The 212,509-nt window shown below is 41.7% G+C and overlaps 2 protein-coding genes across 4 annotated transcripts; one reads left to right on the top strand and one right to left on the bottom strand.

Annotated features, from left to right (window-relative positions):
* Positions 1-651: 651 nt before the first annotated feature.
* On the top strand, positions 652-75,644 carry RELL1 (RELT like 1). 2 transcript variants are annotated; one of them, XM_012474980.2, is made up of 7 exons: positions 652-828; positions 35,599-35,823; positions 38,020-38,091; positions 49,526-49,583; positions 52,894-53,130; positions 56,496-56,634; positions 73,548-75,644. In XM_012474980.2, the coding sequence occupies exons 1-6, from the start codon at positions 741-743 to the stop codon at positions 56,629-56,631; spliced, it is 816 nt and encodes a 271-aa protein (XP_012330403.1). In that variant the 5' UTR covers positions 652-740; the 3' UTR covers positions 56,632-56,634; positions 73,548-75,644. The 2 variants fall into 2 exon arrangements, with proteins under 2 accessions (XP_012330403.1, XP_012330404.1); XM_012474981.3 differs by lacking the exon at positions 652-828 and adding an exon at positions 10,756-10,889.
* Positions 75,645-93,740: 18,096 nt separating this feature from the next.
* CUNH4orf19 (chromosome unknown C4orf19 homolog) lies at positions 93,741-211,713 on the bottom strand. Of its 2 annotated transcripts, XM_012474978.3 has the most exons (4): positions 211,665-211,713; positions 116,626-116,675; positions 96,650-96,703; positions 93,741-95,448 (listed from the first exon to the last, which is right to left on the bottom strand). In XM_012474978.3, exons 3-4 carry the CDS (start codon positions 96,679-96,681, stop codon positions 94,536-94,538), a joined length of 945 nt encoding a protein of 314 aa, XP_012330401.2. In that variant the 5' UTR covers positions 96,682-96,703; positions 116,626-116,675; positions 211,665-211,713; the 3' UTR covers positions 93,741-94,535. The 2 variants fall into 2 exon arrangements, with proteins under 2 accessions (XP_012330401.2, XP_012330402.2); XM_012474979.3 differs by lacking the exons at positions 116,626-116,675; positions 211,665-211,713 and adding an exon at positions 100,830-101,931.
* Between the last annotated feature and the right edge of the window lie 796 nt (positions 211,714-212,509).

Here is a 212,509-nt window from a genome sequence, read left to right as displayed (position 1 = left end):
GGCCGTCCAGTGCTTCTCTGGGCGCGCTCCCTCCTTTTCTTCCCACGCCCGCCCAGTCCCAGCAACAGAGGGAGGCTGCTCCTGGGCGACCCTTCCCTCGCCCCAGGCTCCCGCGTAATCCGGGCCGGATTTGGGAAGGAAGTGGGCGTGGCTAGCAGAGGCGGGGCCGGGCCCCGGTGGGCGGGACGCTAGGGCGGGGCTATAGCCTAACTGCGCCGCCGAGGCGGCCGCCGGGTTTGGAAAGGAAGCGGGAGCGGCAGGGAGAGGCGGGGTGAGGCTGAGGAGTGGGCGGGGTTATGGGTGGGGCTATGGATAAGCCTCGTGCCTTCTTAGGCGGAGCTCCGGACGCGGCAGGGAGAGGCGGGGCCGAACCGAGTTGGGTGGGGAAGGAGGCGTGTCCATGGCTTAGCTGCGCCGCCGAAGCTGCCGCCGGGTTTGGAAAGGAAGCGGGATTGGCAGGGAGAGGCGCAATCAGACTGAGGTGGGCGGGGCATCAGGGGCGGAGCCATGGGTGGGCCTCGTGCCGGCTTAGGTGGAGCCCGGGGCTCGCGGGGAGAGGCGGGACCGAGCCGAAGTGGGTGTGGTGTGGGCGGGGAAGGGGCGGAGCCGTGGCGGGGCGGGGTTCGCCGCTTCCTGGGGCCGAGCCCGGCCACTCGATCCGCCCGCCGGCTCTGGAGCGGCGCAGCCGGCCGGAGCGCGGGACGCGACGCCCTGGGAGAGGAGGACGAATCGACGCGGCGATGGCTCCGCGGGCACTCCCGGGGTCCGCCGCCCTCGCCGCTGCTGTCTTCGTGGGAGGCGCCGTGAGTTCGCCGCTGGTGGCTCCAGGTGAGTGCCCGGTCAGGCCCGGGGCGCCGGTGCTGAGCCGGGTCCCAGTAGCGCGAAAGGAAACAAGGGGTCGGGACGGAAGCCCCGCGGCGCCCCGAGGTGCCCGTGTCCTGGCACAGTCGCGGGATCCTGGCACTGAACAACTGGCTGTCCCGGGGCGGTCCGGGCAGGGCGCGGTGCGTGGCAATGGCTCCCGTCCCTCCCCTCCCGCCTTCCCTCCCCGGGCCTCCTCCGAGGATCTGTGTCCCCCAGCCCCGAGCTGTGCGGGGCGTAGGCACCAGGCCTTCCTCCGGGGCGCTTTCTCCACGGCCGCGCGCCTCGGAACCCCGCAGACCCCTTTCCTGCTGCCCTTGTCCTCAAAGGCGCCGCAAGCGGAAGATCGTGACACAGAGCACTGGGTGCGCTGTCTGTGCCTCCCTCTCCCTTTAGAATACCTTAAAATATCCTAAAACCTAGAGGACTATCTCTTTCCAACTTTCTATTTATTATAGTGGTTGATAGATTCTTGTAACCGGTCAAGGAATCCACATTTCTTCCCATATATCCCGGATAAATCAGGCTCGACAAAACGGAAGGCGTGTTAGTAAACTTAACATTTTTTTCTTCTTTGTGTTGATTCCTGTCATCACGAAAGGAACCTTGTGTGGTCAGGGCAGGAAGCCACCAACAGAGATGCTACAGTGTCATCAACGGTGAAGCAGCTTTTAATTGAAATCAATCTTAAGAGGAGGTGTAACTTCTATGGAAGTCCTATGTCCACTTTTGCTTTTATGATTACAGACACTAGGGATTCCTTACCACCGCTTCCCCTCTTAATGGCCACCTAACCACAGCAGTTTAAAAAAAAAAGTATACTTACTTGGCCATTTGGGGTTACTACAGCCTGGAGTCTGACGTCAGCAAGCTCTTCCAAGCTTGACCTCAGGGGTATCTCCTCTTCAGGTCCAAATAATAAGCAACTGGGAGCCTTTTAACAGTGACTCTCTCCTCCATAAACATTCATAAACTCTTCCTCCTGGGAACATTTCAGTTGCTTACAACTTTTACACTGACTTATCACTTTGGCCTTTGCTTTTTCATAGACACCAGAGCAGGTTAGGAAGGGAACAAGTTGGATGGTATGTCTCCTGAGTCTTTTTAGCAGGCCCTTATTTCTGTCAGCCATCCACCCTGGGTAGATGGCAGCTAGTGACATGTTTTATTGGATGGGACAATTTGTGTGGTTATTTTTCATTTTTGATACAGGGTCTCACTCTGTCACCCAGACTGGAGTGCAGTGGCACGATTTCAGCTCACTGCAACCTCCAGCTCTCTGGTTCAAGCGATTCTCCTGCCTCAGCCTCCCGAGCAGCTGGGATTATAGACATGTGCCACCACGCCCGGCTAATTTTTGTATTTTTAGTAGAGACAGGATTTTGCCATGTTGGCCGGGCTGGTCTCGAACACCCAACCTCAGGTGATCCTCACACCTTGGCCTCCCAAAGTGGTGGGATTACAGGCATGAGCCACCATGCCTGGCTGGTTCATTTTGATTTTCATCCTGTGTTTCATTGCTCGGACACATAGGTGCATAGTCAGGTTCCAGCTGGATGTGAGGTTGGAGACATTCCTTAGAGGGTTAGAGTCAGTTGCTCCAGAATTTGGGGAAGAGCTCAATTTGGGAGTAAAATTGTTAAAAATTCAGCACATGATGCATGTAATAAGCCATCAGCAGGAGAAATCCATCCCTAGAGTGGGTGTGTGTTTTGTTTGACTTCTGAGCAACACCCAGGTCTCAGGACTGGAATGTGAAAGATGAAAGCTCTCATCTAATTGCATGACAGCCTTTTTTTTTTCTTTTTGATGAAAGTTAATGTGGAAGAAGAAACACGTGTCTAAAAAGGAACGGATGCAGAGCACAAATTTGCCAGTGTCTTGAGGCCTGTGTAAAGAGAAGATGTTCTGACCAGCCAACATCTGATCCCCTTGGAACTAAAGATGATGTTAATATTTGTACATTGAGCATAGGGAAGTAGAGAGAAAGAAATGGGAAATAATGTTGAGTGCCTGCTGTGTGCTGGGCTTTGGGTTGAGTACTTATATGCATTTTAATTTTAAAATTAAAAAAAAATTTTTTTTTTTAAGACTGAGTTTCACTCTGTCTCCCAGACTGGAGTGCAGTGGCATGATCTTGGCTCACTGCAACCTCCACCTCCAAGGTTCAAGTGAATTCTCCTGCTTCAGCCTCCCAAGTAGCTGGGATTACAGGCGCCTGCCACCACGCCTGGCTAATTTTTGTATTTTTAGTAGAATCAGGGTTTTACCATGTTGGCTATGCTGGTCTCGAACTCCTGACCTCAAGTGATCTGTTCTCCTTGGTTTTTCAAAGTGCTAGGATTACAGGCGTGGGCCACCGTGCCCAGCCTTCATATGCATTTTTCAACTCATTGCTCATAAGCCTATGCACTACTTATTTCCAGTAAGACAACGGAGGCAAGAGAGGTTAAACAGTTGTCTGAACATCACATAGGTACTGTGCCAGTCAGCATTCAATCAGAGAAGAAGAACCAGTAGGTGTCTTTGTATGTGTGTACCTTTATATATATCTTATCTGGGATAACCCAGACTGCTTGATTCCAAAGTTCATTCTCTTTCCACTGTATCCCACTGCTCTGCAGAGAAAAAAATAGAATATGAGTCAACCTCAGCAATCTTGCTGAGATTCCAAGATAGAGAGTTTAGGACATCATAAAATTGTAAGCATGTGGTTATTAGAAGTTGTTAAGTAGAGAAAAGAAGGGCACATAGCTTCACGGTGGGCAGTGGCAATGCCTTTTTCACTTCCTTCGTAGTAGAAGAATCTTGTTAAACTCGGCTCTTAGCAGCAGCATTCGAAACTATATACCACAAGCACTCAAAGGGGTAATTTTCCACATCTTGGCTTATTTATGTCCTTAAGTTCTCTGATTACTCAACCTTTGGGCTTATTAGTTTCTCACTTAGATAGTGGGCATGGCCCTTGAGTGGGAGTGGGTGGAAGAGGTCCTGGGGCTGATGAGATGAGAAATACATTGCCTTGGGCTCTGGGCTTCCATCCAGCATTCTGACTCCTTTTTAGATGCTAAAGATAAGCTTTATTAAATTCTGGGTTATCCTTTAGCCAGGTAGCTGCAAAGCTGTACATCCACATAATACATAGCGTTTGGAAAGTTTTGAAAAAGCACACCTTGGAGCTTGGGATTCCATGTCTAAATTTAATTTCAAAAGGAAATGAAAAATTTGAGAAGTCTCTGTCCATTCCCTGCCCCCACCCCCTCCAAAAAAGGAAATGAAATGAATCTCTTTGGAAGTTTGAATAGTTGAATTTGAATGTGAGAGACCAAAGCCCCATGTGAAGAAACAACAAATTTTATTGTTTCTTTAAAAATAATTATTTGGCTCTAGTGTTGAAGTTTAATAACTTATTGGAACAATAGAGAAGCAATTTAAAGCTGACAAAAAGAATAAATTAAATTGTCATTGTATAAACTATTAGGTTGAGTGGTTCCTAGTAATTTAGGACACTTCAGGGGTTGCAAAGATTTGGTGTGCTGCTGAAAGCAGGTATATTACTAATTTTGGTGTGGTTTATAAAAACAAATTAGAATTTGGTGTTAGTACACTGTAGACACTTTACTCTTTTAGGAAAAATGAATTCAGTGTTTATTATTACCTGTTTTGTGGCAGGCAGTAGTCTAAGTACCCGAATCATTTCATTCTTACAATGAATTTCCTGTCAGTTATATACGTAATTTTATTCCTGTGTTTGTAGATGAGGAAATTGGGCCTCCGAGAAATTGAAAAATCACTCGTGTGTAAGTTGGATTTTGGCATTGAGTCCATTGAGTCAGATCTATTTGATTGTGAAGTCTGTGCTTATTACTAAACTATTTTTTTGAGGAAGAAAATTCTTTTTATTCTAAAATATTTATAAAGAATCACTAAGTTAACAAGGTCATGGCATGATATGGTAGAAAGAGCACCAAGCCTTAAGTCAGGGCCTTAGACTTGAAGTCAAAAATCAGAGGGGGACCCTGATGCCTGGAGTGTGCGGTTCTGTCCACCTCCATTTCCTCACCTGTAAAATGGGCATTGTGCCAATGCCTGTCTATCTGTCTTACTGGCTGCTCTGTTTTACTGAGCTGTTGTCTGTGAAAGGTCTGGGTAAATGGCAGAGTGGCTTGTATCTTTTATCCTGTGTATCTTTAAAAAATAATAGTTTTTTTTCCCTAGGCTTAATTTACATTATGTCATTTAAACTGTGTAATAAATGTGGACCACATATATTAAACGGTTTTCATTCTGGAGGTGGTGATAGCTTTGCAATGATAGGGACATTATAATTTTAAAAAAGCCCAGGGTGACACCTCAGATTAAGAGATTGCTACTGTTGCATGGGAGTTAAGTAGCCGAGCTGTTTTTTCCCATTTCCCTTTAGTAAAATACAGTGCCTTAGGTATTTTTGGAAAATTTCCCCAAAGATTTAAAGTTTGTGGGAGGAAGGGGCAAGGATCACCCTTGATCTCATTACTCCAAGGCACTGGCCATTGTTAGCATATTTCATTCTGGTCTTCTCTGAATGCATTTTTAATTTGGATAGGTTCATAATGCAATATAACTTTGTATCATGACTTTTCAACTTATGTTACACATAAATGTTTCTCCATTTCCCTACACACTCAAAAAATGGCTGCCTAATGTTCCATTGTATGGATTTGCTATATTTTACTTTACTATGGACTTATTTGGGAGATTTCAGTTGCTAATTATTTTTAGGTGAGTTTCAGTGAACACCTCTGTGCATGAAATTTTGCCTAAATATAAAAGGACTTCCACAGAAAATGGGTTCCTGAAAAGGCACTTTGAGGGTCAAAGATGTTCACATTTTTGAGGCCATTGATAACACCAGTGTTGATCTGAAGGTCAGCTCAGGTTACATTCTCAGAGCAATAGTAAAAAAGACTCCAGGAGGCTGAAGTAGGTGGATCACCTGAGGTCAGGAGTCCGAGACCAGCCTGGACAATCTGGTAAAACCCTTTCTCTACTGAAAAAATTAAAAAATTAGCCAGGTGTGGTGGCGTGTGCCTGTAGTCCCAGCTACCCAGGTGGCTGAGGCAGGAGAATTGCTTGAACCTGAGAGGCAGAGGTTGCAGTGAGCCAGGATCACACCACTGCACTGCAGTCTGGGCGACAGAGTGAGACTCTGTTTCAAAAAACAAAAAGACTCAATTTCATATTCTTGTTATTTTCCCAGAAAAACATATTGCTAATTTGTTAGGCAAAAATCGGTACTTTGATTGTTTTAATTTGTACATTGTTGTTAACTATCAGGTTGATTTTGTTTTCTTCTAGTTTTTGAGCCATTTGCATGTATGTAATCCTTTATGGACAATTCTGAAATGGGAAAAGCTCTGAAAACATTTTTCTTGTAGGCTTTTGGTATACTCTGTAGGTCGTAAAACTTAATTTGAACTAATTGAGGGTTTTTTTTTTTTTTTTTTTTTTGAGATAGATGGAGTCTCTCTTTGTCGCCCAGGCTGGAGTACAGTGGCGCGATCTCGACTCACCACAACCTCTGCCTCCCAGGTTAAAGAGATTCTCCTGCCTCAGCCTCCTGACTAACTGGGATTACAGGCATGCACCACCATGCCTGCCTGATTTTTTATTTTTAGTAGAGATGGGGTTTCACTATGTTGGCCAGGCTGATCTTAAACTCTTGACCTCATGTGATCCACCCATCTAGGCTTCCCAAAGTGCTGGGATTTTAGGCGTGCGCTACCGCGCCTGGCCTAATGTGAGGTTCTATAGTATATATTATTCTCTCTGGACTATTTGTATGTTTTGCTGCAATAATATTAATGAATTTAATTTGAGTGTTACAGGATGCGTGCTAAATGCATTGCATTACCTTCCTAAAATCACAAGGTCTGAACTTAGAAGCACGTCTGACCTCCAGGTTTTCAGATAAGGGATTAGGGTCCTGCATTTTCTCTTCTGTAATTTATCTGTTTGTGTCTGTTGGGAGGCAAATATAAATCTGCTCAAAGTAGCAAAATTTCCAATGGAGAAAATAAGTCCTCAAATGAGTGGCACTTCGGAAAAGAAGCACAACTTTGGTATTCTAGTGTAAAATCTAATAAAATAAGGATACCTCAAAAAACTAAGGTTTTGTTTATTTCAAGTGACTTTATTGATGGGTGCCAATTAGAATGGAAACTTGATAGCTAGATGGAGAGTTTGGGCCAAATTTCTCCTCTGCTTTCTTCTGCCAGTTACTAACACAGTTCTCTTTGTAAGAGAAACTGAATCTACCCAAGGGACTTTCTGGAGGTTGGATGGGTAGAGGGGCTGGTCATCTTACCCTGAGGATCCTTTTGCCAAAGTTGTTGAACTCAGAGGACCTGGTTTTCCATTCCCACCTTCAATACCCCAAGGCACCCGGCTTCTTATCTTTACTCAGTGGCACTGTCCCAGGATCCCAAACAGAGAGAACTCTCCAGTCAGGTACCTCCCATTTACCCTGCCAGTCGCCAGCCCTACCCTATCCCCCTCTCCCATTGTGTTTGTACACTCTTGTGGATAACTGCATCCAGCCACTAATAAAAATGCCTGTTGAATAGAGAGAGAAAAAATCTTTAAGTTACTATCCTTACCTGTATTATAGAGAGAATATGGCTGAGATGCCTCACGGCATTGTTGTGTCAGTTACGTGAGATAAAACTAGTGAGTGCTTGGCACATAGTAAGTGCTGAAAAAGTGTATTATTGTCGCTTGCTTGAAACCAAATACTAACCTGTCACAGCTGAAGGATGAGAAAGTTCCTCTCCAGAAGTTTCCTTTTTGGGCCTCTGCCATTACCTGAGGGGTTTCCTGTCACCTGTTGCTCCTGAGCCATGGGTGCTGGTGCTGGTTGTGTAAAGGGCAGAGGGGGCTTTGAGGAGGGAGCGGTGAGCAGTGCCAGAAGCCCCATCGGGGAGGAGTAGGGTCCAGTGGGCTTGGCAGAGTTCTCTTGGCAGGCAGGGGATTTGTGGGGCAGAGCCATTAGCCACCAAAACTAGGCAAAGAAGGAAGGAAAGCATTCCTTTTATAAGGTGATATAGTCTGTGTATTTGTCCCTTCCCAAATTTCATGTTGACTGGCAATCCCCAGTATTGGAGGTGGGGCCTGGTGGGAGGGGATTGGATCATGGGGGTAGATTTCTCATGAATGGTTTAGCACCATCATGAGAAGTGCTATCCTCACTATAGTGAGTGAGTTCGCATGAGATTTGTTTGTTTAGAAGTGTGTGGTACCTCCCCCAACTCTCTTCCTCCTGGTTTCGCCTTGTGATGTGCCTGTCCCTCCTTTGCCTTCTGCCATGATTGGAAGCTTCCTGAGGCCTCCCCACAAGCAGATGCCACTATGCTTCCTGTACAGCCTGCAGAACCCTGAGCTCTTCTTACAAAATTACTCAGTCTCAGTTATTTCTTTTTTGGGAGCACAGGTTCTTGCTGTGTCACTCAGGCTACTGGAGTGCAATGGTGTGATCTCCACCTCCCAGGTTCAAGTGATTCTCCTGCCTCAGCCTCCCGAGTAGCTGGGATTACAGGCGCCTGCCACCACTCCCGGCTAGCTTTTGTATTTTTTAGTAGAGATGGGCTTTCACCATGTTGGCCAGGCTAGTCTGGAATTCCTGACCTCAGGTGATCCACCCACCTCCGCCTCCCAAAGAGCTGGGATTACAGGTGTGAGCCACCCTGCCTGGCCCCAGATATTTCTTTATAACAGCGCAAGAAGGGCCTGACAGATAAGAGTAGAACATGACATTTTCTTTTGGAGGAACTTCGGAAGATTCACCAATTGGTTTATTCTTAGCTAGCTGATCAAAATTGTGACTGTTTTTCTTTAGTATTTGATGTAATTGTCATACTGACATGCTTTGTGAGTATCCAGGGTCTGCCTGCTTATCGTTCATCTTCTCATGGCTCTTTGGTGAGTGTTTTGATGAAGGAGACTTTTAGGACGAGGAAGCAGAGTCCTGTAGTACTAGTGCTGGAAGGGACCTTGACTGTGTCCTCTAAGCTTTCATTCAGCAGATGAGGAAACCGAGTTGGCACAGCCAGGACTTACGTGAGTGTCTTTCCTCATTCTGGGACTCTTCCCATTCTGTTAGGGTGTCTGTGGAGGTGGATCCAGCCTTGCTGCCTATGGCAGGTTTCCTTGGTCTACATTTGCCCTTGATCCTCACTCTCAAAGGTCTGGTTTCTCGGCTCCTAGGATGTGGGATGAGGAGGACTAGGAAGAAGAACTTTGGCTAACTGGCTTATGGGAGTGATTGTGTTGTTCTTAGTCATATTTTAGATTCAGAAGGGACTTTGATGGTCATCTTGTAATTAACACCCTCTCTCTGCAGATGGGGAAACTAGCCCAGAAAAGTTCAGTGGCCTGTGGCAGTTAGGAATGGCTGTCTCCCATAGCAGAGGAGTAGACCTTCAGGTTTGGTGAGGGAGGGACCATGTGTATGTCTTGTTCACTATTGTAGGCTTAGATCCAAGCACAGGGCCTGGAATAGAGTAAATATTTAAATATTTAAATGAAGCAAGGAAGGCAGAGCTAGAACTCAGGTGTTATGACTCTTGACCTAAGGCTTTTTCTTTTTTTCTTTTTTTTTTTTTTTGAGACAGAGTTTCGCTCTTGTTACCCAGGCTGGAGTGCAATGCACGATCTCGGCTCATCGCAAGCTCTGCCTCCTGAGTTCAGGCAATTCTCCTGCCTCAGCCTCCTGAGTATCTGGGATTACAGGCACGCGCCACTGTGCCCAGCTAATTTTTTGTATTTTTAGTAGAGACGGGGTTTCACCATGTTGACCAGGAGGCTTTTTCTTTATAAAAAAGTGAAGTTACTATTTTTCAATATTCACCCACAAATTTTAGATGTAAGCCTCCCCACAGCCCTTCCCCTGCACTGGGGAGAGGCTGTGTTGTCTGCCAGCCCCTATGGGCCAAATTGCTCCAAAGGCAGAAAAATTTGGTCATTAAGGAAAAATGAATGATAACAAACAAGCAATACTACCAAGAATGATAATAACACACAAGCAATATTACCTTATCAGGTGAATATGATGTGACATCGGTAGCATTTTCAATGCAAAGATTTTCAAAACCCAGATCTCTTCATGAACCTCTTCTCAAAGACAAAGTAAATTCAGTTGTTTCTACAATCAGTACTTCAAATGCACCTATGAATTGTATATTAGTTCAGTTGTTTCTACAACCGGTATAAATTCAGTTGTTTCTACAACCAGTACTTCAGATGCATCTATTAACTTTATATGTATCGTATTCCTGATTTTATAATACATTATACCATTCAAAGCTAATATTTCATGGCTTCCTTGATTTACTTATTTATCCAACAGATATTAACAAAGTGCCATACCGTGTGCAAGGCATGGAGAATAAAGTGATGTGAACAAAATAGACTCAACACCTGCCTTTATGGAGCTAGTAGGTTATCAGGGAAGACAGTTAATTAAACAAGTGAAATGATGTGTCCTGAGTACCTTGTCAAGGAAAGTATGACACAGGGCCAGAGTACCTAACCTGGGGCTGGGGATGGGACATACATGGAGAAACTAGACTCCAGTGCAGGTTGGTCATGCTCTCTGGAGGAAATGAAAGTGAAATTTACACCTGCAAAAGTGCAGGAGTTGGTTAGATAGGAAGAACTAGTGGTCACCGAAGAGAGGAGGTAGGATCAAGCAAAGCAACAGCAGTGGTTCCCAAACTTGGGTGTTCAGGATTCTAGCTGGAGGGCTGGTTGAAACAGATCCCTAAGCCCCACCTGAGAGTGCTGAGTCCATAGGACTGGGAAGAGTCTGGAGACTTGCTTTTCCTGTCACATTTCCAGATGCTGGCACAGTATGAACTGTGAGCAGCAGAGTGAAGGAGACAAGACTAGGTAGAATTCCCTCCCCTCTTCTTGGGGCTGTATGTATCCTGTCCTCTGCCCATCCTTCATGCTGACTGAGATCAACGACAGCACTGCCAGGAAACATTTCCTAGGTATTCTCACTTCCTTTATTGCCTCCTGTGAATATACTGTCCACAAGTCTATGTATACACGTTGTATCCTTTCCACGTTATTCAGCTGTCAGTTATGTGCTGTTGTTTCCACCATGTTTGTTTTGTCTAACTAGAGCTTCTGGAGCCAGCTGAGCATGTGAGATGTGTACACAATATTTGATTGCCTGATAAAATTTAATTCTTGCAACTACTGTGAGGAGCAGGTTGCATATTATTCTCTGTTCTGTGGAGATCAGGAAACTGAGACTTACAGGGAATAACCAAGATGAAGAGAAGGGGAATTTCTTGCTCAAGTTAGAGAAGGGGAAGTCAGCATGAGGTATATGTTCATTGTTCTCAGATGCTCTTTGCATTATGTGAAATTGCAGGTATTCTGTGCCAGCATCACTAGAAGGAAAGTTTTATTTAATTTGTTTTTGAGCTTTTTCACTATAGGTCCATCTTCTTCAAGAAGATACAAAGGCATCTTATAAATTGAAAATAGATTCTGTTTTTAGCAGGAAATGATTATCTTAGGAATTCTACAGAAATTGTCCACTTGCTTTTAGAGTAAATATTTGGAGGGGGTAATTCAATTTACATGTCATTAGGTTTAGAAATGATTTTTATAAAATTTTGGCGTGAGGGAGACAGTAAGGAAATATCAATTTTAATTTCCTGAAAAGACACACATTAGACAATTATTCCATTAGCAATCTTCGAGTGGCTAGATGGGTTTAGCTGAGTGGCTGAAGACTTATGAAGAGCCGGTACATAACACGTTGACAAGACAGGTAGGGTTAAAAACTGAAAAGAATTCCATTAGATACCAGTAATCTGCCAAGCCTTCCTTCCCCATGCATAGGTGTAAACAGAATCTGGTTTTCTCAGATTCCTGTAAGAGGTGGAAGTTTGAAGAATTCACCAGGATTTTGTATCACAATATAACTTGGGAACACGAATTTTCAAATGTTCTAACAGTTCTTCATAGCTGGAAGTCCCCAACACAATCATGTGAATTATCCACTTTATAAAAAACAGCAGCCCGGAATTTCCTGGCATTGGTGAAGTGGCAGATGGCTAATGAGCAGGCATTCCTTCATTTTTCTTTGCAAGTTTGTGCTATATGCTTGTGTGGCCTGAATGCTTTTACTGCTTCCTCTGTTCTTTCCATCCGTCTTCCCCTCTATGAAAGGCAAAACAGAACAACCACCAAAATAAAAAGGGAAGCATTGGACATTGTTTAAAGCTATGCGATGGAGCCAAGAAACTGGGTTTTGAAGGTGAAACTCATTTCACATGTGTGATTGTCAGCTCAGCGCTTGTTAATAGTCATTGCAGATAAAACTGTAGATATTCTTTACAGTATGCAGTTAATTTAAAAATGAGGTTTTTCTTATTTGAGATATCATTAGGTGCTGTGTAGGTATGTAAAATGAATAACAAACTTCACTTTTGTTCTCCACAAACTTGTGATTGAGAAGGGGGAGATGAGCTATGAATACAAATCATTATAGTAAAGTAGAGAATGTGTTTGGTGCAATCAGAGAACTACAGACAAATGCTGTGTGGGATCAAAGGAGGGAGACTTTCCTTCTGATAAGGGGGATGAAAAAGACTTCATTCATAGCCTGAAACTTGGCATTTTCAGTGGAAAAAGGGAGCATATGGAATGGTGTGCTGAGCAAAGGAAACAGCCTGTGTGCAAAGGCATGGAGGTAGGAATAGAGAAGTTAGTGCAGACTGGGTGTGGCAGAGGCTTCTCAGTGGAAGTCACATGAGATGAGGCTGCAGAGGGGAGATCAAGGCTAGGCAACAGAGCTCCTGAAACTGCACTTTACTGTATAGTCATGGAGGACAGAGGACAAGAAGACGCCCCCAGGCATTGCCATGTGATAGAAGAGCCCCAGAGGCTGAGCTGAAGGCCCTGTGCTGTCAGCAGGGCAGTTGAGATTGCTGTTCCCATTTCCTTATCTGCAGATATGTAGGTGGTAGGGAGGCAGAGCATGAGCCATCAAACAAATAATACAGTCCTTTGTAAGTAACACAAATATGATCTATGCAGCAGAATAGATTTAATGCAATCCATATGATTTGCAGATAGAAACAATTTTTCAAAGTTTAGGGAGTGCTGAGAAATGAGAATCATGAAGTAAGTGCTAAGTATATGGTTTTGTCCTAGTGTGGTGGCTCACACCTGTGACCCTAGCACTTTGGGATGTTGAGGCAGGAGGATCGCTTGAGGCCAGGAGTTCAGGACCAGCCAGAAAACCATAGCAAGACCCTGTCTCCACAAATATAGACCAAAAAATTAACTGGGCATGGTGGCATGTGCCTGTTGTCCCAGCTACTCAGGAGGTTGTGCGGCAGGAGGATCACTTAAACCCAAAAATTCAAGGCTGCAGTGAGCTGTGATAGTGCCACTGCACTCCAGCCTGGGCTACCGAGTAAGACCCTGTCTCAAAAAAAAAAAAAAAAAGTATATTGTCTTGATGGCTTGGTGGTGTGAAAGTCAAGAAGTGTTCATTAATGGTTAAAACTCACTAATTACGTATTTTTCTTAAATTAAATACCCTAAAATTATATAAATCAGCTTCACTATTGAATTCTTGAACTTCTGAGCTCAAGCGATCCTCTCAAAGTGCTAGGATTACAGGCGTGAGCCACCACACCCGGCCCAGACTATCGAAGCATTAAACATTTATTTTTTTGAAGAATGTCGGTATATTTTTATTTTTTAGCCCTATGGTGGGTTCTGTCCTTGTTTACTTCTCTTTCCCAGTCTGGAGGGCTATCAGTGTTAAGACAGTCTCTAAATAAATCATGCATATCAGCACTGGGATGATATGTAAATCCTGCTTGGCTGAGGGCTCCATCTCTGTCACTTCTGGTGACTTTTCTCAGTCCCTTAATTTCTTATGTGATGAAATAGATTTTGGGGGAGGAAAACTAACCAGCTTCAAAGTAATTCAGTATACATCTAATGCCTACATATTCTGGAAACAGTAGTTACACAAACTAAGTAGATATGGTGAATCTTATTTCCTGGGTAAATAGGAGGGATAGGAATGGGAGAAAACTTGAAGGAGGGAAGGAGAATTCTTTTGCTTGAACCGTATGTTGATTGATGTGTTGCCTCCACAAACTTGTGATTGAGAAGGTTGATCTTTTCCACACCGGTTCAGTGCTGCATCTTCATATATTAGTGAGTAAAGACTTGATTTTGAGTCGATGTGCTATAATAAAAATAATATATTTGATCTTGTTCCTGATTCCTAGGATTCCTAAAAATAACACTTGGGATTTCTTGAGTGATAGGAACATTTTTTGTTATTCACAGTGAGCTCCTTTAGATCGTACCTGAGTTTGTGCTAATGAGGTGATCCGTGGACTCTTGGTGGGCCCCCAGATAGCTTTGGGATGGGGGCTTGTTGCTGGAGGAACCAACCATGTGATTACAGGGTTAGAACTTTTGGCTGCACTCCCTGATCTCTGGGGCAGGAAAGAGGCTGGAGATTGGGTTCACTCAGCAACAGCCAATAATTTCACCAATCAAACCTGTGTAATAAAAACTTGGTTACAACTCTGCAGCAAGGGGGCTAGGAGCTTCTGGGTTGGTGACATATGAATGTGTTGGGAGGATGGCATGCCTGGAGAGGACTTGGAAGTTCTGTTTTTCCTCCTGTACCCCAACCATACCTTGCCCTATGCATCTCTACCATTTGGCTGTAGCTGAGTTGTATGCTTCATAATAAAACTGTAATCATAAGTATAGGGATTTTCTGAATTCTGTGAGTCATTGTTACCAGAAAGAGTCCTAATCTAGACCCCAAAAGAGGGTTCTTGGACCTTGTGCAAGGAAGACTTCCGGGCAAGTCCATAGAGTAAAGTGAAATCAAGTTTATTGGAAAGTAAAGGATTGAAGAATGGCTACTCCATAGGTAGAGCAGCCCCCAGGGCTGCTGGTTGGCTATTTTTATGGTTATTTCTTGATTATATGCTGAACAAGGGGTGGCTTATTCATGAGTTTTCCAGGAAAGGGGTGGGCAATTCTCAGAACTGAGGCTTCCTACTTTTTTTTTTTAGACCATATAGGGTAACTTCCCAGTGTTGCCATGGCATCTGTAAAATGTCATGGTGCTGTTGGGAGTGTTTCTTAGTATGCCAATGTATTATAAGTAGCATATAATGAGCAGTGAGGATGACCAGAGGTCACTTTCATCACCATCTTGATTTTGGTGGGTTTTCACTGACTTCCTTACCACATCCTTTTATCAGCAAGGTCTTTGTGACCTTTATCTTGTGCTGACCTCCTATCTCATCCTGTGACTTAGAATGCCTAACCTCCTGGGGAATGCAGCTCAGTAGGTCTCAGCCTCATTTTACCCAGCCCCTATTCAAGATGGAGTCGCACTGGTTCGAATGCCTCTGACAATGCTAGCAAATTGCCAGACTTCTTGAGGAGGGGTCATGGAAAGCCCCCACTTTGTAGTCCCTAGGCTGAAGTGCAGTTAGCCTGGGGACTCCATTTGTGGCTGGCATCTGAAGTGGGGTCAGTCTTGTGGGACTGAGCATTTGACCTGTGGAGTCTGTACTGATGCTAGGTGGTGTCAGAGTTTAATGAATTCTGGGACATCCAGTGGTGTTGGAGAACTGGGTTTGGAAAAATGAAACAGTCACGTCTTTCCTATTGAGAAAAAACAACTTATAATATTAAAACATTGTGGCTGGAATAATCTCTCTGAAATTGTATAGTTTACTATTTAGATATAGGCTCAAAGGTGTTTTTAAAAGATTTAGTGGGAAAAAAAATTATCAGGCTGTTCCTTACTATTTATGTGTTTACATTGTGTTTTATAGTGTAATAAAGTAGAAGTTATACTACTATGTGGTTTTCTTTGACTCTGTTTTCTGTGTTCAGACCAAAGATTTCATAGCACTGTCTCTGCCTACAGTCAGTGGAAGTATCTAAAATGTCAATATTGTGGATTGTAGTTTTAGTAGTCTCTTTACTAAGGGATTTCCAGTGTCCTGGTTTACCACTCTCTATAATATTAATGTTACTCTGACATTACAGTGACAATTTCATACGGTTCATCCTTATAGTAATGATGGCTCCTTATTGACTGTTACAGTTAAAAAAAGAAACTGTTGATTCTGATCACGACATTTTAGAACTGCAAAAGTAGAAAAAGAGAAAAAAACAAAACAAAACCCCAGAGTTCCAGCAAGAAAACATAAATGTTAATTATACTTTGGAGGTATTTTTTAACAGATTTCTTTTTTTCTATGCACACTCCTCTCAATTTTTTTTGATGGAGTCTTGCTCTGTCGCCAGGCTGGAGTGCAGTGGCGTGATCTCAGCTCACTGCAACCTCCACCTCCTGGGTTCAAGCGATTCTCATGTCTCAGCCTCCCAAGTAGCTGGCATTATGGGCACGCGCCACCACACCCAGCTAATTTTTGTATTTTTAGTAGAGACGGGGTTTCACCATGTTGGCCGGGATGGTCTTGATCTCCTGACTTCGTGATCCACCCACCTCCCAAAGTGCTGGGATTACAGGTGTGAGCTACGTCCCTGGCCTTCCTCCTCCTTTTTTTAAAAAACATTTTTTGATTGTACTGTGCTGAATTAAAATAAAAGAAAATGTGGGGAATACTAAGACACAAAACACTAAAAAGAAAACAAAAATGATTTATAATCTTACCACTTTGATAACGTTTTGATGTCTTTTTTTTCTTATAAAAACTGGGATCATTTTACCTATAAATACTGCTTTGTATTTGTTTTATTTTTCACTTAATATTTTTCATTCACAGTTGAGATAATTTTGGAAAAAGTGGGTGATGAGAAATCTGATCCCTTCATACAAAGTGTTTCTATTGTTTTAAGAGTCAAAAGGAAGTCTAGGATTTCTGAGAAGTAACCAAAAGTTTCATCACTGTTATATATAGATCAGGGAGCATTTTAATTTTGTTTCTTATAAATGGCAGCAGAATTACTTTGTAACAATTAGCTCTTGATACAAAAAAAAAAAAAAAGAGATAAATTGGCTTGGAAAGAATGTAACTTTTAAATGCATCTTCTCTTCCTAATAACTAACTCACTAGGAAAAGCCATTTTGTCATTCTAGATTTATTGTTGGGTTAGGTGGATAATGATTATCTGTAGATTTTCTACCTTAGATTCTAACTCTGCTATGTGAACACCGTAGTATCTGTAATAGAGTTGAGCTATGGAGAATCCCATTCCATGGAATTTTACTGAATGTTGAAACTGTGAACTCTCACATTTCAGCAGCAGTGCAGCAGAGTGTGGAGTTCTGGAGCCAGGCTGCCTGGATTAAGGTCACCTTTGATACTTGCTATCTGTGTGACCTGGTGTAGGTTACTTAACCTCTCTGTTCTGTAGTTTTACGTCTCTAAATGAGGTTGAAAATAATAGAACCTACCCCATAGAGTTATTATAAGGATTAAATGAAGTAATATCTAAAAAGTGCGGAAATAGTAATTGTATGTGACTATTATTATTATTATTATTTGAGATGGAGTTTTGCTCTTGTTGCCCAGGCTGGAGTGCAGTGGCATGATCTTAGCTCACTGCAACCTCCACCTCCCGGGTTCAAGAGATTCTCCTGCCTCACCTTCTGAGTAGCTGGGATTACAGGCATGCACCACCGTGCCCGGCTAGTTTTTTATTTTTAGTAGAGATGGGGTTTCTCCATGTTGGTCAGGCTGGTCTCAAACTCCTGATCTTGTGATCCACCCACCTCGGCCTCCCAAAGAGCTGGGATTACAGGTGTGAGCCACTGCACCTGGCCAATATGTTACTATTATTAATAGTATTTTTTTCTTTTTAATAGTATTTTCTCCTATGTGTCTCACCGGTTACTACTGGTTTTCAGAGTTCTTACTTGGATTTCATGCTAATGACTTTTACATTCCTTTCTCCTCCTTAACATCAACTTCCCTATGCCTAGGGTTTTCCTGATTATTTCTGTTTAATCTTTCCTTTGTTTGCCTTTTCTGAAGTGACCTTTATTTTCTCTCCTACTCTCTCCTGTACTTTGCTGTTTCTCTAACAGCAGTAGCGGGAACTTCCCATTAGAGGACTTCAGCCGGGACAGATCCTTGGAGCTCCACATTTACTCACCTTCCTTTTCCAGTTCCCATGTTCTCAGAAGCCAGCCCATGTGCCTGTCTTGCAGGAACATTGCCCGACTTAACCTGTGACTAATTGGAAAACCCTCTGTTTAGGACTTTCGTAGTTCTTTATTTAGTCATTATCTGCTTCCTGTTCCTGGAAGGAAGAGAAACACTGGCTTGCATGTGATGTGGGTGCCTGACCGGCCTCAGGTGCCACCTGAGCAGAGCTGTATTGGTCGCTGCTCGCTCACCCCCAGGGCTTATCTTTTCTGCACCCCATGTTTAACACTACCCTTCCAGTGCGGCTCATGTGATTCCTTGTCCTTTTCTGGATGTTTGATTTTGTATCCCCAGCTGAGCTGTGAGCTTGGTGAGGATACCAACTGCTTTGCTCTTATTACCACAGATAATAATAATTACAGCAATAATGGCTAGCATGTATCAAGTACTTAACTCTGTATTAGGCACTTGGATAAACCCTAGTTAGTCTCACATAAGGCTCAGAAACCATTATTATTTTATGGATGAGGAAACTGAGGCACAGAGATGCTAACTGACATTATGTAGGGCCTCACAGCTAGGAAACAATTGAACACAGTGCAGCTAAGAAAAAGTCAGTTTCTGCTTTTGCTTCCATGCTTCCTAAGGAGTAGCCTTACTGCAGAGTTGGGGCCCTGCCTGCCACAGACCTTGGTTCAAATCTTGGCTCAGCCACTCCCCAGATGAGTGACTTTTCCATTTCTAAGATGGTTTTAATAATAACACCTATCTCAGAGTTGAGATAAGAAAAGATCACGTAAGTAAGAATTCCAGTAAATGTTAGTTGCTGTTAGCAACTGGTGGTAAAGCAGTTGAGCATCCTAGAGGCCCTGGATATGGAAATCATAAACCCCTAACACTCCACGGGAGCATCAACCATCTCCCTTTCTCCCTCTGCCTGGTTGGGTGCTGGGCCAGTCTTCCTTTCTGACACCCTTGCTTTACTGCAGCCGGCTCAGCTCCACCTGTTTTTTTTTTTTTTTTTCCATGTCATTAGTTTGTGTCCTATTCTACAGGGTAGAAATGACTTGGCTGGACTCCCAACCCTGGCAGGTGCTAGTTGTGCCCAGAAACCAGGGATCTAGCTCCCCAAGGATTGGTCTCCTGCACCAGCTCCCTGTCTGTGAGCTCCAGGGAATTCACTGATTCCTAAAGGAGCACCCTCTTGACCCCAGCTCTTCCTGTTGCTGCTGGAGACAGGCTGAGATGGCGTGTTTCCTCCTACTTGATGGTTTTGTTCTGGCCCTTGCTACTTAGTCTTCCTCCCATAGTTTAAATAGTTTCTAACCTAGTTCTTGCTTGGCCTTCTGCAAGGAATGTACATGAACAGATCTGTTAGGAATCGCAGCCATGTGGAAATTGGTCAGTAGCCTTTGGTGAGGTTGTGTAAGTTGGGATTTTAGCATCCCAACTTATGGATCTGGCAGTTGGGGATGGATTGGAGTCCTGTGAAAATCCAGTTGAGAGCAAGTTCTCCCAGCTGGGTTTAGGAATGTGCTGCTCTTTGTAGCCTTCTTTTGAGTCTTTGCAAACTAGAACCTTCTGTGGATTTCGATGAACCCAGGAGCATGCTGGTATATTTACATCTTTCAGAAACGTCTTACCCAACAAGGGTGTGAAGCTGTGAGGTGTATTCTAGCTCTGAAAAAAATCTACTTGTTTGTAAAAATTGTGGGTATTTGGCAAATGGGGTGTAAGTACACTGGACATTCTGTTCTATCAAGTAGGATCTTAACAAAGCTGCTTATAAAATTACAGTGAATGTGGGGACTTGATTGATTACCCAGGAGTCTTTCTGCAATGAGAGAATTTGCTTTCAGGTGTCTGCTGGAGCAGATGTTTCAGGCACTCCCACTGTGTTGCAGGAACTGTGTTAGGGATTAGCGGTACAACGGTTCTGGTGTGGAGACTCATGCCTGTAATCACAGTATTTTGGGAGGCCAAGGCAGGCGGATGACAAGGTCAAGAGATCGAGACCATCCTGGCCAACATGGTGAAACCCCATATCTACTAGTCTACAAAATGAGCCAAGCTTAAAATACAAAAATTAGCTGGGTATGGTGGTGCATGCCTGTAGTACCAGCTCTTTGGGAGGCTGAGGCAGGAGAACCACTTGAACCCAGGAGACGGAGATTGCAGTGAGCTGATATTGCACCACAGCACTTCAGCCTGGCGACAGAGCAAGACTGCATCTCAAAAAAAAAAAAAGAAAAGAAATACAAAGACAAGACACCTTCACTTCCTCACCTCCACTTGGGGAAAGAGGTGTATGACTTCAGTCAGGGTTTTGTGGCGAGTTCTGTGTCCTGTTGGCGTTCCTACCTTTGACCATGGTACGTCTGAGTGGTGCACTGTTGTAGTCATATGGGTGAGGAAAATGTCCTCAGCTTTGGTTCTTCTGCTTGGCTCGTGTCTCTGCCTCCACCCAGTGATGTCATGTAGGCCACTGATTTATTTACAGAATGATGATATTATCAAGCATCTTACCTAACTTCTTGGGATCAGGGATTTCAAATCAAAGAATGAATGTGAAAGTGCATTGAAAAGCATGTTATTTGGGTGGGAACTTTTATATCTTATACTATGTGTCCATATCTCATGTGTGTGATTGAAAATTTTCTTTATTCTTCTCCTTTTTAAATATTTTTTCTATAGCATTTTAGATGCTGTGTAATTAACATTGCTGGTACAAATTATGTTTGTGGCAACCATTGAATGATAGTTTGTGAGCAATAATTTGAACACATACATCTGTCAATGAGGTGCTTTTCAATAGCTAGAAAAAGGTCTTTTACTTTCACCTTTATCATAGTTATAGAGGGAGATGAAGTAGTTATACATGAGTGATCTTTTGTTTTTTTGCAGTTAAAATTAATATTGGGCAATTTTGTGCTATCAAGCTTTTTAGAAAAATGAAGTCAGTACAAGTTTCATTTGCCTGCAGCTGCCTTCAATCTTTTTTTTAATGAAGGTGATTTTTTTTTTTTTTTTTGAGACAAAGTCTCATTCTGTCACCGAGGCTGGAGTGCAGTGGCACAATCTTGGCTCACTGCATCCTCTACCTCCAGGGTTCAAGTGATTCTCCTGCCTCAGCCTCCCTAGTAGCTGAGATTACAGGCTTGTGCCACCATGCCCAGCTAATTTTTTTTTGTATTTTCAGTGGAGACAGGGTTTCACCATGTTAGCCAGGATGGTTTTGATCTCCTGACCTTGTGATCCACCCGCTTTGGCTCCCAAAGTGCTGGGATTACAGATGTGAGCCACTTCACTTGACCATGAAGATGATTTTTACACCGGAAGAAGATACATGTGGATTCCAGTGTTAATCATAATAGGGTCATTGGAGAGAGGCAGCTTTTTAGTGTTTAAGGGTTTTGAGTGGGGTGAATGTTGATGTGCAGCCCAGCTGTGTGGTTCATTGGTGATAATTTAACAAAGCCACCTAAAGGCATGTGTCACTAGATAAAACCACTTACAGACACTGTTAAGCAACACGACTAAGAGTGTGGGCCCTGGGATTGCATTGTCTGGGTTGGATCCTGCCCCCTTGCACACCGACGCTCGTTACTGAACCCGTGCACCTCATTTTCCTCATCTGTAAATGGGAGTAATGAGAGATGCTTCCTTACAGATGCTGTGAGGGTAGAATGAGATTGCCCAGGAAGCCTCCAGAACAGTGCCTGATACCACAAACACCTCGTGAATGCTGCGGTTAACAATTATTTTTATTTCTAAAATTATTTATTTATTTATTTGAGATGGAGTCTCACTCTGCCGTCTAGGCTGGAATGGAGTGGCATGATCTTGGCTCACTGGAACCTCCGCCTCCTAGGTTCAAGCGGTTCTCCTGCTTCAGCCACCAGAGTAGCTAGGACTACAGGTGTGTGCCACCACGCCTGGCTAATTTTTTATGTTTTTGGTGGAGATGGGATTTCACCATGTTAGCGAGGATGGTCTTGATCTCCTGACCTTGTGATCTGCCTGCTGCAGCCTCCCAGAGTGTTGGGATTACAGGTGTGGGCCACCACACCTGGCCCAACAATTATTTTAAAGTAGCAACTCATTCGTTAAAACATACCATCTTTCAGAAATAATCAGAAGCAAATGTTAGGTTTCTGAAGCCCTGTTGCTTTAAAGTCACTTCAAACAAATGACTTCTAAAGAATTTCATTTCTTTCTTGACTGTACATAATGTATAATTTTAAAGGTTCAAAAGGGCCATTAGTCAGCATCTCTCTTCATTTCTGTTGTGCAGCCACCGAGCCTCTTCCCAGGAGATAGACAGTGCTATCAGTAAATAAAGACTTTAGAAAAGTCCCCAAATGGACAGCACCAAAAATAGCAAAAGGAAGAGGGCCAGCGAAAGAGGGAGGGAGGGGCTAGAGAACAGGAAAAGAAGATGGGGAGAGAGTCAGCAGGGAGCCCTCCCAGTTTTTGAGCCCTGTGGGCATTGCTTTTCCTCACACTCCTCTCTGAGGACTCCACTGATGTGTGCCACCATCAGTGAGAGTCTGTGGGAATCTCTTCAGTCTTCTGTCTTAGAGGCACAGTTGGTGGCTTCCTGGCCTGTGTCCCAAAGTAAAATAACTGGTGAGCTGACCTTGCTCCAGTCCAGGGTGAGGCCAGGTCAGATGAGCCTTCTGCTGTCTCTTGAATGCAAACCATTGTTTGAGATACTCTGGAAGAGTCCAGAAGTTGAGGTCCTTGGCCTCTCTGGACACTGGGATCCTAGAGTTAATTTCCTCCCAAGACAGAGCTTTGGGCGAGGTGGGAGGTGGGGAAGATGGGGGGATGGGGGTGGCTGCAGCTGCTTCTGTGGCTTTAAGAAATAACTTCAAATGGTAAACCTGAGACTGTGGAGAAGGCTAGGGACTTTCTCTGACTCTGCGAAGTTATTTTTCTCCCTTCAGTTTAAATTGAAGCCAGGGATGGTAAATATTTAGATTTCATCTTTTTTTTTTAAAGATGTTCCTTTATTTGACATCACTCAAGTTTCAGTCCTTTCTTCTGGTAGCAGCCTGGGGTTCAGGAATGCTCTGAGCGCCCCCGCCTCCTGCCTGTCAAGAGTGTCTGTCCCTTTTTGTCCAGCCAAATTCAGTTATTCTTTTGAGGCTCAGCATAAAGTCCTTTTTCTTTCTGGATGGTCTTTGTTACTTCCCATCTCAACCTCCGTGGTACTTAAGAAGGAAGCCCCAGCTTAAGGATAGGTTATGCCCCAAATATTACTTTTGATTAATGAGATTGTAAGTTGAAATGCATTTTCCCATTAAAAGTGATGATTTTCATTACTAATGATAATTTTTCAAGGCACCTTTTAGCCAAATGCATCTGGAAATAAGGCTTCATAGCTGGGCACTGCTGACCTCTGCACTTTTTTGGGGGATGTCTGGGCTTTCATCTGTTCCCAGAGTGGTCTTTGCAACCCAGAATCAGACTTCAGTGTTCATGCCTCCTGGTAGCATTTCAGGAATTTTAACAAAATAAAGAGAATTGAGGGACTGTATGCAGTCGAGGTTGGGTGGGGTTTTGTTTTGTGGGTGGGTGAACTTTGGCAGATGGGTGCCACTTGGGTGTCCCCTCCCTGCCCAGTCACAGATGCCTTGTCAAGGAAAGGTGGGGCTATAGCAGCTGTTTGTCTAGGAATTGATTAGAAGCTGGTAGCTGCCTCGAGTTTCACTACAGAGTTCAGCACTTATTTTTGTACTGATTTTTACAGTGTTCTCCAATTCCGTTTAAGCTCGTCTGTTGTCTTTACAACATATTCTTGAGCTTGGGCAAATGCTGTGTCTTTATGATTGCCACTGTGGGTAGACGGTCTTAGGGACTCTGACTTTAGTTATCTCTGTAACTAAATAGAAATAATTTGGGGATGATTTTATTTTGTAGAATTTGCTTTGGTTTCTCTCTTTTTATTACTGTGGGCAGTTGATTTAAACAGTATTTAAAGAATTAACTTGGCTGGGTGTGGTGGCTCATGCCTGTAATCCTAGTACTTTGGGAGGCTGAGGCAGGTAGATTGCCTGAGCTCAGGAGTTCGAGACCAGCCTGGGCAACACGGTGAAACCCCGTCTCTACTAAAATACAAAAAATCAGCCAGGCGTGGCATGTGGTGCACGCCTGTAGTCCCAGCTACTCGGGACGCTGAGGCAGGAGAATTGCTTGAACCTGGGAGGTGGAGGCTGCAGTGAGCTGAGATAGTGCCATGGTACTTCAGCCTGGGTGACAGAGTGATCCTGTCACAAAAAAAAAAAAAAAAAAAGAATTAAAAAGAGGTTGTTTTAATTCCAGCACTTTGGAAGGCTGAGGTGGGCAGATCTCGAGGTCAGATCGAGAGCATCCTGGCTAACATGGTGAAACCTGTCTCTGCTAAAAATACAAAAAATTAGCTGGGCGTGGTAGCATGCACCTGTAGCCCCAGCTACTTGGGAGGCTGAGGCAGGAGAATCACTTGAACCCAGGAGGCGGAGGTTGCAGTAAGCTGAGATCATGCCACTTTATTCCAGCCTGGGCCATAGAGCGAGACCCAGTCTCAAAAAAAAGTTTTTTTTGCGCTAGCAGTAAGCTTCTAGGTACTGCCTGGCTAATAGGTCCTAGTTCTACTGAAGGAGGACTGAGAGGCAGTGTGTGGACTAGTTACAGATCCTGTCCTGAAACAGGATTTTTGTCCCAGGCTCTTACCAGTTTCTAACCATGTGACCTTGAGCAAGTGCAGTGCCCTCACTGATCTCCTTACTCTCAATGTGTGACAGTCAGAAATCCTTGGGGCCGGTGGTCTAAACTCTAAATTATGTGACTTCCCCCAGGGGTCTAATCAAATACATTAATGTTTCTGCAGCCAACTAAGTGGAATGGAGATCGTAAATAGCCTCACATCAGGTCGGTGCAGGATTTGCTATGAGATGAGTTTGTCAGATTTGATGTTGCTGTGAAAGGAGTTATGAAACAACTGGATTTGAGAGCTGTTTGGATTTGGCCTTGTGGGCACAGAGGATGGGCTTGTGTCTTCATCTCCAGCAGCATCAGCCAAGTGAATTATGGATGAGGCGGCAGAAGGTTGGGGAAGAGTGGAATTTTGAGAACCATGAAGGATATCAGCTCCTGCTTCTAATTTTTCAGGTGAGGAAACTGAGGCCCAGGGAGGTGAAGTGACTACTTGTTTAGTGTCAAAGTGGTAGCTGGTGGCAAAGGTGGATGAAGAAAAACCCTTTAGAGACATTTAGCCATCTTGGTAATCTAGACCGAAAAGTAGACCCTTCTCAGATACTATGATTTGAATGGTAACCAAAAAAAAAAAAAGTGTGTGTGTGTGTGTGTGTGTGTGTGCTTAAAAGCTATTTTCCAGTTAACCTTGATGTGGGTTATCTACTTATCAGCCAAGTCCTTTTCCCATCAAGAGTTTGTTGGTTCACTTTGCTAGGAAACCCTAGCTTCTGAGAATGCACACCTTTTCCTGGTAAGGAGAGGAAGAATTGCTATCAGAGCCATTCTTGATCTTGATCTTGGCAGGCACAAAGCTGCTCTGTAGAGGTTACAACAGCTGCCCTGTCTGGAGTCTCTGGTTGTTACCATTGCGTTCCCATTATGTTAGCAACCCTCAAGCCATGCCCACTGAGTGTGAAGAATGCCATTTTCCTGCCATTCTGTCTCACCTCCTCTGACCATTGGGGTCCATTGGAAATACAAGCATTACTTGGAAACAAGCTAGAAAATTGCTTTTGACTTTTGAGGTTGAATTCCAGCCATGCCTCATGCCTCCTCCTCAGTTCCCTGCTGGCTTTGATCTTTTTCATCTCACGTTTTCTTCTGTAATCTCAACGGGATCTTGGCAAAACACACATACCTAGTGGGTCCTCAGAATACAGCGAATTTACCAAAGCTTGCTGGGCCCAGGAAAAACCCACAGAATTTTGACAAACACTGACCTTTGTGCTGGACATTTTTTATTTGTGGTGCTGTAGAAGGGAATCACACTTACCAGCTAGAGCCAAGCCCTTCCTGTTTCAGAGACTCTTGCTGTGTTCAAAGGATTCTCAAGGTGAAGTGATGGGCTTGATTTTGGAGAGGCAGCAAGGCTCTAGGGACCCCAGGTTATGGCCTGCATAAGATGAGCTGTGATTTGTGAGTCCAGAGGTAGATTGATTGGTGATCAAGGGCAAATAGTAGAGTTTTTCGATTGTTCATCTGGTAAAGCTGCTTTGGAGTTTGGTGGGAGCATTTTCAAAACATATCCTGCTTCCTGCTGTGCTAATTGGAATCCATGGTTTTGAAGTTTGAGGAGCCTATATTCTAAACCAAGTTGTGAAATATGAGAGAACAGGCCAGCATTTAGCATTTTAACAGAAAAGTGGCCAAATGAGGAAATATTGTTGAAAGAAAAAGAATTCAAATGTTCTTTAGGCATTGGTAGATGGGCAGCACTCTCACAAGTCGTGTTTTACATATGCAGACACTGAGAGTCGGAGAAAGCCTGTTTGAGCATGCAGTATCCACACTGCCTGGTTTGAAGCCAGGCACTGCCGCTTGGTAGCCATGCGACTTTGACCTTGGAAATATGCCTGACCTTTCTGTGCTTCTGTTTCCTCATCTGTAACGTGAGGGTAATACTGGTAACCATTTCATAGGTTTACTGTGAAGATTCAATGCTTAGCTTACTGTTGGCCCATAAGTGCTTCCTAGTTGTGGTGGTGGTGGTTGTTAGTATTGATCGTGCTGTAATAAACTAGTGTGAATGAGACATCATCAGTTCTGGGACCATCTCACCCTAAACTGTTCTCTTCCTTGCTCTAGTTCTGTCTGCTTTCCATTTTGATCTGGATTTGTTATTCTGCCTGGCTTCCAGCCTGCATGGCACTCCATGAGCGGGCTCATCCAGTTGGAGATTTGGGGTGCACATCTCAGCTGTGTCCTGAATGCCATTGTGCATTATTTTCACTGACATCTCCCTTCAGTCTCTCTGCTGAGCTACTGTCTGCTGAAGTCCCCTCTTCTGCCCTCGCCCTCCTAGTGACCAACAGATGTCATTGCTTCCTCCCTGGCTATTCCCTAGGCTGGCTTTGAACTCCAGGGCTCAAGCAATCCTCCTACCTAAGCCTCCCCAGTAGTTGGGACTGCAGGTGCATTTTACCCTGGATTGCCATTGCATGTTTTCTTTTTCTTTTTCTTTTTTTTGGTGAGACAGGGTCTTGCTCTGTCACCCAGGCTGACTCCCCCGCCTACACCCCAGTAGAGTGGCACAACCATGGCTACTGCAGCCTTCACCTCCTGGCCTCATTTGATCCTTCCAACTCAGCCACCCAAGTAGCTGGGACTATGGGTGCGCACAAGCACTCCCAGCTATTTTATTTTTGGGGGATTTCTTTGGAGAGATGAGGTTTCACAAAACCTGTAATCTTGTGTTACCCTCCCAAAAGGCTGGGATTTCAGGCGTGAACCACCACACCAGGCCTTGCTTTTTATGTTAAAAGACAACAGAGGCATCTGTTCCCTTAACTTTTTTCCACCCACTCTAAAGGAAGGCCTCAGGAAAAAGTGTCTCTTCTTCTATTCCAATATTTAACTCCTCTCCTTCATGTGTAAATCTTCTCAAGGCCATTGCTTCATATTCCCTCTCTGTCTCTGCCTTTTGCTCCTTCCTGTCTACATACAGTTTGGTTTCATCCACTTAAAAAAATAAACTCCAAACATAAATTTCTTCCCTTCACCCTGAGGGTGAATTACCCTACCCTCCTTGCTTGCTCAGCCTGGGCTTCTGGAAGGAGCACAGTGACTCAGTGTGTCTGTTTCTGAACCCAGGAATCCAGCTTGCATCTTCCCACCAGTTCATTGGAAAACTGCTCCAGCATGGCCACCCGAGATCTTCTGTGGATTGTTTTTCTATTTTATTTTCGCCTATTTATTTCATTTCATTTTTGTTTTACTTTAGAATTTTTAAAGAACGTTTACTTGAAGAAACTACAGAGAAACAGGGAGTAAAATCCAACAAGGGGGAAGTTAAAAAATCCCAAGCTGCTCCTAAATTAGAAACTGAAGGTTTCCCACGTGTTCTTAGGAATTTCTATGTGGCCTGATTTTTCCGAGTTCTTCTCAAGCCTCTTTCTAAAGATTTCTCTTGGGTTGCGTCTTAGTTTGTTTTCTGTTGCTATAACAGAATACCCAAGACTAGGTAATTTATAAAGAATAGAGGTTTATTTAGCTCACAATTCTGGAGGCTGGGAAGTCCAAGATTGGGTAGCCATATCTGGTAAGGGCCTCCTGCTGCTTTGTGACATCACTGACAAAATGGAAGGAATCACATGGTGAGAGAGGAAGCAAGAAAAGGCCGAGGAAGCTGAAGTCGCCTTTATAACAATCCACACTCCCAATAACTAACCGCCTCTCATAATAACTAACTCACTTCTGTGAGGACAGCATTAACCCCTTTATGAGCATGGAGTCCCCAGAACCCCAACATTTCTTAAAGGTCCCACTACAGCTCAACACTGTTAAGTTGGGGACCAAATTTCAACGTGTGTTTTCTAGGGGACGGATCATACTCAAACCATAGCAGGTTGTTTCTTTCTTTCTCTCTCTTTCTCTCTCTCTTTCTTTCTTTCTTTCCTTCTTCCTTTCTTCCTTTTTTCTTTCTTTCTTTTCTTCCTTCCTTCCTTCCTTTCCTTCCTTCCTTTCTTCCTTTCTTTCTCTTTCTTTATTTCTTTCTCTCTCTCTCGCTCTCTTCTCTCTCTCTTTTTAAAAATTATGATAAAAACACTTAACATAAGGTCTACTCTCTAAACAAATTTTTAAGTGCATGATACATTATTGTCAGTTCTCTAGAACTTATTCACCTCATGTAACTGAAACTTTATATTTTATACCTGTTGATCAGCAACTATCCATTTCCTCCTGCCCACGCAGCCCCTGGCAAACACCATTTTACTCTCTGGTTTCTATGAGTTTGACTCTTTTAGATACCTCATATAAACAGAATTGTGTAGTATTTGTCCTTCGGTGTCTGGCTTACTTCATTTAGCATAATGTCCTCAGGGTTTACCCATGTTGTTATATTTGCGAATTTTCTTCTTTATAAAGCTGAATAATATTCCATTTTCATGTGCCACAATTTCTTTATACCTTTGTCTGTTGATGGGCATTTTGGTGGTTTCCACATTTGGGCTTTTGTAACTAATGCTGCAGAGAACATGGGAGTGCTGGTATCCTCTTGAGATCCTGCTTTCAATTCTTGTTTTGGATATGTACCCAGAAGTGGGATTTCTAGATCACGTGGTAGTTCTATTTTTAACCTTTTGAGAAGCCTTAATACTATCTACCACAGCAGTGGCACCATTTTGCATTTCCTTCGTGTTTTAGTTGCACTCTCTTACAGCATCTGACCTCTTCTGGAAACTCCTTCCTCTCTGTCCTAGCATGGAGCTCTGACTGTTCTTCCTCAGCTTCTGAGTGGAGCAGATCCAGATGTTCAATGCCTATTTCCATCTGGATGTCCCCTGCTTACCTCTAGCTCTGCATGTTCAAAAACTGAACTCATGATGTTGTCGTTGAGATGCCAAGTGAGTTAGTTTGCTAGAGCTGCCTAACAAAGTACCACAGACAGGGTGGCTTCAGCAGCAGAGAAGTCCAAGAGGAATGTGTCAGCAAGGTTGCTTCCTTCTGAGGGCTGTGAGAGAATCTGTTTCATGCCTCTCCCAGCTTCTGGTGATTTGCTGGCAATCTTTGGTGTCCCTTGACTTGTAGAGGCATCATCCAGATCTCTGCCTTTTTCTTCATACAGTGCTTTCTGTGTCTGTCTCCACATTTCCCCTTTTCAGAAGGACACCAATCATATGGGACTAGGGTCTACCCTGATGACTTCATTTTAACTAGACTACCTACATAAAGATCCTATCTCCAAATATATTCTGATATATTGGGGGTTAGGAATTCAACATATAAATTTAGGAGAGGGTGACAAAATTCAACCCATAACACCAAGCAAACTTGCTTTTTTTTTTCTTCAGATATTTTCCATCACCGTAAATGGGACCAATGTCCGCTCTGTTGCTCAAGCAAAAACTTGGGCGTCATTCTTATTACATTACTTGCCCTTATGTTAATTTGGGTCCACAGAACTGGGAGGCAAAATTTTGAGGTAGGAATTCTTGCCTCCACCAGACCTCACAAAGGGGTCTGTGACTCTAGTGACTGACAGCCTCTGGTCTACATATTTTTTTTTTTTTTTTAGTATTTGCCATTTTGGTACAAAAGTAGTACATATTAATTTTAGAAAGTTGCAGAAAAGTATAAAGATATAATAAAAATTATTTTAGGATCTAGAATCACTTCATATTTTGGTTTTGGCTTTATACCTTTATGCATTTTTCTTTTTTCTTTTTTTTTTTTAAACTAATTGGATCGTACTGCAGGTAAGATTTTGAATCCAGCTTTTGACATTCAACATTGGATCATAGTGTTTTCCCATATCTTCACAAATAACTTCATAGATCTTTAAATAGTGCATATGATTTCATCAAATGAAACAGTGATTTAGCTATGTTCTTATAATCTCATTGCAAAGATGCAGGTGCTGCTGTTTTTTGTCTTTTATAAATAATGCAACAACCTTTGCTATTTGGACTCAAAATAATTCATTCGTGATTCAGGCATGATTTAGCTAGGGGTGAAAGAGAAGGAGGGATACAGTGTTTCTCAGCAAATTATTAGTGTAAATTGAAGGAAAGCTAAACCTACTGAAGTTTATAAATGTTTTAGACACTATTTACGAATAGTCATTTTGTTATTTAAAAGCTATCCTTCATTGAATTGTTAAGGTAAATCACAGTATATTCTCCACTCTGCATTTTTCTTTTTAGCTATTCTTTATAATGCACAACAGGGCTGTCCAAGAAAACTTTCTGGGTTGGTGGGAATGTTCTTTATCTGGCCCATCCAGTATGGTAGCAGTTAGCCACACATGGCCACTGGGCACTTGAGATGTGGCTAACGTAACTGAGGAACTGAATTTTTAACTTTATTTAAATTCATTTGGCTTAAATTTAAATAGCTACATGTGGCTAGTGGCTATCTTACTGAATAATGCAGGTCTGTTATGATTATGACTAAAATACAGTGCTCACCTTTTTGTAGACACTCTTCTGAATGCTTTACATATTAATATTGTTTAATCTTCACAATTACACCATGCAGCAGGCTTCCGGTTACTATTGCTATATAACAAATAACCCCAAAGCTTAGTGGCTGAAAACAACACTCATTTCTTTTGTTTAGGGATCTGTCATACAATTCAGGCAGTTTTCATCAGAGACAGCTCATCTTTACCCAATGCAGCATCAGTTGGGACTGTGGGATCTACTTTTATTATGGCTATTGCTGGCTGACAAGTTGATGCCTGCTATTTTCTCTCCACAGGGAAGCTGAAGCTTCCTCACAGCCTGGTGGCTGAGTTCCAAGAGCAAGTGCCCCAAGAAACAGGAATTGGAAGTTGTCAGTTTCTTATTGCCTGAGGTTAGAAAGTGATAACTCATTACTCAAGCAAATTCTGTTGGTCAGACAGAGAAGAGTGTAAATGTAAGGGAAAAAGGCACAGACTTCACCCCTCAGTAGAAGCAGTATCAGATAATTTTGGGGCTGTAAACCAAAAAGTATCTGAGCCAGGTCTCAATTAGTTTAGAAGTTTATTTTGCCAAGGTTAACGACATGCCCAGAGAAAAGGATCTCAAATCCACAGAAACAATCCGTGGTTCATGGCATTTTCCAAAGATGGTTTTAAGGGTTTCAGTACTTAAAATGGATGGTCACATTACTGAATCCACCTGTTGCAAGGGAAAAGGAGGGGGCAGGGGAATAGTCAATTCTGTCAGTAAATCAGCACTTTACCTAAGATAAGGGGAGCATAGAGTAGCTGCCTGTGCAGATACTTAACCTTTTATCAGTACCTATCTGCCTAAGAACAAAAGGAAAGGCAGTTTCTTGAGTGATTCAGCTTTCAGCTTAATTTTTTCCTTTTGGCATAGTAAATTGGGGTCTGGAATTAGATTTTTATTTCACACGGCCAATTTTTAAAATTATCACAGATTAGTCACATTAATTTTGACCCTTTTTACAGAGAGGAAACAGTACAGAACAGTTAAAATTACTTGCCTAAGGTGACATGTCTAGTACATGGACAATAACATGTCTGTTATTTCTGGCAGGTCTGAGCTTTTAATCTGAGTGCTATATTGCATCTCCCTATAATTCGTATGTTTCACTAAGTTAGATTCATATCTTTGGTTTTTCCATGGCACAATAATTATGAAATTAAGTGAATGACACATGTCTGTAAGTCACAGAGCTCTGTTGTAGATACATAGTGTTTGTAAGGGTTTACCTGATGTCAAATTCATGATGAAGACACCTTCTAAATCACCTGATTCAGTGGGAGGTGTTTGACTCCAATTCTGTGCCCTTCTGCTTTCATTCTTGTTTCCCATTGTCCTCCTCCCCCAAAAGAATTTATCACCCCCAGACTGAAACAGACAGTGATTCTGAGTAAATGTCCTTGATCTCAGCATGCTGCTTACTTCACCTATTCTTGCATGGAATATGTGTTATATAAGGGAATCAATAAAGAAAACTTACTGATTTAGGACCATACAATGAGTTAAATAAATGTTTCTGGTTTTTACTGAAAATAAGGCATGAGGTTAAACCCCAATTTAGATGGTATATTGCATATATTTAAGGATTTATTTTTTATATTGATTCTCCAGGGAGAAATCAGAAAACACAGGCTTTTTCAAATTCTGGAGGTTGTCTGATAAAGTAATGAATGCAACCTCTTACAAACCTAAGAAACCAATTATTTCCTTTCATGTTCAAAGATAATGGATATTTCCAAGTGAAAGAGAGGTAGCCCTTTGTTCTATGGCCTCTGGTTTGAGAATAAAGCTTCTGTTTGATATTGATTGCTGCTGTGATGAATTGTGGTCATTTCATACTGGATATTTGTCCCCATTATAATCATTATGATGCGGGAGTTTTCTTCTCAGTCACTGTGTAAACTGGGGACCTCCATGCTGGCGACGCCCTGCCCAGGCCTCGCTTGGCCACCCTGGTATGCCCCAGCTCCCCTGTGTTAACAGCTTGTACCCGCTTTCGGTGGTTCCCAAGCTCTTGTAGTGCACCCAAGAAGAATGAGGATACATGACACTTTGAAAGGTGAGGAGGGTGGAGAAGAATTTTACTGAGTGATGAAAACAGCGTTCAGTGGAGAGGCAACGTGGGGTGTGGGGGAATGGTTCCCCTACCTGATGTTCTTCCTGGGTAGCTGGGTCTGGGGCCTTTTGTGGACTCAGAATGGGGAGTGCGTGCTGATTGGTTTGTGAGGAAAGCGTACCAAATGGGAAGACCAGTCCTCCATCTGGTCCAAGGTTTAACTTGTAGCTTGGCCTTCAGGCTTTAAACTATGTTCGGCATTGGGGTGAGGTTTCACCGGGGACCCGCCCCTGTCTGCCTACGCATTTGGCTGCCTCCTGCCACTCTTAATTACAATACAGATTCTTTTCTCACCAGAATTCTCTTGAGAAAGCTTATATTTAAATGTCTCTAGCTTTCCAGTTTCTGGGTTCCTTGAGCAGTGTTTGTGAACCTCCCTTGATGTAGAAAACCTCATTTTATCCCTTCGGAGTCAGGATATTCCAAATAATGAAGCTTTGTTTCAGTCAATTTCCGCAGTTTTCTTTAGTCCTCATCCACCTGACTCCCCGCTTCATTTTGGACTTCTCTCCTCATGTTTTTGTGACATGGTACTTTGCTGATTCTTTTGCTACATGGTGTGTTCTTCCTGGAACTCCTGGCCTCAAGTGATGTGCCTGCCTTGGCCTCCCAAAATGCTGGGATTACAGGCCTGAACCACCACACCTGTTCTAAATATTAATAGTTGTGGCTAACACATTTATAGTGCTTACTGTGTGACAGGAACATATATAAAGTTAATTTTTTAATAATTATTAATTTAAATTTTTTTTTGAGACAGTCTTGCTCTGTCACCCAGGCTGAAGTGCAGTGGTGCAGTGGTACAGTAGTACACTCTTGGCTCACTGCAACCTCTGCCTCCCAGGCTCAAGCGATCCTCTCACCTCAGCCTCCCAAGTAACTGGGACCAGAGTTGTGTACCACCATGCCCAGCTAATTTTTGTATTTTTAGTGGAGACAGGGTTTCATCATGTTGCCCAGGCTGGTCTTGAACTCCTGACCTCAAGTAATCTGCCCGCCTCAGTCTCCCAAAGTGCTGTGATTACAGGTGTGAGCCACCGCGCCCAGCCCAGTGTGTTCTTCCTGTGATCTGAGTTGGCCACATTGTATAATTGTGTGCTCCAGGCTCACTGCTTTCCGGAGTCCATGTGGCACCCCCACAGGCTAAGATATCAAGCTGCGTCTCATATATATACTCATGTGATACTCTGACATGTCTAAAGGCAAACTTCTCCTTTTCTCCAAAAGATACCTGCTTCACAACTTCCCTCTTGAAGTCATAAAATAGATCCTCACTGTTCTTTTCTCTTCTAGTGCCCTGTGTGTTCCTTTCACTGCATTTCTCACAATCTGTTATGATCTGCCACGTATGCCTGTTTAATGGCTATTTCTGATGCCATCCTACAAGCCTGAAGATGGCAGGGGCTGTGTTACGTTATTCATCACTCTCTCTCTCTCCAGTTCTCACTCAGTATGGTGCTTGTCACATCCCTGGCACACATTCAGTGTTTATTGGGATTAGTGAACAAATAAACAAGTGCATTCACTTCCTTTTTTATGTTTGCACCCCAGGCCAAGATCTTGATGCTACCCCTGACCTTTCCTTCTTCATACTCTAGATCTGCTAGTTTACTAAATTCTCCTAGAATGTAAGCTGCGTGAGGACAGTAGTCTCTGCCTGTTTTGCTCAGTGATGCACTTGCATCACAAGTGCCTAGAATGGTGCATGGCACGTGGGTGAATATTTGCTCTGCTGCTTGCTAGTTTACATGTAATAATTTATTTTATCTCCACAACAGTCCTAGAAGGGGTGGGTAGGTGATACTGGTATTCCCATTTCATAAGAAACCAAGGCATCGAGATGTTAAGTTCTTGTCCATTGTCACACAGCTGCTAAATGATGGAGCTGGGAATTGAACTTGAGTGTCCTGAGGCCGTGGTCTTAATCACTAAAAACTGTGCTATAATACCATGTAATGTTAACATGTGTATTCTGTGCTGGACACTTCACTTACAGCCCTGTACATTCATTCCACAATGAAGAAGAAGCTGGCTTCAAAAGGTTTTTTTAAAAAATGACCCAGCGTGGGACCTGGTTCATGAGTGGCAGAGTTGAACTCAGACTGTTTGAGCCCAAACCTGGGTGTTTGTGTGCCTGTGCAGCCAGACCCACCAGTCTGCATGGCCTGTGGTCTTGGGAGCAGACCCTGATTTACTGTGAACATTTCCTGAGAGTCATTAGGTTTTTCTTGCCCTGGACAGACATCTAATGCAGCATGCCTGTTTCTTTTTGTAGACAATGGGGGCAGCCGCACACTGCACTCCAGAACAGAGACGACCCCGTCGCCCAGCAACAATACCGGGAATGGACACCCAGAATATATCGCGTACGCGCTTGTCCCTGTGTTCTTTATCATGGGTCTCTTTGGCGTCCTCATTTGCCACCTGCTTAAGAAGAAAGGTTATCGTTGTACAACAGAAGCAGAGCAAGATATCGAAGAGGAAAAGGTTGAAAAGATAGGTGAGTAACCTGGGCTCTTTTTATTGGGGGTAGGGAGACCATTTTTAAATATGAAACCAGTGATAATATGCTTTCCATCTCTCTGAGGCAGAATGATTCATGTTAGTAACAGGTGGTGTGGTTTAGTGTAAGTGCAGATTTCGCAATAATCACACCTAGTTTGAAACCTTGCCTTTATTACTGAATACCTGCCAGGTAGGGCGCCCTTTCTTGTCCTGTGGCCTTGGAAAATTTATCATGAGATCTGAATCTCTGTTATGTATAATTTCATTTAAATGTATTTTTAATTCATTTTATTCATTTGACATTTTAATTTCAATGAGGAAAATAATCCTCACCTCATGAGGTTTCTGTGAAATTTAGAGGAAAGAGGCACTTGATGTTTGGCATATATGGCCACTCAGTAAATATTAATCCTTACTATTACTATGGAATCAGATTTGAATAAGAGTGAAGGAAAAATTGAAATAGGTCTCACCATGTTTGTGGTGTGACTTTTGCTGGGGGAGTGTTCAATCTTAAATATTTGTGATTGGAATTTATGTTTATTCAGTAAACGATCGTGTGCACAGTGCAGAAAAAAGTATGGTAAGAACTGGCGCCTTAGTACTAACTTCAGGCTGTTTCATCTTTTCCTCCTAACATGGAGTCATCGGGTACTGTTCAGAAACACCTGGGAGGCGAAGTCCTCTTTTCTCCACTGATGTTAGTTTCCCATCACCTTTTGGGGTGTTCCCTGACTTGGGCCTTGAGAGGTAGTAGGTGACTCCCCCAATTCCTTTCAGCCCCTCTAAGGGCAGTTTCCGCAGAAAGGTGACATTGAAGTAGGTTGCCCTTCAGGCAAAGCAGGGCTGGCTGGGGGGAGGTTTCTGGCTCCTTGCCAGCTTGCTGGACTGTTGGTTTTTCCCACCCTCACTGACCTTTGAGGCTGAGAAGGAACACGATTTTATTATGAGTCATGTATGAGCCTGTGAGCAAACCAAAGCCAAGTGTTTGTCAACAGAAAGTGGAGCCTCCCCCTCTCCTCCTTCCCAGATGCTCTGCAGGTTGGCTTAGCAGCCAGTTTCTGAGCTGTCTAACCAAACATGCATGTTCACGTGGAGGAAAGCTGATCTTTGGATGGAGAAGACATTTTCCAGGTAAAGGAGTAGGACATTGCACACCTTGATGCATTCTCTGGGAAGTAGGATGGAGCATTTCACCTCTCCCTTGTTCTCCTTGTCTTACTGAAACAAATTTTGCAGATTGGTTTCAGAGTGGTTTGCTTTTTTTCCCAAAGACCATCGTGTACACTACTGGTACAGAGCCCCCAAAGTAAACTGAGTTTGTGGACAAATAACCAAGCCCTGAATGTAGGTAATTTGGGAGTATATTTCAGAAGACAGGAGAGTCTGATGAACATGGATGAATTATGATCCAATTAAAAAAAGAAATTAATATTGGTTGGGCATGGTGGCTCACATCTGTAATCCTAGCACTTTGGGACGTCGAGGCAAGCAGATCTCAAGGTCAGGAGTTCAAGACCAGCCTAATCAGATGGTGAAACCCCATCTCTACTAAAAAAATACAAAAATTAGCTGGGTGTGGTGGCATGCGCCTGTCATCCCAGCTACTCAGGAGGTTGAGGCAGGAGAATTGCTTAAACTTGGGAGGTGGAGGTTGCAGTGAGCCGAGATCATGCCACTGCACTCCAACCTTGGCAACAGAGTGAGACTCTATCAAAAAAAAAAAAAGAAAAGAAAGAAAAAAAGGAAATTAATATTGTAAATGTATATGGTAAGTCTGCAATTAAAATAAAATCCAAGGAGAATTTTTTGGTTTTTTTTTTTTAATCCACTTTCTTCTTCCCATTTCTCCTAAGGCTTTAAGGGAATGATGAGAGAGAAATAATAATGAGGAACTGGTCCAAATGCATTTTCAAATTATTGTCTTGGAAAGTGAGTAGGTATTTGAACTTGAGAAGAGATAGATGGACAGCTCTGATACTTTCTCTTTATGCTTGTTATGCCAAGGAGGTCCAGTGTGTAATGCGTTAGGAAGTTCGGGGCTGGAGGGAGAAAGCCTAGAATCGTAGCACCATGGATGATTGCCTGAAGCTTCTGGAAACTGTTCACTGAGGTCTTGGGTTCTAAGACTGATTGACTTGATGCTGGTGACCAATTGTAACCTGTTCTCCCCTCTTCTTTTCTCTTTCAGAGTTGAACGATAGTATGAATGAAAACAGTGACACTGTTGGGCAAATCGTCCACTACATCATGAAAAATGAAGGTGTGAACATTTTAGTGTTCAAAACAATTCAGTATTCCTATGCTTTATTAAAAACCTGCTTCGAAGAGTCAAGATTTATATAGATTCTCTTCTTGACCTCACCTAAGCTTTCTAACACCTCAGCTTCCAGCTTTATTCAACCACACAGGTTTCAGATGAGTGAGTTTTCTAAGCATCAGTTGGTCTTAAGTGTTGCAGAGACCCAGGCCTGGAGCTCTGTCAGCTGGTGTTCATATCCTGGCCTCACTGCTTACTGGTTTTGTGCGATTTGGGGAAACTACATTGCCTCATTTCATGAGGTACAGTTTCTTCCTGTAAAATGAGGGTAATAATAATATTTACCTCAGCCTGGCACAGTGGCTCACATCTATAATCCTAGCACTTTGGGAGGCTGAGGTGGGAGGATTACTTGAGGCCAGGAGTTCAAGACCAGCCTGGACAGCATAGTGAGACCCCATCTCTTCAAAAAAAGTAAAAAACAAAAAAAATTAGCCAGGCATGGTGGCACACACCTGTGTTCCTAGCTACCTGGGAGGCTGAGATGGGAGGATCACTTGAGCTCATGATTTCAAAGCTGCAGTGAGCGGTGATCATACCGCTGCACTCCAGCCTGGGCAACAGAGCGAGATTCTGTCTAAGAAAAAGTAATAATAATAATATTTACTTCACAGCATCATTGGGACATAGTGCACATAGAGTGCTAAGTATAGTGAGCACTCAAATATTGTGTGTTCCTTTTTTGTGTGCTTACAAACATTGTGGTAAAATACATGTAGCAGGCTGGGTGTAGTGGTTCCCGCCTGTAATCCCAGCACTTTGGGAGGCCAAGGTGGGCGGATCACAAGGTGAGGAGTTTGAGACCAGCCTGGCCAATATAGTGAAACCCCATCTCTATTAAATAAAGTACAAAAATTAGCTGGGTGTGGTGGCAGGCGCCTGTAGTCCCAGCTACTTGGGAGGCTGAGACAGGAGGATCACTTGAACCCGGGAGGCAGCAGTTGCAGTGAGCCAACGTCGCACCACTGCACTCCAGCCTGGGCAACAGAGTGAGGCTCCATCTCAAAAACAAAACAAACAAAAGAAACCCAAAAAACCCGCATAACATACAATTTAGTACTGTTACCATTTTATTAAAGTGCACAGTTCAGTATTAAGCACATTCATAGTGTTGTACATGCATCTCCACTGTCTGGTTCCAGAACGTTACATCATCCCAAACTGAAGCTCTGGACACATTAGGCAGCCGCTCCCCACTGCCCTGACCACTGGCAGCTACTGCTGTGCTTCTGTTTGTCTGTTCTATGTTACCCTTTCCCCGATGTTAACACTTTCACAAAGTTTAACTTTTATGGAATTAAGTATTTTGTCTTCCTGAAATGTATTCTAAATTGTCATCTTAAATGGAAGATTAATTTACTCTTGAGTAAAGAAACTAGGGTCATTGTTCTGAGCACTGGTTATGATATTGATACCAGATCATGCCCTTTGTGATATTTAAGGTGTGGGGATCCTTGCCCACTTATTCAATAGCTGTGGATTCTCACACTTTGAATTCTCATAACAGTTTAAAAGAAAATGTTGAAGGTGGCCGATTACTAGCAGCTCAGGATTGTAGCTCCCAGTGAAAGTGCAGAGAATAAGAGGATGCCACACTTTCAGATGAATTTTTGTTGCCCATGGACCAGGAGATTCCCAGTGGAGGAGCTCCACGGGTTGCCAGCACGACTCTTGTGGCTGGCGCGGCAGTTTTGCTGGTGCTGCGGCGCGGCGGTTCTTGGTGCAGAGTAAACGGGACTGGGTCCCCTTTTGGTCGACGTTTGGTGGTCCGAGAAGGCAGAGTCGCCCATTAAACTGATTGAAAAAGGCACTCAAGAGGGAAGCCAGACCGGAGATTCCCAGGCAGAAAAGCACCATGAATCTTAACGCCGCTGTTTAAGCTGGTGCAGTGGGTTGCTCAGATTCCAGCACTGGGAATCAACAAGTTGGACGTCCACTCAGAGACCTAATTTGAAAGTCGGCAATTACAAAGACAACAGGTGGATAAATCTACAATGATGGGAAGAAACCAGCGTAAAAAGGCTGAGAATACCCAAAATCAGAATACCTCTTCCTCTACAGGGGATCACAGTTCCTCATCAACAAGGGAACAAGGCCTGATGGAGAACAAGTGCATTCCATTAACAGAATTAGACTTCAGAAGGAAGAAACTTCTCTGAATTAAAAGAACATGTTCTAGCCCAATCTAAAGAAACTAAGAACCTTGAAAAAAGGTTTGACAAAATCCTAACCAGAATAGACAATTTAGAGAGGAATATAAGTGAATTAATGAAACTGAAGAATACAATATGAGAACTCTGCAAAGTATGCACAAGTTTTAACAGCCGAATTGATCAAGCAGAAGAAAGGATATCAGAGGTCGAAGACCAACTTAATGAAATGAACGAGAAGACAAGATTAGAGAAGAAAGACTAAAAAGGAATGAGCAAAGTCTCCAAGAAATATGGGACTATGTGAAAAGACCTAATTTACATTTGATAGGTGTACCTGAATGTCGTGAAGAGAATGAATCCAAGCTGGAAAATATTCTTCAGGATATTATTCAGGAAAACTTTCCTAACCTAGTATGGCAGGACAATACTCAACTCCAGGTAATACAGAGAATACCACAAAGATATTCCTCAAGTAGAGCAACCCCAAGACACATAATCGTTAGATTCATTAGGGTTGAAATAAAAAAGAAAATTCTAAGGGCAGCTAGAGAGAAAGGTCAGGTTACCCATAAAGGGAAGCCTATCAGACTCACAGCAGATCTCTCAGCAGAAACCCTACAAACTAGAAGAGAGTGGGGGTCAATATTCAGTAACCTCAAAGAAAAGAATTTTCAACCCAGAATCTCATATCCAGCCAAACTAAGCTTCATAAGTGAAGGAAAAATAAAATTTTTCGCAAACAAGCAAGCACTCAGAGATTTCATCACCACCAGGCCTGCTTTACAACAGCTTCTGAAAGAAGCATTACACACAGAAAGGAACAACCAGCATCAGTCATCCCAAAAACTTACCAAAAGGTAAAGAGTATCTCCATAATGAAGAATCTATATCAACTAATGGGCAAAATAGCCAGCTAGCATTAAATGACAATATTAAACTCACAAATATCAATATTAATCCTAAATTTAAATGGATTAAATGCCCCAATCAAAGACACAGACAGGCAAATTGAATAAAAAGTCAAGACCCATCGGTACGCTGTATCCAGATCCATCTCATAAGCAAGGACACACAAAGACTCAAAACAAAGGCTTGGAGGAAGATTCACCAATCAAATGGAGAGAAAAAAAAAAAAGGAGTTGTAACTTTCGTCTCTGACAAAATAGACTTTAATAGTAACAAAGACTAAAAGAAACAAAGAAGGACATTACATAATGGTAAAAGGATCAATGCAACAACAGGAGTCAATGATCATAAATATATATGCACCCAATATAGGAGCACCCAGATACATAAGACAAGTTCTTAATGACTTATAAAGAAACTTGGACTCCTGCACAATAATAGCGGGAGACTTTGACACCACATTGTTAATATTCGACGGATCAACGAGATAGAAAATTAACAGGGACATCTATGATTTGAACTCAGACCTGGAACAAGTAAATTAAGTGAATATTTACAGAATTCTTCACCCCAGGTCCACAGAACATACATTTTTCTCAGTGTCATATTACACCTATTCTGAAAGTGACCACATAATTGGAAGTAGATCACTCTTCAGCATTTGCATAGCATTTCACAGACTTAAATGAAATTAAAAAAAAAAAAAAAGAAAAAAAAAGAAAATGTTTCCCCCAGGCTTTTTCTTTGCTTTAGTCAATGTCGCCTCATGCACTGTGCCCTGATGATAGAGCTGAGCTGTTTGTCTAAACATTGAAATACACCCCACTCATCAGTAAATACCTGCTTCTCTGCCCTTAGGCCCTGCCCTGGGCACCCCACACCCCCAGATCCTCACCACTCTACAAGAGCACCTCCTGCCCAACCTGTTTGTCAGTTTGACTCTTTTCAACTGTTTTTGACTTAGAGAAACAGCAGTTTCATATGGTTAAGCATAATTTTCATTGCTGTTTTTAGAATGCACTGTATGCTTTTGGCATAGATCTGGGTGCTTTATATACGTCGTCTCATTTAATCCTCAAAACATCCCTATAAAGTTGGTTCGATTATACCCATTTTATAGATGAAGAAAGAAAGTTCCAAGTAGTTAAATTTACCTGGCTAGTGAGCAGCCCAGCTCTGTCTGTCTGGTTCCAAATTCAGCATCCTTTTCAACCACACAGTATTGTCCCTTCTCTCTTCTAATGTGCAGTTTTCAATTTCTACAGTCTATAAAATCAGACAACCAAACTTGTTTGGATGATGTTTAAAATAACAAGACCAGAATGCTTGGATTTTGATTTCTTTCTTCCAGAGACGTTCCTTCAGGGCACAGTGGTTGGTGATACTGTTTTTGAGTACTCAATTATGGATGTTTCTTTTACACACAAAAGTGCTTTTTAATTTTCCCAAGCAATGCATGAATATGCTCTTGGCATGGAAGATGTACCCGTTCTGGAAATGCACAGTGTAAGACCCCCTTCCTGCCTTTGTGCCTTTCACCTTCCAGACTGTCTTCCATAGCTGTGGGGAGCTTACAGGTCTTTGGGACCTGGGCTTCTGAGAGCTGGGGCAGTTGCTCATTTGTGGTGATGGATGAAATGGGTTACTGACAGTTGAATCAGTCGAAACAAGTAAACTGTGAGAACCTTGCCAGGGGCTGAAGGTCTCATGTATAGATGTCATAGCACTCATGAGGGTTTGCTACATGCTGGGCCTGTTCTGTGGGCTTTCCAGGGACCCCATGATCCCAGCGTTTTCTTCCCATGTTACAGGCTAAGTACAGTGGGAACTTCCCATGTTCCCACTGTGCTTAGCTAAGTTGCCATTGTTGCACCTCTGGCAGTGGCAAAGCTGGGATTGGAACTCAGGTGTTCTGGTTCCATAGTCTGTTCTCTTAACCACTTACTGTACTGCCTCTGTCTAGGTAGCATGAAAGAGGGTTGGAAAACGTTTTCCTTTCAAAAGAGGCAGTATATAGCTGGGGTTGTTTGTAGAACTCCTTAAGTATTAACTCAATAAATTCTTAAAAATACTGGCCAGGCGTGGTGGCTCATGCCTGTGATCTCAGCACTTTGGGAGGCTGAGGTGGGAGGATATCACTTGAGGTCAGGAGTTTGAGACCAGCCTGGCCAACATGGTGAAACCCTGTGTCTACTAAAAATACAAAAATTAGCCGGGTATGGTGGCAGGCATCTGTAATTCTAGCTACTTGGGAGGCTGAGGCAGGAGAATCACTAGAACCCAGGAGGTGGAGGCTGCAGTGAGCCGAGATTGCACTGCCACTGCACTCCAGCCTGGTGACAGAGTGAGACTCTGTCTCAAAAAAATAAAAAAATAAAATATAAGTACCAGATAACATAGGCCCTGTTGTCACCCTATGTTATAGATTAGGAAACAGAGACTCAGAGAAGACACTTGTTCAGAGTCACACAAGCAGGTATGGCAGGATGGTGCCAGTGGTCGGCACTTCTCTTAATTACAGCAGAGGAGGTGTTTGGGGTCCTTGAGGAGGCATATTATATAATGTCTTCCCACACTCGTGGGCAAAGAGGGCAGTTTGTTTTCTTTTTAAACAATGTCACTTTCCTTTTGGAAAGTAAGCTTTGTGTTTTTACTATGCTTAGTACCAGTAGGTACCACCAAGCAGTCAATACTTGAGGTGCCATTTTCCTTCTCTCTCCTCTACTCCCCAGTTCTCTTTTCCTTCTGTCTTATTCTCAACCCGAGGTCCCCTCTTCTCCTGTCCACATCTTCATCTGTGTACCTGCAGTTTCTCCAGAGGCCTGTGAAAACCGCTGGTGACTCCGATCCCTTGTGCAGCCCTTGATTCTCTTCCTGGACCCCCAAGAAATGCCTAATGTTACTGCACGTCCTTTCCAGCTGTGGCCTCTTCAGCTTCTAGCCTGCACCAAAACCACAGGCTGATGATAAGATACAGCCTTGATCTCTTGCCAGTTTATAACCTAGCATGTTTGAGTTCCGCTTGGAGACTGAAATCCTCTTATTTTGTGGACCAAATTCATTTAAAAAATATTTTTGTCTCAATTATTAACATAACTTTGAACTTAGTACCAATATGGACTTCCCTGTTGATATTTTCTGTCTTTGATAAGTTGGAATTAGTATTAATTACACTTTCTATTTTTAAAAGTGATAAGCATACCATAACTTTTCCTTTACATTAAGAAAGGAATAAAATTAAGCACAATCTATTACCCTTTTCCCACATGTGTTTAGGTTTTCTTTTCCTAGATTCATGCCTCGGTAAACATTTGCAGTCATATGCGAATGGTTTCTGCTTTGCATTTTAAATTTGGTAAATGGAGCAATATTTAACTTGTACTCATGGTGACATTCTTGTTTATGGTTTAAACACATTATGTCTTTAATGTTGAAAATCAATTTTAGTTTAGATAAATATCTCTTGCAGGATGATCAGCTGACCTGCTGGGCAAACACACTTTGTTTCTCTCCATCCTCACACAACACTTCTGACACAGATGTGTGGGTTTTTCCCATACTATGCAGTTCTCCAAATCTTTGAACACCAGCTGGGTATCCTGCAATTTAATACAGCTTTGACTCTGTCTACCTAGAGCTAGCGTCAGATCCCAAAAGACTGCTCCTACTTTGGATGGCAGTTGGAAGTTGGGGCTCCAGCACTTCTGACCTATCATCTGTAAATGGCTAGGAGGAGGGATCCACAATACCCTTCTCTGGTTCGATAATTTCCAAGAATGGCTTACAGAAGAACTCAGGGAAACACCTTATTTTTGTCTATTTATTTATTTTAAGACAGCATCTCGCTCTATTGCCCAGGCTGGAGTGCAGTGGCACAATCTCAGTGCACTGCAACCTCTGCCTCCCAGGTTCAAGCAATTCTCCTGCCCCAGCCTCTGGAGTAGCTGGGATTACATGTGTCTGACACCATGCTTGGCTAATTTCTGTATTTTTAATAGAGATAGGGTTTCACCATGTTGGTCAGGCTTGTCTCGAACTCCTGACCTATGGAGATCCGCTTACCTCAGCCTCCCAAAGTGCTGGGATTACAGGCATGAGCCACTGCGCCCGGCCATGGAAACACTTTATTACATGTGCTGGTTTGTTATAGAGGATGCAACTCACAAACAGAAAAGATGCATAGCATTGGGTGTGGGGTGCAGAGCCCTCTCTGGGTGCCCCACCCCTCCTGGCACCCCACCCCTCCTGGCACCTGCCTGCGTTCAGCCACCTGGAAGCTCATCAAATCTTGTTGTTCAAGAGTTTTTTGTAGAGTTTAATTTCCAGTCCCAGAACCCTGCCCTGTTCTCCCATGCTCTGACTTTCCCAAGGTCCCTGGGTAAGTTCCAACCCTCTAATCGCTTGGTCTTCGTGATGACTGGCCCCACCCTGAGACTGTCTAGGGGCCCCACCCAGGGTCACCACATTAGTGTAAACTCAGGTATGATCTAAAGTTGCTCCTTATGAATAACAAAAGACACTCCTGTCAGGAAATTCCAAGGCCTTTAGGAACTCTGTGACAGGAACCCAGGACAATGACCAAATCTATTTCATATTATACCACACCGGCACACTGTTTTCCTAATCCCAAGGGTTGGATGTACCACAGTGCTAGCTTTTAATTCATCTTTCTAAATAGAGCCGAATGGAATCGTGTCTGCATAGTCACTGGAGTTTTCTTGCATTGTATGGATGTTTGGGAAGCATCTAGGAGTGTGCAGCTGAGTTTCTCTGCTAGGCTTTTAAACTGGCTGCTTAGTAAGAATTATAGGGAGTGCTACAGATATTCCTCAGGTGCTTCTGATTAGTGATTAGTGCTTCTGATCCCTAGGCGAGAGATCCCTTTGCAAAATTTTTGCCTTCAGGCTCAATTTATATTTTGGCAGAAAAGAGTCCTTTATAAATGACTGTGAATGCTTAGTGGATTCTGAAACTTCCTCTGGTGATTATGCAAACATGCTGTGACCCATTATTCAATCTGTGTCCTTTTGGGTGGGGACTTGGACATTGAAGGGTAGGAAGGAGGGTGTCAGGGTTAAAAGCACCCACCCTGGAGTCAGACAGACCAGGGTTTGTGTCCAAGCCTGTCACTCTCTAGCCATGTGACTCTGGCCAGTCAGTTATGATCTTTGGGTCTCAGCCTGCATATTTGTAAAATGAGGGTGATAATTCTACCTATTGTGAAGGTCGTCAGAAGAGTCCAACCTGTAAGATCTGTAAAGCTTTCAGGCGGTGACTGGCATGTCCCCGGCACTTATATTTTGGTGATGGCCATGTTAGTTTTTGCTTGGGAAATCTGCCTTAGGTGTGAGGAAGACTTTGAAGAGAATAGTGGTGTGAGAGACAACCAGACATTTTTCTTGCCTGATTTTGGCTGTTTCATGCATAGTATCAAGCAGGGATTCAGGGGAAAACAAAGAGAGGTCTTTTCTGGAAAATACCACGCATTGGAACATCTTCCCTTTTCTGGAGGGGATTTCCTTGCCGAGTGCCTGGCTCCTCCTATTTTGGGGAAGGCCCTGAAAGGAAATGTAGTTGACAGAATGCTGGCTAGTGTGGAGAAAACCACCTGTGGCTTAGTGGAGCTGTGAGTAATATATGAGGAGCTATACCTTCAACAGAACTCAGAGTATTGCTCTTTGATGGTAACTTACAAGCAAGTTAAGGCATATGTTTCAGTCCTAACGGTGGTGTTATATTAGCAAGTCTTCTCGTCACAGGAAACCAAAAATGTTCCCAAAAGACAGATTACTGAAGTCGACTCCCTGGAGGTTAGCTTAGAGACAGGGATGCATGTGTGTATGTGTGGGTGTGTACCTGTACATTCATGCATGTGTGTATGTGTGTCCCACATGCCGCAGGGTGGGTGTGAATGATATTTACATAGAAACATGAGGCTACTCCTAGAGACTCACTCAGCAAACCAAGGGGATGTTTACTAATTACTCCTGAGAGATACAGATGAGTTACAAGAATTCATGAATAACCGAGAAACACAATGTCTATAACAAGCAAGCTTTAGTAATGATTTTAATATATCTTACCTTCCTGGAATCATTCTGTAATTGATGTTTCATTTTATCGGTGGTCATCATTTTACAGGTGATTGGTTTTTCTCAGGCAGCAATTTCAACATTTGATTTTAAAAAGTCCACTTCTGGATGTGGTGTTAGTGCTGTCCCTCTTTGAATACCTTTTGATGTTGTTTTCCCCTTTTTTATGTTTATAGTTTTGAGGTTTGGTGAATGTTGGCAGAGTAAGTATGGGCTGGCAAATTATTATATATAATCAGCCCTCCATACCCATAAGATCTGCATCTGTGGATTTAACCAATCAAGGATAAAAAATATTAGGAAAGAAATGGATGGTTGCATCTTACTGGACATGTGCAGACTTTTTTCTTGTCATTATTCCCCAGACAAAACAATATAACAACTATTTTTCATTGTATTAGGTATGATAAGTAACCTAAAGATGATTTAAGGGGTATAGGGGAGGGAGAGATGTGTTTTGTATCAGGAACCTGAGCATCTGTGGATTTTGGTATCTGCAGGCATCTAGGGAGCATTCCCTCATGGATACTGAGGACAGCTGTATTTTGTATACAACAAAATACAAAATTGTATGTGGGATTGTATATCCAAACCTAGTGGCTGAAACAACAAACATCATTTTTCTGATTCCTCCTTTATTAGTCAAAAGGGAAATGAACTGATATTACTGGATTATACTTAAATGTGTTTTACAGAAGGAACTGTCTTTGTTGTGCGGGAGAAGTTACTATGGATCCATTTTCAGTAACGTTTTTGTAATGATAGGAGGTCTTGTTTAGATAAAAATTTCTGTTTGAAAATACCTTTAGACATCCTCACAGATAGTTTTGAAGGGTAAAGTATTATTCTTGGCAAAAGATTAAGGGTTGTATTAATATTTCTTAAAAGAAGAAACAAAAACCCATGTGTTCTCAAGGGTTGCAATGGGGCAATGTGTTTCCTAAGAAGATAAAAATTGGATCAGGGAACAAAAAAAAAAAAAAAAAAAAATTCCCACTCTCTTAGATGTAAAGCACAGGTATGTGTATGTACATAACCAAATGTATATCTGCAGTGTTATACTTTAATGGGAAAGCGATTAGGGAAAAATAGTTGAACAAGGCTCTTGGGTGGGGCAATAATGCAAGCCAGGTTGAGAAACGCCACATTGTAAGCCCTGAACTGTTAACACTTATAGCAGCAGTTGGAAGTAGAATTAATATTCCTCCTCTAGAGAAGTCATTTGCATGTTAAATAGTAAAGGTTTGTGTTGCCTTACTTGGTAAATAGTGATTTTTATTTGTTCTTTGGTCTCTAGAGAATTTGTTGTGGTTAGTCATGAGAACAGTGCTTCAGATATCAATTGAAAAGATTACGAGCCAGTAATAACATTTGGCCTTGCCAATTCAATAGCCAAGAGAAACTTGAACCTTCACTTCTGTCTTTTATCCTGGGGAGCTTGACCACTCTACAAGGAGGCAGAAAGCACATGGCGTGTGGGTGTGGGTGTGGGTTGGGGGACTCAAACTTAGACTCAGTTTGTTTTTATTGACAGCCTGGACTCCCACCTACAAGTCTGGATTTTTTTATAGTCAGCATATATTACATAATTTATATGTTGTGATCGATACTTGAAATTTTAAGATATCTGGCCAGTCAAGGGCTTATATGATCCTGAAGTTCATCTGGAAAATTAATCTTCTCTCATCCCTGATTCGAGATGGGATATAATTGATATCACAGGAGTACTCAGAGTTTAGAGCTAATTATTTTGGCACATACAAGTTATTAGACTATAGATCACTTATGAAATACATTTCACTATCATATTTTTCAAAGTATATTTATCAAAATGAGTTAACTGCAATAGAGCAGTAGCATATAAATGTTCCTTTGTTTGGTGGAGTTGGCGTGGGGGTGGGTTTCTTCTACGTTATATTGCTATTGATGTGTAGGAAGTAATGCCCTATAGTAGATCTGCTGTCCTTGCCATAGATTCTCTGTCACTCATACTGAGTTCCTGCAGGGTGAAAGTTATTGACAGATGGTGCCATGTTATGCAGTTATGTTGGAGGAGACCCTCCCTTCTCTAGGTCCCCAGGGGGAGATTCTCCTTTCCCTAGGCCCCCAGGACCTCATCTATGAACTGAAAGAATTGAATCAGATGTGTTTTCAACAGCTTTTCTGATGTGATTACTCATCTTATCTGTTCTATTTTAATTCTTTAATTTTATGTTTATTCCTTAGCAAATGCTGATGTCTTAAAGGCCATGGTAGCGGATAACAGCCTGTATGATCCTGAAAGGTGAGCGCTCCTCCCCTCTTTCTTAGTGCGGCATCTTTTCAGTTACTTGCTCAGATATGGCGCCATCTGACACGCTCTTCTGCTAGAGCAGGTTTTCCAACTTTGGCACTATTGATATTTCAGGCCAGGTAATTCTCTGCTGTACGAAACTGTCCTGTGTATTGTAGGATGTGTGAAGTCGTCCCTGGCCTCCACTCCCAAGATGCCAGAGCACCCCCTGCCCCCACCCTGCCAAGGTGTGCCAGCTCATAATGTCTCCATACATTGTCAGTGTCCCATAGTGGGGACAGTCACTCCTGGTTGAGAACTGTTGTGTTAGAGAATAATGATGGGAAGAAAGGCATAGAGGTTAAGGGCAAGAACACAGCCTTGGAATTGGGAGATGTGGTTGAGTCCTGCCTGCACCACATATTAACTGTCTGTCCTTAGGGAGGTTAACTCGTCACCCTGAGTTTAAGTTCCATCATCTATAAAATGGAGATCACCACGGTACCAGCTTTATAGCGTTGTTATAAAAAATACAAAATACCTTAAGCATTGAAAGACCTCCATGAACAATGATGATTAAATGAACAACCAAGCTGGTTTGGAGCTACCTGGTATGTTCTGTTTTTGCATTACTATTTTAGGTTATGGTTGTTGAACAGCATAGTCCTTCATAATTAATTACAGAGAACTGTATTTCCATATAATAATTATTTCTCCAATGAGGAGCATTTATTGGATGTCTGCAGTGTGCTGGGTGCTGCGCTGGAGCTGCACATTCACAGACCCTTGCCGTGGAGGAACACAGTGGGGAGTGGGGACGTGTGTGAGGCCTCGTGGTGGAGAGCCTGTGAGTGCTGTAGGGCAGGTGGAGACTGAAGGCTCTAGGGGGCCCCGGGGGGGCCAACGGGAGTTCAGGAAGTTTCATGGAAGAGGTGCCCTCTGAACCAGGAGTGCAAGAGGTAGAGACAAGAGGCAGGGCTGGCTGTAGGAGGAAGAAGGGCCAGAAAACAAGTCGCTACAGCATGAAAGCCTGGGACTCACCTATGAAGGGTTTGATCCAGGGTAGTCAGGCCAAGTGACATGGCAATGGGGTTGAATCCTTCTCCGCGTCGTATGTGGGTTGTGCACGCAGCACATCTTAGATGTTTAATAGGTGTTTGTCAGACTGGCCACGTGAATGTGTGTTTTAGGTAACTCAGAGTTCAAGGAGGTGAGTTTAGGAGAGACATAGAGTCACAGAGATAGAAGAGCTAATGACTTCCCCCGTATTCCAGTCCTGGCCATAGACAGCTGGTGTTCTGACCATCTTAGCTCATGGTGTCTTTGTCTCAGTCATCTCTGGGCATCCTGTAGTGCCTGTCACTGGGTTTTGTACACAACTGGTATTTGAGAAATGCTTGTTGAATGAATGTTGTTAAACTCTTGCATTCAGCCTTCTAATATGTGGTGCTAATTTAACATTATTTTAATCCTGGAAGGTACTGCTGTGTGTTTTTATTTTAACAATTAGGAAGGCAACCCTAAAGAGTACCAGAAGACTTTTGGCTGTCAGTTATGTTTGAGGCGGTCTCTTTAACCGTAGGCTCCTCTTCTTTTTAAAGTGTGCAGGTGGCCAGTTTGCAGCACCGAAAAGGCTGGTTTCTGCCATCACAGCTTCCTGTGTGTCTCTGGAGCTCTTGCCACAGTTCAGGTGTCAGGCTCTGGGCTTCACACCACCCTCACTACTCCTGCCTGCACCAGAGGGCTGATTCCTGCTCTGTTTGGCTCTGTTAGGTTCCAATTCCTCCTTTTCTTTTGAAAGTAGCTCACATCGGCCTGGTGTGATGGCTCACGCCTGTAATCCCAGCACTTTAGGGGGCTGAGGCAGGCGGATCACCTGAGGATGGGAGTTTGAGACAAGCCTGGCCAACATGGTGAAACCCCATCTCTACTATAAATACAAAAAAATTAGCCAGGTGTGGTGTTGCATGCCTGTAATCCCAGCTACTCGGGAGGCTGAGGCAGGAGAATTGCTTGAACCTGGGAGGCGGAGGTTGCAGGGAGCCGAGATTGGGCCATTGCACTCCAGCCTGGACAACAAGAGCAAAACTCTGTCTCAAAAAAAAAAAAAAAGAAAAGAAAAGAAAATAGTTCACATCTGGCCTATATATTTCTGCTTTTTATATATTTGGATGGTCCAGCCAGATTTATTCCAGATTATCAAAGTGGTATGCAATACAGCAAGGTGATCAACTGCACAGTTTCTGGAAGTAAACATTCGAGGTCTGGATCTCAGATCCAGCACTTATTCTCAGTGTGATCTTGGGCAAGTTACTCCACTTCTCTCTGCCTCAATATCCTCATTATTAAAATAAAGAAATTATTAATACCTATGTAATAAGATTTTATGAAAATTAATTCCATTAATATATACATATCAAATGCTAGGAATACTGTTAGCTATTTTATTATTACTGTCATCAACACCATCAACATCTGTTTTGAACATCGCTTTTGATATCTTCGACTAAAGGCTTTCCTCCTTTGATGTAATGGCCAGATTTGAGCAAATATTTTCTCTTAAGTTATCTGATAATTTGATGGAATTTGAGTTCTTCCCTTTTCCAGGGCATATGTATTTAGGGGGTCTCTTTGCTTAGAGTGATAGGCAGGCACTCTGGTATGTGAGAAATTAGGATGATTGCATGAGAAAGGAGATCAGTGTTTAGAAAGAAACCTAATACTTTCAAGCCAGTTGATCTCTGTTAGAAGCAGTGGTTTATTCCCAGCCAACAGATTCCATTCTAGAAGTGATAAACCATTTTTTTTTCCTCTAGAGACAGGGCCTCACTCTGTCACCCAGGCTGGAGTTCAGTGGTACAATCATAGCTCAGTGCAACTTTGAACTCCTAGGCTCAAGCAGCCCTCCCTCCACAGCCTCCAGAGTAACTGGGACTACAGGCATGCGCCATCATGCCCGGCTAATTTTTTCATTTTTTGTCAGAGATGAGATCTCTCTGTATTGCTCAGGCTGGTCTCAAACTCCTGGCCTCAAGCAATCTCCCCACCTTCGCCTCCCAAAATGCTGGAATTACAGGCATGAGCTGTTGCGCCCGGCCATGAATCATATTATTATTGCTTAAGATAAACTCTCATCGCACCGTCATAAGGGCTGAGTACCTGCGGTCTGAGGTCAGTTCACAAAATCCATTTGTACAATTGGAAGATGCTTTTTTTTTTTCTTTCATTAAATGTGCTCTGTCATTACAGGGAGAGAGATTGCCTTCCCTGGTATTTCCTGTAAGTAACCAGTTGCACCTTTTTATTTTCCTCCCCACCTTAGCCCTGTGACTCCCAGCACACCAGGGAGCCCGCCCGTGAGTCCTGGGCCTTTGTCTCCAGGGGGCACCCCAGGGAAGCACGTCTGTGGCCATCATCTGCACACAGTGGGTGGTGTTGTCGAGAGGGACGTGTGTCATCGGTGTAGGCACAAGCGGTGGCACTTCATAAAGCCCGGAAACAAGTCCAGAGAGAGCCGACCGAGGCGCCAAGGCGAGGTCACGGTCCTTTCTGTTGGCAGGTAAGATCCCTTCAGATGCTTTTGGTTTGTGTGTGACATGGGTGCTACGGTGTGTGGACTTGCGCTTACTTCTCAGACGTAGAATATGTTCTCTGTGCCTGGCTCAGCTTATATCTCTGGGCTTTTTAGATATTTTCAGGTGTGAGTCCTAGGTTTTTCCAACAACAGAAGAATCCTGAAAGGCGGGTATTGCTAGATCAGATGGGAAATGTATTAAGATAAATACCTACCTGCTCTAACAGATAAAGCCCAGATTTTCAATTGTATATAGAAGAGACCTTTATATTTCACTTATGGAATCCAAGGCAGGTATTGAGATATCATTGGGTGGCTCTTCAGGTACTTGACCAGGGTTCCAGACCCTGTTCATCTGTGTGGCTTTGCCAAGTTTGCCAGTCAAAGGAGCAGGTCTGTGGAAGGTTGTTCACGAGGGGTTTTGAAAGAGCTAGGCCTGAGAGTGGCTTGTATCATTTTGGCTCACACTCCACTGGCTAGAACTCGATCACCCAGCCAAGCTCACTTTCAGGGAACTGAGAAATGTCATCTAGCCGTGTGCAAGGAAGGGGAGAAGACGTGGATCTGGTCCACAGCCCTCCAGCCTCTGTCTTGTAAGTTCCGTGTGAATTGCTTTGACCGCTTTTAGTGGGCGGTGCTTTCCACTGTGTCTTGGCTTTCTTGGTCCTCATGCCTTTCACTTGTGACCCATATGTGAGGTGGAGATCTTGCAGTTCAAGTGATGAATCCATCTGCCCCTACTTGAAGCAGCAACTTTGCAGTGGGATACTTTTGCAGTTCTGCTGTTGGATCCAAGTCCCACGCAGGAACTGCGTTGCTGATGTTGTATTTGGAAAGACAGTGGGGAGTAGTGGTAAGGAACACACATGCTGGAATGAGACTAGGTAAGCACTGAGCAAAAGCTGACAGTGCTGCTTACATGATCCTTCTCTCTACCAACAACACCCTGGGAAGAGTAGCCTGAACTCGTTGCTTCTACCTCCTTTGAGTCCAGGCACCACTACTTACAAACTGTTATGTTGCTCTGTGCCTCAGTTTCCCCCTCTGTAAAGTGAGAAGGACAGTCACATTCACCTCGTAGAGTTACTCTGTAGACTAAATGAGGTGACTCACACAAAGATCTTAAACCAGCTTTGGGTCTTTATGCACTCAAGAAATGTTGGCCGATGTTATTTTTATTTTAATTCAGTTGAGTTTCATCCTGTGTTGCACAAGCATCACGGAGAAGACTGCAGGCTATTTGCCACTTGCAGCAAAACAGCACAACTCATGACCACACTGTTTTATTAAGAAGCAGTCATGGGAATTTATGAATGCAAATGCAATGAGAACCTGTAGCTTGTTTGGACAAAGCATGTTTTGTTGGACTTAAAAAAAAAAATCCTGAAATGTTCAACTCAGATTCAACAGAGCTGTTTTTTATTTTGAAATGGAGTCACACTCTGTCACCCAGGCTGGAGTGCAGTGGTGCAATCTTGGCTCACTGTATCCTCTGCCTCCCATGTTCAAGAGATTGTCGTGCCTCAGCCTCCTGAGTAGCTGGGATTACAGGTACCTGCCACCATGCCTGGCTGATTTTTGTATCTATAGTAGAAATGGGGTTTCACCATGTTGGCCAGACTAGTCTCAAACTCCTGACCTCAAGTGGGCCGCCTACCTTGGCCTCCCAAGGTGTTGGGATTACAGGTGTGAACCACTGTGCATGGCCAAACATGGCTTTTTAAAATGCCCCCAATCCAACTCTTTCTTGGATATTGGCTACTAGGAGCACTTAATGATTCCAGGCTGTTTTCCAGCATCTATTACTTAAGAGAGTCTTATAGCTTGACAGAATAGATTTGTGTTTATAGTTACCCCGTTCTTTTTTTCACTTCTTCAGAGCCTTCTTCTCAGGGCTGGTGATCTTATTCTGGACACAGAAGGAGAATTTATTTTAGATAGTTTTTAAGGGAAATTAAGACCAGAACTAGAAAGAAGCTGTTCTGAAAGACTTTAGAAATTTGGTGATGATATACTGGAAAAACCGTTACATTGAATACATCTATTTAACTCTTAATTTTTAATGAAAATCTGTTCCTTAATGTTGTTTAGTCTTTCTTAATCTGTAATGAAAATTAACCCATTTTTGTCCTAATACTGATAAAACGTGTTGCTAGGGCTCTTCTGATTTTCTGCATGTGTGTGAGTGTGTGTGTGAGTGTATGAGAGAGAGAGAGAGAGAGAGAGTGTGTGTGTGTGTGTGTGTGTGTGTGTGTGTTGAGATAGGACTGCCTGATAGTTGCATATTTTCAGAAGTTTGTCATCTTCTGGTGAACATTCCGGTTACATCAGTCTAATTTGTAAACCAGTTAAACATTTAACCAGCTTTCTGTGGTTAAAAAAAAACTGATGTAGGCTGGGCGTGGTAGCTCACACCTGTAATTCCAGCCCTTTGGGAGGCCGAGGTGGGTGGATCACTTGAGGTCAGGAGTTCGAGACCAGCCTGACCAACATAGTGAAACCCCATCTCTACTAAAAATACAAAATTAGCTGGGCATGGTGGCACATGCCTGTCATCCTAGCTTCTTGGGAGGCTGAGGCAGGCGAATCCCTTAAACCTGGGAGGTGGAGGTTGCAGTGAGCCCAGATCACACCACTGCACTCCAGTCTGGGCAATAAGAGTGAAACTCCATCTCACAAGCAAGCAAACAAACAAACAAACAAACAAAAAACTGATGTTAAAGCCGAAGTCATTGTTAGAAACCACAACTCTGAGGTATTTAATATTTGAGTTCCTGAGTTTTTCCTTATTGAGACAGGGCCTAACTCTGTTGCCCGGGCTGGAGTGCAGTGGCATGATCTTGGCTCACTGCAACCTTTACCTTCTGGGCTCCAGTGATTCTCCTGCCTCAGCCTCTCAAATCGCTGGGGCTATAGGTGCACACTACCATGCCCGGGTAATTTTTGTCATTTTTGTGGAGATGGAGTTTTGCCATACACCCAGGCTGGTCTCAAACTCCTGGGCTAAAGCAATCCAGCCACCTCAGCCTTCCAAAGTGCTGCTGGGATTATAGGTGTAAGCCACATGTCTGGTCAATACCTGAGTTTTTAAACGCCTTTTGCATGCTCTATAAAATATCCAGTTTAGTCTGTGATATGGTTGAGTAGAAATCAGCTGGAAGGTTGGGCAGGGGCCAGGGGAATGTGCTGGATAGGAATGAATGTTCCTCATGGATATGTTGTTTTTCATTTGTGTCCTAACTTTTGGCTGAGTTCATTTGAGATCCTCTGGGTGGATGATTTTTGCTTTATTCCAAATTCTTGTTTATTAGAAAAGCAAACCCCATCACCTCTCCCCATTCTCCCCTCAGGTTTAGAGTTACAAAAGTGGAACACAAGTCAAACCAGAAGGAACGGAGGAGCCTGATGTCTGTTAGTGGGGCTGAAGGCGTCAATGGGGAGGTGCCAGCGACACCCGTGAAGAGAGAACGCAGTGGCACCGAGTAGCAGGTGAGCCGTGGTTTTGGTGACACTGGGGGCAGGGTGGCGCAGGGTGAGGAGAAGGCACTCGGAGCCTCCCAGTTTCTGTGGAAACATAGCAATGACATTTAACAGGGAAATGGAAGAGCTTTCCTGGACCCAATAAGACTGAGGGGGCATTGAACATGATTACTTATCTGTCCAGGGCTTTTTATAAAGAAGTCACAAACTTGGTGCCTCCAGGGCTTGGCCTGTGTGACAATGAGGACAGAGGATTACTTGTGAGGCAATGTGGCATGGTGGGGATTGTGGAAACTGTAATTCCCATCACCTACCCATAGGGCTTGCGTGACCACGAGGCGGAAAGCATCTAGTGTTGCTGCATCTTCTGACTCCAAAAAAGTCAAAATCTAGACTTTTGAAATGTAAAATCACTGATTTTAGATGTTGGCAGCTTTTGTTTTTGTTTTTGTTTTTTTCAAAAAACAACCATGCAGGCCAAATGACATGTAATCTTGTTACCATTCCTAGGCAAACTGTGACTTGAAAAATTCTAGAACAAACAAACCAATGTTTTTTCCTTTTATTCTGTTGGAAACCAGTTTTCTTCGTGTCACAGTTCTGAAACTTCATCGGAATATTTTCCACCAAATATCTTGAGGCAATTGAAAAGCACAGTGATTTATTTCTTGATTTGGCAATTTTAGTTTTATAAGACACTGCTTAAAAACAACAACACACACCAAAACCCTGTGATAAATTGATAGTGGCTTAGCTTTCCTCTTAACTCCTTTATTTCTGTTCCAGCGTGAGTGATATTTATCCCTTCCATGTGTATTATCCCTTGTAAAAGGGCAAGGGTGATGACGTGGGAGGGATCATATGCCCTAAAAGCTCCATGGAACCATCAGAGCCTGAACATGAAGGCAGAAGGGTTTCCACTTACATAGGGAGGGGAGGGCGGGCCATGAGGGAGAGGTCAGGCGGGGTCCTGGGAGGTACAGGGACACAGCAAAACTGATATGAACCCTGGAGTCAGACTGCCAGGTTCAAGTTCCAGTGTGCCACTCACTAACCCTGGGACCTGGGCAAGATACTTCAGCTTTCTGAGCCTCACTGGAAAATAAAAGTGATGCTCCTTGCCTCAGGGGCGGGAGGGAGATTTCCATGAAGTTGCAGGTGTGGAGGCAGGGCCTGGCACGTGGGAAAGGCTCCATCCATGCTACTGATTCTTATCATGCGATATTTCATTTTTGGTCAGCGTGGCTGAGTGAAGGAGAGACGTGGCTTTTTGGGTGAAGCTTTTCTGATAATCTGCTGGGCTCAGAGTGTTAAAGGTGCTCGGGAAGGAATTTGGAACGACTCTGTGCTCCTAAATTTTCTGAGACACAGGGACTCTGATAGTTTTCTAGTGCTAGTTAGTCCTCGTGCTTTTGCCTGTGGGGAGATCTGGCATCTCTTCCCGAGTTTAGGAGCAGAAGAGGGGCCTTCTTAAAGAGAGAAACAGTGCAGAAAAGTCTACCGTTGGTTTTTCAGCCAGTTACTGGTGACCTTGGGGAAGGGAACCAAAAGAAATTTGAGAAGAGGAAGATGAGTAATAACGGCAGCTAACGTTAATTCAATATTCTAGTCTTCTAGGCATGGTACTGATGTGTATCTCACATGTCATCATTATAAACATCTCCGATGGGGTTAGTACAGTGATCGTAGTTTTTTACAGATGAGGAAACTGATGAATGGGAAAGGTGAGTTACATGTCGAAGGTCATGTAGCTAGAAAGAGGAGCATTCTGATTAAAGTCAGTGAAGGACTTCCTTGTCTGGGAAGAGAAGCATCTGGCTATTCAAGTCTTAGGTGAGGAAGGCCCAGCCAGCTTAAAGGAGGTTTTTGCTCCAATTTGGATTTCTAGCCAACTAGAAAGAGGAGCATTCTGATTAAAGTCAGTGAAGGACTTCCTTGTCTGGGAAGAGAAGCATCTGGCTATTCAAGTCTTAGGTGAGGAAGGCCCAGCCAGCTTAAAGGAGGTTTTTGCTCCAATTTGGATTTCTAGCCAAACAGTTTTACTGCAGTGTTTTGTTTTACTGTAGAACAGACTCAAATATTCAAATACAAATGCATATCCACTTACTTGTTAGGTTTCTTTTTTCTTTCTGTTGTTTAAGGTGATTGTTACCAGAAGTTAGACTTAGTATTCCAAATAGAATGTTATCAAGACTAGGGCAGGATTTCTCTCTCCCTCTTCTGGTTCCTTCTCCCTTTAAAACCCCAAATCTGTTGTGGGGCATGTCCTCCCCTGTTCTTCCCACCCTGCTTTGTCGGCCTGAGTTCTTTTTTGTGGCTGGATCTAACTTGCCCTCTTGCCCTCTGCCTGACTTATTTTGGCAATGTGGTTAAAATGGTGTCTTTTTTTCTACAGAAAATGTGTTTGGGTTTCTCCTTGGAAGAATAAGCTTTTGTTCTTCAAAGTTAAATAAATTGAATTGCTTTCAGCCTCCAAATGCCACTGCCTTGTCTTCATTGTCACTGGTCTTTGGCTTTTTAAAAATGATCCTGTCCTAAGCATTCTGTGCCGCATGTTTCTGAAGCCTGCACTCTTTTTTCCATTTGCTGATAGTATCTTGTTGGAAACATTGATTTAGTAAGTTTATGTAACTATATTTTTAAATTTTTTATTTAAAATTAATCAATTATTTTAATGGACAATGAAAGTTGCATATATTTATCATTTACAACACGATGTTTTCAAATATGCATACACTGCGATAGCTAAATCGAGCTAATTAACATATGCATTGCCACACATACTTACCTTTTTTTTTTGTGGTGAAAAACACTCCAAATCTACTCTCTCAGCAATTTTTAAGAATATAACACATTGTTATTAACTGTAGTCACCATGTTGCACAATAGATCTCTTGGAATTATTTCTTCCCTCTAACTAAAATTTTGTGTCCTTTGACCAACCCCTCCCCCACCCCACCTCTAACCACCTTTCTTCTCTCTGCTTCTATGAGTTCAGCTTTTTTAGATTCCACATGTAAGTGAGATGACGTGGTATTTGTCTTTCTGTGCCTGGCTTATTTCACTCAACATAATGTGCTCCAGGTTCGAACATTTATCTTCAGTGACAGGATTTCCTTCTTTTCTTCTGGCTGAACGGTATTTCACTGTGTATCTATACTTCATTTTATTCATTCATCTGTTTGGGGACTCTCAGGAAGAGTCCATATTTTGGCTGTTGAGATAATGCGGCAGTGGACGTGGCAATACAGATCTCTCTTTGACATACTGATTTCAGTACCTCTGAATATGTACCGAGAAGTGGGATTGTTGGATCCTATGGTAGTTCTATTTTTAATTTTTTGTTCTTTTTTTTCTGAGACAGAGTCTCACTCTCGCCCAGGCCAGAGTACAGTGGCACAATCTCGGCTCACTGCAGCCTCCACCTCCCGGGTTGAGGTGATTCTCCTGCCTCAGTTCCGTGAGTAGCTGGGATTACAGGTGTGAGCCACCACACCTGGCTAACTTTCGTATTTTTAGTAGAGACAGGGTTTCACCATGTTGGCCAGACTGCTCTTGAACTCCTGGCCTCAAATGGTCCACCTGTCTCGACCTCCCATAGTGCTGGGATTACAGGCATGAGCCACTGTGCCGGGCTTATTTTTAATTTTTTTAGTGACTTCCATACTGTTTGCCATGATGGCTGTAATAATGTATCTTCCCACCAACAGTTATGCAAGAGTCTCCTTTCTCCACATCCTCATCAGCACTTTTTTTTTGATAATTGTCATTCTAACAGATGTGAGGTGTTATTATAGATTTAATTGCTATTTCCATGATGATTAGTAATGTAGAGCATTTTTTCATATACCTATTGGCCATTTGTAGGTCTTCTTTTGAGAAATTTCTATTTAGAATCTTTGCCCATTACAATTTTTTTAAACATTTTGTTTATCTTTATTGACAAAAATTATCTATATTTATTATGTACAGCATGTTGTTTTGAAACATGCATACATTATGGAATGGCTAAATTGAGCTGATTGACATACATATTACCTCACATATTTATCATTTTTTTGTGGTGAGGATATTTAAAATCTCTCTTAGTTAGCATTTTTCAAGAATACAATACTTTGTTATTAACTGTAGCCCCCATATTGTGCAATAGATTTCTTGACCCTATTTCTCCTGTCTAACTGAAATTTGATGTCCTTTGACCAACATCTCCCTTCCTGTTTTGCCCCATTTTTAAATTGAATTATTTGTTCTCTTGCTTTTGAGTTGTGTTTCTTATCTATTTTGGATAGTAACCCTTTATAAGATATATGGTTTGCAAATATTTTCTCCCATTTTGTAAGTTGTCTCTTCACTCTGTCGATTGTTTGCTTTGCTGTGCAGAAGCTTTTTAGTTTGCTGAAATCTCATTTGTCCATTTTTGTTGCCTGTGCTTTTGGGGTTTTATCAAAAATCATTGCCCAGATCAGTGTAGTGGAACTTTCCTCCTCTGTGTTTTTCTAGTAGATTACAGTTAGCATTTCTCTTATCAAAACAAAAATTCATAATATTAGGCATCTCTCTGTATTTTTATTATTCAGACTATTGTGTTGGTTTTTATTTTAGTAATTTATTTTAGTGATTAAAAGCTTGGTTTTAAACTCCTTACTTTTAATTGTGCCACTTAGCTACCAATGGTTTTGGGCAAGTTACTTAATGTTTTCAAGCCCCAGTTTTTTCATCTTTAAAATGAGATTGTTGCTGGACTTACATGATACAATGTATGTATAGTTCATAAGTCAGTCTTTGGCACAGAGTATCTGCTAAACATGCACTACTGTTAACAGTTGTTGTGCCTGGTGGTCTTAATTATTTATTAGGTCATTTCTCAAGCATCAACTTTTGGTACTGTGAATTCCTTTTTACATCTTAAGAACATTACAGCTTTGGACTCTCAGGACATCTCAGAAATAGATAGTATTTGTCAAGTCCCTTAGGAATTTGGGCCATTTTCTTGTTTGCGTTAAGGAGGCCTTAGAAATAACCATTCCCTTCTTCCAAGAGGTGGAGTTAAAATTAGTAACAAGGCGATGGAAAAGTTTTGCTGGCCAGTTCTTTTTATTATAAAGATCAGAGGGTGGGATAAATAGAAATGTTGGACTGCGACGTTTTCGGCCTAAGCATGACTGCTGTGCCGGTGTTCTGCTTCGGAATAAAGTCTCCCCTTTGTCAAGACTGTTTCATGGCTCAAACTCCCTCCTGAGCATCCGTGGCTGGTCACCAGGTGGCTCTGACATTTGGCCGCCTTCGTGTTCTTCTCTAACAGTGAGGAAAGGCTCCTTGGCTCCTTTCTTTGGACTCTGTGACAGGAATTATCGTAGAAGCTACTTGGGGACCCCCCTTGGGAGTTGTGCTGCTTGATTTGCAGTCCTCTGAATTGCTTTTCTTTTATTCACTCTCCAGGAAGCAGGTAATGGTGAGAAACAGCGGGTACTACTAGTTAGTTTATGTCTATCTCTCTAGCTTTAATTTTTTCAGGAAAAAGGCATATATATATATATATGTGTGTGTGTGTGTGTGTGTGTGTGTGTGTGTGTGTGTGTGTGTATATATATATTTATTTATTTTCCCCATGAGACAGAGCATTACTCTGTCACCCAGGCTGGAGTGCAGTGGCATGATTTCTGCTCACTGCAACCTCTGCCTCTGGGTTCAAGTGATTCTCTATCTCAGCCTCCCAAGTAGCTGGGACTACAGGCATGTGCCACCATGTCTGGCTAATTTTGTATTTTAACTGAGACAGGGTTTCACTGTGTTAGCCAGGATGGTCTCGAACTCCTGACCTCGTGATCTGTCCACCTCAGCCTCCCAAAGTGTTGAGATTACAGGCATGAGACACCGCACCTGGCAAAAACGCATATTTTTTAAAAGCAAAATGATCTGAGATTTGATGGGAGCCCTTTAACTTGATTCACTGGTCTTATGGTATAACAGAATATAAAAAGAAACTGCAGCTAAAGTAGGCATGGATTAGGCCACCTGGCTTGGTTTTCAGTTGCTGAACACCATTCTCAAAGGTAAAAGCAGTGCCGCGATGCCTGCCTTGCTCCTGTGTGGAAGACTGAGCCCACTAAGTCCATCTTAAATGTGGAGGTGGAGGGAGGTTAGCATCTGCCCAGGACCTGCTCTGTGAAGACTGGGCAGGTAGAACTGGCTGCAGAGAAAAGCTGAGTGAGGGATGGGACTTTAAAGGCAATTTGAGAAGTTGTAGGTAGTAATATCCTATTTTACATATGAAGAGCCAGGCTTAAAGGGACTAATTTTCCCCAAATCTCAGGGCTAGGTAGTGAGAGGGCTTGTATGGGAAGAAATTTACACTTGGGAACTGACATGCTCAGTGGCTGTGGAGTGCGAGGGAGCTTTGCTTTTCTTGGCAGGAAAGCAAACCAACTGCCCTTTCTTCACATAGCTCAGTAGCTCACAGAACTGATCATTCCAGCCTTGGGATGGCCTCCTTTGGCCTCCTGTGGGATCATCTGATGAGCAGCTGATGGATTTTAAGGCTCTGCCTGGATCAGGTCCAGGTCTGTGAGCTATTCAGTTTTCTTCCAGGTAGACTAAGGTCATAGACTTGTAGACTTTAGAGCAGCTGTGATTGCTAGCTCAGATCAATGCAGGTACAATTATATCTTTTAAAAGTGTCTCTTGAGCCCTTACCATGTGCCAGGTAGTTTGCTGTGTGTAGGGATGTGGCAGTGTGTCAGACAGACAGTGAAGGCCATGCTCTCACAGAGCTTCTATCCTAGGTTTTTTTTTGAGACAGAGTCTAGCTCTGTTGCCCAGGCTAGAGTGCAGTGGTGTGATCTTGGCTCACTGCAACCTCTGTCTCCTGGGTTCAAGTGATTCTCCTGCCTCAGCCTTCCAAGTAGCTGGGATTACAGGCACATGCCACTACGCCCAGCTAATTTTTGTATTTTTAGTAGAGATGGGGCTTCACTGTGTTGGCCAGGCTGGTCTTGAACTCCTGATCTCGTGATCTGCCTGCCTTGGCCTCTGAAAGTGCTGGGGTTATAGGCATAAGCCACCGTATCTGGCCTATCCTAGTTTTTATAGCAGACTTTTCTCCCCTGCACCTCCCAGTCTCCTTGTTTAGTGTGTGTTGTTACATGTGTTGTTCAGGATCATGCTGAGAGTTCATTATGGAGCCAGGGCTTAGGCTTCCTTTATAGCTCATTTTTTTTACTGTCTCCAATGTATTGGATATTATAGGTGTTTGAAATGAAATTTTTTAAAAAGAACTGAAATATAAGAAATGCATAGAATAAAATACTTAAACAGCCTAAAAGTCTACAGGGTGAAAAATAAATCCTAAAAATCAGTCTTTGCTCCATCTGTATCCCCCAACCCTTTTGCATATATTATCTCTTAAACCTTTTCTCAAGAGGGCACCACTGTGATCAGTGTTCTCTATGTCCTTTCAGGATTATGCTATGCATATACCTGCTTATGCAATATATCTTTTTATTTTTGAATGGAGTCTAGCTCTGTCGCCCAGGCTGGAGTGCAATGGAGCGATCTTGACTCACTGCAACCTCTGCCTCCCAGGTTCAAGCAATTCTCCTTTCTCAGCCTCCCGAGTAGCTGGGATTACAGGAGCCTGCCACCACACCCATCTAATTTTTGTATTTTTGGTAGAGACGGGGTTTCACTGTGTTGGCCACGCTGGTCTCAAACTCCTGACCTCGTGTGATCTGCCTGTCTCAGCCTCCTGCAATATATCTGTGTATATAAAGCCCCTCCTTTTGCCCTTCCACATATGAGAGCATAGATACTTGTTGGTACCTTGTTTTTTATTGAAGTTAATGATCTTTAGGTTCTGTGGTTCCGTGACTGTTGAGTTTTTGTCTTACTCACAGATGATTGAGGAAGAACCAGTTTTTACTCTCCCACATTGAGCCATGAGGAGTGAAAATGGTGGACACAGTTAAAAAGCTATATGCCCTATGTGTCCTCAGTTGTTGGGAATGGCACCAGTACATTTATGGCCATGATCTGGGAGTTTTGAGTTGACCTAAAAACATATTTTGCTGTCATCAACTGTGATGTTTTTTCCAAGTTATTCTTCCATGGCCTTGTTCTGTGCACAGGAGATACTGAAACATATTTATCAGTATTCTCAAAGTTTAAACACTATGGGGGACCAGGGATTTTTGATTTGTTTTTGCTTTGAATTGCCACCAAAGCTATCTCCTCCCAGCACATATCACCCTGGGCCGGGGCCTGCCCCAGGGCCCCTTCCTATGTTGACCAGTTGACCCACTGAATGAGAGCTTTGCTGTTCTTCTTCTTTATCCCTGTCAGCTGTTTGACATCTGCTCTTTTCACTGCAGAAATTCAGCAGTGTTGGAGGCTAGAGACTTTGGAGGACCTAAAGACAGACCCAAGGGGGCTTGAGGGAAGCAGAAAACGAAATGCCTTCAGAGACATGCTTACCTACCATTAGAAAGAAAATGGAATTAATGGTTATAACTAGGATTTTTATTTTTCTTAATTCGTACCTTGAGACCTTGAGTTCTACTAACATTAAATAGCTTAAGTTAAAACAGTGCCTATTTTCCGTAAGTAACAGGACATAGGGTACTTTAGTCGCTCCACCAGATAGGTTTTAGAATCAGACTTCTTGCGCTCAAGATCTTGGCTGTCACTTTTTAGCTATCTAGCTTTGGGCAAATTACTTAGCCTGTGATGCCCCAGCTTCTCCATCTGTTAAGTGGCGACAATAATAATAATAATAATAATAATAATAATAATAATACTTCAGAGGGATGTGTTCCTTGGCACTAAATAAGTGCAAAATAGGTTAGGTGTTAAATTACTACATCAGGTGAGCCCTGTTTAAACACTTAGCCTATACAGTGTTAAAATTTATGTTTTTGATATTTCATGATTCTTTTGAAGCTCAGAGAGGCCAGGTTAGACATAACCTAGAAAGTAATAGCAGTATTGTCCATTTGATCCTCAAGTGGAGGCTTATTGAAGGCCAGTTAGTTGAACTCTGTCTACCTCACAAGCCAGTAGAGAGGCAATATCTAACTCGTTCCATTTTCCTTATTAGAAAGAGACGGTAGTATTCAGGGTAATAAGTTCTTCTGCCTGTAGCTTAGTGTAGACATGAAATCACAAGTGTGTTGAGACTAGTAGGGAACTGCTGAATTGCATTTAAATGATTTGCAGTTGAATCCTTCTTTCTCCAGGTACAGAATAACTTTTGATGCCACTTACATTTTACTTGAAATAAAGTGCTCTGATTCTACCATCCCAAAGGATGGTGAATCACAAGTGTTCACTTGTTGTCACTTGGGAAATCCATTGCTGCTAAATACATGAGTACATTTAAATTGCTGTGGGAATATAACCAGTTAAGAACAACCTTCAGACTTCAGTAATATCCAAATCTAATGTCAGAAGATTCAAAACTGTAAGGAGTGCAAAATTTCTCATTGGCATTTTTCAATAAAGAAGATAATACAATTTGCAGGAATATGCATTTCTGTCTATGCTACTTTAAAAAAGCAATTTCTATTTTGAATGGAGAAAAATACCTACAAACATTATTTTTTCCTGAATTGACCCACATACATAGAAAGTTTCTCACTATGATATTAAAAAATTAAGGTTTTAATTACTTAGCCCCCTCCTCAAATTGGGGGTTGCAATATGCAACTCATGGAAGATGTAGTAGTCGATAAACATAAATAATGCCCAACCTTACTAATAATGAAGTAAATCCCAACTGCGATCACTTTTTGCTTCTCTGTTGGCCAAGATGAATGTTAACACTAGCATGACCATATAACTCACATCCAAAATGAGGAGGTAGCTCACACTTGTAATGCCAGTGCTTTGGGAGGCTGAGGTGGGAGGATGGCTTGAGGCCAGGAGTTCAAGACCAGCCTGAGCAACATAGTGAGATCCTGTCTCTACAAATGAAAAATTAAAAAATTAGCTGGGCATGTGGCATACACCTGTAGTCCCAGCTACTTGGGAGGCTGAGGCAGAAGGATTTCTTGAGCTCAGGAGTTGGAGGCATCATGCCACTGCATTCCAACCTGGGTGGCAGAGTGAGACTGTGTCTCTAAAAGAGAGAAAGAGAGAGAGAGAGAGAGAGAGAGAGAGATTAGAGTCTACTGAGAATAAAAGGGAACACCGTAAATAATTATTCTGGGTAAGCATACATAAACCAACACCTCCCAGGCAACGGTCACACACCAAAGCAGGGAGGCCACAATGGTCTAGACCTTTGTGGTGGCAATCTGGAACTGTAAAAACTTAAATATGCACTCTTTGACCAAGTTATTCCAGTTAATAAATATGCATAAATGCAAAGATAATGTTCAAAGTTGTTCGCTTCAGCATTATTTATAGTAGCAAGTGACTAGAAGCAACTTTAAATATCCAGCAGTGGGGGATTAAGTAAATAAATTATGCCTTATTCATTTAATAATGGCCTGCAAATGCCAAAGATTGAAGTGGATGCTGGGTGTGATAGCTCACACCTGTAATCCCAGCAGTTTGGGAGGCTGAGGCTGGAGGATTGCTTGAAGCCAGAAGTTTGAGATCAGCCTGGGCAGCATAATGAGACCCTGTCTTTACTAAAAAGTTAAAAAAATTAAAAAATTAAAAAATTAGCTGGGCATGGTGGTGTGCCCCTGTAGTCCTAGCTACATGAGAGGCTAAAGTGGTGACTTTAACTCCATGACTTAGGCCCAGGAGTTCAAGGTTGCAGTAAGCCATGATTGTGCCACTATGACTCCAGCCTGGGCAACTGAGAACCTGTCTCTTAGAAAAAAAATTAAAAAAAGATTGAAGTAGCATTGAAAGACACAGAGCATCTACTGTATATTACTAGATGAAAGAAAAGTTATAAAATATTCTAGTTGTGTTTAAAAATGATACGCAGCCGGTGGCTCAAGCCTGTAATCCCAGCACTTTGGGAGGCCGAGGCGGGTGGATCACGAGGTCAAGAGATCAAGACCATCCTGGTCAACACGGTGAAACCGCGTCTCTACTAAAAATACAAAAATTAGCTGGGCACGGTGGTGCGTGCCTGTAATCCCAGGTACTCAGGAGGCTGAGGCAGGAGAATTGCCTGAACCCAGGAGGCGGAGGTTGCGGTGAGCCGAGATCGCGCCATTGCACTCCAGCCTGAGTAACAAGAGCGAAACTCCGTCTCAAAAAAAAAAAAAAGATACGCAGCATGCCTCTTTTTTTGGGCGCGGGGCAAAGCTGATTGCGTAAGCTTCCTCTCTGCATACACTAAGCTCCTTCAGGGCTTGGGCAGTGTCGTTGGATGGTGTCTTTGGATGGTACCTTGTACATAGTTGGCCCTCAGTGATTCCTTAACAGGTGTGATAATATGGCATTCATTTCGTCATTAAAAGAACCCTCTGCAAATTAGTTGAATTCTAGTTCCCAACTGCTTTGAAATATGTTTAAAAAATGATTCTGTAGTTTTAAAATTTTGTAGTTCAAGTTGAGTTACTGACATTTTTTTTCTTTTTTCTTTTTTTGTTGGAGTCTCACTCTGTCACCCAGGCTGGAGTGCAGTGGTGCAATCTGGGCTCACTGCAACCTCCACTTCCCAGGTTCAAGCGATTCTCCTGCCTCAGCCTCCCAAATTGCTGGGACTACAGGTGTGCCACCATGCCCAGCTAATTTTTGTATTTTTAGTAGAGACGAGGTTTCACCATGTTGGCCAGGCTGGTCTCAAACTCCTGACCTCAAGTGATCTGCCTGTTGGGATTACAGGTGTGAGCCACTGTGCCCGTTCAAGTTACTGAAATTTTTAATTAATGTTTCAGTCTTTAAATGACTTTGTCATATTTGTTTTCTACCCCATTTCTTAGATATACTATGACTTTGTAGTGTTGTATTTGCAGGGCTTACCCTTTAGAAGTGAATTTAATTCTTGCAGTTTTTAATCAGTTGACAAATGTTAGTACTGGGTCTTACCTTACAACTTAACCCTTCATATGTGCATTAGAATCAGTGAGGCACCTTACAGGAAAGCACAGTCCTGGACTGCAACCCCATAGACTTGGATTTAGTAGGTCTTGGGGAGGGGCCCAAGGAATCTGCAGTTTTTAATATGATTAAGCTGATTCTAAAGCAGGCTCTGCTGATCGTTCTGAGAAACACTGATTTTAAAAGATTGCATGGATAACCTAAATTAGCAGGAATCTATTGGGTTTGTTAAATAAACAAGAGCCTTGATTAAAATAAGAAGGTATTATTGTTAATTTTTAAAGTTTAACACACAGTTCAGACCAGAGCAAGATTTAAAGGACCAAACACATTGTGCTGTGATCTCATTAATCTACATCTGCCAAGATGCCGACCTCTGCAGGACCATGGTGTCACACGCTCAGCAACCATAAACTGCCAACGTGTAACCACAGAATGGTCAGTAGAACCTGGAACAAGATTCTAACTAAGAAATGTGAGCCTTAAAGGATCATGGATTATTGGTGAATGATCACTTAAACGGAGTTCCAGGACTTCAGTGTTAATATTGCTGTCATAATCTTAACTCTTTCTATACACGACGTTCTCTATTTTATTTAAAAGTGTTCAAGAAAATTATTAATCCAACTATGTAGTTCCATAGCCTTCTCTTACAATGACATCAGAATTCGGTGTTGTGTAGGTGTACTTTTTTTTTTTTGAGAAGGAGTCTTGCTTCGTCGCCCAGGCTAGAGTGCAGTGGCGTGATCTCGGCTCACTGCAACCTCCACCTCCAGGGTTCAAACAATTCTCCAGCCTCAGCCTCCCAAGGAGCTGGGACTACAGGTGCGTGCCACCACACCCAGCTAATTTTGGGTATTTTAGTAGAGACAGGGTTTCACCGTGTTGCCCAGGCTGGTCTCGAACTCCTGAGCTGAGGCAATCTGCACGCCTTGGCCTCCCAAAGTGCTGGGATTACAGGTGTGAGCCACCACGCCCGGCTTGGAGGTGTACTTTTGATTTTCCCAGGGACTGGGCCCTTTAAATTATAGGTTTTTCACATCATTTAACTGTTTATGCAACCACAATGATTTCCCCTGAGAGAGACCCTGACAGCGTTTCTAGTTTCTGCATTTCCTTTCTGTTGCCCACCACACCGGTGGGGAGCAGAGAAGCAAGGGTACCAGAGGATGATCTCAGTGATGCTGTGGTGTCTCCGGGGTGACCGGATAGCAGTACAGCGTGGAGGTAGCTTTGTGGTCTTCCAAGTCTGACTGCCTGGGATGGATTTCCTGTTTTCCCATTACTAATTGTGTGGCACTGGGCAAATTATTGAACCTGGAAGCCTCAGTCTCCTCCTATGAAAATGGGAATCATCATTGACTCATGGAGTCATTGGAAATATTGAGTTAATGAACCCAGAGTGTGTAGCATGGCGGCACCTGGCACAGAGAAAGTGCTCTGCAGATGCCAGTACTGTTATTATTAATGAGATAGACTTTTCCTTCCTTAACATCCTACACTTTGAGATTTTAGTGTTTTCTGTTCATTAATCTGCTTCGCCTTCTAGTTTCTTTTAACATGTTTCTAATTTTTAAAGGGATCAGTTTCTTTTTTTCTAGAGAATCCTTTTAACAAGGCATAGGTATTCATATATATATATCCCAATCACAGACATATGGCAACTTCGGTAGAACCATAACATAATGATAGGATTATGGCTTTATCGTTATAAGATTATGTCATAAGCAATAAACTCTAAAGAAAAAGACAAGCTCTTTGTTCCAGATAAATCTTTTGGGTGGTTCTTAATTTTTATCCATCAGTCTTGTTTTATAAGCAACATGGTTACACTTTGGGATTTCTGAATTGTGTTTTCCATGTAATGAACTTTGCTTAATTTTTTCCAGCTTGAGCACTCACTTGTGTAAACTGTAATCACCAAATTTCTCCCAAAGAGAGAGAGGTCAGGCTGGCTCCATGTGCTGTGGTTCCATGTGATGGCAACAGTGGGTGGCTGGGTGTTTCTCTCCTCTCCCACCCACTCCTGTTAGCCTTTCCGGTGTATCTGCGCCCACCCACACAGGGTTTCTGACATCTGCCGGACAATACGGAAGGCACCTTATAACATTTTTATCGTTGTCCTGGGTTAAAGAAATACCTGGAAGGTCATAGTGTTGCGCCAGCAACATGCTGCCTTCTAATAAATGTGTGTTTTTAAGGAGAGATCAGAACTGCAAGCATTTTAATAAGATTAACTTTCCCTTTTCTGCTTAGTTTGTGGTATTAGCAGCAAGGACTTTAAGCAGCAATTTATATTTTTTACTTCCTCTCTCAAAGATATTGCAGGCAGCGCAGTTTTTATCAGCTGCAAAAGGCAGCTGTTGAAGAAAGCTAATGTGATTGTTTAGAGCAGAGAATTGGATGATGGTAATGAGCAGAATAGTTAACCTTTTGGAGCATACTGACTGCTTTTCCTCGTAGTAAGCATTGTGCATAGGATCATCTCATGTCAAACCCCAGTAACCTATGAGAGAATGCTACAGAGACAGCCACAGTTCCACAGCTAGCAGTAGGGGTCTGGATTTGACTCTAGGCCCCTCCTTCTTAGCCAAGCCTGTATTCTTGCTTGCCCAGTTCTTAAAGCTGGTGAAGTCTGTGCAAAACACTCAAAATGAGGAGTTCTTCTAGGTTGGAATGAAAACCGTTACTGTGATGAAACATTACTTTCTAGGCCTGACATCCCTCGCCTTTGACTTTGTTATTTTCCTTGATGCAAAAATGTCTAGTTCTAAGGGAGCATATAAAGAGGAGACATAAAAATAGTGGAATACCACGCATGTTTTCTAGATAATGCCCTAGTTTAAGGTGTTGCTTGGAAAATTCCCTCTCATTTTTTACTTTTTTTGTCAGGGCCTTTTTTTTTTTCCTTGGAGACGGAGTTTCACTCTTGTTGCCCAGGCTGGAGTGCAATGGTGTGATCTCGGTTCACCGCAACCTCTGCCTCCCAGGTTCAAGCGATTCTCCTGCCTCAGCCTCCCGAGTAGCTGGGATTACAGGCATGCGCCACCATGCCTGGCTAATTTTGTATTTTTAGTAGAGACAAGGTTTCTCCATGTTAGTCAAGCTGGTCTTGAACTCCCAACCTCAGGTGATCCGCCTACCTCGGCCTCCCAAAGTTCTGGGATTATAGGCATGAGCCACCGTGCCCGAGGGCCATTTCTATATTTCACCACCTCTGGCCCTTCTACCTTTTTTTCCTCCTCTGCTAGAATGTTTATATGAATTAATTTCTACCTGAAAGAAGTTCCAGACTTCGTTCAGTTTTACAGTAAAAATCTGCAGTTCTTAGACAGTTTTGGCAATTCAGTGCAGGATATTACTTATTTCATTATAATTAAAAACTCGATCCATGCTGTTTTATGGGACAGTGTTTCATTTCCTTTTTAGCTAAGGGGATAGAGGTCCTTTACTCATCACCTCATTTGGGCACTAAATCTCCCTCTCTTTCTTTCTGTCTCTCTTTTCCTCTCGGGCTCTATCTCTATTCTCTTATAACCACTAAATATTATGGATGACAGAATGACAGAAGAGGGTAACATGGATAATAATAAGGGACATATCTTGAAAGACGAGCTGTAAAATAAGTAAACAATGTGTTCTTTAAGACACTTCTACCAACTTCATGCTATTTCTTCGTATTTCTGCAAGCTGGGTCTATCTCTGGTTTTGTTTTGAATTTATAGTCTAACACACGACTTTGGTAGATTCGGGAGAACGTTTTGTTCCTTAAGCTTGTGTAGGTTCACCTGCGTGGTGTGTTTATATCTGCATACTTAGGGAGCTCTATAACTTTAGTCTTGTCCCAGGTTATCCCAGTCTGTAAAACAGGAAAGTAAAAAATCATCGGGCTGGCTGGACACAGTGGATCACACCTGTAATCCCAGCACTTTGGGAGGCTGAGTGGGCAGATCATGAGGTCAGGCATTTGAGACCAGCCTGGCCAATGTGATGAAACCTCATCTCTACTTAAAAATATAAAAATTAGCCGGATGTGGTGGTGCGCGCCTGTAATCCCAGCTACTTGGGAGGCTGAGGCAGGAGAATCGCTTGAACCTGGGAGGCGGAGGTTGCAGTGAGTTGAGATTGTGCCACTGCATTCCAGCCTGGGTGACAGAGCTAGACTCTGTCTCAAAAAAGAAAGTCACAGATATGTTCATTAAATGAGGTAGTTATAAAAAGCCATTTGGAAAGCAGGGAGCTGTTTTACAAGTATGGGGCTTTGTTTGTAATTTAAGTGTAGACATTGACAAGGGCCAGTTGTTAGAATGACTTAAAAATACAATCCAGAACACTGAAGGTACAATGAAGACCTAAGATGGAATGTTTAGTCATTGTGTTCTTACTTGAAATCCCAACCGAGCTGTCTTAGATGGTCAGTAGAAACCTCTAGTCCTTGGTGGGGCTTTAGAAAGACACCTGTGGAGGGCCATTCTTGCATTGCTATAAAGAAATACCTGAGGCTGGGTAATTTATAAAGAAAAGAGGTTGAATTAGCCTACAGTTCTGCAGGCCGTATGAGCATGGCACTGACATTGCTTGGCTTCTGGGGAGGCCTTGGAGCTTTTACTCGTGGCGGAAGGTGGAGAGGGGCAGGCACATCACTTGGGGAAAGCAGAAGCAAGAGAGAGAAAGCGGGAGGACGCACACGCTTCAAGAGCCAGATCTTGCCAGAACTCTTGGAATTAATTATATTTTTACTTAAATTTCTTTAGACTGAATTCTAGAAAAAAAAATGTATAATGGCGGAAGGAATGGGGTGGGATGTGGTGGGATGGGGTAAGAATAGATTATAATTCTGTTTTAAAATATGCAGGCAGATTAATATGCGATGTGATGTTTACCTTTGGTTAAAGATCTACTTTTTGTGTTTTCTCTTGCAGCAATGACTTGACGTGGAGAGCTCTAAGAGACTGAAAACTTTCAAGATCTGAAGTTACCTAGGGAATATTTTTACATATTTTATACAATTTCTATCATGGAGTCAGCAGGCATGTGGATCAAACCTAAAAGGGAATATTACTGCTGTGCTATATACAGAATTTAGTTTGCTTTGAAACAAGTTTTGGTTTAAAGAGTCTGTTGAAAAATGTATTATACTTCCAGGGAAGGAAAGAGCTGTTTATATCTTCTCAGCCACTCCCAGCCTCTACCCTTCCTAGCCCCAATCCCAGGCCTTGGTGTACACACTGTAGTTTTTCCATTATGATCAGTATGTAAAGTGACACTATTCATGTACAGTCTGAGCTTATGATCAGGGTGTATGTGTGTGTGTGTGTGTGTGTGTGTGTGTGTGTGTGTGTGCATGTGTGCATGTGAGTGTGTGTTTCTCTTTTTCCAGTTCCTACATCCTATTTTGACACTGGTTGTAAGAAGATCTTCATACATACAGGTTAGCTGTTACAAAAGCTAAAAGATGAATCTTCAGTGGTAAAAGCTCAGTGGAAATAATCTAGTCTACCCCTGAGAAGTTGATTCCCCAAGGCACCATGGAGTCAGATGGGACCAGATGCTAGACTTGGGATTCCTTGACCACGAATTCAGCATTCCCTCCTGCCACCACCATGCCACTCCTACGTCACTTATAAATTTTGAGAAGGTTTTCATGTCTTTTTTGTTTTTTTTTTTTAACCTTCCCTGAGTGATTCTTGGTTAATCCATTGAATAAAGGAGAAAATGGTTTTGGACACAAATTTGTTCAGACAACCCAAGATGAAAACAAAAGAATCCTGTTTCTCATGCAAGATGGGCCTGCACCTACCTCTGGCATGTTCTTCATGTATTTCCTGTTTTCCATCTTGTAACTAAGGCTCATTATTTAAAACACTCTTAGTAGTTACTTTCCCTTTAGGCCTGGCCAACTTTTCTTCTTTTTTTCTTTTAACTGTACATTTTACAAAACACCTGAAAGGACCCAGAGACATAAATAGTGCACGATTTTATGGTAGGTCTAGGCGAGCGGTGGGGGAGGCCGGTTACGAGGGCTCCAAGACCTGCCTCCATGTCAGCGTCGAGGGTGCCTTGAGCACTTCTTTTATCTCACACAGAAAAAGCACGTCTTTCATTTGCCTCCCGAAAGATGATTTCTATAAAAATGTACTTCAAAGTATTTACTGTACATAGACTTAAATGATTCTATTTCCAGCATCAAACTAAAAATTTCTAACCTTTTAAATGAATGGGAAATTCAGTTTCATGCAATTTTTTACTGACAACTAATAGACGCCGTGTGTGTATACATTCATATACACAGTGGACCGGAGAAAGTCAGTCTGGAAATAAATTTCACTGAGATCCAGAAATTAGCAATATAGTACTTTTATAGGTATATATTACTGTAAATAATATATGTGCAGTCTAGGCTAATAGTTTTAATTAAAAACAAATAAGAAGTATACTTTTTTTTTTGCTTTAAAAATATGCCCTCAAAATGGTGGGGGCTAAAATGTAAGATATTCTTCAGCTTTAATTATTTTCCCATCTTATTCAAGTCAGAGCACTTTTTTAAACAGCAATACAACCGGCAAGAGAATACTCAAAAATATTTAAAATGGTATTTATACCAAGAGTACGTTTTAAATATTTTCTAATACTTGAGCAGTTTTTGTCTGGCAGGCTTCCGAATATGCCAAAAGTTAGGCATTCAATATTTTCAACACGTAAGCTTTTTACTGGTTTATACTGTACTATCTGATGAGAATCCCTGAGTGTTGCCAAAGCGACTGATGTTTACAGGTCTTGCGTGTGTTCTCCTTCTTTGTAAGAATGGGGGAATCCACAACAGACTTACTCTAGAAAACACTAATGATGGACAACTTTTTGGTGTCGTAAATGAGTTGGCTACTACCTTGATGTAAAAATTTGTAAAGGAAATTTTTCACCATTTGGAGTGTCTAGTGTATTTTTAACTGTCTGGTTTGTACTTTTATGACTTTTGTACTACCAAAGCAGAGTTAAAAATAAAAATGTTGTTAAATGCAGCGCGTTGTCTTGTGAGCGATCCAATTGTTGGTGCCTGGTACACTGGAAGTACAGTCGTGGGAGTGTAATTATTGAGCTTAATTTTTTACAGTGCTGAATTTCTTGTGTCTTGAAATATCACATGATCATTTGACTGACTTCCCTTCTGGGATTTCCCCTCCTGCAGTAGCCCTTCCCCTAACACAGGCATACCTTGGAGATACTGTGGGTTCAGCCCTGGACCACTGCAATAAAGAAAATGTTGCAATCAAGCCAGTCACATGACCTTTTTGGTTTCCCATTGCATATAAAAAAGTTATGTTTGTACTATACTGTATTAAGTATATGTAATAATCTTCCGTCTAAAAAATGTACCTACCTTAATTTAAAGTACTTCATTGCTAAAAAAAATACTAATGATAATCTGAGCCTTCAGCAAGTCATAATCATTTTGCTGCTGGAGGATCTTATCTCAGTGTTGGTGGCTGCTGACCAGGGTGGTGGTTACTGAGGTTGGGGTGGCTGTGGCAATTTCTTATAATAACACAGTGATAAAGTTTGCTGCACCGATTGACTCTACATTTCATGAAAGTTTTCTCTGTAGCACGCAGTACTGTGTGATAGTATTTTATCATAGTAGAACTTCTTTCAAAACTGGAGTCAATCATCTCAAACTCTGATGCTGCTTTATCCATTAAGTTTATGCATTATAATATTCTAAATCATTTGTTGTCATTTCAACAGTGTTCATAGCATCTTCACCAGGAGTAGATTCCATCTCAGGAAACCACTTTCTTTCATCATCTTTTAAGAAGCAAGTCCTCATCTATTCAAGTTTTATCATGAGATGGCAGCAATTCAGTTCAATCTTCAGGCTCACTTCTGATTCTAGTTCTGTTGTCTGTTTCCACCACATCTGCAGTGACTTCCTCCCCTGAAGTCTTGAACCCCTCCAAGTCATCCATGAGAGTTGGAATCAACTTCCATACTGTTAATGTCCTATTTTTACCTCTTCCCATGAATCCAAAATGTTCTTAACAGCATCTAGAATGGTGAACTCCTTCCAGAAAATTTCAATTGACTTTGTTCAGGTCCATCAGAAGAATCACTGTCTACAGCAGCTCTAGCCTTATGAAATGCCTTTCTTAAGTAGTTAGACTAGAAAGTGGGAATTAATCTATGTAATTGAGTAATCTATGTAATTGAGTAATTATATAGCTGCAGAATGGATGTGTTAGCAGACATGAAAACATTTATCTCTGTACATCTCCATAAGAGCTTTTGGGTAGCTGACCAGGTCCTTGTCAATGAGTTATTATTTTGAACAGAATCTTTTTATCTAAGCAGTAGGTCTCAACAGTGGGCTTTGAATGTTCAGTAAACCATGCCGTAAACAGATGTGCTGTTATCTAGGCTGTTTACAGGCAGAATCAATTTAGCGTAATTCTTCAGGGCCTTATGATTTTCAAAATGGTAAATGAGCACTGGTTTCAACTTAATGTTGTCAGCTACGTCAGCCCCTAAAAAGAGAGCCTGTGCTTTGAGGTGTTGAAGTCAGGCATTGACTTCTGTCTAACTATGAAAATCCTAGATGTCATCTCCTTCTAAATCTGGTTTTTCATTTAGCCACCTTCATCAATGATCTTAGCTAGATTTTCTGGATTTCTTACTGCAGTTTCTAAATTAGCACTTGCTGCTTCACTTTCTACTTCTATATAATGGCAATGGTTTCTTAATCCTCATGAACTGGCCAGGTGCAGTGGCTCACGCCTATAATCCCAGCACTTTGGGAGGTTGAGGCAGGCGAATTGCTTGAGGTCAAGAGTTTGAGACCAATCTGGCCAACATGGTGAAACTCCATCTCTACTAAAAATAAAAAAATTAGCTGGGCATGGTGGCACTCACCTGTAGTCCCAGCTACTCAGGAGGCTGAGGCAGAAGGATCACTTCAATCTGGGAGACAGAGATTGCAGTAAGCCGAGATCATGCCACTGTACTCCAGCCTGGGCGACAGAGCTAGACTCTGTCTCAAAAAAAAAAAATTTTTTTCCATTCTGCAGCTATATAATTACTCAATTACATAGATTACTCAATTACATAGATTAATTCCCACTTTCTAGTCTAACTACTTAAGAAAGGCATTTCATAAGGCTAGAGCTGCTGTAGACAGTGATTCTTCTGATGGACCTGAACAAAGTCAATTGAAATTTTCTGGAAGGAGTTCACCATTCTAGATGCTGTTAAGAACATTTTGGATTCATGGGAAGAGGCAAAAATAGCGGAAAAAACCCTTATTTTTCCTGCATTTTCCTCACGTCTTTCAGTCTTTATAGAATTGAAGAGTTAGGACCTTGCTCTGTATTAGGCTCTGGCTTAAGGGAATGTTGTGGCTGGTTTGATCTTTTATCAAGCCATGATAAATCACTGAATCTGTCTCCAAATCAGCAATAAGGCTGTTGTACTTTCTTATCATTCGTGTATTCGCTAGAGTAGCATTTTTAATTTTCTTCAAAACTTGTGCTTTGCATTCACAACTTAGCTATTTGGTACAAGAGGCCCAGTTTTCGGCCTGTCTCGGCTTTTGATATGCCTTCCTCAGTAAGCTTCATCATTTCTAGCTTTTGATTTAAGGTGAGATATGTGTGACCCTTCCTTTTACTTGAGCAGTGAGAAGCCATTGTAGGGTTACTAACTGGCTTAATTTTAATATTGTGTCTCAGGGAATAGGGAGGCCTGAGGAGAGGGAGAGAGACAGGGGAGCGGCTGGGTGGGAGAACAGTTGAACACACATAGCATTTACAGATTAAGTTCATCATTTTATGTGAGCATGGTTCCTGTCATCCCAAAACAATTATAACAGTAACGTTAGAAATCACTGATCACAGATCACCATAATAGATAAAATAATAAAACTTTCGAAATATTTCAAGAATTATCCTTATGTGACCCAGGGCCACGAGTGAGCACATGCTGTTGGAAAAGTGCTGATGGCCAGGCGTGGTGGCTCACACCTGTGATTTCAGCATTTTGGGAGGCCGAGGCAGGTGGATCATGAGGTCAGGAGATGGAGACCATCCTGACCACCATGGTAAAACCCTGTCTTTACTAAAATACACACAAAAAATTAGTTGGGAGTGGTGGCGCACACCTGTAGTCCCAGCTACTCGGGAGGCTGAGGTAGAATTGCTTGAACCCAGGAGGCAGAGGTTGCAGTGAGCCAAGATCACACCACTGCACTCCAGCCTGGGCAACAGAGTGAGACTCCATCTCAAAAAAAAAAAAAAGAAAAGGAAAGAAGAGAAAAAAGGCAATCTGCTCTACTTGCAATGTTGCCACAAGCCTACAATTTGTTAAAAAACAAAACGAAAACAAAACAAGAAAACCCTGCAATATCTGCAAAGCACACGACAGCAAAGTGCGATAAAATGAGGTATGCTTGTTACTACCTTTTAAATTTGAAGTTAATTTTGGACTTACAGGAGAGTTGCAAAAGCAGTCCAGAGTTCATGTAAACCCTTCCCTCCATTTCCCCGTCATCTTAACCACAAAAAAGTGACCACAACTAAAAGCGTAACAGTGGTACAGTACCACTCACTCAACCACGACGTTCTTTGCATTTCCTCAGCTGTCTCACCAATGTTCCCTGGCTGTTCCAGGATCCCCGCTGCATTCCGTGGTTGGATCCCGTCTCCTCTGACCTGTGGCTGCCCCTTGGTCTTTTCTTGTTGTTCTTGATCTTGACACTGATCAGTTCTTTTGTAGAATGTCCCTCAAGCTAGGTGTTCCAGCTGATTCCTGTGATTAGACTCGGGTTTTGTATAAGGGAAGGGACAGCACACAGGTGATGTGCCCTTCCCATTACATCGCGTCGGCAGCATGATGCTGCGTGTCCAGTGACGTCAGCCTTCGCCATTGCCCAAGGTGGTGTCTGCCAGTTCCATTTTGGTAAAGTTACTATTTTCCCTTAGTACTTAATAAATATTAGAGGGGAGGTACTTAGAGATTAGGCAAATATCCCATTTCTGCTTAAACTTTCACACTTTAGTTTTGCCATCTGTATGAGTTTTTTAGGGGTACCATAACAAATTACCAAAACCTGGATGGCCCAAAACACAGAAATGTATTCTTTCACAGTCTAGAAGGCCAGAGCCTGAAGTCAAGGTGTCTGCAGGGTTGATTCCTTCTGATATCTCTGGGGCGTAATCTGGCCCATGCCTCCTTCCTCGCTCTTGGTGGTTGCTGGCAATTCTGGGCATTCTGTGCCTTTTTCCCTGTGTGAGTGAGTCTTCTCCTCTTAGAAGGACACCAGGCAGTGGGTTTAGGGTCCACCCAAATCCAGTATGACTTCATCTTAACTTGATTACATTTGCAGAGAACCCATTTCCCAATAAGGTCATATCCACAGGTCCCAGAAGTTAGGACTTCAACATCAACAGGTCCTATGGGGGACACCATTCAACCCACCACACCAGCCACTGGTGGATCTTGACTGCAGTGGCTATGGCTGTGGCAGGAGCTCTTTCAGGTCGGTGCCCATGTACTTTGATGTGGTTTCATCCTTTTCTTTACTTTTCTCCTTCCCTCCACCGATTACACACCCACTCTTTCTCTCTCTCTCTTTCTCGCTTTCTTTTTCTTTCTTTCCTTCCTTCCTTCCATCCTTCCCTCTTTCCTTCCCTCTTTCTAATCTCAGCTCACTGCGACCTCCACCTCCCAGGCTCAAGCAATTCTTCTGCCTCAGTTTCCTGGGTAGCTGGGATTACAGGCATGTGCCACCACACCTGGCTAATATTTGTATTTTTAGTACAGACAGGGTTTCACCATGTTGGCCAGGCTGGTCTTGAACTTCTGGCCTCAAGTGATCCACCCACCTTGGCTTCTCAGAGTGCTGGGATTACAGGTCCTTTCTTTTTTGAAAGCCCTTTATTACTTTCCGGGACCACAAGATGCTCCAGGTTCATCTTTTCTTGTATTTTCCTCGCCTAAGCCCTGAAATCAACCATAACCCAAGGAGCCCTGGTTCCTTTTATTGGACCATGATGTTTAAAAATAAGGAGCACTAGGTGTGATCATTGATGCTGGGATGTCACAGTTACCAGGCACCCCGTCCACACATATACACATACACACATCTTTATGCATTTTTTGTATCTATCTGTAAAACAAAGGCACGCGTCCACACTGCGACCTCTGCCTCCAGTCTTGCTCCGTAGTACTAGTTCTAACCTTCTTGCTTTCCTTATTTGTAACTTTCTTCTACTACAGTAAGGAAATCTGGCTCTTATTATCTATGATGTTTTTACCCGTTTAATCAACCCTAGCATACATATTAAGTAGTCTGAAAATACATTACAGGGAGAAACACATTTGCCAACTGAAGCACAGTGTGTGTGTGTGTGTCTGTGTGTGTGTGTGGTTCTTGTTTTACCATACTCAGTGAAAACTATTTGCCAAAGCTACTTAGGTCAGCTCCTTTGTTCCCCACCCCTTTCTGCGTGGGAATGTGACTCATTTGTAACACAGAGTCATTTGTCACCAACTGCATCCCATCTCTCCTTCATATCCTGGTTGAATTTTTTAAAATGTATATACAGCAAACTTCACTATGTGTGGTACCTCATAGGATTTTGATTTGGAGTGTGTGTGTGTGTGTGTCCTTAAAAACAGGATGATCAATAATAGCTATACTGAGGAAGTGGAAAGGTCATTTGTGACCAAGTCACAACATCAGAACCAGAAACTCGGCTGGGCACGGTGGCTCACGCCTATAACCCAGCACTTTGGGAGGCTGAGGCAGGTGGATCACTTGAGGTTGCGAGTTTGAGACCAGCCTGACAAACATGGAGGAACCCCATCTCTACTAAAAATACAAAATTAGCCGGCCGTGGTGATGCATGCCTGTAATCCCAGGTACTCAGGAGGCTGAGGCAGGAGACTTGCTTGAACCTGGGAGGTGGAGGTTGCAGTGAGTCAGGATTGTGCCACTGCACTCCACCCTGGGCGACAAAAATGAAACACCATCACACACACACAAAAGAACTAGAAACTCAGAATGTGTGCACTAGGATGGATGTTAGGAATTCTCCAACCACCTATTTTATAGATGAAAGGGGTCACATGGGGCGATGGGCTTTGTTTTTTATTAACTGGCCTTTCTGATATCCCCTCTAGTATGTGTGTAATGCCGAATGGGGACGTTTGGTCACTAGTTGGCTTTCATGTCTTTCTCGGCTCATTAGGGGAGTAGTGGGCAGCTGGCGATGTGGCACATATGCCCCTTCTGTTCCCTGGGGTGACAGATGCTAGCCTTGCCACGCTGGCCCCGAACAATTGGGTCAGCAATCTCCCCGCCCTGGCAGCTCCTGGGAGAATTTGCCAGGGGGCCTGTCCATGGCCGTGAATGCTCCTGCACGTCTTTCTCAAATCTATCTTGACATTCAGGCTTCTTCCACCTCAGTCAGCTATAGTGAAAAGGTGGGGAACCCTTCCTGCATCTCACTGAGGACAGTAGAGTTGGGGGCTTGGAAATGGGGTCCTGTGATTTAGTGTGTATGTGTAGTATCACTGAGGGCTTCTTGTGTGGTCAAAGAGGAGTATGTTTTATATCCGAGGTTTGACTTGCCAGTTCGCAGATCCTCTGACCCTTTTGTCTCGGGGTGCATATTGGTTCTACCCAGGGATTCGCTTCTCTCCTCATCTTCCCGGCACCATGCTGCAGGACTGTTCTCACATATCACCAGGGGTCCCTCCCTGTAGCTCTAAACACCTGAAGGACACCTGGGACTTCTTTGTCTTGGGCATTTTGTGGCTTGGCCGGGTGGGTGCAGCTGCCCACGCGGTTCAGCTGATGTCCAGCCCTGCCAAGTCCTTGCACAGAGCTGGCCCTTCGCCCCCTCTGCTGGCCGAATCAGAGAACTGCACAGCCGTTGGGGGTTGATAATGTATCTTTCTTCATGCCCTGGTGTGCAGAAAGCGCTTGTGATTTTGTGCCGAATGAATAAATAAACAAAAGGTCACCTTTAAAAATGAAAGCCTACCATTAGCTATTTTATGAGAGTAAAGGTTCAAGTCTAGTTTTTTTCTGATCATTTTCTGACGCTGCCAGTGTGTCTTTATTTTTTTCTCATCGGAAGCTCCAGTTTCTTCCTCGGGAGCTTGCGTCCCTACAGGCGTTACCTGGATACCGGTGAGAATGATTCGGTTCCGTTTTGGAGGGAATCCCGTTCCCTGATGCTGTCATGGAAGCGGTGTGACTATGGGGAGTGGTGTGGTCTCAGGGAAGTAGGCATGACCTTGCTGCTGCATTTGAGCCCCAGCTCTGCAACTCACCACTGTGTGCTATTGAGAAAATTATCTTTCTGAGCCTCAATGCCATCTGTAAAATGACCTGTCTCACAGGAGTTTTAAGGATCAGATAAATGCCTGCAAATTCACTGTCTTCACATCCATCCCTACTGAGGGTACGACAGCTGTAAGTGGCGTGTTTGGTAACTTGGTGAAGGGTCTACGTGCGTCCATCCCTGACGGCTGATCACAGTGGCTGCGAATGGTCCAGCACATACAGCTTTGTTCCATAGCCTCATGGGAGAGCCACAGAGTAAAAGAAGGTCCAAGTTTTGAAACGGGAAAAGTGAAGGGATAGAAGAAAGACCAAGGATGATGAGGCGGTGTGTGCCATGGGCGGCCGGGACGCCATCAGCCCAGCACGCTCCCTCCTGGGAGTGACGTGTGGTGCCCTCCTCCTCTGGGGAACTCCTTGACCTTCCCCCTCCTTTATTTATTTATTTTTTTTGAGACAGAGTCTCCCTTTGTCATCCAGGCTGGAGTGCAATGGTGCCATCTCAGCTCACTGCAGCCTCCGCCTCCCAGGTTCAAGTGATTCTCCTGCCTCAGCCTCCTGAGTAGCTGGGATTACAGGTGCACACCACCACACCCAGCTAATTTTTGTATTTTTCGTGGAGATGGGGTTTCACCATGTTAGCCAGGCTGGTCTCGAACTCCTGACCTCAGGTAATTCACCCGCCTCAGCCTCCCAAAGTGCTGGGATTACAGGCGTGAGCCACCACACCTGGCCTCCTTGCCCCTCTTTGAAACCTAGGCTGCTCTGCAGCTGGACATGCCCAGGTGGGCACATGGCCCATCTGCCACCTGGCCAAATAGAGCCCCTCCCTGGGATGTTCGATAACTTGGTGAAGGGTCTATGTGCATCCATCCCCCATGGCTGATCAGAGTGGCCACGAATGGCCCAGCACGCACAACTTTGAGTTGAGCTGAGCTGGCAAGTTTCTTGCTGTGGAACTGAGTCACAGAGTTCCATAGCCTCACGGGAGAGCCCATGAGGGTTCCCATGGCTAAAGCTGCAACTTTAGCCACCAGAGCAGTAAACCATTTTCTCCAGCAAACTGGGGCTGGAAGAAATGGTTTATTGCTCTGGTGGCTAAAGCTGTAGGCTAGGGGGCTGGTGGAGACCACATTCCTGCTGTGCAGTCTTCTTTCCTGGTGTGAGGAAAGGGAGGGAATGCTGGTTGCTTTTCTGTTTTTTTTTTTGAGACAGAATCTCACTCTGTCACCTAGGCTTGAATGCAGTGGTGTGATCATGGTTCACCAGAGCCTCGACCTCCTGGGCAATCCTCCCACTGAGCCTCCCAAGTAACTGGGACTGCAGGCGTGGGCCATTATACTCAGCTACTTTTTTTTTTTTTTTAATGTTTTTTGAAGAGACGGGGTTTTTCCACATTGCCCAGGCTGGTCTCGAACTCCTGAGCTCAAGCAATCTACCCACTTCGGCCTCCCAAAGTGCTGGGACTACAGGCATGAGCCATTGTGCCCATCCTGATTGCTTTCAAGCCCCAGATTCAGTTGTCCCCAAGGCCTAGGCGGCCTTCTGAACTTCACTAACATTTCAAGGAAATTATTTTGTTATCTAGTTTGGGTTTCTGTCATTTGCAGCCAACCAACCAAACCAACAAAAAGAACTCATGACTAATGCAGTTATTTACAGAAAAGTAGACACAGGAGGAGTTAGAGAGCCGCATGGAAGGCGAGGCTCTGGCATCCAGCCCTGCAGCTGAGACTTCCTGGAGCTGCTTTGAATCCATCGTCAGAAGCCCTGGCCATGGTGCGGTCTCTGATGTGAAATGCTCTTGTAAACAAACCCTCTTCCCTTTATTGCCTCAGGAGAGTCTCCAATCACCATCTTTCCTGGATTGGCACAGGGCTCATTCTTACAGCTCCCAATAAGAGCACAGATTTGGCATTCGGACTTAAACTCTTTGGACCCAGTCGTCTAACTATAGAATGAAGATAACAGGTGCCTTTTCGGGTGGGGTTGTGAGGATAGTGTGAGCTCAGGCGTGTAATGCACTCAGTACAGGGCCGGCACAGTCGTGCTCACTCAGTGGTCTCTGAGATGAAGTGGAACAATCTATTGGCCACAGAGATGCCAAGTTCCAACCCTCCATAGTGGAATAAATGATGGGGTTTTTGCCATTTCAGAGTTAGTTTTTGATGTTTCTGCCACAGTCATATGGTTTAACATTTGAAGGTGGGCTGGGGGAGGAACCAGGTACAAGATGTAACTGCAACTGCAAAGCCTATGGGGCCTACGGTTCTCCTGATGCCAGGTAAACCGCCTCATTGGAGAGAACGGCTTTCTTGCCTTGACTGATGTTGAATGGACCCAGATCTACCAGCCAAGAAGCATGGTCTCTTCCTGTTTTTCAGGCTGAAATTTTATCTTGCCACTTTTATGACAAGATGGGCATGTAGTATAGACATCTCAGTGAGTTTAAAAGTAACTCAATTTATTTTCATTCCCAAGTTAATCTAGCTGAGAAATCATAGACAAAATACTCTTGAAATCATAACATTATACCCAAATTGCAAAATGTATGGGTTTAGTTATTACAGATGAATATCTTAGTGTTGACCAAATCAAACAAAAACTACACACACACACACACACACACACACACACACCCCATACTAAATAAAAACCAAGCCAGACACAACCTCTCCAAATAACCAATCAACCTTCCCAAACTTTCCATGGTTTCTGTTTTGTATTAAAAATGCATTTTATTTTGTAAAAACTTATTGGGGCAAGAGGAAAGATAAAAGGGTCAATTTTAATGCTATAAATATTCATTTCAAATGCAATGTGACTTAAAATTGAAAGGATAAATTCCCGTGTGTTCTGCAATTGTTAAATTATGAAAATAACGAGAATAAAAATACACTAAAATTGAAGTGCCCTCAAGATGCATTTTTGCCTTTAGATGATTATTAATGATGTAGGTAGAACAGAATTTACCCAGTTTAGAAATTAGTATTATTAGAAGTGATTCAGACAGGTTTGGTGGGTAGCAACGAAGATCTAGTTATTTAAAAAAAGCATTGAGTCTACTTGTGAAAGTGATCCAACGACCTTCACTGGGCAATAAAATTACATCTAACTTTTTTTTTTTTGAGACGGAGTCTTGCTCTGTCTACCCAGGCTAGAGAGCAGAGGTGCGATTTCAGCTCATTGCAACCTCTGCCCCTGGGTTCAAGCAATTCTCCTGCCTCAGCCTCCAGAGTAGCTGGGATTACAGGTGCCCGCCACCACGCCTGGTTAATTTATATAGTTTTAGTAGAGACGGGGTTTTGCCATGTTGGCCAGGCTGGTCTTGAGCCCCTGACCTCAAGTGATGCACCAGCCTTGGCCTCCCAAAGTGCTGGGATTACAGACGTGAGCCACCATGCCCAGCCAAAATTACATCTAACATTTATTGTTTACTTTGTGCTGGGTATGTGCTAAGCACTTTGTGTCTCATTTAAATCTCATAATGGTCCAGAGAGAGGCATGGCCACCATGTCCACTATACAGATGATGAAACTGAGGAAAGGACTCTTAAGCTATGTAGGGGCTGTCCATGGGTGGGGACGTATGGCCCCTGGATCTGCCTCATCCTTTGTAGGGAAAGGAAACCATGGTCCCATGATTGCTGTAAAAGTGCCATTGACAGTAGCCATTCTCAGAGATTTTACAGATAAAGCTGAAGCTGTCCTCACAGGGTTAAGGAGAATTCTGGATTAAGCATTAATCAGGCTGCACTTTGACCCACTTCCTTGTAACCAAAAGTCCTGCTGTAGCACTAGATCCTCACCATCTGCATCCCCATTGTTCCACAGATAGATTTCTGACATTAGACTCACAGAGCTTTTGTTAGAATTGCTTAAGGTGTTTTACAGACCCCAAATTCCAGTGAAACAGCTGACAGCCAACCGGTCTGAAGACCACCCACAGACAAGTGGGATCAGCATGAGAATACAGACTCTTCATCTCCCTGACCCCTGACTTCTTCCTCTCCCTGTTCCCTGGCTTCACCCTGCACTCTTTGACCAATCAACTATCCCCTGACTTCACCCTGCACTTTTTGACCAGTCAACTATCAACACACTTTGGCTCACTCCAAACCTTTTAAAATCCCTAGCCCCAAACTCCTCAGGGAGATGGAGTCGAGGTTTCCTTCTGTCTCCTTGTTCAGTGGCCCTTCCATTAAACGTCTTGCTCTGCCGCAGCCCCGCGTCTCACCTACTGATTTTGCTGCAGATTGGAAACAGACCTATTATGGTTCCAAGGCCTTGACTAACTTTTCTGTTCTTTATTAAGATCTTCCTTAGAACCAGAACAAAACCCCCTTTTATTCCCAAATGACAATACATATAAGTTTATATATACAACACTGGGTTGTCTCACATTGTGATTCAGCCCTTATTTTTGTCTAATGGCAATGTGGATGTTGCCACAGAGAGGTGTAATATGTCATCTTTAAAAGCACTGGTTTGTACTTCAATCTGGGTTCAGCTGAGATTCTGCCCCTTCTGGCGGTGTGACTCTGGACTCAAACTTAGCTGTTTGAGTCTCCATTTTCCCATGTGTGAAATGGGGACAATCCTACCTACAACTCATAGCGTCATGGTAGACGTAAGTGGGATGATTCACGTGCAGGACTTAGAACAAGCCTGCCTGCACTTAGTGCTTAAACTTAGCAGTATTTAAAAAGTTAAGTTATTTGTACCTATAAAAATACTAAAAAACAACAACACAATACCAAAACCCATGACTTGATGGCTCCCAGAAATGACTGAATACCATTTCTACATTAATATTTGGCACACTATTTTGAAGTAGTGTCTTTGCAGAGTTTTTCTCTATACCTTTTTTTTCTATGAACTTTTTCTTTTTTTTTTTTTTTGAGACAGAGTTGCACTCTGTTTCCCAGGCTGGAGTGCAGTGGCACAATCGTGACTCACTGGAACCTCTGCCTCCCGGATTCAAGCAATTCTCCTGTCTCAGCCTCTCAAGTAGTGGGGATTACAGGCACGCACCACCAGCCCTGGCTAATTTTTGTATTTTTAGAAGAGACAGGGTTTCGCCATGTTGGTCCGACTGTTCTTGAACTCCTGACCTCAAGTGATCCGTCCACCTTTGCTTCCCAAAGTGCTGGGATTACAGGCTTGAGCCACCACGCCCGGCCCCTATAAACTTTTAATTTAAAATCCACAACAGTCTTTGATGGTTTGTCACCTGGCTTATGTCTGATGCCTTGAAAGCCTTAAAGCTTTAGTTTTCTTTCTAAGCATCAACATCTAAACAGAGAGAGCAGCACATTGGCTGATGAGTAGAGACCATGGATCTCTGTGGCCTGTGAAATCTTCCTGATTGATGTAAATTCTGAGTGTTGAGTGCATTTGCAAGTGGGCTTGTATTATAAATGCATGGTTCCACTCATGTGTATGCTCTATGTGCTTTCGAAAATATTGGCCCAGTTTTGTCTATTTACAGAGAGCTTTTATATATACCAGTTCATTTGATCTTCTAAACAAGGTTTCCAAAGTAGGCTTCACATACCTCAGTGGTGTGAAAAAAAATATTAATGCTCTGATATGTAATTGTTACCTCATCTTAGTATTGCTAAATACTATAAGGCATATATTAGTAGAAAATAGTATGTTTGTAAAAGTGCTTATGTTAACGGTATGTGCAGTATTTTTTATTGATAACTGGTGCAAGATAAAAATAAAGGTGTGGCAATCACTGCTAGAGTCTTAAGTGTTTCTCTAAGTGCGGAGAATTAGTCACATAAACGATGTAGATGCCAGGACTCCACTCAAGACCTAATAAGTCTGAATCCCATAGAGGTAGGTCCAGAAACCTGCCTTTTCAACAAGCACACCACATGCCTCAGGGGCACGCTGAAGTTTGAGAATGTGTGCTTTCAACTCTTAGATATAGGAATAATCCCCATTTCACAGATGAGAAAAGTGAGGCTCAGAAACGTTAAGAAACTTAAACTCAAGGCCACATAGCGAACAAGAGGCATAGCCAGATTTCACCCCAGGTTTATTAGGATTCAAGAGGTACCTGTGTGGGAAGTACCAGGCACATGCCACGTGGGCAGGGCCTCTGAAGACCTGGAGGTCATGATACCTGGCTGCAGGTGTTACTGAAGAGTCAATACTGGATGCACATTTTTTCCCTCATCACTAGGAGCCAAGAGAACAATGAGATCTGGGTGTCATTACACAAATATGCATCTTTTTTTCTTCTCCTCCAGGATTTTTTATTTTTTGAGATGGAGTCTTGCTCTGATGCCCAGGCTGGAGTGCAAAGGCGCGATCTCAGCTCACTGCAACCTCCGCCTCCCGGGTTCAAGCGATTCTCCTGTCTCAGCCTCCCTAGTAGCTGGGATAACAGGCACCTGCCACCATGCCCAGCTAATTTCTGTAATTTTAGTAGAGACAGGGTTTCTCCATGCTGGCCAGGCTGGTCTCTAGCTCCCGATCTCAGGTGATCCGCCAGCCTCAGCCTCCCAAAGTGCTGGGATTACAGGCGTAAGCCACCGTGCCCAGCCTCTCTTCCAGGATTTTAAAGATCGAGTTCAAAATGACTGAAAAATGAGGTCAGCCAAGCTCCCTGTTGCTTGGCCCCAAACACTGGTTTTCTTAAAGGTTTTGTCTCAATTTGGGATTACTGTCCTCAGGGTAACGTGGACTCATTCTGGAGATCAAACCTTAGCAGCTGCCCAAATTCAGCTCTGTCCACTTTTCCACACACCACCATACAAGCCTCATTATTCAAATACAGCAGGGTAGACTGAGAGTGAAGGGCCTGAATAATGAAGACAATTCCTAACCTCTCAAATTCCTATGGATTTGTGCTCCCATATCCTTTCTTTCACAGTCCATAACTAGCATTCAGAAATCCTGGCTAGCTGCATGATGTCTCCCCAGCCAGACTGGGAAAAGATTTTATTATTTCAGTCAACAAACACGTATTGAGCTCCCACCTTGGGCCGTACCCTATCTTAGATCTCAGGCCAAAGGCATTCGCTTAGTACGGTCATTTCAGTTGAAAAAAATTGCTAATAGTTGACTCCAAGTGACTAAATCTACAGGTAAGCATCATCTACGATCAACATATTGACTTGCATAAAATGTTTCTTAAAGTGGGTGGGAGTGCTTCAGAAGTCAGCAGACCACTTATGTGTGGTTTCTACAACCTGATACGAGTAACTTACAAATTTAGTAAATATATAAATGGACTACTTACTGGTCTATTACTTAACAGGGAAAGCATTTACCATGAAAAACAGACGTCAGCTTGTCTGTGTTTGTTACTAACTCCAAAATAGAGGATTTTAAAATGCATGAGGTTTAGAGGGAAAAAAATGAAACAAAACGAGAAAGCAACAATTTCTACATTTTCATCATAAAGACTGGTTGTGTGAAAAGGGGTGCCCTTGACGAAGAGTCAAGTCCAAGTCCAGGAAAGGAGGCTCCACCCTGTGTTGCTGTCGTGACTGTGTTCTACCTGCTGCATGGCTGCACACAGATGACCAGACCAGGGAAGTCAGATCTTTGCTCTTGTTCTTGCATTTGGTGTCTCATTTATTCTTTCTAAGGCCTCCTGCTTGGAGGTACAGATGAGAGAGGTAGGAAGAGAACAGAGAGTCAGAGAGACAGGGCGGGGCAGAGGGAGGAAAATGACGAATGCCAGCACTGCCTGAGCGTGGACAAATAGGCATGTGCTATGTAAGAAACCTAGAATTCTCTTCATTCTTTTGGGTATCTGGTTTTTCCAGTTATAACTATTCACTACATCTGCTTTGGTAACCAGGAAACAATTTAATTTCATACTTATATGATAGTTCATTTTTCCCCAGTAAGAAGTTAAATCTGCCGGGTGTGGTGGCTCATGCCTGTAATCCCAGCACTCTGGGAGGCCGAGGTGGGTGGATCACTTGAGGTCAGGAGTTCGAGACCAGCCTGAATAACATGGAGAAACCCCATCTCTACTAAAAATACAAAATTAGCTGGGGTTGGTGGCGCATGCCTATAATCCCAGTTACTCAGGAGGCTGAGACAGGAGAGTTTGTGGTGAGCTGAGATTGCGCCATTGCACTCCAGCCTGGGCAACAAGAGTGAAACTCCATCTCAAAAAAAAAAAAAAAAAAAAGAAGTTAAATCTAACTTCTTAGCTCAAGAAACCTATGTGTAACATATACATAAAATAACCTTAATTCAAAATCGGGATTTAACATGGTAAATATCCACGTGATGCATTTGCCTAAGGTTCACGGAGAGCTGTGAAGTCTGCACGTAATCATAGTTAGCGCCTTCCAATCAGAGTGCACCTGTGCTTTCAAATTGTCCACAATGTTTGAAAAGTTTGGCTATTTTCAACCTCACTCTTCTGACAAGAGGCGGCACTAAGCTGCAGAAAGAAGACACTACGCACATCAGCGTGCTCAGACAGCTCACTGTTAGACAACCCGGCAGATAAGGCTAAAAGCTGGACTTCTTTTTCAACCTAAGGATTTTTTACTTTCCTCTGATTTCCTTTGGGGGAGCCTGGATAGGAAGATGAAAGGGTCCAGAATTATTTTAAAAGAACTCTTGATGTTATTGGCCATCTGTCAACCTTTTTGAAGCAGTTATTCATAAAAAAGAATCTTTAAAACTAGAGAGCTGTCAGTTATGGTGAACTCTGCAGCTGTTCTAAAACGTACAATTATACACATACGTAAATGCAAAAGTGTGTGTCTGGGTAAGAGAAAGAGACTTGTCTGCCCTGATACCTTACCCTGCCCCTTCCTTGTCGGAATTTTCTGCTTTTGTCAGGTTTGGAGATATCAGTGGCACGTTGTGGTAGCTGTCCAGTCCTCCTTTCCCTGGACCAGAGGTAGAGGCCCCTTTGGTGCCACACTGAATGTACAATCTTCCAGTCTTTTGCAAACCAGCTGTGTCCCAGGCTTTTGAGACCTGCAGTGGCAGAGACTGTAAATTGACCACCTCAAAACTCACTGTCAATTTCCCCTTCTCAGTAACTGCATCCTGAGTTTATTTGGCAAGGCCATGCATACCACTAGAAAGACACCTTTCCTAGTCTCTCTTGCAGCTAGATGTGGCCAAGTGACCAGATTTTGACCAAAGAGGTAGATGTGGAAGGGATGAATTATACTTCTGTGAGGCCCTTAACAGAGAGGGAGTGGGGCATTTGGCCCTATAGTCTTTTTCCAACATAGAATGCAAATGTAATGACTGAAGCCACAGCAGCCATTTTGGATTACAAAGTGACCTTGAGAAGGAAGCCAAAATGATTGAGGCAGCATGGGTCATTGACACCGGGTCATTCATGCATATTCTACCACCCTGGATCACTACCTCCAGATTTCTTTTACAAAAGAGGTAAATAGGCCAAGGTGGGTGGATCACGAGGTCAAGAGATCGAGATCATCCTGGTCAACATGGTGAAACCCCGTCTCTACTAAACATACAAAAAATTAGCCGAGCATGGTGGCGTGTGCCTGTAGTTCCAGCTACTTGGGAGGCTGAGGCAGGAGAATTGCTGGAACCCAGGAGGCAGAGGTTGCGGTGAGCCGGGATCGTGCCATTGCACTCCAGCCTGGGTAACAAGAGCAAAACTCCGTCTCAAAAAAAGAAAAAAAAAAAAAAGAGGTAAATAAACCTCTATGTGTATGAAACATTCATCCTATACAACTGAACATAATCCCAACTGATACACTTAGGAAATTATTGAAGGAACCAGGATTTTGAAATATTAAGTATTTGGTGTAGTGAATACAAAAGCAGGCATACCTCCAATGCAATTAACAATGCCAAGAGTTTATCTTTTTAAGGGCTCTGAGTGACCCTGTATATAGAGGTCACTTGTGATGGCTTGTCATTATAATACCAAACAAACCCAGGGTAACGTACGTTCAGTAAGCATTTGTAAGGCTGCCATCCTTAAAGGCGCTGGAAGGCTCAGAAATCATGTTTTATATCAAATCATTACCAAAATGAAATAATGACATTATAAACACTTCCCAGTACTGGGAGTTTTCAGTTGTAAGGATGTAAAAATTTTTCTTAAAGGAATTGTTTTCAACTAGCAAGATATCACCTTCGAGTGCCTAGTGTGCCAAGCGCTGGGCTAAACACTTACATCATCTCATTTAATCTTTACAAGCACATAGGATTATCATTCTCACTTCACAGGTGGGCAAAGAGAAGGGATACGTAACTTGCCCAAGGTCACATAGCAAAACTGGAAATCAAACGAAATTCAGTTGGATTTCAATTCTGTGCTACAAAACAGCAAACTAAAGCATCTTCCATGTTTATTATTTTCTAGATAGTTTTGAGCATCCTTAATGCCTTTAAATTCTCCATTGGATTATGTCAGAATGGTTGTCCTTGTTTCTAGGAATTAGAAGGCTGAAATCCAGAAACGCCTTGTTTGTCTTTAAGGTAAGATCAGGATATTTAGTTACAGTCTCAAGTTTAACTCGAGGGAGAGAAAGCCAAAGCCCCCTTCCTTGTATAATTTTGTAGTCCAGCTTTTTTTTTTTTTTTTTTTTTTTTAAGAGATGAAGTCTCACTAAGTTGCCCAGGTGGCTCTCGAATTCCTGGCCTCGGCAATCCTCTCACCTCAGCCTTCCAAAGTGCTGGGATTACAGACGTAAGCCACTGTGCCTAGCTTAGCTCTTCACATTGGAAGTAACACCCAGGGTCACTGACAGTCTGAGAAAATTAGAACCACCTTTGAGTTAAGACAGAAAGACACATACATTGTTACATTTTAATTAGAATCAGACATTGAATGGCATAAAAACATTCCATATATGGCTTTGCTGTTCTGAAAGTCATGAACTTAAAATCCAAATATGAGACAAGCAGTTTTAAGACTTATTTTGGCCAGCCTCCCCAATCCCAAAGGAGATTTAAAAGGAATAATGTAAAAAAGTTAAGGTCAAGGTGTTTTAAAATCACATCTCAGCTAATGACTAACCCTTTGTTTCCTGGGGACTTCTGCTCTACTGTGAAAACTTCTGAGCTTAACCCACTGTTGAACGACTGGTTAGTTATTAGTTCCCTGGTGATTGTCCCTCTAGTTAAGCCATGCTCTGGGGACACATGAGGCACTTTAAGTAGGGTAGTTACCTTTTCCGGGTTGGGTACAATGTTTGGCTCTCAAAAACAAGGGAAGCAATTTACAGTCAAAAGGAATGCTCTGTGATCGTGTGCCTTTGGGATCAAGGGTTGAGATCTTAGCGTATTCTCATAAACATCTGTACCAGGTGCTCAGAGACGTTTGAGGGTTGTCAAGCAGGCTGCTCAATTTCTGCATTTTCTGTGGATATGGGCACAATGACCCACAGCTCACCTACACAGAGTGAAACTCTAGATACGTGACAAGCAGTGTGGGACAGATGCTGGCAATCAGAACAGGTGCTGGATGTAAACAACTGGTAAGGCCGCACTGGCAGACGCTGGCGTAATCACCTGCTCTGCCTCTGGGGAGCAAATGCATCCACATGCTCAGCATGACACTGCTTACCCCCCTGAGCAAATCCCCTTCCCTAATCAGCCTCATCCAAATCTTCTCCTGCAGTAGCAGCTTCTAAAGCCGCCAGGGCCTCTGCCACCGCTGCATCCACATCCACAATCTCCCTGTCCCCATCTCTGTTGGAGTCATGTGCATCCTCCTGCCTATTTCCCGAGTCAACCACAGGCATGACATGAGCGGGACCCTTCACACTAAAGCAGATGCTTGGAACTTCTGTTTCCACATCCTTATTCAATGAGTTCCAGCTTCTCCTCACAGAGAAGGGTGTATTCAAACCATGCTCCCCTACTGTGGGCTGAATTCCCTCTAGGGACTCCTCCTCAGTATGGTTCTTGGAAACACGGTCCTTTTCACTATGATCAACGTTGCCTCCAGCTGGGCCCGAATGCTGAGGGTAATCTGGGGCTGGTATCTGGAAGACATGCTCTGGTACTTCCAAGGCACAACTTTCCACGTCAGAAGGAGCTCTGGAGCCTCCATTTCTCATGACCTGGGTCTCTTCTGAGGCCAGCAACACACAGTCCTGTTTCTGAGTGCCCCCTCCTTCCAGGAAGGGTTGAGTTGGAGGAATAGTATTTGTAGTACTGGCCCAGGAGCCCCTGTCATCCTGGGAGGGACTGGGATTCCCAGTGGGCTGTGGAGCGGCAGCAGGGCCAACGCCATTGACACTGCAGGCATGGTGGTTCCCTCCAGCGTCCCCCTGCGGGAGAGGACCTTGGTGAGGCCAGCAGGGCTCCCATGGATCAGCTGTCCTGCTGCTGCTATCAGTCTTCTTTGAGCCCTGCCTCTGAGGGTCATTTTTCTGCACCAGGACTTCACCGCCCCATTTGCCTTTTAATTTAACAGTGTCATCTTCATCTAGCTTGCAGCTGTTGACTTCATTGACATAGCCAGAAGAGGGCACTTGAACTGGATCAAAGAGATAGCTGCAGGGAGGACAGTGAAAACCAATCAGGTCTGCTCCATCATTAATGCTTCCGACCACAGACCCTGCTTCTCTCTACGATTCCTGCTAATTTAATTTCTGTGATTAGTTACTCTTTTCAACCTAGATAAGTGCGTCTAAATCGAATAGATACAGTTGGTATAAAAATGTTCGATGGCTCATGCCTGTAATCTCAGCAATTTGGGTGGCCAAGGTGGGTGGATCACTTAAAGTCAGGAGTTCAAGACCAGCCTGACCAACATGGTGAAATCCCATCTCTACTAAAAATACAAAAATTAGCTGGATGTGGTGGCGGACACCTGTAATCCAAGCTACTTGGGAGGCTGAGGTAGGAGAATCGCTGAACCTGGGAGGTGGACGCTGCAGTGAGTTGAAATCGTGCCACTGCACGCCAGCCTGGGTGACAGAGTGAGATCATCTTGGAAAAAAAAAAAGCTTCTTCCAGAAATACATCTTAAGAAGAGAGCCAAAAGGAGGAAGGAGGGGTAGGGGATAGACAAAGTAAAATACGAAGTGGTTCATAGAATTTTAAAATAAAAAATAATAAGTAAAACAAATGTCCACTAATAGGGCCATAAGGAGTACATCCTCTCAGTGGAATATTATGCCATCATTAAAATGATAAACATGAGGTCTGAAGTCACAGGAATGATACTTATATTTTTTTCAAATAAGGACAAACATCACGTTATGATTACAGTGGAATAAAGCTTATGTACGTACAGGTCTAGAATAGAGCTACAATTAAAAAGGCAGTTTATTTGTTAAGAAAGCAAGATCACCAGTGACGTTTTTTTCCCTTCATCTTAGAAGTTCATGTTCATGTCACTCACAATTTTATGAAATGCAATGTGGACAGAATTAAAAGCACATATGTGATTGGGGTGATTTATTTTCAGCGATGCCATTTCAGGCAGAAACCCAGACCAAATTCAGCCTCAGAAAACGATGGTGTTCCCAACATGCTTTGAGAAGTGAGCAAAAAAAGTTAACAAAATCTAGGGCACATGTTCTTTTAAACGATATTATAACAGTTCCAACTGTTAATGTGTTAGCAGTGTTGACCATGCCTCAAGCTGGATAAATGCACTACTCAGTGCATTTACGTGCATGGTCTTTAAAAGTGACTCCATGCTCATCACAACTTCCTCCACTTAGAAGTAATATTTCTCCAGCTTTACCTTTGTATTATTTTACAGCACCTGCACCCCATCTGGATTGCTTTCTGTTACCACCTGAAAAGCGTAAAAGGTAGAGAACACAGTGAGTGATACTTTAGTAGGAATTAAGTTTGCCTTGTTTTTTCTTTTTCTTTCCCTAGAGAGTCAAAATGTATTAATAGAGTCACACATTTTGGCAGAAGGGTGACTACCACAAGGTTCAGAGAGGGCGCAGGTTATCAGGAACGCCCCATCTCCATCAGCGTGTCAGAGTCCTCAGACGTTCACTGACATTTGCCTCTGTGTCAGACCTTTCTCCCAAACCTGGAGTTATTTGTTTCATCCCATTTGACAGATGAGGAGCAGAAGGTAGAAGGACGCTACATAGGCAAGGACCTTCTGCTGTTTTCTAATCTGTTACCTTCTACAGAGGACACAGGCACCTGGCCAGGGCACAGCCCGCTGTGCGGCAGCAGCAGGAGCGGGAGGAGACTTTGAGCGGACTCCGTGCCAGGGCATCTGCTCCTCAAGGGTTAAAGGATGCTGGAATAAGGTGGCGGATTGATTGTGTCCCATGATTCAGACCCTGAGAAGCGTGATAGCCCGAGTCGTCGCACAAGCTTCAATCACCCTAAATTGATCCTGTGTTGCATTTCCTGCTGCTGGGCCAATCTCAGCTGTGATTCGTGGACCCTGTTCTCTTGCAGCTCAAAGACATGCCCCCGGCAGGGCACAGTGGCTCATGCCTGTAATCCCAGAACTTTGGGAGGCTGAGGCGGGCAGATCACGAGTTAAGGAGATGGAGACCATCCTGGCCAACATGGCGAAACCGCGTCTCTACTAAAAATACAAAAATTAGTAGGGTGTGGTGGCATGCTTCTGTAATCCCAGCTACTCAGGAGGCTGAGGCAGAATTGCCTGAACCCAGGAGGTGGAGGTTGCAGTGAGCCAAGATTGTACCACTGCACTCTAGCCTGGGCAAAGAGTGAGATTCTGTCGGAAGGAAGGAAGGGAGGGAGGGAGGGAGGAGAGAGACATGCCCCCTTGGGCTTTCTGGCAGAAGGTGGACTCATTTCCACATTTCCCACCTGCCCACTGTCCCCTGACTCCTCCCCATGTTGGGTTTTTCCCGATCATTTCCCTTGGAACAAAATCTTCTCTTCATATAAGATTGACCATGTTGGCCTCTTCTTTCCTCAGAACATCCTAAAAGTGGGTGTGGAAGCATCTCTAAATCATTCTTCATTTCTAATATCTACAGACTTTATTTTTATTTTTATTATTATTTTTTGAGACACGGTCTTACTCTGTCGCCCTGGCTGGAGTGCAGTGGCACAATCTCGGCTCAATGCAACCTCCATCTCCCAGATTTAAGTGGTTCTCCTGCCTCAGCCTCCCAAGTAGCTGGGATTACAGGCGGGTACCACCGTGCCTGGCTAATCTTTGTATTTTTAGTAGAGACAGGTTTTTGCCCTGTTGGCGAGGCTGGTCTCAAACTCCTGACCTCAAGTGATCCACCCACCTTGGCCTCCCAAAGTTCTGGGATTACAGGCATGAACCACTGTGCCTGGCCGACAGCCTTTAAAAAGATGATCCAAAGCAGACTCTGCATCCCCAGTCCCTATGTCTCCATGAAACACATGCACTAGAAAGAGAGGTCATTCATCACTGGCTGTGTTGCTGTCTCCCCTGTCATCCCTCCTTCCTTCTTTCAATCATGGATGAATTCCCAGGGATGCTACTTCATAAGTTTTTGCCCACAGTGAACAGGATTGGTGCTTTTTAAGAAGTATAGAATGGCTGGTCAGTTAAAGGGACTAGATTTACATTAAAAAAATAAAATCCACAAATAACTCCCTATGGTAGGTTGAAAAATGGCCCCCCAAAGATATCCACATCCTAATCCCTGGAACCTGTAAATAATACCTTATATGCCACCCCAGCCTCCAAATTAAAGGTGTTTGCAGAGGTGATTAAGTGTAAGGTTTCGAGATGGTACAGTTTGCCTGGTTTATCTGGGTGATAAACTAAATTCTAAATACAATTAAATAAATGCTTATCAGAGGGAGGCAGAAGGACATTTGATCATAGACAGAAGAGGAAAAGGCAATGTGGCTAAAAAGGCAGAGTTTGGAGCAAGGAGGTCACAAACCAAGGAGCACTGGCGGCTCCCGCATCCCTCGCTCTGAGCTGGAAGAGGCAAGGACCAGATTCACCCCTGGAGCCTCTGGAGAGAGTGTGGCCCTGGTGACACCTTGATCCCTGATACCACCCCTCTATCAAGCCCACTGATACCAGTTTCAGACTTCTCATCTCTAGAACTGGGAGAGAATAAACTTCCATTGTTTTAAACCCTTGAGTTTGTAGTAATTTGCTGCAGCAGCACAGAAAACTAGTAACATCCCCAAATCATTTCATGCTTGAGGACCAAATCCCTTGTCCTTCCAGCTCTTCCTGGGAGGACGCGTGGAATGTGGAAGAGTCCCTTGGGCCAGCCCTGCATCTCTTGCCACCCTTTCTTTCCTTACCATGCTTCAGTTTGCTTCCTAGCACGTGTCACCACGGGACATTCTGTCATCGGTTTATTTGTTCGTGACCCATCTTTTCCACCCTTCTTCAAGTCTAATCCTCAGCACTTAAGATGGCAGCTGGTACACAGTAGGCAGTCAATAAATGTGGAATGAATGAACGATGTAACAGCTATAGATTAAAAATGAAAGCACTACCGGCGAACCTTGTGTCTGTCTGAAATCAGTCAAGACGTTTCCAGTTTGTGCCAGCCATGTCACCCAGGTGTTACGACGATGGGCTCAGGAGACAGAAAACCCTGGGACTATGGGACTTTGGGCCTCAGCCACTTGATCTGTAAATGGGCATAATAGTATTCCTACCATATGGTGGTGCTGGGGGTTATATGAGCAAATATTCATAATAAGCATGGACCAGGGGTGTCTTACCTACCCCTGATTGGATATAGCATATTAAAGCACAACTCCCCTGCCAAAAAAAAAAAAAAAAAAAAAAAAAGATGGAGGTCTAGTACCCAAGAAAGATGTAATCTAGTTGCCAGGACCTATGCATACAAACAAGAGTACTAACAATATTAAGTAGTACGTGCTTCTGGAATAAGGGCCAAATGGTACATTTCTATCAACTCTGACACAATTGAAAGATAGAAACCCCAAGTACAACAACAGTTCCATGGAGAGAAAAATCACTCCCTCTGTGGAACTGTGCACACATGTGTAACATTTTACCTTTCAGGATACTCTTAAATTACCCCATTTCTAAAGCCCAGGATTTCGTCCCCAGCCTCCACTCCTCCTTTACTTTCATTTTCTGCTGGTAATTCATAGATCAGGTGGATAAATAGGACAGGTGAGAGGCAGCACATGCACCTCCTCCCTACCTCAATACGTCTCCTCTCCCCTCCCCTCCTGACCCTCCCCCTCCACAATCCGATCTGAACTCCTGACGCTTTTCATGCCTGCAATAGTTTGTTTATTTTGGACTCTTTAAAAGCAAACAAACCAACAAACAACAACTAGTCAGGAGGATAGGTAGTAGAAAACAAAACAAGCCAAAGAAAAGGAGAAAAGGGCTTAGAAGTGTTGGAGAAACAAGGAAGGCAGACTGGACTGAAATAATGTAACCGAAGCAATCATAAAACATTACTCATTGAAAAAGCTCAGGCCAACTTTATGATGGTGAATTCAAGAGGCGTACAAGGGGAAGGCGAAAGAAAGGAGGAAAGAAAGAAAGACGGGAGGAAAGAAAGGAGAGAGGAAAGACAAGGAACGCAAGAAAGTGAGGAAAAGCAGGCAGGCACATCCAGAGTGACACCCTGCACTCCCACCTCCTCAGAGGCTGACCAAGATTGATCCCGGGGCACCTCGATCCCGCCTTGGCCAAGACCACAGGAACTGGTTGCGCTGAACGAAGGGACTGCTGAGATTTAACAGCCCCACTCTAAAGCTACCCCTTCCCTGCTCCTTAAAGAAGTCCACATCATTCGTGGCTTTTAGGCTCCCCTTCTTCCCCAGGAAAACCACAGGATCTATCCTGTCCTTGCAAGCTGTGCATTACAAAGGACAGGATAGAAATTCTCCTCTTTCAGAATCAGGTTTGCAGTTTGGTTCCTCCCTGGCGGGCCTCCCATTAGGGCACAGCACAAGGGTTTCCTATAGACCAGGTCCCATACCTGAGGGCCATGCTTCTGCGCCTCTCCAGAGCTTGGCAGGGACGGCTTCTTCCTGGTTAGAGGTTCTGTCCTCTCTCACTTCGCCCTGGGCTTCCCTTCCCCAGCAACATTCCTTCTCTAGATCAGATGGACAGGGCTCTAACATCCAAGGTTGTGTGACTGCTGACGAAGAGGGTGGGGACTAATGTACTTACACCCAACCTCTGCATGACTGTGTCTACGATTATTCTTCCTTATATGATGTGTCATATCAAATTTAATTCATTTCTTTTTTCATAGGTCACTCCCACTTCTACATCTTGCTTTTAGCAAGGACTTCTCCTAAGTCCAGGGGCAACAAGGACATCATCCAGGTCTGCCAGGTGATACACGGCAATGAAAAAAAATATGCTCTTTTGACGTAAGAGTGGGTTCAAAAGGAACAGTCTATCAGCTCTCTTCCTTGCATCCCTTTTGGCGACAGCTAGCTTAAAGGTAAGAATTCAGTTGTTGAGTGCCCTTTATTACTGAACAAAATCAAAATTTGCTTTCTCTTTGGTGTATGAAAAAGCAACAGGCAAGCAAAGGGCAAATCCTTCACAACCACTGCTCGGTTTACACAGGGGAAAAACAAACACCATTAGGATGGCTGTGTCCCCCCATTGCTGCCGCGGCCTGCTCCTGCAGCCCTGTGGGGTCTGACTCTGTCTGGTATTTGAAGGCCATGCTAATGCCATGTCAGTCATTGGTGGAGCCTCCTTGCTAGGAAGGTAGCAATGGAGGTGGGGGAAGGGAGAAGTCTGGGGGAGCCCAGGAGTTTTCTAACCAGGCAGAGAAATTGATGAGTATTCATTAGGAAGTCAAAGGCATATGGAATAGACTCAATCCATCTGGAAAGAGCTGCCTTTAAATAGTGATAGCGTTGAAGAATGACAGGGACATTTCAAAAGTACACAGGAATCCACTTGTAGAAGTTTTACTGTCCAGGGCCAGGTGCGGTGGCTGATGCCTGTAATCCCAGCACTTTGGGAGGCCGAGGCGGGTGGATCATGAGGTCAAGAGATCAAGACCATCCTGGTCAACATGGTGAAATCCTGTCTCTACAAAAAATACAAAAAATTAGCTGGGCATGGTGGCGCGTGCCTGTAATCCCAGCTACTCAGGAGGCTGAGGCAGGAGAATTGCCTGAACCCAGGAGGCGGAGGTTGCGGTGAGCCAAGATTGTGCCATTGCACTCCAGCCTGGGTAACAAGAGCAAAACTCCGTCTCAAAAAAAAAAAAAAAAAAAAAAAAGAAGTTTTGCTGTCCAAATGTGGAACAACTAGAGTATTAAAATAATTACTAAAATATAGCATTATAGCCCATGAATAAAACAAGGACTTACGAGTCCACACTAAGATACATAAAGGGAAAGGGAATGCGCTACCGTACAAGTAGAAAACCAGCTAACAAACATATGAGAAGTACTGGAACTAGAAAAATCACCATCTGATAGACATTCATTCATAATAATAATTGATGTCAGAAGAATCAATGGATGGTGGGACTAGTGGATGAAATTGTGAGGAGGACAGGATTATTTAGTCTCAATGTAACTTCCCTCCTACATGATTAAGGATGAAATAGTATCCTTACATTGGAGAAACCTGGCATACAGCACCTTAACCAAGTAATCAAAGGTATTAGTGCCAAAATGAGACTATCCAATAGCACGTGGCTCCTGATAGGATGCACTGAGAACACAACCTCACCTCTGTGATTTCCTGACAAGAGAGCATACTCTGAGTTGAAACATGAGGGATATTCTGCAAAGCAACTGGTCTGGATTCTTAAAACAATGTAATGTTATGAAAAAGCGAAGAAAGAACTATTCCAAATTCAAGTAGATTTAAGAGACATGACAACTGATGCACTGCACGTCCTTCTTGCTAAAAGGTCATTATTGGCATAATTGGTGAAATCGGAATGAGGTCTGTAGATTAAGTAATGGTATTACATTAATGTTAAGTACCAGCTTTTGAACATTGTACTGGGGTTATATAAGAGAATGCTTTTGGAGAGGGGTGGAACAAGATGCCCAGACAGAAGCTTCCACTGATCTTCCCTTCATTGGAGCCAAATTTAACAAGTTTGGAAGACCAAATTTAGAAACTATCATCTACACAAACAAGCACCTTTATAAGAAGCAAAAATCAGATACACAGTCACAGTGCCTGGTTTTAACTTCATATTGCTGAAAGAGGCACTAAAGAGGGTAGGAAAGACGATCTTGAACTGCTGATGCCCGTTCCTTGGCAGTGGCTGCATGATGTGGAGAGAGAATCTGTGTGTGTGTTTGGGGGAGGGAGAGTGCAGTGATTGTGGGACTTTGTGTCGGAACTCAGTGCTGCCCTATCAGAGCAGAAAGCAAAACCAGGCTGAAGTCAGCGGAGCCACGACCCCTCTGCCTATGCACACACAGAGGAAGCATTTGGACCAGCCCTAGCCAGAGGGGAATTATACATTCCAGTGGTTGGAACTTGAGTTTTGGCAAGCTTGCTACCATGGGCTAAAGTGCTCTGAAATCCTAATGAACTGGAAGGGTAGCCTAGGCCACAAGAACTGCAGTTCTTAAGTAAGACATCAGCGCTGTGCTGGGGCCAGAGCCAGGGGACCTGGGAGGGGGGCACCTGATCTACTGGGGCGCCTGATCTACTGAGACACCAGAGTGGCTACAGGTGAACCTGCGTCATGTGTTCCAAAAACTCAGGCAGCACAGCTCACAGCAATGCAAGTGACTCCTTCCTTGTGCTTGAGCAAAAGATAGGGAAGAGTAAAGAGGACTTTGTCTTGCATGTAGGATACCAGCTCAGCCACATCAGGATGGGGCACCAGGCAGAGTCATGAGGCCCCCATTCCAGGTCCTAGCTCCTAGATGACATTTATAGACACACCCTGGGCTAGTAGGGACTGCACTGCCTTGAAAGGAAGAACCAAGTCCTGGCAAGACCCATCATCTGCTGAGTAGAGAGCTCTTGGGCCCTGAATAACCAGCAGCGATACCCAGGTAGTATGCTGTGGGCCTCGGGTGAGACTCTGAGATGCGCTGGCTTCCATGAGACCCAGCACATTCCTAGCTGTGGTGGCTATGGGGAGAGCTTCTTCTTGAGAAAAGCAGAGGGAAGAGTAAAGTGGACTTTGTCTTGCACCTTAGGTACCAACTCAGCCACAGTGGGGAAGAACACCAAGCGAGCTCTTGCGGTCCCTAATTCCAGGCCTTGGCTCTTGAGTGGCATTTCTGGACTTGCACTTGACCACAGGGGAGTCCACTGCCCTGTGGATGTGTCCCAGGCCTGGCAGCATTTACCACAAGCTGCCTGAGGACCCCCTTGGGCCTTAAGTGAACATCGGCAGTAGCCTGGCAGTACTCCCTGCAGGCCTGTGGTAGTAATGGCGATAGGGAGAGGATCCTTTGCTCGGGAAAAGGGGAGGGAAGAATGGAAATGACCTTGTCTTGTGGTTTGAGTGACAGCTCAGCCCCTGTAGAATGGAGCACCAGGTAGATCTCTCTGGTTTTTGCCTTCAGTCCCTAGCTCCCGCCTTGAACCATAACAGATTCATGGTTATGAGAAGGAACTGTTTCCCTCTGTTTAACCCAATTACTTGTTGCCCTGAAGGGAAGGACACTGCCTGACTGGCTTTGGCACCTGTTGATTGTAGAGCCTTAGGGCCTTGAGCAAAGGTAGGAGGTAGCTAGGTAGTGGTTACAGTGGGCTTTGGGTAGGACCCAGTTCTGTGCTGGCTTCAGGTCTGACCCAGCACAGTCCTAGTGATGACGGCCACAAGGGTGCTTGTGTCACTCTACCCGAGTTTCAAGTGGGTCAGCACAGAGAGGGAAACTTTTGTTTGAGGGAAGAAAAGTCTCTGCCTGGAAATCCAGAGAATTCTTCCAGAACTTATCTAAGACCACCAAGGTGATACCTCTGAGTCTACAAGAACCATAGCAGGACTGGGCTTGGGGTGTCCTCTAATGTAGATATGGCTTAGATCACAACACACAAGTCCCTTGGAATAACTGAAAAGCCTTCCCAAGAAGAATGGGTACCAACAAGCACAGACTGTAAAGACTATAAGAAATACCTAATTGTCACACCTGTAATCCCAGCACTTTGGGAGGCCGAGGCGGGTGGATCACGAGGTCAAGAGATCAAGACTATCCTGGCCAATGTGGTGAAACATCATCTCTACTAAAAATACAGAAACTAGCTGGGTGTTTGGCACGTGCCTGTAGTCCCAGCTACTTGGGAGGCTGAGGCGGAAGAATCGCTTGAACCCGGGAGGTGGAGGTTGCAGTGAGCCAAGACTGCACCACTGTGCTTCAGCTTGGCAACAGAGCAAGACTCCATCACACTGATGAGCATTCACAAACATCCAAGAAAAAACAAAAACCTACATGACCTCACCAAAAGAACTAAATAAAGCTCCAGGGCCCAATCCTGGAGACACAGAGATAAATGACTTTTCTGACAGAAAACTCAAAATAACTGTGTTGAGGAAACTCAAAGAAATTCAATATAACACAGAGGAGGAATTCAAAATTCTGTCAGATAAATTTAACAAGATTGAAACAATTAAAAAGAATTAAGCAGGCCGGGCGCGGTGCCTCACGTCTATAATCCCAGCACTTTGGGAGGCCGAGGCGGGTGGATCACGAGGTCAAGAGATCAAGACCATCCTGGTCAACAAAGTGAAACCCTGTCTCTACTAAAAACACAAAAATTAGCTGGGCGTGACGGCGCGTGCCTGTAGTCCCAGCTACTCGGGAGGCTGAGGCAGGAGAATTGCCTGAACCCAGGAGGCGGAGGTTGCGGTGAGCTTAGATCATGCCATTGCACTCCAGCCTGGGTAACAAGAGCGAAACTCTGTCTCAAAAAAAAAAAGAAGAATTAAGCAGAAATTCTGGGGTTGAAAAATACAAGTGACATACTGAAGAATGCATTGAGTCTCTTAACAGCAGAATTAATCAAGCAGGATAAAGAATTAGTGAACTTGAAGACATGCTATTTTAAAAATATATTCAGAGGACACAGAAGCAAAAAGAATAAAAAACAATAATGCACACCTACAAGATCTAGAAAATAGCCTCAAAAGGGCAAATGTAAGAGTTATTGGGCATAGGGACAAGTAGAAAAAGAGATTGGGGTATGAAGCTTATTCAAAGAAATAATAACAGAGAACCTCACAAACCTAGAGAAATATATCAAAATCCAAGCAGATTTAAAGAAGGCTACCTAAAGGCAATTAGTAATCAATCAATCACTATACATGTATTGATTTGTTTCTACGTTCTCTCTTCTAGGTCTATGTGTCTATGTTTTTATGCCAAAACTATGCTGTGTTGATTACTATATCTCTGTAGTGTAATTTGAAGGTAATGTGATTTCTCCAGGTTTTTTGTTCTTCTCAGATAGCTTTGGCTAGTCATGGTCATTTGTAGTTCCACATAAATTTTAGGATTGTTTTTTCTATTCTGTGAATAAATGTTGGTAGATTGCATTGGATCTACAGATTGCATTGTGTAGTATGGACATTTTAACAATATTGATTCTTCCAATCCATAATCATAGAATATCTTTCTATTTTTTTGTGTCCTTTTCAATTTTTTTCACTAATGTTTTCTAGTCTTCATTGTAGAGATCTTTCACTTTTTTTGTTAATTCCTAGGTATTTAATTTTATTTGTAGCTATTATAAATGTGATTTCTGTTTTGAATTGTTTGCTCTTGACATATAGAAATGCTAGATTTTTGTATGTTGATTTTGTATCCTGTGACTTTACTTAATTTGCTTATTTGTTCTAATAGTTCTTTGGTGGAGTTATTAGATTTTCCCATATATAAGGTCATATCGTCTGCAGACAACATGGTGAAATCCCATCTCTACTAAAAATACAAAAAATTTGCAAGGCGGGAGGATCACTTGAGGTCAATAGTTCAAGACCAGTCTGGCCAACATGGTGAAACTCTGCTTCTACTAAAAAATACAAAAATTAGCTGGGCATGGTGGCAGGCTCCCATAATCCCAGCTACTTGGGAGGCTGAGGCAGGAGAATCATTTGAACCCTGGAGGTGGACGTTGCAGTGAGCCAAGATTGTGCCACGGTACTCTAGCCTAGGTGACAGAGTGAAACTCCATCTCAAAAAAAAAAAAGATATTCTGTATAAATTAGACCATGGAAAGAGATCTTGGAAGGTAGCTCATCAAAAGTCTACCAACTTTTCTGAATTTACACATCATCCTGTGTATGTACTGAAGACCACATACCGTCCTTGTCCTAGGATGAGAACTCTGGAGGCAGATAAAGGGTATAGTTCCTGTCCTCAGGCTGTTGCTGTATCTTAGAGGGGAACTCACACTCCAGAGCTTTGGTGCTTGTCGGCCGTCTGCCTTTCCTACTACACATGAGCTCCTCACAGGCAATGCTTAATCCAGCCAGCATCCAGCTTGCATGGAGCACTTCATTCTTACTATTCAAATGCAGGAATGGCTGGTAAATGACAGGTGGGAATGAAGGCGTGGGGGTATGAGATATCACAAACGATTCAAATAGAGGGTCTATACTCCTTTCCACAATCAAATCTCATACTATCCAGTGGTCCAAACTACAAGCCGGATGCAGGAACTCGGAGAGATGGGAGAGACTGTCGTTCTTCCTTCCCAGCTTGGGAAACCGCAAAACCTCCATTACGTAATTCCAAGGCTCAAGGATGTCCTGCTCCAAGGGTTCTATTCAACAACTTTTAACGTGGCTGCTGGGAAGTGGTTTGCATTTATAGAAGGTGGAGTATTTGGAAGGGAGATGTAATAGAATGGAAGATGTAAATTTCAACTTCATTTTTTCCTAATGTTTAGAAAACACGGCCTGAGATTTCATGTAACCTGGTCAGAAGGCGAAGCAGACAAATATTTAGTGAGCCACTACTAGGGGCTGAGGTCCTGACCCAAGAGGAATGAATAAAAACAACTACCAGAAGCTGTGCCACCTTTATAGAAGAAACTAGAGACTGCTCGCCCAACTTTACAGATAGTACTGAATCTATAGTTGAAAAAGGACTAGAAGATAAATTCTTTGACTACTCCATCTATTTTTTTTTTTCCAGTGGAACCATTTCCTAGTTTTCGGGCAGTCTTTGAAAACTCAAGGGACAAATTTTTCCGATGTGTTTACTTTTCTCTACCGAGGCTAAGCTTCTGTTATTTTGGAGAACTTGGAAGATTATACGCAGACCTATGTTATCAGCATCGTGAAATAGTCCATTTCATGCGTTCTCAATAGCCAGTGAGCCAGTGTGCTAGGACAGCCCTTTTCAGGGGAAAAAACCTATGAATACATCCCTGCACACAAACATCCCGTCAAACCCGGCTCCTGGCCTCCGTGTGTTTTTTTTTGTTGTCGTCATTACAACATAGTGATAATGTCACTCCTTTCTTCCTCCTGTGGTCTTTATAATGGCACATCACAGTCATTTTCACGGGTCTGAGAAACATTTGACATGGCCCTTTCCTCTATTCAAGATCTGATACTATTTATTTTTCCCTATGTAGTAGTGAGCCTACTGTCCTTAAGACAGGTGTGTGATGACTGCTCAGCTGTGTGCAGCATCACTGACTTCACAATGGCTTCACTGGGCTTTGGTGTGCACCAGGCACTGTGCTAGGTTCTGGGGTTACGGCGGCATCCAGGTGCTCCTTGGGAGAGCTTAGAGTCGTGTCGTGTATGTGTGTGTGTTTGTGTGTGTGTGTGTGTGTGTGTGTATGTATGAGACAGACAGAGAGAGAGAGAGAGAGAGAGAGAGAGAGAGAGAGAGATCGATCCTGGTGAAGTAGGATGGCATTTAGATGAACATTTGGGAAGATTCATCACACCACGCCAGCAGTTCAGCAGAGTGGGTAAGCGAGTGACTTACGATCAGAGTGGTCAGCAATTCCACCCCCACCACTTACTAGCTTGCTGACATCTAGGCAAGTTTCTTCCCCTCTGTGAGTTTCAGTGGCCTAATCTGGAAAATGTGAATGATCATAGTTACAGTTTATGAGGATTGTTTTGAATATTAAATGAGATAAGGATGTATAGTGCTTGCTATAATGTCTGGCATGCGGCCAGTACTTAATAATTACAATAAGCAGTTAACTGCTGAGTGTCTACTATGTGCCAAGGATTGTTCTGGGGACTTTCATCTTTCATGTATTAATTCATTTCAACTTTACCACAACCCTTTAAGGTGGAACCATTGCCCAAGGTTATAAAAGTTGAATTATTATTAATGAAGGTATTATTAATGTTATTGTTGTTATTATTATAATATTTCCTGGCATCCATACAAGTAGGGTTTTTTTTTTTTTTTTCTTAGAGTCCACTGGATTACACAAGAAGCAGTTTCTGCTCCAGTAGCTTTTGCAAGAACTGGATTCTCTAGATTTAGGCTGAATTTTATAGGTGCAGTTGCATCAATTCACCAGAAGGTGGCAGAATATAGCAGTTATTTTTACTCCAATCTCAAGGGAAGAAGGACATGGTACAAGAAAGGGCTCAGGACCAGGCACAGTGGCTCATGCCTGTAATCCCAGCACTTTGGGAGGTTAAGGCGGATGGATCGCTTGAGGTCAGGAGTTTTAGAGCAGCCTGGCCAACATGGTGGAATCCTATCTCTAATAAAAATACAAGTATTAGCTGGGTGTGGTGGTGCACCTGTAGTCCCAACTTGGGAGGCTGAGGCAGGAGAATTGCTTGAACCTGGGAGGCAGAGGTTGCAGTGGGCCAAGATTGTGCCACTGCACTCCAGCCCGTGTGACAGAGCAAGACTCTGTCTCAAAATAATAATAATAATAATAAAAAGCTTCAGAAACAAGAATTATGGGCTAGGCGTGGTGGCTCACGCCTGTAATCCCAGCACTTTGGGAGGCCGAGGTGGGTGGGTCACTTGAAGTTGGGAGCTCGAGACGGGAGCTCGAGACCAGCCTGGCCAACATGGTGAAACCCCGTCTTTACTAAAAATACAAAAATTAGCCAGGGGTGGTGATGTGCGTCTGTAATCCCAGCTACTCAGGAGGCTGAGGCCAGAGAACTGCTTGAACGCGGGAGATGGAGGTAGCAGTGAGCTGAGATCGGGCCACTGCACTCCAGCCTGGGTGATGGAGAAAGACTGTGTCTCAAAAAGCAAAAAACAAAAAGAAACAAGAATTATGGCCTGAATAGTGCAGGTACTTTGCTATGTAGCAAGGTTAGGGAGTAGGTGATGTGGTATTTTAGATGGTTACTGTATTAGTCAGAGTTCTCCAGAGGGACAGAACTAATAAGACAGACATATATGTAAAGGGGAGTTTATTAAGTATTAACTCATCACAAGGTCCCACAATAGGTCGTCTGTAGGCTGAGGAGCAAGGAGAGCCAGTCCAAGCCCCAAAACTGAAGAACTTGGAATCCAGTGTGTGGGGACAGGAAGCATCCAGCATGAAAGAAAGATGTCGGCTGAAAGGCTAGGCCGGTCTCACCTTTTCACGTTTTTCTGCCTGCTTTATAGTTGCTGGCAGCTGATTAGATGGCGCCCACCCAGATTAAGGGTGGGTCTGCCTTCCCCAGCCCACTGACTCAAATCTAAATCTCCTTTGGCAACATCCAAACAGACACACCCAGGATCAATACTCTGCATCCTTCAATCCAATCAAGTTGACACTCAATAGTAATCATCAGTTACTGTCACCTTTAAGCCTGGTGAGAACAGGGCTTCCTCTAGTACTGGCTGGACATGGGGTTTATTCTGGTCTGGCCAAGCAATGGTGGTGTCAAAAGGCTCCTGAAATTCTACAGAGGCCTCTTCACACAATGACTGCACATTAGAACTCTATCTGGGTTGGTCTCTGCCCACTGTACCTCTGGACAGTAATTCTGTGGAAGAGCCTGGGGGAGGAAGGTGTCCGTGGAGTCCACAGGGTCCAGGTCCTTCCCCTGGGTTAGACCTGAGGCCGCTCCTCCCCCATGGCTGACCTTGGGCTTCTCCCAGACCCAGGGCTGCCCACGGTGTGAACCGATCTCCGAGCTCCTCCTCCTACATGAGGGTACATGGCCGTGAGCTGACAGGGAAAGGTAAGCCACAAAATATATATGGCCTAATGTGAAGGTTTTGCAGGGGAGAAACCCATTATTTGTTATTTAAAATTAACTCAGAATATCATGGGGGAAAAGGCAACATTTGTATGAATGACTAGAATGAAATGCAAGGCACACAGAAATGTCAAGATCTGCTAGTAGCTTGTGGTCATCCTCTCCACATTCCCCAGCCTCCCACATTTCTCCTGTACCCTGGTGGGGACAGTTTAAGGAAAAAGTTTCAGAAGCTATGTCCCTATTCTCTGGACTGAAGATTCCTGGAAGTAGGGGTCCTGTCTGGAGCTGACAAGATGCGGTTCATTAACGAATAAAGACTAGGGTGTGTGTGTGTGTGTGTGTGTGTGTGTGTGTGTGTGTGTGTGTTGGAATCCTATAGACAGACAGCTCATGTTTCTAACAAGCTCAGCATCAGGAATCATTACTAAGGCATCTGCATAAAAACATCAGACACCCCTGGCATCAGCACACAGTCACTTTCATTTCTATGACTGTATTACCAGAAGTACTGGTCAGGGTCCTATGAGGATCACATGACTTAAACATGTGACAGACCTGGTCATGTGTGCCCAGAAAATAGAAGGTTCTTAGGAAATGTTGGCTGCTTGCATGTTCATGGTAATTATAAGAATATTCATTTTCTTTTCTTTTTTTTTTGAGACAGAGTCTCACTCTTGTCACCCAGGCTGGAGTGCAGTGGTGCAATCTTGGCTCACTGCAACCTCTGCCTCCTGAGTTCAAATGATTCTCCTGCATCAGCCTCTCGAATAGCTAGAATGACAGGCCCGTGCCACCATGCCCGGCTAATTTTTTGTATTTTTAGTATAGATGGGGTTTCACCTCATCTGGTCTTGACCTCCTGACCTCAGGTGATCCACCCGCCTCGGCCTCCCATAGTGCTGGGATTACAGGTGTGAGCCACCGCATCTGGCTGAGAATATTCTTTAATCATTGTGTGCTAGTTCCTTTTAGACACTGTGTAGAAATGGGGAATGTTTTCACCAAATCTTCCCTGGAACCACATGGGAACTGGGGTGTGTCCCCATCACAGGATATGTCTCTCATTTTGCTAAGTAGCCTTATCTGGGAGATGGCAGATGTCTGGAAGAAACCTGAAGCATTTGGACAAAGTTAAGTTCTAAAAATGACGAGGAAGTCTTAGAGGTGGCCATGTGGAGGGGAGTTTATATAACATAGTCTTGTAAGGCTACAAATAGCTTTAAAAGGAAGCACAGCTCAGGGCCACCTGCTTGGAATAAACTAGTTCAGGGTAATTCCCAGAATCTTACAGTACCTGCTGTGGACTGAATTGTGTCTTCCCCTAAATTCACGTGTTGAAACCCTCACTCAATGTGAGTGTACTTAGAGGTAGGGCTTTCCAGGGGTAATGAAGGTTAGATGAGGTTATCAGGGTGGGGTCCTAACCTAAGGGGATTGGTGTCCTTATGAGAAGAGGAGACAGAGCACTCCCTCCTGAGTAACCTCGGAAGATTAGCAAAGGCTTGAGAGCGAAGGTGAATGATGCTGGTGGGTCCAGAGCACACCGAGGAGAGGCCGTGTGAGGACACAGTGAGAAGGTGGCATCTGCAAGCCGGAAAGAGCTCTCCCAGGAATGAAATTTGCTGACACCTTGATCTTGGACCTCCTGGCCTCCAGAAATCAGAGAGAATAAATATTTTTTGTTTAAGCCACTCAGTCTAGATTATTTTGTTATGGTAGCTTTAGGAGACAGATTTAGGGCCCCAATTTGAAAGAATCTTAGAAGTCATCCCACTCAATTATTTTATTTTATGAATGTGCTTCTGGATTCAAGACTGGAAGCAAGAATTGGTTGTAAGACAAGAAAATCCCCACAATTCATCCCTACTTGTAGATGAACCTATGTGTGCAGAGTTGGAACCCAATGCTCCTTTAAAGTATGGTAAGAATAAGTTTTGCACTTGGAAAGACTGAGCACAGTTTGGAGGCCTTAAACACCCACCTAGTAGGGGTAAGACACTCTGCTAATTACTAAGACACTAAGAGGTAGAAAATCTCTGCTGTTTGTTAAATGACTCACCAACCATTCAGGCAACAGATATTTCCTGAGCACCTATTACGTGCCAAGTACTGAACTTGATTCCAGGGATGTAGAAAGGAACTGTCCAGGAAAGGAGACAGGTATATAGATACATGACTAATACAGTGTCCTAAGTACTAGATTCAAATATGTCATACAATATGCTATATAGGACAAGGTGCTCTGGAGTAACGATGGGAAGATTAGGAAAGGCTCGTGGGCAAAGGTGGGCAGACAGTGGTTCTGGTAGATTTCTGGAGCACATTCCAGGAGAACCACATGCACTCCCACTGCCCTGTTCTAAAACACCATCTCTTTTGTGCCTGGATTACTGACTGCAACGTCGCCTTACTGTCACCTATACCTGCTAGTGTCTCTGGCGAATATATTTGCCACAAACGAGTCATGATCTTTTTAGACCATGAATCTGGATCATTATCACTTCCCCTGCCTAAAACTTTTCAGAGGTTTCTCATGCCGTCAGGATGTTTAGTAGCATGTAATAATGAAGATAAAATATCAAAAGTACATAGTCCTTCTTCTGTACCTGCTGTTCATCGATAGGCTTTACATATACACTCGGTTCTCATTATTTGTGGATTCTGTATCTGTGAATTCACCGACTTACTAATGTTAATTTGTAACCCCCAAATCAATACTCATGGTGCATGTGTGGCCTTTCCTGGAGTGTTCAGAGTGGCAAAACATTCTGAGTCATTAGATGCTTACATTTCTAGCTGAGCTCAAACAAGATGACACTGTACCATAGTGTAAACGGATGTCTTCTCGTGGCCCCACTGTTTGCATTTTGTGCTTTTTGTTGGTGATGTCACTGTTAAAAATGGTGCTGACGTGTTGTCTAGTGGTCCTAGATGCAAGAAAGCTGTGATGTGCCTTACAGAGAAAATGTGTGTTAGATAGACTTTGTTCAGAAATGAGGCATAGTGCTGTTAGCCTTGAGCTCAATGTTAACGAATTAACAATACCTATGTGAATAAAGTGCTTTTACAACGGAAACACACAGAAAACAAGGTTATATATTGATCAGTGGATGAAAATATTGTGACCAGAGGCTTGTAGGAACCTAACCCCGTATTTCCCCTGAGAGCAATGGTGCAGTTTTCACTAACTCACAGTTTGAAGTGACTTTATAGAACGTAACTACAGTGAATTATGATTATCGGCTGTAGTACTCACTTAAAATTAATAAGAACCTCATACAATAATAGACCAAGTCTTTTCTATCACATACACAGCTTTCTGATGCATTATCCCCCCTTTATTTCTCTGGCCACATTGGCCTTCTTTCAAGTCTTTAAAATTTATGTTTTTTTCCTGATCTCAAGGACCTTGTCATAGACTATTTCCTTTGCCTTCTCTCCCCACCCCATCTAAACCAGCCAGTTTAAATCCCTGTTATTCCACCTCATGTCACCTTTCACTTTACATTCTTAGCACAACTTACGGTTTTATTTAATTCATTTTTTGGTGTCTTTCCTGCCTTCTCAACTATTAACCTATGAGGGTGGAGCCTGCGAGCCACCTGCAAGTCTTAACTCTGCTTGTTTGCTCTTAGGCAGAGGAGGAAGAGCATATGAGGAAGACTGGGAAGGGTGCTCAGAGAGGGAGGAGGGAGTTGGGCTTTATTATCAAGAAGCAGGTGAGGAGAGAGTCTTCCATCAAAGAGTGTCAGTTGCTTCAGAGATAAAGAAAGGTTGGAACGGTGCACCTGGATTTCACATCCAGGAGGTTGGGGGTGAGAAATGCAGGTGGGTTGTAGAGCGGTGGAGGTGCATGCTGGGGTGCAGCAGGTTGAGGAATGCATGGGGCATACGAAAAGGAAGAGAGAGAACTCTTAGGGAGCTTGGCTGGGCTGGAGAAGGTGAAGGCAGTAGTCACAGTGGACAAGGATATAGGGTTACAGGATGGTTTTGTAGAGGGTGAAAGATAAATACATTTTATAAGCCAAGAAGGAGAAAGATAGTTGAAAGAAGTTGAGAATAGTAGAAAGAATGGGGGAAAATCTAGGATCGAGTCAAGATCACTAGTGAAGGGATATACCTTAGAAAGACATAGAGATACACACTTTTCCCTTGGAGCCTAGAGGGAAAGAGACAAGGGTGATTTTAAGTGGAGACGTTTCTAGATGCAGGATGGGAAGCTGGAGGACTGTTAAGCTGTGAGTTCCTTGATGCGGGAGGCAAGGTGCCTGCTGGAAGGGCTAGAAGTGAAAGCTCAAAGTGACAAGGTTTAGAATGGTGTGTGGTGGAGAGGAAGAGCAACCACTGAAAGACAGCCGAGCAGTGCTGAGGGCTGGCCTCAGCTGGCCACTGAAAATCGGAATGATGCCAATACGTGTAGTTTTGGCATTCTTTCCCTCTCCCAGCAGTGCCCAGCAATCCAGGTGAAGGCCCACAGAACATGGGTTGCTACCCTGGTCCCAGGTTGAGGTATAAGGCAACAGGGCTTGGATCTCGAGAGTGCTGGCAAGCATGGCTGAGGCAATGGACCTGGGGCTGGCACTAGATGGGCAGGGCTGCGTGGCCAAGAGGTTGGCTAAGGAAGAAGGAAGAGACCTGCAGGGCGAGGATCCTAATGAGGTTGGGGGGTGGGGGTGGGAAAAAAGCAAGACCGGTGACCTGGCATCCTTGAGCATGAGGAGTTTGGAGCCATGAGAGAGGGTGGTACTGGCCCATTAGAGTTTACAATGAATGACATGATTCAGGCAAGAGGAAATGTAGTGGAAGTGAGGATGACTAGAGTGCAGAAAGTCTGAAAGGCTTTGCGCGCATGGTACTGAATGATCTGGAGCAGCTGCAGAGTCCCCACATGAGGACAACAGTAGGGAAAAGGACAGAATAGGCCAATGACATGAACCTCAAAGGAAGATAAGGTTTGCAGATAGGAGGCAGCTTGACCATCTAGAATTTGCAAAGGGGAACCAGAATAATGCATGCACTACTTTCAGGAGACAGAGCTGGGGGCGGGGATTAGGCTGGTTCCACTGGAGTAAAATATATAGATTATATTGCAAGTTCAGCTAAAGATGGAGATGGCTTGGGGAAGAGACTGAGAGAGAAATAAAGAGAAGGAAGGTCTGTATTCACAGAACCTGGGTCCTAAACAGGAGAGTATACTGGCATCATCTAGAGGGCTAGTCATTATCCCAGTCTCTGATTTAGTGGGTCTTGGATGGGGCCTGAGAAACTGAATTTCTATTGAGTTCCCAGGTGAGGCTGGCGCCATAGGTCTTGGGACCACACACTGAGAACCACTGTGCTGAGGTATGGACATTACTGGAGAAGCTTGAAATTGCCTGGGGACAGGGGATAGATTAACTGGAAATCTTTCAGTGTGGACAACTGGTTGAACCATGCATTATCACATATATCTTAGGATCGTACCTCCGAAAAACAAACATAAAAAGGAAACAATTCTACTAAAACCTGAGTGAGTCAGAGAGAAAGAGACTTTGGGGACCACTCTGTCTACTGGATTTAATGTTTTAGTTAACAAAAACTGCAGCAGAAGACTAAATTATAGAAAATTTAATGGAAAGTGGAGATAATAGGATTTTCCTGCCAAAGCATGGAAAGATAAAATAAAATAGCTTACCTGTTGTGCAGATTGTCTGTTAGGTTTCTCCAGCAGTTTAACTTCTCTTCCTGCAACAACAAAAATGTTGAAAATTGAGATCTGTAGGTAGTCTCCCTTTTACAGCCAGGTAATATTGTGAGTGTGACAGCAGGAAGCATTTCCTAACGGACACTGGGCAATAACGTGGGGAAGGAGTTCCTGGCTTGGAACAACTTGCCCAGGAGGGCAAAGGGTTTGACACTTATCAGCCTGGGGTTTACAGTCCAGCTCCTGACACTCAGCAATCAATTCACAGTTAACCACAATTTCAGTCTATAAAATAATATTGTAGTGAGATTTAAATGGCACAACATATAAACTGTTGATCACACACGGAAGTGTTGGAGTTGTCCAGTAACCCAAACCTATCTATTATGGTCTGAATGTTTGTGCTCCTGCAAATTCATATGTTGAAACCAATCCCCAGTGTGATGGTATTAGGTGTGATGGTATTAGGAGATGGAGCCAGCCATGCAAAGAAAAGCTCTCATTAAACTACTGGGCTATTAAAAAACCTTAAGTGGTTCTGCATGGCCTACCAAATCTTAAATATCCTCAGCTACGCATTCAAGGCCTCCTACAATATGACATGCATGGCCTTCCTAGTTTATCTGGGAAGCTCACCTGGCTACTTTCTATTTCCAGCCAAATTAGACTTTTCACTATTCTTTAATGCCAGTGCTTCTATGCCTTTGCGAATATTGCACATATTATTTCCCCCAGTTGGTATAGCTCTTTACCAATCAATACTTTACAAAATTCTATTCAACCTTTGAAACTCACTTCATACACCACTTTCACCAGGAAGACTTAAAAAAATTAAAAAATAAAGGTAATTACTCTATTTAAAATATTTCTAAAGGATCTTTAAGCTCTTTGTATTAGTCCATTTTCATACTGCTATGAAGAAATACCTGAGACTGGGTAATTTATAAAGAAAAACAGGTTTAATGGACTCGTAGTTCCACATGGCTGGGGAGGCCTCACCATCACAGTGGATGGTGAAGGAGAAGCAAAGGCACGTCTTACATGGTGGCAAGCAAGAGATCATGTGCAGGGGAACTGTGCTTTATAAAACCATCAGATCCCTGGGACTTATTCACTATCACGAGAACACCACGGGGAAAACCCACCCCCATGATTCAGTTACCTCCCACTGGGTCCCTCCCACAACATGTAGGGATTATGGTAGCTACAATTCAAGATGATATTTGGTTGGGGACACAGCCAAACCAGATCACTCTATCAAAGTGGACAGCTCTGACCACTTTCTGCCTTGGATTACAGTACATTATTTATACAATGTTCCTCCATCAGACTATAAACCCTCAGTAGAGAAATGGTTTCATCAGTATTTATCTGCACATTGTATCTCCTGACACAGAGACTTGCATGTAGCTGGTACCTTGCATGTTTTTAAAAAATTTGACTTAAAAATATCATTGGCAATTTAAAGGTGCCTAATACCAATGTATAATATTAGAACACAACAATGTTTACATTTTATCATTTCTAAGAGGTATATATATTCATTTACCTTTTAATATATCTGGAATTGGAATGTATCTCACAATCATTGGCACATCATGGTTACATTGGCAGCATTATTTTCTATCTTTGTGTTACATAAGATAATGGTACATGTTACAATCAATGGCATCTAATATTTAATAAAACATAGCATTTAATCCTATGTTATAGTTCATTTCAGCAATATATTATGCAAAAATCTTATAAAAATACCCTATATTGAACAGATGTCTACTCTGTGCACAGTTACTCAAAGAAGTCCTTCTAAGATGAAACTAACAACATTTAGGGATGAAGTAAGAATTTTATGAGCTCCAAGAACTATAAAGATCAGGTATTAAAATAACAATAACCATGAAATAAGATGCATCAAAGAAGTTCTAATTTTTCCCAGAATGACTTTTTGAAATAATAAATCTTTTCAAAAATAAATATGTTTTGGGTATACTGCTGGTACCTGGAAAACATATGTTTCCACATATGGAAACAAGTATAAATAATTCATTTGTTAAGCAAGCTAGCACTGGCATGACACTGGCTTGTACACGGGGAAGACCTGGTGCCTGGTACAGCCAATCGGCACTAAGCACCGTGGGAGTTTGTACACGGCTTGTACACGGGGAAGACCTGGTGCCTGGTACAGCCAATCGGCACTAAGCACCGTGGGAGTTTGTACACGGCTTGTACACGGGGAAGACCTGGTGCCTGGTACAGCCAATCGGCACTAAGCACTGTGGGAGTTTGTACACGGCTTGTACACGGGGAAGACCTGGTGCCTGGTACAGCCAATCAGCACTAAGCACTGTGGGAGTTTGTACACAGCTTGTACACGGGGAAGACCTGGTGCCTGGTACAGCCAATCAGCACTAAGCACTGTGGGAGTTTGTACACAGCTTGTACACGGGGAAGACCTGATGCCTGGTACAGCCAATCAGCACTAAGCACTGTGGGAGTTTGTACACAGCTTGTACACGGGGAAGACCTGGTGCCTGGTACAGCCAATCAGCACTAAGCACCGTGGAGAAGAAGTAACCCCACTGCAGCAAAGCTGCCAAGGAAGGTTTTATGGAAAAATGAGGCCATGAGAGATGGGTAGAAATTAGTTAGGCAGAGAGGACAGCTTTAGTAAAAGCAAAAAGGTAGAAAAGAACAGGACTTGTATGAAAGACAATGGAGAGAACTATGTTGGATTTTGGGGTCACAAGATGGATATGACATATGAGGCCAGGTTACTGGGGCCCTTGAAAGTAGGTCCAGAAGACCAAATATGACACGATCAGCAAACAAAGTAGGTTCTGAAGTGGCAAATGACAGGATGAAAGCAATATATTAGAAGGCATGACCTACCAGTTGTAAGCAGAGAAAATAGAAAGGGTTGGGTACAGAAAGACTTGCTAAGAGTTTACCCTTTGAATTTAATGATGAGATAAAAAGAGCCTAGTATGTGGTGGCATCAAAGGGAATCCAGAGGAAGGAGCAAATTTGGAAGTGATTTTTTTCAAGATTTCTTGGATTTTTGAGTTAGATTAATTTCTACTGCCCCTGGTTTCTCTTAGCACATTGGTTTATATGCTTATTACACATAGTATTGTACAAGAGTCACATAGCCTCACTAGCTCATTCCTTATGCATAAAATGACAATGATAGTAGTACCTTTTTCAGACAGTAGTTAGGATTAAGTGAAAGAACACAGTATGGTATGGAGCACACTAGTTGGTACAAAGTACAATTTATTTTTTTTTGGTGGGGGATAGAGTCTCACTCTGTTGCCCAAGCTGGAGTGCAGTGGTGTGATCTCGGCTCATCACAACCTCCACCTCCTGGGTTCAAGCTATTCTCCTGCCTCAGCCTCCCAAGTAGCTGGGACTGCAGGTGTGCGCCACCATGCCCAGCTAATTTTTGTATTTTTTTTCTTTTTCTTTTTTTCCTTTTTGCTCTGCTTTGTCCATGTTGAAATTTTTTGTATTTTTTTTCAGTAGAGATGCGGTTTCACTATGTTGGCCAGGCTGGTCTTGAATTCCTGACCTTCTGATCTGCCCGCCTCGACCTCCTAAAGTGCTGGGATTACAGGCATGAGCCACTGCACCTGGCACAAAGTACAATTTCAACAGTGTTGGCTGTTTCTTGATTCATCACTGTTATTGTTATCATCCCCCTCCTCTTCATCACCTATTAGTTTTCAGTTTTTCTCTTGCCACTACAATGGAAGTTCCTTGAGTCTAAGGATCTATCTCATTATCTTTACTTCTTCAAAAAGAAATACAAAGTAGGACTTCTGTAAATATGGACCACATTTTGAGAGAAAAAATTCCACATTTCCATGGAAGAAGGAATTTGTATGACAAAAGAAGGAATTATTAGAATTATTCTTATTTTTGGAGGCTGAGAGAATGGAAGAATGGTGGTTCCATGAATGAGGCAGCTGGCAGGAGGACAAGGTGTAGTGTTTCACAGATCCTGAAGTCAGCAGTTAATCTACTGGGCTGAAACAATGGATGGGAAGATGACAACAGAAAGGTGGTGGACAGGACAAATGCATCCAACTTCCTTCCATTGAAACAAAGGCAGAAACCCAAAGGTAGAGCAATAGAAGAGGTAAAAACAGAAAGTGAAGTCACTGACCTCATAAATCAGCAACCTGGCAAATAAAGAATTGGCCCAATTTAGATAGTACAATCAGTAAGTTCCCAAGGAAAGTAAGAGTGAATTATGGAGGACTAAAATAAGAATAATTTGGAAGGTGTTTAAGAAGTTAGGTCACTAAATTCCTTCCTGTACTCCTTGGGTGGTTTCTGCTTTCCATCTCAACCAAAGAATACAGGTGGAATGTCAGGAAAGGGTGAAACAGGGTTTCGGGACAGAAACAACAGTGGAGGACACACAGTAGAGGGCAGGGGTTTCATAACAAAAACTGGGGATTCAGTGACCATGAGAACAGAAACAGAGAATGTTGGGGCATGTGGTGGCATCAAAGGGAATCCAGAGGAAGGAGCAAATTTGCAGCCTGTTCTCCTCCTTGGTTCCATAGGAATGCCTGGAGGCCACCCTCTAGTTGTCCTGCAGACATCCAACAAAAGTCTCTACCATAAAGATAGAGATCAAAACCAAGCAACCAATCAACAAAAAGCACTTGGAGGAAACAGAGAAAGAAGAAAACCCAAAACAACAAACAGACAAAAAGCCAACCCCCAAACCAGACCCCAAATCATGGACAATAACATTTTGAACATGTTACTTGTACCCCAAAACAGAAAGCTATGCTTTTTTTAAAAAAATTAGAAAATAGGCCGGGTGCCCACGCCTGTAATCCCAGCACTTTGGGAGGGTGAGGTGGGCAGATCACGAGGTCAGGAGATCGAGACCATCCTGGCCAACATGGTGAAACCCTGTTTCTACTAAAAATAACAAAAAATGGCTGGGCATGTTGGCGCATGCCTGTAATCCCAGCTACTCGAGAGGCTGAGCCAGGAGAATTGCTTGAACGAAGGAGTTGGACATTGCGGTGAGCCAAGATTGTGCCATTGCACTCCAGCCTGGTGATAGAGCAAGACTCCATCTCAAAAAAAAAAAAAAAAAAATCAGAGAACAAAAAAAAGCTCCTTGAAATGGAAACAAAACAGCAAAAAAAATAGTTCAATAGAGAATCTAGAAGAAAAAGGTGAGGAAATCTTACACAAATTAGCAAATGGAGATAAGTCATTTAAAATTGAATTAAAAAGATAAGAGAGAAATTAGAAGACCAATCCAGGAGGTCCAGTATCCAAATGATAAGAGTTCCAGGAAAAGAGAACAAACAAAAGGAAAGGAATTCATCACAAAATAATGTGAGAAAATTTTAAATAATTGAAGAACATGAGTTTCTAGATTGAAAGGACTCACTAACTGCCCAATCCAATGGTTAAAAATAGAATCAAAACCAAGATACATCACTGAGATATTTCAGAAGTAGGATAAAAGTAAAGATCCAGTAGCCCTCCAGAAAAAAAACAAAAACCAATGACACACAAAGAGCAAGCCATCAGCATGATTTCGGGCTTCTTAAACACACATACACACAAATAATTCTAAATCTGGCCAAACTACCAATTAAGTGAGAGGGCAGGATAAAGACATTTTCAGATATGAAAGATCTCAAAATGTTTATCATCCATCCATCTTTTCTCAGGCTATCAGAAGCTACTTTAAGATGTAAAAAACAAGTGAGGGAGTAAACCAAGAGGGATTGAGGAGGGATAGAGGAAAGAGGGCATTAAACAGAAGAGAGGCAAATGTATTACCAAGGATGATGGTGATGGGAGATCCCAGAATGCCTCCAGATAACACAAGAGAGGGCACAGCTTGTTCAGACTGGAGAAGGCTCTGGCAGCCTTCTTTCAAGAGATGAAATGGACAAAATAACTGAAGTGTCCCAAAGAGAAAGATTTAAACAACATGGAAGTAATTTGGAGTTGAATCAGTGGTAGGTATACAAAACACTCAGTAAATGAGAAACAAGCCCTTTGCTACCTCTAGAAAAATGTTGTACAGGAAAGGAAATATAATGGTAATCCCCTCCCTGATTTAGCTTTCAATAGTATTTACATAGTTATAAAATTCATCTAACCTAAATTAAAGGTGGGGGGTTCAGTGGGGAATGGTAGCATTCCTTATGTATGGTGGGCTAGAGGTGGTAGCTTCTTCCACTGTGGAAGATGATGCTTATTACTGGGAACAAAACCCACCAAAGAAATAGTAATAGAAGTATGTATTTAGAGAGAAAGAGGCAAATACCAAAGCAATCACTTAGCCATTTCCCTTCAGAAAAGAAAAAATGTGCTTACAGGTGAGCAGACTAGGCTTGACCTGGAGATTTGGGGACCAATCTAGTCATAAGAGAAAGTCATGAGAAAGAGTGAATTAGATGATAGCAAGCAGTTGCGATCTTGCTTCTGAATGAGCCAGCTCACATCCATTTATTTAACTTACATTAACTATTAAACATCTAGTGCTGCGGCCCAGACCACAAGCTAGTAGGGATCACAGCCTAGATGAATAGGAAATCAAGCTTATAACTTAGTGGGGTGGGCACACATAAACAATTATAATGCAGTGATATAATAGAGATTATAAGTAAAACACTATGAAAATGGGGTGAGGGTGGGGTCTACAATCACTCTTTCTGAGTATCCTAGAGCTGCACAGTCAAAATTGTAAATACGAAACAATGTGGCTACTTAAATTACTTAAAATTAAATACACTAAAAGTTCAGCTCCTTGGTTACACTAACGAGCCACACTTCAAGGGCTCAAAAGCCACACGTGGCTAGTGGCTACTGTATTGTACACTACGGACACAGGACATGTTCCTCATCACAGAAAGTTCTGTTGGATAGTGCTGATCTACACATTCTTAAATGGTGTTTTTTACAGTGTATTCAAGTACAATGTTGAACCCCTGCAGGATAACATTCTGTGGTCTGTTAGCAAATAGATTCTTGCTTGACATTTATCCAGGTACATGGAATGAAATTTTTACTTTGTAGGATGTTAGTTTTCAAGGGGAGCCACCCCTGAACTAGGAGGGGGTACTTCTTTCTTTTCTTTTCCTTCTCCCTCCCTCCCTCCCTCTCTCTCTTTCTTTCTTTCTTTGATGGAGGCTTGCTCTGTCGCCAGGCTGGAGTGCAGTGACGCGATCTTGGCTCACTGCAACCTCCGCCTCTCGGGTTCAAGCACTTCTCCTATCTCAGCCTCCTGAGTAGCTGGGACTACAGGCACACACCACCACACCCAGCTAATTTTTGTATTTTTAGTAAAGATGGGGTTTCATCATGTTGGCCAGGATGGCCTCAATCTCCTGACCTCATAATCTGCCCGCCTTGGCCTCCCAAAGTGCTGGATTACAGGTGTGAACCACTGCGCCTGGACAGGAGCGGGTATTTCTTACTTCTCCTGATACTGTTTGACTAACCACAGGTGTTGGGGACAAATGCTGCTGGTGACCAAAAGTCGGTGTCTTTGGAAAGGCACTTTTGCATAGTGCTGCAGGGTAAATGCACCTGATGGCAATAATTTAAGTATGCCCTTAGAATGACCCTGTATAACAAATGCACCTGAGTGTGTGTTCTGACCTAGGGAATCCAGGAGTGACCAACTTGGAGATTCTTTTCTTATCTATAATGAACATCTGAGACCCCACCTATCCCATGGAAGATGTGCTCTACAGGGGATTGAGGCCCTGAGTTTTGGGTTAAATGAAGGTTGCCAGGAGGAGGAGGTTATTCGGGATGGGGGTAAGTGGAAATACTGTTTAGGGTGTATGCAGTTTGCAAGTTGCCTAGTCTGCTGCCACTGGGCACTGTGATTATGTTGTCCAGCCTGAGGCCACTGGACTCTCTCCTCTGTATGCAGGCCCCAAATAAACCCCATGTCTCATTTGCTGGCTCTAGATGTCTTCTTCAGCCTCTTGAACCTGGTGCCTTCCCTATTGAAGTTTATAGGAGTTCAGCACAACAAGTGGAAAAGAGGGGTGAGCTCTGGAGCCAGAAACGCCTGAATTTGAATCGGCTCCACTACTTACAAGCTGTGTGGCCTTGAGCAAATCTCTCAGCTTCTCCATTCCTTCATATAAGGTGTACACACAATGCATGAATCACCTTAAGCTGGTGTCAGAAGTGCAAAAATGGCAGCAGCCATGCGGCCGTTGTGAATCTGCAGCATTCAGTGAGTAGGCTGGTAGAGGGGAGCCCCTAAGAGAGGCTAGCAGAGTGGGGAGAGGGCAGACTCTCCTTCACACTCATTTCTGCTCATCGCCACCCTGTTAAAGGGTCTATCATTGCCTCAAAACTTGAGTACCTCTAAGAGGAAGACTTACTGTGCAAAGGGAAAAGGAAGGGAAAAGGGCACCAGCATTTACTGAAAGCCAGGACACGTCAGACCCACCTGTGGGTACTTTACATTGTTCTATGAGTTCTCCCAACAAGGCCAGGGAGGAGTTAAGGCCTGGGAGGAAGGCAGCTGGTGGGGAAGGTTTGTGGGTGGTGGAAAAGGAAGCATGGTGGGAGAGAAATCCACTAGGATGGGCTGGGGTTAGGTGGGGAGGGGCCGTGAATGCCATGCCCAATGCCTGACTCTGTGAGATTGGCAGTTCAGAATAATAACTGCTGGGAACATGCTGAACTCACTGCTGGGGCAAGAATAGAGCCAGTCTAGGTGGACTCAGGCAGCTTGGGACTTCTCTGCAGACAGGTGTTTTTTACCTTTAAGAGTCTACACCACTGAGTGGACGGGCTATTTGTGTTGCCTTCTTTAACTTCCATGAAAGGAAAAAAAAAAGTGTTTTTTCCAAGTGGAGTTAAATTCTAAATATAATAAGCCTGAGTTGGCTCTAACACTGGTTGCAAGAGTTAACTTTTTCTTGTAATCTGTAAACGCAGTCAGGTTTGTTTTCCACTTCTCTTTGATGGGTTTCCCCCACCCCCACCTCTACATGGGGCCAGTATCTGAATAGAAAGCAAAGAGCTCAAGCTGGGCTCCTTTTTCTGAACAAGCTTTGCAAGCTTTGCAACATCTTCCTTGGATATGATTCAGCTGGGGGCCTTCCCTGTATCCCAAGAGGAATTCCTGCGTCCTCACACAGGGGCTCTTTGTTGTCTGAGGTTATGAGAAGTTAACCACTACTTTGCACAAGGAAATATCTTTTCATTGTGTGAAGTAATGATCAAAGAGGAGTGTAATTTAAATGAAGGAAACAAAACCGTGATTTATATCTAGAATTCTACAGAAAAAAAGAAAAATCCTAGTTACTTCACTAAATCTGCAGGACAATCTGCAGGACCAAATGTAAGATTCACTCTATCAATTAATGTTAAAGTTTAGTCTTTGTTTTTGCCAAATTCTAAGTATTTTTTAAAGTACAAAAACTTTCTTTCTGCACTCACTCTGCTCAGATCTGATCTTTTCCAAATGCTTCAAGATCTTTGTTCATTAAAAATGTTGCACATATTTGCATATACATAATGTAATTTATATACAATACACATTAAAACATAATTATGCACACATGCACAAATACATATAAGCACACAAAACTTGGAAAGCGACTAGAAAAAAGGTCAACCATAATCAGAGCAACTGAACCTTGTGTTATGTGTTTAATTTTTTTCCAGGGTTTATGTCCATCTACATGTAAATTCTTTAAAATATACAAGCAATTTCATGTTCTACTTCTTTTTCTTGTGTGGTTATTAATTTTTATTTTTTGACATGTAGTAACAGTAAGGTGTAGTATATTATAAAATATCTAGAAAAGAGGCTTTTGAATGTTCTCATGATAAAGAAATGATGAATGCGTGAGGTGATGCATATGCTAAATACCCTGTTTTGATCATTATATAACATGTCCCCTTGTTTTTCACTTAGCATCACGTCTCTGGCCTTTTCCATGACAATACATAATGTTCATAATAATTAAATTCTTGCAAATTATTCCAAGAATGACTGTCATGCCAAACCCCTATCGATTCCAGTGAGGATGGCAGCAGGTCTGGAGGTTGAAGAAGAGACCTGGAGCCAGTGAATGCAGTGACACAGGGTTTATTTTTATTTTGAGACAGAGTCTCGCTCTGTCACCCAGGCTGGAGTGCAGTGGCGCAATCTCAGCTCACTGCAACCTCCGCCTCCTGGGTTCAAGCCATTCTCCTGCCTCAGCCTCCCAAGTAGCTGGGATTACAGGTGAGCACCACTGTGTCTAGTTTTTGGATTTTTAGTAGAGATGGGGTTTTGCCGTGTTGGCCAGGCTGGTCTCAAACTCCTGACCTCAGGTGATTTGCCCACCTCGGCCTCCCAAAGTGCTGGGATTACAGGCGTGAGCCACCGCACCTGGCCGACAGCACGACCACAGCCACCCAGGAGAAGCATGTCGTTTACATAGCATTTTCAGTTATCATCCTCCCTTTAACAGTTTCCACTAGTAACCTTCATTTAAGTCAGAACAAAGGGCCTCAATCCCATGTATGGTCTGTTTTTCACAGGCTGGGCTGGGGGCTCAGATGTTCCTTATAGATAAGGAATGAATCTCTGGGTTGGCCACTTCCAGATTCCTTAGCTTGGAACTCCAAACACACATTCAGGTGCTATTGCTATGAGGGTCATTGCTATGCTGCCCACCCTACAGCAGCCCTTGACAGTTAATTAACCATTCTTCTCTAGAGCTTAACATTTTAGAACATTTTTGGTAAAATCACCCTCCTTGCAGCTTCCAAGTTCAGTGTCTACAGTGCTGACTGTAACAGGACGTGACTTTATGAGATGATTTTGATTTATCTTTCCATTTTTTCTATTTTTCTGACGTGACGTAAAGGTGACCTATGGGATCTGGCAGTTAGAAAGAAACCAGCCAGGAGATTAAGTTCCTCCATCACAAACCAGGAACTGCTAATCTACAAGGCATCACTACTATCAAATTCACACCTCCACGGAAAGTGCAAGGAAAATCTGTCCAGCAATTACCTGTCCCAGGCAGAAACCCTCGTTTCCCAAACAGTTAAATACCCCACCTTATTGACTCTGGGGAATCATAGGCAAATTCTCAACTCCTATTAAGTTCATCATTTTCTCTCTCTTTGCAGCACAAGCTCTTCCCAGGTGAAGATGGCAAGGTGTGTCTCTTTTAGCATCGGGGGCCCAAGAATGATGACTGACAGTCATTCTGTGAACCTGCAGGTGACCCAAATGCCCTTTGGATTTTATCTTTTCTAGTTATGAAGTCTTTCTTCTGTCTCCATTTTCTCACACAGGTGGCAGAAGAGATTTGTCTCAGATGTATAAACTGTCTTGCACGTACGTCTTTATTTGCCAAGGGCAGGTGGAATGAGGCAGAACGCAGGGCCAAGTCACTGTAGCTGTGATGCTATCAGTTTCACATATGCAGGAGGGCTCAGGGAGGTTATAACCACAAGACTCTTAACTGGGCCCGGGCAGGGAGGTTATAACCACAAGAGTCTTAACTGGGCCCGGGCCCAGTTGCTACAGTCAACAGATTTCAAAACCAAGATTTGAGGCTCTGATTCTGATGCATGAATTTGTGTGTGTGTGTGTGTGTGTGTGTGTGTGAGAGAGAGAGAGAGAGAGACAGGGTTGTGGTGGTAATGATGGTGGTGAAGGTGGAGGTGGTGGTGATGATGGTGAAGATGGTGATGGTATCGGATACTTGACCATTGACCATTCACTATGTGTTTGATACTTGACACTCAGTATCTTGTTTTCTTCCCAGCAACTCTGTGAAATAAGCATTCCAGTGTCCTAGCTTCATTTTACGATATGAAAATTGGTTTAGCAAGCCTAATTAACTTGCATAAGGTTACACGACTAGCCCATGTTGGAGAAAGAATTCAAAGGTTACGCTTCTTCATTTATTAAATATCATGAACTCTTCAGTATAGCAGATGCATGCAACAAAGCCTATCACTGCAGAGGTAGGCAGGGAATATGAGACACAGGAGGTTGATTAACTTGGGCTCCCTGTCAGTGAGAGGACTCAAATGTAGACTCCGGACACTGTCTCCAAATACACGCCACACTGACAGGACGGAAGAAAGGTAATGTCCATCATGTATCTTAAACCTCAGCCTCATTTCTTCTATAACAAATCACTTGCTGTTCCTTATGTTATTTCTACACTACGAAAATTCGACCACCTTTAAGCATGTGTGTAATATTGCAAATTTGTACACGTAAGCATTTTAAATATTCTGCAATTTTTATAATGCTGCTTTGTCATTATTTTACTATTTTAACATACTGAGAGCCTCAAACACAAGCACAAAGAGTTATCCAGGCCTCTTTTCAACCTCTGAGACACTGTGCTGATATTCTAGTTGTTTTAGGAAAGCCAGATTCTATGTACACCATACAGGTAACACTAAAGGAAGTATTAGGGACAGATTTCTCCGCAATTATTTAAGGGAAATTCCAGAGGGCAGAATGGACCTGTGTAGACATGGAAGTCTTTGTGATTCCTTAAGTATCTATATTTTATGAGCCTTAAGAACAATCTTATTTAGGAGACTGAGGCGGGCGGATCACAAGGTCAAGAGATCAAGACCATCCTGGCCAACATGATGAAACCTCGGCTCTACTAAAAATACAAAAATTAGCTGGGCGTAGTGGTGTGCACCTGTAGTCCCAGCTACTCAGGAGGCTGAGGCAGGAGAATTGCCTGAACCCAGGAGGGGGACGTTGTAGTGAGCTGAGATTGCACCACTGCTCTCCAAACTGGTGAAAGAGAGCAAGACTCTGTTTCAAAAAAAAAAAAAAAAAGAACAATCTTATGGGTTATACATACATTATATTGGCACAGGGCAAGCAATCTATTACTGGGAAGATGTGATTATGATGCCATTGGTCCTCCAGCTTCTGGGCCTGTCTTTTCTCATGGCAGGCAAGGGCCCTGCTGCTGGGAGTCCTTCACTCAGCCCCAAAGCTGGCCAGCCATGCCACAAGTGACTAAGACTACATGTATTACCAGAAAGAACCTGAACTGTCAATTAAGTTGCCCTCCCTAAATCCTTCCCATTCTACATGAGGTTTGTCAAGTGTTTTGATACCCTGGTTAAGCTATCAGTTTTAGCAGAGAGCAACAGAGAGAACAAATAAATGGCTATTGAACAGCTATGAATAGAGGTTAAATTTAGAATTCCAGCATTGTAGGGTGGGAAGGCCCTAAGAAAATATTAATCTAGCCAACATGTATTACATATCAGCAATAAAGCCCTGAGAAGCTCAGTGCCTGCCAGTATGACTTTTTGCTAAACCACACTGCTCTTGTAGAGATCTGGAGTGGGAATTGGGCCGTATTGTTTGTAAATAAAGTTTTGTTGGAACACAACTAGGCCCATTCATTTACGCATTGTCTGGGCTGCTTTTGAACTACACAGCACAGTTGAGTAGTTGCAGCAGATACCATAATTAGCAAAGTCCAAAATATTTACTATCTGGTCCCTTACATAAAAAGTTTGCTGACTCCAGCTCTACAGGATAAAGAAAGTACCTGATGAGGAATGTAGGCATGGCAGCAGTCACATGTGTGAACTTGGAAGTGGACCTTTTCTGACCTGTCAAGAGGCACCTGAGTGAGCTTGAAAGCAGATTCTCCATGCCCTAGTCCAGCCTGGAGATCACTGTTAGCCCTGACTGATAGCTTGACTGAGAGACCTTGAACCAGAGGCACCCCGTTATCCTGCGTCCGGATTCCTGGCCTACAGAAACTGTCATATAAAAAAAAAGTTTGTTGTTTTAAGCTGCTAAATTTTGGGGTAATTTGTTAAACAGCAATAGGTACCTAATATAATTGCCTCTCTTTAGCCGGACTTGCCCTTTGAAGGTGAGTGAAACTCTACCTTATGGGTCAAAGTCCTAATAGGATCTTCTGTATGGAAGCTTTTGGTCCCCTGTGCCCCAATCCCAAATGGAACCGTCAAAGTGCTGTGCTAAGTGCTTACTCACAGCCTATTCCCTGGCCCGATGGCCAGTCATGTAGTTGTCTGTCTCTGTTTTGTACTCAGGTCACACTCAGTTTTGTAACCACAGAATCTCATTCAGTGCCTACTGATAATAATGGAAGAATAGTAATAAATATTTATTGAGTGCTTATCATGTGCCAAGCACTTTATGTGCATGATCTCAATTAATCCTCACAGTCAATTAGGAGGCACTATTTTGAAGCCCACTTAATAGAGGAGGAAGCAAGGTTAAAGAGGTTAGGGAACTTGCCTTATATCCTCTAGCTAGCAACTAGTAGAGCCAAGATTTAAACCTATGCTCTACTGCCTGGGGCCCAAAGGCCCAGGAAACATGGCTCCAGTCCCAGTGCTGCCATGCTGAACTGCAGACCCAGCAACATTGCTCACGAGATGGATGAGGATGCCAATTTCCTCATTCATAAAGTGTTGGTAATAATGCCCCTTTCCAATCTCTAAGGGTTGCTGCGAGGAAAAGCACAGGTCATGAACTAGTGATTTTTAGTTCTGTGCAAACAGGGAATCAAAATGGGGTGATTTACTAATCTTCTCACCAGATACCTCTTTGGTGGCGGGAGACCTGAATAATCAGAGATCCAGGTAGAAGTGGACAGAGGTGGACTCTGGAACCTGCCTACTTAATCCCCTTTCCCACTTCCTGCTCCTACCTGTCTGGCTTTTGGCATTGCTGTGGTTGCTGCTCCATCTGTAAATGCCCCCCAAACAATAGTGGCCATTGGGATAACAAGGTGTGGATATAGAGAAAAAATATTCACATATATCTATTTTTGAAACAGGGTCTCACTCTGTCACCCAGTTAGCAGTGGAGTGGTGGGACCATAGCTCACTGTAACCCTGAACTCCTTTCTTTAAAGCAATCCTCCTGCCTTGACCTACCAAAGCACTGGGATTACAGGTGTAAGCCTCCATGCCCAGCCCTCAGTTCTTTCAGAAACACGTCATATTTCACAGTTTGGGAGTTTTTACTGGCAGTGAGCATGCACAGTCGTTGGAAAGCCCTCCTCATAGCATCTGGTTGACTCTGCCTTCTCACTCGGTCTTGGCCTCTTCCAGAAAGTACCCTGGATGCCTCTAGCTGGATTAGTTGTCCCAGTTCTGAAATCTCATGGCACCCTCTTGCACCTTTTAGACAAGAGTTGGAATTTTTCACATTTGAATCCTCAGTATGTAGAAGAGTACTTAGTATATGATAGGCATTCGATCAATTCTAGTTGAATAAAGGAAATAATTTTTACCCATTTCTAGGCTGTTCTATGCTAAATGTTGTTATGGTCTGAACAGTTGTCTCCCCCCACGCCCCTGGCCCAAATCCATATGTTGAAACATAAACCTGAGTGTGGAAGTGTTAAGAGGTGAGGCCTTTAGGAGTTGGTTACATCACAAGGGCTCTGACCTCATGAATGGGATTCGTGTCCTTTTAAAAGAGGTTGAAGGGAGTTGCCCTCCCCTTCCACCTTGTGAGGAGGCAGCCACAAGGCACCATCTATGGGTGAGAACAAGCCCTTGCCAGATACCAAATCTGTGGTGCCTTGATCTTGGACATCCCAGCCTCCAGAACTATGTGAAATAAATTTCTAGTATTTATAAATTTGCCAGTCTAAGGTATTTTGTTATAGCAAGCCAAAAGGACGAAGACAATTGTAAATTCCATAAGGAAGCTATCATGTTTAACCCATTATCAAGCACATAGTGGGTACTCAATAATCAGCTAACTGACCCTAAATACATGGCTTCATACTATTAGATTCAAGACAGTCTGGCCAGATTAAAGGAAGAAGAGTCCAAGGAGTGACTTTAAGGTTAAGAAAACACTGACTCTAGTCAAGGCCCCAGCTGTGGCCAAGCCAGAATGAATTTGCATGACTTTTCCGGACACGGGTTCTTGGGACTCAAATTCCTGGGCTTCATGATGCTAAAATATTATGGTTCATCTTTTAGGAAAAGTATTAGCTTTCTATTCTGATCAATGCCAATGACCTTGGATCTAAATTGTATCTTACTTGGACCAGTGATTTCAAAAAGAAAAAGAAAAGATGATTATTTCTGTATGGATTACCTATTTCATCTTGCTTCCTTAAATGCCACTGAAAAATCCAAACAGAAAAACAGAATTGCTTTTCCCCTAAGCAACAGCAAAATTCCAGGAAGCCAGAAACTTTGATCAGGGTTTTCTTTCAGCAGCATTTACAATGAACTAGGTGAAATGGACATCCTAAGAAAATAAAGAACATAACGGGGTGCCTCTGGTTCAAGGTCTCTCAGTCAAGTTATCAGTCAGGGCTAACAGATATTTTGAATCCAAAATCAGAAAAAAAATTCTGCCTAATAATCACAAGGAAAATGTGCAATGTAAGCGTTTCCGGCCATTAGTTGGCAATCACTTACTTTCCTAAGGGAAAGAAAAACTTTGCGGACATAGATTTGTCTTCCATTAGATGACTATTCAAATTTGAGTCAAATATAACTTGCCCAGGTATTATTTTTATCCCTTCCACTTAGGCACTCCAACTCCCACAAATGGAAATCAATTTTCCAGAAAATATTGGAAGGATCTTTAGTTGTTTTTCATTCATTCATTCTTTTTCTATTAAAGAATATTAGATATCTATAAGGGTCGTGTAGGAAGGAGGGCAGTTCTTGGAATTTTGCAGGTCAAAGAATGTTTGCTTTTTTATAAGCGAAACTCAACAGAACAGCCCCACCTTCTGCAAAGTGGAACGTAATGCGGAAACATAGTCTGTGGAAACAATCCAAAACCAATTAAAGTAGATTTAGGTAACTGAGCATGTAAAGATATGCGTGACAAGAGTACTTCTAGAGAGTGGTACAGGGTAGAAGTAAAAGAACATCAGAAACTGGTAAGCTGTTAACCCCCTTTAATTCACTCAACTAAATAAATATGAGACCAGCTTAAATTCCCAATTTTAAATCACTAATGATTTCTTAGCTGGATATACTAACGTGTAAAGTGCATTAACTTACTGTTCTTTGGGCAAAATGTCCTACGGCTTAAGTCAAAGATAGTTGGAAATGGATTCTATTGTTTTTATAATTATACCTATTTTATTAATTTTTAAATTTCTCTTTTATTTTTCTATAAGTTATTGGGGTACAGGTGGTATTTGGTTACATGAGTAAGTTCTTTAGTGATGATCTGTGAGATTTTGGTGCACCCATCACCCAAGCAGTGTACACTGCACCGTATTTGTAGTCTTTTATCCCCTGCCCCTCTCACACTGTTTTCCCCGAGTCCCTAAAGTCCAGGAGATGGATTTTATAATCTTCATTAGCAAAACATGGTACATATACACACTACAGAAATGCATGACATTTCACAGAAGCTTATCTTCAACTTGCTTTTGCATAGTTTGAAGACTTCTTGACGGTATTAACTCCTGCTAGTGGACAAATGGGAAAAATTCAATATTAAAAGCAGTCAGCATACTTTTAGCTTCTCTTTTTAAACAACAGGATTAAAAGCTATGTTCCTATTTCAACTATGTTCAAAATGGTGCCTTTGTTTTGGGGAAGGCATGATTTTTACTTTATGGTTCTGGCAGGTACAAAGTTTGCAGACAGGTTATACCTTACAGCTAGTGGTCTGGCAAATGTTTAACAACTGGTTTTACAGGAAAAAATGCCTACTGTAAAGAAAGGATGTATAGTACATAGTTCATAAATAATAAAAAAGTTTTTTAAAAATAATAAATTCCATTTAGATGACTGATTTCACAGAATGCTTTCAATGAGTTTTGCCAGACTCTTCTATCCAAAGTCAACCTATAGTTTCAATGCATAAGCAGGAATAGTTCCACACAAATGTTGGTTCATACTTTTGTTTAACAATTTAGAAAGTGAAAAAATGAACATATATGTTAGAATTTCACTCATTTGTTAATGACATGAGCAAATTCTTTGCTGAATCAGATAATAGTTTTTGAATATTGGAAGAAAAATTTTTTTCCTATGTAGCAGTTGTAGACTTAATACACTTTTAAGTTTAATTTGAATTAACAATTTCTTCATTCTTAATTGTAGATGAGCAACAAAATGATAAATCAAGCATTGATTTATTATATTTGCTGATTTCTATGGTGTAAATACTCCTGCCATGGCTAATTTCAAGCTAGCAATGTGAAGTCAGTGAACATAAAGTTGGAAAGAATGTATGGTAGCACCTCATTACCTAGTATTTCTACCACACAGATAGAATAGATGTCAATTACCTCAAAAGCACAGACAACAGTAAAATATTTAGGAAGTGATAAGCTTTGAGTATTTATTTACTTTGCTCTCAATATAATTTATTTAATTATACTTTAATATATTTTAATTTTTAATATTATAAAAATCTCACAAAATTTCTGAAATTCCAAAATCCTGCAGTGAGTCCTGGCTGGCTCTGACAAAAGCTTTCTGGGTTCTGAGCTTGAAAGGCAAATGCATTTCCCAGACAATTTTCTCTCAGCCACACACCACTAACCTCCAATTAACAGTGACCCTAAGGCCCAAGTTCCCCTGCTGCGAGTTAATCAGTCCAAAGGTATGGGATGTCTGGTGTGAAGTTTCTGGTAGAGTACTAACACTGAGTAAAAAGCATGTGGGAAAAAATGACTGTAGCACAGTCATGTGACTTTGAGGACTCCTCAGTTTCCTTACCTGTAGAAGGGGAAGAACACAGTGCTGAGGGCTACTATAAGGATTATAGACAATGCATGTAAAGCTCCTAGGATAATGCCTCAGATAAGGTGGATGCTCAATAACTCAATGTTTATTATATGTTGGTCAGGTGAGCTACTTCCTTTCCTCTAACAGAACAGTTTCCTTTCCTTTGTCCTTTTTCCTCTTTCCCTTTTCCCTTTTCCTCTCTCCTTTCCTTTCTTTCTTTCTTTGTTTTTTTTTTTTGAGACAGAGTCTTCTTCTGTCACCCAGGCTGGAGTGCAGTGGCACCATCTCAGCTCACTACAAACTTCACCTCCCAGGGTTCAAATGATTCTCCTGCCTCAGCCTCCCAAGTAGCTGAGATTCCAGGCGCCCGCCACCACAGCCAGCTAATTTTTTGCATTTTTAGTAGAGACAGGGTTTGACCATGTTGGCCAGGCTGGTCTTGAACTCCTGACCTCAAGTGAACCACTTGCCTAGGCCTCCCAAAGTGTTGGAATTACAGGCGTAAGCCACCTCACCCGGCCTGAGAAATATTTTTTAAATGTGACTGACAGATGAGCAGGTTTGAGAAAAGCCCAATCACAATCATTCTTCTTTGAGTATTACCTGGCTCCCAAGCATTTTTTTTTTCTGTCTCACTCTGTCACCCAGGCTGGAGGGCAGTGGTGTGATCTCAGCTCAATGCAACCTCTGTCTTCTGGGTTCAAGTGATTCTCCTGCCTCAGCCTCCCAAGTAGCTGGGACTACAGGCATTCACTATCACCCCCGGCTCATTTTTGTATTTTTTTGGTAGAGACAGGGTTTCACCATGTTGACCAGACTGGTCATGAACACCTGACCTCAAGTGATCTGCCTGCCTTGGCCTCCCCAGGTGCTGGGACTGCAGGCGTGAGCCACTGCACCCGGCCAGCATTGCTATTTTCATCTCTTCTCGGAAAAACCAAAAAAAAAAAGTAAAGATAAATTTATAATAGAAGACACCCAATGGGTAAATTCCAACAGTACATGTTTTATGTAGGAATCACAGGTTGTCTATTAGGTCCTAGAAGTTAGGAAGACTCAGATACCTCCTGTGTAATTAGTATGGGTAACAGATGCATCCTGTTTAGATGGAAGATAAAATGTTTTAAAGAGTTTTTAGAACATTTATTATTACTTTTGGGATTCCAGGCCTTTTTCTATCCTTTACCTACCCCACTCCTTTTTTAAAAGCAGATATTTGAAGAACAAAGCAAAACAATGCAAATACAAAAAGGCTTACATTATTTTTTAATATGTAAAATAGAGATAATAATATCTCTCTTATAGGTTTGTTGTCTTGAATGAACGAAAAGATTTAGTCAGGGAACGTGTCTAGCATATGGCCTGGGGTGAACACCCAATGACAGCGTTTGTAGGTAGCATGTTACATTCTTCCCTTTTTAAAAAATCAACTCAAGGTTGGGGAAGGGGGTGGCTACAGACAAAAACATTGATGAAGGAATCAGCATCCCCTGTCTTCTACAGAAGCAGGTATCAGGCTGAAGAAATTCAATCTTTTCCCCTTCGGAATACAGTACGTTCTTCCAAGAATAAGAAGAACAGCCCACTTGTGATAGTCATTAACCAGATCAAATCTTGAGGAAGTAAGAGATTCTAAGTCCCCAATTATCCTTTTATATACATTTATTCTTTATTTTGGATTCTAGGGACACCAAGGATTGATAAGTCATAGACAATTTCATCAAATCCTGAGAGTTGCAAGAACAGATGGGATAACAGAGCCACTGGGAATTAGCTTAACCTTAAAACATGAGATATTTATAGCATCAATAGTACATAATCATATGATTGGGGAGAAATACAAAGGAAGAAATACATATGAGTCTTAAAGCTAGAAATATTACAAGATTTACTGGCTTGTAAATTAAAGTACATGGATGTAGGATAAATTTATTTATTCAATGTATTATTGAAGATAATTCAATATGTTTCTGGGGAAATAGCAGAATTTAGCCTAGAAATATTTTAAGGCATGAGGACTTTAGGTAATTTATTGTTAAATTTTGCATATCCATTTAGAGATTTGAGTTCTAGCTGCTGTGTCATCATGCTTTATAAAACCTTAAAGCTAGATTTCTGGCTGGAAAACTTTCTAAATTGAGATAAAAGCACGAATATGATAAACCACATATTGTTAAGCTGTCAAAGTTAAAATCTCTAACCATGAGTATTGAACCAGATTACCTAAGTTGAATTTTTTTTAAGTAATAATAAAATGTGTATGGGCTTGTGTATATGTACCAAGCTTAACCTGGAACAAAGAGGGAATTTTTTCTCTGATGGTAGAGTTTACGTAATGTACACTAGGACTAGAACTGGTCATGAGAACAGTTCCTTAAACTATAGTATTTTTAAATTGAAATACTGCTATACTATTGTATGTGAATTTGGAATGAATGGAAATTACATTTATTGGATCAGTCTTTCTACTTTACTCCTTGAACTCTTGCTACTCCAGACTATAGTGGGATGATTCCTGCCTAGGAAAAGAATGCATCAATCAATATGAGCATCCTCCTTTCTCTGGGCAATTGCAAAAGAACTGGCTTAAAAAATTTTTTTTTTAAATTTTTAAGAAAAAAGCCACCCAGTGCTAGGCCTTTGTCCTCATCAGACATCCACTGACACTCTTCTGTTAGTTCCTTCTTTCTTTCCCCAAAGAGGTGCCCCAAAGGCTTGCCATCCCAAGGCTAAAATCCTAACAGCATCTTAGAACTTCACACAGTTATGCAATAGTTAAAAGCAGAACTGAAAACACAGCCCTGCCTTCTTGGGTGAGATGTGGCTGCAGGTTGTCTGTGTGGCTCACCGCTATTGCTTAATAAAACCAAACAGTGAGCACTAGATGTTGTGATTACATATTAAATACCAGGAGCTGTATACCTTTCCTTGCTGAGGATGTGAATGACAACACAAAATCCCTGAGTCAAAGCTCTTCAGGGTCTAATATTACAATGCTTGTCAACCATTAGTATTGAAGCAGTACTCAGAATAAAAACAAACCCAGTGCTAACTTCCTGTTCCTCGAGTTGGTGCTTGAAATAATTGAGTAGAAATTGACAAACTCAATTAAAAAAATTCTGAAATGAAACCAGATACCACCACTGATATTTGTAAGGTCATATCACAAAGACACATTCTGAGAAAGGCATTAGGTGATGTTGTCATGTGAACATCACAGAGTGTACTACCCAAATCTAGATGGTGTAGCCTACCAGACACCTAGACTACCTGGTCTAGCCTATTACCCCTAGGTATACATCTGTATGGTGTGGTACTGTACCAAATACTGTCAGCCACTGTAACACAAAAGTATTTATGTATCTAAACATAAATGGAGAAAAGGTACAGTAAAAATACAGTATAAAAGTTGAGAGATGGTTCACCTAGATAAGGGCACTTCCCACGAATGGAGCTTACAGGACTGAAATTGCTCTGGGTGAATGAGTGAGTAAGTGGTGAGTGAATGTGAAGTCTAGGCCATTACTGGATACTACCGTAGACTTTATAAACACTGTACACTTAGATTACACTGTTCACTTAGACTATACTCAATTTATTTTAAAATATTTTTCTTTCTTCAATAGCAACTTAACCTTAGCTCACTGTAACGTTTTTAGTTTATAAACTTTTTAGTTATTAAAACCTTTTGACTCTTTTGTAGTAACACTTGGCTTAAAACCCAAATACACTGTGCGACTGTATAAAGTGATTTTCTTTCTTTATAGCCTTATTCTATATGCTTTTTTCATTTTTTTAATTCAAATTTTTTAATTAAAAAAAACTTTTTGTTAAAAGGTAAGACATAAACACACACATTAGCTTAGGACTGCGCAGGGCCAGGATCATCAGTATCACTGTCTCCCACCTCCACATCTTGTCCCATTGGAAGGTTTTCAGGTTCAATAATGTGCATGGAGCAGTCATCTTCTATGATAACAATGTCTTCCTCTGGAATACCTTCTGAAGGACCTGCCCGAGGCTGTTTTACAATCAACTTTTTTTCTAATAAGTAGAAGATGTACTCTTTCAAATAATGATAAAAAGTATAGCATAGGCCGGGCGCAGTGGCTCACGCCTGTAATCCCAGCACTTTGGGAGGCTGAGGCGGGTGGATCATGAGGTCAAGAGATCAAGACCATCCTGGTCAACATGGTGAAACCCCGTCTCTACTAAAAATACAAAAAATTAGCTGGGCATGGTGGTGCGTGCCTGTAGTCCCAGCTACTCGGGAGGCTGAGGCAGGAGAATTGCCTGAATCCAGGAGGCAGAGGTTGCGGTGAGCCAAGATCGCGCCATTGCACTCCAGCCTGGGTAACAAGAGCGAAACTCCGTCTCAAAAAAAAAAAAAAAAAAGTATAGCATAAATAAATAAGCCTGTAACATGGTCATTTATGATCATTGTCAAGTATGTACTGTACATGATTGTATGTGCTATACTTTTATAGGACCAGAAGTGCAGCAGGTATGTTTACAACAGCGTCATCACAAACACGTGAGTAATGTGTTGTGCTACGATGTCATTAGGCAGTAGTAATTTCTCAGCTCCAGTATAATTTTATGAGATCCCTGTCGTATATCCAGCCCATAGCTGGCTGAAACATCGTTATGTGGTGCATGATTGTTTATTATGATTCATACTTTATGCTTATCCCAATGAAGTTTAATAATTATTAGAACAAAAGTTGTGAATTGATATTAGAAAATCTATACAAAATATACCATTTCCATTACTCAGTGCAAACCTAAATTTCAAGTCAGCCAGGCAATTTTTTAAGGTTTTTATTCCATTGAGGTACTTTAGAATCTCAAAGCAACTGTGGAATCCTAAGGACTAAGTATTTGTAAGATATTGCTATAAAATTTAATAATTAAAAATGATTGATTCTAGACTTATATGTATCTAGCACTGTGATAGCTATTGCAGAAGAATAAACAGGTATATAACTCACTCTTTCCAAGAATTTCATAATCTGATTAAGAAGCCAAATCCGACGATAGAAGCAATTTGATAACTAAAGCACAAAACAACATGGTGCTGAAGTCCAGTGCGATAGTAATTCAGTCTTCAACTCAGCTCCCACTACATCTAGGGTCTGGGCTAAAGATTTGCTTGTCTCCTTTGCTTTGCCATCTGTAATTTATTACATCATAAACAGTGTGATACAAATGTAGGTTTTCGTTTATTAAACCCTAGGGATAGTCAGAAATGTACACTTCAGAAGTGACCAACTAGTGTCTAATCAGGAAGCTCAAACATAGTACTGGTTTATAGATGCAACTCCACTGTTCATTGATTAAGATATGAATTGATGAATCGCAGAAATGAGTTTTCATTGTGAAATTAATGGCTTATTGATCAGAAAAATAAATTCTAAAACTAGACACTACTTATGAGATTCAAGGTATAAGTAGGCTTCCCTGAACCTGTATGAACAGGGAACAGTCACTGAGTGAAGCCTGTAGTCTGCATCCTTTGATGTGCTGCCTGAGGCTGGATTGGTCCTGCGTCCTGCTGGTGGATCATATGATTTCTGGTGCCTGATGCTGACTTTAAGGGTAATAGAATCCTATTGTGGAATATGGTTAAGCTGACTGCAGTATCTTTTCTGCAGAGTGGTGGTAGAAGAACATAAAAGAATAAAGACTTGAGACTTCATGAATGTTTACAGAACAGATTAATGAGTTGCTTTGGGCCTCCTTGCTAATAAATACAGTTTGAAAGTATGTGTGCAGAGAATTTAGTCTGAACTTGCTTTCATTAATATCCTGGCAGGGACTACGTTGGAGAGTGGCTAATTCTCACCTACCTCAAGCTTCCCTGTAGCTACCGTTGTCTACACTTGATCTAATTTAGTTTGATTTTTAAATGTTATAAAGACCTATTTTGAAGTTAAGTGCAATTTTGGCCCTCACACATTGGCTATGCAGCTGACCGTAAATACTTTAGGTTCAATTTTTCCACTTTAAATGAGGATAACGAAACCCACTTACCGGGTTGCTTTAAAAATGAAAAACAATAGCCCAGGTATCCACTCCTTCATTGTTGCTTTCCTCCTCTGCATCACTGTCCCATTGCTATCCCTTTCCTATCCCAGAGGAAACATACACATGTTTGCAGAGTTGATAAAGAACTGCTTTCTCTCTACTCTTCAATTTTAGTTTCTTTGGACTGCACAAATTTTGGAATTGTCAATTCAGTGCCTATAGTAACTCCATCTTAAATCTGGACACGTGGAATCATCAGAGAATCTGAAGTCCTTTGGTTTTCCCTTCCCTCCCCCTTTTCTAGTACCCAGGATCCCTCCAGAACCCACTGTGTGCATTGCCCTTCTTGAGCTCTCCTCGAGTGATTACTGCTCTGGCCTTTCTCAACATCACCTCAGTTATTTGCTTTAGATACACTTGGGATGAGGGTATCTATTTAACCTATACTTCATTTTAAAAGCCCTGTCTTTACTAAGCAGTACGTAATAAGAAACTATCACAGGGCTGGGTGCAGTGGTTTACGCCTGTAATCCCAGCACTTTCAAACGCCTAAGGCCCATCTCTACTAAAAATACAAAAAATTAGCTGGCTTGGTGGTGGACACCTGTAATCCCAGCTACTCAGGAGGCTGAGGCAGGAGAATATTTTGAACCTGGGAGGCAGAGGTCGCAGTAAGTCGAGATTGAGCCATTTCATGCCAGCCTGGGCAATAGAGCAAGACTCCATCTCAAAAAAAAAAAAGAAGCTATCACAGAGAGGTTATTAGGTGCCCCAAATGGGCCCCAATGATCCCTGCCCTCTGGTATCAGATCCCTGTATAAACCTCTTCTCATAGTGAATCAGGGTTGGGGTGACCCTGCCTATGTGGGAAGAATAGAATATGGCAGAGAGATGGAGAGAGATTGTCAAGGCAGGTTAGGAAAGGCATTGCAGCTTCTGGTAATGGTCTCTTCCGTTGCTCCCTCTGGGGCAAGCCAGCTGCCATGCTGTGGAGGTGCATGAGGAGCCCTGTGGTGAGGCCCTGGTGAGGGGGAGCCAACTGGAGTCACCTTGGAAGTATATCCTCAGCCCTAGTCAAGCCTCCAGGACTAAGGCCACAGTCTAATCTGACTGCAACCTCGCAAGAGGCTCCAAGCCACTAAGGCCAACCAGGCCACTCCCAAATTCCTTATACATACAAACTATCAATGCTGATAAATGTTTACTATTGTTTTAAATCACTGAGTTTTGGGGTAACTTATTATACAGCAATAGGTAACTAATACACTGAGAATGCAGTTCCTGTTCTTAAATGGCCTCGTGATAGAGATAACATAACACAAAGTGTTTAAAAGAAAGAACTCACTTTATACTTCAGTTGTTACTCTTGGACACTTTCTCTTCTTGAAATGTAAATACCAATTTATGAAAGAAATGCCGTGGACAGGTTTGTATCTCTCCAATTCATATGTTGAAGCCCTGACCCCCAGTGTAATGGTATTAGGAGCTGGAGCCTTTGAGAGGATTAGGTCATGAGAGAGAAGTTCCTGTGATGGATTAATGCCCTTATGAAAAGAAGAAGAGACACAGGATCATTACTGCTTTCTCTGCTTGTATGCACTGCCAAGGAAGGCCTCGTGTGGACATAACTGGGAAGATGGTCCACACCCTGATCTTGGATTTCCAGCCACCAGAACTGTGAGAAATGAATGTTTGTGGTCTAAGCCACCTAGTCTACAATAAATTGCCATAGCAGACTGAAAAAACGAAGACAGGAATGTTATGTATATGTGTATATAACATACCGACTGTGTAATTTCTAATTACTTACAGAGAAAAAAAACAGACAGGGTATAACCCTCCCTCTGGTTTATATGAAAACCGACTGGCAAACTGGAGGTGGAGCAAGATGGAAGGATAGCAGGCACCACCCATCGTTCCCCCCCACCCCAGGACACCAATTTAATAACTATTAATACAGAAAAAAACACCTTTATAAGAACCAAAAATCAGTGAACCCTCATAGTACCTGGTTTTAACTTCTATTGCTGAAAGAGGCACTGAAAAGACAGACGAAAAAAAAAGGCCTGAATCACCAACACCACCCTTCTCTCACCCCCCACAGCAATGGCAGTGTGGTGCAGACAGAGTCTCTGGGCACTGGGGGAGGGCAAACACAGCAACTGTAAGTCATTGAACTCAGTGCTGTCATATTAGAGCAGAAAAGAAACAGAACCAAGCTCAGCTGATAGTTTTGCTCATGGAGGGAGCATTTAAACCAACCCTAGCCAGAGGGCAATTACTGACCCCTGTGGTCAGAGCTTGAGTTCCATAAACCTTGCCAATGGGCCAAAGTGCTCTTTGTCTCCCAGTAAACTTGAAAGGCAGGCTAGGCCATAAGGACTGCAGCTCTTAGGCAAGTCCTAATGCTGAACTAGAGACGGAGGACTCGGGGGGCACTTGACATACTGAGACAACAGCTGGGGTGGCTAAGGGAGTGCTGGTATCATCCCTCCCATAGCTCCAGGCTTCATAGCTCCTGGCTCCAAAACAGACCCTTTCCTTCTGCTTGAGGAGAGGAGAGAGAAGAGTGGAAAGGACTTAGTCTTGCACCTTGGATACCAGCTTGGCCACAGCAGGATAGAGCAGCTGTCAGAGTCCTGAGGCCCCGTTCCAGGTCCTTGCTCCCTGATGACATTTCTAGAGACACCCCAGGCCAGAAGGAAACCTGCTGCCTTGAAGGAAAGGACCCATCCCGTCCTGGCAGCATTCATCACCTGCTAACTGAAGAGCCCCTGGCCCCTGAATAATCAGCAGTGATACCCAGGTACTATGTTGAGGGCCGTGGGTGAGCCTCAGACTTGCCTGCTTCATGTACCAGAATGGACATAGAGGGTAGAGTACTTAGGAGGCTCTTGGGGTCCCTGATTCCAGGACTTGACTCTGGATGGCATTTTTGAACCTGCCCTGGGCCATACAGAAGTCCACTTTCCTGAAGAGTGAGTTCCAGGCCAGGTAGCATTCACTGCAAGCTGACTTAAGTCAGCCAGTAGTGCTCCATCCTTATGGGTAGGATTGGTGCTGTTATAAAATCTAATTTCCATTTTACAACAAAGGTCACAGAGACTCTGAGAGATTAAATTGGCTTCTTATGCTCACTATTAGCTGGTCAGTAGTAGCAGCTGATTTCAAAATTAAGTCTAATGCCAAAGCCTGCTTTACTTAGCTGCTCCCAGGTGCTGAAGGAAGTCAATGTAAATTTTGACTTTCCAGTCTCCCAAACCATAAGCCAATGAATTTCTGTTCATTATAAATTATTCAGTCTTAGTGTGTTCTGTTACAGCAGCACAAAATAAAGACAGAAACATTCTGTTTACTAGGATGTGTTGACTTTAGCTGCTCAATATACCATTTTTTTTTTTTTTAGACGGAGTTTCCTCTTGTTGCCCAGGCTGGAGTGCAATGGCACAATCTCAGCTCACCACAACCTCTGCTTCCCAGGTTCAAGCAATTCTCTTGCCTCAGCCTCCCAAGTAGTTGGGATTACTGGCATGCACCACCATGCCAAGCTAATTTTGTATTTTTAGTAGAGGTGGGGTTTCTTCATGTTGGTCAGGCTGGTCTCAAACTCTTGACCTCAGGTGATCTGCCCACCTTGACCTCCCAAAGTGCTGGGATTACAGGCATGAGCCACTGTGCCTAGCCAAGAAATCATACTACCAGAGAAGATCAGCTTCACTAAATGGAGGGCAGGAAGGAAGAAAAGAAGAGCAGGCCATCAAACAACCAGGAAACAAATAAGAAAATGGCACAAGTAAGTCCTTACTAATCAATAATATTGAATATCAGTGAACTAAACTCTCCAATCAAAAGACATTGATTGACTGAATGGAAAAAACCAAGATCCAATGATCTGTTGCCTACAAGAAATACAATTCTCTTATAAAGACACATAAACTGAAAATAAAGGAATGGCAAAAGATATTCCATGTTAATGGAGACCAAAAAATAGCCAGAGTAGCTATACTTATAGCAGACAAAATAGATCTCAAGACAAAAATGATAAGAAGAGACAAGGAAGGTCATTATGTAATGACAAAGGAGTTGATTCAGCAAGAGGATACAATAATTATAAATATATGTGCACCCAGAAATGAAGTACCCAGATATATAAAGCAAATATTATTAGAGCTAAAGAGAGGAATGTACTCCAAACAATAATAACTGGAGACTTCAACCACCCAGTTTTGGCATTGGACAGAACTTCCATATAGAAAATCAATAAAAAAAGTCAGACTTTATCTGCACTATAGACCAAATGGAATCAATAGATATTTACAGAACAGATCATTGAATGGCTGCAGAATATACATTCTTTTCCTTAGCACAAGGATCATACTCAAGGATAAACCATATGTTAGGTGACAAAACAGGTCTTAAAACATTCTAAATAATGGAAATAATATCAAGCATCTTCTCTGACCACAATGACATAAAATCAGAAATCAGTAATAAAAGAACTTTTGGAAACTATACAAACATACGGAAATTCAATGATATGTTCCTGAATGACCAGTGTTTCAATGAAGTGATTCACAGAAGAAAATTGACAAAAGCCAAAATGGACAAATGGGATCTAACTAAACTTAAGAGTTTCTGCACAGCAAAAGAAACAATCATTAGTGTGAACCAACAATCAACAGAATGGGAAAAATTTTTTGCAATCTACCCATCTGACAAAGGGCTAATATCCAGAATCTATAAAGAACTAAAGCAGATTTACAAGAACTAAAACACACAATACCATCAAAAAGTGGGAGAAAGATATGAACAGACACTTTTCAAAAGAAGACATTTATGCAGCCAAAAAACATATGAAAAAAATGCTCATCATCACTGGTCATTAGAGAAATGCAAATCAAAACCACATTGTGATACCATCTCACGCCAGTTAGAATGGCATTCATTAAAAAATCTGGAGACAACAGATGCTGGAGAGGATGTGGAGAAAAAGGAACACTTTTACATTGTTGGTGGGAGTGTAAATTAGTTCAACCACTGTGGAAGACAGTGTGGTGATTCCTCAATGATTTAGAAATACAAATTCCATTTGACCCAGCAATCCCATTACTGGGTATATACCCAAAGAATTGTAAATCATTCTACTATAAAGATACATGCACACATATGTTCATTGCAGCACTGTTTACAGTAGCAAAGACCTGGAACCAACCCAAATGCCCATCAATGATAGACTGGACAAAGAAAATGTGGCACATAAACAACATGGAATACTATGCAGCCATAAAAAACGACAAGTTCATGTCCTTTGTAGGGACATGGATGAATCTGGAAATTCAGAAAACCAAACACCACATGTTCTCACTCACAGGTGGGTTTTGAACAATGAGAACACATGGGCACAGGGAGGGGAACATCACACACTGGGGTAGGTTGAGGGGTAGGAGGCTAGGGGAGGGATGGGGGGGCAGGAAGGCTGGGGAGGGAAAACAGTGGGAGAAATGCCTGATGTAGGCGACAAGGGGTGGAGACTGCAAACCACCATGGCATGTGTGTACCTATGCAACAACCCTGCGGGATGTGCACATATACCCCAGAACTTAAAGTACAATTTAAAAAAAAAAAAGAAAGAAAATTGAAAAATTTCTTAAAATAAATGATAATAGAAACACAACAGATCAAAACCTGTGGGACAGAACGAAAGCAATACTTTGAGGAAAGTTTATAGCTATGTGTGCCTATGTCAACGAAAAAGAAAAACATCAAATAAATAACTTAACAATGCATCTTAAAGAACTAAAAGAGCAAGAGCAAACCAAGCCCAAAATTAGTAGAAGAAATAAGAAAGAGCAGAGAAGAAATAAATGAAGTTGAAATAAAAAAATACAAAAGATAAAACAAAAAATTGATTTTTGAAAAGTTAAACAAAACTGACAAACCTTTAGCCAGACTAAGAAAAGTAGGGAGATGACCCAAACAAATAAAATTAAAGATGAAAAAGGAGACATTACAGCTGTTACTACAGAAATTCAAAGGATTATTAGTGGCTACTATGAGCAACTATATGCCAATTAAAAAATCTAGAAGATAATGGATAAATTTCTAGACTCATACAATCTACCAATATTAAACCATGAAGAAATCCAAAACCTGAACAGACCAATAACAATGACCAATCCTACTCAAACCATTCCAAAAAATAGTGGAGGAGGAAATATCTCTGATATGGTTTGGCTGTGTTCCCACCCAAATTTCATCTTGAATTACCACGTGTTGTGGAAGAGACCCAGTAGGAGGTATGAATCATGGGGGTAGGTCTTTCCCATGCTGTTCTCATGATAGTGAATAAGTCTCATGAGATCTGATGGTAATATAAGGGGGAGTTTCCTTGAGCAAGCTCTCTCTTTGCCTCCTACCATCCATGTAAGACATGCCTTGCTCCTCCTAGCCTTCCACCATGATTGTGAGGCCTCCCCAACTATGTGGAACTGTAAGACTGATCAAACCTCTTTCTTTTGTGAATTGTCCAGTCTTGGGTATGTCTTATCAGTAGCAAGAAAATGGACTAATACAACTTTCAAACTCATTCTACAAGGCCAGTATTGTTCTGATACCAAAACCAGACAAAGACACATCAAAAATAAACAACAACAACAACAAAAAAAGACAGGCCCGTATCACTGATGAATATTGGTGCAAAAATCCTCAACAAAATACTAGCAAACCATATTCAACAACGCATTAAAAATATCATTCATCATGACCAAGTGTGATATATTCCAGGGATGCAAGGATGGTTTAAAATGTGCAAATTAATCAATGTGATACACCATACAAACAAAATGAAGGGCAGAAGCCATATAATCATTTCAATTGGTGCCGAAAAAGCTTTTGATAAAATTCAACCTCCCTTAATAATGAAAACCCTTAAAAAACTGGATATAGAAGGAATGGACCTCAGCACAATAAAAGCCATATACAACAGACCTACGGCTAGTATCATACTAAATGGGGAAAAACGGAAAGCCTTTCCTCTAAGATCCAGAGCATGACAAGGATGCCCACTTTCACCACTATTATTCAACATAGTACTGGAAGTTCTAGGCAGAGAAATCAGACAAGATAAAGAAATAAAGGGCATCCAAATTTGAATGGAAGAAGTCAAATTATCCTTGTTTGAAGATGATATGATCTTATATTTGGAAAAATTTAAAGAAAAACAATTAGATCTGATGAATTCAGTAAAGTTACAGGATAGAAAATTGACATAAAAACTCAGTAGCATTTCTATATGCCAACCATGAACAATCTGAAAAAGAAAATAAGAAAGTAATCCCATTTACAATAGCTACAAATAAAATAAAAGGAATTAACCAAAGAAGTGAAAGATCCCTACAATAAAAACTATAAAGCATTGGTAAAAGAAATGGAAAAGGACACACACACACACACAAAATGGAAAGATATTCGATGTTCATGGATTAAACTAATCAATATTGCTAAAATGTCCATACTACCCAATGCAGTCTGCAGATTCAATGCAATTTGTATCAAAATACCTGATATTCTTCACAGAAATGGATTAAAAACACTTCTAAAAGTTATATGGGACCACAAGAGACCTAAAATAGCCAAGGCTATGCTGAGCAAAAAGAACAAAACTGGAGGAATCACATTACCTAACTTCAAATTATGCTATAGAGCTATAGTAATCAAAACAGCATAATAGTGGCATAGAATGAGACACACAGACTAATGGATCAGAATAGAGAACCCGGAAATAAATCCATGCATCTATAGTGAACTCATTTTTTAAAAAGTTGTCAAGAGTATACCCTGGATAAAGAACAATCTCTTCAATAAATGGTACTTGGAACACTGAACAGCCATATGCAAAAAAATAAAACTAGACTCCTATCTCTTATCATATATGCAATCAAATAAAAATGGATCAAAGCTTTATATCTACAACCTCCAACTGTGAAATTACTATAAGAAAACATTGGGGAAACTCTCCAGGACATTGGACTGGGCAAAGATCTGTTGAGTAATCATACCCCAGAAGCACAGGCAAACAGAGCAAAAATGGACAAATGGGATCACATTAAGTTAAAAAGCTTTTGCCTTGTGCCAGATTTCAAAGGAAATGCTTCCAGTTTTTGCCCATTCAGTATGATATTGGCTGTGGGTTTGTCATAAATAGCTTTTATTATTTTGTGTTATGTTCCATCGATACCTAGTTTATTGAGGGTTTTTAGCATAAAGGGCTGTTGAATTTTGTCAAAGGTCTTCTCTGCATCTATTGAGATAATCATGTGGTTTTTGTCTTTGGTTCTGTTTATGTGATGGATTACATTTATAGACTTGTTTATATTGAAGCAGCCTTGCATCCCCAGGATGAAGCCTACTTGATCATGATGGATAAGCTTTTTGATGTGCTGTTGCATTTGGTTTGCCAGTATTTTATTGAAGATTTTTGCATTAATGTTCATCATGGATATTGGCCTGGTTTCCTTTTTTGGTTGAGTCTCTGCCTGGTTTTGGTATCAGGATGATGTTGGTCTCATAAAATGACTTAGGGAGGATTCCCTCCTTTTGTATTGTTTGGAATAGTTTCAGAAGGAATGGAACCAGCTCCTCTTTGTACGTCTGGTGGAATTCAGCTGTAAACCCATCTGGACCTGGACTTTTTTTAGTTGGTAGGCTATTAATTGCTGCCTCAACCTCATCCCTTGTTATTGGTCTATTCAGGGTTTCAACTTCTTCCTGGTTTAGTCTTGGGAGACTGCAAGTGTCCAGAAATTTATCCATTTCTTCCTGATTTACTGGTTTGTCCCTCTCTCACCACTCCTATTCAATATAGTACTGGAAGTTCTAGCCAGAGCAATCAGGAAAGAAAAAGAAATAAAGGAAATATAGGAAAGGAGGAAGTCAAATTGTCTCTATTTGCAGACGACATGATTGTATATTTAGAAGACCCCATCGTCTCAGCCCCAAATCTCCTTAAACTGATAAGCAACTTCAGTAAAGTCTCAGGATACAAAATCAATCTGCAGAAATCACAAGCATTCCTATACACCAATAACAGACAAACAGAGAGCCAAATCAAAAGCAAACTCCAATTCACAATTGCTACCAAAAGAATAAAATACCTAGGAATACAATTAACAAAGGATGTAAAGGACCTCTTCAAGGAGAACTACAATTCACTGCTCAAAGAAATAAGAGAGGACACAATCAGATGGAAAAACATTCCATGCTCATGGTTGGGAAGAATCAATATCATGAAAATGGCCATACTACCCAAAGTAATTTATAGATTCAATGCTATCACCATCAAGCTACCAATGACCTTCTTCACAGAACTGGAAAAAACCACTTCAAACTTCATATGGAACCAAAAAAGAGCCCGCATAGCCACAACAATCCTAAGCAAAAAGAACAAAGCTGGAGGCATCATGCTGCCTGACTTCAAACTATACTACAAGGCCACAATAATCAAAACAGCATGGTACTGGTATCAAAACAGAGACATAGACCAATGGAACAGAACAGAGGCCTCAGAGGCAACACCACACATCTACAATCATCTGATCTTTGACAAACCTGACAAAAACAAGCAATGGGGAAAGGGTTCCCTGTTTAATAAATGGTGTTGGGAAAACTGGTTAGCCATGTGCAGAAAGCAGAAACTGGAACCCTTCCTAACACCTTACACTAAAATTAGCTCTAGATGGATTAAAGATCTAAACATAAGACCTAACACTATAAAAACCCTAGAAGAAAACCTAGGCAAAACCATTCAGGACACAGGCATAGGCAAAGACTTCATGACTAAAACACCAAAAGCAATGTAAACAAAAGCCAAAACAGACAAATGGGATCTAATTAAACTTCAGATCTTCTGTACAGCAAAAGAAACAATCATTAGAGTGAACTGGCAACCAACAGAATGGGAAAAAATTTTTGCAGTCTACCCATCTGACAAAAGGCTAATATCCAGAATCTACAAAGAACTAAAACAGATTTACAAGAAAAAAAACAAAGAAACCCATTCAAAAGTGGGTGAAGGATATAAACAGACACTTTACAAAAGAAGACATATATGAGGCCAACAAACATATGAAAAAATGCTCATCATCGTTGGTCATTAGAGAAATGCAAATCAAAACCACATTGAAATACCATCTCATGCCAGTTAGAATGGCGATCATTAAAAAATCAGGAGACAACAGATGCTGGAGAGGATGTGGAGAAATAGGAACACTTTTACACTGTTGGTGGGAGTGTAAATTAGTTCAACCATTGTGGAAGACAGTGTGGCAATTCCTCAAGAACCTAGAAATAGAAATTCCATTTGACCCAGCAATCCCATTACTGGGTATACACCCAAAGGATTATAAATCATTCTATTATAAAGATACATGCACACATATGTTCATTGCGGCACTGTTGACAATAGCAAAGACCTGGAACCAACCCAGATGTCCATCAACGACGGACTGGATAAAGAAAATGTGGTACATATACACCATGGAATACTATGCAGCCATAAAAATGATGAGTTCATGTCCTTTGTAGAGACATGGATGAATCTGGAAATGATCATTCTCAGCAAACTGTCGCAAGAACAGAAAACCAACACTGCATGTTCTCTCATAAGTGGATGTTGAACAATGAGAACACGTGGACACAGGGAGGGGAGCATCACATGTTGCAGCCAGTTGCAGGGGGCCAGGGGAGGGACAGCAGGGGGTGGGGAGGGTGGGGAGGGATAATATGGGGAGAAATACCAGATATAGGTGATAGGGGGAGGAAGGCAGCAAACCACCTTGCTATGTATGTACCTATGCAACAATCCTGCATGATCTGCACATGTACCACAGAACTTAAAGTACAAAAAATAAAAAAAGCTTTTGCACAGCAAAGGAAACAGTCAACAAAGTGAAGAGACAACCCACAGAACAGGATAACATATTTGCAAACTACCCTATCTGTCAAGGGATTAATAACCAGAAACTATAAGGAACTGAAACAACTCTATAGAAAAAAAAAATCTAGGAATTCGATTAAAAAATAGGCAAAAAATGTCAAACATTTCTAAAAAGAAGACATACAGATAAATGGGAATGGGTATATGAAAACATGCTCAACCTCACTGATCATCTGAGAAATGCAAATCAAAAACACAATGAGATATCTTCTCACTGATAATTGATTTCATCAAAAAGAGAGGCAGCAACAAATACTGGTGAGCAGGTGGTGTTCAGTACACTGTTGGTAGGAATGTAAACTAGTACAACCGCTATGAGGTACAGTTTGGAAGTTCTTCAAAAAACTAGAAATAGGTGGTGTGTGGTGCTCCTGGAATCTGAGGATACCCTGGCAGATGGTGGGGCAGCAGTGCTGGCTTGGGGTGAGATGGCTGACTAGATGCAGTCAGGTGGAATAGCTGTTGCTGAGGAACTGGGATGACTGGCACGCTCCTAACAGAGAGCTTCAGAGAGAAGGCACTGAGAATGGATGGAAGGAAGACACTGAAGCTGGGCTGAAATGGGAGGAAGCTGGGAGTTCTGCCCAGAGTAACAAGTCACTGTGACTCATTCCTGGCTTCCAGTGACTCTGGGGGAATGATCGAGTTGAACTGACAAGGAGCAACCTGCTCTGACAATGGGCCTCTGGAATCCTGGCAGGAGGAGACCCCTCAGCCGTCACAGATACTCCAGTTGGCAGGGAGAGCTGCTAAGAGAAATGGTAGGGGCAGCACACCAGCTATGTAGAGTCCAGAGTGTTTGATGTGGGAGCATCTGTAGTGGAGTATGGCCAGGGATGCCCATCCCCCAGGCTTGACTTGCTCCTATAGGAGACTTCAGCCCTAGGGAAACTGTTGGACCTGAACTCTTTAGGGTGGTCTTGCCCATCAGACAGGGCCCATCTGACCTGAGCAACCCTTGGTGTCCTCGCCTCTCTTAGGGCCCACCCTGGCCATGACTGCTTTCAGTGCAGCCCTGGGTGCCCTTGGGTGCCACATCATAGCTTCCGTGTTGATGGACCATGCCTGATTGGTAGAGAGCTCCAGCGAGGCAGCCCCCATGACCACACACCAGCCTTCCCAATCCCTCCTGCAACTGCAGCATATCCCTGGCCCATGGCCTCCCTACATTGCTTTGTCAGCCCATGTTATGTGTATACCTTTCTTGCCCTGGCAGCACCCATGTGCACATGCATCCTGGGCTGCCTCTGTTGCTGGCAGGAGTACACTCTACCACCCCTCCCCTGCTGTACTGCCATTTTAGTTAGAGCCTTGGTGAGCACAGAGACTGCTACCATCCCCACCCCCACCAGCACCCTGAGCCTGTACCAACACTGCCACCAGAGTGAAACTAGACATGGAGAACACTGGATCCTTCCCCATTCCGAGTGGCCACAGAGGGTGCACACACACCTGTGTCTTCCAGCACCCCACCCATGTGCTAACACTATCACCAGTACAATTGTGTACACAGCTGCCAAATGGGGGGCCCCCACTTCCTGAGTCGTGCTGCCTCTGCCACTGCTGTAAAGGCTGGCCCCCTGGCATGAAGGCAGGCCCCCTGGCACCCACTTGCACCCTGCCATAACCAACGGGCATGCACCCTGCTGCACTGTTGCTGCCCCTGCTGTTGGCATGTGTGAATGAGGATGGATCCTGCTGCTATCACCCTATAAAAGGCTTTGGCTGGTACTACCCATCAGAGTGACTAGTGGTCCAAGAGGACCTTGGCTCCCTCAGTCCAGTGGTTTCCTAATGTTGAGGAGCCAGAGAGCAAAGTTGAGGTCTGGTACAAGTCCCTTAGAGCATGCAGTCCAGGAGATGGAAGCATGCTAAAAACTTCTAGAAATGAAGCCAATTGACTAAAACTACCTTATACCACAGTCAAACACTCAAGGCCATCAAAAACAGCAACTTCAAAGATTGAAGGAACACCAGCCCACGAAGATGAGAAAGAACCAGTACAAGAACTCTGACAAATCAAAACACCAGAGTGCCATCCATCCTCCAAATGACCACATTTCCTCTACAGCAACGATTCTGAACTGGGCTGAGATGGCTGAAAGGACAGAAATAGAATTAAGGATATGGATAAGAATGAAGATCACTGAGATGTAGGAGTACATTGAAACATTTTTCAGACAAGCAAATGCTGAGGGAATTTGTTACCACTAGCCCTGCCTTACAAGAGCTTCTGAAGGAAGTATTAAATATGTAAAGGAACAATCATTACCAGCTACTACAAAAACACACTTAAGTACACAGATCAGTGACACTATAAAGCAGCTTCCAATCTTTTGGGCACAAAGAACCGTTTTTGTAGAATTCAATTTCTCCACAACTGGGGATGAGGGATGGTTTTGGGATAAAACTGTTCCACCTCACATTATCAGGCATTAGATTCTCATGAGGAGAACACAACCTAGATCCCTCGCATGTGTAGTTCACAATAAGGTTCACACTCTTATAAGAATCGAATGCCACTGATGATCTGCAGAAGGTGGAGTTAAGGTGGTAATGCTTTCTTGCCTGCCCACCACTGACTTCTTGCTCTGTGCCCTGGTTCCTAAAAGGCCACAGACCAGTACCCATCCATGGCCTGGGGGTTGGGGACCCCTGCTATAAAGCAACCACACAACCAAGTCACATAATAACCGGCTGACATGATGACAGGATCAAATCCTCACATATCAATACTAACCTTGAATGTAAATGGGCTAAACACCCCAATTAAAAGGCACAGAGTGGCAAGCTGGAAAAGGAAGCAAGAGCCACGTGTATACTGTCTTCAAGAAACCCATCTGACATGCAACAACCCTCATAGGCTTGAAATAAAGGGATGGAGAAAAATCTAATGGAAAACAGAAAGAATAAGGGGTTGCAATCCTAATTTTATACAAAACCGACTTTAAAACAATAAAGATTAAAAAAAGACAAAGAAGGGCATTACAAAATGGTAAAGGGTTCAATTAAACAAGAAATTATCCTAAATATATAGACACCCAACATAGCAGAACCCAGATTCATAAAACAAGTTCTTAAGGACAATCAAATAGACTTAGATTCCCATACAATAATACTGGGAGACTTCAACACCCCACTGACAGTATTAGATAGACCATTGAGGCAGAAAATTAACAAAGATAATTCAGGACCTGAACTCGGCACTGGATCAAATGGGCCTGTTAAATATCTACAGTACTCTCTACCCGAAAACAACATAATATACATTCTTCTCATTGCCACATGGCACATACTCTAAAATCCATCACATAATTGGACATGAAACACCCTTCACCAAGTGAAAAAATAACTGAAATCATAACAACTACTCTCTTAGACCATAACACATAAAATTAAAGATTAAGGATGAGAAATTCACTCAAAATCATACAATTACATGGAAATTGAGTAACCTGCTCCTGAATGACTTTTGGGTAAGCAATGAAACTAAGGCAGAAATCAAGAAGCTCTTTGAAACTAATGGGAACAAAGATACAATGTACCAGAATCTCTGGCACACAGCTAAGGCAGTGTTAAGAGGGAAATTTATAGCCATAAACACCTACATCAAAAAGTTAAAAAGACCTCAGTTTAACAACTTAACATCACAACTGAAAGAACTGGAGAACCAAGAGCAAAGTAAGGTAGCAGAAGAAAAGAAATAACCAAAACCAGAGCTGAACTGAAGACTGAGATGTGAAAAACCATTCAAAATATCAATGAATCTAGAAGTTGGTGTTTTTTTGTTTTTTAAAACATTAATAAAATTCATAGACCACTAGCTAGACTAAAAAATGAAAAAAAAAAAAAAAAAAGAGAGAAGAACTCAAATAGACGTAAGCAGAAATGACAATGGGATATTACCACTGACTACACAGAAATACAAATAACCATCAGAGAATATTATGAACACCTCCATGTATATGAATGAAAAAATGTAAAAGAAATTGATGATAAATTCCTGGACACATACCATACACCCTCAAGACTGAATCAGGAAGAAACTGAATCCCTTAACAGGCCAATAATGAGCTCCAAAATTGAATCAGTAATATATAGCCTACCAATGAGAAAAAGCCCAGGACCAGACAAATTTACAGTTGAATTTTACCAGATATACAAAGAAGAGCTGGCAGCATTCCTACTGAAACTATTCCAGAGGGACTCCTCCCTAACTCATTCTATGAGGCCAGCATCATCCTGCTACCAAAAGCTGGCAGAGGCTCAACAAAAAACTTCAGAATACTGGTGTAAAAATCCTCAACAAAATACTGGCAAGCCAAATCCAGCAGCATATCAGAAAGCTTATCCACTATGATCAAGTAGGCTTTATCTCTGGGATGCAACATTGGTTCAACATACGCAATTCAATAAATGTGATTCATCACATAAACAGAACTAAAGACAAAAACCACATGATCATCTCAAAAGATGCTGAAATGGCTTTGATAAAATTCAACACCCTTCATTTAAAAAACTCTTAATAAACCAGTTATTGAAGGAACATGCCTCAAAATAATGAGAGACATCTATGACAAATCCACAACCAACATCATACCAAATGGGCAAAAGCTGGAAGCATTCTCCTTGAAAACCAGCACAAGACAAGGATGTCTCCTCTTACTACTCCTATTCAGCATAATATTGGAAGTCCTGGCCAGAGCAATCAGGCAAGAGAGAAATAAAGAGCATCTAAATAGGAAGAAAGAAAGTCAAACTATCCCTTTTTGCAAATGGCATGCCATATCTAGAAAACCCCACAGTCTCAGTCCAAAAGCTCCTTAAGCTGATAAACAACTTCAGCAATGTTTCAGGATACAAAATCAACATATGATAGCTGCAAAAAAATTAAAATATTTAGAAATATACCTAACAAAGGAGTCAAAAGACCTTTACAAGGAAAACTACAAGACACTGCTGAAAAAACAATCATAGATGACACAAACAAATGGAAACACATCCCATGATCACGGATAGGTAGAATCAATATGATGAAAATGACCATACTGTCAAAAGCACTCTACAAATTCAATGCAATCCCCATCAAAATACCACCATCATTCTTCACAGAATTAGAAAAAACAATTCTAAAATTCATATGGAACCAAAAAACAGCCTGCATATCCAAAGCAAAACCAAGCAAAAAGAACAAATCTGGAGGCATCATACTACTTGATTTCAAATTATACTATAAGGCCATAGTCACCAAAACAGCATGGTACTAGTATAAAAATAGGTACATAGACCAATGGAACAGGATAGAGAACCCAGAAATAAACCCAAATATTTACAGCCAACTGATCTTTGACAAAGCAAACAAAAACATAAAGTGAGAAAAGGACACCCTTTTCAAAACATGGTGCTGCGATAACTGGCTAGTCACATGTAGGAGACAGAAACTGGATCCTCATCACTCACCTTGTATAAAAATCAACTCAGGATGGATGAAGGACTTAAACCTAAGACCTGAAACTACAAAAATTCTAGAAGATAACATTGGAAAAACCCTTCTAGACATTGGCTTAGGCAATGATTTCATGACCAAAAAGCCAAAAGCAAATGCAGTAACAAAAAAGATAAAGCTAAATGGCCGTGGCCTAATGAAACTAAAGAGCTTTTGCATGGTAAAAGGAACAGTCAGCAGAGTAAACAGACAACCCACAGAGTGGGAGAAAAATCTTCACAATCTATACATCTAAAAAGGATTAATATCCAGAATCTACAACAAACTCAAACAAATCAGTAAGAAAAAAACAAACAATCCCGTCAAAAAGTGGGCTAAGGATATGAATAGACAGTTCTGAAAAGAAGATATACAAATGACCAACAAACATATGAAAAAAGTCTCAACATCACTAATGATCAGGGAAATGCAAATCAAAACTACAACGTGATACCACCTTACTCCTGCAAGAATGGCTATAATAAAAAAATTAAAAAAAAAAACAGTAGATGTTGGCATGGATACAGTTATCAGGGAATACTTCTACACTGCTGGGGGGAATGTATACTAGTACAGCCACTATGGAAAACAGTGTAGAGACTCCTTAAAGAACTAAAAGTAGAAGTATCATTTGATTCAGCAATCCCACTACTGGGTATCTACCCACCGGAAAATAAGTCATTATTCGAAAAAGATACTTGCACATGCATGTTTACAGCAGCACAATTCACAATTGCAAATTGTGGAACCAACCCAAATGCCTATCAATCAATGAGTAGACAAGAAACTGTGGTTTGTATGCGTGTGTGTTTGTGTGCATGTGTGTGTATATATATATACACACACATGCACACACATATATATATGCATACATACATACATACATACATGATGGAACACTACTCTGCCACAAAAGGGAATGAATTAACAGCATTTGTGATGACCTGGATGAGACTGGAGACTACTATTCTAAGTGCAGTAACTCAAGAATGAAAAACCAAACATCATATGTTCTCACTGATATGTGGGAGCTAAGCTATGAGGATGCAAAGGCATAGGAATGATACAATGGACTTTGGGGACTTGGGGGTAAAAGTGGGAGGAGGACATGGGATAAAAGATAACATTTATGGTGCAGTGTATACTGCTTGGGTGATGAGTGCACCAGGATATCACAAATCACCACTAAAGAACTTACTCATGTAACGAAATACCAGCTGTACCCCAATAACTTGCGGAAAAATAAAATAAATAAGACAAACAAAAATCACTAGCATTCCTATACACCAACAACCATCAAGCCAAGCACCAAATCAGAAATGAACTCCCATTCACAACCGCCACAAAAAGAATAAAATACGGAATACAGATCATCAGGGAAGTAAAAGATCTCTACAATGAGAACTATAAAAAACTGCCCAGATAAATCAGAGATGACACAAACAAATGGAAAAACATTCCATACTCATGAATAGAAAGAAGTAATATTGTTAAAATGGCCATACTGTCCAAAGCAATTTATAGATTCAATGCTATTACTGTCAAACTACCAAAGACATTCTTCACAAAACTAGAAAAAACTATTTTAAAATTCATGTGGAACCAAAAAAGAGTCTGAATGGCCAAGGCAATCCTATGCAAAAACAACGAAGCTGGAGGCATCATGCTACCCAACTTCAAACTCTACTACAGGATTACAATAACCCAAACAGCATGGTACTGAAACAAAAGGAGACACACAGACCCGTGGAACAAAATACATATCCCAGAAATAAGGCCACCCACCTACAACCATATGATCTTTGATAAAGCTGACAAAAACATGCAATGGGGAAAAGACTCCCTAGTCAATATATGGTGCTGGGAAAACTGGCTAGCCATATGCAGAAAATCCCTTATGCCACATAAAAAAATAAACACAAGCTGGATCAAAGACTTAAATGTAAAACCCAAAACTATAAAAACCCAGAAGACAACCTAGGCAATACTATTTGGGACATAGGAACAGGCAAAGATTTTATAACAAAGATGCCAAAGTAATCACAATAAAAGCAATGATTGACAAATGAGATCTCATTAAACAAAAGGGCTTCTGTACAGCCAAAGAAACTATCAGCAGAGTAAGCAGACAACCTGTAGAATGGTTGTCTATAGGTTATAGACTGTCTATAGAACACCAGGTAGATTTTTTTTTTTTTTTTGGCTAACTATGCATCTGACAAAGGTCTAACATTCAACATCTGTAAGGAACTTAAATCTACAATAAAAAAGTAAATAACCCTATTAAAAAGTTGGCAAAGGACACGAACAGACACTTTTCAAAAGAAGACATACGTGCAACCAAACAAGCATATGGAAACAGCCCAATAGTGCTGATCATTAGAGAAATGCAAATCAAAACCACACTGAGATGTCATCTTGCACCAGTCAGAAAGGCTACTATTAAAAAGTCAAAAAATAGCAGGTGCTGATGAGGTTGTGGAGAAAAGGAACACTTATACACTGTTGGCCAGAGTGTGAATTAGTTCAGCCATTGTGGAAAACAGTGTGGCAATTCCTCAAAGACCTGAAAACTGAACTACCATTCAACTCAGCAATCCCATTATTGGGTATACATCCAAAGGAATATAAATTGTTCTATCATAAAGACACATGCACAAATACATTCACTGCAGCACTGTTCACAACAGAAAAGACATGGAATCAACCTAAATGCCATCAACGGCAGACTGGATAAAGAAAATGTACATATACACCATGGAATATTATGCAAGTGTAAAAAAAACAATATCACGTTTTTTTGCAGGAACACGGAGCTGGAGGCCATCATCCTTAGCAAACTAACACAGGAACAGAAAACCAAATATTGCATGTTATCACTTATAAGTGAGAGCTAAATGATAAGAACACATGGATACACAGAGAGCAAAAACAGACATGGGGGACTTTTAGAGGGTGCAGGGTAGAAGGAAGGATCAGGAAAAATAACTAACAGGTACCAGGCTTAATACCTGGGTGACAAAATAATCTGTACAACAACCCCACATGACATGACTTTACCTATATAACAGACTTGCACATGTACTTAAAAGTTAAACAAACAAACAAACCTAAAAATAGAGCTACCACATAATCCAGCAATCCCATTGCTAGTTATATAACCCAAAGAAAGGAAATCAGGATATCAAAGAGATATCTAAATTCCCATGTTTATTGCAGCACTATTCACAATAGCTATGATTTCTTTATCCATTCATCTGTTGATGGAAACTTAGGAAGCAACCTAAGTTTCCATCAACAGATGAATGGATAAAGAAAATGTGGTGCATAAACATAATGGAATACTATTCAGCCATAAAAGAATGAGATCCTGTCATGTGCAACAACAGGAATGGAACCGGAGATCATTATGTTAAGTGAAATAAGCCAGGCACAATAAGAAAGATAAACTTCAAATGTTCTCACCTATATGTGGGAGAAAATCTAAACAACTGTAGTCATGGACACAGAGAGTAGAAGGATGGTTACCAGAGGCTGGGAAGGGTAGTGGGGCTGTGGAGGGTGGGAAGGTGGGGATGAGAATGGTTAACAGGTACGAAAAAATTGTTAAAAAGAATAAGACCTAGAATTCACTTTCTTGATATCATTGGTAGTTTCAAGGATAGTTTCTTTCATCGGTAAAAATTCCTAAGCCATTTTATAAGTGAAATATAGTCTTCTATTTAATCATTCATGCCATAATATCTGCTTCTCAGTAGAGTGGCAAGGAGAGGATTACAAATCCTCTGTCACCTGCTGTGATTCCATGGATAAAGCAGACACCAATAAATGTTGTGGAGTAAGCCTAACATGATCATAAAACTAATATGCTATGAAGTGGGAATTAAGAAAAAATTATGTTCACAAATGAATTAGTTTTTTTATGATAAATAATTTTTAAAAATATTATTAAGTACTGTAATTCACCACTAAAAACAGGAAATTACATGTTGTTGGACATCTGTGTAGATATGTTGGTAAATACCATCTTTATTTATTTATTTATTTATTTTTGAGATGGAGTTTTGCTCTTGTTACCCAGGCTGGAGTGCAGTGGTGTGATCTCAGCTCACCACAACCTCTGCCTCCTGGGTTCAAGCAGTTCTCCTGCCTCAGCCTCTCAAGTAGCTGGGACTACAGGCATGCGCCACCATGCCCAGCTAATTTTTGTATTTTTAGTAGAGATGGGGTTTCACCATGTTGACCAGGATGGTCTCAATCTCTTGATCTCGTGATCCACCCACCTCAGCCTGCCAAAGTGCTGGGATTATAGGCGTGAACCACCGCACCTGGCCTACCATCTTTATTTAAATGTGTATTGGTGGAACACCAGGTAAAGATAGTGGATTGAACATACTCATCAAGTTTGGCCTCTTCCCGAATCTTATTAAAAGTAGAATAATTACAGATATAATGTATATACATGTATACACATAAATACAAATACATATGTAGACATATATACATATATATCTATACACATATACATACATATATACATATCAATAACTAGGAGGGATTACAGTAATAGCATTTTGGAAACTAGAAAGTAGGTAGATGAGTGGTCACTCAGTGAATCTGAGAAAGCTGAACCAGGGTTGGTAGTGGCACCAATTTACAGTGGAGGGTCCTCAAAAGCCACTAGGATCCACTAGGATTGGTACCTCAGGCAGAGGGAGAGGCTGAGGCCAAAATGAGGAGTGGCTGAACTGCATTTAAGAAGCAGCTGACATGCTTAGTCTTCCCTTACTGCAGTCACCTGGGCAAGTACACTTGTTCCACCTCAGCAGAGGTCTGGAAGTTTATCCTTTGGTGAGGGCCAAACCAGAGGGTCTCTGAATTGGGAGATGTACCAGGCATATCCAAGGTGGGATACTATATAAGATAAGAGGATTAAGTAAATATGCATGCAGCCTAGGGAGATTACCCTAGTCTCCTTCCCACCTTCATCCTTTAACTCCTGGCAGCAAGGTTCTTACCCTCTAGCCAAGTGTATGGAAGAGCTTTGTTACAGGATCCAGCCAACCATGCAGAAGTACCTGAAGACACTGACATTGGAAGCTCCTTAACAACTGACTCAGCCAGATCATTCCAATGAGAATCACCATCAATGAGGCTGAGCGCCTTTCCTGACTGGATCCCATGCTCCTGTCTCAGAAGGTATTCAGAACTTCAGTTTTAGTCCCCTGCTCTTACATACAAGCAGAAAACCAGCAATTATCAGATAGCTGGGAAAAGCCAAAAACAATCTGGAGGGACCAGAAACTATGGAAGAAAAACAAAAATTTAAAGATTATTGTTAAAAAATTCAGTAGTGGCACATGCCTGTAATCCCAGCTACTTGGGAGGCTGAGGTAGGAGAATTGCTTGAACCTGGGAGGCAGAGGTTGCAGTGAGCAGAGATAGTGCCACTATACTCCAGCCTGGGAGATAGAGCAAGCCTCCATCTAAAGAAAAAAAGAAAGAAAAAAATGTACAAAGGTAAAAATATAGACCTGTGTCCATATTTGCTTCATAAAGCAAGAAAATAATGCTGCTACAAAAGGGCAATAAAAAAGGACCTCTTAGAAAGGAAAAACATGACAGCATTATATAAAAACCCCATCAAAGGAATGTAAATTAAAATGGAAGAAATCAGAGTGAAAAAAAAAGGAAATGGATAAGAGAAAAAAATAAAGGCAGATAATCAAAGAATTCTAGAAGACCTAGATAGTGAAATAAAACAAAATAAAAACCCACAGAAGAAAATATCAACAAAATAATTCAAGAAATTTCCCCCAAATTGGAGGGTAGATTTTCTAGATTCAAAGGACCATTGATTGCCCAGTAGATAAAAATAAACTCACACGAAGGAATATCATTGTGAAATTTTACAACATAGGATAAGATACCTGATAAGAATTGATAAGATACCTGATAGGAAACTGCTGGACTCACTGAACATCTTGAAAGAATGTTGACAACTGGCAAATATTTCAGTATTAAATGAAAGGTAAGTACATTTAAAAAATGCGGGCGTGGTGGCTCAAGCCTGTAATCCCAGTACTTTGGGAGGCCGAGGCGGGTGGATCATGAGGTCAAGAGATCAAGACCAGCCTGGTCAACATGGTGAAACCCCGTCTCTACTGAAAATACAAAAAATTAGCTGGGCATAGTGGCATGTGCCTGTAATCCCAGCTACTCAGGAGGCTGAGGCAGGAGAATTGCCTGAACCCAGGAGGCGGAGGTTGCGGTGAGCCAAGATCACGCCATTGCACTCCAGCCTGGGTAACAAGAGCGAAACTCTGTCTCAAAAAAAAAAAAAAAAAAAAACCCACACAAAAAACGGATAAAAACATACAATCAAGTAAAAAAAATTATTAACTCCAGGGATATTGTTTTCCCACAAAAATATAGCTGAGTATATGCCCCATTTCTGAATATCACATACAGTCATTATAATGTGAATAATGTTAATGGAATATTTTTCTAATCAAAATTGAGATATAATTATATTATGAGAATGGGAATTAACTGCCTGTGGTGTGGACAGAGAGAATAAAAAGCTAAGCCATCATCTTCCATAGGGGAAAGTCAATGTACAATGCCTCAAGGAAAAAAATCAGGAGGAACACTTGACATTAAGGTATCAGGAAGTGAATACCAAGCAAAGAGTGGAAAGTGGTTTCTTTGAGTAAGGTAGATTGGAAGTAGGCTGGCTGGCTGAGAACTGCTCTTTTCTTTAAGAAAACTCAGGGGAGTTCCCCAAGATGGTCAAATAGTAACAGCTCTGGAGCACCGTTCCCAGCGAGAGTGACGTAGAAGGTGACTATCTCCGCATTTCCAACCAAGGTACCAGATTTATCTCAATGGGGCTGGTTGGACAGTGGGTGTAGCCCAAGGAGGGAAAACCAAGGCAGGATGGGGAGCTGCCTCACCCGGGAAGTGCAACAGGTTGGAGGACCCCCCTCCTGCCCAACAGAGGCCATCGGGGACTTTTCCAGACACTCCAGCACTCCGGTTCAGATCCTGTGCTTCTCCCATGGTCTTTACAGCCTACAGACCAGGAGATTTCTGCTGGGCTGACAAGTGCCATGGGTTTCCAGCACAGATCTGAGCGGCTGTTCCAGCCAGCGCCATGGGTTTTCAGCACAAATCCCAGTGGTCGTTTTGGCTGGCACCTGGACCACCTGTGAGACAGTCTGTCACTCCCCTGAAATAAGGGGAGCTGAAGGAAGGGAGCCAAGTGATCTGGCTCGGCAGTTCCCGCCCCCCCACAGAGACCAGCAAACTGAAACCCTTTGGCTTGAGAGTTTCACAGCCAGCACAGCAGTTTGAGCTTGACCCAGGATGGTCAAGCTCTGTGGAGGGGAGAGTGTCCGCCACTGCTGAGGCAGTTCTAACCTTACCTGTATAAACAAAAGTTTACACAGCAGCTGCATGGAGCCCATGACAGCTCAGCAGCACCTCTGCAGGCAGACTGTGACTAGACTCCCTCCTTGCTGGGCAGGGCATCTCTGAAAACAGGCAGCAGTACATCAGGTAGTTATAAATAAAACCCCACCTTCCTGGGACAGAGGACCTGGGAAAAGGGGAGATTGTGATTCTGCTGCAGCAGACTTAAATGTCCTGCCCAGCAGCCCTAAAAGGAGCAACAGAGCTCCCAGCACAGCACTTGAGCTCTGATAAGGGACAGATTGCCTCCTCAAGCAGCTCTCAGCCCAGTATATCAAAAAAGACACCTCATACAGGAGAGCTCTGGCTGACATCTGGCAGGTACCCTTTTGGGACAAAGCTATCAGAGGAAAGAACAGGCAGCAATCCTTGCTGTTCTGCAGCCCCCACAGCTGATTCCCAGGCAAGCAAGGTCTGGAGTGGACCTCTAGCAGTCCTGCAGCAGAGAAGCCTGACTGTTAGAAGGAAGACTAAAAAACGGAAAGAAATAGCTTCAACATCAACAGAAAGGACGTCCACTCAGAGACCTCATCCAAAAGTCACCAAGTTCAAAGACCAAAGGTAGACAAATCCACAAAGATGGGAAGAAAGCAGTGCAAAAGGGATGAAATCACCAAAAATCAGAATGCCTCTCCTCCTCCAAGGGATAACAACTCCTCACAGCAAGGGAACAAAACTGGATGGAGCATGAGTTTGACAAATTGAAAGAAGGCTTCAGAAGGTGGGTAATAACAAACTTCTCTGAGCTAAAGGAACATGTTCTAACCCAATGCAAAGAAACTAAGAACCTTGAAAAAGGTTAGACGAAATGCTTAACTAGAATAACCAGCTTAGAGAAGAACATAAATGACTTGATGGAACTGAAAAATACAGCATGAGAACTTCACAAAGCATACACAAGTTTCAACAGCTGGATTGATCAAGCAGAAGAAAGGATATCAGAGATTGAAGATCAACTCAATGAAATAAAACAAGAAGGCAAGATTAGAGAAAAAAGAGTGAAAAGTAATGAATAAAGCCTCCAAGAAATATGGGATTATGTGAAAAGACCTACCTAATCTGTGTTTGATCGGAGTACCTGAATGTGACAGGGAGAATGAATCCAAGATGGAAAACACTCTTCAGGATATTATCCAGGAAAACTTCCCCGACCTAGCAAGTCAGGCCAACGATCAAATCCAAGAAATACAGAGAACACCACAAAGATATTCCTCAACAAGAGCAACCCCAAGGCACATAATCGTCAGATTCACCAGGGTTTAAATGAAGGAGAAAATGCTCAGGGCAGCCAGACAGAAAGGTTGGGTCACCCACAAATGGAAGTCCATCAGACTCACAGCGGATCTCTCAGCAGAAACCCTACAAGCCAGAAGAGAGTGGGGGCCAATATTCAATATCCTTAAAGAAAAGAATTTTCAACCCAGAATTTCGTATTCAGCCAAACTAAGCTTCATAAGTGAAGGGGAAATAAAATCCTTTACGAACAAGCAATTGCTCAGAGATTTCATCACCACCAGGCCTGCCTTACAAGAGTTCCTGAAGGAAGCACTAAACATGGAAAGGAACAACCTTCCTTTCCAGCCACTCCAAAAACATACCAAATGGTAAAGACCATCGACACAATGAAGAAACTGTGTTAACTAATGGGCAAAACAACCAGCTAGTATCAAAATGGCAGGATCAAATTCACACATAATAATATTAACCTTAAATGTAAATGGGCTAAATTCCCCAATCAAAAGACACAGACTGGCAAATTGAATAAAAAGTCAAGACCCATCAGTATACTGTATTCAGGAGACCCCTGTCACGTGCAAAGACACACATAGACTCAAAATAAAGGGATGGAGGAAGATTTACCAAGCAGATGGAGAGCAAAAAAAAAGCAGGGGTTGCAATCCTAGTCTCTGACAAAACAGACTTTAAACCAAGAAAGATCAAAAGAGACAAGGGCATTACATAACGGTAAAAGGATCAATGCAACAAGAAGAGCTAACTATCCTAAATATATACACAATCAATACAGGAGACCCAGATACATAAAGCAAGTTGTTAACAACCTACAAAGAGACTGAGACTCCTACACAATAATAGTGGGAGACTTTAACACTCTACTGTCAATACTAGACAGATCAATGAGACAGAAAATTAACAAGGATATCCAGGACTTGAACTCAGATCTGGACCAAGGGGACCTAATAGACATCTACAGAACTCTACACCCCAAATCCACAGAATATACATTCCTCTTAGCACCACATGGCATCTACTCTAAAATTGACCACATAATTGGAAATAAATCTCTCCTCAGCAAATGCAGAAGAACAGAAATCATAACAAAGTCTCTCAGACCACACTGCAATCAAATTAGAACTCAGGATTAAAAAACTCACTCAAAACTGCACAACTTCATGGAAACTGAACAACCTGCTCCTGAATGACTACTGGATAAATACTGAAGTGAAGGCAGAAATAAAGATGTTCTTCGAAACCAATGAGAACAAAGACACAATATACCAGAGTCTCTGGGATTTAAAGCAGTGTCTAGAGGGAAATTTATAGAACTAAATGCCCAATGAGAAGCGAGGAAAGATCTAAAATTGACACCCTATCATCTCAATTAAAAAACTAGAGGAGCAAGATCAAACAAATTCAAAAGCTAGCAGAAGACAAGAAATGACTAAGATCAGAGTAGAACTTAGGAGATAGACACAAAAACCCTTCAAAAAAATCAATAAATCCAGGAGCTGGTTTTCTGAAAAGATTAATAAAATAGATAGACTGCTAACCAGACTAACAAAAAAGAAAAGAGAGAAGAATCAAATAGATGCAATAAAAAAATGATAGAGGGGATATCACCACCGATTCCACAGAAATACAAACTACCATCAGAGATTACTACAATTACCTCTATGCAAATAAACCAGTAAATCTAGAAGAAATGAATAAATTCCTGGACACTTACACCCTCCCAAGACTAAACTAGGAAGAAACTGCATCCTGAATAGACCAATAACAAGGTCTGAGGTGAGGCAGCAATTAATAGCCTACCAACCAAAAAAAGTCCTGGTCCAGACGAGTTCACAGCCTATTTCTACCAGATATACAAAGAGGAGATGGTACCAATCCTTCTGAAACTATTCCAAACAATACAAAAAGAGTGAATCCTCCTTAATTCATTTTATGAGAGCAACGTCATCCTGATACCAAATCCTGGCAGAGACACAACTAAAAAAAAAAATTACAGGCCAATATCCATGATGAAGATCGATGCAAAAATCTTCAACAAAATACTGGCAAACCTATTGGAATAGCACATCAAAAAGTTTATCCATCACAATCAAGTAGGCTTATCCTGGGGATGCGAGGCTGATTCAATATATTCAAGTCTATAAATGTAACCCATCACATAAACACAACCAAAGATAAAAACCACATGATTATCTCGACAGATGCAGAAAAGACCCTCAATAAAACTCAACAGCCCTTTATGCTAAAAACTATCAATAAACCAGGTATCGATGGAATGTATCTCAAAATAATAAAAGCTATTTATGACAAACCCGCAGTCAATAACATACTGAATGGACAAAAACTGGAAGCATTTCCTTTGAAAACTGGCAATAGACAAGGGTGCCCTCTGTCACCATTCCTATTCAACATAGTATTGGAAGTTTTAGCCAGAGCAATCAGGCAACAAAAAGAAATAAAGTGCATTCAGTTAGGAAAAGAGGAAGTCAAATTGTCTCTATTTGCAGATGACATGATTGTATATTTAGAAGACTCCATCATCTCAGCCCAAAATCTCCTTAAGATGATAAGCAACTTCAGCAAAATCTCAGGATACAAAACCAATGTGCAAAAATCACAAGCATTTCTATACACCAATAACAGACTAACAGAGAGCCAAATCATGAGCAAACTTCCATTCACAATTGCCACAAAGAGAATAAAATACCTAGGAATGCAACTAACAAAAGATGTGAAGGATGTCTTCAAGGAGAACTACAAACCACTGCTCAAGGAAATAAGAAAGGATGTAAACAGATGGAAAAACATTCCATGCTCATCATTAGGAAGAATCAATATCGTGAAAATGGTCATACTGCCTAAAGTAATAATTTATAGATTAAATGCTATCCCCATCAAGCTACCATTGACCTTCTTCACAGAACTGGAAAAAACCACCTTAAACTTCATATGGAACTAAAAAAGAGCCCATATAGCCAAGACAATTCTAAGCAAAAAGAACAAAGCTGAAGGCATCATGTTACCTGACTTCAAACTATACTACAAGGCTACAGTAATCAAAACAGCATGGTACTGGTATCAAAACAGAGATAGAGACCAATGGAACACAACAGAGGCCTCAGAAGTAATGCCACACATCTACAACTATCTGATCTTTGACAAACCTGACAAAAACAAGCAATGGGGAAAGGATATCCTGCTTAATAAATGGTATTAGGAAAACTGGCTAGCCATGTGCAGAAAGCTGAAACTGGACCCCTTCCTTACACCTTATACAAACATTAACTCCAGATAGATTAAAGACTTACACATAAAACCTAACACCATAAAAGCCCTAGAAGAAAACCGAGGCAATACCATTCAGCACATAGGCATAGGCAAGGACTTCACAACTAAAACACCAAAAGCAGTGGCAACAAAAGCCAAAACAGACAAATGGGATCTAATTAAATGTAAGAGCTTCTGTGCAGCAAAAGAAACAATCATTAGAGTGAACTGGCAACCAACAGAATGGGAATAAATGTTTGCAAGCTACCCATCTGACAAAAGGGCTACCATCCAGAATCTACAAAGAACTAAAACAAATTTACAAGAAAAAAACAAACAACCCCCTCAAAAAGTGGGCAAAGGATATGAACAGACACTTTCAAAAGAAGATATTTACGTGACCAATAAACATATGAAAAAATGCTTATCGTCACTGGTCATTAGATAAATGTAAATCAAAACTACATTGAGATACCATCTCATGCTAGTTAGAATGGTGGTCATTAAAAAATCTGGAGACAACAGATGCTGGAGAGGCTGTGGAGAAACAGGAATGCTTTTACACTGTTGGTGGGAGTGTAAATTAGTTCAACTGCTGTGGAAGACAGTGTGGCGGTTCCTCAAGGACCTAGGAATAGAAATAACATTTGACCCAGCAATCCCATTACTGAGTATATACCCAAAGGATTATAAATTGTTCTATTATAAAGACATAGCAAAGATCTGGAACCAACCCAAATGCCCATTGATGATAGACTAGATAAAGAAAATGTGGCACATATACACCATGGAATACTATGCAGCCATAAAAAAGGATGAGTTCATGTCCTTTGCAGGGACATGGATGAATCTGGAAACCATCATTCTCAGCAAACTGCCACAAGAACAGAAAACCAAGCACCACATGTTCTCACTTATAGAGGGGTGTTGAACAATGAGAACACATGGACACAGGGAGGGGAACATCACACACTGGGTTCTGTGTAGAGGTGGGGGGCTGGGGTGGGATAGTAGGGAGTGGGGAGATTGGGGAGGAATAACACTGGGAGAAATACCTAATGTAGGTGATGGGGGTGGATGGAGGTAGCAAACCACGGCATGTGTATACCTATGTAACAATCCTTCAAGATCTGCACATGTACCCCAAACTTAAAGTATAAAATAAATAAATAAATTTTGTTCTTTGAATCTATTTTTAGAGAAGGTAATCAAAACCCAATTTTCAGCACTGTATACTCAGTTTTCAGTGCTGTTATGTATGTTAATGCATAATTCTCATAACCATATGGAATAGGTATTAATAACCCCCAATTATAAATGAGGAACCACAGGAATATAGAGATTATGTGACTTACACAAAGTCAGAAAGTTAGTAACAGTAGTTTTATTTATTTACTATATATATATATACACACACACACACACACACACAGATATATATATAAAAGAAACCTTATGAAATCTGCAGGCTCTGTATATTCTAGTATATAACTGATACAATTAAAAAAAGGATTTAAAGTGTACTAGTATAAATAGAGCTAAAAGGTGAAGACTTTATCAAAATAGAATCTATGTGATTTTGGTAAATAATTTTGGGGGTACTCACTTTCCATTTTCATAAATAGAATTGGACTAGATAATTTCTAACGTCTTTTGAACTCTACATATTTGTTTCTTGTATTTCTTTGTGCATACGTCTGTACTTTTGAACACACACACACACACACACACACACACACATACACATAAAGCTGGTAACTGGGAATAGAATCCCCTGATTATTTTGATCATTAAAATTTGATAAGTATTATACACACACATGCAAAAACACAATCTGATCCCATCAAATGAAGGTGCCAAAAGCATCTCCTGATTTTTCAAGAAATAACGGAGGCTGCATTTCTGTCTTCCTCTGTCCAGGTGAGAGGAGAAGGAGGGAAAGACCAAAGTACCCTGATGTTTAGACTCTGGCCTGTGACGTATGGGGATGCTGACCTAAGAGTTAATATTTACCCATCTCCATGAGTTAAGCTCTGCTTGAGAACTTAGCAGGAGACAAAGAAAGGAAACTACTACACATGTAGGTAGAGGTTTGCATTAAAGTCAACGCTAATCTCGGTAGCATGGGCCAAGTCACTCCTACATGTTTCTAGCACATGAAAAAGAAGAACATGAGTCTTTTAACAATACCAATATGAAAGTAGGGGAACAGGCTCTACATTCAAGAGAAAAATGAAGATTTCTGGGTTCAAAACTCCTGTTACTAACTTTTCGACTTTGTGTAAGTCACATAATCTCTATATTCCTGTGGTCCCTCATTTATAAATTGGGGGTTATTAATACCTATTCCATATGGTTATGAGAATTATGCATTAACATACATGAGAGCACTGAAAACTGAGTATACAGTGCTGAAAACTGGGTTTTGATTACCTTCTCTAAAAATATATTCAAAGAACATAATTTGATTCACAAGAATCTTAAGATTGATTCATGACATTCTTTTTTTCTATCCTCTTTTATTTTTATTTTTTTAAAGTTATGTAATCTAGAGTTAAGAATGATAGAAGATTTAAGAGGAGACAATTTCCCATGACAAATTTGGTTCAATCAGTCTCAGAAGGTCAAAGAACATATTATGCATTGGCTCTAGCAATCCCATTTGGGACAATCTCAGGTTACATTCATTTGCACTAACATTTTGGATCTGACACTAAAGCTTTCCTTTGCTTGCCAGATTTGTCTGTGCTGGAAAAACTCTGCTAGTAGCAAGTCGAGAAGTCTAATTGTTGGTTTAAGGAAACATTTATTTTTTGTCATCTCAGGTCTTCAATAACACCTGGCACACAAAGAAGGTGCTTGATACATGCTTTTTGCCTTAAAACAGAAAAATACACTTGTGTGCTCCTTGCATAAGTTGCAGAACCATACCTCAGAGTCACCCATAATTCTCTCACCCAAAAATGTAGTCTTTTCTAATTTTTGTGTTTGTGCTAAAACTTTTATAATTAAACTACTATATGAAGTGGAATGTTATATTATTGTATGTGTAATTTACATTTGAAAAATTAAGAAGACTATCGTCCTAGGAATGTGCTATTTTAGGGTGATAAGCTATTTGTGCCTAAAATCTCCCCAAAAGCTAGGGCAAAAAACCAGAGACATAACAAAGATATAGAGAAAATCTTTCTCTCCTTTCTCCAAAATGAGATCATAGTATACATAAGAATTTAGTGTATGAAAAATTGTAGAATTTCTTATACGTGACTTTCATTTATTTCATTGTGGTAAGAACACTTAACAGGAGATCTACAATTCTTAAATTTTAAGTGCACAATATAGTATTGTTAACTACAGACATCACGTTATACAGCATATTGCTAGAACTTGTTCATCTTGCATAGCTGAAACTTTATACCCATTGAACAGCAATCCCCATTTACTCCTTCCCCTAAGCCCTGGCAACCTTCACAGGACCTCTGTGTATACCAAAACCCATGCATACTCAATTCTCACAGATGGCCTGAGGAACCACATTCGGGAAAAGTTGGCTTCTGGCATATATGAGGGTTTCACATCCCAGGAATACTGTATTTTTTAATGGGTTTGGTTGAAAAAATCCACTTATAAGTGGGCTTGTGCAGTTTGAACCTGTGTTGTTCAAGGGTTAACTGTAGAAGGAAGGGAGGTTTACAATGGAAGAGTCAAGCTGTTTGGTTATGTTGATAGGAGATGGAAGAAAAGGGAGAGGTTGAAGACAGAGGAAAGGGGCAAGATAATCACTTGAAGAAGATCTATCAGCAGGCCAGAGGGTATAGCACAGGATTGGTGAGCCTGGGAGAGGAGATAGGTGAGGAGTAAGGTAGGCTGATGCTAGTGTCTTCATCCAGGTTTCCCAGGTGCTCTTGCAGGAGAGTTCCTACACTGACTTAGAGTCAGACAGTGGAATGCAAGAAGAGAAAGGAAGAAGGAAGTAAAGCAGAGGTTGTACCCTGGCTACTTCTGCTGCTTCTGTTGGCAAGCCTGTGTAGACCCACAGGTTTTTGTTAGCAGTGTTCTAATACCCAAGTGCTTTGTGGATGTCAAGAGGCAGAATGCAGGGCATTTGGGGTTTTTTGTTGTTGTTGTCTACATGGATTTATCATGCACAGCATAACTGTGGGGCCACCAGCTATCATGTGTCAAGCTGGAGTTGCCTACAGTGGTCCAAATCCTGATTCTCCCATGAATCCATATGCCAATGTGTCTTAATACACTGGTTGGAAAACTAGCCTTTTAGGAAATATATTGCCTTTAAGCATACAGAAAATAAAGAAATTTAGGACCTAAAACTTAACTATTGTCTTGTTTTGCTAGTGTTACGTGAAAAAATAATTATTGACTTGAATGGATTTGGAAAGTTCTCTTTCAAGAAAATTTAAGCCCTATATGCCTGGATGTGAAGGCTACGGAGCAAACGTATGACCTAGCAGTTTTCCCCTCCTAGATATTTACACAAAAGTGCACATAAAGACTGGTACAGTAGTCTTGACATTAGCTTTATTCATAGTAGCACCAAACTAGAAATAATCCAAATGTCCAACAATAGTAAAAAAACACTGTGGTATAGTACATAATGAAATACTACTGAGCAATAAAAAAGAAAAAGAAACATGCAACATCCATGAAACACAAAAACAGGCTGAGTAAAAGAAGCCTTATACAAAAGATAACATATGTATTTATGTAATCAGACAAATGTATGATACAAATGTATGATTCATGTATATGGAGTTTTGAACAGGCAAAATTAATCTATGGTGATTTTAGAAAATTAGAATAGTGACTGACTCCGTGGGGCTGGTGACAAGGATTGACTGGAAACAGCAAGAGGGTTTACATGGGTAATGATAATGTTCTCTATATATCTTGAAGGAAATTTGGGTTATACAGTCAAAACTCACCAAATACTTAAATTTGTATATTTCACCGTATGCAAATTATACCATGGTAGGGTGAAGAAGGAAAAGAAGATAACCATAAAAAAATAAACTTATAGTTAATACAATGCATATTGAAGTGTTAGGGGTGAAATGAACTGATGTCTGCAACTTGCTCTGAAATGCGGTTAGATAAAAAGTGGATAGAGGGATGGTTAGATGGTTACATATGTGATCAGGCGACTATGAAAAATGTTAGTTGTAGATTCCAGGTGGTGAGTGTGGTTCATGTACAATTCTTTCAACTTTTCTGTAGCTTGAAAACGTTCATACTGAAAAAAGAGTGTGTGTGGGTCAATCTCTTTTTGCCTTTTTGAAGTATTTCCTTAACCTTTGGGCAAAGAAATCTCCTTCAAAACAAGCAAAACATTTCATGTGCTTCTTGTCCTATTTTAATAAATGGATCTTAAAATGTCACTTGTACCATCTCCACCCCAGTAATAACCATCATCAATCACTCCCACTGTAGGCACCACTTTTTCTGGACCACAGTGGCAATTCCTTTATACATGTTATCTTTGTGTAGAGAAATTAGCAGCCTTCCTCATGGTTTGACAAAAAGCTCTAGTCTGAGTCACGTTTTCAGAACTTCCAGACAGCCAGGAACTAATACAAACAGATGTCTAAGAGGAAGATAATGTATTTGACAGTATTTTTAGAAGAATGTATTATTCAAATATATTATGAAGGTATGGGACAATGTGCATGTGTATGTTTTGGGGACGGTGAGCTGAAGCAAGAAAAAGGAAAGTATATACTAGAAAGAGGATAAACACTACAAGTTATAAAAAGGAACAGTAATTTTAATCTGATTTCTATATGGAAAGAAACCTTGGTCCATTCCCCTTTTTTCTCTTTCTAGAGCTTATGTCTGATGCCATATGATACTATCACCTGCAAAAGGGGTGACAATGGTGCCAAGTTTGGCAACTCCAGTTCTTTTGTGGCTTTCTTTTCTCAATAAACCTTTGACAAAGGCTCGGTGTTTGAAAAGGTTGGGCTGTTTCTTGTTTGGTCTAAGCGTTTCTTGCTCAGCGGAATGATTAAATGTCTCTGAATGTCAATAAATAAGTGGTTTCAGTGAAGTTTTTTGAAATATGTTTCCCTAAAGGCTGCTTGGTGGCATGCCTGGGATTGACGTGGTTTTGTATGAAACTAGGAAGTAAACAATGTCATTACCAGGCTGCTTAGTCCCCATGGCTCCGACACCTAGAGAGTCTCACATATGAGAAAAGATCAGGGAAAAATGTCTTTACCTAAAAGTAGGAGTTAGAGGCTTTGAACTTCAACTTGGATAAAATGACAAGGTGTTAAAGTAGCAGGAGCTGGATTTAAACTAAGATTTCAGGAGCAATGGTGTAGACGTGGCAGCACTAGAAAGAATATATGAGTTCACTCATATCTACTAGGAAAAAATAAGGCAATAAGCCTACCTTGAACAAAGACATATCCATCTAAAATTCACTTATTCTGTGTTATGAATAGAGGCGATAACTCAAACCTGACATGAAACAGTGCCTAACTACTGGCTAGGTACAGAGGGAACCTGCCGAAGCTAGACTAGCTGTATAACTCATGTCTAGCAAGTTCAGGGAAATCTGCTCAGTTCCTTCTATTTTCATGGATCCTTGTGCTACTATTAGAATAGGATAGGAGGCTTTTAGTAAAGCCAGGTCAAACAATCTCTTCTTGGGAAGTAGCTGACTGACATGCAAACTAAGCATCTATTGACCATTATGTTGGAATAAGACAGTGGATACATTTCATAAAACGACTCTATTGTGGTATTCAGGTTCCAAAAAGCAGCAGGCAGAATCTGAGACTTAACAGAATTTAAGAGGGAAAAAAAATTCTGGCTCTTCCTTTGTGCTGCTACAACAGAATACCTAAGACTTGGTAATTTATAAAGACCAGAGATTCTCTTTTCTTTTCTTTTCTCTTCTCTTCTCTTTTCTTTCTTCTCTTCTCTTCTCTTTTTTTTCTCTCTCTCTTTCTTTTTTTAAAGATGGGGTTTCACCATGTTGGTCAGGCTGGTCTCGAACTGCTGACCTCAGGTGATCCACCCGCCTTGGCCTCTCAGAGTGCTGGGATTACAGGTGTGAGCCACTGCCCCTGGCCCAGAGATTTATTTCTTAAAGTTCTGGAGGCTGGGCAGTCAAGGTCAAGGGGCTCCCAACTGATGAGGGCCTTATTCTTGTGTCACCACATGAAGGAAGGTAGAAGGGCAAGAGAACCACCTGTGACAGAGAAGGGAAGGGAGCCAAACTCATCCTTTTATCAGAAATTCCCTCCAGTGATAATGAACCCACTCCCTAGATAATGGCATTAATCCACTCATGAGGGCAGAGCTTTCATGACCTAATAACTTCCTAAAGGTCCCACCCCTCAACAATGTGGCTCTGGGGATTCATTTTGGGGGACACATGCAAACCATAACACTTTCCTTAACATAAACAGTACCTAATCAGAAAATAAGCAGGAAGTTTTCATTGGTTCGTTATTCATTTAGGACTTAATTCCAATAAAGATAATGTGATGACATTTAAAAGACTAGCTGAAACTAGAAACACAGGAAACCTGAAGTTGAAGTTCCAGTAACTTTGGGGCTGGTGGAGAATATGGAATATAAAATAACACGTAACATAATAAATTATTCACTTCTTAGATGGATTTTATGATTTCTGGTTATAATACATCCATACTATTTTGACTCTCTAATTACTTTTCTCAATCTATTCAGGCTACTGTAACAAAATACCATAAACCGGGTGGCTGATAAACAAGAGAAGTTTATCAGTTCAAACTTCTAAACAAGGTTGGGAAGTCCAAGATCAAAGTAGCAGCAGATTTGATGTCTGGTGAGCTCTTACTCTCTGGTTCACAGATGGTGCCTTCTCACTGTGTCCTCGTAGGGTGGAAAGAGCTAGCTAGCTCTCTGGGGTCTCTTCTATGAGGCCATTTTTGTACTGCTATAAAGAAATACCGGAGTCTTGGCAATTTATAAATAAAAGAGATGTAATTAGCTCACAGTTCTGCAGGCTTTAGAAGCATGGTTCCAGCATCTGCTCCTGGGAGGGGCCTCAGGAAGCTGACAATCATAGGGGAAGGCAAAAGGGAGTCAACATATCACAATATGTTCCCCGCCTCCTCCCGCTGCAAAGGTTCTACCTCCTTAATATGGTTTGGCTGTGTCCCCACCCAAATCTCATCTTGAATTATAGCTCCCATAATTCTCATGTGTTGTGGGAGGAACTTGGTAAGAGGTAACTGAATCATGGGGACAGTTTCCCCATTCTGTTCTTGTGGTAGTGAATAAGTCTGATGAGATCTGATAGTTTTATAAGGGGTTTCCTTTTTTGCTTGGCTTTCATTCTCTCTCTTGCCTGCTGTCATGTGAGATGTACCTTTTACCTTCTATCATGATTGTAAGGCCTCCCCAGCCAGATGGAACTGTGAGATTATTAAGCCTCTTTTTCTTTACAAATTACCTGGTCTCGAGTATGTCTTTATTGGCAGTGTAAAAATGAACTAATACACTCCACTCTTGTGGGTTAGGATTTCAACATATGAATTTCAGGGTGACACAGACATTCAGACCATACCTTTACTTTACTAGTTAGCTGGTAATGGGATGAGTGACGATCTTACTTTTACACGAGCAGAGTGTTTTGTTTTTGTTTTTAAAGACAGAATGATCTGCCAACATAATCCTCTCAGCCATCCTCCCAGGAAAGAAACAGAGAAAAGTCAAATAACTTACATTCTGAGTGGAGAGTGGTGTAAGAATTTGAACTCTAGTTCCCACGCATCTCACAAACTGCCCACCTCCCAGCCCACATAGATGAGACCCGGCTCTGTGGATGCTGGGCTTCTGTACTGCTGGCACAGGGCAGCAGAACAAAGTAGTGTTCATCTGGACTTAGGTGCTCTTCTGCTTCAAGGTGAAATGCTGGTCTCATCCCATCAGGAAAAAAATCCAGAAGCACTGCCTCTCTTCCACTAACATCTGCATCTTTGATATCTGGGTATAAGGGTGGTCAGGAATACTGCTGGCTCCTTTTTCCTTATCCTTGTTGGTATGTTACAGATTTACTAAATGTGAATCTGAGTAACAGAAATCTTGCCATAGCATGTATTGGAACTTGCCATGAAGAGTGCTGAGAATGGAGACATAGGATGACTCTTCATGACACTGGACCACCAGACCTTGCCTGTGGTGTAGGGTGTGGAGGGATGAAGATGGCACTGGCTCTAGAAAAAAAGTTTATACCTCTAGGTGGTGATGGGCTGAACGATGTCGCCGCAAAATACATATGTTGCAGCCTTTATTAGTCCATTCTCATGCTGCTAATAAAGACATACGCAAGACTGGGTAATTTATTATTATTTTTTTTGAGACACAGTCTTGCACTGTCATCCCAGGTGGAGTGCAGTGGCATGATCAGACTGCAACCGCCACCTCCCAGGTTCAAGAAATTCTCCTGCCTTAGCCTCCTGAGTAGTTGAGACTACAAACGTGCAGCACCACCACACCCGACTAATATTTTTGTATTTATAGTAGAGAAGGGGTTTCACCATGTTGGTCAGGCTAGTCTCAAACTCCTGACCTCATGATCTGCCTGCCTCAGCCTCCCAAAGTGCTAGGATTACAGGTGTGAGCCATCATGCCCAGCTGATTGGGTAATTTATAAATAAGTTTAGTTGACCCACAGTTCAGGAAATTTACAATCATGGAAGAAGGAAAGCAAACATGTCCTTCTTTACATGCTGGCAAGAAGGAGAAGAATGAGAGCCAAGTGAAGGGGGAAGCCCCTTATAAAACCAACAGATCTCCTGAGAACTTACTATCACAAGAATAGCATGGGGAAACTGCCCCCATGACTCAATTACCTCCCATTGAGTCCCTCCCATGACACATGGGGATTATGGGAACTAAAATTGAAGATGAGATTTGGGTGGGAACACAGCCAAATCATATCATTCTTCCCCTGGCCCCTCCAAAATCTCATGTCCTCACATTTCAAAACACAATCATGCCCTTCCAACAGTCCCTCAAAGTCTTAACTCATTCTAGCTGAAGCAACAGCCTGAGCTGTACATTGGTCCCTTTTAGCCATGGCTGGAACTGAAGCAGTTGAGATGCAGGGCACCAAGTCCTGAGGCTGCACAGAGCAGAGAAGCCTGGGCCAGGCCCACAGAAACAATTTTCCCTCCTATGCCTCCAGGACTGTGATGGAAGGGGCTGCAGTGAAGGTCTCTGACATACCCTGGAGACATTTCCCTCATTGTCTTGGTGATTAACATTTGGCTCCTCATTATTTATGCAAATTTCTGCAGCTGGCTTGAATTTCTCTCCAGAAAATGGAGTTTTCTTTTCTCTTGCATCACCAGGCTGCAAATTTTCCAAACTTTTATGCTCTGCTTTCTCTTGAACACTTCGGTGCTTAGAATTTTCTTCTGCTAGAGACTCTGAATCATCTCTCTCAAGTTCAAAGTTCCACAGGTCTCTAGGGCAGGGGCAAAATGCCACCAGTCTCTTTGCAGAGCAAGAGTGACCTTTACTCTAGTTCCCAACAAGTTCTTTATCTCCATCTTAAACCACCTCAGCCTGGACTTTATTATCCATATCATGATCAGTGTTTTGGACAAAGCCATTCAACAAGTCTCTAGGAAGTTCCAAACTTTCACACATTTTCTATCTTCTCCTGAGCTCTCCAAACTGTTCCAACCTCTGCCTGTTACCTAGTTCCAAAGTTGCTTGCACATTTTTGAGTATCTTTACAGTAGTACCCCACTACCCTATATCAATTTGCTCTATTAGTCTATTCTCACACTGCTAATAAAGACATACCAAAGATGGGTAATTTATAAAGAAAAAGAGGTTTAATGGATTCACAGTACAGCTTGGCTGGGGAAGCCTCAGGAAACTTACAATCATGGCAGAAAGGGAAGTAAACAGTTCCTTCTTCACATGACAGAAGGAAGGAGAAGAATGAGAGCCAAATGAAGGTAGAAACACCTTATAAAACCATCAGATATCATGAGAACCTACTCATTATCATGAGAATAGCATGGGGGAAACTGACCCCTTGATTAAATTACTTGTCACCGGGTCCTTTTCATGACACGTGGGGATTAGGGGAACTGCAATTAAAGATGACATTTGGGTGGGGACACAGCCAAACCATATCACAGCCCTAATCTGCAGTTCCTTAGAAAGTAATTGTATTTGAGGATAGAGCCTTTAAAGAGGAAATGAAAGTAAAACAAGGCTATTAGGGTAGGTCTTAAATCAACCTGGTATCTTTATAAAAAGAGACAATTAGGACATGCAGACAACACACAGTCTGAGGGATAACCATGTGAAGAGTCAGCAAAAGAGTGGCCATCTGCAAGCCAAGGAAAGAGGCCTCAGGAGAAACAAAACCTGCTGATACCTTGATCTTGGAATTCTAACCTCTTAAGCTGTGAGGAAATAAATTTCTGTTGCCTAAGTCACCCAGTCCATAGTGTTTTATTCCAGTAGCCCTAACGGACGAACAGAGGGTTTCAAATAAAAATTTGAAATTGTTTCAAATTAAAAAGCCCATCTTAGGTAAACTCAGTTGTCTGATGTGTTTCAAGGAAGTCAGTAACTGTTGCTAGAAAAAGAAAAGGGTAACAATCTAGGTTCAAATAATTTGGGGAAATGCTGGATTAGATAGCTAGCCAGGTTACTTTGCTGTAGGACTTCTCAGAGCCTTTAATGTGCTGACGTGCATATTATTAGCATGATTTATATGACCCGGTGTCATCCTTGACACCTCTGACAGAGCAGGAGTATCGCAACCTTGGACAAGCCTTCATTCTAAAGTTCACCTTTATAAAAAACTGTCTAAATCCATAGAGGATCAGCCTAATGGCTAAGGTCAGCATGACCATAAACCACAAATAACATCTCCACCCAGAAACTTTCCAAACTTCTCCCTGACCAGAGACATGCTAACCCCGAGATAAAGCCCCCTCTGGACCAGAAAGATGTCTGCCCAAGATAACCTTTCTCTACTCAGAGAGGTTCCAACCCCACCATAAACTTCTCCACACATATAAACATTCCAAGCTCATGAGAAGCCCCTCACCCTAAATCCAATATATACTCTTAGTCTGTAAGAGAAAGTGCTCCTGACTGTAATTGTCCAGGAGTACCTCTTAGGTTTTAACTAAAGAAAACCTGTCTTTAACTGCCAGCTGCATTTCGTGTTTCTTTCCTTCTTTAACTCTTACAACCTCCCTTTACTCTTTTCATTTCTAATCCACTGCCAATTTCTGATGACTTTCTCTTCTAAATATTTTTTATGACTTTCTCTTCTAAATATTTCTTGAATTCATTCAATTCTATCTGAATCCCCACTGAAACTCGGACTATAACAACATTGTGTAACACTTTTACTTTATAAATATTTCATGAATTAATTCACTTCTTTCTACTGCAATGCCATTAAGTACCTGGACCAAATTGCCTATTTCTCTTGCTCAGTCCACTGCAAAACCTTTCTGACTGGTCTGCCTACTGGATGCTTTCCCATCAGTTCTCCACAGCACAGATGAAGTAATCTTTTCTAAGTACAGGTCTGATTATGCCAGCTTCTTGTTTTTAAAGATATTTCAGTAGATCCCCTTTGCCTCCAGGATGAGAAAAAATTCCTACCCATTCCTTCAAGCTCATCTTGAACTATCGTCCTCTTTGGGCTCCAAATTCACAGTTCTTCTCATAATCAGTCTCACACTGTGTTGCTGCTGCCTGCCACCAAGCCTTTTTTTTTTTTTTTTTGAAAGAAAGAAAGAAAAAGAATAAAGAAGAGGAGGAAAAAGGAAGAGAAAGAGAGAGAGAGAATGGGAGTATTGCTTTCTTGCCCAGGCTAGAATGCAGTTTAGTAATGGGTATTGAAAACCTCTTTTATACCAATAATTATACTTGATGTAAACAGGAAGGAATAAGGGAAGAAAATAACAAACGAGCAGCCAACCAATATTTCATTTAAACCTATGAAATGCTATGCGATTACTGAGGAGTGATTTACTTCCAATTATGTAGTCACTTATGGAATAGGTGTGAGGTGGTAATGTATGTTTTATGTATTTAAAGTGGAGAGTTCTGTAAATGTTTATTAAGTTTACTTGTTCCAGGTCTGAGTTCAAGTCCTGGATGTCCTTGTTAATTTTCTGTCTCGTTGATCTATAAAATCGTTAGCTCTTCTTGTTACATTGATCCTTTTGCCATTATGTAATGTCCTTCTTTGCCTCTTTTGCTCTTTGTTACTTTAAAGTCTACTTTATCAGAGGTGAGAATTGCATCTCCTGCTTTTTATTTGTTTATTTTTACTCTCTGATTGGTTGATAAATCTTCCTCCTTCTCTTTGTTTTGAGTCTTTGTGTATTGTTGCATGTGAGATGGGTCTGGATGCAGCATAGCAATGGGTTTTGGCTTTTTATCCAATTAGAATATATACAACTTTAATACTAGCATTTGATGCTAGCTGGCTGTTTTGCCCTTTAGTTAGTGTAAATTTTTCGTTGTGTTAATGTTCTTTGCTTTTTGATATATTTTTGGAAAGGCTGATATTGGTTGTTCCTTTATATGTATAGTGATTCTTTCAGAAGCTCTTGTAAAGCAGGCCTGGTGGTGGTGAACTCTCTAAGTACTTGTTTGTTCGCAAAGGATTTAATTTTTCCTTCGATTATAAAGCTTAGTTTGGCTGGATAGGAAATTCTGGGTTGAAAGTTCTTTTCTTTAAGGATGTTAAATATTGGTCCCCACTCTTTTCTGGCTTGTAGGGTTTCTGCTGAGATATCTGCTGTAAGTCTGATAGGTTTCCCTTTATGGGTAACCTGACATTTCTCTCTGGCTGCCCTTAGTATTTTCTCCTTCATTTCAACCCTAATAAATCTGGCAATTATGTGCCTTGGGGTTGATCTTCTTGAAGAATATCTTTGTGGTGTTCTCTGTATTACCTGGAGTTGAATATTATCCTGCCTTGCCAGGTTGGGAAAATTTTCCTGAATGATATCCTGAAGAGTATTTTCCAACTTGGATTCATTCTCTTCATCACATTCAGGTACACCTATCAAACGTAAATTAGGTCTTTTCACATAGTCCCATATTTCCTGGAGACTTTGCTCATTCCTTTTCATCCTTTTTTCTCCAATCTTGTCTTCTCATTTCATTTCACTGAGCTGGTTCTCGACTTCTGATGTCCTTTCTTCTACTTGATCAATTCGACTGTTTAAACTTGTGCATGCTTCGCGAAGTTCTCGTGTTGTGTTTTTCAGCTCCATCAATTCACTTATATTCCTCTCTAAATTGTCCATTCTCGTTAACATTTCGTCAAACCTTTTTTCAAGGTTCTTAGTTTCTTTGCATTGGGTTAGAACAGTTCTTTTAATTCACAGAAGTTTCTTATCACCCACGTTTTGAAGCCTGCTTCTGTTATTGGAACACACTCGTAATCTATTAAGCCTTGTTCCGTTACTGATGAGGAATTGCGATCCCCTGTAGAGGGAGAGGCATTCTGATTTTGAGTATTCTCTGCCTTTTTACACTGATTTCTTCCCTTCATTATATATTTATCCGTCTGTTGTCTTTGTAATTACCGACTTTCTAACTAGGTCTCTGAGCAGATGTCCAACTTGTTGATTCCCAGCGCCGAAATCTGAGCAGTCCACTGAGCCGGCCAAAACAGCGGTGTTAAGATTGATGGTGCTTTTCTGCCCGGGAATCTCCGGACTCTGCACCAAAAACTGGCATGCTAAGGCACCAGCAAAACCGCCGCGCCAGCCACAAGAGTCGCCCTGGCGACACGTGGGGCTCCTCTGCTGGGAATCACCTGGTCCGTGAGCAACAAATATTCGTCTGAAAGCGTGGTGTCCTCTCGTTCTCTGCGCTTTCACTGGGAGCTAGGAGCCCGAGCTGCTAGTGATCAGCCATCTTGGATCTCTCTCCCAAGCCTTTGCTCATGGTGTCTCCTCCCTGGTTAGCTCCCACTGCCTTCCTCAGAGAAACCTCCCTTTACTTTCCTTATTGGACCAAATCTTTCTACTACTGATTCCTATTATACTTGTTACTACTGAAAATTTACATTTGTGTGATTATTTGGTTAATTCCTGAATCTAACTCTTTTAGACTAAAAACTCCAAGTCTGTAGAACACTCATTAATTTGTTTAGGGAGGGCATATCTGAAACACAATGTGAAAAATTTTTACAAAAAAAAAAAAATGAGCAAGATCAAAGAAGAAAGGTTTTGGGTCCTTAGGAACATGTAGTTATTTGTTATAAATTAGCATCCTTTGAAATAGAGAACCCATCTAAGAAGCTGAATATAGAAGAGATTAATATTGCATCTAAGTTCTGGAGATGAAATTAATTTTTTTAAAACTATTGATTTTGAAAATTTTCAAACCTACAGAAGACTTGAAAGACTAGTATCATAGTCACATCCTGTTAGTCAGCCTGTTTAATGTTTTGACTGTGCTCTGAAAATGCTGCTCTGTAGGTGTGACCTTTTTTGCTTCACTCTAGACAGTGTAATTCTGACTGTACCTTCAGAAAGCTATTAGACTAAGTAATTAGACTACTGATGCCCATCCTGCAGGAAGAAAGGTTAGCTATGCCCATTGGCAAATAATTAATCAAGATATATTTAAGACTTGACCTTAAATAAGGTACTGTGGGGATGACAAGATGTTTACGGGACATACTTAAAAAAATTTATAGCCATTTGAGAAAATAAGACACCTTCACATGAAAAAATAACCAGTGATAAAAAAGTGACAAATATTGAGAGAGGGGAGGCAGAAAGCACCCAGAGAGTTAATGGGATGAGATTGCTCTTAGTTATGTGTCTTTGTAGAAATAGATTCCTTATGGACGACAGCACGTCTTGTTACAAATTAAATTCCTTGACCAAAAGACCAACTCAGGAAAAAAATTTTTAAAGGCACATTATAAATAAGCATTTCCCCTGTGAACAAACAGAAGTGCAAAAAGTCTCTTTATCTGAGTTATATTTACAATTATTTTAGTTCCTTGCTTGAAGGACAATCTAAGACAATGGGAAGTATTTGTTCCTTTAAGGGCCAACCTCTGTTTGGCGGACTTCAGCCAAATAATTAATCCATTTTTTTTTTCTAACAAAGAATAGGCTACTATATTCACTTGTCACATCAAGTCAGACCTACATTAAGAGCCTTGGGAGAGTATGATTCCCCGTGAACTGGCTCCAGGCCTGGAGATCTGGGCAGCATTTCCCTTATCAGCCATTATTTTCAGAGGGCTGCGTCTAGGTTAGGGAAATTGGAACTAGATAAATCATAAAGAAGAACACAGAACCTGGCCCAAAGGTAATAATATAGGAAGAAAAACATTGTGTAAATTGTGGGGCAGGGTTGGGGAGATCACTAATGACAGCATAAAGTAAGTGGGGGGTGTTTTTAAAATTAAAAAAAAAAATTACTACATTTGGGCATTCTCCAACCTAAACAAGACTGGAAACCACTTTTGGAAAGATGAGCTCTTTAGGTCCAAGAGATCATTTTAGAGACGATTTTGTAAAGATGCAGTTTCCATATGTTCTTGGTGTAAGAACTCAGTTCTCTAAAACCTAAGTTCTAAAATCAGATTTTCCAACCTGGAAAGGAGCCAGGGAGGGAGACTGCTCTCAGATCACAGGATTTTTATGTTTTTAATTTATGCTTTGAACTCATATTTTTCTGAGTTTTTCCTAATCTGTACATATTAATTTTAGAATTAGGAAGAAAACCCTAATTATTAAACTAAGTCCAGGGTTGAAGTTTCTTGCTTTTATCCATAGGAAAACTGCTGCTGTAGGCAAGGTAAATTCTCAAACAAAAGCTACTGGGAAGTCACAGCCTACAGACTGGTTGGCATATCTGTGATGGGGTAATTGATCTCTTGTCTGTTGATCTCTTGTCTAAAAACTTTTAAGTTAATTTCTTAGAGGCCTGTCACTTTATTATTATTTTCAACAGCTATACTGAGATACAATTCATATGCCTCCTAGTTCACCCATTTAAATAAAGTATTTCAATTTTTTTGGCATATTCAGAGTGGTGCCACCATTACCACAATAAATTTTAGCCCATTTTTATCACCACCAAAAGATATCCCATAGCCATCAACCTTAGCCATCATTTTCCAATCCCCCTTCTTCTCCCCAGCCCTAGGCAATCACCAATCTACTTTCTGTTCTGTACTTGTCTAATCTGGACCCTGCATATAAATGGAATCATACAATATGCAGCCTTTTTGCCTGGTTTCTTTCCCTTAGAATGATGTTTGCAAGGTTTGTCTCTATTGTACCATGTTATCAGTACTCTGTTCCATTTTACAGCTGAACAATAGTCTACTGTATGGATGTATCATGTATTATTGGTCTATTCATCAGTCAGTGGACTTTAGGTTGTTTCTACTTTTGGGATATTATGATAATGCTGCTATAAACATTTGTGTACAAGTCTTTGCATGACACAAACATGTTTTTTTACCTGGATATATACCTAGGAGTAGAACTGATGAATACTGTAATTCCATGTTTAAACTTCTAAGGAATTGCCAGGCTGTTTCCCAACCTAGATGCACCATGTTACATTCCCAGCAGCAGTGTATGAGGGTTGCAGTTTCTCCACTTCCTTGCCAACACTTGTTATTGCCCATCTGTTTGATTACAGCCATCCCAGTGGGTAGCTGTCATGAAGTGGTACACCTGCTGTGGTACCTGCTGTAGGCAAGGTAATTTTTAAAAACTCATTATTTTTAACATGTTTTATTAAAAACTGTTTTTAATACAGAAGATATAGAAATCATAGAGGTTAACATATAAAATATCTTTACATGTATGTACAGATTTGATTCCTAGCTTCTAAACCAACAACGATCCCATTGATGCGGCAGCAAAATGATTATTCCCGTTTTACAGACAAAGAAATGGAGGCTCACACATGTTAAGAAGCTCTAGGTGTGAGTTTGAACTCAGGGTTTCTAAAAGCATGTGCTTTTAACCACGATGTTATCCTGTTTCAACAGCTACTAGGTGCCTGCATAAACATGAGCAGATCAGATGGGAGAATGAAGGCATCTGAAATTTATGGATTTGAAGCATCTAGTAATAATTATGAAGATGCTGAAGGGATATGGCTTTGGATTACAGCAATATGCAAGATGTTATCTGTTAATAGACTAAAGAACAGAGAAGTGATTTCTGTGATCATAGAGACATTTAAAGGAAGAGCTGATTAAACAGTCCCACATCTGCTTTACTGCTTTGCATAAATTATTGTTTTTATACTTCCATTTGGAAAACAAGAACATTAGTGATGATAAATAGAACCAAACCATGTGCTAAATGTATTTACCTTTTGGTCCTTACACTTGCAAGAACAAGACCAGTTTGTCTTGAATGACTGATCATATTCTCCCAATGGAGCCAGATACATCATTTTAGATTTTGTGATTTTAGCAAAATCACAATAGAATCAGATACATTATTTTAGTTTTTGTGATAAAATAATGTATTTTAAAATAAAATAATAATATTTTAAAGAATGTATTTCAAAATAAATACATTAATGTATTTAAATATTTTTAAATAAAATACATTATTTTAAAATAATTATTTTATTTTAAAAGACATTTTATTATTAAATACTTTATTTTTAATACTTAATACTTTATTTTAAATACCTTTATTTTTAATGTACTTTAAAATAAAATACATTACTTTATTAATTTTTCCTTTCCTTTCTTCCTTGTAGTTGAAGAAGAATTATTTCACAAAAGTAAAAATTATTTTGAATTTTTGCCACAACAAAAAGCAATTCTGGGAATTCAAATTCTTTATGCCCTAGTTAAACATTATTAGTCAAAAGCAACTGCTCACGAGAACCCCTTTCTAGAAATCTATTCTGTAATACTGAATATATAATTCTTACATCTTTATTTAGGATATTTCCAATTTTCAAATTTGCATGTGACCTAATTAAACAAAATAGCTCAAGAGAACTGATATTCTAAATAACTGATTCATAAATGTTGCTAAAAGTGGTATAATTTTATAATTTCCTGAAGAGAAACTAGACAAAAGTCCTGTAATGTTACAAAACTTAAAAGAAACAAGCTAGTTTTAAGTGCGACAGAGTTAATTCATAAATGAGATATATAGACTAGAATACTCATTATTTCAAAATGTTTATTTTGAGCAAAGGATCATTATCTCAATCTCTAGCTTGTACTTGGCAGCCTGTATTTAAAGGGTTTATTCTCCACGGTGAAGGGGTGGAGTGGATGTAGCTACGATAGCAGTTCCAGTTTTACCACTCTTATTAATTTTGAGCTGGGGTTGAAGTGCTCTGCAGAAAAAAGGAGCATTGTTTCTATGAACTGTATAGAGGGGAGGGAAGGAGGAAATGTTAGAAGGATGATTTCTCAATTTTATTTCTTAAAAGGCACTCTTGTGGTTGCATTTCCTCCAAACCCAATCTTTTGTGTTCAGTTTGATAAAAATGCATCCTTCTTGGTCTACCAGTATCTGGAAAACTCAGGAAGGCTTTTTCCTAAACATCATTAGGTCAAGCAAGAAAGTTAGCAGAGCTAAATCTGTTGATGTACCTTCCATAACTGACAGTATTCATCTTTGAAACGATTAAGCCTTGATATTTTGACTGAAAATGTGAAGTCTTTCATAAGGAAATGAAAAAAATCTACTAATTTGTAATTAAACACACTAAATTCTGAGTTTCTGCATACATGCCACTTGATCTTCATAGTTACATCAGTAATACCACTGCATAGAAACATCAGTCAGAGTAAACGTAAGTCAATGTGAAAGTAGCTACTCTGAAGGGAGGTGATACCAATGAAGAGGTTCTGGAGTCACATAGACCTTCACTAAGTACCATCTCTGTCACTTCCTAGCTCTGTCATCCTGAATGACTTGCTTAACCTCTCTGAGCCCAACCCTTTACACACAAACCACCTAAAGTACCTGGTACATAGTAGGTGCTCAATGAATGTTACCTATTCCTACTCTTTTGACAAATAAACCATTAGCTAATACCAAAGTGATAATGGAATCTTCCCTTTCCACTCAGTCTAAAGCAGGTATTCATGTCATTCTTTATTTTATTTGGGCTTCATATTTATCAACTGAGTTTTTGAGTACCTACCGTTGCCAAGTAATAGGCACTGAGGAGTCAAAGAGAGGCAACCTTGACAGGTGTCTGAGTCTGTTCTGTGCTGCTATAGCAGAATACCTGAGACTGGGTAATTTGTAAGTAACAGAGATTTATTTATTATAGTTCTAGAGGTTGGGAAGTCCAAGGTCGAAGGGACTTTTATTTTATATGAGGGCCTTATTGCTGCAACATCCTATGGCAGAATGTAGAAGGGCAAGAGAGAACTCATGAGAAAGAAAGAAGGGAAGGGGGCCAGAACTCTTCCTATTACTCCCAAGGTAATGGCATTAATCCATTCATGACGGCAGGGCACTCATGACCTAATCGCCTCTTTAGGATCCCACCTTTCAAAACTGTTGCATTGGGGATTACATTTGAAACACATGAACTTTGGGGACACATTCAAACCATAGCAATGTCCAAGCCAGTCTTTGCCCTAGAGAGGAAAGAGCACTTGATGATGTCATCCTCTGAGACAACAGCAGGAAGGAGAGCACATCAGTGGGCTTGGAGGTGGAGCACTGATAGAATGCATTTCAGGTGAGCTGAGTTTAATGGGGTCTGGGGATATGCAAGCAGATATGCCTTACAGGAAGTAGTTTTTTAATGGATTTGTAGCTTTGTAGGAGGGCAGGGCTGGAGAAAGGCATTTGGGTATTGTGTATGTGTGAGCTGTGAGTGGTAAATATATTCTGACACTGCCAGATGTTGGCGAGGGAGCCTAGAAGACTGAGAAGAACTGTGGGCTGAGAGAGGAGACCAGGGACATGCTACTACTTGGGAGCGGGAGATAGCAATGAAGTTTTCTGGGTGTCCCCTACAACCCCAGAAACATTATTTGCAGGTAACTGGGTTTTAAAAATTAATATTTATTAAAATAAAAAATCCAAAAATGCTTTTTTCTTGAGTTGAGATCAACTATAAATTTTATACTTTATTTAAAATTCTCCAAACTCTGTCAATCTTAAGAGTGATTTTTTAACTTGGTTAAAGTAACAGACATTAAACTTTTCAATATAGCATTAAACACAGCAAAATTACCTTAACATTTCAACTTGAAAATACAAAGTGTAGGCAGGGCGCAGTGGCTCACGCCTGTAATCCCAGCACTTTGGGAGGCCGAGGCGGGCGAATCACGAGGTTAAGAGATTGAGACCATCCTGGCCAACATGGCGAAACCCCGTCTCTGCTAAAAAAATACAAAGATTAGCTAGGCGTGGTGGCGCGCGCCTGTAGTCCCAGCTACTCGGGAGGCTGAGGCAGGAGAATTGCTTGAACCCGGGAGGCGGAGTTTACAGTGAGCCAAGATCACGCCACTGCACTCCAGCCTGGCGCCTGGCGACAAAGCAAGACTCTGTCTCAAAAAAAAAAAAAAAAAAAAAAAAAAAAAATACAAAGTGTAAATCAATTACCCAATGACGTGTTAGAAATCACAAAGCTAATTATATTAACACATTCTCTTAAACATAATGAATATCTAAAATATCAAAGACTTTTCCCCAAACTTATGTAAAAGTATAAATATTTTGGGTTTTATTTAGTCCATCATATTTACACTTTAAGTTTTCCCATAGTTAGAACACCATATTTGTTTTCCCATAAAATTTGGGGTTACCTTTTTAGTGCATTTTCACTTGCACTGGGATTAGGATCTAATTTTCCCTGTGGATATTTGCTTTAACGGAGACTCTATACCTTACAAAGGTTCGGTCTTCTCATCTAAGTGCCCAAGATTTAAATTACTTGTTATCTAATTATCGAGTCATCTTTGATTCTGTAACCTTCCACAGATTACCTTGCCAGTTGACCTGAATCAATGAATCTAGTTACCATTTAATCCTTCTCAAAATTCTTTGTACACTCTTTCCTGCAGACATAACTCATAGATAGTATAGAACATGCAATTGAATTCTACATCATGAAAACCTCATGGTCAAACTTGATAATAGGTGGTAGAAAAATAGGGACTGGTCATAGAAGTAGGAAAAGAATCAGGAGTAAGAAATGTAATAGTATAATAGCATCAAAGGAAAGGGAGAATTTCAAAAAGGAAGACATCGTCAAGAAAAATACTTTGTAAGGTAGCAAGGAGGTTTATATGTTAAAGGGGTGAAACATGACCATTAGAATTGATCAGTGATGTTTTCATGTCACGATGTGAACTAAAACCAAATAGCAGTATGTTGAGTGAACTAGAAGTAAGGAATTGGGAATTGCAGTTAAAGGTAGCAATTACTCAAGAACTCTTTAGGATATTTTATTTTACATTATTTTTATTTTAAAATAAGGGAAACAAAGAGAGATGAGGCAGTAGCCAACAGGCTCAAAGGAAGACATATTTATCTTGTAAGAAATAAATTGTTTTCAACACCCCCACCCCCAATTTTTTTTTTTTTTTTTTTTGATTAGAGTTTATAGATTCAGGACAAAGACAGAATTAATTGGTGAAACAATAACCCGGAGGATGGAAGATAAAAATTAAGTCCACATGAAAAAGTTGGCCTTGAACAGGAAAAGGAACACCTTATCCTCTGAGAATGGAGAGAATGAGGAAAGGATTGATGCAGAGGTATATAAATTTGTGGACATGGCTGGTGCAGGAGGCTGAAGTCACTGAAGCGTAACTGCATGAATCTCCAAGTCCTAGCCAATGCCTGGCAGGGGCGCACGCAGTACCTAGCTTCCCAGTTTCCAGGAACTCACAGAATCTGGGCTAAGGTGATGACAGCTTAAAAGGGAGCCATTGGAGAGCTTCCCCATAAGGTAGCCATTCATATTAATCACAGATCAAAGAAGAGAAGAAATCCTAGGATCCTACTATCCAACAGATTTCTCACTTAAAGAAAATGAGGCCAAAGGTTAAGCCAGGCTCAATGGCAGTTGCTAGCATCTCTTAAGCTAGAAACCAGGTTTCTTGCCCCCAAAATGAAGTCTGTTTATTTTTTAAAATTAAATATATATAGCCAATTTTCTCCACCTTTTTCCCTGGCCAACTTTTCTTCATTCTTTTACTTTTAGCACTTCACTTTCTCTGAAAAGCCTTCCTTGCCTTTTCCCTCTCCTTTCCCATTTAAATTGGATCTCTTTAAAGAATATTATATACTCCTTGATCATTCCTTTATTGTTCCACAATTTACGTTCTATTTTAATTTAAGGATGATTTAATGTTCCTCTTTCCCAGGAGATATTGCAGGGGTTCTGTTCACTTCTGTACCCTGATCATCCCAGAGTATAATGCCTAGCTTGTAGTCAGTACTCAATAAAATTATATTTATATATATTATGTTTGTTATAGAATATATTTACATACTGTTAAAGCAAAATACGCAGGGGGTCAAAAGCCTGAGGCTGTCTCTGGGCTTTGAATTCCTATATAACAACCTGTTACCTAATTTAGTATATAAACAAACAAAAACTTAGGAGAATATTTTTGTAACAAATAGCTAAGTTTCAGCCAATCACAGGCAGCCAAGTGATCAGACCATACTCAACTATGGCAAATACATAGCTATAACCAATCAAGTTATTTCTGTATTTTACTTTCAAGTTTAGCCAATGTAAGCTCACTGCTCACTGTAGAGCAGAACTTGGAATCTCTTTTGGTTCTGAGTGCTACCCAATTCATGAATGGTTCTTTGATCAAATAAAGTCTGTGAAATTTAATGTTTTTCTTTTAGAAACATCAGGTTCATGGTGTGGGGGTATAGTATTCAATAATTTTATTTGCAAATTAAGGTTCTCCATTTGTAAAAAATATGCTGTGGGCTTTCAGGAAGTCTGACACACTTTTTCTCTAGTATATGGGAAATGTTTAGTATATATTTGTTGAGTAAATAATACTTTCTGAACTACTGAAATTTTAATTTATGGAAGAAAACCACACATAGCCACTCAAAATAATTTAAAGATATTTTCTAAATCTTAAAAAAAACCCTCTTTATGTAGGCAAAATAAGATTCTTCAAACAATGTAGTTTAGAATAAATATTAGGGTTCACCAAAACTTTGAAAATAATTGCCTTACAATGAAAATACTAAACATATAACTAAGGTAGCTCCTGTGATAATATATAACTAGAGAACCCAATGTTTAATTCCTAAAGTTTCACACTTTTGAAGTGTCTGAGACATCTTCTCTTAAACTTGACTTTCAGATATAAAATGAACTCACCAATTTTTGGTGCAGAAAATTCATGCATTTGCGAGTATTTAATAAGAAAAGGCATCACCAATGCAATGCCTGCAACCTTTTCACAGGGAAGGTAATTTGCAAACACATGCATGAAGATTAGTACCATACAGTAGGCAAATATTTTTCCATGTTCCACCCAAAGCAAACAAATGAAAATAGAAACTTGAAGGACAATTATAAAATACCTTTAAATTTAAAGACACAGGATCTTTTTATCCTTTGATTCCACCTGTACTTTTATCAGAAACACACATTTCTTAATCAGTCCCAACTGGGAATTTCCAGCAGGCAAACAGTCTGAGTTGATTGTGAAGTAATTAATTTTTTAAATTTTTTTACTCTCAAAACTTTAAGAATCAAAAAACAAATGGCTAGAAAGTACAAATTTGTTGGTTGCGTTGGTTGTGGATATTAAGAAACATAAACAAGTTTCCCTGCACTAGCTCTTAATTATACCTACAGATACTTACATTCTCACTCTTTCATGGCAGTTTTAACATCTACTAGAAGTTATTATCCCTATTATCAAAATGTCTCAATGTTTATGCATACAAACTGTATCTCCCAAAGTGTCATAGTATTGGCATAAAAATGCATTGCCTTGTCCATTTGAAAGAGAACATGATCAATGTTCTTGTGGCAAAGCAGATAATGGATCTATGCACAGATATGGAAGGGCCAAGTTACAGAGTACACCAATCCTTGAGTTTCAGGGCACATTGACTCAAATAGCTCATCCTGTTGTCCATCCAACGTATTTTGTATTTTACTAGAAAATTCAGTAACTATGTCATGCCAAGAATGCTATAAGTCTGATAGAGTATTGTTTGGGCATAGCTGAACGAAATGAGAAACATCAAATTTTGCAGGTACTTCTGAGGGTGCACATACACAGTCCAGGTCTGGGTTATATAGATATAATACCAACTCTTTTAATAACCCTCCAGGACACGACAATCTTGTTATCTTGGAATTTTCTGACTCTAAAATCCACTGGCTTGTGGTTCAGTCATGTTCCTTCCTGTTCTACTTACAGTGAGGATCTACTGGCTGCTCTTCTGTATTTTCTCTCTTTGACTACTGCACAGTCTTTATGTGAAGTTGGTATTCAAGCTTATTGAGAAATAAATTTCTGCATTTGCAAAAAGAACAAGGTAAGCTTACTGAAAGGTAGGCTTATAGCTGAGGAGAAAATAATTAGTACTTTAGATTTCTCCCGATATCATTATAGTCATTTATCGCTTAATAACGGGAATATGTTCCAAGAAATGTGTCACTAGGTGATTTTGCTGTTGTGCAAACATCAGAATATACTTATACAAACCTAGATGATAGTGCCGACTACACAGCTAGGTTAGATGGTATAGCCTGTTGCTCCTAGGCTACAAATCTGTACAGCATGTAACTATACTACTGAATACTGTAGGCAATTGTAAACATATCTAAACATAGCAAACATACAGTAAAAATACAGTATTATCATCTTAAGGGACCAACATCATATATAAGGTATACAACCCAAATGTTGTTATGAGGTACATGACTGTATATCAAAATCCTAGTTTAATACAATTTAAAGGAATATCACAGTTATGAGATTTAACTTTTATTTCCCAAATTTTAACATAAAACATATAAATGCATTACATAGATACTTATATATTTAAGGCATTGTGAACCCACACAAAATTAAGTATAGGGAACTGGTTTGAAAGACTTTAGAACTGTATCTTATGCAAACATGTGTGTGTGTGTGTATACAGAGCCAACATCAAGCAGATGGTAACATAAAGAATGGAAATGTTTAGGCTATGGAAAGTGTTCAGTTGAAATAAATTAATAAAACACTAGAAACAAACACACCAAATTTGCAAAATGGGAGGCAGAGAGTAGAATAGTTTCCTAGAGACAGCAGTTCATTTAGGTGATAAACACCAGATGCCAAGTGGAGCTCAGCAGAGACAAAAGTGTCATGATCAGCACTAGGGGAGGAGAAGAAAAGGATGAGGCACCAGAGGTAAGAGAGCCTAACACAGCCCTTTGGGGGCTGGGGCAACTCCCTAGTTGCCCCTGGGGAGCTACAAGGCAAGGGACAAAGTAGCCATCATTTCTCATTTCGGTTAAAGGAGGAGGTTTATATCAGTGACCAGTGATTCATAAGCCTCCCTCTGGTTGAACCCCACAACATGAGAGGTTGACAATGTGAAACACCGCTCTGGGACCATCATCAGCCAGGGTTGGCTGTGTCTCTGTGAGATATGAGACAGTCCCTGAGACTCACTCTGTGAAAAGGGCCTATGACAGTTGTAGGGTGAGAAAGTTTTGCATACAGTTGTGGGAAATTACTGACATTATCAACAGATTAAAGTATGCCTTAACTGCCAGGCCATTTCCTTCCAGAAGTTCAGGATATTGGTATTTCATTGCAAGTGAGAAAGTACCCACTTTCTCACTGACACACCCTCAATCCAAAGTCCATTTCCCCAGCATAACCAATTAGGCAACTAACTTATTCCTACTGTGTGTGTGAAAGAGAGAGAGAGAACATGAGCAAGTTCCTGAGAGCGCTAAGTGCAAGCCACAAATAGGAGTCTTTCTTTTCCCCGAATTTTCGTGTTGCCTCAGATCTGAAATCTAACAGAAGTCTGTCAATTGTTGTAATGCATGCTTTACAACGCATGAACGTGATACTGGACACTTGCTCTCTGAGTTCAAGTACAAATTTACTGGAGGAGAAAGACAAATTTATTTACCAGGCATTCCAAGTAAAGCCAAATTATTCACAGATACAGTGAGTGCTAGAAGAGACTCTGCTGTAGGATAAAGAATTCTAGAACATAAGTCTGTGCATCCCTGGGTTCTAGTCTTGGCCTTGCTCTTAATTTAGGGTTATGTGACTTTGGCCACACAGTCTTTCTAGACCTCAGTTTCCTCATGTGTGAATGAGGATGTTGAACTAAATGATCTCTAAAGCCCTTTTTGGCTCTAACAGTCTAGAAGATATTCTAGAAGAGGGAGCAATCATTTTAGGCCAGAGGATCAGAAGAGTCCATGATGGAAGCAGGGCAGTTTGCTCTTCTGCAAAGTCTGCTTTCCCTGATTACAAAAGCAAATATGAGAGTTGCAAAAAATCCAGAGTACAGAAATGTCAAATATACTTTGTAAATGCCCCGGAATCTTCACTAGAAGATTCCAGCTATTTTCTGCTAAGTGCTAATTATAATTACTATTTTGTTAAAATGAAACACTAAGTGCATTTTTCTTCAACAAATTTTTAAAAACTTAAGACTATATCCTGAATTTTTCTGTCATATCATTACATATACATCTCATTTTTAAAATCAGTGCAGAGTACTGCACTGTATCTACATACTGTGCTTCCTTTTTTTTTGAGATGGACTCTCACTCTGTCACTCAGGCTGGAGTGCAATGACATGATCTCGGCTCACTGAAGCCTCTGCCTCTGGGTTCAAGTGATTCTCCTGCCTCAGCCTCCTGAGTAGCTGAGATTACAGGTGCCCACCACCACGCCTGCCTACTTTTTGTATTTTTAGTAGAGACAGGGTTTCACCACGTTGGCCAGGCTGGTCTTGAACTCTTGACTTCAGGTGATCCACCTGCCTTGGCCTCCCAGAGTGCTAGGATTACAGGCATGAGCCAACATGCCTAGCCTACATATTGTATATATTGATGATATATAAATTTTTTTAAATCACAAACAATACTGCAAGAAAACCTGTATACTCAAGCCCTAATATTCAATCTTGACACCTTTTCCCTCACTTCCCATTTTCTATCTATTACCAGGTACTGATGATCTCACTGACTATCCTAGAAACCCAGCCACTTCTCACTATCTCATTGCCTCTACTTTATTTGAGTGGAGAGTCAACATCTTCTTCTGCAATAGTCCCTTAATTAATCCCCTCTCTCCCAGTCTTGCATTCTTACTTCTTATACTGCAGTCAGGGATGCAAATCTTACTACTCCTCAGTTTAAAACCTTCAATGGCTTTTCACTATTCTTTTTTTTTTCTATTTTATTTATTTATTTATTTATTTTATTGCACTTTAGGTTCTGGGATACATGTGAAGAACATGCAGGATTGTTGCATAGGTACATACATGGCAATGTGGCTTGCTGCCTCCATCCCCATAACCTGTATCTGGCATTTCTCCCCATGTTATCCCTCCCCAACTCCCTACCCCCTACTGTCCCTCCCCTAGTCCCCGACAACAGACACCAGTGTGTGATGCTCCCCTCCCTGTGTCCATGTGTTCTCATTGTTCAACACCCACCTATGAGTGAGAACATGTGGTGTTTGATTTTCTGTTCTTGTGTCAGTTTGCTGAGAATGATGGTTTCCAGGTTCATCCATGTCCCTACAAAGGACACAAACTCATCGTTTTTTATGGCTGCATAGTATTCCATGGTGTATATGTGCCACATATTCCCTGTCCAGTCTATCATCGATGGGCATTTGGGTTGGTTCCAGGTCTTTGTTATTGTAAACAGTGCTGCAATGAACATACGTGTGCATGTATCTTTATAATAGAACGATTTATAATCCTTTGGATATATACCCAGTAATGGGATTGCTGGGTCAAATGGAATTTCTATTTCTAGGTCCTTGAGGAATCGCCACACTGTCTTCCACAATGGTTGAACTAATTTACACTCCCACCAACAGTGTAAAAGTGTTCCTATTTCTCCACATCCTCTCCAGCATCTGTTGTCTCCAGATTTTTAAATGATTGCCATTCTAACTGGCGTGAGATGATATCTCAATGTGGCTTTGATTTGCATTTCTCTAATGACCAGTGATGATGAGCTTCTCACTGTTCTTAAGATGAAGACCACCAACTATAAGGTTGTGGTGTCCACAATTTGCTTATGTCAGCATAGACAGTTTGGAATTTATGAGTGTGTGTGTGTGTTTTTTTTTTTTTTTTTTTTTTAATGACTGAGAGGTTCTCATATTGCCCAGCTTGGCCTTGAACCCATAGCCTCGCCTCCTCAAGTGCCAGGACATCTGGCCGGAGCCACCGCGGCTCCCTATGAGTGTGTTTTTAATCTGTGCTTTAGGATGTAGATTAAACGAGTTGCCCCAACAGGAGTATAAAATATATTCAGAAATGGTTAGTAAGAATGACATCAGAAGGTAGAGATGGCTTGTACAGGTACGCTAGCTTCATTATTTCCACTCAACATAAAGAACTTTATGAATCTGCAAAATGGATATTAGGAGTAACTTTTCTTGGTGAGATCAGTTTTCTATGAGTGTGACTGGCTAGAAATAGTGTAGTGAGAGGCATTCCCACTTGTGCATCAATGTGATAGATTACAGCAAGCCAGTATCTTGTACCCTTCCTAATGTTCCTAGTGCTTGTTTCTGAGAAATGGCTCATGCAGTGGCTTGTTCAAAGGATTCTTGCTGCTTAAATTAAGCTCTTAGGTGACCTCAACTCTTCTTCTAGAAGAGTGTCACATTTGTCTCTCATGAACTTTCCATGAAGATACAGTTGGAGAAACCAAAAGAATAGAAGGAGAGACTTCACTCAGCTTACAGGACAGGATATATGATTGTGTTCGTTCCTGCTTACTAATCAAACTTAGACTGTGAGGGTGAATTGAACCTGAGACCAAATGTTGAGGCTGTGAAGATGGACCCTTTATCCTCACTCACCTCCAAATACTGGAGGTTTCAACATCCACTCAGAGGGACCAGGTAGATATGAAGGACCGGGTTAGCTGAGGTTGGTTTTCACCATGTGGCCTGCAAGACCTGCAGGATCGAGCTATTGCCTGCTCCTCCTGGTATTCTTTGTGTTCACAACATTTCTCAGAACACCATCCTCCGGGGCCATATCAGCACACCCTTCACTCTCCCCTCTCTGGGGCTCCCTTTGCCAGGTGACAGTCCACTCAGCCTGTGGATCCTAGCTGGACATCCCTTCCTCAGAGAAGCTGTCCACACCAGCATGGATATTGCATTGATGCCTGTCTCCCAGCAAGAGTGCGTCCAGGTCCATTTCGTTCACTTTTGTTTCCCCACCACCTAGCACAGTGCTTGGCCTCCACAGACACTTGTTCAATAAAAAGGCATTTAGATTTTATTCTACACATTAATAGAAAAAAAAAGGTTTTTGTGGCACTAGGTTCACTAATTGGAATGGGCCCTCCAGTATAAGAACATTTCACAATATTTTTTTTTTTTCAAAACTTCAATTCACAAAATGAAGAATGGAAAATATACTAAATATGAAAAGTGAGGCCACGGCCTTCTCTTTTAAATACTATACATGCCAACTTTGTTATTTTGAAAACTCTTCATGGAACTGAGAATCCACAAAAGGTCATGTTCTTGAGCTCTAATTTCTCCATATTTTATAGTTTTCTTTAGTCTCCCTATTTATACCATGATCATTTCAGCATGTAAATAAGTTCTGCTTTCTCTGTGAATTCCCCTGTTGCTTCCTTTCCTCAAATTAAGTCCTTGGCATCCTCTCTGCCTCACACTAATACAAACATGGAATCGATTATACGTTTTTTACATGTTTGAGGTATTTTAGAAACATTTAAAACTATCCCTGGGCAGATATTTAAATAGACAATTTTATAATGAGGAAATTTCCATCTCTAGTTAGAAATTCAGGGGAAATCCCAAGTAGTTAAGCCTGAAAGTTTCCTGCTATTTCGTGTGGTTTTATCTAAGGTCAAGATGGGGGCAGCTGGGAGAAGATGTGTGTAGTTTGAGCCCCTCCCTCATTCTTTCTTTCCATCCTGTACCTCCCATCCTGCTCTAGTTCAGATTTATTTTACATTTGAGAAAATGGGAAGCCAGAGAGGCTGAGACTCAGATTATTTAAATATTTACTAAGGGTGGACCGTGCTAGACAGATGCACATTAGAGGAAGTAGTTAGCGTCCCAGTTTTACAGATGAGGAAACTGAAATCCAGGAAGATGAAGTAAAATTCCTGAGGTCCCACAACAAATGGCAGAGCCAAGATTCAAACCTGAGGAGAGTCCAGCCCTCATTACAATCTCTTCTGGGGCAGCCAGGCCTGACTCCAAGAGGCCCACAGCTTCTCCTCCTGTGAGACTCACTCAAGAAGTACGGTGGACCAAATGGCTTAGTGATAGAAGAAAATACAATCCCCACACCCAGTTTCTTTCCAAAGGGCTCATGTAAACTGAATAGAGACTAAGCACCTGCAGAGGTGAGTAGTGATTTAATGAGAACAAATGTGCATATGGTGCTGTCATCTGTGTTTGGGAGGATGAATCTGATGATTTCTGACTTACGGGCATGGGTGTACCTGTGCCTCGCCTAGTCATACCCACCATTAGGGGACCTGCAATGTGCTCCAGCAGTGAATTCATGAGATTTTGTTAGCTTGTTTTGTTTGTTTGTTTAGTTAACACTTAAAGGATGATTACCGTCAAAGGTTGCCATTTCAGTAATTTTATTCTCTAAAGCTGGTTCTTTTTTTTTTCTTTTTTGGTTACATAAAAGTAACACTCCTTTGCCCCATTAAATCTTTGAATCCAGGCAAATTCAAAGGCAGAGGGTATGAAGAAACAACTCACTAGCTGTCTTCACACCAGTGAGCTGTGACTTCTCTATCTGCCTTTGTTTTCAGGCTCACCTCCCCAGCGCCACAACTTAGCCCTGTGCTGCAGCACCAGGAAATACTTGTGTTTTATCTTCAAGCAGAGAAAGCGTGGCATCAGCATTCGACAGTAGCACCTGAACTCATTTCACAGCAGGGGGATCAGGCTGGGTGAGGCCTCTGCCTGGGCTGCAGTGGATCTCTGCAGTTTTTACTATGTCCACCCCTAAAACCCTTGGCTTCCTTTGCCAAAACCAAATCCTGACAAGCATCATAAAACTTGTCCTGTCAAGTTTAAAAGAGAATGTAGATAAATTGTAGACCCAATCTTGATGGTTTAGCCAATTAACTCTGTTTTATGATTCTCTTTGGAAATGACTGTAGCATTAAATGCATTTGTCACATGCCAGGTAGCCAGCAAACCAGGATTTAAACCCAGGTAATGGCACCTTTAAAATGTGAGCTCTTTCAACTTCCCCACACTGCTCACCAGTGGCTGGGAGATACTGCCACAGGGAAAGGAACTGCTTTGAAGTAGTTTAGTGAAAAAGCACAGGTCAGGTTAGAGACATGGGACCCAGCCCTATGACTACTTCCAACTTATGGGGTATTTTTGAAGAGGTCCCTTTCTTTCGCTAGTCCTTGGTTTTCTTATCCATACAACGAGGGGTCTGGACCACTGAAGGCCCCTTCCAGGACATGATTCTGTCATCTACAGACATTTTTAAAGCCTCAGCTTAGCTGCTTAAGAAACAGGCTTAAAAATTAAATTGAAAACAATTTCAAGATCTTTTCATTATTCAAAGAATCGAAGGAAAGAACTGCAAAATTGCTCAGATCATTTGAAATTTGAAGTGTGGGATGCTGCCATTGGGATAACATATGGATTCAATGAAATAAGAAAATCAGGCAGGGAAGGAAATCAGTTTTTAATAAGGCATTTTCAATTTTCCATGAAATAATTACTTCAAAGCCACGAATATAAACTTTGAAGCATCTTTCTGAATTTGGCACAGCGTATATGAAAAAAGTCAAACCAACGTAAACCAAAGACTGATCAGTTTGATAATCTCCTCCAAAGACCAAATGAAAAACCCGCAAAGTGCTTTAGTTGGACAGATACAGGATCGTTCTTGGAGCCAGCAGACCTGGTTTCAAATTTTGGTTGAGTCACATCTTCAAGTCTATGTCCTTAATTGCAAAATGATCATCATAATCTTACCTATACAGATGTCACAGGGTAGTTGGGAAGGCCTAATAAACAGAACCACATAAAGAACTATTTCATTACAAATAATTGCCTGCCAAAATAATGTCCCCACTATTTACATGGGCGTACAGATTTGGAATTTTAGTGTTTGAATTACCTCTTAGCAAAAGTTGAAAAACTGCTATAATTAAAAGGAATAGGGGAAGCTGCCTTCAAACAAACAAACAAGCAATGATCACCAAAAAGTATCCTTTTTCAGTAGCAAATAATTGCAAAGATAACACCCAAACCTGAAGGTTGGGAGGCAGAGTTCAGAACTTGACAGTCCAGAATCATCTTCACATTCTCTCTTTATTCCCTTAGAAAATCTAGCAGTGAGTTCCATGGAAGGTGCCTTGAAATCCCTCCCAGATTGCATCCTTCTTTTCTATTTCCTCCATTGTCACCTTGGTCTGAGCTCTCTTCGAAGCACAGCTAAATGACAGCAAAGCCTCACAACCAGGGTCACTGCTGCCAAGCCAGCCTCCGTGCTGCCCGATTGACCTTTCTAAAAAGCAGACTTCATCAGGATCCACAGCGATTCCATCAGTCTCACATGATTTCCTTCTATTGCCAAAAATGCACCCCTATTCTAATCCAGCAATCCCTCCACTTGCTCTCACACCTGTGGCATTGATTCCAGCCTCAGGGCCCAAGCTTTTTGCTGTTCTCCCTGCCTAGAAAGTTTCTCCATCCTCATATGAAGGACCTCTTCAAGGAGAACTGCAAATCACTGCTTCAGGAAATAAGAGAGGACACAAACAAATAGAAAAAAATTCCATCCTCATGGATAGAAAGAATCAGTATCATGAAAATAGCCATACTGCCAAAAGTAATTTATAGATTCAATGCTATTCCCATCAAACTACCATTGACATTCTTCACAAAATTAGAAAAAACTAATTTAAAATTTACATGGAACCAAAAAAGGCCCATATAGCCAAGACAATCCTAAGCATAAAGAACAAAGCTGGACACATCATGCTACCTGACTTCAAACTATACTACAAGGCTACAGTAACCAAAGCAGCATGGTACTGATACCAAAACAGATATAGAGACCTCAGAAATAAGACCACATATCTATAACCATCTGATCTTCAACAAACCTGACAAAAACAAGCAATGGGAAGAGGATTACCTATTTAATAAATGGTGCTGAGAAAGCTGGCTAGCCATATGCAGAAAACTGAAACTGGACCCCTTCCTCACACCTTATACATAAATTAACTCAAGATGGATTAAAGACTTAAATGTAAAACCCAAAACCATAAAAACCCCAGAAGAGAATCTAGGGAATACCATTCAGGACATAGGCATGGGAAAAGATTTTATGGTGAAATCATCAAAAACAATTGCAACAAAAGGCAAAATAGACAAATGGGATCTAATTAAACTAAAGAGCTTCTGTACATCAAAAGAAACTATCATCAGAGCAAACAAGCAACCTACAGAATGGAAGAAAATTTTTAGAATCTACCCACCTGACAAAGGTCTAATATCTAGAATTTATAAGGAATTTAAATATACAAGAAAAAAACAACCCCATCAAAAAGTTGGCAAAGGACATGGACTTCTCAAAAGAAAAGATTTATGTGGCCAAAAAACATATGAAAAAAAGCTCATCATCACTGATCATTAGAGAAATGCAAATCAAAACCACAATAAGATACTATCTTACACCAGTCAGAATGGGGATTATTAAAAAGTCAAGAAACGATAGATACTGGTGAGGCTGTAGAGAAATAGAAAAACATTTACACTGTTGGTAGGAATATAAACTAGTTCAGCCATTGTGGAAGACAGTGTGGTGATTCCTCAAGGATCTAGAACCAGAAATACCATTCAATCCAGCAATTTCATTATTGGGTATATACCCAAAGGAATATAAATTATTCCATTACAAAGATACATGCATGTGTATGTTTATTGCAGCACTATTCACAATAGCAAAGACATGAAATCAACCCAAATGCCCATCAGTGACATATTGGATAAAGAAAATGTGGTGCATAATATACCATAGAATACTATACAGCCATATAAAAGGAATGTGATCATGTCCTCTGCAGGGACATGGATAAAGCTGGAAGTCATCATCCTCAGCAAACTAACACAGGAGCAGAAAACCAAACACCACATGTTCTCACTCTTAAGTGGGAGCTGAACAATGAGAACACATGGACACAGGGAGGGGAACAACACACACCAGGGCCTGTAGAAAGGTTGGGGGAGGGAGAGCATCAGGATAAATAGCTAATGCATGCAGAGCTTAATACCTAGGTGATGGGTTGACAGGTGCAGCAAACCACCATGGCACACATTTACCTACCTAACAAAGCTGCACATTCTGCCCATGTATCCTGGAACTTAAAATTCAATTAAAAAAAAAAAAAGAAAAAAAAAAAGAAAACAAGCTCTTCCACCACCCTTCACCTATCTCATGCAAGTCATTTCCCCAAGCTCCCTTTACTGCAGAGCTCAGCCTTTATTGTGCTTATGAAATCATCTGGGGGATCCTGTTAAAATGCAAGTTCTGATTCAGTAGCCTGGAGGTGAAGTCATGACACTGCATTTCCAACAAGCTCCCAGGTGGTTATGATGCTGCTGGTCCCTGGACCCCACTTTGAGTGGCAAAGCTTACTGGCTTAGTGGAAAAAAAATAGAAGGGTAATAGTTTTTTGAGATACATGGACATGGGTTTAAATGTCATCTTGGTTAGGTTTTATCTCTGTGACTTAGGGCAAATAACTTCCCTCATATAATGGGAATATTACTTATTTTATATAAATGATGTGAGAATCTTTTGAGATATTAACAGATACTTTTTTCAAATAGGGCTTTCTCTAGTCTCTCCAAACTCATCACTTCATCCTCTATTAAGCTTCTCTGATTATCCAGTCTTATTTCTCTTTACTTGGAATCTTATTGCTTAACTAACATGTGTACACATGCAATCATATATAAATGAGACCATATGTTCCTTGAGGGAAAAATCATGTTTGATATTATTTCTCTTAGCATATAAATCAAGAAGAAGTTTTACTAAAGTTAGTTTTTTTTTTCCATGCAAAACTCTGAGCTCTGCGATACTTAGTAATACCATCACCCTTCACTGCAGCAAAATGCAGAGAGGCAGGGCTCCACCGTGGTTCTGGGCAAAGGCTTTGGAGTTAGACACACCCAAGTCCCAGTGTTGGATTTATCACTGACCATCTGTCGTGCCTAATCCAGACTAACATAGCTGGTTCTCAGTTTCTTCACTTGTAAAACAGGATTTCTGCCTTAATCTTTAGTGCTATTGTGAGAATTAAGTTAGACAAGTTATGTAAGGTGCAAGGTGTATATGATAAATTGTGAAAAAGGCCCTGATTCTCCATCTCTCCCTGAATTCATGCCATTTTCTAATGTAACTCTGCAGCCCCTCCCATTAGAAAGTGGGGTCTATTTCTCCACCCCTTGAATCTGAGCTGGCTTCCCGAGTTGCTTTTGAAATAGACTGGAGTAGAAGTAAGTTGGGTCACTTGAACCTAGTCCTTGCTTCCATTCTCTCTTGCAACCAAGTTGAGCCAACATGTGATGAACCCAGGCTAGCCTGCTAAATCATGGAAGACAGGAGGCTGAGCTGCTCCCCACATAACGTGGCTGATGATCCACCAATACTGAGAGGCAGAGCTGCCTTAGTGACCACAGATGCATGAAGGAGCCACAGATGCATGAAGGAGCTTTGCCCAGCCAAGCCCAACCAAACTGCTTATCTACAGAAGCCCAAGCTCAATAAACAGTGGTTATTTTAAGCCATTATGTTTGTGGTGATTTGTTACGCAGCAATAGATAACTGATACTGAATATATAAGTAATTTCTCAATAAGCAGTGGCTATGTTTTGGAAAATATTATACTTAACAGAGAATGAGTTTTTCATAGCACTAACATTTGTGCTTTATAGTCAGAAGTGGGAAGATGACTAAACCAGGAATTGGGACTCCGAGATTCTGGTTCCAGCAGCTTTTCCAATGGGCAGCTGTATGACTTTGGACAAATCATTTAACCTCTTTCAGACTGTTTTGTCATCCGTAAATTAAAGTGGTTAGACCAAGTAACTTTTAAAGTTATTTTCCGGCTCTAAAAAAGATCAAGAGTCCTTTTTACCAAAATGCAGTACTTATTCCTTTCTAACACGGTTTTGAACACTATTTAACGTTTTTCTTGTAGACTTAGGGTTTAATCACAGACCACCTTCACTGCATTGTCTTTGCTCCCTAGCAGTTGGCTGTAACCACATTTTATACTTATCCTAAGAGCTGTAAGCATTGAAACTATAAAGTGGATCTCCCTGCTATGGACCAGGAACCCGGGTAGCCAAGCTCATTAGGAATCAGAAATGAAATAATGCCAAATAAGTTCTAGTAAGAATCTTAAGTATGTGGCTCTTACCAACAATTTGAAGGTAAAGGTGGACTTCTTTTATGCATTTCTAGGTTACAATAAATATTCCGGAGGCCTAAGGTTGTTGACAATCTGGCCAAATAAAAGGGACATTATTTTACAGCTCTACAGAGTTAAATCTTTGTATTTACTGCACATTAATAACCAAGATATATATGATACTCAGTTATCAAATGAGGGAAAAGAATTAACACCAAAATCAAAATTTAAAACTCCTGTGCGTAGACATCTACTTGGCAACTAGTGATCAAGCGAATTAATAAATTTAGAATATATTCAAATACACATTGTATTAAAAAGCTATGCATGTGGCAATGAGTCAATAACCAAGGTGACTTCTGTTGTCACACAGGCATTATGTATAGCCTCTCGCATGTCACTAATACTCTTACAAATACAATACAATCCTCTCTGTGATATATAGCAGGCCACGTTGTGGTCAACTGAAAACAATAAAAAAGAAAGGCTACTCTACTGTCCAGTTCCACTAGTGTTAAACAATCAAATGTCAGGGTGTTTTTACTCCCAGAAGGAGTTAAGCTAAATCAGAGAATGTGTATATGATGGCAACAGTTTACCTTAGCTTTGCCTTCAGATTTATACAGTTAAGTCGGCAGAAGGAAGCACTAGGTTGTTGAAAATGTGAAATGTAATTGGCCAACTATTTACTAGAAACTTTTTTTCTGCGATTAAAAATCGTGAGAAGCCCTAGAGGAACTAGAATCCACAGGAAGAACATTGCAATGAAATGTGGCTTATGTTTATCTACCTGGAGAAAATGTATTTTGAAATGACATGTAAATTGACGTCAGAGATTTCAAGTCACCTAACGGGTTCTTACAGTTAAAATCTTAAATACCAATGCTTCCTTAAATATCTTTTGAATCAATTCACTTCTTTCTGTCTTCTAATGTGGATTTTGCTGCAGCTGCCTTTGGTCTCGCTTGTCTCTTTTCTGTTTCATTCTCATGGCAGCCTGCATGAACTCGCTAAAATAGAGATCTGCTCTGCTTAAAATCCTTCAACGGTTTCTCCCAAGATATTAGGATCTCTAAAGACAAGGACTGTGTCCTCAGAACCTCATCGGCTGTCTGGTGTCTCTGGGTCTACACACATGATGTCTCTAAGGCCAGGTGAGGGTTTCATTTACTTTTGGAGAACCACTTGCACACTGAACAAAACAGGATTCGCCACTTGTGATGAAGTCTGGATACAAGAAGCCTTTTGTCATTTGTTCATATTCATAGTAGCTCAGGGACACCTTTCTACAATGCCTGACAGCACTGAGTCAGCATTTTGAGTCTTAATGTTCTGCTTCAGGATACATATTCATTGGCTTGGTGTTTTAAGTATGCTTTAGGAAAAGATTATTTGATAATCTACAGTCTTGAAGATTTTAACTAGCCTTTGTGGGACTATGATATTCTCAGGCAAAAATGGCGCAAGTAGATGAAAGATTTCATTTTCAGTTTATTCTCTGTCTTTTTTTTTTTTGAGATGGAGTCTTGCTCCATCACCAGGCAGGAATGTAGTGGTGGAAGCTCAGCTCACTGCAACCTCTGCCTCTCGGATTCAAGCGATTCTCCTGCTTCAGCCTCCCAAGTAGCTGGGACTATAGGCACATGCCATCACGCCCAGCTAATTTTTGTATTTTTAGTAGAGATGGAGTTTCACCATGTTGTCCAGGATGGTCTCGATCTCCCGATCTTGTGATCTGCCCACCTAGGCCTCCCAAAGTGCTGGGATTACAGGCATTCGCCACTGCACCCGGCCTACAGTTTATTCTCTTAAACAGCAGAGTAAGGAATGAGCCATCCTGTGTCTCTACAACTAGAGACGTCAGGACTGTAGATTATCAAATAATCTCTACAACTAGAGACACAGGATGGCTCACTGGTTAAGAGCAGGTACTCTAGAAAGGCCACAAATGAGTGACCCATCTGACCTGCACATAGGTGAAGACTCCAAGTCTGCTTCCCCTAGGATGACCCCTTTGACTTTTCCCAACTCTTCTTTTCTACACACCTAGAAAGTCTCTCTGTAAGCATGTAATCTGTCTAATGACCAAAAAGAACAACCAGAAAGAAAATCTGTCTAATGACCAAGAAAGAAAAGCAGGACATAGGTAATTAGTTACTATTTAACCAAGACTCTAAAAGATCCCAAGATTCAGGGTTATCAGAAAAATTGTGTAACTAGAGGAATGTGAAACACAGTCTAGGGAGAGGAAACCCAGCTACCAGGAGGCAGCTATTCAATTATTTGGAAACTGAAGTCTATTCCAAGAAACACAGTGAATGGGCTTCCGGGCACCAAGAGCGGGCTGTTCTAAGAGGAGAGGGGCCAGTCCTACCTGTGCCCTGCCCGTAGGCTGCAACTGGATTCTGGCTAGAGCTTAACCATGTTGTGTGTCCAGGTTCAGAGAGGGTCTGGGTGGGAAGTCAAGGGAGTCATTCCACGTTTAGGATAATAGAACATGTTGGTATGCAAGTTTTTGTCTTCAATCCCAGATATGCAAAAAGCTCTTTGAAGCACAGCAAAGATTTCTATTCTCTTTAGAGAATTGGCCCTATTTCTCTTTAGGTATCATTATATATCTAAATCTCTGGAGCCATTGAGGACCAGGATCACACGTGCTGAATAAATGATGGAGCAGGATCAGAGGATGGACACAGAGTGGGCTGAGAAGAGAAGTAAGCACACCTTCCCTTGCTGTCTCAGCATCTGTTCCTCAGTGACTGAGGCACTCTTCACACTTTAGGGAAATACAAATAACTCTGGAACTTAACTTTACCTTTAAGCTTCAAGTTGTTTCAGTTATGTACCTTGTTTCAATTATCTGCCTCCTGACGTGTTTCCCAGCTGGGACCAGTAAGGTGGTGGCCTTTAACATCTGTCTTAACCTTCTTCAAATAGTATTAACCAAAGGATTAAATGGGGTGGGGAGGGGTAGGCAGCAAATTTAGACTCTATTATGTTTAAAAGCAGTAACCCCTTTCCATTTCTTTCTCATTCAACTCTCAAATGCTTCTTATCTTTTCTCCAGGTATTATTCCTCAAAAGAGATGGCTTGATTGCAACCACCAAGGACACCCACAAACCTAGGCGAGACGATCATCAGTAATATTTCCCATGAATAGTGAGTAAGAAAATAAACCGCTATTCTTCAATGATTTGAACCACCTCTGGAGCACAGACTTCCTTTAAATTCACAGGGCAAATATCTATCATGGGGCAGATATCTCTGCCACCATGGAAAGTAACATAAAATGTACTAAGTCATCAGAGGGAGTTTTTTTTTTTTTTTTTTAAGGTCAGTTGTGGTGCTGGGGTAAAAAGCATTGATTCTTGCCTTTTATCACTGGAAAATGATTCAGCGGTGCTTTGTGAAAATCTCGCCTCATCAGGGCTGCCAAAGTCAATGCAACCCAAGTAATCAACCTGGGAGATGCTTGCCTAATTATTAAATATTTAGCAGTTTGTGACTAACTGTTTGCACCTGGCACCCTCTTTTTCACTACGTGCGGCCTCCTGGCACCATGACCTCTTCCCCCACCCCTACCCACCGCCCAGGCCGCCAGCACCCCTGGGGGGGCAAATCCCGACATCCAAGGACATTTCAAAGAAACAGCAGAGGTCACATTCCATTTCCTTTTTATTAAAAAAAAAAAAAATGCTTAAAAATGGGGGAGGGAGAGCTAAGGGAAAATCTCTTGTAGTTTTTCAAGTTCGCATGCACCGTTGAAAGTTCATTAATTAGGGATTTAAAAGCAAAAATGTTTCACACAACCAATTAGACGCCAAGCTTTACAAAACGCCTTGGTGTTTAGTTTTGGGAATCTGTAAAAGTCCGCCTCCTCCTACCCCAGTTTTGCCCCTTTTACAGACCCTTTGTTGAGTTACGAGACTCTTCCCGAAGTCATCAAACTCCGAACTGCGTCTCTCTATTCTCCAATTTTTTTTTTCAGGGCAAAAGCAAATCAAGAAATTAAAATTAAAAGTAGGCACCACGGAGAGAAGCGGGGGGAAAGCGCGCCCTAAAGCCAAGTTCCTCAGGACTCAAACCCTCCTCACGCGCGCGGGACGGGGGACGGTCCCTACCTGGGGTCGGACGGCGGCGGCGGCGGTGTCGCGGCGCCCATGGCTTCGCCGGCCTCAGGCGGCAGCGCCGGGAAACGCAAGCAGCTCCGCGCTGCCCGGAGCCCGCCGAGCTCGCAGCGGCCGCCCCGGCACCGTCATTGGGCCCGCATGTCACGTGGTCCGGGCCGCGGGCGAGCCTCCCCGACACGCGTAACCCTTTACCTGCGCGCCTGGAGGACGCGGCGGGGCCAGGGCTCGAACCCCTGGAGTCCGACGTTCGACATCTTCGGGGCCGGGGCTGCTTTCCTGGCGCACTGAAGCAGAAAATCCAAGCGCTTGTTGACCTCCGAACGCGAACGACCATGCCAGCCCACTGCCATCCCGGGACACTCCGTGGTGCCTACTTCAATGTTGCGCTGGAGAGAAGGGAGCTTCCTAGGATCCGGGACTGGAGTAGGGGATAAACAAATGCACCCTCTGGCAAATAGATGTGTACTTCCAAACCCCGCGAACATGCATTTTTCGGTGTCCTTCTCATTTCTGGCATTTGCCGCCTAGACCAGCTGTGAGCTTCCTCGCCAGCCCTGTAGGAGCTACATGGACCAAGAAACAGCGGGGGGGCCACCACCACGATAATAGCCAGGGAAGTTGTACACACTCGCCTGCACCCTAAAGGCCACAGTGGGAGTTCAGTGAACTCATGGTTCCCTGTCCCCTCCTCACCCACTCCCCCACCATCCCTTTCTTTTCCTGAGGTCTTAGGACCTTGGCCACAACACTGCATCCAATCTCCTGAGCTCCACATTCGTAGCTGTTACAATCCATATTCCTAAGTGGATAGAGAACTGGTTGCTTTACCCTAGAAC

The sequence above is a fragment of the Aotus nancymaae genome, unplaced genomic scaffold, assembly GCF_030222135.1.
Source record: "Aotus nancymaae isolate 86718 unplaced genomic scaffold, 86718_ANA_hifiasm-v0.15.2.pri h1tg000006l, whole genome shotgun sequence".
NCBI lineage: Eukaryota > Metazoa > Chordata > Mammalia > Primates > Aotidae > Aotus > Aotus nancymaae.
The sequence above is the reverse complement of the archived record's forward strand: the minus strand, read 5'-3'. Positions and strand labels throughout refer to the sequence as shown.

Coding starts and splice junctions, on each gene's coding strand:
- RELL1 (XM_012474980.2), top strand. CDS start 741: ATGGCTCCGCGGGCACTCCCGGGGTCCGCCGCCCTCGCCGCTGCTGTC. Junction 829..35,598: donor TTCGCCGCTGGTGGCTCCAG/GTGAGTGCCCGG, acceptor TTCTTTTTGTAG/ACAATGGGGGCAGCCGCACA. Junction 38,092..49,525: donor CTACATCATGAAAAATGAAG/GTGTGAACATTT, acceptor TTTATTCCTTAG/CAAATGCTGATGTCTTAAAG.
- CUNH4orf19 (XM_012474978.3), bottom strand. CDS start 96,681: ATGGGGTGCAGGTGCTGTAAAATAATACAAAG. Junction 95,449..96,649: donor TGCTGTAAAATAATACAAAG/GTAAAGCTGGAG, acceptor TCCTCCCTGCAG/CTATCTCTTTGATCCAGTTC.